We start from the raw sequence: 288358 nt of genomic DNA on the forward strand, positions 1-288358 counted from the left end.
TGAAAATTAAGGGAGACTAGGATAGATCTATTTCGGCCTTATTTTGGCCTCATCAGCTAGCCATACCCACTGGGACTTGAACCTGCAACCTTTGCCTTGTAAGGCAGAGAATTATCCTCTAGGCTACAGTATCCAATCCCTTCAGCTCTGTACCAGGGAAGGGTTACATTTTGTGTCGAATCACCCTGGTATATTGAAGGAACATCACAGCTCTTTTTTTGCCTCTCGGCCCAACCCAGGGCCATTTCCAAGGCAGTTAATTTTATTGATAGCCGACAATTCTATCTGTATGTCTCACATGTTTAAGCTGAATTTGAAGATTAAGGGAGACTAGGATAGATCTATTTCGGCCTTATTTTGGCCTCATCAGCTAGCCATACCCACTGGGACTTGAACCTGCAACCTTTGCCTTGTAAGGCAGAGAATTATCCTCTAGGCTACAGTATCCAATCCCTTCAGCTCTGTACCAGGGAAGGGTTACATATACATATATATTTATATATATACACACACATAGTAAAATACATGATGAAGGTTATAGAGGAGATACTCATAGTAAAATATATCTAAGAAAGAATAGAAAAGAACATATAGTAATAGAACATATCAATGAAAGAATAGAAGAAGAGATATAGGAATAGAAGAAAGGTATAGGAGATATAGGAGAGCAATAGGACAGGGGATGGAAGGCACTCTAGTGCACTTGTACTCACCCCTTACTGACCTCTTAGGAATCTGGATAGGTCAACCATAGATAATCTAAGGATAAATTTGTTTGTTACTTTAATAGAGATGGGGGAAATTGATATGCCTTAGTAGATTTGCCCATTAGCTTTTTAAGACAAGAGTTTTACCCAGTGAATGGAATGGAATGGAATGGAATAGAATAGAATTCTTTATTGGCCAAGTGTGATTGGACACACAAAGACAAGAAATTTGTCTTTGGTTCATATGCTTTCAGTGTACATAAAAATAAAAGATACGTTTGTCAAGAATAATGAGCTACAAAATGATTGTCATAGAGTACAAATAAGCAATCAAGAAATTATCTAATTAATTAAGAAAAAATCAGTATTCCCAGTTCTTTTTTTGTAATATTATACTCAAAATACATTATAGATAATCATTTTGTTCATTTGTCTTAATTCATTGTGCCCTCATAGTTATTACTATCATTCTTTTTATTTTATTTTATTTTTTAAAAAAAGTTTTTTATTTACAAATATACAATAAAGACATAAAAGACATATAATGACAATTGAAACCTAGCACATTGCATAGGCAGTAGTCGTGTGTTTGAACGATAGGCCAAAATATAAAAACAAAACAATCAGTGAACATATAAACTTACAAAGGAAAGAAAGAAAAAAGGAAAGACAGAAACAAAGGAGAAGAAAAAGAAAGGGAAAGAAAGAAAGAGTGGGCGGGTGTGCAGTGGAGCTGTGTTAAGAATCTTATTAGTATCATTCTTGTCCTCTTTTCTACCACCGTCTCCTATTGGTATCTTATGATTATATTACTTGGTTATTTATTTATTTATTTATTACTTAGATTTGTATGCCGCCCCTCTCCGAAGACTCGTGGCGGCTCACAACACGTGGAAACAAATCATAAATAATCTGACAATTTAAAATATTAAAGATTTAAAAAAGACCCCATATACTAACAGACATACACACAAGCATACCATACATAAATTAGACATGCCCAGGAGAAGATGTTTAATTTCCCCCATGCCTGACGGCAAAGGTGGGTTTTAAGGAGTTTACGGAAGGCAGGAAGAGTAGGGGCAGTTCTAATCTCCGGGGGGAGCTGGTTCCAGAGGGCCGGTGCCGCCACAGAGAAGGCTCTTCCCCTGGGGCCCGCCAACCGACATTGTTTCGTTGACGGGATCCGGAGAAGGTCCACTCTGTGGGACCTAATCGGTCGCTGGGATTCGTGCGGCAGGAGGCGGTCTCGGAGATATTCTGGTCCAATGCCATGAAGGGCTTTAAAGGTCATAACCAACACTTTGAATTGTGACCGGAAACTGATCGGCAGCCAATGCAGACTGCGGAGTGATGGTGAAACATGGGCATACCTAGGTAAGCCCATGACTGCTCTCGCAGCTGCATTCTGCACGATCTGAAGTTTCCGAACACTTTTCAAAGGTAGCCCCATGTAGAGAGCATTACAGTAGTCGAACCTCGAGGTGATGAGGGCATGAGTGACTGTGAGCAATGAGTCCCGGTCCAGATAGGGCCGCAACTGGTGCACCAGGCGAACCTGGGCAAACGTCCCCCTCGCCACAGCTGAGAGATGTTTTTCTAATGTGAGCTGTGGATCGAGGAGGACGCCCAAGTTGCGGACCCTCTCCGAGGGGGTCAATAATTCCCCCCCCCAGGGTGATGGATGGACAGATGGAGTTGTCCTTGGGAGGCAAAACCCACAGCCACTCCGTCTTATCCGGGTTGAGCTTGAGTCTGTTGACACCCATCCAGGCCCCAACAGCCTCCAGTCACCGGCACATTACTTCCACCGCTTCGTTGTTTGTATGTACACTTGAGAGCTTATCCTTGTGTGTCCAATCACACTTGGTGTCAAGTTTCCAAGTGATGAAAAGAAATAAGCCAAAAAGAAATAGGCAAAGTCCATCTTCCAAAACATTTTAAAAAAAATTTAGGTAGGCATCAAATTGGCAAAGTCTATTGTAATTCCAGATCTGACCCAAATCACACTACATATTAGTTAGAAACATCCCTCAAAAGTCACATTCTCTAACAAATACTCAATCCACATTTCCCGGTATCTTCAAACTCTACCTACCCTTCTCACCAGGAGTAACCTCTGTTCCCACGGGAAGAAAGATTACCTAGCCAAAATAATCCTCACTATCTATTCACTCCTTCCTCCCGCTTTTAAGAATGTGGTGAGCCCAGAACCCCCCCTTACATAGTAAAGAGATAGGAAAGGAATAAATCGAATTGAATAGAATTCTTTACTGGCCAAGTGTGATTGGACACACAAGGATTTTGTCTTTGGTGCATGTTCTGTCTGGGTCACTCCGGAAGCCAATACCAACCCAAAAAGAGAAGCCAGACACACCGGTAAAAGGCAAAGGCAGTTTATAAAATTCAAGAAAAACCCAGGTAACAGAAAATGTCCTTACAAACAGGAAAATGCTGTATCTTCAAATGTATCCACGAAAGCAAAAGTCCATGCAGCAATACAGGATTCTTGCTGCCAAGCCGAGGCTGTAGATAGCAGACCTACACCTCCCACGGGTCTTACAAACTGCTGGGCCACAAGCCAGGAACAGAGACGCCAAGAACAAAGCAGGACACCGTAACTCCAAACTGATAACACTCCACATGGCTTCAAGGGCTTGCCTGCCTTTTAAACCCTGCTAAGGAGGACCACACCCAAGCCCAGCTGTTCCTAATTCAGTGGTGATAATACTTCTTTAATTGCTCCTTTCTTTGATCTGAATGTCTCCTGCGCATGTCAATGACGCCTTGTGCTTCATCACCTAATGACTCCAAGCTACTGGCTGGGGAGAGCCCCCCCCCCTGGATTCTCATGCTTCTTCTCCTTCATCCCATTCCTGACTTTCCTCTCCCCCGTCTGACTGTTCAGCCCCCTCCTCTTCGCTGTCATCCTCCTCCGGGCATGGAGCCAGCAGAGACACAACCGGTCCCTGAGCAGCCTCAGGCTGAACCACAACAGTGCACGTGCTCTCAGTATACATAAAAGAAAAGATACATTTGTCAAGAATCATGAGGTACAACACTCGTAGAGTACAAATAAACAATCAGGGGGGAAAACAATATTAATATAAATCGTAAAAATACAAGCAACAAGTTACAGTCATGCAGTCATAAGAGGAAGGAGATGGGTGATATGAACAATGAGAAAACTAATAGTAGTAGTAGTAATGCAGCAGAATAAATGAGTAAATAAAATGGCTACGCATATATTAAATTCTGGCTTGACACTTGGCCAATAAACTGTTCCATTGTATAAGACTATACAAGTCCAGACAATTGTAATGAAAACAGAATAGATATGCTCAACACTGCACATCATAGGACTCCCTTCCCCCAACACATACACCTCTCCCAAATCTACAACAGAGGTAGATGAGCTATATCTTCCAGGTGTAGTTTACTCAAGCTCCCATCCAACCTTGCTACCAGGAAATGAGTAAGCATTTATTTATTTTATTTATTTATTTATTCATTTGTCCAATACACAATACATATGGAAGAGAATAGACATGAAGTAATATATATATAAAGATAATATGTAAAAATAGAGGAGAAGATATATGAAAGGAAGAAAATCTATATGATATATAAGATAAAGGAAAGACAATTGGACAGGGGACGAAAAGCACACTAGTGCACTTATGTACGCCTCTTACTGACCTCTTAGGAACCTGGAGAGGTCAATCGTGGATAGTCTAAGGGAGAAATGTTGGGGATTAGGGGTTGACACTATTGAGTCCAGTAATGAGTTCCACGCTTCAACAACTCGATTGTTAAAGTCATATTTTTTACAGTCAAGTTTGGAGCGGTTAATATTAAGATTGAATCTGTTGCTTGCTCTTGTGTTGTTGCGGTTGAAGCTGAAGTAGTCATTGACCGGTAGGACATTGCAACATATGATCTTGTGGGCAATACTTAAATCGTGTTTTAGGCACCGTAGTTCTAAGCTTTCTAGACCCAGCATTGTTAGTCTATTTTCGTAGGGTATTCTGTTTCGAGTGGAGGAGTGAAGGGCTCTTCTGGTGAAATATCTTTGGACATTTTCAAGGGTGTTGATGTCTGAGATGTGGTATGGGTTCCGGACAGATGAGCTGTATTCAAGGATGGGTCTGGCAAAAGTTTTGTAGACTCTTGTGAGTAGTGTGAACATGATGGGAGATGCAGTACAAAATATGGGAGGACACTACTGATCTATCCATGATCCTCAAAGTACAAGCAAATATTTCTATGCTACTATCTCCATGTTGGAGCTGAAGTATATTTGAATGGTCTGATCAATAAATTCACAGCATTCATAATGTGATGTGGTATAAGAAGTTGGTGGATCAAATACTTACATTCTCCAAGAACAGAGCATTTGGCCATGTAGATGACTTGAAAGATAGAAAAGACATATGATGACAAAGTCGTAACAAACATGACATCCGACGTTTCTTTGCCTGATATCTGGTAATTGTCAACCAACTCAAAACAACAAGTCGAAAAATATAATATCTAAGTTATTAATTTATGTATGGTTCCTAGAGAGCAGAATGAGAGTGAATGTTATATTAAAAAAGGAGACTAGAAAACAATCAGATCTCAAAACTCGGAAGTACGATTTGAAAAATATTAATCTACCTTAAATATATACAGGTTAATAAAAATGTTTGACGTGAGAATATTATAGTTTGATGAGGGGGAGGGAATAGTATTACTTCAGTCTATTTGCCTACGCCTGTCAAACCAAGACATGAATTATTAAGGGAATAATTAGATTTAGGAAAAGGATAAAAGAGAAACCATTCTAGCTACCTGAAACACGAAACCTCAATTTCCAACTTTTTTATGTGGTTCACATAGATCGGGTAAGTAGCTATTTTTATAAGCCTTGATGTAAAATTGTGTTCGTGATACGATCAGCCGAGTGCTATGCCATTTCACAATTCGGATAACTGCAAAGGTTATTTTAATTTGTCAGAGGCTTTGGTTTTAATGAAAGGAACTCTTTGCCTGAAATTATGATTTCACAATAAAAAGGTTTTAATACATTAGGAGACACATACTCCGGGCAAATATGATGCTGTATATTCTTCAACAATTCTAAATGGGTCCTGTTGGGAGACAGACAGGAAGGGAGAGTGTGTAAGAGTGGACAATAAGCATGAAAAAGATTTCTACAGAAAGAGGGAAGGTGTAGGACAGTGATGGCACAGGTGGCACGGGGAGCCATATCTGCTGGCACGCAAGCTGTTGCCCAAGCTCAACTCCAACGTACATGTGTGTGCCAGTCAGTGATGGGCTCCTACAGGTATGGTCATGTACGCAGTACCGGTAGCAAAATTTAGATTCTTTTTCTTTTTTTCCCTTCTGGGCTCTGGGTATGTTTTCCCTATCACAGTAAATGAGGTTGATTTTAGAAGAGTTGTGTGTGTACATACACTTTATTTAGTAGATAATCAGGGGTGGGCTACTGCCCAAACAAGGGGGGAACACAGTGGGGTAGCGAAAATGGAGCTCCACCCCAGAGCACCCAATTGTTGTACGCCGCCCTGAATCACCTCGAGAAGGGTGGCATAGACATCAATCAGATAGATAGATAGATAGATAGATAGATAGATAGATAGATAGATAGATAGATAGATAAAGATAGATGATAGATAGATAGATAGATAGATAGATAGATAAATAGAAAGATAGATGATAGATAGATAGATAGATAGATAGATAGATAGATAGATAGATAGATAGATAAATAGTTAAATAGATAAATAGGTAACAGATAATAGATAAATAGATTTGCACTGAAAGATGTTGAAACAAAATACATAAGCCACTCCCACAGGGTGGTAGTAACTGGTGCCGGCCAGCATGTGCAGAAGCAAAAACTCAGCAAAAATCACCAAAATCTCACTTGCGTCTTCACGCAAGATTTCGTTTGCTGCACACATGTAGATGCCAAATCTCATGTGGGCGAATGCATGCCCACGTCGAGGATGCGTCGTTGCGTGCACATCCTGTAAATCGCTACTAGAATATAGCACCTTAGCGCTCCGGTAGCAGGCCATTGCTGTTGCCGGCGTTATCTTTACTTTTTGGACATTGTTTCCCCTGTGTGGATGTCTTTAGGGTCCAGGAATTAGTAATCTAACGTCTTAGCTAAAATAAAGGCACATTATTTATTTTATTTTATTTTTATTTGTTTGTTTTGTCCAATACACAGTAATACACAATGAAGGTTATAGAGGATATATTCGAATGGAATATATTAAAGAAAGAATAGAAGAGAAAATATAGGAGTAAAATACAACTAGAGAGAATAGCAGAAAAGATAGAAGAGATAGAAGAGTTAGAAGAGATAGAAAAGAGAAGAGATAGAAGAGAAGATATAGGAGATATAGGAGAGACTATAGGACAGGGGACAGAAGGCCCGCTAGTGCGCTTATGCACGCCCCTTACTGGGGCATACATTAGCATTTTTCCCCTGCCAAATACAGTACAGAGCAATAACTCACAATAATAAGTAACATAGGATGATTTGCTGTGAATAAAGGCCCAGTTGGGGCTCATCCAGGAAAAAAAAAACAATGAGAGAAAGTCACATTACGGGCTTATGCTTCTACTAAGTGGCTATGCAGCATTCATCATCTCTTGTCTTTCACCTCAGATATGAAAGGAGGGGAGAGGAATTTGTCACTTCCTGAAGCTAAATAACCATGGGATTCACATGATAAATTAGTTTCATCGCACTGAAGATCTTCCTGGCTCTTGCCACATATTTCTCATGATAGCCGGTTTGAACTTGAGACTACTCCATGTAGTACAAAGGAACCAAAGGGAGATGGTTGGAATGATGATGCATCATTCGGGACAATCTAGATCAGTGATGGCGAACCTATGACACAGGTGCCACAGGTGGCAGGCAGAGCCATATCTGCTGGCACGCGAGCCGTTCCCCTAGCTCAGCTCCATTGTGCATGTGTGTGTCAGCCAGCTGATTTTGGGCTTGCACAGAGGCTCTGGGAGGGTGTTTTTGGCTTCCAGAGAGCCTCCGGGGGGTGGGGGAGGGTGTTTTTACCCTTCCCCAGCTCCAGGAAAGCCCTTGGAGCCTTTGCATTGCTATCTATTTCTATACATCTCTATATATCTATATCTGTATCAGAGGTGGTACAGTAAGTTCTTCTACTTACCTTCCCCCCGGTTCATACCATGACAGAAGTATATGTTTTGTGTGTGAACATCACTTCCTGAAAATTACATCTGCGCATGTGCAGTATTTTTTAAAAACCCAAGATGGCAATGCCTACGGCACCGTCAAAATAATTGGAAAGAATAGGTTTCTGCCGGGTTCCAGTGAACTGGGAGGAACCCACCTCTGATCTGTATCTGCGAAGCATTTTCTCCTAGGTCAGTGAGGGTGAATCTATGACACAGGTGCCACAGATGGCACATGGAGCCATATCTGATGGACCACAAGCTGTTGCCCTAGCTCCAACGTTCAGCAGATTTTTGGTTTGCACAGAGCTCTGGGAGGGTGTTTTTGGCTTCCAGAGAGCCTCTGGGTGGGATGGGGAGAGCGTTTTTACCCTTCCCTGGCTCCAGGAAAGCCTTTGGAGCCTGGGGAGGGTGAAACACGAGCCTACTGGGCCCACCAGAAGTTGGGGAAAAGTCCATTTCCAGCTTCCAGAGGGCCTCCAGCGGGGCGTGAGGAGCTGTTTTCCCCCTGCCCAGGCAATGAATTATGGGTGTGGGCACTTGCACATGTGTGATAGCTCACGGCCACACTCTTTCGGCACCCAAGGGAAAAAAGGTTCGCCATCACTGATCTAGATCATTCTAGACATTTGACAAATATATCAAGATGTCAGCTTTCAAATTTCTATAAGCATTCATAAAATGACCAGAGGATATTAAATATGTGTTGTGGTTAGCTCTGGCCCAAAGAATGTGCAGGTGGATGTGGGGGAAACATCCACATGCTGCAGGCCTGTTTTGCTCCCGATGGAATGTGCCGACGAAGCCTCCTCTGACCAAGGAAGCATGAGTGACAGGGAAGAGGGGAGTTTGGCAGACAGCCCGGGAGGAGATCAATCATCTGTATCATCCCTGGATTCTGAACAAGAATTAATGACACATCCACGCATGCATAGAGTGATGCATAGGAGACAACAACTGAAGGATTATTACAAGAGAAAATGAGGCCACCTGTGGTTGGGTGGGGCTGCTGTAATTAGTACTACAGATAAAAGTGCAGCCTGGTGTTTTAGCCTCATGGCAGTTTATCTGATTCATTGTTTCATCAAGATTGTGGTTTTTGTGCTGTTCAAGATTGTGTGTGGACTCTCTGGACTTTAGAATTGGACTCAATTTCCCGGTTATTGGGTGAGCAATTGGATTGCATTTAACCTGTGCCTTGGGTTTTCCTTTTATCGTGTGGTGTGTGTTTTCCTGGACTAATTACCCTGTAATTACGGGCGGTTGAAACACACTGGCAGAACAATATGGAATAACTTATATGGGATAACATTTTGAGCACCATGGACCAGTTCTGTGGAGGAAAATAACATGGGCTTCCTTTTAACATCTCCTTTTAACTTTATCTTGCCTCCATAAGATCTCCAAATCTATAGTAGTCCCCAGAGCAAGCTAAAAAGTCCAAAATTGTAGCAATGTTCCCCAATTAGATTTTTTTTTAAATCCTTGCAGATGTCCTGGTTATTCTTACTTTTTCCACACAGTAGAGGTTCAGAACCAATTTGGTTTTAAAAACACAAAAACAGCGTTTGAGAACTCTTGGCTTAAAGCAATAATACCCAGGAAAACCAATCTCCGCGAAGTAAAATTAAGAGCAAAGGGTTTCATTTTGGAACCAACAGCAGAATCGCAAACTTGGCTGAACATTCTTACCCTTTGGGAGAAATTAGCAACTTTGCAATTGAGTTGCTTTCTACCCATTATTATTACTATTATTATTATTTTAATCAGCTCCCCCATTTGCTTGTTCTGCCAGGATGGCTTAGGACAAAAGCCCATTTGCTCATTTACCTGCTTAGAAACTCTGGCATGCCTCTTTCTACCACATCAAATGAGGTCTCCTACTTCCCTGGCTGAGTAAGTCTGTTTCGTCCCTACCTCCCCCTCTTCTGAATTCATTGAAAGTAATTGAAAGAAAATCAGGCAGAGACAAACAGCAGGTAAGCACCTGCTTCCATGTCTTTTGAGGTTGATGCATCTTATTTGGGCTGCAAAATCGGAGATCTTCACAGACTGTGAAGCAAAGGGCAGCAAAGAGAATTGGAAATCCTAAACGAATGCACTACGAAACCCATCCATACTACCATATCCAATGCTGTTACCAATCTGGGACTCGACCAACTAGTAACAAACAATATTAGACTTAACAGCTGCCTAGAACTCATATTCTGCAACAGCAAAAGCGAAATTTATGGATTAAAAATAAAAGAACCTTTTTCCAACTGTAACCACAGCATGATTTAACTTCAGCCTCAAGCTACACCACTCTAAGATTCACCCTAATAATGCGACACCCAAGTACAATTTTTTAAAAGCCAACTATGAACTCATAGACGCCGATCTCTCAATTCTTGACTAGACTAGATTCTAGTTTTTACAAAACTAGACTTACAATCCTAGGTTTAGAAACCTTAGAACTACATTGCCTTAAACACGATCTAAACATAGCCCATAAAATCATCTGCTACAGCAGTGATGGCGAACCTATGGCAGGGGTGCCACAGGTGGCACACAGAGCCATATCTGCTGGCACGCGAGCCGTTGCCATAGCTCAGCTCCAACAATCATGTGTTTGCCGGCCAGCTGATTTTTGGCTCACACGGAGGCTCTGGGAGGGCATTTTTTGCTTCCAGAGAGCCTCTGGGGGGCATTTTTATCCTCCCCCAGCTCCAGGGAAAACTTTGGAGCCTGGGGAGGGTGAAATACTAGCCTACTGGGCCCACCAGAAGTTGGGAAACAGGCCGTTTCTGGCTTCCAGAGGGCCTTTGGGGGGCAAGGGAAGCTGTTTTCGCCCTCCCCAGGCAATGAATTATAGGTGTGGGCACTCGCACATGCATGATAGTGCATTGCCCATGCTCTTTCAGCACCTGAGGAAAAAAAGGTTCGCCATCACTATGCTACAACATCCTTCCTGTCAATGACTACTTCAGCTTCAACCACAACAACAGATACAAACTTAATGTAAATCGCTCAAAACTCGACTGCAGGAAATATGACTTTAGTAACCAAGTAGTTGATGCATGGAACTCACTACCAGACACCTAACCCCCAAAACTTTACCCTTAGACTGTCTACTGTTGACCTCTCATGATTTCTAAGAGGTCAGTAAGGGGCGTGCATAAGTGCACCTTCTGTCCCTTGTCCTAATTTTTCTTCTTTTATTTTTTTACTAGTATCATGTATATGAATATTATTATATCTTTACATACCTCCAAAATGTAATTGACAAAATAAATAAAATAAAGAAATAAAAAATAAATAAATAAACCACACAAATATCATCCTGCCCTCTAGAGCAAGGATCTTCAACCTTGGCAACTTTAAGTCTTGGTGGACTTCAACTGCCAAACCCTCACTCTGTCAAAGACCTTGGAGTACTGTAATGACCTAAGTGCTAGAGCCCTCTGTAACAACATTGGCAAAAAGGCACTAAGAGTTGTTATCTAACTTTGTGTAGCTTCTTCTCTGGCAATATTACACTGCTAGCCAGAGCACACAAAACATTTGCTAGACCAATTCTCAAATACAGCTCACCTGTTTGGAACCCGCACTGCATATCAGACATTAATACAATTGAGAGTGTCCAGAAATAGGAAGAGTCCCCCACTCCTCTACTCGCAACAGAATATCTTATTCCACCAGACTTGAAAATTTTGGGCTTACAGGGTTGAAAAAATTAGAATATCATGCAAATGTTCATTTATTTAAGTAAAAAGGTGAAACTTAATATATCAGAGGTACTCATAACATGCAAGGCAAGATAGCTCAAGCTGTGATTTGTCGTAATTGTGATTATTATGGGGTACAGCTCATGAAAACCCCAAATCTACCATCACAGAGAATTTGAATATTACATGCTCAAAGGCAACATGAGAAAATATTATTTTACTGAAAGAGTAGTAGATCCTTGGAACAAACTTCCAGCAGATGTGGTTGGTAAATCCACAGTAACTGAATTTAAACATTTCTGGGATAAACATATATCCATTGTAAGGTAAAATACAGGAAATAGTATAAGGGCAGACTAGATGGACCATGAGGTCTTTTTCTGCCGTCAGTCTTCTATGTTTCTATGTTTCTATGCAATCAATAAAATAGTATGTAGAACAATATGGGACTTCTGAAAAGTATAAGCATGCATGTGTACTCAATATTTCATTTGGGCCCCTTTTTCAGCGACTACTGCCTCAATGTGGCATGGCATGGAAGCTATCAGTCTGTGGCATTGCTGAGGTGTTATGGAAGACTTCATACTTCAATAGTGGCCTTCAGCTCTTCTGCATTGTTCTGTGTCATGTCTCTCATCTTTCTCTTGGCAATGCCCCATAGATTCTCTATGGGGTTCAGGTCAGGTGAGTTTGTTGGCCAATCAAGGACAGTAATCCCACAGTCATTGAAGCAGGTTTTGGTGCTTTGGGCAGTGTGGGCAGGTGCCAAGATCTGCTGGAAAATTGAAGTCACCATCCCCATAAAGCCCGTATGCAGATGGAAGCATGGAGTGCTCCAAAATCTCCTGATAGACAGCTGTGTTGACCCTGGACTTAATGAAGCACACTGGACCAACACCAGCAGATGACATGGCTCCTTCAAATCAACCCAGACTGGAAACTTTTGCATCTCATTTGGAAACCAAGGATCCTGAGTATGGAGGAAAAATGGAGAGGCACACACTACAAGATGCTTGAAGTCCAATGTAACATTTCAATCAACAGTCTGTGTTGATTGGATATTCCTGCTCTGGAAGTTGCCCAATTTTTGCTTGCTTCCCTCTACAGGTGTCTGATACTAAGCAATGTATGAGTGTCCCATAATACTTTCTGACTCAGAAGAGCCGGGGTGGCACAGCAGGTAAAGTGCAGTACTGCAGGCCACTGAAGCTGACTGTAGATCTGTAGGTCAGTGGTTCAGATCTCATCACCGGCTCAAGGTTGACAAAGCAACCAGAGAACCAGTGAAGGACTGTTATCTCGGGTACTACTGGTGTGCCCTCTGAGGCCACTGCAGGCACATGCCAGTCAGTGCAAGATTTGGCCAAGTCTGGCATGAGGACGCAAGCGAGAGTCAAATTTCAGCAATTTTCGCCGATATTTTTGCTTCTGCACATGCACAGAGGTAAAAAATAGCAATCAATCGCCAAAATCTCGCTTGCGTGAGTGTCTTCACATGAGATTTGGCTTGCCGCACATGCGCAGAAGCAACCAATTCAGCGGGCGGTGGCAAATTTCCACCACCAGTATGGGCAAACCTGTCGGAACTGTCAGCAACCCACCACCATCCCCCACTCTTCTCTAGCTACCTTTTAAAGTACAGTGGTTCCTCTACTTAAGAACTTAATTCATTTCATAACCAGGTTCTTAAGTAGAAAAGTTCTTAAGTAGAAGCAATTCTTCCCATAGGAATCAATGTGAAAGCAAATAATGTGTGCACACCCATTAGGAAAGAAATAAAAACTTGACATTTAGGTGGGAGGAGGAGGAGAAAGAAGAGGAGGACAGTTGCTGTCAAAGGAAGAAGGTGAGGTGAGGGGAATAAAAAAAATCCAAAACTTTAAGGGTTAAAAAAAAAAGAGGGACTCTGAGGAGGCGAGGATACACCCGGTGCAAGGCTCCCATACACCCGGTGCAAGGCTGCCTCCCATACACTGCACAGAGAGGGAAACTGAGGGGGAATGGCAGGAAACTGGCTAGGCCTTCGTGTTGCTCTCAAATTTCCTGGGAAATTTTTCCGGGCTTGGGTTCTTAAGTAGAAAATGGTTCCTAAGAAGAAGCAAAAAAAAAATTTGAACCCCCGGTTCTTATCTAGAAAAGTTCTTAAGTAGAGGCGTCCTTAAGTAGAGGTACCAGTGTACTTCCTCCATCTAAGAGCTTGTTGCAAAACAGAATATTTATCTGGCTCAAGCGAGAAAGATTTTGTAGCTCCGAATGCTCTTGGGAGGGTTGAGAGACAAGGAAAGGCAAAGGGTGGGGGGTGGCAGGGGAGCTTTTTGGCTGCCGAATGCTGCCTCGCCGTGTGATTGAAACTGACTGACATGTGACACGACGTCCCCAAATTGGCGGGCCTGCCATATGCTCTGAAATCTGGTCCTTTCGGCACAAACAGTTCTTTTTCGAAAAGACAAGTTTTTGGCTCCTAGCGATTTCTTTCGCTGACGGCAACATTTGTTACTTGTCGAGAACGTGCACGACTGTGATCAGCTTTAAGTTCATACATGCCTTGAAAATTGAGTGTGTGTGTGTATGTGCGTGAGATCGGAATGAGGTGATTTAGTTGATTAATTTGACCTAGGCTCTGCCTGACTCTTGAGAGAATAGAATAGAGCTGGAAGGGACCCTGGAGATCTTCTAGTCCAGCCCCCTGCTGAAGAGGGAGATCCTATATCAGTGATGGTGAATCTTTTTTTCCTTGGGTGCCGAAAGACCATGGGCACGCACTATCACACATGGGCAAGTGCCCACACCTGTAATTCAATGTTTCAGAGGCCCTCTGGAGGCCGAAAACGGCCTGTTTCCCAACTTCTAGTGGGCCCAGTAGGCTCATGTTTTACCCCCCCTCCCCAGGCTCCAAAAGCTTCCCTGAGCCAGGTGAGGTTAAAAATGACCTCCCTCATCCCCCTGGAGGCTCTGTAGAAGCCAAAAATACCCTCCTGGAGCCTCCGTGTGAGCCAAAAATCAGCTGGCTGGCACACACACTTACGAAGAGAGACTGAGGGAACTGGGCATGGATAGCCTAGAGAAAAGGAGGGCCAGAGCGGACATGATAGCAGTCTACAAGTATATGATGGGATGTCACAGAGAGGAGGGGATCACTTTATTCTTCAAGGCACCAGGGGGCCGGATGAGGAACAACGGCTGGAAGCTGACCAAGGAGAGATTCAACATGGAGTTAAGGAGGAACTTCCTGATGGTCAGAACGATCAACCAATGGAACAACCTACCAGCGGATGGTGTGAACTCCAACACTCTGGACATTTTTAAGAGAAGATTGAACCGCCACTTGACTGGTGTACTATAGGGTTCCTGCTTGGGCAGGGGGTTGAACTCGATTGCCTTCATGGTCCCTTTGGCAGGGGGTTGAACTCGATGGCCTTCATGGTCCCTTTCAACGCTAACACTAAATAAATGAATGAATGAATGAATGAATGAATGAATGAATGAATAAATAAATAAATAAATGAACGAACAGACAAAAAAACAAACAAACAAACAAATAAATAAATTATACAAACAAACACACATGCAGGTTGGAGCTTAGCTAGGACAATAGGTTGCGTGCTAGCAGATATGGTTCCGCGTGCCATCTCTGGCAGCCATGCCATAGGTTTGCCATCACTGCCCTATATCATTTGAGACAACTGACTGTCCAGTCCCTTGTTAAAACCTCCAAATATGAAGCATCAACAACTTTTGGTGGCAAGCTGTTCCACTGGTTAATTGTCCTCACTGTTCTCCTTAATTTTACTTGCTTGTCTTTTTGACTAATCTACATCCATTGTTTCTAGTCTGGTGTTTTGAAAAACAAATTGACCCCCCCTCTTCTTTTTTGCAGCCCCTCAAATACTGGAATACAGGTAGTCCCTAACCTATGATCACAATTGAACCCAAACTTTATGTTGTTAAGTGAGAAATTTGTTAAGCGAGTTTTGCCCCACTTCACAATTTTTCTTGCCACATTCATTAAGTGAACTGCTGCGGTGGTTAAATGAGAAAGATGAGTTGTTAAGCGAATCTGGTTTCCCACACTGAAATGTAAATTGCGTGACCACGGGATTCAGCAATGGTCATAAGTGTGAAACATGGTTATAAGTCACTTTTCCAAGTGTTTGTTTGTTTGTTTGTTTTTTCTATATGCTGCCCAACTCCCAAAGGACTTTGTGTGGCAGTAACTTCAAATGGTCACTAAGTGAATTGTTCTGAATTTAAATAGTGTGCAGTGTGCAGCAGCTGCCAAAAAAGCCAACACAGTTCTAGGCTGCATTAACAGAGGGAGAGAATCAAGATCACGTGAAGTGTTAATACCACTTTTTAATGCCTTAGTAAGGCCACCCTTGGAATACTGCATTCATTTTTGGTCACCACGATGCAAAAAGGATGTTGAGATTCTAGAAAGAGTGCAGAGAAGAGCAACAGAGATGATTAGGGGGACTACAGGCTAAAACATATGAAGAACGGTTGCAGGAACTGGATATGCCTAGTTTAAGGAAAAGGAGGACCGGGGGAAACATGATAGCAGTGTTCCAATATCTCAGGGGTTGCCACAAAGAAGAAGGAGTCAACCTATTCTCCAAAGCACCTGAGGGTAGGACAAGAAACAATGGGTGGAAACTAAACAAGGAGAAAAGTAACTTAGAACGAAGGAGAAATTTCCTGACAGTTAGAACAATTAATCAGTGGAACAGCTTGCCTCCAGAAGTTGTGAATGCTCCAACACTGGAAGTTTTTAAGCAGATGTTGGATAACCATCTGTCTGAAGTAGTGTGGGGTTTCCTGCCTAAGTAGGAGGTTGGACTAGAAGACCTCCAAGGTCCCTTCTAACTCTGTTGTTATTATCGTTAGTAGGTATATAGCTTCACATGTCACCTGTGGCACATTTGCCATAGGTTCACCATCATTTCTCTAAATAAACTCTGCTGGCTCTCAGAAGAGAACAGAATACCAAGTATACAACTAGGATTAAAAAGATGAAACAAGATGGCAAATGCTTAGGTGCCCCTAAAAGAAGCGAATCTGAATAACCCGCAAGAAAGAATGGAATTGCTTAATTGCCCAAGTAAATGATTCAATTTGCTCTCCCTGTAGCCAAGAATAATGACTGTGGAACATTATTGGGATTAACATTGGAGCCGTGGTTGCAATAAATGTACATTTAGAGAGTCACATGAAATCAATATACCTTTCCAATATGGGCTCAACAATTGTTTATCAAAAATTGCCCTGAATTTTCAAACTGGATACCGGTGAAAAGATATTCTTGGTTTTCATACCTTGAACACCAAAAATAGTCTCAATAGCCTAACATCTTATTATACATGTGAATGTATAAGTTGGTTTATACCATATTTTCAGAGTATAAGATGCACTTTTGTTTTTGGGGAGGAAAATAAGGAAAAAAATCTGCTTACCAGGTATTCATCCGGCTAGCGTCCTTAGTCTGGTCAGCTTCAGCTGACATTATTTTATCCCCTGGTTAGGGCTTTAAAAAAAACCTTATTCAGAGAGAGTAACAATGAAAGAGCTTGCAAGCCAGTAAAAGCTGGGAACATCATTAGTACCTGGAAAGAAACAGTTGGAGCAAGTAGAGCAATGGTGAAAACCCTACAAAGACTTAGGGCTTGGAAAACATTCTTCACAGAGAGAAACAATGAAAGAGCTGGGAAGATCGTTAGCAGCTAGTTAGGGCTGGAAAAAACAGCTACATTCAGAGTATAAGACATACTCTAATCATCAGCCTCTTTTAAAACATTCTTCTTCACAGGGCTTTTAAAAAAACCTTTTTCAGAGAGAGTAACAATGAAAGAGCTTGCAAGCTGGGAAGAGCTGGGAACATCGTTAGCACCTGGTTAGGGCTGGAAAGAAACATTTGGAGCAAATAGAGAATGAAAATAAATTAAACACAGGGTTTGGAAAACATTCTTCTCAGAGAATAACAATGAAAGAGCTTGCAAGCGGTAAGAGCTGAGAACATTGTTAGCACCTGGTTAGGGCTGGAAAGAAACCTATTCGGAGCAAGTTAGAGCAATGGAAAAAAACCTGCAAAGACTAAGGGCTTGGAAAACATTCTTCACAGAGAGAAACAATGAAAGAGCCTGCAAGCTGGTAAGAGCTGGGAACATTGTTAGCACCTGGTTAGGGTTGAAAAAAACAGCTACATTCAGAGTATAAGACACACTCTAATCATCAGCCTCTTTTAGGGAGGGGAAAATGTGCATCTTATATACCAAAAAATACAGTACTTAATATTTAAAAGCAAAAGAATATAGGAATTTTTTTTTTAAACTTGCATGTACCTTTTGCCTATATCTGTCAAAGTTAAAACAAAGAGTCTTGTTTTTAAAAGGAGAAGCCAGATTCCATTGGAATGTCTATCACTAAGTAATTAAAATGTCATCTAAAAATAATTTTTTTCCTTCTTTTCCAACAGCTACTATTTCTTCCAAACTTCCTGAATATTAGAATAATGGTCTGCAGACGATTATATCTTGATGCTAAAATTAGTATCCGTGTAGAGAAGACAAAGAAAGCCAAATTCCTTCAAAAGAGACAGAAGGAACCGGGTAATTGTCTTCTCCAAATGCAATGTGTAAATTCCAATCCTTTCATTCTGAGGTCTTTTCTGCTGACTTTGTGAATGATGCATTCCAGGTTTTCTTAAATCTGCTTTAAAAACTTTGGCTTTAAAAGTCTGCCTGATATCTCAGACTAGGATTTAGAAATGGAGAAAGGCTAGAAGCAATTTCCCTCTCTTTAAAAGGAAAAAAAATGTGTGTCCATTCTTATGAAAAGTGGAAACTCAAAAATAAATGTCTTTATGAAGGCCTGGAACTATGATAAAGAGGGAAGACTACAGTATTCTGTGGGAGGAAAGGTGTTTTATTTTGTAAGCAGAAGGCCCTGTTTTTAATTTGTAGCTTCTCCAAGGACAGCTGGACCACTAGACCCCAACGAAGGCAAACCCAAATGAAGCAGGTACCTGAACCAGTGCAAAATGCCACCTCTGGTCCTAACAATGCTAGCTAAAAAGAAGAGGAGAATCCCTTCCTACTATTCCTACAACACAAACACACACCCATTGTTATTAGATGTAGAGTAGAGGTGATGAAATATGACGCCTTTATAACTGGCTAACTCAGGAATTCTGAGAGTTGAAATCTATAAGTTATAAAGGGGCCATAGTATATATAGAGAGTATGTTGTATATGTTTTTTTTATATTATTATTATTATTATTATTATTATTATTATTATTATTATTATTTATTAGATTTGTATGCCGCCCCTCTCCGGAGACTCGGAGCGACTCACAACAGCAAAACACAGTACAAATCTAATGATTAAAAAACAGTTAAAACCCTTAATATAAAACAGTCATACATCCCAGACAAACCATACATAAAACGGAGCGGCCTGGGGAATCAATTTCCCCATGCCTGTGGCAGAGGTGGGTTTTAAGGAGTTTGTGAAAGGCAAGGAGGGTGGGGGCAATCCTGATCACTGGGGGGAGTTGATTCCAGAGGGTCGGGGCCGCCACAGAGAAGGCTCTTCCCCTGGGTCCCGCCAGACGACATTGTTTCGTCGACGGGACCCGGAGAAGGCCGACTCTGTGGGACCTAATCAGTCGGTGGGATTCGTGCGGCAAAAGGCGGTCCCACTGTATATATAGTATACAGCATACAGCATATAGTATATAGTATGTAGTATATAGCAGTGGTCACCAACTGGTGGTCCATAGAGAAAATTTTGGTGGTCCGCGGAAAAATTATTTACAACTTTGCAAATATTAACGCTGGCCCAGGCAGTCAATCTCCCTTATCTTCCTTTGATTCGGATGATGATGTTTTGGACCCACGCAAGCGCAGGATTATGCGTAGAAGAGACCAAGTAAGAACATATTACAGGAAATAAGGGAGGCCACCTGTGTTTGGGTGGGGCTCCAGTAATTAGGGCTGCTGCTATAAATAGCAGCATGTGGGTTTGGTCGTTGTGGAAGAATATCTGATCGGAGTTTGTCAGGAATCTTGTGTTTTCTGGACTTTGTTGCTTTTTCACAGCTTTGAAACCAAAGCAGAGCAACATGTGTGTGTCTCACTTCGTTGGAAGAAGAAGGGGTGTGAAGTTTCTTCACAGCTGCTAGCTAAGTACTTAATGACTGCTTAAGAGAAATTGTACAGACTACCCTGTTGTTTTGGGAAGAGTGCTCTTTGCAATACAAAAAGAGTGCTTTGTTTATTTTGAATTTTGTGATAAAGAACATTGTTTTGAATTTTCAGACGTATGTGTGTCTGAAATTTGTACCCTTGAATTTTCATGAGGCTCCTATCAGAGAACCCGGCAGAACATAGTCCATGTAAGGTAAAAGAAGGTTATAAATATGTAAAACAGTGGTAATGCTGAGTCACAATGGGTCAGAGCATTATAAGAAGGAAAGCAAAAATCAGGCCCTTAGAAAGAATTCAATCAATCGATGAAATTGCTGAATCCAGTCTAAATATTTGGCCAACTGTGTGAAATATTAAATATGCATGCTGCCTAACTCACTGCAGGTAGCTTACAAATTCTTACAAGTATTTTAAAAACAACAACAAGAAAACAACACAAACAGAAAACAGCGCAAAACAGCAGAGATGGCAGAGATTAAAAAACCCCAGGTGGGACCAAATGAAAATTAAAAGCCAATCTTTGTTTACATTTATCTAAAAGCCTGGCAAAGACACGGTGGAAATGCTGAATCTAATATCTGCGTGAAGCACTGGTGTTTTTTACAATCAATATATACTTAGTACAACATAGAGCAAATGCCCAGTGTAATTTTGCTGCAATCTGCTTATGAAATACTACATGAGTATTTTAGGTAGGTAGGTAGATGAATGAGTTGATAGATGATTGATTGGTAGATTGGTTGCTTGATTGCTTGCTTGGCTGAGAAGTGATATCTGAAAGAATCATCCCGTTAGGAATCAACATTTTTTGCCACAATTCCCAAACCATCAAAATTTCCAAGTTGATTAAGGGGTTGTGCTAAAACAGAGCTCTTCAAACTTGGCAACTTTAAGACTTCTGGACTTCAACTCTCAGAATTCTCCTGTCAGGTATGCTGGCTGGAGAATTCAGGGAATTGAAGTCCACAAGGTTTAAAGTTGCCAAGTTTGGGGACCCCTGTGCTAAAATGTAGCTTTATATAAGTAGAGAACTGTAGAAAGGTATGTTCTTCTGTTGATATTTAAAAGGACATTGGAGTAGAAGGCATGGTGTTTTCAAATTTTTTTATTTGTTTGTTTTGTCAAGTGCGTATTGGTGGTATACAAACGATATACCGGTAATAATATTTACATACATGATACTAGTAAAAGAGAAACATTAGGACAGGGGACGGAAGGCATGCTGGTGCACTTATGCACACCCCTTACTGACCTCTTAGGAATCGGGAGAGGTCAATAGTGGATAGTCTAAGGGTAAAGTTTTGGGGATTAGGTGATGATACTACAGAGTCTAGTAGTGCATCAACTACTCGGTTACTAAAGTCATACTTCGTGCAATCGAGTTTTCAGAGGTTTACTTTAAGTTTGTATCTGTTGTGTGCTCATGTGTTGTTGTGGTTGAAGCTGAAGTAGTCATTGACAGGAAGGACATTGTAGCAAATGATTTTATAGGCTATGATTAGGTCGTGTTTAAGGTGATGTAGTTCTAAGCTTTCTAAACCTAGGATTGTAAGTCTAGTTGCGTAGGGTATTCTGTTGCGAGTGGAGGAGTGGAGGGCTCTTCTAGTAAAGTATCTCTGGACATTTTCTAGAATGTTTATGTCTGAAAGGCAGTGTGGGTTCCAGACTGATGAGCTGTATTCGAGGATTGGTCGGGCGAAAGTTTTGTATGTTCTGGTTAGTAGCGTGAGATTGCCAGAGCAGAAGCTACGTAGGATTAAGTTAACAACTCTGGAAGGCTTTTTGTTGATGTTGTTGCAGTGGGCTTCGGCACTTAGGTTTAAATCAGTTTAAATCAGTCATGGACAATTTGAGGAATGATGTTCTCCCTGTCACTTTCCTCATTAAAGTTGGGGCGAACTGTTTACAAGAGCTAAACTTCTCCAACTGCACCTCTGACACGGAGAGGCAGTTACACACTGTTAATTGTTTTATCCTTTCTTAAGATCCTCTGAGGTAAGTGGTTTGTTATGCAACAAAAAGTCATCTCGCCACATGTCACATGAGGGTATATAGGAAACCAGACAATTCCTGAGATAAACTGGAATTGTGTTGGGCTACAGTTGTTGTGAGGCACACCAATAGTGAAACAACCCACCCTCCTTGGCGGAAAGGACAATATATTAGTTCAGAGGTTCCGTATAAGTAACCCACACATGGGCCACATTTCCTGAGCATCTGTGCTTCAACGACACCTCCAAACCTCCTTAGATTTCCTTGCGAAGGCCTCCAATTTCCTCTCATGTCAATTAAAAACCTAGAAAATGACTTAACATTGTGCAACGCTGCAGAGGCCCCGTGTGAAATTGGATGGTTGCTTCAGTTGGTCTGCATTTTTCATCCTGAGGTAAACAACTAACCTTCAAAACGTTAGTCGGTGATGACGCTAGAAGAGGAACGCTAGCGTTAGTTCCACCTTTTTAATATTAATTTTTAATAATAACAGACACACACTACATAAAACACAGTGCATAGTGATGTGTGCTCCCACCACCCAACATCCTTCAGACCCCTCCACCAAAATGAGGGTGCACCTTTTTAATATCTTTTTAAACCAAGAATGTTACAATACTTACAAATTATAGAGTGATTCCAGATTATTTTTTATACCTTAGTCTCGAATTCTACTAACCATATAACCTCTAACCCTGTCCCATCATCCCATCACTTATTTTATTTATAGGAATAGAAGAAAGGTATAGGAGATATAGGAGAGCAATAGGACAGGGGATGGAAGGCACTCTAGTGCACTTGTACTCGCCCCTTACTGACCTCTGGATAGGTCAACCGTAGATAATCTAAGGGTAAAGTGTTGGGGGTTTGGGGATGACACTATAGAGTCCGGTAATGAGTTCCACACTTCAGCAACTCGGTTACTGAAGTCATATTTTTTACAGTCAAGTTTGGAGTGGTTAATATTAAGTTTAAATCTGTTGTGTGCTCTTGTGTTGTTGTGGTTGAAGCTGAAGTAGTCGCTGATAGGCAGGACGTTGCAGCATATGATCTTGTGGGCAATACTTAGATCTTGTTTAAGGCATCTTAGTTCTAAACTTTCTAGGCCCAGGATTGAAAGTCTAGTCTCGTAGGGTATTCTATTTCGAGTGGAAGAGTGAAGGGCTTTTCTGGTGAAGTATCTTTGGACATTTTCAAGGGTGTTAATGTCTGAGATGCGATATGGGTTCCAAATAGCTGAGCTGTATTCGAGGATGGGTCTGGCAAAAGTTTTGTAAGCTCTGGTAAGTAGTGTGAGATTGCCAGAGCAGAAGCTACGTAGGATTAGGTTTACAACTCTTGAAGCCTTCTTGGCTATATTGTTGCAGTGGGCTTTGGCACTTAAATCTTTGGTTATTAGAATACCAAGGTCTTTAACCGAGTGGGGATTATCTGTGATAATTTGATTATTCAGTTCGTATTTGGAGTTCACATTCTTCTTCCCAATGTGTAGGACAGAGCATTTGCTAGTTGAGATTTGGAGTTGCCATGTGTTAGACCACTCAGAAACAGTGTCACGGTCTTTTTGGAGAGTAGTTGTGTTATCGGTGGTGTTGAAGAGTTTTACATCATCGGCGAAGAGGACACAGTTGCTTGTGATGTAATCGCAAAGGTCATTGATGTAGAGAATGAAGAGCGTTGGTCCCAGTACACTACCTTGGGGAACACCGCTTTTAACTGGGACAGGGGTGGATATGGTGCTTCCTATTTTGACCACTTGTTGTCTGTTTGACAGGAAGGAAGAGAGGACACTTCCTTCACTTTATTTTCATTAATCATATTCATCTTTATATCCATTATTTCAAACTGAATGTGTTCCACCATCTACCAGTACCAATTTTGTATTGTCCATTTTGTTGCATCCTTCCAACCTAACACTATTACCGCTGGGACATTTCTGTAGCTGCTTCTTTAATTTCTCTGAATTCTCCCGTATCACTCCTTATTGCTAATACAGTGGTACCCCTACCTAAGAATGCCTCTACTTAAGAACGTTTCTAGATAAGAACCGGGTGTTCAAGATTTTTTTGCCTCTTCTTAAGAACCATTTTCTACTTAAGAACCCGAGCCTGAAAATTTTTCCCAGGAAATTTGAGAGCAGCACAAAGGCCCAGCCAGTTTCCTGCCATTCCCCCTGGGTTTCTTTCTCTGGCGCAGTGTATGGGAGGCAGCCTCACGCCGGGTGTATGGGAGGCACGTGCTCCTCCTCACCACCTCAGAGTCCCTCTCTTTCTTTTTTAAGCCTTAAAGTTTTGGATTTTTTTGATTCCCCTCCCCTCACCTTCTTCCTTCCGCAGTGACTGTCCTCCTCCTCTTCTTCCTCCTCCTCCTCCCACCCAATTTCCGAGCTTTTATTTCTTTCCTAATGGGTTTGCACACATGTGCTTTTACATTGATTCCTATGGGAAAAATTGCATCTACTTACAAACTTTTCTACTTAAGAATCTGGTCACGGAAAGAATTAAGTTCATAAGTAGAGGCACCACTGTACTGTCATCTCCTTTGTAATCACCCTTTTTTTTATATTTAACGTCCTATTAATTTCCTCTTGCACCTCTTTCCAGAATCTCTGCACTACCAAACACTCCGGTCACAATTCAAAGTGTTGGTTATGACCTATAAAGCCCTTCATGGCACCGGACCAGAATATCTCCGGGACTGCCTTCTGCCGCACGAATCCCAGCGACCGGTTCGGTCCCACAGAGTTGGCCTTCTCCGGGTCTCGTCGACTAAACAATGCCGTCTGGCGGGACCCAGGGGAAGAGCCTTCTCTGTAGCGGCTCCGACCCTCTGGAACCAGCTCCCCCCTGAGATTAGGATTGCCCCCACCCTCCTTGCCTTTTGCAAACTCCTTTAAACCCACCTCTGCCATCAGGCATGGGGGAACTGAAACATCTCCCCCTTGCCCATGTTGTTTTGGTGTTAGATTGATTGTGTGCTTGTTTTTTTAATATTCTGGGGTTGTTTTTTATGAATTTTTTAGCTTAAATTGTAATTGGATTGGTGGGTATTGGATTTGTTATTATGTATTGTTTTTACCTTGTTGTGAGCCACCCCGAGTTTGCGGAGTGGGGCGGCATATAAATCCAATCAATCAATCCAATCAATCAATCAAAACATGTGCATAAACACCCATCTCTCCTGGCATCCATGCCAACAGGCATCCTTAACATTCCGATAAATATACACAGGTGCAGTTGTATGATACCACTTATGTAAAACTTTTCTCCTCATTTCACTAACCCTTGTATTCTTAATTTCCCTTACATTCTCCACTATAACCTTCATCTCTGTGTTAGTATCACCTCATGAAGCTTGGGCAGTAATCTATGATTCAATCTATGATTAAATAAGGCATGATAGAGCCACTTTGGTCTAGTGGTTAAAGCGCTGAGCTAGAAAGCAGGAGTTCGTGAGTTCAAGTCCCATCTGAGCTAGGGCTGACCTTAGGATCTTGGCATTTTCTCTCAGCTCCACTCACTTCATGGGGTGGTTGTTGTGAAGAAAAAAATAGGAGGAAAGTGTATTGGATCCCTTTGCTGCCTTGAGTTATGTGTAGAAATAATAAAGATGGAATGGAAATAAATACACACATAAAGAGTTATCTTCAACTAAGTGTGGAAGCAGCCCTACCATTAAATGAATTGATCAATTGCCCTGGACAACAGCTGCTTGGGCCACAAATGGTAACAAGATATTAAAAACCAAACATGCATAGATAGTAGTAGTTTGCATAAACATAAGTAAAAAGTAACAATAAAAGAGGACAATGGGACAATTGAACAGGATGGTAGGCACAATCGTGCGCTTATGCATGGCCCTTACAGACCTCTTAGAAACAGGGAGAGGTTGACTGTAGACAGTGTAAGGTTAACGTTTTGGGGGTTTGGGGAAGAAACCACCTAGGCAGATAGTGAATTCCAGGCTTTGAACACTCTATTGCTGAAGTCGTTATATTCTGCAGTCAAGTTTGGAGCGGTTTACGTTTAGTTTGAATCTATTACTTGCTCGTGTATTGCCGCGGTTAAAAGTGAAGTAGTGAATTTTACAGAATTGGATTAAGAAATTACTGTCAGTCAATGCATTTGTACATGGTGGATCACATTTGCTTTGAAATTATGGAGGTAAAGATAAATATGTATAATGAAAATAAATTGAAAAAAACTGATGGAACGATGGGAAATGGTGAGAGGTTATATGACAAGTAGAATTTGTGATCTAGCCATAAAGAATAAATTAGAATCACTCTTTGATATGTAAATAGAACGCAGATTCCAGCTTAGAAGAATATTAAAGATGTTAGTACAGGCCCTCCAATTGGTGGTGGGGTATATATGTATGTTGTCAGGTGATGAGTGCACCTTCACAGGACACTGTTTTTATGTTGTATGTATGTAGTTTGTATGCTTTAACATTTAAAATTAATTAAAAAAAATTTTTAAAAATGCATTTGATCCTTATTTTTATTTATTTATTTATTTATTTATTTATTTATTTATTTATTTATTTATTTATTTATTTATTTATTTTTGTCCAATACACAATAATACAGAGGACACCTTCAAGGGGGGAAAAATTAGAGAAGGAATAGAAGAGAGAGTATAGGATAAGATAAATCAAAGAGAGAATAGAAGAAAGATAAAGGGATAGAGGAGCAGATATATGGGATATAGGAGAGACAATAGGACAGGGGTCAGAAGGCACTCTAGTGCACTTATGCACGCCCCTTACTGACCTCTTAGGAATCTGGAGAGGTCAACCGTGGACAGTCTAAGGGTAAAATGTTGGGGGTTAGGGGATGATACTACGGAGTCCGGTAATGAGTTCCACACTTCAACAACTCTGTTAATGAATTTTGTGGCAGGTACAAGTCAGGATTTACAAAGAAATGTTTCACCACCCGATGTGGCACTTTTATTAGGCTATTGAAAGGCTATTTCTGAAAAAAAATCAAGGAGTAATCTGATGTGGCATTCAGCAAAGTGCAAGAGTTGTACTTGGATCAGACCAGTGATGGGCTACCAAAAATTTTGCTACCACACTGTGGCCGTGGCTTATGCATTTTGTTTCAATATCTTTCAGTGCAAATTTAGTGCTCTGGAATGGAGCTCTAAATGTTGCTACCGGAACTGCGTTCCTGACCATTCCCGTAGGAGCCCATCACTGGATTGGACGCCTGCCCATCATTTCTGAAGTTTGAATGGTAACAAATGTCTTTTTAATTATATTAGAATTGTTAGATTTTTTTTAGTTCTATTAATTGGATTCTGTGTGCAGGTGGATGTGGGGGAAACATCCACATGCCGCAGGCCTGTTTTGCTCCCGATGGAATCTGACGACGAAGCCTCCTCTGACCAAGGAAGAGTGAGTGACAGGGAAGAGGGGAGTTTAGCAGACAGCCCAGGAGTAGATCAATCATCTGTATCATCCCTGGATTCTGAACAAGAATTAATGACACATCCACGCATGCGTAGAGTGATGCATAGGAGACAACAACTGAAGGATTATTACAAGAGAAAATGAGGCCATCTGTGGTTGGGTGGGGCTGCTGTAATTAGTGCTACAGATAAAAGTGCAGCTTGGTGTTTTAGCCTCATGGCAGTTTATCTGATTCATTGTTTCGTCAACATCGTGGTTTTTGTGCTGTTCAGGATTTTGTGTGTGGACTCTCTGGACTTTAGAATTGGACTCAGTTTCCCAGTTATTGGGTGAGCAATTGGATTGCATTTAACCTGTGCCTTGTGTGTACCAGTAAATCCCTTTGACATTTAAAAAGGGAGCTGTTTCTGTTTTTCTGTTTATAACAACTTTTGGGTTTTCCTTTTATTGTGTGGTGTGTGTCTTCCTGGACTAATTACCTTGTAATTACGTCCGGTTGAAACACGCCGGCAGAACAGGATTCCATTTGCATTATTATGTCCTTTGAGATGTTGTGAGCCGCCCAAGTCCCTGGAGAGGAGTGGCATACAAATCCAATTAATGACTAAATAATAAATAAATAGATAAGTAAACATTAAGTAAGCATGCGTGGAAGCAACGAAATAGCTGAAAATTGGCAAAATCTCGCACCTGCAATTTGCACGAGATTCGCATGCGCAGGAAGACGGATCGCACATTTGAGCACACTGGGAGTACCAGTGATGGGCAGCCCTTCCTTGGTAATGCTGCATGCTATATTGAGAATTTGGACCACTCGTTCCTGATGCAAAAACATTACAAGTGTCATTGAATCCATGGATAACATTTGCAGGAGTACAACGCAGAGTTCTCCAGTGGTAAGGTTTCATCTAAGAAAACCCACAAAATTAGATTCTCAAAAGCTTTGGACCTGAAAGAGCCATGTTGTCTATTGTAATACAAAATTATATTAAGAAGCAGCATAAAAGCACTTGTGTAGCATTCTGTAACCACTTCAAAGCGTGATTTAATTCTATTTGACCCAAATCTTATTATTATCCTTTTTTTCTCCCTTTAGAATTAAACTGGCTGGCTGGCAACATTATGAAACTGATTGCCATTAAATCACGAAGTAAAACTTGAAAATCACCATGCGTGTGAAAATGTATGTGCATTAAAGGGGCCCCTTTGAAGATGATAGTCAAGACATCCCAGTGCTCAGTTTGTGTTCTTCAAAGATCAAAGTCTGTGGTTTGGTTGGTTTTTGATTTTGTTGCCCTAAAGCGGACATACATAGACTGCCCATTAACTCAACAAACTCATGAATCAATAAAGTGATTACACAGTTAAATGATGAAAGGGTAGAATCCTAACGTTTCCCAGACGAATTCAAACTGCTGATCTTCTTCTCATGGTTGGAGAATGTGAAGATACAGTATTTGGGTTGTTATTCAAATGGCTTTTCATTTCTGAACATGCTAAACAGGTTCAGATTAGACCAGTCATGAGGAATGGTAGAATGAATCAATTGGGATGGGTGTTAGAGCAACAAACACCACAGAATATAGGATGGGAAACAAATTTTTGCCGACCGATGTGAAACTTTTCAACACCACTGATAACACACTCACCCTCCAGAAAGACCTGGACTTTGTCTCAGACTGGTCTAACACCTGGCAACTTCAAATATCAACCAACAAATGCTCTACCCTCCACATTGGCAAAAAGAATCCTAACTGCACATATGAACTGAATAAACAACCTCTCACAGCTAACCCACATTCTATAAAAGACCTTGGAATACTAATATTGAATGACCTAAGTGCTAAAGCCCACTGCAACAATATTGCCAAAAAAGCCTCTAGAGTTGTTAACCTGATCCTACGCAGCTTCTGCTCAGGCAATCTCACTCTACTCAAAAGAGCCTACAAAACTTTTGCCAGACCCATCCTAGACTACTGCTCATCTGTCTGGAACCCATACCACATCTCAGACATCAACACCCTTGAAAATGTCCAAAGATATTTCACCAGAAGAGCCCTTCACTCCTCCATTAGAAACAGAATATCCTAAGAAAATAGACTTACAATCCTAGGCCTAGAAAGCCTAGAACTACGGCGTCTAAAACATGATTTGAGTATTGCCCATAAGATCATATGCTGCAATGTCCTACCAGTCAATGACTACTTCAGCTTCAACCGCACCAACACAAGAGCACGCAACAAATTCAACCTCAATACGAACCGCGCCAAACTTGACTGTAAAAAATATGATTTCCACAATCGAGCTATCGAAGCGTGGAACTCATTACCGGACTCAATTGTGTCAACCCCTAACCCCCAACACTTCTCCCTTAGACTCTCCACGATTGACCTCTCCAGATTCCTAAGAGGCCAGTAAGGGGCGTACATAAGTGCACTGGTGTGCCTTTCGTCCCCTGTCCAATTGTCTTTCCTTTCTTTCACCTATCTTATATATTCTCTTCCTGTCATATATCCTCTCCTCTAAGCCCACTTTCACCCTTTTTATATTATCACATGTCTATTTTCTTCCTATGTACTTGTGTATTGGACAAATGAATAAAAAATAAATAAAAAATAATAATGCTAAAGGCAAGGCGTGTCTATGGAGATTCTCAGACATCCAGGTCATGGATGTCCCAAGCTGCTTTTTCAAGAGGCAACTGGACTTTCTGTCCAGAAAGTCAAAAAGGCTTCAAGAATTGTTAACTTAATTCTACGTAGCTTCTGCTCTGGCAATCTCACACTACTAACCAGAGCATACAAAACTTTTGCCAGACCAATCCTTAAATACAGCTCATCTGTCTGGAACCCACATTGCATTTTGGACATAAGCATGCTAGAAAATGTCCAGAGATACTTTTCCAGAAGAGCCCTCCACTCCTCCACTCGCAACAGAATACCCTACGAAACTAGACTTACAATCCTAGGTTTAGAAAGCTTAAAACTACGTCGCCTGAAACACGATCTAAGCATAGCCCATAAAATAATCTGTTACAGTGTCCTTCCTGTCAACGACTACTTCAGCTTCAACTACAACAACACATGAGCACACAACAGATACAAACTTAATGTAAACTGCTCCAAACCTGACTGCAGGAAATACGACTTTAGTAACCGAGTAGTTGATGCATGGAACTCACTACCAGACTCTGTAGTATCATCTCCTAACCCTAGATTTGCCCACATTTCGTCAACACTCTGCGGCCCGCATTGGCTGCCGATTAGTTTCTGGTCACAATTCAAAGTGTTGGTAATGACCTATAAAGCCCTACATGGCATTGGACCATAATACCTTCAGAACCCTCTTCAGCCGTAAGAATCCCAGCGGCCAATAAGGTCCCACAGAGTTGGTCTTCTCCAGGTCCTGTCCACTAAACCAGTGATTTTCAACCTTTTTTGAACCGCGGCACATTTTTTACATTTACAAAACCATGGGGCACATTGAGTGGGAGGTGTAGGGGGGGGGGCTAAAAAAAGTTTGGACAAAAAAATTATCTCTCTCCCTACCTCCCTTTCGCTCTATTTCTCTCTCCCTCTTTCTCTCCCTTCCTCTTTTTCTCTCTCTCCATCCCTCTTTCTTTCTCTCTTCCTTCTTTCCTCTTTTTTGCTCTCTTTCTCTCTCCCTCCCTACTTCCCTCTATGTCTTTCTCTCTCCCACCTTCCCTCCTCTCTTTCTTTCTCTTGCTTTCTTTCTCTCTTGCTTTCTCTCTCTTGTTTTCTTTCTCTCTCTCTTGCTCTTTCTTTCTCTCTTTCTCTTTCTTTCTCTTGTTTTCTTTCTCTCTCTGAGCTTCGCGGCACACCTGACCCTGTCTCACGGCACACTAGTGTGCCACGGCACACTGGTTGAAAAACACTGCACTAAACAATGTCGCCTGGTGGGCCCCACAGGAAGAGCCTTCTCTGTGGCAGCCCTCTGGAATAAACTCCCCCTGGAGATTAGAACTGCCCAAACCTCCTTGCCTTTCATACGTTACCGAAGACCCATCTGCTGTATGTCACCAGGAATGGGGTAATTGAGGTATCCCCAGACTAATATAGTTTATGTATGGTATGACTGAGTTGTATGGCTTTAATGGTATGGGGTTTTAGATGTTTTTAAGTATTGGATTTTTCACATTGTTTATCACTGTTGTGAGCTGCTCTGAGTCTCTGAGAGGGGCGGCATACAAATCTAATTTATTATTATTATTATTATTGTTGTTGTTGTTGTTGTTGTTGTTGTTATTATTATTATTATTATTATTATTATTATTATTATTATTATTATTATGCTTCTTCAGCTCTGACTGGATGGTGGGGAATGGAAGGATTTTGTTCTGTCCCAGTGTCAGCCCCCCTTAAAATAAGATGCACACCAACAGATTAACTACTAAAGGTTTTACTATTTACAAAAATCTTAGGCAGTTTAAGTCTTTTTGAAAAGAAGGTAAATGCTAGCAAAGGCTTTACCGCACTGATTATAAAGTCTTATCAGCTGGCCAGAGTCCCAAGAATAGATAAACATGACAGTAATTGCCAGATTGAAGCAAGGTTCAGTAGTGTAGACTTACAGAGGTTGGCTGGAAGCCCGGGACTAATTACGGCAGCCAAGAATATGGTTCTTTTAAATGCAAGCCGAAGACATGAGCTGCAAAAAAAATTTCTGAAACGAACTGTGTTGTTCTCTGTAACGAAACATTGCTTGACTCTCCCTTAAATAGCATGAAGGTGTGGCCCAGTAGCCAGTAGTGCTACTCACGAGGAAGCCTCCTCCTGAGTAACCACTCATGCCTCCTAGAGACCCTGCGAATCCTAGCATCAAGAAGAGGCCCTTGGGCCATCCCTGAACTAAAGCATAAATCTGAGCAGATTTTCAACCTATTCCCTTTTTTCTTCTGGTGGAAAGAAACAATGTATACAAAAATTACAACAGATAATGTTATATACATTATATTGAAGTTTCTAGAGTAGTGATGGCGAACCTTTTTTGGTTCATGTGCCAAAAGGATGTGTGGGTGCATTAGCGCACCCACGAGCCCACACCCATTTCCTCCCACCATGCATTAAAGAGAGAGAGGTTGTGTATCTGTATCTAAATCTATATCTTTATATATCATTTTCATCTATGGTTTATGATTGTGTGTGGGGAAGGGGGAGGTGTGGGTGTGCAAACACCTTTTCAAAAAAATGCTTTTAAACTGCTCTGTGTCGTGAGAAAAGCTGAATTTAAGAATTCAAAAAATGGGAAATAGGCCAAAGTAGCATAATCATTCCAATCCTAAGGAGACAGGACATTAGGGTAGAGCATTAGTTTGAGCAGTGTGAAAAAAACAAGGACATTTATATAATCTCAGGAGACATGCTTTCTACGGCAATTTTCTGTAAAAAAAAGGGAAAGACCTGCTGTTGCAATAAAACACTATAATAATTAGAGATTGGCACCATGGATAGTGACTATACACACCATGGATGCATTTGTACACACACACACACACACACACTGGACGGAGAGGCAAAAAGGGCCGAGAGGCCAAAAGGAAGCTGTGACGCTCCTTCAATATATACCAGGGTGATCCAACAGAAATAAAAAACATATAGCCCCTCCCTGGTACAAAGCTGAAGGGATCAGATCCTGTGGCCTAGAGGTTAATTCTCTGGCAGAGGCTGCAGGATCAAATCCCAGTAAGGGTATGGCTAGCTGATAAGGCCAGAACAAGGCCGAAATAGTGCTATCCTAATATATATGTATATCACATGTTTTTGCTATATTTTTAAAATCAAGGGAGACTAGGATAGCGCTATTTCAGCCTTGTTCTGGCCTCATCAGCTAGCCATACCCTTACTGGGATTTGATCCTGGGGCTTCTGCCTTGTAAGGCAGAGAATTAACCTCTAGGCCAATATATATACAGTATATTGCTGGTAATGAAAAGGAAGGGAGATTAGTATAGATCTATTTCAAGCTTATTGTGCTCTAATCAGCTAACCATACCCTTACCGGGATTTGAATTATATAGAAACTTTTCAAATTCAGCAAAAACACGTGACACATACAGAATATAGTTTGTCGGCTATGAATAAATTAACTGCCTTTGAAATGGCCCTGGGTTGGGCCGAGAGGCAGAAAAGGAAGCTGTGATGTTCCTTCAATATACCAGGGTGATTCGACAGAAAAAAACATATAACCCTTCCTTAGTACAAAGCTGAAGGGATTAGATACTGTAGCCTAAAGGTTAATTCTCTGCTGTACAAGGTAGAGGCTTCAGGTTAGATAGATAGATAGATAGATAGATAGATAGATAGATAGATAGATAGATAGATAGATAGATAGATAGATAGACGGGTGGGTGGGTGGGTGGGTGGGTGGGTGGGTGGATGGATGGATAGAGATAGATAGATAGATAGATAGATAGATAGATAGATAGATAGATAGATAGATAGATAGATAGATAGATAGATAGATAGATAGAGAGGTTTTTTTGTTACTTGGTACATTTATAGGCCTGTACTCTTTGAATGGTCATCAATAGGGAAAAAAACCCTGCAGACTTATCTTGAGATCCATTGTGTAATGGTTAGAGACATTGTGACTGTGAGTTCTAATCATGGTTTAAGTAGGATGCCTAAACTGGGTGATCTAATTCTGCCTTAGATGCAAAGCCAGCTGGGTAATTTGGACTAGTTAATCTCACTGCTGGGAGAAGGCAACGGCAAACAGCTTCTGAAATATTAGTAAGAAATCTGCATGGACTTCTCCATGTTGTTGCTTGCGGTTATTAAACTTGGGAGAGGATGAGAAAAGTAATAGAAGTAAAAGAGAAGGATAAGACGGATGGAAGAGTTTAAGGAGATCCCTGAAAGATCCAAGAAATACAGAGGTTCACAGGGGATCTGGGCTGCATTCAATGAGACCAAAGGTGGCCAAAGATGGAAACTGACTTAGTATCAGACTGATATTTCCCGCCAAGCAAACATAAGGCTCACTGAAAAGCTTTAAACTGGAATATTCATAATGTACGTAAAGGTGGCCTGAAAATATTTATTTATTTATTTATTTTGTCCAATACACAATGAGGGTTTTAGTGAGTATATATCAATATACACATAGTAAAATACATGATGAAGGTTATAGAGGAGATACTCATAGTAAAATATATCTAAGAAATAATAGAAAAGAAGATATAGGAATAGAATATATAGAATATATAGAATATAGGAATAGACATACATACATACATACATACATACATACATACATACATACATACATACACACACATATATATATAGGAATAGAATATATCAATGAAAGAATAGAAGAAGAGATATAGGAGAGTAATAGGACAGGGGACGGAAGGCACTCTAGTGCACTCGTACTCACCCCTTACTGACTTCTTAGGAATCTGGATAGGTCAACCGTAGATAATCTAAGGGTAAAGTGTTGGGGGTTTGGGGATGACACTATGGAGTCCAGTAATGAGTTCCACGCTTCGACAACTCGGTTACTGAAGTCATATTTTTTACAGTCAAGTTTGGAGCGGTTAATATTAAGTTTAAATCTGTCGTGTGCTCTTGTGTTGTTGTGGTTGAAGCTGAAGTAGTCGCCGACAGGCAGGACGCTGCAGCATATGATCTTGTGGGCAATACTTAGATCTTGTTTAAGGCGTCTTAGTTCTAAACTTTCTAGGCCCAGGATTGAAAGTCTAGTCTCATAGGGTATTCTGTTTCGAGTGGAGGAGTGAAGGGCTCTTCTGGTGAAGTATCTTTGGACATTTTCAAGGGTGTTAATGTCTGAGATGCGATACTGTACATGTAAATCATGCAATGTGGTTTAATGCAGAGCTGTTCCTTCGCCCACACTTTATTTTCCTCACATTCAAGGAGATTTTAAAGCCAAAGGGGGCAACATGTCTTTCTCATGTAAATTCATATTTGAATCTGGTTTATCATACATGCCAGGAGAAATTTTTTTTTTCTCAGAGATACTTGCCTCTCTTCCCCAAGGAATTGGATATTAATAATGTATAACTATAATTCAAAGATAATGTAATAATTGCTTGCATGATTGTGGAGCCAAAAGTATCATTTCTGGGTGATGTTTGATTTCTACACGGCGACTGCTTTTTGTATAATTTGGCGTATCTGAAGGGTAAAGACTTGAAGAAATAAAAGCAGATGCTCATCTATTTGTAATGCTCCAGAAAGCAACCTTAAATTGAATCAGAATCACTTTAAATGTTTCCAAGCGCCTAATTTTACTTTAAAAATAAGCAGTGTAAATAGACTGGTACGACTTGATGAAAATCTATATAATGTAACATTCATGGATGAATGGAACAATTTCCTCTACTTATCATTAAAGAATAATGTGGATCAAAAAGGGGAGAAATTTCTAAAGTAACCAATTTTCTCCCTTCAGCAGTTCTTTGGGGATCTTATTAAATGTGTATTTAGGATAGAAGGAAGAGAGAACCCACAGCCCAGAGATATATAATCTGGCTCATCAAAGTTGTAAACTTTCCCCCTATCCATGTTTAGAAAGCATACCTTGAAGGAATATCCCATGCAGGAGCTGTATTTCCTAACTTAATCCAGATTCATCTAGATCAGTGATGGCGAACCTTTTTCCCCTCTGGTGCCAAAAGAGCATGGTGGAAGGTCTTAAGCATAAAACGTATCAGGAAAGACTTAATGAACTCAATCTTTATAGTCTGGAGGACAGAAGGAAAAGGGGGGGCATGATCGAAACATTTAAATATATTAAAGGGTTAAATAAGGTCCAGGAGGGAAGTGTTTTTAATAGGAAAGTGAACACAAGAACAAGGGGACACAATCTGAAGTTAGTTGGGGGAAAGATCAAAAGCAACATGAGAAAATATTATTTTACTGAAAGAGTAGTAGATCCTTGGAACAAACTTCCAGCAGACGTGGTAGATAAATCCACAGTAACTGAATTTAAACATGCCTGGGATAAACATATATCCATCCTAAGAGAAAATACAGAAAATAGTATAAGGGCAGACTAGATGGACCATGAGGTCTTTTTCTGCCGTCAGACTTCTATGTTTCTATGGGCGCATGCTATCGTACATGCCCAAGTACCCACACCCATAATTCAATGCCTGGGGAGGGCAAAAACACCTTCCCCCATCCCCCTGGAGGCCCTCTGGAGGCTGGAAATGGCTTGTTTCCCAACTTATTAAGGAGATCCCTGAAAGATCCAAGAAATATAGAGGATCACAGGGGAGCTGGGCTGGATTCAATGAGACCAAAGGTGGCCAAAGATGGAAACTGACTTCGCATCAAACTGATATTTCCCGCCAAGCAAACAGGCTCGTGTTTTGTTCTCCCCAGGCTCCAAAGACTTACCTGGAGTCTGGGGAAGGTAAAAACACCCTCCCCCATCCCCCTGGAGACTCTTTGGAAGCCAAAAACACTCTCCCAGAGCCTCTGAGCAAGCCAAAAATAAGCTGGCCGGCACACACATCCATGTTGGAGCTGAGCTAGGGTAATGGCTCGCGTGCCAACAGATATGGCTCCACATGCCAGCTGTGGCACCCGTGCCATAGGTTCGCCATCACTGATCTAGATTAACCCAGTAATCAAGCTATCCATTAAGCCAGATTAGTCAGCAGCTGTGGTAGGACTTACCAGATGTCTGCTGAAATCAATATCTTCTCGGATTGTGATGGTGATGGTGAACCTATGGCACATGTCAATGATGGGCAGCAGCTGGTGGGGTGTGGTGCTCAGTCCTGGTAGGGAATTCCGGGATGCGTGCACAGCTGTGTGCCCCCAGCATGTGTACAAGGGCCCCTGTGTGAGTTTTGACTTCTGTGCATGCGCATCAAGCAAAATTTCCTATGAGTATGCTCGCGTGAGCGATATTTCTGTGATTTTTGCCTATTTTTTGCTTCTGCGCATGCGTGGAAGCAAAAAAAAAGCAAAAATGGCTGAATCTCACTCTTGTGCGTGTCCTCACATAAGATTTCACTAGCTGTGCAAAAACCAAATCTCGTGTAGATGCGTGCACGCTTGCAACAGCCTCGCCAGGCGCACCGGTAGGGCCGAAGATGAGCGGCCCTTCACTGGCACGTGCAGTAATGGGCAGCCAAAATTTTTACTGCCACTTTTCAACTTCCGAAATTCCCCAACCAGTGTGCTGGACAATAAGTAATGAATAAGTAATGGCACACCCACCTTTTTCTGTCTTTTAAAATCAACAGTCTGGTGTGGAGGGCTTGGAGCCAGGCCTATATTTTCCTTTCATTTTTCCCCACCACACACAAATCACATTCACACAACCCTTGCCTCCCCTAGAGTCACGTCTGATTACTAACAAGAGAACAAAGGAGTTGCTATCAATTTTGCTACCCAAGCATTGTTCAAACCTCGTAATCCTTTGACTGCTTTTTGGCTGCCGAGAAAATGAAGAACGTGAGGGGTAGAAGATTAAAAGTGTAATTAAAGATGCATAAAAGCTCTTTAGTAATGAAATTCAGAAACGGGAGGAGGGGCGGGATGGTGATGTGAAAGAAAAGCTAGTTACAGGAAGTGGCCAATTGAGTTTCACGAAGGAGGGTTTCAAGTCCGTTGCTAAAAAGGGACATGTGATGGAAATGAGAAGGTAGATAGAGAAACAGGCAATGAATTATTGCTGAAGTTTGCAGGCTAAAGATAACATGTGTCAAAAAAAGGAAAAAAAAGAGGATTGATGCATCACAACTGAAATGTTGTTTTGAAAAACAGAAGCATTTCAGGAAGAGATGGTTAGAGGAAGGCACTTTGATATTTTATGGGGTGCTTCCGAGCAGATGAAGTAATGTGCCGGTGTCTGGAGCAGTGTTCCCTCTAATTTTTTGGGGGGGTGGGCGGAAAAGTATGTATGTATAAATAAATAAATAAATAAATAAATAAATGAATGAATGAACGAACGAACGAACGAACGAACGAACGAACGAACGAACGAACGAACAAACAAACAAACAAACAAACAAACAAACAAACAAACAAATAAAAAACCCACCCTGTTTTGCCTCAGAGAATTTCAAAATAAAATACTGTACTGTGTGTCTATAACAGTGAGCTCATAATAGGGCAACTCTATCAATATCAAAATGCCACTTAAATAGTTGAGCTAGTTTCAAACTAGATTTTGATTTTCTTTCTCTCTTCCTTACTCCCATTCTTTTTCTTTCTCTTTTCCTTCCTCTCTTTTTTCTATCTGTTTCTCTCTCTTCCTCTTTCTCTCCTTCCCTCTCACTCTTTCCCTCTCGGCTTCTGGGCAGGTTTGGAAAACTCTGAGTTGATGATGATTTTTAAGTGAGCGATTGCTCACTGCTCAGCTTAGAGGGAACTATGGTCTGGAGGCTGTTAGTGTTTGGATGCGTATTAACAAACTCAGACTCTACTCTGAGAAGACGGAGTGGCTGTGGGTTCTGCCTCCCAAGGACAATCCCATCTGTCCGTCCACCACTCTGAGGGGAGAACTTTTGGCCCTCTCAGAGAGGGTCTGCAACTTGGGCGTCATCCTTGATCCACAGCTGACCTTAGAACACAATCTTTCAGCTGTGGCAAGGGAGGCGTTCACCGAGGTTCGCCTGGTGTGCCCTACCTGGACAGGGCGTCTCTACTCATAATCACTCATGTCGTTATCACCTTGAGGTTCAACTACTGCAATGCTCTCGACATGGGTCTACTTTTGAAGAATGTTCGGAGACTACAAGAAATAGAAAAAACCCCAGAATTTTATTTGCTAGGCATAACTAAGCGGAATTATAAAAAAAGATATTTTGTATTTAGTAGTTCATATTTTAACAGTGATCAGGATAGTTTATGCACAAAATTGGAAGGGGGAAAATATCCCAAAAAAAGAAGAGGTAATAAAGAAAATGTTAGACTGTGCAGAGATGGATATTATGACAAGAAGGTTGAATGACCGAGAAGATTCTGAATTTTATACTATTTGGAATAAAGTTTATAAGTGGATAGATAAAATAAAAATAAAAATAAAAATTGAACAATACGAGAAATGTATGAATATACCAAAATGATTTTATATTTTCTCTTTTTTTATTAACTTAACTTGTATATTATTAGAATGTTTGAACAATATTCTTCTTTTCATTTAGATTAATATGTTGACTTAATGAATTAAGTACATATTCTTTTTCTGTATTAAAAATGAATCTTCTAAAATGAGAAGGGTAACTGTAACCCCTACTATGTGTTAAATGTTTGTAACTTTGTGTGTGAATTTTAAGAAAATTAATAAAGTTTTATTTAAAAAAATGAAGAATGTTCAGAGACTGCAGGTAGAGTCGAGGTGGTGCAGCAGGTAGGGTGCAGTACTGCAGGCCACTAAAGCTGACTGTAGATCTGCAGGTCAGCGGTTCAAATCTCATTACCAGTTCAAGGTTGACTCAGCCTTCCATCCTTCCGAGGTGGGTAAAATGAGGACCCGGATTGTGGGGGCAATAGGCTGGCTCTGTTCAAAAGTGCTATTGCTAATATGTTGTAAGACACCCTGAGTCTAAGGAGAAGGGTGGCATAAAAATATTGAATAAATAAATAAATGAATGAATGAATAAATAAATAGTACAGAACGCAGCTGTGTGAGCAATCCTGGGCCTTCTGAGATATGCCCATGTCTCTACAGCACTCCATGGACTGCACTGGTTGCCAATTAGTCTCCGAACACATGTTGGTTATGACCTATAAAGCCCTACATGGGACCCTACACAGGACCATCTTCTGCCTCATATATCCCAGCGGCCAGTTAGGTCCCATAGAGTCAGCCTTCTCCAGGTCCCATCAGCTAGACCAGTGATTTTCAACCTTTTTTGAGCCGCGGCATATTTTTTACATTTACAAAATCATGGGGCACACCACCAACCAAAATGACACAAAATGACACCCTTTTCCTTTTCCATCCCTGTCTCCTCCCCACCCTTGTGTGTGTGTGTGTGTGCATACACACTCTTGAGCCATTTCCAAAAACAGGTGAGGGCTGGAGTTTTTCTCTCTCTTATTCTTTGGGTGATTTTTATCATATGCTTTAAATCAAGAGTCACTTCTCTCTCTCTTTTGTTTCTCTCTCTTTCCTCTCATTCTCTGTCACAATCATTTTCTCATTTCTTTTTTCCTCCCCTTTTTGCTCATTTTTCCCTCTCTCTCTCCCTTCCTCTCCTTTTCTCTCTCTCTCTTGCTTTCTTTCTCTCTTGCTTTCTTTCTCTCTCACTCTTGCTTTCTCTCTCTTTCTCTCTTTTTGTTCTCTCTTGCTTTCTCTCTCTCTCTCTCTTGCTTTCTTTCACTCTCTTTCTCTCTCTCTTTCTCTCTCTCTCTCTCACTCTCTCTCTCAGCAAAAAGTTGCGAGACCGTAACCTGAGCTTCCTTCTTCGCGGCACACCTGACCATGTCTCGCGGCACACTAGTGTGCCACGGCACACTGGTTGAAAAACACTGAGCTAGACGATATCATCTGGCGGGGCTAGGGAAAGAGCCTTCTCTATGGCGGCCCTGCCCCTATGGAATGGGCTCCCCCCAGGGATTCATACTGCCCGCACTCTCCCTGCCTTCTGTAAAGCTCTAAAGACCTATCTCTACCAGCAGGCTTGGGGCCATTGAAACTCTGATATCTTGCCCCATCTGATGAACGAATGTTGGTTGTATGACATATGAATCTGGTTGTCTAATTTTTAACTGTGGGTTTTTAAAATGTAGTTTTATTAGATTACTAAACATGTTGTAAGCTGCCCTGAGTCTCAGGAGAAGGGCAGCATAGAAATTGAATGAATAAATAAATAAAATAAAGTTCTTACTCTACAATTCCTTTTGGAAATAAACCCACATACCCCCATATCCCAGAAAATATAAATGATTTTCTTTCTCATTTTTTCCTGCTTACACTTCTGCAGAATTGAGAGCCACACCAGTAGAAGTGGGTTCGGACCAGTTCTATGGAACCAGTAGTAACTTGGCAGCCTGGGTCACTAGAAACGGCAGTGACCCAGACCTGCCATGCCCCGAACCAGCTCTCTTGGTGGGGCCTAGGATGGCACCATCTTGTTTTTTGCTTCTGCACACATGCACAGCACATGCGCAACACACAATACCAGACAGCATAGTATCAACAGTAGAGGCCTTCAAATTTCTAGGTTCTATCATATCTCAAGACCTAAAATGGTCACCTAACATCAATAACGTCATCAAAAAAGCACAACAAAGAATGTTCTTTCTGCGCCACCTCAGGAAGCTCAAACTGCCAAAGTTCTACAGAGAAATCATTGAGTTTGTCATCTGTACCTCTATAACTGTCTGCAACCCAACAAGATAGACACAGACTTCAGAGGATAATCAGAACTGCAGAAAAAACAATTGCTGCCAACCTGCCTTCCATTGTGGACCTGTATACCGCACGAGTCAAAAAGATGGCTTTGAAAATATTTACTGACCTCTCGCATCCTGGACATAAACTGTTTCAACTCCTACCGTCAAAACATCGCTGTAGAGCACTTGACACCAAGACAACTAGGCACAAGAACAGTTTTCCCCCCGAAAGCCATCACTCTGCTAAACAAATATTTCCCTCAACACTGTCAAACTATTTACTAAGTTTGCACTACTATTAGTACTACTTTTTCTCATCATTCCTATCACCCATCTCCTCCCACTTATGACTGTATGACTGCAACTTGTTGCTTGTATCTTTCAGATTTTTATTACTATTGATTGTTTCCTCATTGCTTATTTGACTCCTATGACAATCATTACGTGTTGTACCCCATGATTCTTGACAAATGTATATTTTTTAATGTAGTCTGAGATCATATGCACCAAAGACAAATTCCTTGTGTGTCCAATCACACTAGGACAATAAAGAATTCTATTCTATTCTATTCTATTCAATTCTACTCTATTCTATTCTTACACCCCCCCCACCCCCAAGTTTTGGAGTTGCCAAGCTGCAGTTACTTTTTGCACTTTCCCTATTTGCTAGTGCAACAGTTCATAGAACTGAGCCGCCAGCTAATGGAATTAATTGATTGAGCAAGGCTGATGAGAAGCATGGGAGAACTCCATTATTACAGCAACAGCAGCAAAAAGAAGAAGAAAAGCAATTAGGATGGGCACTATAGAAGAGAGGCAGAAAATAATCAGCAGATAATTATTTTCCAGTCACCTGTTAAAATTGGCTTCACAACCAAGTACAATCACAGAACAAATATTAAAGAAGGGAGAAAAATATCAATAAGCACACAGAGGGGAACAAAATATTGGCTCCAAGGCACATGTTGGACAACAAACAAAAGGAACGTGATGGCAACAATCAATCATGAACTCCATAGAGATTTTGTGCAGCAGGGCACCGAGGATTTTTATTATTAATGAGCATAATTTGGTGTGATCTGAAAAAGAAAGGGCCCCCACACATGGTCAGATATTTTTGCTGGTAGCAGAAAATACACAGATATGTGGGACATGTGTAAGTGTATTCATGTAACTTTACCTCCTTTGTAGATGATGATGATGGTGATGATGGTGATGATAATCATCATCATCACTTTCTTTATCTTCATCATGACGGTTGGTCTCACAGTCAGATGTTTAGACTAAATTTGGCCCTTTTATTACTTTACCAAATCTTTTGCAAGGACCTCAGATAGATAGATAGATGCTGTTTGATGGTGTTAAAGTATTGTCACAGGATGTAAGTAGTTACAAGTACAAGTTCCTTTTGCAATTGATGGTGATTTTGTCAATGTTAGTGGGGTGTGGAGGAGTAGAAGAAGAAGGAGAACGAGAACGAGAAGAAGAAGAAGAAGAAGAAGAGGAGGAGGAGGAGGAGGCCATCTTACCCATGACAGCCCTTCAAGTGTTGAAAGATAGCTACCAGTCACCCCAAGCCTTGACTTTATTAGGCTAAACGTAGCTAGTTCCCTTAGCCATTCATTGTACAATTCTTTGTTTAGCAGCTCATCAGTCAGTGCTGATCTCCTCTAGGACTGACCGGTTTGATCACTTTGCAATCCAAGGGATTCAGAGGAGTCTTCTCCAGGACTGTAGTTCAAAGGCCTCAATTATTTGGCGCTCAGCCTTTCTTATGGTCCAACTTTCACAGCCGTACATTGCAACTGGGAAAAATCATAGTCTTAACTATACACACTTTTCATATAAGTAGGAAAGACAAGCTCCAAGAACCTTTCACAGGGAAAATCAAACCTGGGTCTGTGTTTGATGGTTAAGCAAAGCACTGAAGAACAATATTTCATTACTTGCAATCAGTTTTTCTTTCATGTCAGTTTCTCAGCCATCGCAGCAACAATACAGCTCCTCTCCTCATGGGATGGTCATGTGCATGATTATAAACTGTAGCACTTTGATCTCTGGAAGCTATTTTCAATCCCTGCCTGGTGCCTGTGATTTTCCCTTGAAGTAGCTAGAGGCTGGGGGCTGACCATGTAACCAATGATCTCCTTATTAACCAATCCTTTCAAAGTAATTCAGTTTCAGGGAAAAAAAATACTGCAATCTACAACTACTACACTGCAAAAACACATGGATCTCAAAACTTGACCAGGGCAAAACAATAGACATAATTTACATAGACTTCTGTAAAGCCTTCGACTCAGTGATTCACGATAAACTATTTCTGAAACTGAAATCCTACGGCATCTCTGGATCCCTACATGACTGGATAACTGTGTTCCTGTCAAACAGACAATGAGGGGTCCAAATAGGGAGCGCCCTATCTAATAAATTGTTTTATTATGTATTCTATGTTTGTTGTGAGCCGCCCCGAGTCCACGGAGAGGGGCGGCATTCAAATCAAATCGAATCGAATTGAATCAAATCCCATTCAATCCCATTCAATCCAATCCAATCAAATCAAATCATAAATAAATAAAATCAAATCATAAATAAATAATCCCATTCCTGTTAACAGTGGTGTACCCCAAGGTAGCGTACTAGGACCAACACTCTTTATACTATATGAAAATGACCTTTGTGATCACATTACAAGCAACTGCGTTCTCTTCACTGATGATGTAAAAATCATCAACACCACCGACAACACTGCTACTTTCCAAAAAAAGACCAAAAAAAGAACTTTGTGTCAGAATGGTCAAACATTTGGCAGCTCCAAATCTCAAGCAACAAATGATCTATCCTAGACATTGGCAAAAAGAATCAGAACACCAAATACAAGCTGAATAAACCAGACAACCCTCACTCTGTCAAAGACCTTGGAATACTCATATCAAATGACCTAATTGCCAAAGCACACTGCAACAACATCACTAAAAGGGCTTCAAGAGTTGTTAACCTAATCTTACATAGCTTATTTTCTGGTAATATCACACTACTAATATCACACTGCTAACCAGATCATACAAAACATTCGCTAGACCAATCCTTGAATACAGCTCATCTGTCTGGAACCCATACTGCATATCAGACATAAATACATTAGAAAGTGTTCAGAGATACTTTATGACAAGAGCCCTCCAATCCTCTACTTGCAACAGTACCCCCTATGCAAACAGGCATGAAATCCTGGGCTTAGAAAGCTTAGAACTACATCACATTTGGCATAACTTAAGCATAGCTCATAAAATTATCTGTACAACGTCATTCCTGTCAATGACTTTTTCAGTTTCAACCACAACAATACATCAGCACACAACAGATACAAACTCAAAGTGAACTGCTCCAAACTTGACTGTAGAAAATATAAGTTTAGTAACAGAGTGCTTAATGCCTGGAACTCACTACCCGACTCTGTGGTTTCATCACCAGCCCCCAAAACTTTACCCTTAGAGTGTCTACTGTTGACCTCACTCAATTCCTAAGCGGTCAGTAAGGGGTGTGCATAAGCGCACCAGCATGCCTACCATCCCTGTCTTAATGTCCCTCTCATCAGTACCCATCTTAGGTATATAAACTATGTTGTATCTATGTATATTACCAATATGTACTTGACAACACTTGGGAGACAAATTCGGGAACATTTTTGATAGTCTTTCTGGTGCTAAATGCCATCTGTAAAACATCTTGCACTGGTTCTCCTTGAATGCATTAGACCGAGTAATTTCCAAATTATCAAATACGTACTTGACAAAATTTTAAACAATAAATAAATAGGTGAAATATCAAGACAAAAAAAACCCCGCAAGACAAGAAAAAATGATTGGAAATTAACCAAGGAGAGAAACAAGCTGGAATTAAGGAGAAATTTCCTAACGGTGAGAGCAATCAACCAATGGAATAGCTTGTCTTCAGAAGTTGTGGGTGAGTTGAGGCTCTCAAGAGAATGAGCAACCATTTGTCTGAAAAGAATAGGGTCTCCTGCTCGAGCAGAGGGTTGGACTAGAAGACCTCCAAGATCCCTTCCAACTCTGTTATTCCATGGTCTATGTTTTCTTCTCCAACAACATATTTTGGCTTTGTTTATTATTATTACTGTACTTTCTAGTCTTTGCAGCATTTTATGCACAAAGATTTGAATAAAAATGTGTGTCATTTGATGCTGGCTCCATGAGATCAATGAGCTATCATCACCTTCACAAGGATGAGCAATAACATCTTTTGGTGGCCATATGTTAAGATTGGACATGGGAAAATCAAGGAGGAAAGTGGGAGGACAGAATTACACACAGGCCAAGCAAAAGTTTTCCCTTTTGGTTTGGGATGAGGTTGTTCCTCCTTTTTTAACCACTCAAAACATATTTTAAAGCTTGTAACATTTTTTTAAAAAAACAATCTGAATAATCCCCATATATGTACTGTACTTCCACTACTGGAATTCTCACCAATCTAGCAATAGAATTCGCAATAGCATTTAGACTTATATATTGCTTCATAGTGCTTTTATAGCCCCCTGTAAGCGGTTTACAGAATCAGCATATTGGCCCCAACAATCTGGGTCCACATTTTATCCACCTCGGAAGGATGGAAGGCTGAGTCAATCTTGAGCTGGTGGTGAGATTTGAACTGCTGAACTGCAGCTAGCAGTTAGCTGAAGTAGCCTGCAGTGCTGCAGTCTAACCACTGCGTCATTCAAGCTCTATGGCTGGGAAATTCCAGAGTTGAAGTCCCTATATATTGGGATATTGGCCAAATTGGGGTATATGGGTTATGTCAGGGGGGAAAACCAGCAGGTTCTGGAGAATTGGCAGCAGAAAATTCAAGTAGTTCGGAGGACCGGTAATGGAAATTTTGCAGGGAACTGGCAAATAATGGATGGCAACTGATCAAGGATTCATATCCAAATTCAACCTGGAAGTAAGGAGACATTTTCTGACAGCGAGAACAATCAACCAGTGGAACAGCTTGCCCTCAGAAGTTGTGGGATCATTGGAAGCTTTCAAGAAGAGACTGGACTGTCATTTGTCAGGAATGATGTAAAGTCTCCTACTTGGGTGGGTTGGACTAGATGACCTACAAAGTCCCTTCCAACTTTGTTAATCTATTAAATAGCTGTCCAATCTCTTCTTGGAAACCTCTACAAAACAGCACCCACCACTTCTGAAGGCAGCTCATTCCACTGGTTAATTGTTCTGTTAGGAAATTTCTTCTAGGTTGCTTCTCTCCTTATGGTTTCCACCCATTGTTTCTTGTCCTGCCTTCTGGTTCTTTTGGAGGATAGGTTTTGTTGTGGCCCATCCATGTCCCACACAGCTGGTCACGGATTCTGAGGATCAAGAGATGGTTGTGGCCTGGTATCCTAGGCCCGTGTAACTGGCACCCGAGTCTGATAGCAAGGAGGTCGGAGAGGATGTGGTGTCAGGGGCTGAAAGCCAACCAGGGCCTTCTAAATCTCCCGAGGTGCACATGAATGACTCAGGAGAAGAGGAGAAGCTGGGGTATGCAGAGTTGCCAGAAGGCATGAGTGGCTAAGCAAGAGGAGGTCTCTGCGTGAATAGATCTCTAGAACAATTGGCCACACTCGTAAGTTATTTTAGGTTGAGCCATGTGATGCTTCAGTGCAGAAGTCAACTTTTGTAATGTTCCAGATGCCCACTTGAATTTCTCTCTTGGGATATTATTATTTCAATGATGAATTATGAACTGGGGAGTTGGGCTCATTATCTCCAAGCTTCCAACTCAGAGTGAGTTAGTTAATGAGAGCTGTGTGATCAGAGAAGATATCAGCCTCCCATACTTCCGAGGTGGGTAAAATTAGGACCCGGATTGTGGGGGAAATATGCTGGCTCTGTTAAAAAGTGCTATTGCTAACATGTTGTAAGCCGCTCTGAATCTAAGGAGAAGGGCGGCATAAAAATCAAATGAATGAATGAATGAATGAATAAATAAATAAATATCTGCAAGTTTTGGTTTCTATTTGAAACCAAAACAGCTGGCACCAAACAGACTTATTTCTTGCTTTGTTGCTGGATTTCTACATCAAAACCTCCCTGTTCCTAAAATACAGTGGTACCTCATCTTACGAACGCCTCTTCTAACGAACTTTTCAAGATACGAACCCAGTGTTTAAGATTTTTTTGCCTCTTCTTCTGAACTATTTTCACCTTACGAACCCAAGCAGCTGCTGCTGGGATGAAGGGGTTTCTTCCCCCCCCCTTTTCTGAAGAAAGAAAAGGGAGGGGCTGCTTGGAGTAGGAAACATTTTGCAGAGAACAACGTGCTTGCAAAGGAACTGAAAGGGTGTCTTTTTAAGAAAGAAAAGGGAGGAGGGAGGGGCAGCTTGGGGAGGAAAAATTTTGGTGCTTGCAAAGGAATTGTAAGGGTGTCTTTTTACGAAAGAAAGGGGAGGAGGGAGGGGCAGCTTGGGGGAGGAAAAAATTTGTAGAGAACAACGTGCTTGCAAAGGAACTGAAACGGTGTCTTTTGAAGAAAGAAAAGGGAGGGGCGCCCCCCTTGCCTTTCTTCCTTCCCACTCACCCTTTAGCCTAGCCTTGCTTCTTCCACCCGCCCCCTTTAGCTGCTCCTCCCTGCCCTCTGTTCGCCTCCCGTCTAAAGTTTGGGATTTTCCTGAAGGATTTGCACCGCATTATTTGCTTTTACATTGATTCCTATGGGAAACATTGTTTCATCTTATGAACTTTTCACCTTACGAACCTCCTCCTGGAACCAATTAAGTCCGTATGATGAGGTACCACTGTATTAGAATTACATGCTTAAATCTTGTAAAATCAGTGTGTGGGGGCCTATTTCATGGGGGGCTTGTCGCTTTCTTTGTTGTTGCAGCCCAACATATATTGAAACAGTTATCATGTCACCCCCAGTTCTTCTTTTCACTAGATTAGACATACCCAATTCCCGTAATCATTTTTTATATGCTTTATGTTTGCTTCTAGGGTGTTTGCAGATCTGTTGCTTTATGTCAATGAAATTTACAAAATAACTTTTTTATAATAACATTTCTCATCTTTAAACCTTCTCCACCCTCTTTTTAAAGAAAAATATATTATTATTTTTTTAAAAAATTGTTAGGTACTAGATACGTGAACCCTCGTGGAAATCCAATGCGTTGGTTACAGAACGCAAAATGCAATTTGCAGCAGACAACAGCAATTCATTAGCTTGGTGAATCATTGGGAGTCAGGTTTTATTACATTTTGTTTTATCACAGCAATGCGCAACATCTGCAATGAAGAACTTGCAGCTCATAAAAATCACAAGATGAAATTTCAACGTTGGAGCTGCCTGAACTCCTGCCAATGTGTCATTCTTCCTGCTAAGCCTACGCAATCTGCTCTGGTTTTGGAAAGCCATACAACTGGATGTGTCTTAGCATTAGTTGGATTTCGTTGTACCTTTTAATGTACCTCTGTGGCAGTGCAATATCCACATTTGCTCCCAGAAAGATCTAGATAGGAACTTTTCCTTATCTTTCATGTCTTTGTCATTTTTTTTAAACCAAGTGACTGTTGACAACTGGAGATGGACCGAAGAAATCCTTGCAATATTCTTGGCAGGTTTTTTTTTTAAAGGAGTTTGCTGTTGTCCTAGGCAGTGATGGTGAACCTATGGCATGGGTACCACCGGTGGCAGGTAGAGCCATATCTGCTGGCACGTGAGCTGTTGCCCCTAGCTCAGCTCCAATGTGCATGTGTGTCGGCCAGCTGATTTTTGGCTCGCACAGAGGCTCTGGGAGGGCGTTTTTGGCTTCCAGAGAGCCTCCAGGGCAGTGGTTCTCAACCTGGGGGTCGAATGACTGTTTCACAGGGGTCGCCTAAGACCATGGGAAAAGACAAATTTTCAATGGTGTTAGGAACTAAAGCTTCTATTCTGGCACCTTGGAACATATTTTTACAATCTTGCCAGCAGATATTTACAGTGGGAATGTCCCTCTGACCTTCTTGCCAATCAGCTTAAAGCTGTGTTGGGAGAATTGGTGCTAGACTTATGGTTGGGGTCACCACGACATGAGGAATTGTATTAAGGGGTTGCGGCATTAGAAAGGTTGAGAACCACAGCTCCAGGGGGATAGGGGAGGGCGTTTTTATTACCCCCCGCCTTCTGGAAAGCATTTGGAGCCTGGGGAGGTTAAAACACGAGCCTACTGGGCCCATCAGAAATTGGGAAATAGGCCTTTCCGGTCTCCAGAGGGCCTCCGTGGGCATGGAGGAAGTTGTTTTTGCCCTCCCCAGGCACTGATTTATGGATGTGGGCATATGTGATAGCATGTGTGCACGCTCTTTCGACTCTTTGCCATCATGATGGCGAGCCTACGGCACGTGTGCCACAGGTGGCGACAGAGCCATATCAGAAGGCATGGAAGGCACTGCCCTATTTCAGCTCCAGCGCGCATTTGTGTAATAGCCAGCTGATTTTCGGCCTTGGGGAAGGCCTTTTTGCCCTCCAGACGCTTCCCTGAAGCCCCGGAGTGCAAAAAACCGCCCAACAGGGAAACTGGAAGTTCAGAAAACGGACTTCCCATTTACCCGTTGGGCTGTTTTTCACACTCCGGGGCTTCAGGAAGCTTCCGTCTTTTTTCACTGTCCCAGGCTTCAGTGAGGCCCGTGTGCATGCGTGGCCAGGGGGGGATTGTACGCATGGTCAGGGACAGCACAGAGGAGTGCGCATGCATAGGGGAATGTATGTGGGCACATGCACACGTGCTAGCACATGCATGCCCACCCTTTTGGCATGCGAACCAAAAAAGGTTCACCATCACCGTCCTAGGGCTCAGACCGGAGGTGGGATGGTCATAATTCTGCTCAGTGCGCACACAATCGCTTCAGTTGCAAGTGCGTCTTCCGCATATGTGCATGGCCTTCCGCGCACATGCTTTGCAGAATCTGTAGCTGGGATTTGATGTGTATTGAAATATCTCACAGACCCTTTTAATGGATTTACACCTTTATTTACACCTTTATTTAAACTTTTCAACAATACAACTTTCCAACATCCATGTATTTATACATACAGGCACTGTGCATATATTTATATTTATTATGTATATCTCTCTCTCTATTTATTTATATAAAAATATTTTTAACTCAAGAACCTAAGAGTTGAGAAGACTTTATTGCTACAGTTCAGCACTGACAAGAACACAACCGAACAAAAACACATTTAAAAATCTCAAGCTGCTGCGTAAACTAACAAAAACAAAATTATAAAAATATAGCTTCTGAGACTCTTAAAAATAAAATAAATCATCCAAGTGCCAATGAAGTACCGCTGTGCCTATAATTATTACAATTTTCTGAATAACCGCTATAAAAGCCAGAGCATTTTTTTTCCTGGTAGCTTTAAAAGCTTTAGGAAGGTAAAAGTATATGACTCAAGCCCTGTTTTTCACCTTCTGTACAGAAATATACATCAAACTTGGGAAGCTCTCCAATCATCTATGTCCTACACATTCAACTAAAATGCTACCTCTCTGGCGGGATTTGCTTTTATGTGTAATGATTATACCTGGGTAAAAAGATGGTTTTGCTCCTAGCCTTTCTGACTTCTGGGAGGACTTGTAGAGTAAAGATGCATTTACCTCTTGAATAAGCATGAATTTTGCTCTCTCTCGGGTCACTCTTTGTCAAGTGGACCAGGTTTCCCCACTCGACCACCTTCAATTTCAATGAAACTTTGCACATATGTTCCTTATGGTATAAAACCGAGGTGTGCAAAATTTTAACCTAACATTTCCCACGCCTCAGTTTTATACCATAAGGAATATATGTGCAAAGTTTCGTTGAAATCGAAGGTGGTCGATTTCTGAAAATTGGTCCACTTGACAAAGAATGACCCTCTTGCAATTTGGGAATCTGTATCTTATCCTGAAGAAACCTGTGCCGTGATTCACTAAGGGAACAAGTAGATTCTTCCATGCAACTGGGAATCTACTTTGCAAGGTTTCCAATCCCTACATTTCCAATCCTACCAGTGCTGAGCTACAGTGCTGAGTATCTCTTTCATATACTCTTCTACGGACTGGAACGTGTCAACCGTTGTGCCTTTCATGTGCACTGAATGTGAAAACAGGGCTAACAACAGCCTTCTCCAATGGTGCCATCTAGGTAAGGTAGACCTTTAGTTCTTGTAGCCCCCCTCGGCTGGAAGGGTCGGTCCAAGGGCTCCACTGAGCAGGTAAGGTTTTGAGGTACACACAAATACTTTGCACAACTTTTGTCTTGATCAGAATACAAAGGTCTTCTGCATGTTGCAAGGAGAACCTAGTACTCGTGTGAAATCTATCTCCTTCCACGGAAAAGAATGGGAATCCTCTGCACTTAGGGAGCTTAGACTAAGCCAGGGATGGCTTCCCAGCAGCCTCCCGAACCCCGAACCCGGAAGTTCGGCGTTGGGAGGCCGCCAAGAACTTCTGGGTTCGGCGTTGGGAGGCCGCCAAGAAGCCCCGCCACCCGGCTGTCACCTTTTAAAACAGCCGGGGGGCTTCTCGGCAGCCTCCCGAATGGCGAACCCGGAAGTTTGGGTTTGGCGTTTGGGAGGCCGCTGAGAAGCCCCCAGGCTGTTTTAAAAGGTGACAGCCGGGCGGCAGCGTTTTTTTGCGGGTTTTTTTGTTGTTGCACGGATTAATTGACTTTACATTGTTTCCTATGGGAAACAATGTTTCGTCTTACGAACCTTTCGTCTTACGAACCTCCCCCGGGAACCAATTAGGTTCGTAAGACGAGGTATGACTGTACTTTGTTAATATGGAAACCATCATATGATAGTCTGTTTCCCCCCCCCTTCCCAATATATGCTGTGGGAAACCCTCAGGACTACTGTATCTGAGCTACAAATTCTGAACCACCACTAAATGGCAGCAAAGAGGCATGGGAAACACTTAAAATTCTCTGCTGACACCTAGTGGTTCATCTGGTATCTGCAGGCCACACAGAGGAGCCCTGAACATAGACAAAAAAAGCAATGAGAAAACAGTATAGAAAATATGCCTGTTGGAATATGAACCATGTAGAAGAAACGAGGCAGGTACATTCTTTTTTCTGTCCCACTCGTTATATATTTTCTGCTTTAGCTGTTTTCTTCAACCTTGGCAGCTTTCAGAGGTATGGATTTGAACTCCAAGAATTCCTCAGACCAGGGATCGGCAAACCACATGCCACTCTTTGGCCCCTTTCATGTGGTTCTTCCACAGAGTGTGCCGCCATTTTGTTTTTGATTTTTTTCAGGGGGTTTTGCTCTCCAGCCATGCAGCGCGGGAGGAAGCAAACTGGCAGTAAGGTAAGTTGGAAGCTGTTATGTCTCTGCCCAGTGACTTGTAAAGGAGCTGCCATTGGGCGTTCCTGTCACTGGGTAGAGATAAATCTTGGCGGGAACTTTGTAGCGTGTTCATTGGTTATGTTATTATGGGCTGGAGTATAAATGAGCTGTCATGTAGCTCAGGCTCCTCAGTTCTGTGTATTGCTTGTACTAGTTGTTTCCATGTCCGACTTCAATAAAACCGCAGTTAATTACCTTGCCGTGTCTCCGACTTAATAGAACCCACCAACCAGGGTCTCCTGAAGGCTGCGGGGATGGGGGAGGGGAAGAGGACAACATGACTAGAAGCTTTCCGGGCTGGTAGCCCCATCCTGCATCCAGTCATATCTCCCGAAGGTTGTGTGGATGGGAAAGAGGGCAACACGACTAGTAGCTTTCCGGGTCAGTGGCCCAATCCTGCAGCCAGCCAGCGTCCCCCGAAATTTGTGGGGATGGGGGATAAGAGGGACACACCCACCCAAGTTTTGTGGCTCCCTGTGTTTTTTTTTTCTGTGGGAAATGGATCCAAATGGCTCTTTGAGTGTTTTAGGTTTTCCGACCCTTGCCTCAGACAGACAGACAGCTGGCTGGAGAATTCCGAGGGTTGAGTCCACACCTCTTAAAATTGCCAAGGTTGAGAAGCTGGCCTAGAAACATTTGGAAATATTGAACAAGCAAGGTAGAACTGGCAGAAGCTCCAAACTAGGGAATCTGTGGTTCTGCAAAAAGTTACAATTTTAAACCTCCCTGACTACAAGCTTGCTTCACAGCCGTAAGTTCCTCAACTTTCTACTAGAAATAAGTTCTGTTTGATGCTCATTCAAGATTTATTTCTCAACTGAAGGATACCTCCGCCTTATTTTTAGGTTTGGAATGTCAGTTTTTGTTTTTTGGTTTGCTTTCTCTTCTAACTCTTTAAGATTTGGGAAATATTGGAAACTGCTCAAATGTTTCCTCTTCCACACTCAACATATCAACATTTGGAACTCAGGTATTCCGATGCCTTTTGTATGTTGCTCTTTTTAAAAACAACAACAATTCTTACGTTTTTGAAACTGCTGTTTCCCACTCCCAGATCTGGTTCTACATTACCATTGCCCATATAACATAGCAATTATACAAATCCTAGCAAGCAGCGTTAACAATGGTGTGGCTGTCGTGGGCAGTCTAATTTTGTATGTGATTAAAAAGAAAACAACACAGAGCAATTCCTGCAGTATTTCTACTACCATTAGAGCGATAGATTGTCATTTTGAAACAGTACATTCTCCTGCAAGATGGGTTGAGTCTATTTTCAAACATCCTCGTGCGTGAGTAAGGGCTGAGTAGACGAAGCGCTGCTACCCACCGAGTTAATTCTCACGAAGTGATCTGTGGCATTTCCTTGACTACAAATGCCGTTTGAAACATTTGAGTAAATCTGGAAAAGATAGGAATTAGAATCAGTCTCTTGGAAAAACAACCCCAAACAACCTATACATTTTTCTTTTGTATTTTATCTGCAAAAGCTAATGCCGCCTAGCTTTCAATAATCTGATGTATTATGTCAGTGATGACAAACCTTTTTTTCCTCAGGTGCCCAAAGAGCATGTGCGTGCACTATCATACATGCGCGAGTGCCCACACCCATAATCCACTGCCTGGGGAGGGCAAAAACAGCTTCCCCCACCCCCCAGAGGCCGTCTAGAGGCCAGAAACAGCCTCTTTTCAAACTTCTGGGGGGCCCCCACCCCCCGGAAGCTCTCTGGAAGCCAAAAACGCCCTCCCAGAGCCTCTATGCGAGCCAAAAATCAGCTGGCCGGCACACACATGCACGTTGGAGCTGAGCTAGGGCAACGGCTCACGTGCCAGCAGATATGGTTCCAGGTGCCACCTGTTGCACTTGTGCCATAGATTCACCATCACTGTATTATATAGTGTATTATATAGTGTATTATAAAAGTGTATTATAAAATACAAGTAAATATAAGTGTATTTATAAAATCTCAAGCCCAACATAATTTTGGTGGTGCTTTTTGCTTGCTCGGAATATTGATTCTGTTTATGATTATTATTTTTTGCTTCAAATCTACATTTTATGGAGATTTCAATTACCGTATCGTGAGAGGCAATCAACCGCACAGACATGTTTTCATTTCGATGTATGTATGCAACACTAATCAATAAGAGATGTTGATTCATTCTGACTGTGATAAACTCAACACTGGTTTTTTTTTAACAGAGATAATGATTTTACTTTAAGGATGTGTCCTCTTAGTTTTGAGAATAATGCAGTTTCCATCTATAAAATTCATAGTGTTTAAATTCAAGCATCAATTCAATAAGAGTGAGAGAGAGGGGGGAGGAGAGGAATCTAGATAGCAAGATGATCAGAGCTGCAGATATTAAAAGAACAGTTTTGTATTCACCTTTAATACACCTGTTTAGATTTCAATATCTGGAGTGGGATTATGTGACCAGAGAAATGGTACGATGGCCTGAACTTTGAAGATTGGTCATTAAGTACTATTTCCTCAGCACTGTTTTAAGCATAAAAGGTTGCTGAAGATGTGGTTGAAGTAATGACCACCCGCAGCTAAAAGTGGTTTGGATAAAAAGAAAAATCCTGAATAATGAAGGTCATGTAGCCATTAAAAATGATTAAGAAGGAGGTGGGGGTGGGGAAGCAGTTAAGCACTGGCTTAACTTTGATGTTTATTTTTCCCTTGTAAATTTTAATCTTGTTTTTAACCACACTTTCACTTGTGATTTTATATTCTGTATATTATCTTGTTTGCAAACCACTTAGCTGAGATGGAGGGGGTGTACAAATTGGATTGACTGATTCATAGATAGATAGATAGATAGATAGATAGATATAGATAGATAGATAGATAGATAGATAGATGATGGATGGATGGATGGATAGATAGATGATAGATTGATGGATAGATGGATAGATAGATGGATGGATGGATGGATGGATATATATATATATAGATGATAGATAGATAGATGATAGATAAATAGATGATAGATATATAGATAGATGATAGATAGATAGATGATAGATAGATGATAAATAGATAGCTAGATAGATGATAGATAGATGATAGATATATAGATAGATGATAGATAGATGATAGATAGATGATAGATAGATATATAGATAGATAGATGATAGATAGATGATAGATAAATAGATAGATAGATAGATGATAGATAGATGATAGATAGATAGATGATAGATAGATGATAGATAAATAGATAGATAGATAGATGATAGATAGATAGATATATAGATGATAGATAGATAGATGATAGATAGATGATAGATAAATAGATAGATAGATGATAGATAGATGATAGATAGATAGATGGATGATAGATAAATAGATAGATAGATAGATGATAGATAGATGATAGATAGATGATAGATAGATATATAGATGATAGATAGATGATAGATAGATAGATAGATAGATAGATAGATAGATAGATAGATAGATAGATAGATGTTAAATATATGAATGATGGATGGATGGATGGATGGATGGATGGATGGATGGATGGATGGATGACAGGATAGATACGATAGTTATCCGGAAAGTAAGGTTACAAGGCACATAGCTCTCGCAGGGAATGTTCACGGGGAAAGTTGGTATTACTCTCGTGTAGTGGGAAGCCAGTGAAAGAGAACTCGGCAACTTTAAGACTTGTGGACTTCAACTCCCAGAACTCTCCAGCCTGTGATAAAAAGTAGCTTTGTATAAGGAGAGGATTGTAGAAAGATATATTCTACTGCTGTTGAGTAGAGAGATGAGATTCCAGAAGGTCTGATTTTTGTTAAATTTGAAAACACCATGCCTTCTACTCCAATGCCCTTTTAAATATCAACCACTCAATGGGATTAGAACATATCTTTCTACAATCCTCTACTTATACAAAGCTACAGTTTAGCACAGGCGTCCCCAGCATAGCTGACTGAAGACTCCTAGGAGTTGAAGTCCACTATAAGTTTCTTTCCAGCCCTAACCAGGTGCTAACAATGTTCCCAGCTTTTACCAGCTTGCAAGCTCTTTCACTGTTACTCTGTGCGAAGAATCTTTTCCAAGCCCTAAGTCTTTGCAGGGTGTTTTCCATTGCTCTACTTGCTCTGAATACTTCTTTCCAGGTGCTAATGATGTTCCCAGCTCTTACTGGCTTGCAAGCTCTTTCATTGTTACTCTCTTCAAATAAAGTTTTTTTTAAAGCCCTAACCAGGGGATAAAATAATGTGCTGAAGCTGACCAGACTAAGGATGCTAGCCAGATGAATATCTGTTAAGCAGATTCTTTTCCCTATTTTCCTCCCCAAAATCAATCTATCTATCTATCTATCTATCTATCTATCTATCTATCTATCTATCTATCTATCTATCTATCTATCTATCTATCTATTTATTTATTAATTATTGGATTTGTATGCCGCCCCTCTCCGCAGACTCGGGGCGGCTAACAACAGTAATAAAACAGTATATGACAATAATCCAATACTAAAAACAGTTAAAAACCCATTATATAAAAACCAATCATACATACCTACATACCATGCATAAAATTGTAAAGGCCTAGGGGGAAAGTGTATCTCAATTCCCCCATGCAGAGGTGGGTTTTAAGCAGTTTACGAAAGGCAAGGACTGTGGGAGCAATTCTAATCTCTGGGGGGAGTTGGTTCCAGAGGGCTGGGGCCGCCACAGAGAAGGCTCTTCTCCTGGGTCCCGCCAAGCGACATTGTTTGGTTGACGGGACCCGGAGAAGACCCACTCTGTGGGACCTAACTGGTTGCTGGGATTCGTGCAGCAGAAGGCGGTCCCCGAGGTAATCTGGTCCGGTGCCATGAAGGGCTTTATAGGTCATAACCAACATTTTGAATTGTGACCAGAAACTGATCGGCAACCAATGCAGACTGCGGAGTGTTGGTGTAACATGGGCACATTTGGGAAAGCCCATGATTGCTCTCGCAGCTGCATTCTGCACGATCTGAAGTTTCCGAACACTTTTCAAAGGTAGCCCCATGTAGAGAGTGTTACAGTAGTCGAGCCTTGAGGTGATGAGGGCATGAGTGACTGTGAGCAGTGACTCCCGGTCCAAACAGGGTCGCAACTGGTACACCAGGCGAACCTGGGCGAACGCCCCCCTCGCCACAGCTGAAAAGTGTTTCTCTAATGTGAGCTGTGGATCGAAGAGGACGCCCAAGTTGCGAACCCTGTCTGAAGGGGTCAATGATTCTCCCCCCAGGGTAATGGACAGACAGATGGAATTGCCCTTGGGAAGCAAGACCCACAGCCACTCCGTCTTGTCTGGGTTGAGTTTGAGTTTGTTGACACTCATCCAGGCCCCAACAGACTCCAGGCATCGGCACATCACTTCCACTGCTTCGTTGACTGGACATGGGGTGGAGATGTATAACTGGGTATCATCGGCATATTGATGATACCTCACCCCATTCCCTTGGATGATCTCACCCAAAAACTAAGGTGTGTTTTATACTCCGGTGCGTCTTATACACCAAAAACACAGTACTCAAAATTTTCACTGCTGGTTCTCCGAACTACTCAAAATTTCCACTAACAGTTCTCCACAACTTCTGGATTTCAACCTTGGGCCACACCTCTTTCAAAATCCAAACTTCTCAAAAGCCAGGTCCTCTCGCTTCATATGAAATTTATCTGATTATCTTTTTGACGAGCTGAATGGAATGATACATAAAACAAGATCTCTTAACAACTGACTCCCAATGTTGGTACCCGTATTCTCATTTCAGTAGCTTACGCCAAAATACTCAATACTTACATGACTTGAGGTTTCGGAGATCTGCTTTTCAATCAGTTGTACAATTTGCTTAAATGTTGGCCTCTTCACAGGATCAGAATCCCAGCAACTCTTCATGATGTTAAAGCTACAGACAGCAAAGTTAGAATGAACCAATCAATCAATCGTAATTTTGAGAAGGTTTTTTAGAAAAACGTTTAGAAAATTCATAGGCACGCAGTTTGGTTCATTTTTCAAAACAAACCATTAGTGTAATCACTGCAAACATGATAATGTCTTCTCAAAAGAACTCTGAAAAATACAATGTGTGTCTAAAGTCACAGCCTCCTCATTTGTCATACAGCAAGGACAATTGTCGTGCTTTTATATTTTACTTCTTGGAAGTGGAAAGAATTCTGCTATGGAGCTTGCTGGAATTGTATATGCATTTTTTAAAAATAATTCTCAATGCGAATGAACACTTGTATCACAGTCTACACGGGTTCGTATCTCCTTGAAGTAAACTGTGCGGAATTCTGGAAGAATTGAACTTATTTTATTAAGTACAGTGGTACCTCTACCTAAGAATGCCTCTACTTACAAACTTTTCTAGATAAGAACTGGGTGTTCAAGATTTTTTTGCCTTTTTCTCAAGAACCATTTTTCACCTACAAACCTGAGCCTCCAAAATTGTAATCGGAAAAGACAGGGAGAAGCCTCCGTGGGGCCTCTCTAGGAATCTCCTGGGAGGAAACAGGGCCGGAAAAGGTGAGGAGAATCCTCCATGGGGCCTTTCTAGGAATCTCCTGGGAGGAAACATGGCCTCCACACTCCCCAATTGCAGGCATTATTTGCTTTCACATTGATTCCTATGGGAAAAAATGCTTCTTCTTACAAACTTTTCTACTTAAGAACCTGGGCACAGAACAAATTAAGTTCCTAAGTAGAGGTACCACTGTATTGTACCACTTTTTCCTGGAATGCTTGCGTGATCATCCAATGTAAAAGTCACATGGGCATTCCAGAAAGTGCAGCCAAAGGAGAGAGAAAAATTAAACTGATTGAAAAGTTAATTCATTTTATCTACATGCTAAAATACACATATGTACATATACAGGAAATAGATCAAAAAATGAGGTTTGGTTTACCCTTCAATTAACAGGAAAACCCAGCCTCCTGGGACCAAAAACGGGTTGTGGGGGGGGGGATGCCACCCCGTGCTCCCCCATCACTGCGCACATGTCCGTCCCCCCGTCTGCACGGCAGACTAAAAAATCAACTGGAATGTGGCATAAGTTTACCATCACAGTTCTAGTCCAAACACCTGCTCAGGCAGGAGAAATCATTTCTGCTGATTTTTAGAAGAGAAGCTATTGACATGGGGCAAAACCCCCAGTCCTATTCAATGCAAAAAAAGCATTTGAGTTTCTAACTTCTAAGAAGACAATATCTTATAACTGGAAAACCAATGATCATGCTCAATTACTAAATTGATGGATTGGCTATAAACAATCGAAAGGTTAATTGGGGGAAAGATCAGAGGCAATGTGAGAAAATATTATTTTACTGAAAGAGTTGTAGATGCTTGGAAGAAACTTCCAGCAGACATGGTTGGTAAATCCACAGTCACTGATTTTAAACATGCCTGGGATAAACATATATCCATCCTAGGATAAAATACAGGAAATAGTATAAGGGCAGACTTGATGGATCAGGAGGTCTTTTTCTGCCGTCAATCTTCTATGTTTCTATGAAAGTCACTGGCATCGGACCATAAGTGAAGTGATCTAACTTTAGGATGTTAAATTTGGATTAAATTAACGGTGATGATTATGGTTATTGAAGAGATGGGGTGGCACAGCGGTTAGAGTGCAGCATTGCAGGCTACCTCAGCTAGCTGATAGCTGTAGTTCAACAGTTCAAATCTCACCACCGGGCTCTAGGTTGACTCAGCCTTCCATCCTTCCGAGGTGGGTAAAACGAGGACCCAGATTGTTGGGGACAATATGTTGATTCTAGATGCTATTGTTATCCAGATCGCTGCTATTTGCATAAGAAATCAAATAACCACCATGTACCGTCTATGCATACGAGGTCACACCACAATGGGTTAATTTCAAAAGATTTTGAAGTATTGGACAATGCATGCAAGTGTGAATAAATGTGAGATATTGACTGAGCAAGACCTGTGATGACAATGGAACGGGGACAAATGTGCCATAGCTAATTATAACACTTTTTCCCAGTATCAATTCAAAAGGAATTCTACAAAATTGGCAAATATATGAAAATGCGAGAAGGGATCTGTGATTTAATCTACTACGGGGAAAAAAATCTACTTCGGGAAAAAAAAAAACCCTCAGCATAAAATAAAACCAGTATTTCTATCAAAATTGGATAACTGGCTTTTTTAAAAAAATTAAATAAATTCAGACTCACATTTCTGGAGGTGCATATTCTGGACTAAACATTCTGTATCCTTCCTTGATGTTTTTATAGAACTTGGAATCCACAGGCATTCCAGGATAGGGACTACTTCCTGTTAAACAAGACGGTATCTATTAGTATATAATTTTAATTACGGTATTTTTGGAGTGTAAGACGCACCGGAGTATAAGGCGCACCTTAGTTTTTTGGGAAGAAAATAAGGAAACAAAAATTCTGCCAACCAACATCTTTCTGGCTAGCGTCCTTAGCAAATTAGCCTTGCAAACCTCCGTTGGAGAGGCTGTTTTCAGCCTTACAAAACTCTGTTTGAGAGGCTGGGCAGGGCTACATTTCAGTGTATGCACCCAGATTTTCAACTTCTTTTAGAGGGGAAAAAGGTGCATCATATATGCTGAAAAATACGTTTAGTTGTATTCAGTATTGGGTTGCTACCGGTATGGATGAGGATGCTGCATTGGTAACGAAAGTTGCACGAAAGTTCAGGTTGCGTATGCATGCGCATGTCCCAGTGTTTTTGCTTCTGCGCATGCACAGGAATCAAAATCTCGCGAGGGGACATGCATGTAAGATTTCAGCGATTTTTTGCTGAAAAGGCGCAGAAGCAAAAAAAATTGCTGAAATCTCACGTGTGAGCCATGCTGAATCAGGCCAAAGCCCATCGACTCCAGCATTCTGTGTCACAGTGGCCCACCAGCTGTACATGGGGATCTTGAGCAGAAAGAGAAGGCAAAACCCTCCCTTTCTCTTGACCCCAAACAAATGGGACCCAAGGGAATCCTGCCTGCCTCAACCAACACAGAGGCAGCACTTGGACATCCGTTTCAATAACCACCGATACACTTGGCATCCATGAATCTGTCTAATCCTGCCTTGAAGCTATCCAGACTGACAGCTGTCACAACCTCTTCTGGAAGTGAATTCCATAAACCAACGACCTTCTGGGTGAAGAAATATTTCCCTTTATTTGTCCACACTTTCTTACCTATGAGCTTTAGGGAGTGCCCCCTTGTCCTAATATTGTGTGATAGAGAAAATAATTTTTCTCTATCCACCTTTTCTATCCCATGCATGATTTTATACACTTCGATCAAGTCACCTCTTAAACACCGTCATTCAAGGCTGAAGAGACCAAGGCATTTCAACCTGGTTTCATATGGGAGGTGCTCCATTTCCTTGATCATTCTTGTTGCCCCTTTTTGCACCTTTTCCAGTTCCATTATCTCCTTCTTGAGGTGCGGTGACCAGAACTGTACACAGTACTCCAAGTATGGTCTCACCATCGGTTTGTACAGAGGCAATACAACGCTTGCCGACCTATTTTCAATTCCCTTCCTAATCATGCCAAGCAAGGAAATTCCAAGCATGGAATTTGACATAGGTGATCACCAGGTGTATGTTACCTAAAGAGAAGAGTTCCCAAAGCAGAATTCCATAAGACCAAACATCGCTCTCAAAGGTGTACACACATTCAAAAATACTCTCGGGAGCCATCCATTTCACAGGAAGCCGTGCCTGGGGAGACAAAGGAAGAGCATGTTACAAAAATAATCGATAAAAAGAACTTATCCTACGCAAGGTGAAAATCAACAGTTATTTGATAGAGCTTTCAATGGATTAAGCATATAAATTGAATGCCTCACTCAGCTTTCAGTACATTACCTGTTAATTAATCTTGTTGTTATGAATTTGCATGTAATCAAACATAACATAAAAACAGTCCCTCTTTGCCGGATGGAAAATTACAAGAATACTAAAAATGAAACTAGATAGATTAAAACACTTACATTAAAGGAAAAGGAAAGAACAGAATATTTTTTAAAGTGGAATTTGTTTTACCAATGGTTAGCTAATAGAAACAGAAGTTAGAAACGCAAAAGTTTAAGAGAATGATCAACTATACAAGGAAGGGTTATTAGCATGGATAAGCAAATATTATCATTATGTGATTTATCAATAGAATAGAATAGAATGGGAGGGGAGGGGAGAGAGAGGAGAGGAGAAGAGAAGACTAAAAATTATACTTTTTTTTTTGTTCCCATTAAACAATTAAAGAGACCAAGTGCCCCTAAAAACTTATACTTGTTTTCCTTTTGGGAAGAGTATCAGCTATGGGTAGAGAAGACTGAAACCATTTGTTTCCATACAAGAAATGGACATTACTGTATCTCTTCTATTTTCCCTTCCAGAACAAAGCACATTTGATCCTGGGCAGAAGGGTCAGTAAATTAGTAAATTAAGGATTGTATCTAAACTGTATAAATACTCTTAAACATGCTGTTAACTTCAAGCCCAGGGAGTTAAAATTTAGCTTCTTGGCTTGTCAGCTAAAGCTTCTATTGATGAATAATAAAAGTTATTTAATAATTATGCAGTAAATTCTTATCAAAGAAGAAAGATAGGAATAGACATGGGCACTGATTGTCCTTCTACAGTGGGACCTCTACTTACGAATGTCTGTACTGACGAACTTTTCGAGATACGAACCCGGTGTTTAAGATTTTTTTATCTCTACTTCCAAACCATTTTCACCTTATGAGCCGCCGCCGATGGAATTCCCCGCCTCCAGACTTCCGTTGCCACCCGACGCCCAAGTTCTTGCGCTGCTGGGATTCCCCTGAGGCTCCCCTCGCTGGGAATCTCCGCCTCCAAACTTCCGTTGCCACCCAAAGCACCCATTCTTGCGCTGCTGGGATTCCCCTGAGGGGTTTCCCAGCAAGGGGAGGCTCGGTGGAATCCCAGCAGCAAAAGAATGGGGTTTGGCTGGCAAAGGAAGTCCGGAGGCTAGGTTTCTCAGTGAGGGGAGGCTCAGGGGCATCCCAGCAGCAAAAGAACTGGCGCTTTGGTTGGCAACAGAAGTCCGGAGGCAAGGATTCCCAGCGGCGCAGGGCAAAAGGGGTGACTTTTGGGGTGGGTTTGCATGCATTATTTGCTTTTACATTGATTCCTATGGGGAAAATAGCTTCTTCTTATGAACTTTTCTACTTATGAACCTGGTCATGGAACGAATTAAGTTTGTAAGTACAGGTACCACTGTCAATAAATAATCCTATCAAGATAGCAAAATAAATGTTATGTCAAAGATTTTATGAAACATCAAATAGAAATGACTAACAATGTGCTTTTCATGAATTCATTAGTTAATTAATTGATTCCTTTCCTGGCTACTCTTGCAAATAATTTCCTTTGAGATGGACAATGTGAAATGGGATGCCATTTGACCCGGATTCAATTTAATTGCAGTTGTATCTGAGCTACAATTCCCAACTGTATGGCCTTTATATACATTGGATTTAATTTTCCACAATTCTCCACTTAAACCGACCAAAGACTTTTCCTGTACCCTATGGCTATTGTTTTCATGAATCCCATACATTCTGTATTATTAATTTAAATTTCATGTCTTCGTCCATTTGCAATTCCTTTCAAGTCAAAATCTTGTATACTCAGCTTTACATTATTACCCAAGGAACCATGTAACCAGTTTTAAGTAATCCAGCAAAAGTTGGATTTTGGATAAAAATTCCTTGGACTGCATTAAAAAAAAAACAAATTCTGGAATTTGGATTTGTCTAATATAGATCCATGTTTTTTAATCGCTGGTATACAATTCATGTTTTTGTTACAGCCAAAGTACAGTGGTACCTCTAGATACGAGCTGCTCTACATGCGAGTATTTCAAGATACGAGCCACGAGGAGAGAGACATTTCTGTTCTATTCCCGAGCTCAAATTCGGGATACGAGCCGAGCGTCCACTAGGTGGCGCAATAATCCTTGCTTTTGGTTATCTCGGAGGGGAAAAACAACTTGTTCCGGATACGAGTTGCCTCGAGATACAAGCTCCCTTATGGAACGAATTATGCTCGTATCTAGGGGTAGTACTGTATAGCCAAAGTATTGATTATTAATATTGGCTTTGTGACTGAAATTAGCTTCTGACTACTTTAATGGATCTCATTATACACTTCATCCAAATCTGACTACTTTAATGGATCTCATTATACACTTCATCCAATGATAACCACTGCATGGTACAAGAATCATACATTTGTTTTGAAGTTTAGGAAAGTAATCTGCATTACTATTTCAATTAATTCTATGAAGTAAAACTTTTAAATTAGAACTCTAATTCTATATCAAGAATGGATAGAATCATTATTGCTAAAAGCCAAATCAAATGCCGACTCTTGTCACTTTAAAAGAATGACTAGTATTTCTTTAACATGTACTTTAGGTTAGCCCAGACAGAGTGTTCCCTTTAGTTTTTTGAGCAGTGTATTACATGACACAGCAAAAAAACCCAACAACAATACAGTCTAGTTCAGATGTATACATGTACAGGGTGAGAAAGAGGAATTTTGTGACTTTACCAGATGGATGGCACAGGGAACAACTCTGCTACAGAATCTGGTAGTCCAGTTAGAAATACTTTGAAACCTCATCCAGGAAGGAAGCAACAGAAACAGACTGTAAAGTGGATATGTGGGTCTCTAACAATGCTTTGAGCTCTAAGCGCATAGTGCTTAGAAGCAGCATCCTGAATAATGGGAAGTGAGTTTCCTATACTCTTCTCCGTTGTCCTTACCATTCTCTGTATGGACTTTCTATCTGAGGCCCTCCTGCCACCAAACCAAACAGTGATGCAGTTTGTTTAAAAAATTCAAAGAACTTATGAAGAAGTTTCTATCAGGAAAGCTTTTTGCAGCGAGCTAATGAGAGGAAGGAGGAATCTCCTTCATAACTTTTTGTTTGGAAAACCAGCCAAATCTGGGTATTCCCTCCCCAAACCTCCTATCTGTAGAGAGAAGAATCACTTACTACAGAGCTAATTGGTATGATTTATGGTCCATAAACTAGACCTTGATGTTACCACCGAGAGAGACATAGGTTGGATCAAACATACTCACATTTCCTTTGACCACATAATTTGAGTCATTCCTGATGTCTCTTGCAAGGCCAAAATCACATATTTTTGTTATCCGTCCATGAGTAAGTAATATATTCCTTGCTGCCAAGTCCCTGTGAATGCACTGAAGGAAGACAATTGCAGAATGTACATGTAAGGCAAGTAAACCAAAATAATAATACAGTAGCACCTCTAGATACGAGCTGCTCCACATGCGAGTATTCCAAGTTACGAGCCGCGATGCAAGCGAAATTTCTGTTCGACACCCGAGCTCAAATACGGGATACGAGCCGAGCTTCCACCAGGTGACGCAAGAATCTCCTTGCTTCCGGTTATCTCGGAGCGAAAAACAAAGTCTAAAGGCATTCGTTCGAGATGCGAGTTGATCGACTTACGAGCTCGAGTCTGGAACGAATTAAACTCGTATGTAGAGGTACCACTGTAATAATTTAGGACTCTGCAAATGACTATGTAGAGCAGAATTGGTTATATGAAGATCACAATTGGTTATTTCCTTTCTCAACCTCGGATAGGTCAAAACATGCTTCGGAAGAATATTCTGTAGAAACCAATGGAGTATACTTCTATGTAAACTTCAGGTTAGGAATGCCTTTGTTCACTATTTCTAAATTAAAGCACAATCTTATTGTTTCTGGGACTGAATCTGTAGGCCACAGTATTGGTGGTTTCTCCTTTCTGAGTCTGGAGAGTGGATTCTGACTAGGATGAAATGCTCCCGGTTCACTTGTGCCTGTCGGCCATTGAAGACTCAGTCATGAAGTGCAAGACTCCACCCACACATCTGTATTTATTCATTCATTCATTCATTCATTCATTCATTCATTCATTCATTCGATTTGTATGCCGCCCCTCTCCGTAGACTCGGGGCGGCTAACAACAATAATAAAACAGCATACGACAAATCTAATATTTAAAATAACTAAGAAACCCTTATTAAAAAACCAAACATACACACAAATATACCATGCATAACTTGTATAGGCCTGGGGGGAAAGAAATATCTCAATTTCCCCATGCCTGATGACAGAAGTGGGTTTTAAGGAGCATACGAAAGGCAAGGAGGGTTGGGGCAATTCTGATCTCTGGGGGAAGCTGGTTCCAGATGGTCGGGGCCGCCACAGAGAAGGCTCTTTCCCTGGGTCCCGCCAAACAACATTGTTTAGTCAATGAGACCCGGAGAAGGCCAACTCTATGGGACCTAACTGGTCGCTGGGATTCGTGTGGCAGAAGGCAGTCCCGGAGATATTCTGGTCCGATGCCATGAAGGGCTTTATAGGTCATAACCATTTGGGTTCTTTTACTCTGCAGATGCACAAAGCATTCTGTGCATGCGCATAACCCAAATGGCAGTGTCCTGGCGGCTGGGCGAAGCTTTGCGCTGCCTTCATGACCGGCTCTCCAATGACTGACAGGCACAAGAGAAACAAGAGCATTTCACCCCTGATTCTCAAGTTAGAGAAGTTACATCTGATTTCCCCCTTCTTTGTACACCAACCTAAAAGGGCTGGATCTTGTTTAGGTCTGGGCATTCTTAATTCAGAAACCAGAAAGAGAGTTATTACAGATGTTGGAGGAGGAGGAATAGAGGAAGCCCTTCTCTAGGCACCAATCCAAAAGACAAATTATAATGACTATTTTTGCTTATTTATTTCAAGTAACATGGTGGTTCTCACAGCAAAATACCATATATTTGAGCCCAAACATGCAATGTAATATGTTTTAGAAGTTAACAGGGCACTGAAGAACCTGCAGATTTCCTACCTATCTGCAATTGGAGATGCCGTAACCAAAAATTAGTGCTGTACACGGTCTATCTAATATAAAGGCAAAGACTAAGAGTCTGCAGAGAGGTGTGGCATACAAATCTAATTAATAATAATAATAATAATAATAATAATAATAATAATAACAACAACAACAACAGCTAGAAGAAGAGAAGCTTCAAAAAGATCGCACAGACTGACTACAAGCATAGACATGAAGCTGTGGCACAGATGATCCACTGGAACTTGTGCTGGAACTACCATTTACCAGTGGCAAAGAACTGGTGGGATCATAAGCCCGAAAAAGTGGTCGAAAAATGAGCAAGCAAAACTACTGTGAGACTTCCGACTTCAGACTGACCGAATTCTGAAGCATAACACACCAGACATTGTGATCGTTGAGAAAAAGAAAGTATGGATCATCAACATCGCAATCCCAGGGGACAGCAGAATTGAGGAGAAGCAGCTAGAGAAATTAGTGAAATACAAAGATCTAAAAATCGAGCTGCAACGACTCTGGCATAAGCCAGTGAAAGTGGTCCCAGTGGTACTTGGCACGCTGGGCGCAGTGCCAAAGGATCTCAGCAGACATTTGAAAACCATCGGAATTGACAAAATCTCCGTCTGTCAATTGCAAAAGGCCACTTTACTGGGATCGGCAAACATAATTCGCCGCTACATCACGCAGTCCTAGGTACTTGGGAAGCGCCCGACTGGTGATAAAATATGAAATGCAGCATAGTGATCTCGTTTGCTGTGTTGCATTGATATAATAATAATAATAATAATAATAATAATAATAATAATAATAATAATAATAATAATAATAATAATAATAAGTGAGAGCAGAGTTCCTAATTATTCTACAGGATAATTCAGAGATTGTACTTCTCTAAAAGGTTTACTAACATTGAAAATACATTATGATTCTTATATAAAAGGCTTCCCTGGGAGGAAATATGACAATCTAATATATTTTTTAAAAAAATCAATTTTCTTGGGTGTCTACTTACATTTTTAGATGAAAGAAAACTCATCCCCTTTGCTACCTGGTAAGAAAAACTTAACAGATCTTCAACATCCAGAGCTAGTTCATCATCTTCTAATATGGCAACAGTGACATCCTGATTAGTCAATGAGCCTAAGCAGAACACGTGGGAACAATAAATGGAGAAATGATGTCACTTGGAAACGGATCAGACATTTTATCAAGGGTGCATGGCATCAAGAACCTACAGAAATGCTATTCAATGTTGTTTAGCTTCTTTAAAAATAAAAAGAATGCAAATTCCCCCAGCCAACATAACATTGTAAAAATGTTTTTCCTGTCAGGCCGAAGTCAACGTTGACTTGGAAACTTTGGCCTGCCAAAGTTGATTTATTGATTGGATTTATATGCCGCCCCACTCCGCAAACTCGGGGCGGCTCACAAGGTAAAAACAATACATAATAACAAATCCAATACCCACCAATCCAATTACAATTTAAGCTAAAAAATTCATAAAAAACAACCCCAGAATATTAAAAAACAAGCACACAATCAATCTAACACCAAAACAACATGGGCAAGGGGGAGATGTTTCAGTTCCCCCATGCCTGACAGCAGAGGTGGGTTTTAAGGAGTTTGCGAAAGGCAAGGAGGGTGGGGGCAATCCTAATCTCAGGGGGGAGCTGGTTCCAGAGGGTCGGAGCCGCCACAGAGAAGGCTCTTCCCCTGGGTCCCGCCAGACGGCATTGTTTAGTCTACGGCAGAGGTCCCCAACCTTTTTGCACCAGGGACCGGCTTTAAGGTAGACCAATTATCCACGGCCCGGGGGGCGGGGCTTTGGTCATATAGGGGTGGGGTTATGGAGGGGTGGAGCTTAGTGACGCAGCCCTCCACACTTCTCCACAGGACGGGGAGAATCAGGAGGCTCCTTTGGCGGCTGGGGGCTGCCTGGCTTTGTGATTTTGGCTGGGGGGGGAGTTAGGAAGGTCCTACTTCTCCACCCCCCAGCCAAAAATTCAAAGCCTATCTGCTGGATACGGGCGATGAGTGGGACAGAGCGGCGCGGAAGCCTCTTGCAGCAGCTGCTACAGCCACCGGCTTCCGCGCCGCTCGTCCCACCCATCGCCCGTATCCAGCAGAAGCTGCTGCCTGAGTGCTCTTGGCCGGCGGGATTCAAAGTGCTGGGGTGGGGGGTGTCCCGACAGCCCCCCCACCCCAGTGCTTCGCCTCCTGCTGGGACACCCCCCACCCCAGCACTTTGAATCCCACCGGCCAAGAGCACTCGGGCAGCAGCTTCTGCTGGATACGGGCAATGGGTGGGACGAGTGGCGCGGAAGCCTCTTGCAGCAGCTGCCACAGCCACCGGCTTCGGCGCCGCTCGTCCCGCTAATTGCCCGTGTCTGGCAGAAGCTGCTGCCCGAGTGCTCTTGGCCGGCGGGATTCAAAGTGCTGGGGTGGGGGGTGTCCCAGCGGGAGGCGAAGCACTGGGGTGGGGGGTGTCCCAGCGGGAGGCGAAGCACTGGGGTGGGGGGGCTGTCAGGACACCCCCCACCCCAGCACTTTGAATCCCGCCAGCCAAGAGCACTCGGGCAGCAGCTTCTGCCAGACACGGGGAATGAGCGGGATGAGCGGCGCCGAAGCCGGTGGCTGTGGCAGCTGCTGCAAGAGGCTTCCGCGCCGCTCTGTCCCACTCATCGCCCGTATCCAGCAGATAGGCTTTGAGTTTTTGGCTGGGGGGGGACTTAGGAAGGTCCTACTTCCCCCCCCCCCAGCCAAAAACTCAAAGCCTATCTGCTGGATACGGGCGATGAGTGGGACAGAGCGGCGCAGAAGCCTCTTGCAGCAGCTGCCACAGCCACCGGCTTCGGCGCCGCTCGTCCCGCTCATCGCCCGTATCCAGCAGATAGGCTTTGAGTTTTTGGCTGGGGGGGGAGAAGTAGGACCTTCCTAACTCCCCCCCAGCCAAAATCACAAAGCCAGGCAGCCCCCAGCCGCCAAAGGAGCCTCCTGATTCTCCCCGCCCTGCCCGACGCCCCACCCTGTCCTGCATAATGTCCTCTGCCGGGAGGGCAGCGGCGCCGCGGACCGGCTGGAAAACCCCAACGGCCCGGTCCCGGTCCGCGGACCGGCGGTTGGGGACCTCTGGTCTACGGGACCTGGAGAAGGCCAACTCTGTGGGACCGAACCGGTCGCTGGGATTCGTGCGGCAGAAGGCGGTCCCGGAGATATTCTGGTCCGGTGCCATTAAGGGCTTTATAGGTCATATTCTTGCTGTAGGAACTTAGGAGGGGCTGTGGAAGGTAGAGATGTACCCATAACAAATTCCTTCTAGATTCTCAAGGTCATCCTTTGTTCAGTACCTGCCCGGAAGCTGATGGGAGTAGCAGACACGTTGGCATGTGATAAACTTATGGGTGGGAAAGAAAAGGAATGAACTTTACACTGGGTAGAGAAACCCTTGTAGCTTAGATTCGGGTTTCTCACAGATGTGCTAACATGGCTCTGTTAATAAATTGGAACTTTGAGGAATGCTGTATCCTGGCCTCTGATTTAATTTTGGATGCTATTTGGAACCCTGACATTTACTTCTTTTAATCTAAGATTTATTTTTAGTGGCCACGTTTAAACAAATATCAACAATTTCAGAACAAAAGTTTCTACCCTGCCCCACAAAAAAAAAATTACCTAGTCTTTTAGTGGTTTTGGCGTGGACGACTTGAGAAACTCCTGGTTTCATGTCCATGTACTCATTGGTGGCATCACTGTGTAGGAAAAACAGGGAATATGAGACTAATTCATACATGGAGTTCAAAAGAAAGGACATTGGTTCTGCAACAAGACCAACACAGACTGCAGAGGATAATCAGAACTGCAGAAAAAACAATTGCTGCCAACCTGCCTTCCGTTGTGGACCTGTATACTGCACAAGTCAAAAAGAGGGCAGTGAAAATATTTACTGCCCCCTCGCATCCTGGACATAAACAGTTTCAACTCCTACCCTCAAAATGTTGCTACAGAGCACTGCACACCAAGACAATAGCCACAACAATAGTTTTTTCCCTAATGCCACAACACTGCTAGACAAATAGAAACATAGAAACATAGAAGACTGACGGCAGAAAAAGACCTCATGGTCCATCTAGTCTGCCCTTATACTATTTCCTGTATTTTATCTTACAATGGATATATGTTTATCCCAGGCATGTTTAAATTCAGTTACTGTGGATTTACCAACCACGTCTGCTGGAAGTTTGTTCCAAGGATCTACTACTCTTTCAGTAAAATAATATTTTCTCATGTTGCCTTTGATCATTCCCCCAACTAACTTCAGATTGTGTCCCCTTGTTCTTGTGTTCACTTTCCTATTAAAAACACTTCCCTCCTGGACCTTATTTAACCCTTTAATATATTTAAATGTTTCGATCATGTCCCCCCTTTTCCTTCTGTCCTCCAGACTATACAGATTGAGTTCATTAAGTCTTTCCTGATACGTTTTATGCTTAAGACCTTCCACCATTCTTGTAGCCCGTCTTTGGACCCGTTCAATTTTGTCAATATCTTTTTGTAGGTGAGGTCTCCAGAACTGAACACAGTACTCCAAATGTGGTCTCACCAGCGCTCTATATAAGGGGATCACAATCTCCCTCTTCCTGCTTGTTATACCTCTCCCATCGCTGTCAAACTATTTACTAAGTCTGCGCTACTGTTACTACTAGTTTTTCTCATCATTCCTATCACCCATCTTCTCCCACTTATGACTGTAACTTGGTTGCTTGTATTCTTAAGATTTTTATTAATATTGATTGTTTCCTCATTGCTTATTTGACCCCATGACAATCATGAAGTGTTGTATCTCATGATTCTTGACAAATGTCTCTTTTCTTTTATGTACACTGAGAGCACATGCACCAAAGACAAATTTCTTCTGTGTCCAATCACAGGTGGCCAATAAAGAATTCAATTCAATTCAGTTCAATTCAATTCTATTATATTCTATCTTCTACAAGAACAAAAGAAGCATGTCAAATCTTCAATTGCTACACAACCACATTTCTTAAAAAGAAATGGAAATATATTATTAACCTGATGAAAGGTAATGATACCTAGCTATGGGACTGAAGATACCACTCTGAGTGTTATATTTGAATGCTGACGTTTTAAGGGAAAGGATCTCAGAATTAATTATAAAAAGACAGTTTAAATAATAAGTTATTTGGGTTGAAGAAGGTTAATCTTCACAGAGCCAAAAAGCTTTCCCCTTTTCAAAAGCCATCTTGTTGTAGGAAATTCCCTTTATTAATTGACTGGCCTCCTGAGAAATGACTTATCGTGGATTCTGTTTTAATAATACAAATTAAATAAGAAAGCAGCAAGTGGTAATGTTAAAGGTCTTTTTGTGTGCAGATAATTTCCTGTTAGAAGGAATAGTTTATCTTGACCTGATAAGGTTTTTTTTATCTGATTAAATTTTTGAAATAATTTCTACTTTGTTTTATACACTTTGGGCAAAAAAATCATTTAAAAATTAAAAGATTCTGATCTCTTCCAGCATCTGACAATAGCTATCTGCCTGTCCAACTAACTTGTCTAACTAACTGAACACACTCAAAATCATAGAAATTGTGGTAGACTTTAGGAGAAACCCTCTCATCCTACCACCTCTCACTATACCAGACAACACAGTATCAACAGTAAAGACCTTCAAATTTCTAGGTTCTATTATATCTGAAGGCCTAAAATGGTCATCTAACATCAAAAACATTCTTCACAACGAAGAATGTTCTTTCTGCGCCAACTCAAGGAAGCTCAAACTGTCCAAGGAGCAGAGGAATCACTGAGTCTGTCATCTGCACCTCTATTACTGTTTGGTTTGGTTCTGCAACCCAACAAGACTGACATAGACTTCAGAGAATAATCAGAACTGCAGAAAAAACAGTTGCTGCCAACCTGCCTTCCATTGAGGACCTGTATACTGCACGAGTCAAAAAGAGGGCTATGAAAATATTGACTGACCCCTCACGTCCTGGATATAAACAGTTTCAACTCCTACGCTCAAAACGCCACTACACTGCACACCAAGACAACTAGACACAAGAACAGTTTTTCCCAGAACACCATCACTCTGCTAAACAAATAATTGCTTCAACATTGTCGAACTATTTACTAAGTCTGCACTACTATTACTACTAGTTTTTTCTCACCATTCCTATCACCCATTTCCCCCCACGTATGTCTATATGACTGTAACTCGTTGCTTGTATCCTAAGACTTTTACTAATATTGACTGTTTCTTCATTGCTTATTTGACCTCTATGACAATCATTAAGTGTTGTACCTCACGATTCTTGACAAATGTATCTTTTTCTTTTATGTACACTGAGAGCATATGCACCAAAGACAAATTCCTTGTGTGTCCAATCACACTTGGCCAATAAAGAATTCTATTCTATTCTATTCTATTCTATTCTACTTGACAGATCCAAGCCAACTTCGGCTACTTCAAAAAGCTAAGAAGAAATAGATTTCTTTAGCATACTGACAGTAGACATGTAAAATTCACTACAGTCATTGTGGGCCTGAATCATTTGGATAATTAAATAGAACAATATTTGTGACCCACTGGATTAATCTGAAGAGAAGCTCAAAGGAAATGAACCGGACTAATTCCTAAATAGATCTGTAAGTCTCAAGCTAAGCGGATTTGTTACAACAATCCACCTTAACAAGCTGATTTGCTTTACCAATACAAGCGGCTTTGTTTTAATACAAGGCACCTGTCCACAAGCTACAAGTAAAGTGGATCTCCCATGAATGACCATGTCATTTTGCAAACTGGAATTTTCTGCATGTTCAGAAGTTTTTGTTCTCATGGAAAGGCTCCTTTTCCACTTAATTAAAAGGGATCTGTAGGACAGCGGCTCCAACCTTTGGGGCATCAGGCACCAGTTCCATGGAGAGTTTTTTTCATGGACCGAAGGGGTGTGTGGTTACATAGAAACATAGAAGTCTGACGGCAGAAAAAGACCTCATTGTCCATCAGTCTGCCCTTATACTATTTTCTGTATTTTATCTTAGGATGGATATATGTTTATCCCAGGCATGTTTAAATTCAGTTACTGTGGATTTACCAACCACGTCTGCTGAAAGTTTGTTCCAAGGATCTACTACTCTTTCAGTGAAATAATATTTTCTCATGTTGCTTTTGATCTTTCCCCCAACTAACTTCAGATTGTGTCCCCTTGTTCTTGTGTTCACTTTCCTATTAAAAACACTTCCCTCCTGGACCTTATTTAACCCTTTAACATATTTAAATGTTTCGATCATGTCCCCCCTTTTCCTTCTGTCCTCCAGACTATACAGATTGAGTTCATTAAGTCTTTCCTGATATGTTTTATGCTTAAGACCTTCCACCATTCTTGTAGCCCGTCTTTGGACCCGTTCAATTTTGTCAATATCTTTTTGTAGGTGAGGTTACCAGTGCTGCCTGCATCCCATGGATGGAGCCAATGGTGGAATGCACCCAGTACGGGGCAGCATAGCAGTGTGGTAGTGAAAATTGGGATGCGCACACAGCTGCACATCCCTGATGCATGCACATGTGCCCCCATGAGAGATTTGACTTCTGTGTATGTGCCACAAGTAAAATCTCATGTGAGGATGCTCATATGTGTGAGATTTTGCCTATTTCCATCTTTTTTTTTTGCTTCTGCACATGCGAGATTTTGCTTGCGGCAAGATTTTGCTTGTGGCGCATGCACAGAAGCTGAATCTCATACCGACATGTCCACGTTGGACACACCCATGCCAGTCTCAGATCTTGCAGGTTCTTTCATTGTTATTCTCTGCAAAGAAAGTTTCCCAATCCCTAAGCTAAGTCTTTGCAGGGTATTTTACATTGCTCTAACTTGCTCTCAATAATTTTCTTTCCAGCCGGAATCATTCATTCATTCATTCATTCATTCATTCATTCATTCATTCATTCATTCATTCATTCATTCATTTATTCATTCATTCATTTGTCCAATACACAAATACATAGGAAGAAAAATAGACATGTGATAATATAAAAGAGGGTGAAAGTGAACTTAGAGGAGAGGATATATGAAAGGAAGAGACTATATAAGATAGGTGAAAGAAAGGAGAGACAATTGGACAGGGGACAAAAGGCAATGCTAACAATGTTCCCAGCTCTTACCAGTTTGCCAGCTCTTTCATCGTTATTCTTTGCGAATAATATTTTACAAGTCCTAAGTCTTTGCAGGGTTTTTTTTTCACTGCTCTACTTGCCACAAATGTTTCTTTCCAGGTGATAATGATGTTCCCACCACTTTTTGGTTTGTAAGCTCTTTCATTGTTACTCTCTCCGAATAAGGTTTTTTTAATGCCCTAACCAGGGGATAAAATAATGTGCTGAAACTGACCAGACTAAGGACGCTAGCCAGATGAATATCTGGTAAGCAGATTCTTTTCCCTATTTTCCTCCCCAAATACTAAGGTGCGTTTTATACTCTGGTACATCTTATGCACTGAAAAATACATAAGTGCTAAAGACTTGCGCATCATTAATTTGTATTTGTATTTATTAGATTTGTATGCCGCCCCTCTCCGTAGACTCGGGGCGGCTCACAACAGTGATAAAAATGGTACATAGAGACAAATCTAATAATTAAAATCTAAAATAGCAATTATATATGTAAAAAATCTAAAAAAACCCAGTAAATAAAAACATACATACAGTCATGTTGTGTACAGAAACTACATAGGCAAGGGGGTGATGTCTCTGTTCCCCCAAGCTTGATGACAAAGATAGGTTTTGAGGGGTTTATGAAAGGCAAGGAGGGTGGGGGCAGTTCTAATCTCTGAGGGGAGCTGATTCCAGAGGGTCGGGGCCGCCACAGAGAAGGCTCTCTCCCTGGGTCCCGCCAGACGGCATTGTTTAGTTGACAGGACCCGGAGAAGACCAACTCTGTGGGACACTAACCGGTCGCTGGGATTCATGCGGCAGAAGGCGGTCTCGTAGATAATCTGGTCTGGTGCCATGAAGGGCTTTATAGGTCATAATCAACACTTTGAATTGTGACCAGAAACTGATCGGCAACCAATGCAGACTGAGGAGTGTTGGAGTAACATGGGCATATTTGGGAAAGCCTATGATTGCTCTCACAGCTGCATTCTACACGATCTGAAGTTTCTGAACATTCTTCAAAGGTAGCCCCATGTAGAGAGCATTACAGTAGTCGAGCCTCGAGGTGATGAGGGCATGAGTGACTGTGAGCAGTGACTCCCGGTCCAAATAGGGCCGCAACTGGTGCACCAGGCGAACCTGTGCAAACGCCCCCCTCGCCACAGCTGAAAGATGTTTCTCTAATGTGAGCTGTGGGTCAAGGAGGACGCCCAAGTTGCGGACCCTCTCTGAGGGACCCAGACTATTTAAAAAGCTTATATGAAAGACACACAATGTGTATACTGTATTGGACATTATTCTGAAGAATAGTGAATTTATAAAGAAAAAGAGTCAGGGACACTCTCCCCCCCCCCTACAACCCCCCAATACAACCTCTTGTAAAACAGGCACACGTTTCTAAAAGCCAAAAGCATACAAGAATGCACTGTGATTTCCTGGGAATAACTGCCAATTCTGACAACACAGACTTACTACATGTGTTCTTTCTGATAGAGGATGTTCTTGTAAACAGCAGTTTCTTCAGGCCTCTGGCACATAAAGGATTCCCGTTTCCTCCTTAGGAAATTCAAAAGGTCGCCATAACAGCAATATTCAGTGATGACCAAAGTAGGACCTGCAGATGTAAAGGAAGTGTGAAGAGTGGGTGAATTCCGCATTCTGTCTGAGACATTTTTTTTAATTTTTAAAAAAAAAGATTATTTGTCTATGCGTACAAAAATGGGCTCGTTCAAGCCACATTATTATAAATTAGCGTTTTGGCTTGAAAAGTCATGGGGAAAATTACATCAGTAACATCTTTATTCAGAAGCTGGGTTTTCATCCAATTAAAATGTTGTCATTTCCAATTAATTATTCTAGCACATCAATAGGGCTGCAGTGGAGAAAGACACACACACACAATAAGTAAATCTTGGTTTAATGGCGCAAACCAGATACATCTGCTTCATTTTAAAGACTCCTTCCTAAAGGAACATCTCCGTTCCAAATACAAGCTTGTAACATTTATTCTTTTCATTTACCCCATTTATTATTCATATGGTAATGTTAGAAACAATATGTAACATTTATAGTCCTTAATGCAACTGGAGGGGGAGAGACATTTGGACAGAATAGCCTATAAACACTGAAAACCAGATGCTTGTGGCTTTTAGAAAATATATTAAAAAATGGCAGAATCAGATTATCTATAGTACAAAGTATTTTTACATCAAAGATATGTGTTTCCAATGCTGGTCAGCTAATAAAAAAAAATGGAGTATGTAATATTGTCTGGAATTTCAATTATTGAATGCTGGGCTGATGTGAGTAGATCATAATAATGCTCTTAACTCTCTTAAAGCATATTTTACTAACTAGCTTTCTAGAAGGTTTGTCAAAGTAAAATTACTAGTTTATGTTGCGATAGATATCATAAACTTTAAACACTGGATGGGGAAGAAAGAAAAATAGGGACACAGATAAAGTTTTATTTACTATGTAATAAAGTAGATAATCCACAAAATATGCTGTTTGAAGACTTCTGATTGGTATTCTTGTAAGTCAAATCTGAGTATACTTCATTTTTTCCCTCCACCCACAAAAAAAATAAGGCTGCATTATAAGTCTATCGAGAGCCTGTGGACCAGGAAGTGGATTGCTCTCAATTGGTCATGGTTTTAAGAACCGGTAATGCCACTGGCGGGAGGCTCCGCCCACCTACCCAGGAATCTACTGCACATGAGCAGAAGCATCATGCTTGCGTGCAAGCAAACCGGTAGTAATGGGTTTTAGAACCCACTACTGCTGCGGACCATTCTCCCAGAGTTTGTTCTAATTAGCATTTGAAGCTTTGCAAAACTTTGTTTTACTTCAACCGCTAATGGCCTCTTTATACACTGCTCAAAAAAAATAAAGGGAACACTCAAAGAACACATCCTAGATCCGAATGAATGAAATATTCTCATTGAATACTTTGTTCTGTACAAAGTTGAATGTGATGACAACAGGTGAAATGTATTGTCCATCGGTGTTGCTTCCTAAGTGGAAAGTTTGATTTCACAGAAGTTTGATTTACTTGGAGTTATATTGTGTTGTTCAAGGGTTCCCTTTATTTTTTTGAGCAGTATATTTAGATTACCGGTATGCCCATTCTGTCTTTCATGACATTTCTCAGTCTTGGAAGTAAGATGATCATCCAGTATGCCGAATGGGTTCAAAATTTAAAAATCATTTATTTATGACGAGATACCCAGACATTATGAATTCCTCAGGGTGTCGGAGCAAATGAGTCCCAGAAGAAATGAAAACAGCTTTCGGTCATTGCTTGGCCTCAAATACACAGCCAGGCCCTTATTCTTAGAAACTCTGAAGTGTGAATGGCTATCCTTCCTTTTCTTCTGCATGCACTCGACAAACACTGTCAGAATCCTACCTCCAACAGTACAGGCTCCAAGCAGGTTCACAATGTTGATGTGATTGCCTAGGTAACTCAACACCTTCAGCTCTGACATCAAAGCTTCTTTTTCAGTGAAATGAGCACTGGCTAGAAAAAAGAAACGATGGAACTCAGCAGATGGAAGTGAATAAAAGGGGAAGTTTTGAATTTACAGTATAAAAACGCATAAAGGTGGGATTAAAACCAGGAACCTTATTAGGTAGCATTTCAATATCCAACAACACTCAAAATCAAGGGTGTCATTGAGCGCCACATCAGGGTTGTGTTTGACTAGGCCAGCTCGACGTCACTTATGTTGGGGGTGTTTATGGTGGTCTGAGTGCTTTGCCAGAGAAAATAGGTTCCCGAGCTCTGTTTTCAGCCTAATGGCCTCTTTTTTATTTATTTTTATTTTTTATTTATTGGATTTATATGCTGCCCCTCTCTGCAGACTCGGGGCGGCTAACAACAGTAATAAAACAGCATCTAATAATAATCCAATACTAAAAAGTTAAAAAACCATTATTATAAAAACCAAACATACATACAGATATACCATGCATAAAATTGTAGAGGCCTAGGGCAAAGAGTATCTCAATTCCCCCATGCCTGGCGGCAGAGGTGGGTTTTAAGCAGCTTACAAAAGGCAAGGAGGGTGGGGGCAATTCTAATCTCTGGGGAGAGTTGGTTCCAGAGGGCCGGGGCTGCCACAGAGAAGGCTCTTCCCCTGGGTCCCGCCAAGTGACATTGTTTAGTTGACGGGACCCGGAGAAGACCCACTCTGTGGGACCTAACTGGTTGCTGGGATACGTGCAGCAGAATGGCCTCCTGCAACCTTCTGCCAGTGAAAATGGAGTTTGGGAGGTCAGACCTTCCAAGCTCCATTTTTGCTGACAAAGGCACCATGGGCTGTTCCTTTGCCTGCCATATTGTCAACAGTCATACATATAGAATGTTAGCTTTTTAAAAAATAATAATTTAAATAAATGATCAGGAAGCTAGGTTAGTATACTGTATTTTTCAGACTATAAGATGCACCTAGAGTTACAGGAGGAAAACAAGGGGGAAAATTGGTTTTTGGGCTCTGTGCGTCACAGTTTTGCCCTCCCTGGGCCCCAGAAGCACACTGCAGTACTCTACATTCACTCATTCATTCATTCATTCATTCATTCATTCATTCATTCATTCATTCATTCATTGGATTTGTATGCTGCCCCTCTCCGTAGACTCGGGGCGGCTAACAACAGTAATAAAAAACATCATATAAATCCAATATTAAAACAACTAAAAAATCCTTATTGTAAAACCAAACATTCCTACAAACAAACATAACATGCATAAATTGTAAAGGCCTAGGGGGAAAGAATATCTCAATTCCCCCATGCCTGATGGCAGAGGTGGGTTTTAAGGAGCTTAGGGCAAGGAGGGTGGGGGCAACTCTAATCTCCGGGGGGACTTGGTTCCAGAGGGCCGGGGCCGCCACAGAGAAGGCTTTTCCCCTGGGCCCTGCCAAACAACATTGTTTTGTTGACGGGACCTGGAGAAGGCCCATTCTGTGGGACCTAACCGGTCGCTGGGATTCATGCGGCAGAAGGCGGTCTCGTAGATACCCTGGTCCGGTGCCATGAAGGGCTTTATAGGTGATGACCAACACTTTGAATTGTGCCCGGAAACTGATCGGCAACCAATGCAGACTGCGGAGTGTTGGTGTTACATGGGCATTTTTGGGAAAGCCCATGATAGCTCTCACAGCTGCATACATGGCCCGTTTTTACCAAAAAAAAAAGAGCCCACTTTTGGGCTCCCGAACCCCCTGTGTGTCATGTTTTTGCTCTCATCGACCCCCCCCAGAAGCACTCTGCAATGCTCTGCATGGCCTGTTTTTGGCCTTCAGAGTGCTTCTAGGGGACAGGGAGGGCAAAAATAGGATACACGAAGGGTTTGTGACCCCAAAAATGCACCAATTTTTTGCAAAAACGGGCCGGGTGGAGCACTGCAGAGTGCTTCTGGGAGCCGGGGAGGGTGAAAATGGGATGCAGGGGAGGGGGTGTTCGGGAGGCTGAAAATCCCCATATTCAATCTAGAAGATGCACCTACATTTTCACCCACTTTTAGATGCGGGGAAAGTACATCTTATACTCTGAAAAATACGGTATATGAATTCTTCCGAGCAACTAGTGGTGAGGAACGTTCTTAGGCAATAAAATGGCACTACTTCATGTATCTTTTGATACAAAGGTGGGGGGAGGGAGAGCAACCAACTACATCCACCACAGTGAGTATTTTGTGAATGCTTCTAAGGTCGCTGTTTCGCCTGCCCTTTGGAACAACAAACCCCTGTAGATTTGCTTGGCCCTGGCCCCACAGCTGTCTCCTACGTCTTCACAGGACGTGGAGTCTGCAGGTTGGACGAGCCTGTGGTCTTTATTGACATGATGGTGATGGGTTCAGATTTTTATTACACTTGAGTGCCATTATGTGCATTATGCATTATTAATGCATCAGAGTTATTATTTTCGTCCTGTTGACTTGAATCTTAGGTCTCTGTCCAGAGTTGCAACTGCAAGTTGGGTGGTTATATTATATTATTATTGTTATTATTGTTGTTGTTATTATTATTATTAATTATTATTATTATTATTGGCCGTCCTTCTCCTTGTGGACTCATAAAAGCATAATACAAAGTTTAAAAATACCCAATACATAATAACTACCAAACACTACAAAGTCTATCCCAATAATACAAAAGAGAACCAACACTCATACATAGTGGAGGTTCATCACTTAACGACCCCAGGCCTGCCAACATAGGTGTGTTTCAAAGGCTAGGAGAGTGAGGGTAGTACGAATCTTCGGGGGGGAGTTGGTTCCAGAGGAATGGAGCCGCAACAGCAAAGGCTCTCCCCTGTGGCTCCACTAGTTGGCATTGTTTGGCCGATGGGACCTAGAGGAGGTCAAGGATGTCGACTCTGTGCGACCTAATTGGTCGCTGCGACAGGTGAGGCAGAAGACAGTCCTGTAAGTAATCTGGTCCTAAGCCATGTAGTGCTGGCTTTATTCGTTCGTTCATTCGTTCGTTCATTCATTCATTTTTTTATGCTGCCCTTCTCCTTAGACTCAGAGCAGCTTACAACATGTTAGCAATAGCACATTTTTTAACAGAACCAGCATATTGCCCCCACAATTTGGGTCCTCATTTTACCAACCTCGGAAGGATGGAAGGCTGAGTCAACCTTGAGCTGGTGATGAGATTTGAACCGCTGACCTGCAGATCTAGCAGTCAGCTTTAGTGGCCTGCAGTACTGCACTCTACCCACTGTACTACCTCGGCACATAACCAACACCTTGATTTGTGTTCGGAGACTAATCAGAAGCCAGTGCAGCTCGCGGAGTGTTGGACTAATATGGATGTACCTAGGTGTAGGTATATCTAATAAATACATATACCAAGCTCTAAAAGAGAGATAAGTGCCAGTAGGGACACCTGATGCATTGTATCAGATTCTTTCCTTCTATGATACAATGGTCAGTGGAGATATCCTTGAGAGAGAGGAAGAGGAAGATTTGCAACCAGGGCAACGGTTAGGTAAGCGGCATCTTAGCCCACAAAGAAAATAGGGCCATGGAACACGGGGTGGGCTACTGGGGGTTCAAAAGAACTTCTGGCTAAGATTCTGTGCAGTTCAGAGAACCCCCCAAATCCCAGTCCTGACTGGCCCTAACCACCCAACCCCGCCAGGGGCAGATTGCCATTATAGCCACTACAGGAGAGCTTTGTGCGCAGCTTCAGTTCTCTTGCGTGCGCATACGTGCTATGCGTGCGCGTTCCAACGTGGTTTTGTTCTGTGCATGCACAGGAAGGAAACTGTGCTAAAATCTCATGAGGAGATCTGTGCGAGAGACATTTCAACTTTTTTTTTGCTTCTGTGAATGCGCAAAAGCAAAAAATCCCCTCACAAGGTTTTTAAAAAATGAAAAATTGGAAAAAAATGATGGCAGCATCCATAGGACTGGCACCGTAATGGTTGTGTGCAAATTGCGCAATCTGGCAGCCGCTACCGATGGGCCATCCCCTACCGTACCACTACTGAACCCCGCCCCTTACAGGAGTCCTCACAAGGCCGGTTTTGGATGCAGGTAAGAGCAGGGTGCACGCAGACGCTCAGGGAGGGTAAAAAACGGGTCTAGCAGATGTTTGGTCCATTTCCAGCCTCCAGAGGGTCTCTGGAGCCTGGGGTGGCAGTTTTTGCCCTCCCAGAGGCTCAGTGAAAGCCTTAAGAGGGCAAAAATACTCCTCCACTGTCATAGTGCAGGCGACCGACTAGGCCAGTGATGGCAAACCTATGGCACGGGTGCCACAGGTGGCACGTGGAGCCATATCTGCTGACACGCGAGCTGTTGCCCTAGCTCAGCTCCAATGTGCATGTGTGTGTCAGCCAGCTGATTTTTGACTCACACAGAGGTCTGGGAAGGTGTTTTTGGCTTCCAGAGAGCCTCCAGGGGGATGGGGGAGGGCATTTGGAGTCTGGGGAGGGTGAAACATGAGCCTATTGGGCCCACCAGAAGTTGGGAAACAGGGCATTTCCGGTCTCCAGAGGGCCTCCAAGGGAGGGGTTGGGGGAAGCTGTTTTTGCCCTCCCAAACATTGAATTATGGGTGTGGGAACTTGGAGATGTGCAATAGCACGCGCCCACGCTTTCAGCACCCGAGGGAAAAAAGGTTCATCATCACTGGACTAGCCCATGCCCACCCAGCAATCTGGCAGAAAACCCCTTGCTAAAAGATTTTGAAGCCCACCCCTGCATGCAACCATCTCAGGAGGAAACCTCGCTACTTCTCTAGGAAATAAAGGCAAGGTGGAGGGGGAGGTACTTTGAGACTTGAAAGATTGATGTCTGGCTTTCAAGTCCATCCAGACGAGAAATCAAAGTCGCAAGTACTAACACTAACTTCATTGTCAAGTTAACATTAATGGAATCTTGCGGGCTCCTTTTTGTGCAGGCTCAAGAACACCGCAGGCTGACCTTGATTTATGTGTCTGGAGAGGCGTCACAACTTCAAAAAGTATCTTCACTTTGATACGTTAACAACCAGCATTTGCTGGTTTTGAAAATCTCTTACTAATATATTTTGATTTTGAAGCTCTTTAAGGGTCAAACCCAATTCACTCCAATTGTCCTCCAAAATTAGGCAATGTTACTAGGAGATTCGCCTTTTTGAGGGGACAACTGGGTTGTACAAGTTCCTCTCCAAAGAAGGTCTCCTGCTCTACTTTTCTGAAATTTTGTAATATTCTGTAATTTTACAGAAGATTAATCAAGTCCATTGTGATACCCAAAGTAAGCTTCAGAGTTGTTGCTTTAAAATGAATCGGAATTTCAAATTTATTTATTTATTTATTTATTTATTTATTTATTTATTTATTTATTTGTTTGTTTGTTTGTTTGTTTGTTTGTATGCCGCCCCTCTCCGCAGACTCGGGGCGGCTAACAACAGTATTAAGACAGCATATAACAATAATCCAATACTAAAAACAGTTAAAAACCCATTATTATAAAAACCAATCATACATACAGACATACCATGCATAAAATTGTAAAGGCCTAGGGAGAAAGTGTATCTCAATTCCCCCATACCTGGCGGCAGAGGTGGGTTTTAAGCAGCTTACGAAAGGTAAGGAGGGTGGGGGCAATTCTAATCTCTGGGGGGAGTTGGTTCCAGAGGGCCAGGGCCGCCACAGAGAAGGCTCTTCCCCTTGGCCCCGCCAAGCGACATTGTTTGGTTGACGGGACCCGGAGAAGACCCACTCTGTGGGACCTGACTGGTCGCTGGGATTCGTGCAGCAGAAGGCGGTCCCTGAGGTAATCTGCTCCGGTGCCATGAAGGGCTTTATAGGTCATAACCAACACTTTGAATTGTGACCGGAAACTGGTTTCAAGAACAGTGAATATTTTACAGTAAATGCCGAGGGGTGGTTTACTGTTTTTCCTTTAATATGAAACAAAAATTTGGGTTATTTCTTTCCTCCTCATAGAAATTAAAAGAATAATAAGGGTTTTTAAATTAAATTTCTTTATTCTCTTTGTTTCTTCACAGGAGCTTAAGCTCACCAGGTTCCAAAGAGGCCAGTAAGGGGCGTACATAAGTACACTGGTGTGCCTTTCGTCCCCTGTCCAATTGTCTTTCCTTTCTTTCACCTATCTTATATATTCTCTTCCTTTCATATATCCTCTCCTCTAAGTTCACTTTCACCCTCTTTTATATTATCACATGTCTATTTTTCTTCCTATGTATTTGTGTATTGGACAAATGAATGAATAAATGAATGAATAAATTAAAACTAGCCCAGTTTTGGCTCAACTCATGCTTTCAATTTGGTTACATTTCACAGAACTCCACAATTTAGGGAATGAAACAGTTTTTCTTTGTTTTCAGACTTCTATTAATTGGGAACTTTCATAGCTTTACCTGGCAAGAAAGGAATTCTACGTCCAAGAACAGGCGAGCTATTTTCCCAGAGAATTTTATTTCTGAACTCCTCCCTGACCAGAATGAGAAAGTTTAAAGAAGCAACCCTCTACCAGCAGGGCCAAACTCTGGGCCTATTTTCAATCTACTCTCATGATTTCCCTATTTTTCTCTATTCTTTCCCTTGCCATCCAAACTAGAGGCAGATCTCTCTCTTTATAAGGTTGCCAAGTTCATCTTCAGCCTCTAAAATGAAGGTTGTAGATCAGGGGGTTGCATCAGGGTTTCGTTTTCCCTTGGGGGCCGGCATAGGTGTGGCCTGGTGCTACCAGTGCTGATGTGCGTACACCTCTGGGTGACCGGTGTGCGCACATCAAAGCGAGATTTGGCTTCTGCGCATGTGCAGGAAGCAAATCCTGTGAGAAGACATGCGGGCATTTGAGATTTCCGCTTCATTATTTTTTTGCTTCCACGCATGCGCAACGCATGTGCAAACCACCCAAAATTGCTGAAATATCATGCACGCATGCATCCTCTCTCAAGATTTTGCTTCTAGCGCATGCGCAGTAGCCAAATCTCGCTCCGATGCACATGCCCGCCTGCCATTCACTCGGAGCTGCGCCCGCAGCCCCATTTCCACTAGCGGTACGATGTTGTCGTCCGTCCTCCCCCGGTTCTGGTAGGAACCCGATACTGCCTGGCAGTCATGGCTGACTGGATGGTTATGGTGTCAGGGGCTGCTCTCACAGGCCAATTCTGTGACCTATCGCGGGCTGAATCTAGCCCGCATGTTTGACTCCTGTTCTAGTTTACTGCTAGCATCCAGACATCCATCTCTGATGTTGTCCCAAAGGTGCTTTTTCAAGAGGCAACTGAACTTTGTTTTTCCTTGAAGACGTTTCGCTTGTCATCCAAGAAGCTTCTTCAGTTCTGACTGCAGTCAGAACTGAAGAAGCTTCTTGAATGAGAAGCGAAATGTTTTCAAGGAAAAACAAAGAAAAGTCCAGTTGCCCCTCGAAAAAGCACTTTTGGGGACAACCATGTCCTGGATGATTGAGAAGGTCCATAGATAAATATCTGGCGTTGATATCTGACTCAGTTTCTGACAATATATCTGCTTTGGTTCAGATGGCAAAACTCTCTGAGAATAAAAGGTTATATGAAGCTTCAGAAAACCAAAGGAAGATATTTGGGGAAAAAAATAAACAAAATGAATTCCAAGGAACTTACATTTGAGCATTTTCACTGCCACTCTTGTTGCCCCATCAGGTTTGAAGAGACCATAGGCTGTAGCTTCAACGACTTTCCCAAAAGCTCCAGCTCCTAGAATCTTACCTAAAGGTGTCCCAAAACACATTAAAAGGTAAGCACAAAGCTTCCTCCAAACAGATTGTCAATAAAGTTAACCATGGCTGGCAGCACTAGATGCTAGTGTAACACAAACTTAAGATTCATATTATATTATTAAAGTTTATATTATTTTATATGGGAAAACTATTTTCCTTAAATGTTGGAGTAAGGGGAATTTTTTCTCTCTGTAAATAATGAAGAATATGGGATTAATAGAATGATATTTGGGGTTTTGTTGTTGTTTGATGATTGTTTAAATTTTAGTATCTGTTAACTCAGTGATTTTCAATCTTTTTTGAGCCGCGGCACATTTTTTACATTTACAAAATCCGGGGGCACACCACCAACCAAAATGACACAAAATGACACCCTAAGACACTCTCCTCTCTTTTTCCATCCCTGTCTCCTCCCCACCCTTGTGTGTGTGTGTATACACACTCTTGAACCATTTCCAAAAACAGGTGAGGGCTGGGGGGGTTTTCTCTCTTATTCTTTGGGTGCTTTTTATCATATGCTTTAAATCAAGAGTCACTTCTCTCTCTCTCTTTTGTTTCTCTCTCTTTCATCTCATTCTCTGTCTCAATCATTTTCTCATTTCTCTTTTTTTCCTCCCCTTTTTGCTCATTTCTCTCTCTCTCTCCCTTCCTCTCCTTTTCTCTCTTTCTCTCTCTTGCTTGCTTTTTCTCTTTCTTTCTTTCTTTCTCTTTCTCTCACTCTTGCTTTCTCTCTCTTTTCTCTCTCTCTCTTGCTTTCTTTCTCTCTCTCTCTCTCTTAGCAAAAAGTTGCGAGACCGGAACCTGAGCTTCCTTCTTCGCGGCACACCTGACCATGTCTCGCGGCACACTAGTGTGCCACGGCACACTGGTTGAAAAACACTGTGTTAACTAGTTTAAACATTGGAGTGATAAAGGTAAGGGAGGGGAAAGAAAAAGTATAAAGTAAAGAAACTCCTTAAAGTACATAAATGATATGGAAATTTGGCATATGTACATGGTTGGATATTGGCATTGGTTTTTTTATTTACCTATGTTTTATTTTAAGGTGGACAAAAAAAAAACATATACCCCCCCCCCCAAGTTAAACACGTATAAAATTGGGTGATTTGAAATCAAGCAAAACACCAAGATGGCGTACCACCATATCTTCAGTAGGAAAACCCTAGAAACCACTAGACAGCAGGAAGAATTGTTTTTTGACAGCTCAGAATCAGTATGTCTGTCTTCCCTCCTCGTTCTTTTTATTGAGCCTTTCATCTGCACCTCTATAACTGTCTGGTTACGTTCTGCAACCCAACAAGAGGGACACAGACTTCAGATAATCAGAACTGCAGAAAACATATGCTCCCCCTCCCTCTGCACATGTGCAGTGGCCTCATTGAAGCCTCCAGACTTCCGGTAGGCCCATTTGGCTGTTTTTCACTCTCCTCGGGGTTCAGAAAAGCCCCCTTAAGCCTGGGGAGAGTGAAAAATAGCCAAACAGGCCAACCGGAAGTTTGGAAACAAACTTCTGGTTGGGCCATTTTTCACTCTCCCCAGGCTTCAGGAGGCTTTCCTGAACCATGCTGATTTATTTTATTTATTTATTAGATTTGTATGCCGCCCCTCTCTGAAGACTCGGGACTCATTGCTCACAGTCACTCATGCCCTCATCACCTCGAGGTTCGACTACTGTAATGCTCTCTACATGGGGCTACCTTTGAAAAGTGTTCGGAAACTTCAGATCGTGCAGAATGCAGCTGCGAGAGCAGTCATGGGCCTACCTAGGTATGCCCATGTTTCAACATCACTCCGCAGCTTGCATTGGCTGCCGATCAATTTCCGGTCACAATTCAAAGTGTTGGTCATGACCTTTAAAGCCCTTCATGGCACTGGACCAGAATATCTCCGAGACCGCCTTCTACCGCACGAATCCCAGCGACCAATTAGGTCCCACAGAGTGGGCCTTCTCCGGGTCCCGTCAACTAAACAATGTCGGTTGGCGGGCCCCAGGGGAAGAGCCTTCTCTGTGGCGGCCCCGATTCTCTGGAACCAACTCCCCCCAGAGATTAGAACTGCCCCTACTCTCCCTGCCTTCCGTAAACTTCTTAAAACCTACCTCTGTCGTCAGGCATGGGGGAACTGAAACACCTCCCCCGGGCATGCACATTTTATGTATGGGATGTTTGAGTGTATGCTTGTTAACAAAATGGGGTTCTTTTAAATGTTTTAAATTATATTTGGATTTGTTACAAACTGTTATGTTATGCTGTGAGCCGCCCCGAGTCTGCGGAGAGGGGCGGCATACAAATCTAAATAAATAAATAAATAAATAAATAAATAAATAAATAAATAAATAAATAAATAAATAAATAAATAAATAAATAAACAAACAAACAAACAAACAAATAAATAAAAAAGACAATGTAAACAAATCTAATATTAAAAATAATCTAAAAAATCCCAATTTAAAGAACCAATCATACATACAAGCATACCATGTATAAATTCTATAAGCCCAGGGGGGAAGGGAAAATTTCAATTCCCCCATGCCTGACGACAGAGGTGGGTTTTAAGGAGCTTGCAAAAGGCAAGGAGGGTGGGGGCAACTCTGATATCTGGGAGGAACTGGTTCCAGAGGGCCGGGGCCACCACAGAGAAGGCTCTTCTCCTGGGTCCTGCCAAATGACATTGTTTAGTCGACGGGACCCGGAGAAGGCCAACTCTGTGGGACCTAACCGGTCGCTGGGATTCGTGCGGCAGAAGGCGGTCCCGGAGATATTCTAGTCCGATGCCATGAAGGGCTTTATAGGTCATAACCTATAAAACATCCGAAAAGGCCGAAAATCAGCTAGCCAAGACACATACAGCCAACATAGGGCAATGCCCTCAGATATGGCTATATGTGCGACCTGTGGCACACGTGCCAGAGGTTCACTATCACTGCTCTAGTGCTTCTATCAAAATGACAGCTTAGCTCAAACGCCTCTGCCTGATTTCATACGGTCATACAACACGTAGAGAAAGACAGGAGTTGGCACTGTGTCGACCCAATGGTGCCCTTGATCCAACCCCCTTAATTCTGCCTTGGAAATGAGATACTGTAGTATGGATGCTCTTTCTCTGGAATGAACTGGTAAATCAAAACAAGAAAAATTAGGCTAGGAAAAGAAACATAGAAGACTGACGGCAGAAAAAGACCTCATGGTCCATCTAGTCTGCCCTTATACTATTTCCTGTATTTTATCTTACAATGGATATATGTTTATCCCAGGCATGTTTAAATTCAGTTACTGTGGATTTACCAACCATGTCTGCTGGAAGTTTGTTCCAAGGATCTACTACTCTTTCAGTAAAATAATATTTTCTCACGTTGCTTTTGATCTTTCCCCCAACTAACTTCAGATTGTGTCCCCTTGTTCTTGTGTTCACTTTCCTGTTAAAAACACTTCCCTCCTGAACCCTATTTAACCCTTTAACATATTTAAATGTTTCGATCATGTCCCCCCTTTTCCTTCTGTCTTCCAGACTATACAGATTGAGTTCATTAAGTCTTTCCTGATATGTTTTATGCTTAAGACCTTCCACCATTCTTGTAGCCCGTCTTTGGACCCGTTCAATTTTGTCAATATCTTTTTGTAGGTGAGGTCTCCAGAACTGAACACAGTACTCCAAATGTGGTCTCACCAGCGCTCTATATAAGGGGATCACAATCTCCCTCTTCCTGCTTGTTATACCTCTAGCTATGCAGCCAAGCATCCTACTTGCTTTTCCTACTGCCCGACCACACTGCTCACCCATTTTGAGCCTGTCAGAAATCACTACCCCTAAATCCTTCTCTTCTGAAGTTTTTGCTAACACAGAACTGCCAATGCAATACTCAGATTGAGGATTCCTTTTCCCCAAGTGCATTATTTTACATTTGGAAACATTAAACTGCAGTTTCCATTGCTTTGACCATTTATCTAGTAAAGCTAAATCATTTACCATATTACAGACCCCTCCAGGAATATCAACCCTATTGCACACTTTAGAGTCATCGGCAAATAGGCAAACCTCCCCTACCAGACCTTCCCCTATGTCACTCACAAACATATTAAAAAGAATAGGAATAGAAAAAGAATAGAAAATGTGTTTAAACTACGTCATCAGGGAGGTAAGGGTACTAGAAGCATTATTGGATTGCCAGCAAGAATAAATATCTGCAAACTAACCAAAACTGAGGCAGTTTCTTGGAAACTCCCATTTCTCATCATAGGGAAGCTGTGTTGGATCTATGTAGATATAGTTGTTTCCGTTTATTTCGTCAACTACTTTCCACTGTACTTCATATTTGGGTTTCTAGAATACAAGACATAACTTTTTTTAAAGTACTTAAACTGGTACAAACAGTGGCAGAAAAAACACACCTGGCATTCTAATGAGACACAATTACAGACAATTCTTACCTGGAGATATTTATAAATAAGGATTATGACTATAATACACATGAGTCCGGCTGCTGCACCAAAGCCGATTAACAACGGAGTGAAAAGACTGGGATTATTTTCTTGTTCTAGAGAGAGAGAGACGGGTAAAAATATAAGCAACTTGATTTAAAAAAAAATTTATACACTTATTTATAAATTGCCTTCATTCCAGCAAGTCTACGACAGCTGGCAAACTTAAAAAAAAACACAAAAAACAACAGCAGAATATTAAAATTAGTCATATTAATTAAAGCCTACACTAAAATTGATATTCCAATACTTTAAAGGGATGGTGTAAAAGATGGATCTTTATAGATTTATAAATGTTGAGGCAGGAGGTGTCAAAAACAGGTACTGAAGGATTCTGTAGCAGAGATTTATATTAACAATAGCAATAATAATAGAGTTGGAAGGGACCTTGGAGGTCTTCTAGTCCAACCCCATGCCTAGGCAGAAAACCCTACACTACTTCAGACAGATGGTAATCCAACATCTTCTTTAAAACTTCCAGTGTTGGAGCATTCACAACTTCTGGAGGCAAGCTGTTCCACTGATTAATTGTTCTAACTGCCAGGAAATTTTTCCTTAGTTCTAAGTTGCTTCTCTCCTTGATTAATTTCCACCCATTGCTTCTCTACCCTCAGGTGCTTTAGAGCAGTGTTTTTCAACCGGTGTGCCGCGGCACACTAGTGTGCTGCGAGATATGGTCAGGTGTGCCGCGAGGCGGCTCGGCCCCCCCTCGCTATTGCCCCCTGCCGCCGCCGCTATTGGCACCCTCCCGCGGGAGGCCGGCAAAGGTTGCTTTGAAAGTCGGCCCCCTCGCGCCCATGGCTTCTCGTCGCTTCCCCGAAAGCTGCGCGTGTGTGCATGCGCGCCCCCAAAATACCCCCGCGTGCACCCTTTTTCACGGCCGCGCACTCCTCATCCCCCTGCCAGCCCGCGGGGGGGGGGGGGGAGAGGCGCCGGCAGCAGAAGGGAAGGGAGCCGCGGCCGCCCCTGCCTCCCCACGGTGCCTCCGGCCCCCTCGGCCTTTCGGCGCTGCCCCCCGCCCAGTCCCTCTCCTCCTCCGCTGTCTCCTGCCTTTCGGCGTGGCTCCTCCCGCACCCGGAACGCACGCCCTGCCCGTCTCACCTTTGCCGAGAGCACTTTCGTCCCGGGCTCTCAGCAAGGGGGTTGCAGGAGAGACGGGGCAAGCGTTCTCTCAGCGGAGGCCAGCGAAGATGATATTCAATGTCGGGAGCGCGTGGGCGGTCGCGCGCGCTCCCTACCCCCCTGCTAGCCGCTCAGAATATTCAAAATAAGAAAAACCTTCACCGGTGAAGGCTTTTCTTATTTTGAATATTCCAAGCGGGCTAGCAGGGAGATAGGGAGGGCGCGCAACCGCCCACGCGCTCCCGACATTGAATATCACCTTCGCCAGCCTCCGCTGAGAAGAACGGAGAGAGAATGAGAGTGAGTGAGAGCAACAGACAGCAAGATAGAGAGAAAGTGAGAAAGAGAGAGAGAGAGAAAGGGGGGAGAGAAAGAGATAGCAAGAGAGAGAAAGAGTGTGAGAAAGAAAATAAGAGAGAGAACGAAAGAGAGAGCAACAGAGAGAGAGAGAACAAGAGAGAGAAAGCATGAGAGAGAGAGAACAAGAGAGAGAGAAAATAAGAGAGAGAATGAGAGAGAGAGAGAGAGAGAGAGAGAAGGAAAGCAAGAGAGAAAAAGAGATAGCAAGAGAGAGAGAAAGCAAGAGAGACAGATAGGGAGAGGAAAGCAGAGAGAGAAATGAGAACAAAAAGGGGAGAAAAAAGGAGAAATGAGAAAATGATTGAGGCAGAGAATGAGAGGAGAGAGAAACAAAAGAGAGAGAGAGGGGTGATTCTTGAAGCATATGGTAAAAAGCACCCAAATAATAAGAAACGCCCCCCAGCCCACACCTGTTTTTGAAAAGAATAAAAGAGAAAAAAACCCAGCCCTCAACTGGTTTTGGAAATGGTTCCAGTGTGTATACACACACACACATAAGGGGGGGAGAGAGACAGGGATGGAAAAAGAGGAGAAGTGAGAGGGAAAAGGAATGAGGGAAAAAGGGAGGAAGAGAGAGAAATGACAAACATGAGAGAGAAAAGGGGGAAAGACAGGAGAAGTACCCAGAAATGAGATATAAATTTGAGTAGGGATGATTGATGATTGACTGTATTTATAAGGGGATGTTACATGGGATTGTATATACGAGGGGGTTATTTATGTATGTATGTATGTATGTATGTATGTATGTATGTATGTATGTATGTATGTATTTATTTATTTATTTATTTGATTTGTGTCATTTTGGTTGGTGGTGTGCCCCAGGATTTTGTAAATGTAAAAAATGTGCCGCGGCTCAAAAAAGGTTGAAAATCACTGCTTTAGAGAATAGGTTGACTCCTTCTTTGTGGCAACCTCTGAGATATTGGAATATTGCTATCATGTTGTTTCTTCCCCCAATCCCAAAATCTTCAACCTTACATTATCTACAATAAACCTCTCCCCTTTTCTAAGAGGTCTGTAAGGGGCGTGCATAAGTGCACCTTTGTGCCTACAATGTCTTTTCATCTTTTCTATCTCTACTTTATACTTATATTGTGTTAATCATACTACAATACAATACTATATTTGTATGACAAATAAAATAAAATAAATCAATCAATCAATAAAAATAAATCAATAAATGTCTCCTCTGGTTCTTCTTTTCATTAAACTAGCCATGCCCAGTTCTTGCAACCATTCTTCGTATGTTTTAGCCTCTAGTCTCCTAATCGTCTTTGTCACTCTTCTCTGCACTTTTTCTAGAGTCTCAATATATTATAGTTTCCCGATTGCTTATTTGTTCCCTATGACAATCATTAAGTGTTGTACTTCATGATTCTTGACAAATGTATCTTTTCTTTTATGTACACTGAGAGTATATGCACCAAAGACAAATTGCTTGTGTGTCCAATCACCCTTGACCAAAAAAGAATTCTTTTTTTTTTAGCTGAATCAAATAATTTCTTTATAATCATATCAAAAATATTTGCAGTACCATATTTTCTTCATTACAGTAAGTTGAGAGCAGATACCTTACACAGATCATACTTCATACTTTATGTTTGAGACATAGCACAAACATAATTGGAGCTTAACTAGCATAGACCGGACACCACACCCTACTCCAAGTCTTGTTCCTTGGGCATGGTCAGTAGCACTTAACCCACAATGGCTGACTGAGTTACCACATGACTCTTCCAAGCTCCTGAATATTCCAACATTCCTCCCTTCTTGACTGGAAGAGACATCAGACCAATCGATTTTATACACTTCCCATGGTAGACACCACTCAATGGGTTGGTCATCATGTCTGCCAAATTATCCTCTGGGCCCATAAAAGAATTCTATTCTATTCTATTCTATTCTACTCTATCCTATTCTACCCTACCCTACTTTCAGTTTCAGCAATTTTAGGATGCTTCGACTTCAATTCACCTCCATTTGAGAGGCTGGGCGGGGCTACTTTTGGAATATAAGACATACCTAGATTTTCACTCTATTTTTTGTGGAAAAGGTGCATCTTATACAGCAAAAAATACGGTACATGACCTAATTTTGAGAACAGGCAATAAGTAACTTCAAGTCCATCATAACTTCGAACTGTCATAAAGTGACTGTTCATAAGTGGAGAACTACGATTTTTTTACATGTTTTGACTCAAGCATTTAAATACTGCTTTTCATCTCTTTCTGTAGGGGGGGGGAATGTTTCTTAGAATACTTTAATATACAGTGATCCCCCGATTATCGCGAGGGTTCCGTTCCAAGACCCCTCGCGATAATCGATATTTCGGGATGTAGTGGTGCGGAAGTAAAAACACAATCTGCGCATGCGCGCCCCTTTTTCCATGGCCGCACATGCGCAGATGGTGGAGTTTGCGTGTGGGCGGCGGGGAAGACCTTTCGGCCGCCCACCAGCTGATCTGCTCGGCAGCGCGGCAGCAGCGAGGAGCCGAAGATGGGGTTTCCCTGTTGCCCAGGCAACAGGGAAACCCCATCTTCGGCTCCTCGCTGCTGCCGCGCTGCCGAGCAGATCAGCTGGTGGGCGGCCGAAGGAACCTTCCCTGGGTCTTCCCGCCACCCAGGCAAAGGGGAAACCCCAAGATCGCTTGCCGCTTGCCCGTCACCCGCTCGCCCGGCCGCTCACTTGCCGCTTGCCCGTTCGCCCGCCCGCCCGGCTGCTCGCTTGCCGCTCGAGAGCAAGAGGGGGAGAGATAGAGAAAGAGAGAGAAGGAAAGAAAGAGATGAGAGAGGGAGGAAGAGAGTGTGAGAGAGGAAGAAGCAAGATAGAGAAAGAGAGAGAGAAAGAAAGATGAGAAAGGAAGGGAGTGACGTCATCGGGTGGAAAAATCGCGATATAGCCTTTCGCAATGATCGGGATCGCGAAACTCGGGGGATCACTGTAAAAAGCAAAACAAAACAAAAAACAAAAAAAACCCCACAAGCATTATGGAAAAAGTTGTGACAAAAAATATATGCCTTTGGTTATCATCATCATGAAGGAACTTGGTCCTTGTTTCCAAAAGCTTGCAAAATGCTGTATTCCGTTCCTGAAATAACTCACAAAATTACCTTTAATGGCGAAGTTAAAGAAAGCAGAACGTCTATCAATGGTATTGGAAGCCTCACAGGTGATTGTGCTATTGCTCTTAAACATGCTCGTATCAATAGTACTTTCCACAATGATCTTCCCAAAGGAGTAAAATTCTGCATCTTTATGTTTGGTTTTTACATTCACTGGAGAAACATTTGGTAGATCTGGACACCTGGGGGGGAAAAACCACAAATTATCTGCATGATAAAAAAAATATTATGAACAGGTGAAGGGCACGATGATAAAATGGATGAGAAATATAGGCTATACAATCGATATAGATAGTTGGCAGCAATTATGGGAACGGAATTATAAAATGACAATGTCAACTACATTTAAAGAAAATATGTATAAGATGTTTTATAGATTGTATATGTCACCAGAGAAGTTAGCTAAGACGTTCAAAGGTTTGTCGATGAAATGTTTGAAATGTGCTGATTTACCTGGCTCTTCTTATCATATGTGGTGGACTTATTTATTTATTTATTTATTCTTTGTCCAATATACAATACATATGGAAGAAAATAGACATTAAGTAATATATATAAGGATAGTAAGTAAAAGAGAAGAGAAGTAGATGAGAGGGAGAGAATATATAAGATATATGAGAAAAGGAAAGATAATTAGACAGGGGACGTTAGGCACATCAGTGCACTTATGTACGCCCCTTACTGGCCTCTTAGGAACCTGAAGAGGTCAATCGTGGAGAGTCTAAGGGAGAAATGTTGGGGGTTGGGAGTTGACACTATTGAGTCCGGTAATGAGTTCCACACTTTGACAACTCGATTGTTAAAGTCATATTTTTTACAGTCAAGTTTGGAGCGGTTAATATTAAGTTTGAATCTGTTGCGTGCTCTTGTGTTGTTGCGGTTGAAGGTAAAGTAGTCATTGACCGGAAGGACATTGCAGCATATGATCTTGTGGGCAATACTTAAATCGTGTTTTAGGCGCCGCAGTTCTAAGCTTTCAAGACCCAGGATAGTTAGTCTGTTTTCGTAAGGTATTCTGTTTCTTGTTCAGAAGCTCGAAAATATTGAATACGGATTCAACACTGGATACAGAAGATTCTGGAAAAGCCTATTGAATTGAAACCTGAAATATACCTGCTGGGTATTTTACCGGAAGGTTTCAATAAAGAAGAAATATATTTAATTATACACATAGTAACAGCTGCGAGAATTGCCTATGCACAAAATTGGAAATTGAATAAAATACCAACCGAAAGGGAAGTTTGAAAGAAAATTATGGATTGTGCAGAGATGAATAGACTGACTTTAAAACTCAAAGCAAACAAGATTCTGATTATTAGAGAATTTGGGGGGAAATTTATGAATGGATGAAGAGTTAAGACTTATTGAAGTTTTGATGTTTTTAATAATAAGATACTGTTGATAAAATTGAGACAAGAAGATTGAGTTTTAAATATTATAACCCAGATGGAGAAGAAGGGTAATGGTGGTAGCACTAAGTATTGATATAACACACACACAAAAATACTATTGGAATAATTTACTGTAAACATATTCAAATTAACTAATTTGTTTTTTTTTTAAAGTTATTTAGCTGTTTTTAGTTGTGATATTCAAATTTACTTTATATATAATTTACTTTAGTATAAAATATGATATACTTTCTTATTAGAATAACTATTTGATTAGATATATAGAATTATGGTTTATAGCTCTTTTTGCTGTAATATGAAGTATTATTCTATATATAATTTACTTGGGTTAAAAGATTATAAGAAAATTGTTTATTTGTTTTTTGAATAATGAGCCTAACAGATTTGTAAGATTCAAATAAGAAATGAATTTGATGACCAACGATTAATGTAAAGGTTATTGTAATGTTTTAATATTAGATAATGAAAAGCTATACTTTAAGCATTTTTTGAATATATGAGATATGATATGTTTTTACAATTACTTTGTGAAAGAAAGAGATATAAGAGCCTCCATTGAATGGTTACAAAGTAAAAAAGGGAAAATTTGTATAAGTTTGACAATAAGCTGGACTTTGTGTTGGAAACTATGTATTGTTTTTTAAACTTTGTGTTGGAGAAAAAAATAAAAAAATTATGATGGAAAAAAAATATTATTATTGTATGAGCATCCCAGGGATTATAATTTGACATTTATATCAAGCATTTTCTCTTAACAAATGTCCAGTTATCCAGCCATTCTTGCTGACAAGAGAGGAAAAGTGACATGGTTAGGATGCATCAATATTCTTGCTTGGAAATTCTTGGCAATTCTAATTTTAATGCTTATCCTAGCCACTGGAGATCCTCCGAAATAGTCTTACGTTAATCATGGCAATCTTAAATCTGATTAATTTCACTGAGCTTGCACTCATTATAATTAGATTTGGATCCAACTCCGTATACCTTAAAAATCAACAAACCTGCTCTTTTTTCATTTTATTTCTTGTGAACCTAACCTAATTTCTTTTCATTAATTTTCAAAAAGTATAAAGAAAAAGGCCAATGCTTGACAAAAATTGCTTAGGGCAGTGATTTTCAACCTTTTTTGAGCTGTGGCACATTTTTTACATATACAAAATCATGGGGCACATTGAGCAGGGGGAGGAACGGTGAGGGGGTGTGTAAAAAAAGTTTGGACAAAAAAATTCTCTCCCTCTCTCTCTCTTCCTCCCTTTCGCTCTATTTCTCTCCCTCTTTCTCTCTCTTCCTTCCTCTCTCTCTCCATCCCTTTCTTTCTCCCTTCCTTCCTCTTTTTTGCTCTCTTTCTCTCTCCCTCCTTCCCTCCCTCTCTTTCTCTCTCTCTCTTGCTTTCTTTCTCTCTCTTTCTCTCTTGCTTTCTTTCTTTCTCTCTCCTCTCGCTCTTGCTTTCTTTCTCTCTCTTTCTCTCTTGCTTTCTTTCTCTCTCTTTCTCTCTTGATTTCTTTCTCTCTCCTCTCTCTTGCTTTCTTTCTCTCTCTTGCTTTCTTTCGCTCTCTCTCTTTCTCTCTCTTGCTGAGCTTCGCGGCACACCTGACCATGTCTCGCGGCACACTAGTGTGCCACGGCACACTGGTTGAAAAACACTGGCTTAGGGCATGTTGGTGAGAATGAGATTAGAACTCTAGAATAAAAGAGTTGGAAGGGATCTTGGAGATCATCTGGTCCAACTCCCTTCACAGGAAATCTGTTGTTCCACTGCTCAGGAACCCTTGTAATATTTCAGACAGATTAGTTGTCCAATTTCTCCTTAAAAACATCCAGTGTGACTACCACTTATGGTGGCCGTGCCCAATGGCACGAAAGTACTGGAGAAAAATTAAACATGGTTAAAGGAAATGACATAATGTGACAGAGTAAAGACCAGAGATATACTTATTAGGAATAATTAGCGAACATTATACTAAACCAAAATGCTACTTTTTTGTCCATACATTTGGCATACGCTCAAAATTGGAAAGATCAAAACCTCCTGTCAGATAACATGATAATTAATAAAATAATGGATTGTGCTGAAAGGACCAGACTTACTTATGAACTGCAAAACAAACAAGAAAGAGATTTTTTTTTCCCTATGGGAAAACTTTTAGTAGTGGCAAGAAATTGGAAAAGATAAGTTAAATAAACAGGGGGAAGTTGTTAAAATGTGATCAAGAAATTTAATGAAAATAGAAAATGGTATAAATGTAGGATAGAGAAGTATAGATATGTGTGTAAAGCTAAAAGAAGTAATATTGTGAATATATCTGGAAATGAAATATTTGCAAAAGTGGTTAGTTTTTACTTTGTTTCTTTATATTTCATGTATTTTGGTATATCTTGTTTATGTGTTGCTTGTTTATAACTAAAGAACTCAATAAAAATTAGCCAAAAAAACCCAACACCCCAACTTCCAGTGTTGGAGCATTCACAACTTTTGGAGGCAAGTTGTTCCACCGATTAATTAGTTGTTACACTGATTAGAGACCTTCACAATGTACATTCTGTGCCCCAAATTATATTGTGCCCCAAATTATACTTCAGCAAAGGTCACAGTTGCATAACTGGTACAATTATTAAGAACAGAACTGGGATCTTCTAAAAAACTTTTGTTACTGGCATAAATACAACTTTGGTCAACATAGATGCAGAAGGATCTTTATGGTACTTCGATTATATACTGCAAATATTGCAACCAGAGATATTTTATGACTAACTTGAGATATCACGATTGCCGCAATTAGTTTAACAAAAAGCATATTTTATTAAAATAACTTCTGAAAAAATGTTTTGGATAGGAAAAACACTATAAATTAGCAATAATGTTCAAAACATCATCAAAATAGCAAGTATTTTGCAAATGAATTACAGTCAATCTTGTTAGAAACGTGGATAATTACTTTGTAGTTAACTCTTTTCTTTCTTCCAGTCTTACAAGTCACATCTGCTATTTAATTTACTGTGTGTAGATGGAAACCTAATAGCCTAAAATTGTGATACATTACAAAATTGTGTACATGAGTGTTACAGTTTGATCTAGTGCAGGCGGGGGTTCCTACTTACTACTGTTACTTGTGAGCTCCACGCGCAACTCTGGGTGACCAGCAGTGGGCGCGTCTGAGCAAGATTTTGCTTCTGCGCATGCGTAAGAGGCAAAATCTTGCGAGAGGGTATGCGCGCGAGAGAGAGATTTTGATTATTTTTTGCTTGCATGTATGCAGAAAAAAATCACTGAAATCTCATTCGTGCACACACTCCTCACAAGATTTTGCTTCCTGCACATGCACAGAAGCAAAATCTTGCTCAAATGCGCGCGCGTACCTGCTGTTCACCCAAAGCTGAGTATGCAGTTCCATTTTCATGACCAGAGCTATGGTGTGGCCCGTACCAGTAGCAAACCGCCACTGATCTAGTGCAGCGGTGAAATTTACTTATCTTGCCCAATGGTTCGGAGGTACACGCTTCGCGCCCACTTTTTCACTCTGCGCATGCACAGAATGCTTTGCGCATGCAGAGAGGATTAAAAAAGAAGGTGGCAATGTCTGGGCGGGTGGGTTTCCTCGCACTGCCTTCGCTACCGGTTCCCCAAACCACCAGTCGTTGCCTTTGCTATCGGTTCTCCGAATCACTGGCAGCCGTATGCCCGTACTGGTAGCACTTCACCCTTGATCTAGCGGTTAAGCACCAGTTTAGAAGCCAGGAGACAATGAGTTCTAGTTCCACTTTAGGCATAAAAAGCCAGCTGGTGACTTTGGGCCGCTCTCTCTCAGCCAAACCCATCTCACAGCGTTCTTGTTGTAGAGAAAATAGAAGTGCAGGTAGTCTTCAATTTACTGTATTTTTCAGAGTATAAGACACACTTTTTTGCACACACCCCCCAAGAGGGTGAAAACATGGGTGCATCTTATACACCGAATACGCGCAGAAGCAAAAAATCGCCGAAATCTCACGCATGCAAGATTTTCCTTCCTGCACATGCGCAGAAGCAAAATCTCCCTGGGATGCATGCGCATGCATGCCGGAGACCCAAAACTGCGCGCACAGCTCAACTTTTACTACCAGTGCACCGTCCCCTACCATTTCAGTAGGAACCTGCTACTGAACCAATACCATCTCAGACAAGTGACTATCCAGTCTCTTCTTAAAAACCTCATGCCCATGATTTCTGGTGGCAAGCTGTTCCACTGGTTAATTGCCCTCACTGTTATGAAGTTTCTCCTTAATTCCAGGTTGCTTCTTCCTTTGATTAGTTTCCAACCATTGTTTATCCTACCCTCCAGTGCAGTCAGAATCCTAAAAGGCCTTCGACTGAATCTATATGAACTTCTATTTGTCTGCTTGAAGGCGAGATAAATTAGAACTCTTCAGATACTTAAGAACATAATTAAGCCCAAAATTTCTATTGCTAAGCAAGACAGTTGTTAAAGTGAGTTGCACTTCATTTCATAACATTTTTTTGCCCACAGTTTTTAAGCAAATCACAGCAGTTGTTAAGTACTTGTGTTTTGCTTGTATTTGGAAAACCTGCTTTCAGTATTGTGTATTTACTTAATGTGTTATATTAAATACAATGAGAAGTTATTGAATCCTGCTGAATCTGTTATTTGTGCTTTCTGGATGTGATATGATGCTGGAGTGCATCATATACTCCAAAAGGTATGGTACTTTCTCATGAGGTTGCCAGGCCTGAAAAGAACACACATTGGAACATTAGAGTGGATTGTATTGACTTCTCTTTCTTTACATTTCATCCAAAATCAAAACAAATGTTTAGAATCTCTCACCTTTGTTCAGTAGCTGGGCAAACATACCAGCTAATAGTAGGAGCAGGATATCCAGTTGCCACACAGAGTAGCATGCCATTACTCAGTCTTTCCGAAGTGACAATCTCTGGTTTGGCTAGAGGTTGAATGAAAGATTTTTTTAAAAAAAAGATAAAGCAAATAAATAAATAAGTGGACATTTTATGAGAACTCATTTCTACTTTGCCTTCATTTCAGCACAATTCTATTAAAAATATTAGTATACTGAATCTGTACATGCAAAAGTTCTCAACTTATAAATCTCTTTCTAAAGTTCCCATAATCTTTTCATCTCATTTTGTCTCTATTCAGTGTTCCAAGAAGCAAAATAATCAACAGAAGGGGCAATGGACAGCCTTGTCTTGTTCCTTTTTTATTTTTCACGTTTCTGTTAGATCTCCGCTAACAATGATTTATGCTTTCTGTGAAGCATAAGCTGATTTTACCCATTTTAAAATTGTCTCCAAAATTCATGTCTTCCAAAACTGTAAAGAAGGAAAGTCCAGTTCAAATGGTCAAAAACGTTCTATGCATTTAAAAAAAAACCAATACATCTTGTTTTTCTTTACCTTGTTTCAAATATTCCAAAATATCAACACAGTTGCAACTTTATTCTTTAACTATTTTTTTTAGGTAAAAACACACATAATGAGTAATTTGCAAAATTCCTGGAAGCATGTGTTCCTATTGGATTTTGGAGTTAAGCTAACTCATGAGATCTTGGCTTTTGATCTGGTTTTGAATCAGCAAAAAGATATATGCAAATTGTTTAAACACAGAATTGTGATTTGTCTAAATATTTTTTTTATTTTGATATGGTGGAAAACATTGAAATTATTATTCAAATATATGTTCAATCACATTGTAATTGTAGTGTATTATAAGATTTTTTTCCCTTCTTGCATTCCCATTTTGACGTTTTTATTTGTATGATTAGCTAACGCTTTAGCTTTTCTTATAAAATTTAAATCCATAGCCTTTGGTCTTCATCATTATTACATGCACTTAAAAACCCACAATAAAATTATAATTAAAGAATTAAGGAACTGATGTTAGCCAAAGCATACATAATCATGCAAGCTGAGATTTAATCTTTTGCTTATCAAATCCACATTTTTCGCCCAGAGACTCAATGTGTTTGATACCCTTTCCCCTGAAAAGCCTTCTTACTAGCACTTGAAAGACATGGCAACTTAATTCTGTGCAAAGTCACCTTCTGCCTTGAAATATTGCATGCTGTTCCCTATTATGTTGCTGCAAAGAGAAATAGCAGCTTTCCCTGCTCAGCATCAGAAGTTTTTTAGCTCAGCTGGGGACCAGATACAAGTTTTCAGACCTGGACTAAGGGAAATATGGTTTTCCCAAAATTGAACGGGTCCAAAGACGGGCTGCAAGAATGGTGGAAGGTCTTAAGCATAAAACGTATCAGGAAAGACTTCATGAACTCAATCTGTATAGTCTGGAGGGCAGAAGGAAAAGGGGGGACATGATCGAAACATTTAAATATGTTAAAGGGTTAAATAAGGTTCAGGAGGGGAGTGTTTTTAATAGGAAAGTGAACACAAGAACAAGGGGACACAATCTGAAGTTAGTTGGGGAGAAGATCAAAAGCAACATGAGAAAATATTATTTGACTTAAAGAGTAGTAGATCCTTGGAACAAACTTGCAGCAGACATGGTTGGTAAATCCACAGTAACTGAGTTTAAACATGCCTGGGATAAACATATATCCATCCTAAGATAAAATACAGGAAATAGTATAAGGGCAGACTAGATGGACCATGAGGTCTTTTTCTGCTGTCAGTCTTCTATGTTTGCAAAAGAATGGACAGAATAATGAAATGCCCACTACTGCCTTTTTCTTGCAAAACATCCCTTCTTGATCTCTACAGACTTTTAGCTATATAATTTGGGATGAACACCCTTTAAATGGTGTGGGAACAGAAATGGATTTCCAGAGGGGGGGAAAATTGCAAACTACAGGAACCAGGAGGACACAGCTAAATCTCCAAGTGCTTCAAGGACCCTCCAAAAGGATGCAAATGGCCAGCTTTCTGCAAGGAATATAAATTCTTCCATTCCATACTATCCTGTCAGAGCTGAAAGAAGCTTCTTAGATGAGAAGCAAACTCTTTTCAAAGAAATGACAGGGAAGCCCAGTTGACTCCTGGGGGAAAAAAAAACTACTTTTGGGATCCCCTCTTGATATTACAGTATTTTCCAATGCAGAAAGCTGCTGGGCTCCAGGACACAAGGTATTTATGAAACAACATATAACTGCAACTTGCTGCTTGTATCCTTAAGATTTTTATTAATATTGATTGTTTCTTAATTGCTTATTTGACCCCTATGACAATCATTAAGTCCTCGGAGAGGGGCGGCATACAAATCCAAATAAATAAATAAACAAATAAACAAACAAATAAATAAAAATTAAATAAATAAATAAATAAATAAAGTGTTGAACCTCATGATTCTTGACAAATGTATCATGTATCAAATTCCTTGTGTGTTCAATCACATTTGGCCAATAAAGAATTCTATTCTATTCTAGTCTATTCCATCCCATCCAATTCCTATTTGATTTTATTTCCCCCATTTTAGAGTGTGTGGCTGAAAGACAACAATCTTTCTAAGGTAGGATAGTAACATTCCCACAGCCCCCACTCCAATTTTAAGGATATTTTTAAAACTAAACTCAAGATCTGCAATAGCCGTGGTGGCACAGGAGGTAGAGTGCTGTACTGCAGGCCACTGAAGCTGACTGTAGATCTGTAGGTCAGCAATTTAAATCTCATCTCTGGCTCAAAGTTGACTCAGCCTTCCATCCTTCCGAGGTGGGCAAAATGAGGACCCGGATTGTGGGGGCAATAGGCTGGTTCTGTTAAAAAGTGCTATTGCTAACATGTTGTAAGCCGCCCTGAGTCTAAGGAGAAGGGCGGCATAAAAATCGGAATAACTAACTGAATGAATGAATGAATGAATGAATGAAGGAAGGAAGGAAGGAAGGAAGGAAGGAAGGAAGGAAGGAAGGAAGGAATACATACATACATACATACATACATACATGGAAATGCTCAATTTTCAAGACTCCCAAAAACTTTTAAAAGATTTAATGATCTCACAATTTTTGAGACCTTACAATAATAATGAGTTTACTTTCCATGTCTGAATTTAATTGAATGCAGTTGCTGCTGGGACAGGCACAAATACTCTGATATCCTCAGCTACCAACCTGTTGACTTTTGTCTTGAGGCCACTGAGCAGATCTAAGTTCAGGTGACCTTTGGGTTTACCCCAACAACGGCATTGTTCTGGCTGTTTGTTCTCCCACTAAAAGGATCTGGGATAAGGTTGACATCAGAGTCTGCTAGCTCAGTTTACACTTTAACTTAAGCGGAGTTAAGATGATTTAAAAGATTCCAGGACCATCATTCATTGTGCTGTTTTATTTAAAAGAAGTTTCCCTTTAAATGATAGGAAGATGGATGACTTATTATGCTGTTACAGAGCTAAAACATATAACTAGATTTATTAAAGTTTATGGTATATTTTATTTCCGCCCCCAAACATGACACTTTCTTGTATTACATTTAAGACAACCAACACTGCTGCATTTAGAAAATTATTATCCGAGCCCCTGGGAAGACAGAGGCAATAAATAGGATTTGTAGACATTTACATCACCTGTCTTGAAACAGTGTTCAAAAGAAACAGGTACCCCAAGAAAGGCTTTTGACAAACTTTTCCATAACATCCTGTGAGGGTTTTATTTAATGGAGCAGTTGGACAGCTGTAACAGGAATCAGGGCCAATAGAATTTGTAAGTATCTTGATATTGTTGCCAAATCCCCTCAGGTGCAGAAAAACAAGCTTTTAACTGTAATTCCTGCACAGAACGACAGAGGATTGTTCTGCTGTTTGCCTGAAAAGGCTCCAAATTCTTGTGGCTATCCCAAGGCAACAAACCAAGAATGCTGGCCTCTTTGGAATCATGGCATAATATGGCCACAGTCTCTAGTGGGAGGTTTCTCAAACTGTGAGGGGTACAAAATGTTCCTCATAACGCCCCGGATTCTGTATAGAAGGGGTATAGAGACAAAGGTGATATCCTGTCAGTTCGGACAAGTTCAGGTGAATTAGTAGTAGTGACCTTCAGGTGGGGTAGGCCGGCTCACCCACCTCTGCGTTATGCCATCCTATTTAGGCACATTTCGAAGCCGTGTGCATGCGCGGAAGGCTGTGTGCATGAGTGGAAGGAGTACACATGCGTGAAAGGCCGTGTGCATGTGTGGAAAGTTATGCACATGCACAGATGACCATGTGCATGCATGGACATTTGTGAACCAGTAGGGAAGGTAAGTGAAATCCACCACCGTATAGAGCGTGTCCAGAGGCGTTACGGGGAACATTTTGCAGGTTTTTACAACAGTTTATTCAAAGTTACAATGGCACTAAAAAGTGACTTATGGCCATTTTCCCACACTTATGATGTTGCAGCTTCTCCGTGGTCAAGTGATTTACATTTGGATACTTGACAACTGACTCATTTTGCAGTGTTCTGGGGTCATGCAATCCCATTTTGTAACCTTCCGGCAAGAAAAGTCTGTACGATAACCAAGTCTGTTAGACTTGTTTTCTAACAGAGAACAAGTGGTCAAAATAGGAAGTGCCATATTTATTTATTTTATTTATTCATTTTGTCCAATGCACAATAATACACAATGAAGGTTATAGAGGTTATACTTGAGTAAAATATATTAGAGAAAGAATAGAAGTGAAAATTCAGGAATAGAATACATCAATTAGAGAATAGAAGGATATTATGACAGTAGTATAAGAAAGAATGGAATAGAAGAATAGAGGATACGATATATGAGATATAGGACAGACAATAGGACAGGGGACAGGAGGCACGCTAGTGCACTTATGCACGCCCCTTACTGACCTCTTAGGAATCTGGAGAGGTCAACTGTGGATAGTCTAAGGGTAAAATGTTGGTGGTTAGGGGAATCAAATCCTGCTCGTGTCAACAGTGGTGTCCCTCAAGGCATTATTCTAGGACCAACACTCTTCATACTCTACATAAACGATCTTTGTGATCATATTATAAGCAACTGCATTCTCTTTGCTGAGAATGTTAAACTATTTAATACCAACAATAATGCTGCTACCCTTCAAAAAGACTTTGGTCATGTAGCAGAATGGTCAAACAACTGGCAACTTCAAATCACAACCAACAAATGCTCTGTCTTACGCATTGGCAAAAAGAATCAGAATACAAAATACAAAGTTGGAGGACACAAACTTGTAGATGACCCTCACTCTGTCAGAGACCTTGGAGCACTCATATCCAACGACCTAAGTGCTAGAGCCCACTGTAACAACACTGCCAAAAAGCATTAAGAGTTGTTAAGCTAAACTTGCATAGCTTCTTCTCTGTCAATATTACACTGCTAACCAAAGCTTACAAAACATTTGTTAGATCAATTCTGGAATACAGCTCACCTAGTCTGGAACCCACACTGCATATCAGACATTAATTAATACAATCGAGAGAATCCAGAAATATTTAACAAGAAGAGTCCTCCACTCGCAACAAAATACCTTATTCCACCAGACTTAAAATACTGGGATTAGACAACTATGTTGCCTCCGATCTGATCAAAATGTAATTCATAAAATCATATACCAAAATGTCCTTCCTATTAATGACTACTTCACCTTCAACCACAGCAATGCACGAGCACGTAATAGATTCAAACTCAATGTAAACGGCTCCAAACTCGACTGCAGAAAATACAACGTCAGCAACAATGCCTGACTCTGTGGTTTCTTCCCCAAAACCCAAAAACCTTAGGCTGTCTAAGTCGACTTCTCCCCTTTTCTAAGAGGTCTGTAAGGGGCGTGCATAAGCGCACCACTGCGCCTACCATCCCTGTTGTACTGTCCTTTTTATCGTTACTTTTGACTTATGTTATATTTATACAAATTACTATTATCCTATACATGTTTGACAAACAAACAAATAAACAAACAAATAAATAAAGTCAATAAAACTTTAACTTGTTAGTGAACCTTTAATAAGATTTACTTAATAATTGGGTTACTAACTTAACAACCCACAGTGGTATGTAGCAAGAAAAGTCTACAGAGAGGGGTAGCATACAAATCTAATAAATAAATAAATAAATAAATAACACACACTTAACCAATTTCTCATTCCGTATCAACTGTGACAACTATAGCTGTCAATCAAGAACCACCGGTGGTTGTACATATCTTTATTAAAGATTAATTTTTTTATTAAAGATATAAAGTTTTATTGCTTTGTTTTCATTGCTCATTTGCGCTCATTTTGGTTGTGTGGATTTTCAAGGGATGTACTTTAACACCCTTGAAAGTGTCCAAAGATACTTCACCAGAAGAGCCCTTCACTCCTCCACTCGAAATAGAATACCCTACGAGACTAGACTTTCAATCCTCGGCCTAGAAAGTTTAGAACTAAGACGCCTTAAACAAGATCTAAGTATTGCCCACAAGATCATATGCTGCAACGTCCTGCCTGTCGGCGACTACTTCAGCTTCAACCACAACAACACAAGAGCACACAACAGATTTAAACTTAATATTAATCGCTCCAAACTTGACTGTAAAAAATATAACTTCAGTAACCGAGTTGTCGAAGCGTGGAACTCATTACCGGACTCCATAGTGTCATCCCCAACATTTTACCCTTAGATTATCTACGGTTGACCTATCCAGATTCCTAAGAGGTCAGTAAGGGGCGAGTACAAGTGCACTAGAGTGCCTTCCGTCCCCTGTCCTATTGCTCTCCTATATCTCCTATACCTTTCTTCTATTCCTATATCTCTTCTTCTATTCTTTCATTGATATGTTCTATTACTATACCTTCTTTTCTATTATTTCTTAGATATATTTTACTATGAGTATCTCCTCTATAACCTTCATCATGTATTTTACTATGTGTATATAGATATATACCCACTAAAACCCTCATTGTGTATTGGACAAAATAAATAAACAAACAAACAAACAAACAAACAAATAAACAAATAAACAAATAAATAAATAAATAAATAAGTAAGTAAGTAAGTAAGTAAGATTAGAATGAAGGGTGGCATGATGGCAAAACCTTTAGGAACTCCTTTTGTAGGGGAAGGTTTTCTCTGATTAAGTAGACTAAAACTTCTAAGCAGAAAATATCCAAGTATTGTTATTTGAATAATTAATAGTTCAGTTTCCTGAAGCAAAGCAACTAGATCATATGCCGCTGTCTCTGTTCCTTTACCGGACATAACTGCTTATCTAGTAGGAACTGGTAAAAAAACCCCAACCCTTTCTTTCTGCATCAATTATTTCTGTCAAAGCATCCAACCCTACAATCCAACCTTTTTGCAAAATCTCCAGGACTGATTTGCAACATAACTCCAACCCAGTGAAAAGGTCACACAGGGAGTGTCAAGTAAAACTGCCCCAAGGGCAAGTTTGTCATCTTTTTGTTTCACTGTCAAACAATCACAATCCAAAACAAGCCTCTCCTACCTCCACCCCCAACCCCATTGCAGATTTCCAGAGTTGTACTTTGACAGTCAAGTGACCCTTGCAGCTGAATATATTGATGCTACAAGTGGTAGCTCTACTTACAAACTTAATTTGTTCAATGACCAGGATCTTAAGTAGAAAAGTTTGTGAGAAGAAGCAATTTTCCCCATAGGAATCAATGTAAAAGCAAATAATGCGTGCAACTGGGGAAACCACAGGGAGGGTGGAGGCCCTGTGTCCTCCCAGGAGATTCCTAGAGAGGCCCCACGGAGGCTTCTCCCCGCCTTTTCCGGCCCTGTTTCCTCCCAGGAGATTCCTAGAGAGGCCCCATGGAGGCTTCTCCCTGCCCTTTTTGGAGGCTCCGGTTTGTAAGTGGAAAATGGTTCTTGAGAAGAGGCAAAAAAATATTGAGCACCCGGTTCTTATCTAGAAAAGTTTGTAAGTGGGGGCGTTTGTAGGTAGAGGTACCACTGTACTTTGAGAATAAGATTATATAAACCGGGGGTGTCAAACTGGAATTCTTCAAGGGTTGGATCAGCATTGCAGTTCTCTGTAGGCCGGGGGGGACGGGACGGACGCCTCCTGCAGGTCAAAATGGAGTATGGCAGGCCGTGTGAGGCCCCCACCTGCTTTGGCTTGCAAAGTGCTGCAAGAAGAGGGCCCCACACTTCATTTTGGCCAGCAGAGTGCTGCAGGAGGCCAAATATGGGGCGTATGGAGGGTGTGTGTGTTGGCCCCCATGTCTTGTTGGCTGCCAGAGGCATCATGGGCTGGTCCTTTGCTATTCCAGGCTGGCCCCTTGAGACAGATTCAAGAACCTCGCGGGACTTGAGTTTGATTCCCCCGCCCCCCGATTTAGACCATGCTCAACAAGGCAATATGAAGGAGAATTCTATAATGTATAAGATATATAGACATATAAGATAAATTAGAATGATGCTTTGCATGCTTGTTGATAAACCAAAATTATCTGATGTAAACATGACCGCAATCATTGTAAAAATAAGCTGCCCGCCACCAAAGATTCTATTGCTGTCATGATGAGATGGATGATCAATGTCTGTGGAAATTCTTAATCATCTAGGTAGGTGATTCTCAACCAGGGGGTCAGGAGCCCTTTGGAAGTCGAACGACCATTTCACTGGGGTCGCCTAAGACCATGGGAAAAGACAAATTTCCCATGGTGCTAGGAATTAAAGAACCGTTGTACTCACCTGAACGGTCTTCTCCAGGTCCTGGAAGGAGAGTCCAGCATGGGATTTAGCTCGAGTCTTATTGGTAGGGACTGAGTTATAAATTAATATAATTATCATATTAATTAGGTACCGCCCCCTTGCTGCCCCTGTACCTCAGTTTTAAAAAACGAATTCAAGTAATAACAGAAGTTTATTAACAATCAACCACAACCAGTAACTGAACATCACCATAATCATGGTTCAATGGGAGGGTTTGGACTCTCCTTCCAGGACCTGGAGAAGACCGTTCAGGTGAGTACAACGGTTCTTCTCCCATGTCTCTGGAAGGAGAGTCCAGCATGGGATATACCCAAGTTCCAGTGTTCCAGGGAGGGAATCATTGAATCATGTCCTAGTAGGATCACACACTTGCTGCAAAACTCTCCTCCCAAAGGCCGCCTCGGCCGAAGCAAACGTGTCCAATTTATAGTGTCGTATAAATGTTGTAGGGGAGGCCCACGTGGCCGCCCTGCAGATGTCCTCTATCGATGCCTGTGTTGCCCATGCTGCTGAAGTAGCAGCACTACGAGTCGAATGCGCTGTGATTCCACTAGGCAACGTCCTGGACTCTGCTTTGTACGCTTCAGTGATACAAAGCTTCAACCACTGACTAATGGTCTGCGAAGATACCTTAAGGCCCATTCGATGTTGCCCAAAGGAGACAAACAGAGCCTCAGACTTGCGGAAAGGGGCAGTGCGCCTAATATAGAGTTTCACTGCCCTGCGCACGTCCACCTTATGCCACTTAAGCTCCAGTGGATGCGACCCCTGCACGCAGAAGTCTGGTAGGACCAGTTCCTGTGTCCGGTGGAAATGGGTGTTGACCTTTGGGATGAACGTTGGGTCCAAACGCAGAACCACCTTATTAGGATGAAACGTGCAAAGGTCCGGCCTTACTGACAAGGCCGCCAGCTCCGATACCCGCCGTGCCGATGTAATCGCCACCAAGAACGCTGTCTTAATTGATAACATCTTTAAGGGCACCGTCCTCAGCGGTTCAAATGGGGGCGCTGTAAGCGCTTGTAATACTATGGTAAGATCCCACGTAGGGAAGCGTCGTATTGGTGGAGGATGCTTGTTGGCAGCCCCTTTCAAAAAGTCTCTGATCAAGGCATGATGAGACAACGAACCACCATTTTCAGGTCGAATAATCGTTGTCAATGCCGCTACCTGCCTTTTCAAAGTGTTGGGAGCCAGCCCTTTCTCTAGTCCAGCTTGTAAGAATTCCAACACCACGACCACACTAGCATCCTGCGGTCGCTCGTGTCTGTCCATACAAAAGGTGGCGAATGCGCCCCAAGTAGCCTGGTATATCCTAGTCGTTGAAGGCCTCCTGGCCGACTGAATCGTAGTGATAACATTATCAGGAATATGCCAGGCTCTCAATCTGTCCCCTTCAAGCGCCAAGCGGTTAGGTGGAACCACTGAGGTTCCGGATGAAAGATCGCTCCCTGGGTGAGAGAGACCTGGTCGTCCGGGATCCTCCAGGGCGGAACAATTGAGAGCCCCATTAGGTCGGCGAACCAAGCCCTCCGGGGCCAATGCGGTGCTATCAAAATGACTTCCGCCTGCTCCACTATGATCTTCTCTATCACCTTGGGAATCAGTGGTGTTGGTGGAAAGGCGTATAGCAGTTCCTTGGGCCACGGAAGGTGGAACGCATTGATTCCCTCGGCACCCGGCGTGGGAAACCTGGAATAAAACCGGGAAAGCTGAGTATTGTACGGAGTTGCAAATAGGTCCACTGTCGGGTTGCCAAATCTTTTGGTCACCTGTTGGAACAACAGTGGGGTCAGGCTCCACTCCCCTGGATCCACTGTTTGCCGACTGAGCCAATCCGCCTGAGTATTGGTTTCCCCGGCAATGTGCTCCGCATGCAGGGATGCCAGGTGGACCTCCGCCCAGTCGAAGAGAAGTCGGGTCTCCTCCATCAACCTGAGAGATCTGGTCCCACCCTGATGGTTGAGATGTGCCCTGGTGGCGACATTGTCCGTACGAACCAACACATGCTTCCCCTGAAGAAACGGGGTGAAGTTTAGTAAGGCGAGGCGTACCGCTTTCAGCTCCAGGAAGTTGATATTCGTTGGGGTCAAGTCCTGGGGAAGCCACAAGCCTTGAGTTACGTGATGGGCCACATGGGCTCCCCAACCCACGAGGCTTGCATCCGTGGTCACAATGACGTGGTGTAAGTGGCCAAAGGGGGACCCTTGATGTAGTGCCCGGGACTGCCACCATCTCAGGGAGTCTCGCAGGTGTCTTCCTATTGTAACTAGTCTGTGAGTGTGACTCACACGCCTTCTCTGGTACGGCAGCAATGTCCATTGCAGCGTGCGAAAATGATACCGCGCCCAGGGAACAATGTCCACGCATGACACAAGTGTCCCCAGTACCTTGGATAAAAGAGCCAGTGTCACCGTGCGCTGATGCTGCAACTGGTGTACTAAGACCTGAACATTGCGTCGTCGTTCTAAGGACAGGTAAACTTCCCTGGTGATGGTGTCTATCACCGCGCCGAGATGAGTGATATTGTAAGCGGGTGTAAGGTGACTCTTCCCGTCGTTTATTGTAAAGCCATGGTCCTGCAATAGCGTTATCGTGGCTTGTAGATCTCGCTGCGCGGTCGCCGGATCTCTGGACAGTAGGAGGATATCGTCCAAGTAAGCGATTAGTCTTATTGACCGGGACCGTAAGGAAGCGATCAGTGAGTCCAAAATCTTTGTGAAGGTGCGTGGCGCGGAAGATAGTCCAAAGGGCATCGCCCGGTACTGGTAGTGTTTTCCCTGGACACAAAACCGGAGGTATTTCCGGTGTCCCGGATGGATGGGGACATGCAAATACGCCTCCTTCAGGTCGATGGATGACATCAGATCTCGGGGCCTGATTGACGCGAGTATGGTGCGGAGGGAGGCCATTTTGAACCTGCGGTATAACACGTACCTGTTTAGGTGCTTCAGGTTCAAAATGAGCCTGCAACCTCCCGACGTCTTGGGGACTGTGAAGACCTTGGAGTAGAACCCCCTGCCTTCCATCTGGGCTGGTACCCTCTCTATGGCTTGGATCCGCAGAAGATGATCGATCTCCTGTTCCAGCGATGCCCGTTTGGCAGCATCGATGGGCACTGGGCAGGGTACAAAATGTGTAGGTGGGATACATAGGAATTCGAGGCGGAGCCCTCGGGTCACGGTGTCCAAAATCCAAGCGTCGGAGGTTGTGGCTGTCCAGGCGGTACAAAACCTTTGGAGTTTTCCCCCCAAAGGGACCTGCCCTGTGGAGTCACTTGGCTCCACGGAAACCTCGCTGGCTAGAACCTCGAAAGGGCCGTTTCGACTGTTGATATCCTCTACCCCGGCCCTGGAAGTAGGTCCTATCGCTTCGGTACGAATAGGACTGTCCATATTGACCTTGTGAGTAAGGTCTGGAATTCTGAGTAACTCCGGAAGCTGGGTCCCAGCGAAATGGCTGACGGCGCCGGTACGGGGTGGCATTGCGATCCTGGCGTCTAGAGGATCTGGTGAGGACCTTCCTCTTGTCCTTGTCTTCCACAAGGACGGCCTCCAACACCTCCCCGAACAACTTTGTGCCTTCGAAAGGGGCAGATGATAACACTCCCTCAGGAGTAAAAAACTCAGAGTCCCTTCCTTGACTGAGTTTTTTAAAACTGAGGTACAGGGGCAGCAAGGGGGCGGTACCTAATTAATATGATAATTATATTAATTTATAACTCAGTCCCTACCAATAAGACTCGAGCTAAATCCCATGCTGGACTCTCCTTCCAGAGACATGGGAGAAGGTTCTATTCTGGCACCTTGGAACATATTTTTACAATCGGACCAATCAGCATTTACAGTGGGAGTATCCCTCTGACCCTCCTGCCAATCATCTTAAAGCTCTGTTGGGAGAATTGATGCTAGACTTATGATTGGGGGTCACCACAACATGAGGAACTGTATTAAGGGGTCGCGGCATTAGAAAGGTTGAAAACCACCGATCTAGGTTATAATTGTCCCAAAGGTTTTTCCCAAAAGGCAACTGGACCTTCTTGATTTTTCCCCCCTGGAAAATATGCAGTTTTCTTTTGGTAAAATACCTTTGGGCTATTCTGTTCAACCTTTTCCTGCATTTTAAACATTTCAGTTCTACTCTAGCCTCCAAGCCTGTTTGATAGATAAACACCCTTTGTTATTACCAAAACCAAGCTGACCAAATGGTCATTCACAACATGACAGAGGCATCACGTCAAATTTTACGCACCACCATATTCTGGATTATAACACTGCAAATATTGCAAGCATTTTGGCCTGAATTCAGGGCATGCTGAATCCCTCGTTCGCTCTGCCTGCTCCTTAAATTTTGGATCAAACCTTATTCAAAAGTAAATACACGACATGCTATTAAATCCTGAGCCAGTCTAGATTCAGCGGTTTCATTCCTACACCTCATTATCTCGCTGTGGTTCCAAACATTGAGAAATAAGTCAAAAAAGAAAGAAAAAGGCACATCCAACATATTTGCTTTGAACTAACTTTGAAAACTCTGCCTCAGACACAGAACAGATTTTAAAAGTCCATTTTTTTAAACTGCTGGCACTCTTACTGACCGATAACACACTGCTCAAAAAAATAAAGGAAACACTCAAAGAACACATCCTAGACCTGAATGAATGAAATACTATCATTGAATACTTTGTTCTGTACAAAGTTGAATGTGCTGACAACATGTGAAATTGATTGTCAGTGTTGCTTCCTAAGTGGACAGTTTGATTTCACAGAGGTTTGATTTACTTGGGAGTTATATTGTGTTGTTTAAGTGTTCCCTTTATTTTTTTGAGCAGTGTATTTACATGATCAACCTGGGGTGTAGGGGTGCTCAGGGAGGGGTAGCACTTCTGGTGGAGGAGCATGTCGTGTCCTTTTACAACAGCTCAATTAGGGCAGGCCATTCACCTTTGGTCCCCACTGGTCACTCAGCTCTCACTTGTGGCTCCTAGTAGCTGTAGCATGCGCAGCAGCCACACCCCGGGCAACAGTTTCGACAGGTTGGCCAAACCAGGCTGAGAGTAGCCGATGGGTCATTGACCTTCGGCGAGATAGGGTCTTGTCTATCCTGAGCATTTGAAGACAGATTCTGATGGACTGAGCGGGTGAGGGGGGAATCTGCTGCTTGGGTAACAGTCTAACCTCCCTACTAACCTACCCAGGCTTCAAGCTCTGGGGAATCCATTGCATGATACCATGGTCTTTCAAGACTGCCAATGCAACCATTCCGGACTCATTACCGGACTCAATTGTGTCAACCCCTAATCCCCAACATTTCTCCCTTAGACTCTCCATGATTGACCTCTCCAGGTTCCTAAGAGGCCAGTAAGGGGCGTACATAAGCGCACTGGTGTGCCTTTCGTCCCCTGTCCACTTGTCTTTCCCTTCTCTTACTTATCATATATATTTTCTTTCTTTCATATATCCTCTCCTCTAAGTTCACTTTTACCCTTATATATATTACCACATGTCTATTTTTCTTCCTATGTATTTGTGTATTGGACAAATGAATAAATAAAATAAATAAATAAATAAACATTGAAACATAAAGTAGGGGTCATCAAGAACAGACAAAAGAGAGCTTATTGGGTGTTTCTATAACTGTGACCCAAGCAAGGGTGGGCTTCAAAAAATTTAGCAAGGGTAACTCTGCCCAGTTACTGGGTGGGCGTGGGGGAGGCTAGGGTTGGCATTGCCTAGTGACTAGGCAATGCCAACCCTAGCCTCCCCCACGCCCACCAACATAAGTAAAAATTAATGATAAAAGAGGACAGTAAGTCAGTAGGACAGGGATCGTAGGCACAGTGGTGCACTTATGCATGTGCCTTACAGACCACTTAGAAATGGGGGTCGACTGTAGACAATCTATGGTTAAAATTTTGGGGGTTTGGGAAAGAAACCAAAGAGTCAGGTAATGCATTCCAGCCACTGATCACTCTATTGCTGAAGTCTTATTTTCTGCAGTCAGGTTTGAAGCGGTTTACATTTAGTTTGAACCTATTACATTCTCGTGTATGGCTGCAGTTGAAGGTGAAGTAGTCATTAACAGGAAGGACATTTTGTGATATGATTTTATGAACTACATTTAGATCAAATCGGAGGCGACACCATTGTAAATTGTCTAATCCCAGTATTTTAAGTCTGGTGGAATAAGGTATTTTTTTGAGAGCGGAGGAGTGAAGGACTTGTGAAATATTTCTGGACTCTCTCGATTGTCTGATATGCAGTGCGGGTTCCAGACAGGTGAGCTGTATTCTAGAATTGGTCTAACAAATGTTTTGTAAGCTCTAGTTAGCAGTGTAATATTGCCAGAGAAGAAGCTATGTAAAATTACATTAACAACTCTTAGTGGTTTTTTGGCAATGTTCTTACAGTGGGCTTAGCTAGAAGTTCTTGCAAACCCCCAGCAGCCCATCCCCGGGCCCAAGCCATAATATGCTGGAAAAATGATACGCCTCTCTATGCAATAGTTCATTTCATGTTGAGGTGGAGGGGGATTTTGTTTAATGCCACATTCAACATCAGTTCATGTCTCTGGATCAATACCACAAACTGAAGTCATGTTGGAACCATTAGCCTTTTCATCAAACATTAATGGCCATCTTCATCTTCGAAAATGGATAAGTGGAGAAGGGAATTCCTTAATTAAAGGCTGCCACAGGGAAGGTTAGAACCTCCCTTTTCTCTAAACCAGACTGAAGTTATTGTGGTGATTCTTGTTGGGGTGGAAGAGCAAAAACAGTAAGACTTACTTACTGCTTCATAGTGGTTTACAGCCCTCTCTAAGCGGTTTGCAGAGTCGGCACACTGCCCACAACAATCTGGGTCCACATTGCCTCTATTCATGATCAAAATACGTATTTTATTTTTTATTTATTTGTTTTTAGTTAAGTATGTATTGGTAGTATACAAAGATAAAACAATGTTTAGTACATGCTACTAGTAGGAGAGAAACATTAGGACAGGAGATGGAAGGCATGCTGGTGCACTTATGCACGCTCCTTACTGACCTCTTAGGAATCGTGAGAGGTCAACAGTGGATAGTCTAAGGGAAAAGTTTTGGGAGTTAGGTGATGATACTACAGAGTCAGGTACTGAGTTCCATACATTAACTATTCAGTTACTAAAGTCGTATTTCCTGCAGTCAAGTTTGGAGCGGTTTTCTTTCTTTCTTTCTTTCTTTCTTTCTTTCTTTCTTTCTTTCTTTCTTTCTTTCTTTATTCAATTTTTATGCCGCCTTTCTCCTTAGACTCAGGGCGGCTTACAACATGTTAGCAATAGCACTTTTTAACAGAGCCAGCATATTTTCCCCACAAATCGGGTCCTCATTTTACCCACCTCAGAAGGATGGAAGGCTGAGTCAACCTTGAGCCGGTGATGAGGTTTGAACCGCTGACCACAGATCTACAGTCAGCTTCCGTGGCCTGCAGTACAGCACTCTACCTGCTGCGCCACCCTGGCTCACTTTAAGTTTGTATCTCTTGTGTGCTCGTATATTGTTGTGGTTGAAGCTGAAGCAGTGGTTGACAGGAAGGACGTTGTAGCAAATTATTTTATGGGCTATGTTTAGGTTATGTTTAAGGCAATATAGTTCTAAGCTTTCTAAACCTAGGATTGTAAGTCTAGTTGCGTAGGGCATTCTGTTACGAGTGGAGGAGTGGAGGGAAAATACTGTAATATATATATATTTGATTGCTCTCTATTCATAGCTTACCCTGGGAACAAATTCCCTCTGGTAGGCAATGATGTTAAAATACATACTGCCTCCATATTTATTTGTTCTACTAATTAGCAAGGGGAAAAAATGAATTAGGTAATAAACTAAATGCAAATCAACTCAATGACACTAAACTTGCATCTCCCAAGACAGAAGAATGCTAAAGTAATTTTTTAAAAATAAAAAAACCCCACTCCAATTAACCATGCTTGGAATCTGTCTCAACAGCCTTTAATAAAACTAATGAAATTAGAAAATTCAAAGCAATTAATGGCAAATTATTGATAAGAGGATGGGAGTATGCAAAACAGCTTAATGAAACTTTCAGTAATTAGTTTGCTGCAGTTGAAGCGGCGAGCAAGATACAAACATTTGCATTTCTTTCTTTCTCGACATAATAGCGATAATTAAAGACAATGGAGTGTATCAAGCCCACCCTTAACAGAGTTGGAAGGGACCTTGCAGGTCATCTAGTCCAACCCCCGCGCCCAAACAGGAGACCCTATATCTGCCTCTACCTAGGGTTGAACTCACAACCTTGCAAGGCCATAGCTCTACCTCCAGGCCACAACAAACGTATCTTTCAAAGTAGGTCCCAGGATGAGGGTTTGGGGCTGCTGTTTACACTGTCTGGATTAGGTTGCATCACATTCTTTTGACTACAATATAGAGGAAGATGTCATCAGAGATACAAAAACTTGTAGGAAATAGCAGATTTGGGGGTAGTGATTTCTGACAATCTCAAAATGGGTGAGCGGTGTGGTCGGGCGGTAGGAAAAGCAAGTAGGATGCTTGGCTGCATAGCTAGAGGTATAACAAGCAGGAAGAGGGAGATTGTGATCCCTGGTGAGACCCCATTTGGAATACTGTGTTCAGTTCTGGAGACCTCACCTACAAAAAGATATTGACAAAATTGAACGGGTCCAAAGACGAGCTACCAGAATGGTGGAAGGTCTTAAGCATAAAACGTATCAGGAAATACTTAATGAACTCAATCTGTATAGTCTGGAGGACAGAAGGAAAAGGGGGGACATGATCGAAACATTTAAATATGTTAAAGGGTTAAATAAGGTTCAGGAGGGAAGTGTTTTTAATAGGAAAGTGAACACAAGAACAAGGGGACACAATTTGAAGTTAGTTGGGGGAAAGATCAAAAGCAACATGAGAAAATATTATTTTACTGAAAGAGTAGTAGATCCTTGGAACAAACTTCCAGCAGACGTGGTTGGTAAATCCACAGTAACTGAATTTAAACATGCCTGGGATAAACATATATCCATTGTAAGATAAAATACCGGAAATAGTATAAGTGCAGACTAGATGGACCATGAGGTCTTTTTCTGCCGTCAGTCTTCTATGTTTCTATTACAAGCATTCCCATTCAAAACATTACTCATAACAAACTCCCATCGTGCACAGCAGTGAATCTATCCTTGCCAAGCGTACCTCCGATTGTCTTAAAACAGAATAACCTAGTTCAGCAGAAGCTGAAGAGAAATAGTCTATATCAGGGGTGTCAAACTCAAGGCCCAGCAGCTGGATCCAGCTTGCACGATGCTCAGTGATGGGCTGCCAAATTTTTTACCGCCACGATGTAGGCATGGCTTATTGTGTGGGTGTGGCTTGATGGTCATGTCACCGGGTAGGTGTGGCTTGCTAGCCATGTAACCAGGTGGGAGTGGCTTGTCAATCATGTGACCGGGAGTGGCTTAAAGGTCATTGACTGGGTGGGAGTGGCTTACCGACCAAGATAAGTTTTCAAATAGGTGCTTGGACTCTTTTTCAATTGATTAAGTCACATTATTTGAATAGCCACAAAAGGACAAAGGATAGACAACATTATTTGTTGAGGAGCACAGTCACATTTTAAGGTTTTGTACTGAACCCAGTAGGATAACAGATTAGGCAAGTAGCTCAATTTTCTTTAATCGCTATAAAAGCTCAGTTCTATATAACAATTAAAATGATTAAAGCATTTATGGGTAAAAACATACTATTTAATTATTTCCTATTTTAAAAGTAATTAAGGATCATACTAAGATACTAGAGAAGGAAGGACAATTAAAAAACCTATTAAGTATTCAATAAATAGTGCATATTTATATGTGGGGGCAATATTACCACACTGCATTCACCCCACCCCTGGTCTAGCAAAAGACTTGGCCTGCAGTGGCTGTGTCAGTAAAAGCAGAGTTGCTGAGGGTGGCGTGCGGCCTTTCTGAGCTCTGTTTTCGCTGGCAGAAAGGTGCCGGAAGCCGTCACAGCTGAAAACGGAACTTGAGAAACCATTTTCACTGGCAGAGTGCTCAGATACAATTCCCCCTGACCTGAGTGACATCAAGCTGGCCACGCCCCCTCTGATGTGACCCTCAATGAAATAAGAGTTTGATACCCCTGTATCCTTATTTATAGCTTAATTGCCCCTTTTAACATACAAAGAAAAAAACATGAACATAAAGAAGAAAAAAAACATTACTTATGTCATCCCTTCATATCTACTAGATCTTACTGAATATCCTCATAACGTTACAGGAAAGTGAAGGCCAAGCCATAACAGTTCATTAGACATCAATCAGTTAAAAATTACATCATTTAATTTATAGTAAAAGTATATAAAAAGGGGGAAAAACCCCTTCACTGTAGTAATTCTCAATTTATCATGGTCATCAATAAATGTACAGTGGTACCTCGGTTCTCGACCACAATCCGTTCCAGAAGTGTGGTCAAGAACCGATTTGGTCGAGAACCGAATTAATTTATCCCATAGGAAATAGTAGAAATGGATTTAATTGGTTCCCAGCCCATTGACTTGCTGGGAACCAATTAAATCTACAGTATTTCCTCCATTTCCTATGGGATAAAGATCTGAGGGGACGGGGTGAGGGAATGGGAGTCGGAATCCCAACACGCCCCTCCTGGCCGCCCTCTTAACAGCCGCCCAGTCTCTACCTTGTAAGTGCTCCAAGCTGCAGGAAGGGTAGGGCTGGCTGCAATACCGGCAGCTTCGGGGGGCTCCTTTCCTCAGCGGTTCAGTTGGTTACATGCAGGCAGCTGCACCAACTTTTTCTTTCCCGGCGGCTCAGGCGGCTTCCCTTCATCACGTGATGTTCCTGACGCTGCTGCTGCTCCTCGAAGGGAAGCCACCGGAGCCGCCGGCGGCGGGAAAGAAAAAGATGGTGCAGCTGCAGATGTTACATTTCAGGTAGTAAACAAAATTTTCTATTCAGTATCCGAATTTTTGTTCGGATACTGAAGCAAATTTTTGCAGAAAATTTTGTTTGGTATCCGAAATGTATGAAAACAAAGGCGTTCGAAAACCGAAGTACCACTGTATATGAATAAATAAGGATGTATGAAAATTGAATTTAGCACTGTTAGAGATCCTTTTGGCCCCAATGTATTGATGAGTAAAAACACTTGATTAGATGTATTATCCCGTGGGGTTGTCAATTTGAACAAGGATGTTGGGAAATTCTATATTTGATTTTTCAGGTGATAAAAGAAAGGAGGCAGCACTTGTGGAAGGATAAATACCAAAAGCAAATGGATAATTCTTGTATTAAAATGTAGATGGAAGGTATATGATATTGAACATGTTTTTGAGTGGAGAAAAATTTTAAAAAATTAACCCGGAAATAGAATTTGATACCCGTGGTCTAAATTGTAGAAGTGAGTCGAGTAGTCGTAACACCATGGGATGGGAGGAACTCCTGTCACTCGTGTCTAGCTCCTGCCCTGCACATCCAGCAGTTCAAAAACATCACTGCAAGTAGATAAATGGGTACCGTTTGGGGAGAAAAGCTAGCTACTTCATGAAAAAAGGACTGGGCTCTGGATCTGCCTGGACATGAGGCGAGATTAGTGAAAGAGGCTATAGAAAATGTCATCAATCCAAACCAGGGGTGAAATACTACAGGTTCGGCCCATTACGGGTGGACCGGTAGTGATGGCCGCCCATGGTTCAGAAAACTATTAGCGGCAGCAGAGCGAGGCTCCACCCACTTGGATGCCGCCATTTATGTGGGATTCAAAAATGTTTACTACAGTCCCCAAGTGTCTCAAGTCACATTATATCTCCGGGACCGCCTTCTGCCGCACGAATCCCAGCGACCGGTTAGGTCCCACAGAGTTGGCCTTCTCCGGGTCCCATCGACTAAGCAATGTTGTTTGGCGGGACCCAGGAAAAGAGCCTTCTCTGTGGTGGCCCCGACCCTCTGGAACCAGCTCCCCCCAGATATCAGAGTTTCCCCCACCCTCCTTGCCTTTCGCAAGCTCCTTAAAACCCACCTCTGTTGTCAGGCATGGGGGAAATTGAAATTTCCCTTCCCCTAGACTTATAGAATTTATACGTGGTATGCTTGTATGTATGAGTGGTTCTTTAAATTGGGGGTTTTAAGATTATTTTTAATATTAGATTTGTTTACATTGTCTTTTTATTGTTGTTAGCTGCCCCGAGTCTTCGGACAGGGGCAGCATACAAATCTAATAAATAAATAAATAAATAAATAAATAAACAAACAAACAAACAAACAAACAAACAATCCAATTAAAACAGGACATGGACTCCTCAGTCACTCCTTTCCTCCTTCAAGTACCACCTCTTGGGATGACCTTGTTTCCCATGGGAAGGCTCATTGTTGTATCTGAAGACGGTCTATCTACTCCTCTCACCCTTAGAGTGTGTGGCAACTACGAAGCATCAAAAGATGGCTTCAGCCATGTTCGATTCAGAGTTGACCCTTGAGTCGATGAGGATCGAACTGCGACAGCAGAAGTAGCCTGCAGTACTACCTTCTAACCACCGCACCACCACGGCTCTAAAATCTTACTTTAGGGAATGCCCTTCATTTCAGCCATTAAATCCATCAACTCTCCACGTGCAATTTGCTTCAGTTAAATGCAAGGCTTTGTGGCAAGGAAACATCATAGGGCTTGTTACTTACTGTTTACATAGACATTAAACGTTATGGAGGAGTTGGCGTCTGAATTGGAGACAAAGAATGTGTAAAGGCCTGCTTCCGTTTCCTTTAGCCGTGTAAGGTGAAGCTCACTGGAATAGCTACGGGAGGAATAAAACAGCAACTTTTATTACTCATCTCATGGCAGATAATTTAAGTCCGTGATGGTGAACCTATGGCACGCATTATTATTATTTATTAGATTTGTATGCCGCCCCTCTCCGTACGCATGCCAGAGATGACACGCACAGCTCTCTCTATGGACATGCACGCATTTCCAGCTGCTCTTCAGGTTTTCAAGGCAACACGTGTTGTTGTTGTTGTTGTTATTATTATTATTATTATTATTAATTAGATTTGTATGCCGCCCCTCTCCGTAGACTCGGGGCGGCTCACAACACGTGTGCCAACCAGCTGATTTTTGTGGGCACTGGAGCACCGGAAAATGGCCTGAAAATGACCCCCAAACCAGGCCATTTTTCCAGGCCAAAAGCAGCCCAAATAATGGGCTGGAAAACCAGCCTGAAACAGGTCCAAAAAACAACCCGAAAATGCCCCCCAAAACAGCAGAGAAAACAGGTTGTTTTTTGGGCCAAAAACAGCTTATGGTGTTCACTCATGCAGATCCATGCACGCATGTTCCGGTTTGGGCACTCGGTGCTGAGTGCCCAAGGTTCACCATCACTGGTCTAGGTGCATTTTTTATAATATACATTGCTACCTCTACCTAAGAACGCCTCTACTTAAGAACTTTTCTAGATAAGAACCGGGTGTTCAAGATTTTTTTGCCTCTTCTTAAGAACCACTTTCTACTTAAGAACCCGAGCCTGGAAAAATTTCCCAGGAAATTTGAGAGCGGCACAAAGGCCCAGACAGTTTCCTGCCATTCCCCCTGGGTTTCTCTCTCTGGCGCAGTGTACGGGACGCAGCCTCGCGCCAGGTGTATGGGAGGCGCATGCTCCTCCTCGCTGTCTCAGAGTCCCTCTTTATTTTTTTTGGAAGCCTTAAAGTTTTGGATTTTGTTGATTCCCCTCACCTCACTTTCATCCTTCGGCAGTGACTGTCCTCTTCCTCCTCCTCCTCCTCCCACCCAAATTCCGAGTTTTTATTTCTTTCCTAATGTGTTTGCACACATTATTTGCTTTTACATTGATTCCTATGGGAAAAATTGCTTCTACTTACAAACTTTTCTACTTAAGAACCTGGTCACTGAATGAATTAAGTTCTTAAGTAGAGGTACTACTGTATACTAAAATGAAACAGACAACTTATGGGTTTATAAAATCAGATACAGTGAAAGCCTCAGTTAGAGAAGGGAACGTTGGCAACCCTTAGATTCCAAGAAAAGCAGGAAGATCTCTTCCAAGCCAAGTCTGTGCAGGTAGTCCCCGACCTACGACAGTTTGTTTAGTGACCGTTCAAAGTTCAATAGTGACTTGCAATTGGGGCAGATTCCATTCCTGCTGCTACCAGTGTGTCCCATGCGCAGCTTCACTTCTCTTGCCTGTGTGGACATCCCAATGTGTTTTTGCTTCTGCGCATGTGCAGAAAGAAAAACCTTGTGAAGGGACATGTGCATGAGATTTCGGCAATTTTTTTTGCTTCCGTGCATGTTCAGGAGCAAAAAAATCGCCAAAATCTCACACGCGCATCCCGTCAGGAGAAGGAGGCTGCGTGCACTACGCAACTTTCACTACTGGTACGGCATCCTTATCCGTACCAGTAGCAAACAATCATTTTCCACACTTACGACCATTGCAGCAACACAATGGCCAGGCAATGTATATTCAGCTGCTTGACAACTGACTCATATTGATGATGAGTTGCAGAGTTCAGAAGTGCGACCTCTTGAAAAGTAAAGTCAACAGAGAACCCAGATTCACTTAACAATTGTGTCACTAATTTAAACAACGACAGGAATTCGCTTAACTATTGTGGCGGGAAGAGTCATAAAAACAGGTCAAGTTCACGCAACAACAATGTTTCACTTCACAACATAAATCTGGAGTCGTACATTGAGGACTATCGGTTCAGCATATTCCCACTGAAAATTAACAGAATTATTCTGTGGTATTTGCCCTCTGTCTCCTTACATGATACTTCCATTCCAGGCCTTGCGTTACCTGTTTTTCTCTGTATTGGTGACTCTCACATAATGATCAGATGAATTCTGCAGTGTTTTATTCATGTATAGCCACAGTTCCTCTTCAGGTTTAGGATACGCTTCATACGTTACTATCAAGCCCAGATTTTCCCCGTCATTGACATAGAGCGTTGTATTTGTTGAAGTTGACAAACTGACATATCCTTTACCTGGTGGGAAAATTTTTTAAACCTCTCTTTAGAACTCTTCGTATATTGACATTCATCAAATGCTAAAACCCAAGGTCAGCTAATTCAGAAGCCCAACTAAATTGCAACTTGCAGACAAGCAAGCCTTATTAGCTAATGAGTGTTAATAACATTTTGCTGAATGAAGTGATCAAAATAATGTTTTGCACACAGACCATCTGTGTGTCTGGTATATAAAGATATCATCTGATGGTATCTTTATATACCATCTGCACCTATTATCTAAGGTCACTACTGACTTCTATAGGTCCAAGGATGGGTTCCACAAATCAATGTGTATTTAATTATTTTTTTCATCCCATTAAATAAAGCCTACTACAGTGGTACCTCTACCTAAGAACGCCTCTACTTACGAACTTTTCTAGATAAGAACTGGGTGTTCAAGATTTTTTTGCCTCTTCTCAAGAACCATTTTCCACTTATAAACCCAAACCTCCAAAACTGTAACCAGAAAAGGCAGGGAGAAGTCTCCATGGGGCCTCTCTAGGAATATCCTGGGAAGAAACAGGGCTGGAAAAGATGGGGAGAAGCCTCTGTGGGGCCTCTCTAGGAATCACCTGGGAGGAAACAGGGCCTCCACCTTCCCTGTGGTTTCCCCACTTGCACGCATTATTTGCTTTTACATTGATTCCTATGGGAAAAATTGCTTCTTCTTACAAACTTTTCTATTTAAGAACTTGGTCACAGGACAAATTAAGTTCGTAAGGGGAGGTACCACTGTATTTGCCTAGATGGGCTCCCAACAGAGTTGGCAGTGCAAAACAATCAATAAACATAAACTAAAAGCCAGCAAAAACCTGTTATCAATTATAAAGATACCTTCATATTAATATCCAAGAACAGTCATACTACCTCCAGAACAGCAGAAATTTCCCCATTGTTTCTTAAATAATATATATATACAGCAGATATTTCAAAACAAATGACTCTGATTAATCTTCTCAAGAAAATAATAACAATTGGAACAATCACTCCAAAAGTATCTCCTTGTTTTAGCTACTGGCCTAGTTCTGAAGATTTTTAACAATGATGAATCTCTTCATATTTCTAGAAATGTGCCCATCATATTTATCTATCTATCTATCTATCTATCTATCTATCTATCTATCTATCTATCTATCTATCTATCTATCTATCTATCTATCTATCTGTTTATTTGATTTTTTATGCCGCCCTTCTCCTTAGACTCAGGGCGGCTTACAACATGTTAGCAATAGCACTTTTTAACAGAGCCAGCATATTGCCCCCACAATCTGGGTCCTCATTTTGCCCACCTTGGAAGGATGGAAGGCTGAGTCAACCTTGAGCCGGTGATGAGATTTGAACCGCTGACCTTCAGATCTACAGTCAGCTTCAGTGGCCTGCAGTACAGCACTCTAACTGCTGCGCCAGCCCGGCTCATTTACCAATGATAATGGCAAATATTATATCTTTGTTGTTAGGAAGTTCTACAATATGACATCTAGGTTTTATTCATTTCCTATGTAAAATAATAGCATTTAAGCAGCAAAGGGGGGAAAACTCCTTTTTGCCAATTACAGATAAAGACATGTTCAGAATACTCCTGCTAATTACACTACATGAATATGCTCCTAATCAGTTTAGCACTTATGGTAATTTTAATATTTAAAAAGTATTATGTGTCACAGCAATCTAGCACCCTAGGGTAGCTTTTCAGGGAAGCATGTTAATAAACAGCAGAGTGCAAGCATTTTGGATGGCTTCTGGCAGAGGGTGTGCAAGACACAGCTTTTTAGTGAGCTCTGGAAATCAAACCTTTCACACTAAAATGGACTCTTTGGGCATAATCCAGTATTATTTGTGCAGCAGTTTCTCCTACAGGTTTATCTCTGCCAATGAAACTTTTTTTGGACCAACTCCTTTCTCTATGGATCTTGGTTTGCATTTGTATCTGCTCTTTAATTTTTAAAATCTCAGCCTGTTTCTTTTATATGTCCAATAAATTTGTCCTTTTTAAAATAATTCTCCTGGCCTGCTATTTGTAGTTGTTGTCATTGTTATTATTATTATTATTATTATTTATTAGATTTATATGCTGCCCCTCTCCGAAGACTCGGGGCGGCTCACAACAGCAATAGAAACAATATAACAGTGAAACAAATCTAATATTAAAATAAACATATCTAAAACCCCAACAATTTAAAACCATACAGCATATACATACCAAACATAAAATATAAAAGCCTGGGGGAGGATGTCTCAGTTCCCCCATGCCTGGCGATAAAGGTGGGTCTTGAGTAATTTGCGAAAGTCAAGGAGAGTGAGGGCCGTTCTAATCTCTGGGGGGAGTTGATTCCAGAGGGCCGGGGCCGCCACAGAGAAGGCTCTTTCCCTGGGGCCCGCCAAACGACATTGTTTGGTCGATGGGACCCAGAGAAGGCCAACTCTGTGGGACCTTATCGGCCGCTGGGATTCGTGCAGTAGAAGGCGGTTCCAGATGTATTCTGGTCCAATGTCATGTAGGGCTTTAAAGGTCATTAGCAACACTTTGAATTGTGACCGGAAACCGATCGGCAGGCAGTGCCGAACCACTTCCTATATTCCTTCAGAATATTTCCAGCAGGATTCTCCTTATAGGTGAAGAACAATAAAAGAACCTACTCAGAAATAATTGTTCATGGTTCTCTATATCTATATCTAGTCTGGTCTGTTAGATTCAATTCTATATTCTAGGGGCGAGTACAAGTGCACTAGAGTGCCTTCCGTCCCCTGTCCTATTGCTCTCCTATATCTCCTATACCTTTCTTCTATTCCTATATCTCTTCTTCTTTTCTTTCATTGATATGTTCTATTACTATATCTTCTTTTCTATCCTTTCTTAGATATATCTTACTATGAGTATATCCTCTATAACCTTCATCATGTATTTTACTATGTGTATACCCACTAAAACCCTCATTGTGTATTGGACAAAATCAATCAATAAAAATAAATAAATTCTATTTAAATTTAAATATTACCAGCAAGTTTCATTTTCAGGTACTTTATACATTTTCCCTTTTAACACATTAAAAATTTTATGACAGCTTTTAGGGGGATTCAGGGCCTACTGGGATTAGATGCTATTTTGGAACAGTAAGGCAGGGATTCTTCAATATTTTTTAAACTAAATCTCAGTTTTAAACCTACTTCTTTTGTCACACCATACTTTTCCTTTGTTGTGGAAACACAATAATATAGACATTAAGAGATAAATAAACAAAACCCAGGAGAAATTTCTTCACACAGCTATTGTTCTGATATAGCTCACATTCCTCTTAAAGTGAGTTGGAGATGTAAACCTTCCTGGCTGTACTCCATGACCAATAACAGAAAACTTTCATAATTTTACAGAAGACACAGTATGTTTCTAGCATAATTACAGGTATTGCTTTACACAATATAAGTTGGATGCCAAAGCCTGAAACAGTAAATAAACCTGGTGCTATCTCTGTGTCTATACTAACATTTTATTGTATGTTTATAGTGTTCCATCCAAGACTCTTTTTGTTAAAGGAAAGTAAGCTTTGCATCTTCACAAATCTTCATGCTTACCAAGTATCGTATAACATTGGCGAAACATTGAAGAACATTGGAGATGCACTAATTCTGCCAGGAGACAAATGGGCTGCTTTTGTGGATTACAATGAGATTCTTTATTTTTGATCTGCCAAGTATGGTTTTGGTTATATCCATGAGGCTAGAAATAATGTGATGGATTTTCATGGCACATGAAGGTTAAAGCAACTGCTTAATGTCACGTCATTCTGGAAGTATTGATTAGGCCTTCAAAAGGACATCAGCTAAAGCAGGGGTCCCCAAACTTGGCAACTTTCTCCCTTAGACATTTATCCCTTAGACTATCCACGATTGACCTCTCCAGGTTCCTAAGAGGTCAGTAAGGGGCGTACATAAGTGCACTAGTTTGCCTTTCGTCCCCTGTCCAATTGTCTTTCCTTTATCTTATATATTATATATATTTTCTTCCTTTCATATATCTTCTCCTCTATTTTTACATATTATCTTTATATATATTACAGTGGTACCTTAAGATACGAACTTAATTGGTGCCGGGGGGAGGTTCGTAAGACGAAAGGTTCGTAAGACGAAACATTGTTTCCCATAGGAAACAATGTAAAGTCAATTAATCCGTGCAACCAAAAACCCCCCGCAAAAAAACGGCTTTCCGCGACTGCTGGGAAGCGGCGCGGCTCTTTTAAAAGGTGACAGCCGGCCTGGGGGGCTTGCCAGCACAGGGTTCGGGGGTGCTGGGAAGCCCCCCAGGCCGGCTGTCATCTTTTAAAAGAGCCGCGCCGCTTCCCAGCTGTCTCCTGAAGGCGGAAGTTCGGCTTTGGTGTTTGGCGTTCGGAGACAGCTGGGAACCCAGCGGTCTCCCGAACGCCGAAACCGGAAGGGGCAAGGTGGGGGGGGGGGAGAACGGGAGGCTCAGCATTCCGTCAGTCGCAGCGCTGGCTGTCAACTTTTCTTTTTAGCAATGGGGAGGCAACTCAGCTCCTGCCCAGTTTTAAAAAGAAAAGTTGACAGCCAGCGCTGCGGCTGACGGAATGCTGAGCTTCCCGTTCTCTCTCCGCCCCCTCGCCCCTTCGCCCCCCTGTGTTCCTAGGAGAAGTGCTGGTGAGGAGCAGAAGGTCTGTCTTGCCTCAATCCCCAGCACTTCTCCTAGGAACACAGGGAGGCGAAGGGGCGAGGGGGGGGGGAGAGAGAACGGGAGGCTCAGGAAGGGAGCTCGGGAAGGAGCCCACGGTCAGTCGGCTGCGGGCGGGAGGAAGGCGATTGTTCCGCTGCCGCCAGCATGGCCTGGCTGGCAGCGGAAGATGTAACGGAGCCCACGGGGGATTCGCCTTCCTCCCACCCACAGCCGACTGATCGTGGGCTCCTTCGCAACTTCGGAGAGCTTCCAGGGCATGAAAGCTCACGAAAACCAGGAAGCTCTCCGAGGTTGCGAAGGAGCCCACGATCAGTCAACTGCGGGCGGGAGGAAAGCGAATGCCACGGGGCTGGGCTCGGGAAGGGGCAGCGAAGTCGGTGCCGAGGCACCCTAAGCCCACCGGTGACCGCCAAAGGGTTGGCGAAGGGAGGGTGCTGCGGCGACCCGACCAAGCCTATGGACGCGCCTCCCGCCGCTCTGCCCAATCGCAAAGCCAAAGGAGGCACGGGAGGCGGTGAATGTCATGTCCTCTGGCCAGTCACGGGAGGCAAGGCGGGGAATGTTGGGGGAGTGAAGGAAATTTAAACAGATTACGAAAAGCTCGGTGTTGGATGGCATTCCTTCCAGGAAAATGCCCAGCCCAGCCCCCGTGGAGGCGTTTTTCTAAAAGGAGTGCAATCACCACCACCGAGCTTTTCGTAATCTGTTTAAATTTCCTTCACTCCCCCAACATTCCCCGCCTTGCCTCCCGTGACTGGCCAGAGGACATGACATTCACCGCCTCCCGTGCCTCCTTTGGCTTTGCGATTGGGCAGAGCGGCGGGAGGCGCGTCCAATCGCAAAGCCAAAGGAGGCACGGGAGGCGATGAATGTCATGTCCTCTGGCCAGTCAAGCGAGGCAAGGCGGGGAATGTTGGGGGGGGGAGTGAAGGAAATTTAAACAGATTACGAAAAGCTCGGTGGTGGATGGCATTCCTTCCAGGAAAATGCCCAGCCCAGCCCCCGTGGAGGCGTTTTTCTAAAAGGAGTGCAATCACCACCACCGAGCTTTTCGTAATCTGTTTAAATTTCCTTCACTCCCCCAACATTCCCCGCCTTGCCTCCCGTGACTGGCCAGAGGACATGACATTCACCGCCTCCCGTGCCTCCTTTGGCTTTGCGATTGGGCAGAGCGGCGGGAGGCGCGTCCAATCGCAAAGCCAAAGGAGGCACGGGAGGCGGTGAATGTCATGTCCTCTGGCCAGTCACGGGAGGCAAGGCGGGGAATGTTGGGGGAGTGAAGGAAATTTAAACAGATTACGAAAAGCTCGGTGGTGGATGGCATTCCTTCCAGGAAAATGCCCAGCCCAGCCCCCGTGGAGGCGTTTTTCTAAAAGGAGTGCAATCACCACCACCGAGCTTTTCGTAATCTGTTTAAATTTCCTTCACTCCCCCAACATTCCCCGCCTTGCCTCCCGTGACTGGCCAGAGGACATGACATTCACCGCCTCCCGTGCCTCCTTTGGCTTTGCGATTGGGCAGAGCGGCGGGAGGCGCGTCCAATCGCAAAGCCAAAGGAGGCACGGGAGGCGGTGAATGTCATGTCCTCTGGCCAGTCACGGGAGGCAAGGCGGGGAATGTTGGGGGAGTGAAGGAAATTTAAACAGATTACAAAAAGCTCGGTGGTGGATGGCATTCCTTCCAGGAAAATGCCCAGCCCAGCCCCCGTGGAGGCGTTTTTCTAAAAGGAGTGCAATCACCACCACCGAGCTTTTCGTAATCTGTTTAAATTTCCTTCACTCCCCCAACATTCCCCGCCTTGCCTCCCGTGACTGGCCAGAGGACATGACATTCACCGCCTCCCGTGCCTCCTTTGGCTTTGCGATTGGGCAGAGCGGCGGGAGGCGCGTCCAATCGCAAAGCCAAAGGAGGCACGGGAGGCGATGAATGTCATGTCCTCTGGCCAGTCAAGCGAGGCAAGGCGGGGAATGTTGGGGGGGGAGTGAAGGAAATTTAAACAGATTACGAAAAGCTCGGTGGTGGATGGCATTCCTTCCAGGAAAATGCCCAGCCCAGCCCCCGTGGAGGCGTTTTTCTAAAAGGAGTGCAATCACCACCACCGAGCTTTTCGTAATCTGTTTAAATTTCCTTCACTCCCCCAACATTCCCCGCCTTGCCTCCCGTGACTGGCCAGAGGACATGACATTCACCGCCTCCCGTGCCTCCTTTGGCTTTGCGATTGGGCAGAGCGGCGGGAGGCGCGTCCAATCGCAAAGCCAAAGGAGGCACGGGAGGCGGTGAATGTCATGTCCTCTGGCCAGTCAAGCGAGGCAAGGCGGGGAATGTTGGGGGGGGGAGTGAAGGAAATTTAAACAGATTACGAAAAGCTCGGTGGTGGATGGCATTCTTTCCAGGAAAACGCCTGGGGGGGGGGGGCGGCTGGGCTGGGCATTTTCCTTGGCGATGTTCCCTTGGCTTCCCTGGCCGCTTCCCTGGCGGCCAGGGAAGCCAGGGAAGATCAGAAGATCGCCAAGGGAAGATTGGAAGATCGCAGTGCCAGGCGGCCAGGGAAGCCAAGGCGGCCAGGGAAGCCAAGCCGGGAGCAGCGGCAACGCTGCTCCGGTTGCCTGGTCCTCTCCTGCCTCCCACGCTGTTGTTCCCCGCTGCGTCAGGCGCCGCCAGCCCCGAGTCAGACGCAACCTCGCTGCCGCGCCCAGCCGCTGCCCGCCCCGTCCTAGCCAGAGCCTGAGCCGGCCCGCTCGGTTGCGCCTCCTCGCCCGCGGCCCGCCCACCCGCCCAGGATGCAGACCTGCTGCCTCTCCCGTGCCCGCCGCCGGCCTGATCCTGCGCCTCCTGCTTTCCCCCCCAGCCAAAAATACAAAGGCGGTCTGCCGCCGCCCGCGGAGCAATGGGAAACTGAAGCTGCTGGCGGTTTCAGACTCCCTTTGCTCCACGCTGCTCCGCCCTGCCTGTCATGCGATGGCAGACCGTCTTTGTGTTTTTCGCTGAGGGGGGGAGCAAGAGGACCTTCCTGACTCCCTCCCCCAGCGTCGGACCTCCTGCCCTCCCTCCCAGCCAAAAACCCAAAGCGGCCTCCTGAACGTTTTCGTCTTACGTACCTGCCGCTGCCGCCGAGAAGCCCCGCAGCCCGGCTGTCACATTTTAAAACAACCGGGTGGCTTCCCAGCAGCCTCTCCAAGCCGAACGCCAAACCCGAACTTCCGGGTTTGGCTCCGGGAGGCAACTGGGAAGCCCCCTGGCTGTTTTAAAAGGTGACAGCCGGGCTGCGGGGCTTCCCAGCAGCCTCCCGAACCGCCAAACCCGGAAGTTCAGGTTTGCCGTTCGTAACACGAAAAAAGTTCGTAAGAAGAGGCAAAATTTTTCTGAACCCCGGGTTCGTATCTCGGGTTGTTCGTAAGACGAGGGGTTCGTATCTTGAGGTACCACTGTACTTCATGTCTATTCTCTTCCATATGTATTGTGTATTGGACAAATGAATAAATAAATAAAAATAAATAAATAAAATAAACTTTAAGACTTGTGGACTTCAATTTCCAGCTGGCTGGAGAATTCTGGGAGTTGAAGTCCACACGTCTTAAACTTGCCAAGTTTGAAGGCCTTTGAGCTAAAGGAATACTTCTTTATGGACTTGGGGACTATGTCCAATCCTCTGGTAGTGATGTTTAGGCTTAGTCCACTTCGGGCCAGAATACCTGCAGGACGCCTTCTGCCGCATGAATCCCAGCGACCGGTCAGGTCCCATACAGTTGGCCTTCTCCAGGTCCCATCAACTAGACAAATGTCGGCCCTCTGGAATTAGCTGCCCCCGGAGATTCATACTGCCCACCCTTCTCGGCTTCCACAATAGTCTTAAGATTCATTTATGCCACTTGGCTTGGGGCCACAAGACTCTTGCCTACTGGCCAATTAATGTGTTGAGAGAACTGCAGAGAATCTTAGCTAGAGGTTCTCCCGAACTCTGTGTAAACCCCAGCAACCCGCCCCTGCTTCAATCCCTCATACATTACATCCACCAGAACTTATTTCCCCTGAAAGATTTACATTATGCTGGGATCCCACTATCAAAACGTAAACTAAAACTACTAACCCAAGTTTCTTTTGGAATTGTACCATCCACAAATCATCACATTCCAAATGTTGAAGAATCACCCTGTCTTTTACAGATGATTTTAAACTGGACACTTTTTGCATACATGCAAACCAAACCAAACAATTCCATTCTTAACTTTCGTGCACGCAGTTACATGTAATTCACACAATTGTGTTAAGTGGAAACACACAGCTAATACTTAGCATGGACACATTTATTAATTTAGAGCAGTGGCTCTCAATCTTTCTAATGCTGCGACCCCTTAATACAATACCTCATGTTGTGGTGACCCCCAACCAAAAGTCTAGCGCCAACTCTCCCAACAGAGCTCTAAGCTGATTGGTAGGAAGGTCAGAGGGACACCCCTACTGTAAACGTCTGATTGGTTGGATTGTAAAAATATGTTCCACGGTGCCAGAATAGAAGTTTTAGTTACTATCACCATAGGAAATTTGTCTTTTCCCGTGGTCTTAGGTGACCCCTGTGAAACAGTAGTTCAACCCCCAAAGGGGTCTCAGTCCCCAGGTTGAGAGCCACTGATTTAGAGGATTTATGTCCCATTTTTCAATTTGAAAATCTCTTAGGACAGCTTACAAATGAAATACTAGTATTTGGCACTGATCCTATCAGAAGATAAGAAAAAATCTGTCAGGAATTAAAAATCCTGAGATAATATCTTAATGCAGAAGGTAGACCTCTGTTGAGAATGCTGAGTCATTCTGAGGCAGTTGAGCATGCAGCAACCTAATAATTATGTAAATAGTATTTAGAAGTGATGTGCCGGTGCCTGGAGGCTGTTGGGGTCTGGATGGGTGTCAACAGACTCAAACTCAACCCGGATAAGACGGAGTGGCTGTGGGTCCTGCCTCCCAGGGACAATTCCATCTGTCCATCCATAACCCTGGGGGAGGAATTATTGACCCCCTCAGAGAGGGTCCGCAACTTGGGCGTCCTCCTCGATCCACAGCTCACATTAGAGAACCATCTCTCAGCTGTGGCGAGGGGGGCGTTTGCCCAGGTTCGCCTGGTGCACCAGTTGCAGCCCTATCTGGACTGGGACTCGCTGCTCACAGTCACTCATGCCCTCATCACCTCGAGGCTTGACTACTGTAATGCTCTCTACATGGGGCTACCTTTGAAAAGTGTTCGGAAACTTCAGATCGTGCAGAATGCAGCTGCGAGAGCAATCATGGGCTTTCCAAGATATGCCCATGTCACACCAACACTCCGCAGTCTGCATTGGTTGCCGATCAATTTCCGGGCACAATTCAAAGTGTTGGTTATGACCTATAAAGCCCTTCATGGCATCGGACCAGAATACCTCTGGGACCGCCTTCTGCCGCACGAATCCCAGCGACCGGTTAGGTCCCACAGAGTTGGCCTTCTCTGGGTCCCGTCGACTAAACAATGTCGTTTGGCGGGACCCAGGAGAAGAGCCTTCTCTGTGGCGGCCCCGACCCTCTGGAACCAGCTCCCCCCAGAGATTAGAACTGCCCCCACCCTCCTTGCCTTTCGTAAAGTTCTTAAGACCCATCTCTGCCGTCAGGCATGGGGGAACTGACACATCTCCCCTGGGCCTATACAGTTTATACATGGAGTGTTTGTGTGTGTGTTTGCTTTTAATAATGGGGTTTTTAGTGTTTTTTAAATTATTAGATTTGTTTTTACATTGTTCTTGTTATTGTTGTGAGCCGCCCCGAGTCTACGGAGAGGGGCGGCATACAAATCTAATAAATAGATAGATAGATAGATAGATAGATAGATAGATAGATAGATAGATAGATAGATAGATAGATAGATAAATTTAACTATGCAAGAGCTCTCTGTTCTCTCTGTCTGGTCGCTGTTAACTGTGCTCTGTTGCTGTTCGTGAGAAGTGTGCTCTGAAGAAGCTGTATTGCTGTATAAGTTGGTTCCTGTGAGTTATTGAACTAAGATAGTTGTAGCAAGGTAATAGTAAGATACTAGTTTATTGTATGTACAGTATAGATAATACTAGTAGTAGTGTAAATAAGAAGTAAATATATTTTTCCACAACTTCCTACTGCTGCTGTGTTTCATTGAAGATTCCATATCTACTGGTCTGTGGCTGGCTGGTTGGGTTGGTTAGCTGGTTGGACTGGTTTGCTGCTTGGGCTGGCTAGTTTCCGCAAATGCAGTTCTGATAAAATCAACTATGTTTAGACATTTGGGGTGTGAACTTCTACTAGTCCCCATCAAAGGTTTGTGACAATGGCAGACAAAACCATTTGGAAATCATAATCCTCAAATTACTCTCAATTTCCCAAGAGTATGTATATGTAATTGGCGCTGTCACAAGAGTTTTGATCCACTTACAATTATGGCATCATGGAAATATGACTATTACTGCTGCTGGGAAAGATTAGAAGTAATGTGAAAAAATATTATTTTACTGAAAGAGTAGTAGATGCTTGGAACAAACTTCCAGCAGACGTGGTTGGTAAATCCACAGTAACTGAATTTAAACATGCCTGGGATAAACATATATCCATCATAGAACATAGAAACATAGAAGTCTGACGGCAGAAAAAGACCTCATGGTCCATCTAGTCTGCCCTTATACTATTTTCTGTATTTTATCTTAGGATGGATATATGTTTATCCCAGGCATGTTTAAATTCAGTTACTGTGGATTTATCTACCACGTCTGCTGGAAGTTTGTTCCAAGGATCTACTACTCTTTCAATCCATCCTAAGATAAAATACAGGAAATAGTATAAGGGCAGACTAGATGGACCATGAGGTCTTTTTCTGCCGTCAATCTTCTATGTTTTCTACTACTCTAGGACTACATACATGCACAGACTCAAGGAAATATTCTTTTTACACAGGCTTTTGTTTTTACAAAGAACTATCTTGCAAAACAGGAAGTGGGAGGATTAGAGTTAAAAACATATTGAAACATACATTTCAACATACATTCCAACAATATGCAGTGTGTAGCTTTTGCTCTAACCCTGGCGTGGTGTATATACGTCTGCGATATTAATATTTACCTATTACGTTCAAGGTTAGCGTGACATTAGATGTTCCAAAAGCATTGGTTGCTTGGCACGTGAAGGTTCCAGAATCATTAACTCCCACTGAACGGATGCTCAGCCTTAATTTTTGTTCATATTCATAATCACGCACATTCTTGCTTTTGCTGGAAAGGCTCTGTCGGCAAAGGAGGGGGTGGGGGAAATTAACATCTAAAATACAGTGTACATAGCGTCATTCTCAAATAAATTAAAAATAGATGCAATTATAACTCCACCGTATTAATATTCATAACTTGAAACTTGAATAATAAGCCATCATGGCAAACCTGTCACTTGGCATCTATCCACAGAAAACATCTATATTCTTCAAGCTGCCTTTAGAGGAGACGAAAATGAAAGAACAGAAATGAAGGATTGTTCTTACTCTCTCTAGCTTTGCTCTCCATGTTGCATTTCTGGTATTTGATGGTCTCTTTAGATCAGTGATGGCGAACCTTTTTTGGTTCGTGTGCCAAAAGGAGTGGGTGTGCTAGCATGTATGCACGTACCCACATCCCTTCCCTACCGCCCATGCATGCGTAGCCCCCATGTTGCCCCCGTGCATGTGCACAGGCAGTGGTGGGCAGCAGCTGGTGTGCGCAGGTGCGCAGCTTCGGTAGGAAACACTGAGATGCATGCATATCTGCGCCCACCCTGATGTGCCCCTGTGCAAGATTTGGCTTCTGTGCATGAGCAGCAAGCCAAATCTCGTGTGAGGACACATGCAAGAATGAGATTTCAGCGATTTTTGCCGATTTTTTGCTTCTGCACATGCGCGGAAGCAAAAATATCGGCGAAAATTGCGGAAATCTCACTCTTATGCCCGTCCTCATGTGAGATTTGGCTTGCTGTGCATGCACAGATGCCAACAGGTGAGCGTGCAACCGATAGGCGTGCCTGCGCACCCACAGCAGTCTCCCAGAGAGCTATGGTAGTAGGTAAGTCAAGTGGCCCATCACTGTGCATAGGCCTTTCTGAAGTCTGGTAGGCAGCGGTGAGTTCATACTGATGTAATCCAGAGAGCACTGGTAGCAACCCACTGATTTTCGGCTATATTTTTTCTGGCGTCTCTGTGTTGGAAAAAGCCCTCTCCCTCATCTGAACTTCATTCTTCCTCCAAAGCATAGCTGAGGGATTCTTCCAGACGGAGACGCTGAAAAAAACATTACCCAATGGATAAACCGGAAATTCGGGAAAATGCACTTCTGGTTTGCCAGTTTGGGCATTTTTTTCCACCTGGCAGCAGTGGTGGATTTATATTGGTGCGGCACTCCAGACCACACCGGTATGAATCCACCGCTGCTGGTAGGTGAAAAAAAATGCCCAAACTGGCAAACCAGAAGTGCATTTTTCCAAATTTCCGGTTTGTCTATTGGGCGACTTTTTTTGTCCCCGAGGCTTCAGGGAAGCTTCCCTGAGGCATCTGGAGGGCAAAACGACCTTTCCGCTGGAGCTAAAACATGGGAAAGTCTCGCGTGCCCTCCCATATGACTCTGCGTGCCACCTGTGGCACAAGTGCCATACGATCACAATTATGGCTTTAGGTAATCAACTTAGAGTGAAATTTGCCCTAAAAACATCCACTACTGTGCTTTACAAATGAAGTTTCCATCATAGCAGTCGTCATCAGCTGGGTGTGTGTAAATTTAAAATGGGTATGTGAGCTTCTTATAATTGATAAGTGGTATGAGAGAAAAACAGAGCAAGTCCTGAGGTAAATATCACCTCATGTTCCTGAGGTAACAATGAAGGAATTTCGGATTCCTGGTCAAGAAATCACAGCTGTCAAACAACTGTGATTGTGTATATGTGTGTTTTAAAGTTGACGTGGACCACTGACTCCTGCTGTGGAGATAACAAAAGAAGAATGTTCTATTCAAGGAAGGAAAGATCCTATTGAGTTGGACTATCTATTTACAAACAGAGCATTTTACTTCCGAACTGCATTTAGCAGAGAATCAGTCTGTTACCAACACGAGTAATGAACGTAATTCATTTTTTTAACACAATGCAAATTTCAACTCTGTCCAAATATTATGATTGCTTTTTATTAACATGTGCCAAAGTAAATTTAATTTTAAACAAAGCTAAACTGAAAACTGGTTTTCGAATGTAATATTTAAAATGATATTGGAACTGCTTCAGAACTCCAGAAAGTAGGCGGCATCTGTATGGACCACATATAGTATTTTTCGGAGTAAGATGCACCTTTTTCCTCCCTAAAAAAGGCGGAAAATTTGGGTTTGTCAAATACAGTGATGCCTCGTCTTACGAACTTAATTGGTTCTGGGACGAGGTTTATAAGGTGAAAAGTTTGTAAGACGAAACAATGTTTCCCATAGGAATCAATGGAAAAGTGATTAATGCATGCAAGCCCAAAATTCACCACTTTTGCCAGCTGAAGCGCCCGTTTTTGCAGTGCTGAGATTCCCCTGAGGCTTCCCTCCATGGAAAACCCCACCTCCGGACTTCTGTGATGCTGCAGGGAAATCCCAGCAGGGAAATCCCAACACTGCAAAAACGGGTGCTTCGCTGGCAACGGAAGTCCGGAAGTGGGGTTTCCCAGAGAGGGGAGCCTCAGCAAAATTGCAGCATTGCAAAAACACGGAAGTCCTTGAAACTCCACCTCTGGACTTTAGTGTTTTTGTGATGCTGCGATTTCACTGAGGCTCCTCTCGCTGGGAAACCCCACCTCTGAACTTCAGCTGCCAGCGAAGTGCCCGTTTTTGCTCTGCTGGGATTCCCCTGCAGTATCACAAAAACACGGAAGTCCGGAGGTGGTGTTTCCCATGGAGGGAAGCCTCAGGGGAATCCCAACAGCGCAAAAACAGGTGCTTCGTCTGGAGGCGGGTCATCCAAGTGGCGGTGGCTTGGTTTTGTAAGGTGAAAATAGTTTGGAAGGGGCAAAAAAATCTTAAACCCCGGGTTTTTATCTCGAAAATTTTGTATGACGAGGGGTTTGTAAGACGAGGTATCACTGTAGTCTGAATGTAGCTTTTTTGAAGCTTTATTTTTTAGCCCTAACGAGCTGCTAATGATATTCTCTTCTACTCCCTCCAAAGTAATTTTTCCAGCCCTAAGTCTTTGCAGGCTTGTTTTCATTGCTACTTACTCCGAATAAGGTTTTTTCCAGTCCTACTGAAGTGCTAATGATATTCCCAGTTTACAGGTTTGTTCATTGTTACTAGCTCCAAATAAGGTTTTTTTTAGCCCTAACCAGCCAGGGGATAAAATAACGTGCTTAAGTGATTAGATTAAGGACATTAGCCAGATGAGTATCTGGTAGGCAGATTTTTTCCCCCTATTTTTCTTCCACAAAACTAAAGTGCATCTTATACTCCAGTGCGTCTTATACTCTGAAAAATATGTTACGTTATATGTCTGCTTTACTTCAGAATGGATAAATTAGGATCAGTCACAGGAATTGTTTGGATGTTTTGGAACACCAAAAATATGGTACGTTATATGCGTGGTTTACTTCCAGAATGGATAAGTTAGGATCAGTCAATAAATAAGCACTTAAAACACAGAAATTATGCCAGCACCACAGGATTAGTAGAGAATGGCCCATAATACCCCAGGGACATATTATCCAAATTGTACTTTCTTGAGACTGTATAATTTCTCCAGCATTTCAACACTGCAACAGTCTTCCTATTTACATGAGCTCCTGATTATATATTTTAATAACCGCCATTAACAGTTGTCAATTAAGACTGCAGTGCTTGTACTCAGCAACATCAGCTGAACTCTTTGGGGAAGTGTTCCTATACAGTGAAATGGAACTATTTACATATTTTAAAGCTGTGCGAGTGATTTGAGTCTAATCCAATCCAGTTTTATTAATTTTTAATTCATTTCCATGAAAATTAGAAACTAGAAAACTAGAAATTACCTGATTTCTAATTAAATCATCTCTATGCGCCCATATCGCCAAATAACAGTGACACTGAGCAACTTGCAATATCATAAAAAATTTAGAAGTGTTTTTTTAAAAAACACAGTTAAAATTAGAATAAAAATATTTTAAAACTTAGCAACCAAGATGGATGGGCAGCATGGGTGAGAGAGCTTTCTCTACCCGGTCAGTGGCCTCCAATATAGCAAGCCCAAACAGGAGAGCCAAGTTTTTAGATTTTTCCATAAGGCCAGCAACAGAATTGGGTTCCTACTGGTACGGATTAGGACGCCACGCTGGTAGTAAAATTGGAGTTGCATGCGCAGCTTTAGGTCTCCAGTATGATTTTGCTTTTGCACAAAATCTCTTGCATGCACAGAAGCAAAAAAAATCACCAAAATCTCTCTCTCGTGTGCATCCCCTCGTGAGATTTTGCTTCCTGGGAACGCAAGAGATGGAGCTCCATCTCTAGGCTACTGTTCCACTCTCAGCATAGAACTTTAATAATAAATATATTACTTTTTTAAAAAATGCTGTTGCAATTTTTAAAATTCATTCCTGTTATCTTTCACGTAACATAGGGGGGGAGGACATTCTTCCACTCACCAGGCATATCTGCCATCTTCACATGCAATAAACATGTTGACAGCAGCTCCACACAAACTATCTCTAATTTTAACACTTCTCCTTTGCATCAACTCTATTTATTTATTTATTTATTTATTTATTTATTTATTTATTCATTCATTCATTCATTCATTCATTCATTCATTTGTCCAATACACAAATACATAGGAAGAAAATAATATGAAGTAATATATAAAGGATAAAAGTGAAAATAGAACAGAAGATATATGAAAGGAAGAAAATATATATAGTATATGAGATAAAGGAAAGACAATTGGGCAGGGGACGAAATTGTTCTCACTGTCAGAACATTTCTCCTTAGTTCTAAGTTGCTTCTTGTTTCCACCCGTTACTTCTTGTCCTGCCCTCAGATGCTTTGGAGAACAGTTTGATTCCCTCTTTTTTGTGGCAACCCTGAGATATTGGAACATTGCTACCGTGTCTTCCCTGTTCCTTCTTTTCATTAAACTAGACATACCCAGTTCCTGCAACTGTCCTTCATATGCTTTAGGCTCCAGTCCCCTAATCATCTTGGTTTATTTTATTTATTTATTTTATTTATTTATTCTTTGTCCAATATACAATACAGTGATCCCTCGATTTTCGCGATCTCGATTTTCGCGAAATGCTATATCGCGATTTTTCAAAAAATATTAATTAAAAATATTTTCCCACCCGATGACGTCACTCTCTTCTTTTCTCATCTTTCTTTCTCTCTCTTTCTCTATCTTGCTTCTTCCTCTCTCACACTCTCTTCCTCCCTCTCTCATCTCTTTCTTTCCTTCTCTCTCTTTCTCTATCTCTCCCCCTCTTGCTCTCGAGCGGCGGGCGGCGGACGAGCGGCGGGCGGGCAGCAGCGAGGAGCCGAAGATCGGGGTTTCCCCTTTGCGTGGGCGGCGGGGAAGACCCAGGGAAGGTTCCTTCGGCCGCCCAGCAGCTGATCTGCTCGGCAGCACCGCAGCAGCGAGGAGCCGAAGATCGGGGTTTCCCCTTTGCGTGGGCGGTGGGGAAACCCCGATCTTCGGCTCCTCGCTGCTGAGGTGCTGCCGAGCAGATCAGCTGCTGGGCGGCCAAAGGAACCTTCCTTGGGTCTTCCCCGCCGCCCACGCAAAGGGGAAACCCCGATCTTCAGCTCCTCGCTGCTGCGGCGCTGCCGAGCAGATCAGCTGCTGGGCGGCGGAAGGAACCTTCCCTGGGTCTTCCCAGGTGCGGAAGTAAAAACACCATCTGCGCATGCGCGACCATGGAAAACAGGGCGTGCATGCGCAGATGGTGTTTTTACTTCCGCACCACTATATCGCGAAAAATCGATTATCGCGAGGGGTCTTGCAACGGAACCCTCGCGATAATCGAGGGATCACTGTACATATGAAAGAGAATAGACATTAAGTAATATATATAAAGATAGGAAGTAAAAAAGAAGAGAAGTAGATGGGAAGGGGAGAATATATGTGATATAAGGGATAAGGAAAGACAATTGCACAGGGGACGATAGGCACATCAGTGCACTTATGTACGCCCCTTAAACTCTACCCGGACCCTTACAATTATTCAACGTTCTCTCAGTATTTAGGACTACATTTTTATTGTTGTTTTTTTCTTGAATGTGTAGCATTTGTTACAGTTCTACTCTTCGACATCAAATATCACTGACATAACATAAAAGTTTCAATCATACTTTTCCGCCAATTTGTTTGTTTTCAATTATGCCATAGATTCCTGCTTCCAAAATAGTTATTTTCATCAAAGCTTATTTTTTTTTCCATTTTCTGTCTCTTTTAATCTTGATTATTCTCTGGTTTCTTGGATTACATTCTTTGTGACTGTACATCTTTGAGAATTGTATACCCATTATATTTTCCGCTCATCGTTTATTGCAGCAATTGTTTTCTTATATGCATCTTTTTTCTCATTCACATCCTCTTTCATTTCCCCATTTTACCTAATCTTTTTCCAATTTCTTATTTCCCATTACCTTTTCTGTTTGCAGCTGTTCTACTTTCACTTCTATTCAAGATTTGTCAATGCTATCATTCCAACAATGATGCCTTCCACGAATATTACTTTATCACAGCAAATAATTTATATATCAGACCTGTTCTTAAGTTATTTTTTCAGAAAGACTATTATTTCAAATACATTGGTACCTATTATTAAGTATAATGAACTCACCGCATTGGCTTGAAAAATCCAATTAGCTTGAACAGAGCTATCTATATCCCTGATTGTACATGTAACTTCAAATTCTTCACCTTCTTTAAGAAGCTGGGTTGTTTTGGACAAGGTGATGGATGGTAAGGACTTGTGAACTAAAACAAACAATCCAGATACACATTATTGTCATTATATGCAAAAAGGGGGTTGTAATTGACAGTTCTTAATCATCCAATAAAGTATCAGATTTGCTAAACATATTTTTTTTTAAACAATAATCTTTATTATTTACATTAAGAAAAATACACAAATACCATAAACCAAAGACAAAAACAAAAACAAAACACAACTAATACAGACATATCATCATTCATCATTACAGTTATATATCAAGTCTTAAACACTCAACAATTTGCACATTTGCCAACTTATCTGTTGACATTATTGCTACAGCTTTTTAAAATGTTTTATTTTATCAGCCTACTAGTTTTACATTGCTATGTTATATCATTGTTACCTAAATCTTAATGTTTATTAATTTCAATCATATTACCTAAATCATAAATTGTCCAAAGTTAATTGCTAGACAACAATTTTATTTTGTATATCTAGTAAACAAAAGGAATAACAAGGTTGCTTACATTTTTTCTTGTATACTTTCAAATTGTGAGAAATTTGACTGTATTATAAATATTTAAGCTTTTAAATATTTTAAATATTATATATATATATATATATATATTTGTTTTCGTAAATTTTCACGGGTATATGTATGTAGATTGTTCTGAGTTCGGGTTTTGCCCTGTGTAATGTTTTGCATGTCTATGCGACGTTTCGGCGAAATCACATTCACCATCTTCAGGCTGTAGTTCCAATCTTTGTGTTGTTTTAAATGGAATTCCATTTAAAACAACACAAAGATTGGAACTACAGCCTGAAGATGGTGAATGTGATTTCGCCGAAACGTCGCATAGACATGCAAAACATTACACAGGGCAAAACCCGAGACTCAGTCCTCATTCTAAATGGACGAGGACATTCCAACCTGAATGATGGCTCCACCCACGATGGAGAAATGTAAAAACATTTAGAGGCATTACGTAACAAACACAGATAATAAGCCTGCCCTGTATTTAAGGCTAGAAAAAGATTGAAGGTCATTTAGGAAATCTGTCTAATACCATTTTATAAGGCAACAATTCACAATCTTAAATCCAATGATGGGATATGAGAGTATCTATTCGCATGAAATATTTTCCTACAGGCAAGTACTTATCTTGCAGGCAAGTACTTGACTTATGACCAGGGGAAGATTCCAGATTCCACAGCCACCAGTGCACTGTGCGTGCAGCTTTGCTTCTGCTGCGGGCACGCATATGCGCCCTAACAAGATTTTGCTTCTGTGCATGCGCAGGAAACAAAATCTCATGAAGGGATGCACGCGCAATATTTCGGCAATTTTTTTTTGCTTCCACGCATGTGCAGAAACAAAAAACCACTGAAATCTCTCGCGCATAGGTGTCTTCTCTGAGATTTTGCTTCCTGCGCATGTACAGAAGCAAAATCTGTCTGGGACGCATGCACCCCCCTGCAGCAGAAGCAAAGCTGCAGGCGCAGGCCAATTTTCGCTACCGCCATCCTTATCCATATCAGTAGCAATCCAATACTGCTTATAATCATAATTGAACCCAGAATTTTCTGCTCCCAAGCTAGACATTTAATGGAATTTTCCCCGATTTATGATCTTTCTTTCCACAGTTGTTAAGTGAATAACCAGGGTTGTTAATCAGTAGCACAGTTTTTGCCATATCAATCTAACTTCCCTATTGACTCTGCGTGTCTGAAGATCGTAAAAAGGGGGTCACGTGACCTTGGAACACTGCAACCCATAATAAGTATGAGTCAGTTGCCAAGCATCTAAAGTTTAATCATGTGACCGCGGGGATGCCACAACGGTTGTGTAAAAAATGGTCATAAGTCACTTTTTTTCAGTGCTGTCGTAACCTTGAAGTAGTTACTAAACCAACTGTCAAGTTGAGAGTTACCTGTAAACTAGATACACTGTTTGCTAAGTTGTACAAAAAAAGGGACTGTATCAGTGGTGGGATTCGGATTTTTTTTACAGACGGCTTAGTGGGCATGGCAAGGGAAGGATACTGCAAATTCCCCATTCCTTCCCCACTCCAGGGGAAGGATACTGCAAAATCTCCATTCCTTCCCCACTCCAGGGGAAGGATACTGCAAAATCTCCATTCCTTCCCGACTCCAGGGGAAGGATACTGCAAAATCTCCATTCCTTCCCCACTCCAGGGGAAGGATACTGCAAAATCTCCATTCCTTCCCCACTCCAGGGGAAGGATACTGCAAAATCTCCATTCCTTCCCCACTCCAGGGGAAGGATACTGCAAAATCTCCATTCCTTCCCCAATCCAGCAGAAGGATACTGTTAGTACAGGGTACATGGTTGTTTGGGATTGACATTGTAAACTGCATATTGTACACTTGTACCAAACTTGTACTTAAAGAGTTAATGTGCACTTAAAGAGTTAACTTGTACTTGAAGAGTTAATATTCAAGGCTGTTTCATCACTTCCTCATTGAAGCTATAAAAGCTCATTATTCTGCTCAGTCACTTCCTTTTACTTTTGCCTGAGAAGGGGGAGTTGTGTTTAAGCTTCGTGCTTGTATAAGCTTCGTGCTTATTATCTATATTGTATTTTGCTTTGTGCTTCTATCTTGTGATTGCTCAGTGCTTATTATTCTGTATTCGCTACGTGCTTATTCTGGATTGTTTATATTTTGTTTATATGTAAATAATACTTATTTAACTAAGTTTGTGTCTTGGCTTTATCACACATCCACGCTCTGTTAAAATTCTCTGCTCGGTGTTGTCGAAAGTTTCATAGCCTAGCTAACCGAGACAAGCCAACAGATACTACAAAATCCCCATTTCCTCCTGATCAGCTGGGACTCAGGAGGCAGAGAAGAGAAGGGGGCTGGGCCAGTCAGAGGTGGTATTCACCAGTTCTCCAAACTACTCAAAGTTTCCGCTACTGGTTCTCCAGAACTGGTCAGAACCTGCTGAAACTCACCTCTGGATTGCACACAACGGTACGATTGTAACAGATATTTGAGTTCAGCTGAAGGTATTTTTTTTACCTGCTCTCACCATAAGTGTAATATCTTTTGATCTTTTTTCAACTCCATCCTGACGCGCCACACACCAGTAACAACCTAGAAAGGATCTCTGTACATGCTTTATGGTGATTCCCTTCTGAGGATCTGGAACTAATGTCATGTTCTCAGGCAGAGGTTTGTCATGACATCTTTTCAAAGTGAAATTGGAAACATCTGGATCTGTCACCGGGCAGACAATGAGAGCATCACTGTCCTCTGTTCCAAAGATTGTGTATCTATGAAAGAACAGAACCGTTGGATCTGTAATAAATAAATTTTTAAAAAGACATTAAAACAGAGGAATTTCTACCAAGGTATTATGAGCCATGTTTAAATTCATGTGATATCTTGAATAACATCTGTGATATCTTGAATAACATTTTTTTTATAAAGGGTTTTTTATTTTTTATTAATTGGATTGTTCATGTTGTTTTACCACTGTTGTTAGCCGCCCCGACTCTGCGGAGAGGGGCAGCATACAAATCCAATAAATAAAATAATAATAATAATCTAACCTGGATCCGATATTGTTGTACACTTTCATGTTTCTTTTTTCTTTTTTTTAAGTTTATTTATTGTTATTTACACAAATACAAAAAACCAAAACAAATATTATTCACATTTGTCATTTACAGATCATAAACCATTCAATTCCATTCCTTATTAACACATCTATATACAATATAGATTATTCAAAGGGATAGGATAAGTGTGATAAGTAAAGTAGATTAGTAGTAGTTAATTATACTCATAAGCATATAAAAATATCACTGAGTAGCCTTGACAAGTAGATACAAAAGTTGATATATATCGAAAGCTATTACTGCTTATCCATTTGTATTTATAGAAACATAGAAACATACCCTGTTTCCCCGATAGTAAGACACCCCCGATTGTAAGATGTATCGGGGGTTTCAGGGGGGGTCGGCTAATATAAGCCGTACCCCGAAAGTAAGACATATGTCTCACTTTCGGGGAAACACGGGGGTATTGCCACCTCCCTCTCATCAAGCTGCGCGCCGCCTCCTGCCCACGTCCGCACCGTCCCCCTCTCCATACGTCGCCGCGTCTGCCACCTCCCTCTGATCTTAATGAGCGCCGTCTCCTGCCCACTTCCGCGCCGCCCCCCTCCATATGTCACCGCGTCTGCTGCCTCCGTCTGATCCAAATGAGCACCGCCTCCTGCCCACGCCTGCGCCGTCCCCCTCTCCATACGTCGCCGCGTCTGCCACCTCCCTCTGATCTTAATGAGCGCCGCCTCCTGCCCACTTCTGCGCCGCCCCCCCCCCCATACGTCACCGCGTCTGCCGCCTCCGTCTGATCCAAATGAGCGCCGCCTCCTGCCCACTTCCCTGCCACCCCCCTCCATACGTCACCGCGTCTGCCGCCTCCGTCTGATCCAAATGAGCGCCGCCTCCTGCCCACTTCCCCGCCCCCCCCTCCATACGTCACCGCGTCTGCCGCCTCCGTCTGATCCAAATGAGCGCCGCCTCCTGCCCACTTCCCCACCGCCCCCCTCCATACGTCACCCGCGTCTGCCGCCTCCATCTGATCTTAATGAGCGCCGCCTCCTGCCCACTTCTGCGCCGCCCCCCTCCATACGTCACCGCGTCTGCTGCCTCCGTCTGATCCAAATGAGCGCCGCCTCCTGCCCACTTCCCCGCCGCCCCCTCCATACGTCACCGCGTCTGCCGCCTCCATCTGATCCAAATGAGCGCCGCCTCCTGCCCACTTCCCCGCCGCCCCCCTCCATACGTCACCGCGTCTGCCGCCTCCGTCTGATCCAAATGAGCGCCGCCTCCTGCCCACTTCCCCGCCGCCCCCCTCCATACGTCACCGCGTCTAAATGTTAATTTTATGGTTAAAACAAAAAATTCGACAATTCTTTTCCAATATAAGACATACCCCGAAAGTAAGACATAGTGGGGCTTTTGGGGATAAAAAGCTTTCGGGGAAACACGGTAGAAGACTGACGGCAGAAAAAGACCTCATGGTCCATCTAGTCTCCCCTTATACTATTTCCTGTATTTTATCTTACAATGGATATATGTTTATCCCAGGCATGTTTAAATTCAGTTACTGTGGATTTACCAACCATGTCTGCTGGAAGTTTGTTCCAAGGATCTACTACTCTTTCAGTGAAATAATATTTTCTCACGTTGCTTTTGATCTTTCCCCCAACTAACTTCAGATTGTGTCCCCTTGTTCTTGTGTTCACTTTCCTATTAAAAACACTTCTCCCCTGAACCTTATTTAACCCTTTAACATATTAAAATGTTTCGATCATGTCCCCCCTTTTCCTTCTGTCCTCCAGACTATACAGATTGAGTTCATGAAGTCTTTCCTGATACGTTTTATGCTTAAGACCTTCCACCATTCTTGTATTTTAATTTGTATTTATTCCCTTACGCATTGTCTGTATCATGTACAGTATATGTCTATTTTATCAGTACAACTACATTGTGTCATATTACCCTTTTTCTTTCCTTCATCCATTTATACCAATATTTCCATAACTCATCAAATTCTTTGCTATTTGCACCCTTTATTTCCATGGTCATTTTGTCAATTTCTGCACATTTGTAAATCTTGTCTATAACGTTGTTTTCTAGTGGGATCTTTTCGTTTTTCCATAGTTGGGCCTATAATATTCTGTCTGCAGTTATTATATATGTCATTAGGTATTGCGGTAGGGGGGTGGGGTTGAGTATTTTTTCTTCCGTATTCCTAGCAGCATGCCTTCAGGGATGATTTCATTTTTTTCCTTTGTAATTTGTAGTAACCACCTATGCATCACGTTCCAAAATCTTTTTGCTTTGTGACAAGACATGTTTCTTTTTTCACCATGCAGGGATAGTTGCATTAGAAGCTATTTTTTATATGCACACATTTAATGTTTCCTCCACATGGAGCAGCAATGAAATGTCTGAATTTTCTGGAAATTCTTCGCTGATTCTGGCCTTGCTAAAAAAAATCTCCCAACTGGAATTCCAAGCAAGAGATAACTAAGTTTACCTTTGGCAGATGAGGACAAATTGGAAAAGTCAGTATTTTAACAAAGGTAGCTATTAAAATTCAATTACTAAATTGAATTATTAATTATTATAATTATTACTAATTATTGAAATTCAATTTTACGGAGAGGGGCGGCATACAAATCTAATTAATAATAATAATAATAATAATAATAATAATAATAATAATAATAATAATTGGAACACTGCCATCATGTCTCCCCTGGTCCTTTTCTTCACTAGACTATCTATGCAGTTTTTCTCTGTACTTTTTATAGTCTCAATATCTTTTTATAGTGTGATGACCAAAACTGGATGCAGAGCTCTAGGTGTGGTCTAAGGCTTTAGAGTGGTTTTAGTACCTCACTTGATGTAGATTATAACCCCCTATTAATGCAATTTAAGATTGCATTGACTTTTTTGACTGCAGCTGCAAACTGCTGGCTCACGTTAAGCTGGTTGTTCACTAGGACTCCAAGATCCCTCTCACAGTCTCTGCTATTAATCCTGCTTTCACCCAGTTTCTATGTATACTTTTGATTTTTCTTACCTACAGTAAGTGTAGGACTTTACATTTCTCTACACCAAATTTCATTTTGTTAGATAGGGCCCAGTATTCAAGCCTGTCAAGTTCCATCTGGATCTTGAGAGTGTTAACTATTCCTGACAGCTTAGTATCGTCTGCAAATTTGGTAAGTTCCCCTTGTACTGTATTCCCTCATCTAAATCGTTTATGAAGATGGGCCTAAGACGGAACCTTGTGGTACTATACTGCTTGCGTCTCTCCCTATAGACTTGGACCCATTAAGGACTACTCATTGTTGTGGTTAGCTCTGGCCCAGCTCCTGCCCCAAGGACTGTGGATGTGGGGAAAACATCCACATGCCGCAGGCCTGTTTTGCTCCCGATGGAATCTGCTGATGAAGGCTCCTCTGACCAAGAAGACATGAGTGACAGGGAGGAGGAGAGTGTGGCAGACAGCTCAGAAGATCAATTATCTAGCTCCTCCTTGGATTCGGAACAAGAGTTAATGAAACAGCCACACATGCGGAGAGCGATGCATAGGCAGCAACACCTGAGAGATTATTATCAAAGAAAATGAGGCCACCTGTGGTTGGGTGGGGCTGTGGTAATTAGTGAGGCTGCTATAAATAGCAGCCTGTGGGTTCGGCCATTGTGGAGGATTATCTGATCATTGTGTTTCGTGCCTGCCTTGCTGACTTCGACCTTTGGGTGCTGATTTTTCCCCGCTTTGAAACTAAACCATAGCAAAGTGTGTTTCACTTTGTGAAAGAAGAAGGACTGTGAATTGCCTCACAGCTGCAAGCTAAGTATCTCAGAACTGATAAGGGACTTGTACAAATTACCAGTTTGTTTGGAGACGAGTGCTCTTTGCTATACAAAAAGAGTGCTTAGTTTATTTGAATTTTTGGTATAAAGAACATTGTTTTGAATTTTCAAATGTGTGTGTGTCTAAAATTTATATCTGTGAATTTTCGGGAGGATTCTACCAGAGAGCTCGACAGAACACTCATTGAGTATGGTTTATCAGCCAGGAGTGAATCCATCTGGTGGGGAAGCTGTCTATCCCAATTGTTTTCTAGCTTACAAAGAAGTAGTTTGTGGTCTATTTTGTCAAATGCCTTGCTGAAGTCTAAGTATATTATGTCCACTGTGTTTTGCTGGTCTTGCGCTAATATGCTAAATAAATAAATAACAGTAGAATACTACTTATAAATAAGTCAGCTCCCTTGTCTTTAGTTTGACAGTGTAATGATGAAAGGTCTCATGCAAATCTTTCAGTCACAATCAATTTTAAATTCTATTCAGAAAGTAGACAAGGGATTAAAAGTCATCTGAGACTAGTGAGAATAAACCCTTGTCCTACAATGCTGAGCTGGTGATTTTTGATCATCAAAAGCATCCCTGCTTTATGTCTGTCACAAGAAGAGCTCATAGAGACCCCATCCTGAATTCCTTTACACGCAGTTTTACACACAAAGGCTTCCTTGGGTCAGATGCTGAAGTTGAAAGGAAAGATGTCACGGTCACTCATGCCCTCATCACCTCGAGGCTCGACTACTCTAACACTCTCTACATGGGGCTACCTTTGAAAAGTGTTCGGAAACTTCAGATTGTGCAGAATGCAGCTGCGAGAGCAATCATGGGCTTTCCCAAATATGCCCATGTCACACCAACACTCCGCAGTCTGCATTGGTTGCCGATCAGTTTCCGGTCACAATTCAAAGTGTTGGTTATGACCTATAAAGCCCTTCATGGCACCGGACCAGATTACCTCAGGGACCGCCTTCTGCTGCACGAATCCCAGCGACCAGTTAGGTCCCACAGAGTGGGTCTTCTCCATGTCCTCTCAACCAAACAATGTCGTTTGACAAGACTCAGGGGAAGAGCCTTCTCTGTGGCAGCCCTGGCCCTGTGGAACCAACTCCCCCCAGAGATTAGAATTGCCCCCACCCTCCTTGCCTTTCGTAAACTGCTTAAAGCCCACCTCTACCGCCAGGCATGGGGGAATTGAGATACACTTTCCCCCTAGGCCTTTAAAATTTTTATGCATGGTATGTCTGTATGTATGATTGGTTTTTTATATAATGGGTTTTAACTGTTTTTAGTATTGGATCATACTGTTTTGTTATTGTTGTTAGCCGCCCCGAGTCTGCGGAGAGGGGCGGCATACATATCCAATTAATAATAATAATAATAATAATAATAATAATAATAATAATAATAATAATGGCTTAGAAGGTGAGACCTCGTCTGTGTGACTTTCAAAGGATTAGATTTATGACTGCTGTCCAAATCATGGCATTAACTCTATCTAATGCCTGTTTTTTTCTTTCTCTCTCTCTCTCTCTCCCTCTGTCTCCCTCTCTTCCTCCCTTCTCTCTCCCTCTCCCACCCACTCCCTCTCTCCTCTCTCCCACTTTCTCTCCTCTCTTTCTCTTTTGTGGTCTAACCAGAGATCTATCTGCTTTTAGCAAAATGGGAGAAGCTGAATAACAGCTTGTCCAGGGTCTGAAAAAAATTCCTACTAAGTTATTTTAAAAAATCTATTAACGATTATGATCTCCGCTTTTGGATTTCAACAGAAATAAAGGTTTTAAGTAGAGAATGACTTTTGTTCTTGTTCATGCTACATAAGACCAGAAGAAAATATTACAACTGGATATTTCTTTTACTAGAAATCAATGAGCTGCTTTTAATTTCTGTGGGGACCGCATCAGAGATGAAATGGTGTAGTTCTGATACACATTCACAATCACAACAATTAATTTTTTCACTCCCATTCTTCGTTATCATCCTAACCTCTCTGATAAGTGGTGGGAAATAAGGGAAGCATTTTTTACAAGGTTCAATTCCCTCCTGTTTGTTTTAGACATTGGTTAGAAATGTACCTTACACAATAAATTTCACATGTCAATAGATTGCTATGAATAGATTTCTCCATTTCACAGATGTTTAATCCCTTAATTGAGCAGAACATTAATAGAACTTAATTGGTAACGAAGTTGTATTCGATTTGCCAAACCACTTGCTTCCCCCAACCCACATCCTCAACTTTTTGATAACGTGCTTAGAAATATTTGTTTCCCTGTTTATTTATTTGCCAGGAGATGGTACATACATGTGTGTTCCAGGGGTGGGTTCAGTAATGGGCTGCTGCCACCACGGGGGGGGGGGGGGCCGACTCAGTGGGGGTACTAAGTTTATGCAGTATTTATTGAATACATAATAGTTTTTTTATTATCTTCCTTCCTTCTCTAGCACCTTAATTACTTTTAAAATAGGAAAGAAAATACTAGTATGTTTTTACCCATAAATGCTTTAATCATTTTAATCATTATCTAGAAATGAACTTTGATTGCAAATAATAATTTATTTATTTATTTATTATTTGGATTTGTATGCCGCCCCTCTCCGAAGACTCGGGGCGGCTCACAACAAGTGAAAAAACAATCCAATACATAATCCAATTAATTAAAATATTAAAAGTTTTAAAAAACCCCTATACTAACATACACACACACAAGCATACCATGCATAAATTCAGCGGGCCTAGGGGGAGATGTTCAGTTTCCCCATGCCTGACGGCAAAGGTGGGTTTTGAGAAGTTTACGGAAGGCAGGAAGAGTAGGGGCAGTTCTGATCTCCGGGGGGAGTTGGTTCCAGAGAGTCAGTGCCGCCACAGAGAAGGCTCTCCCCCTGGGGCCCGCCAACCGACATTGTTTAGTTGACGGGACCCGGAGGAGGCCCACTCTGTGGGACCTAATCGGTCGCTGGGATTCGTGCGGCAGAAGGCGGTCTCGGAGATATTCTGGTCCGATGCCATGGAGGGCTTTAAAGGTCATAACCAACACTTTGAATTGTGACCGGAAACTGATCGGCAGCCAATGCAGACTGCGGAGTGATGGTGAAACATGGGCATACCTGGGTAAGCCCATGACTGCTCTCGCAGCTGCATTCTGCACGATCTGAAGTTTCCGAACACTTTTCAAAGGTAGCCCCATGTAGAGAGCATTACAGTAGTCGAACCTCGAAGTGATGAGGGCATGAGTGACTGTGAGCAATGAGTCCCGGTCCAGATAGGGCCGCAACTGGTGCACCAGGCGAACCTGGGCAAACGCCCCCCTATTATTATTATTATTATTAATATTATTATTAATATTATTATTATTATTATTATTATTATTATTTATTAGATTTGTATGCCACCCCTCTCCGAAGACTCGGGGCGGCTCACAACAATAAACAATGCAGTACAATAATTAAAACTAAAGCTAAAAACCCATTATCATTTAAAAACGAAGGGGATATACATCAATTATCCGGTGCCTGGCGACATAGATAGGTCTTCAGAGTCTTGCAGAAGGCAAGGAGGGTGGGGGCAGTTTGAATCTCCGGAGGGAGTTGATTTCAGAGGGATGGGGCTGCCACAGAGAAGGTTCTTCCCCTGGGTCATTCTAGATGATATTGTTTAGTCAACGGGACCCGGAGAAGGCTAATTCCTTAGGACCTAATCGGCAGCTGGGATTTGTGTGGCAGAAGGTGGTCCCATAGGTATTCTGGTCCGATGCCATGTAGGGCTTTATAGGTCATTACCAACACTTTGAATTGTGTCCAGAAACTAATCGGCAACCAGTGCAGGCCACGGAGTGTTGACGAGACTTGGGCATATCTGGGAAGCCCTGATTGCTCTCTTGGTCGCATTCTGCATGAACTGAAGTTTCCGAACACTCTTCAGAAGTAGCCCCATGTAGAGAGCGTTGCAGTAGTCGAACCTCGAGGTGATGAGGGCATGAGTGACTATGAGCAGAGACTCTCTGTCCAAATAGGGCCACAACTGGTGCACCAGATGATTGAGCCACTTGCCTAATCTGTTATCATACTGAACCTTGTGGGTTCAGTACAAAACCATAAAATGTTACTGTGCTCCTCAGCAAATAATGCTGCCTATCATTCGTCCTTTTTGCAGCTATTCAAATAATGTGACTGAATCAACTGAAAAAGAGTCCAAGAAGCTATTTGAAAACTTATCTTGGTGGGTAAGCCACTCCCACCCAGTCACATGACCTTTAAGCTACACCCCAGTCACATGATTCTCAAGCCACTCCCACCTGGTCACATGGCCAACAAACCACTCCTGCCCAGTCACATGACCATCAAGCCACACCCACAAAATAAGCCATGCCCACAGTGTGGCAGTAAAATTTTTTGTCAATAGTGGTTTAAAAAAAGGTAAAAACTTGGGATGTAAATCATCCTGGATGTGTGTGTGTTTCTTTTATGTTTACGTGGTTTTATATGTGCATTTTTTAAAACATAGAAACATAGAAGACTGACAGCAGAAAAAGACCTCCTGGTCCATCTAGTCTGCCCTTATACTATTTCCTGTATTTTATCTTACAATGGATATATGTTTATCCCAGGCATGTTTAAATTCAGTTACTGTGGATTTACCAACCACGTCTGCTGGAAGTTTGTTCCAAGGATCTACTACTCATTCAGTAAAATAATATTTTCTCACGTTGCTTTTGATCTTTCCCCCAACTAACTTCAGATTGTGTCCCCTTGTTCTTGTGTTCACTTTCCTATTAAAAATACTTCCCTCCTGAACCTTATTTAACCCTTTAACATATTTAAATGTTTCGATCATGTCCCCCCTTTTTCTTCTGTCCTCCAGACTATACAGATTGAGTTTATTTAATTATTTCTATTTAATTATTTTGTCCAATACACATTAAGTCTTTCCTGATACGTTGTATACTTAAGACCTTCCACCATTCTTGTAGCCCGTCTTTGGACCCGTTCAATTTTGTCAAAAAAAAATTTTTTTTTAAGGTAAAAAGCAGCATCAGAAAATATGTATTTTCAAGCAAAATATCATCAGGTTCCCATACTTAGACCTTGCTAAAAATGATGTATTTACTTATGAGGGAGAAAAAAGGTCACTGATTGAAATCTCCTAATAATTGTTCCAGATTATTTCCTATCAACAAAACAACTATTTTTCAGTGCAACCCATTCATTCACTCAAATGCCAATTACTGGCTGGTAAAGAAACGTAAAACTTCACACACATGTGTGGACAGGGTCTTTAAAATATGCCAACAGATTATTATGGATGTTCTGGCAAAACAGAGAACTTAACTTTGGTTGATGCTTCCAAAACTCCCTTTAGAAAATATAAAAGCCCACAGAACAGCTGCCCACTGCCCCAGAGGACTCATCAGAAACCCATAATCCAAATCTTCTCATCATTTATTTCGTTCTAAGTCTTAAAAGCCTTTGGCTTCACTGGGGCATCGTTCCAATCTGCATATACGGACAGACACAGTCTAAATATTCAACAAGAACAAGTCTCAGCAGGATTTTTTTTTTTTTTTGGAGCCACGCTGCTCAAGGCAAATTTAGAATAAAATCCTATGGACTTGATTTTTTTATGGATGCTGCATTTGGTTTTCGCATGTAGGACAACAAATAGAAGCTATGTAGTAGCAAAGGAGCAATGTGCTACAGTGGGCATCTGTGGTACTTTTCTGTTATCACTGTTAATAATAATAATAATAATAATAATAATAATAATAATAATAATAATAATAATAATAATAATAATAATAATAATAATAATTCAATCCCAGGAGAGAGCAGAATTTAGGAGAAGCAGCTAGAGAAATTAGTGAAATACGAAGATCTAAAAATCAAGCTGCAACAACTCTGGCATAAGCCCGTGAAAGTGGTCCCAGTGGCAGCAAAGGATCTCAGCAGACATTTGAAAACCATTGGAATTGACAAAATCTCCATCTGTCAATTGCAAAAGGCTGCTTTACTGGGATCGGCAAACATAATTCGCCGCTATATCACGCAGTCCTAGGTGCTTGGGAAGTGCCCAACTGGTGATGAAATACGAAATCCAGCATAGTGATCTCGTTTGTTGTGTTGTACTGACATAATAATAATAATAATAATAATAATAATAATAATAATAATAACAACAACAACAACAACAACAACAACAATAATTTATTAGATTTGTATCCCGCCCCTCTCCGAGGACTCTTTGATTGGGACACTATTGCATCATAGAAATAAAAGGTACTCCATCTCTGATGGGGCCAAGGGTAGGGTAAGGTAGGGTGGAAGAATAGAATAGAACACAATAGAATGGAATAGAATAGAATAGAATGTAGAGTAGAATAAAAAACGGAACAGGAGTAGAATAGGAATAAAATAAAGTAGAGTAGAGTAGAGTGGAATGGAACAGAACAGAATAGAGTAGAATAAAGAACGGAACAGGAATAGAATAGGAACAGAATAAAGACTAGAGTAGAGTAGAGTAGAGTAGAGTAGAATAGAATTCTTTATTGGCCAAGTGTGATTGGACGTCCATACAAGGAATTTGTCTTGGTGCATATAAAAGAATGCTGCATTTGGTTTTCGCATGTATGTCAACAAATGGAAGCTATGTAGTAGCAAAGGGACGATGTGCTACAGTGGGCATCTGTGGTACTTTTCTGTGGCCAAAACCTTTCCAGAAGGCCATCAAAACCTGTTTTTGTTTTACCCAGGGACTGGAACAGAGTGAGAAAGTTTGGGCTTGGTTGGTGGGGCTCCCAAGGGGTGAAATTTTGGTTGTTTCATAGATTTGTGGTTTGTGGTTTTTATAGTATGGGAGCTCATTATTGTGGGCTGACCAGACTTGGGTTTTAAAATAGGCAGCCATAAAAAAGAAAGAAAGAAAGGAAGGAAGGAAGGAAGGAAGGAAGAAGGAAGGAAGGAAGGAAAGAAGGAAGGAGAGAGAAAGAAATGAGAGAGAGGAGAGAAAGAGAGAGAGAGGAAGGGGGGAGAGAAGGAGGAAAGAAGGAAGGGAGGAGGGAGGGAGGGAAGAAGGAAGGGGGAAGAGAGGGAGGGAGGGAAGAAAGGAAGGAAGAATCCGGTCCCAAAATTTAACTTGGGTCAAATGACATCTTTCAATGCTGAAGCCAGAAAAGAATTTGGGGGGGGGGAGATTTGTGGAACCATTTTTCAGCTTTATTCATCACTGAGTTAGTTTAGCCTCATTAGATGGTTGGTACATATGAGTAAGCCATAAAAGATCTACAGTATAAACCCATAATTATACTCAGCACCCTCCTGGCTTCAAATTCCATGCCAATATGCCAGTTGAAAGGGAAAGAGAAATCAAGTAGTAACTTGTTGTTCCAAAAATCAAAAAACCACTAGGTATTTCTTCACTGATACTGTAAGAAAAACTAGGCCTGTTAACCCCAGATGGCATAGTTTATCCGGTCTTATCTTATATAGCTACCAGATCAGAAATGAACTTACCTGCCCCTAATCAAAATGAATGCAGTTCCCTTATATCACAACGGACGGAAGAGGTGCCCTACCCATATCTAATTCGAGTGGCTACACGGCCAATTACGCGCACCCATTTTTTGACCAAATCAGAATTGAATGGAAACTCACCCAGCTAATGCCTGACCATTATCTATGCTTTCGTTTTCCTGGCTAGTCTAGATAAACCATTCAATGCCAATCAAGCATATCTTATGCCCTCATTTATTTATCGTCTATCAGGCATGTCAGAAGCTGTAAGACAAATCAATCTTGCCACTCTGGGTAGAACACAGAATCTGGAACAGTGGCTATGTTTGGTCAAAGGAGGAAAGGGAGAATATAACTGACCCTTTGCACATGGCAAAGTCTTCCTCAGGTTTAATCAGAAGTCATACTGGATTCAATCAGGATTACACCTTAGTACAGTGATGGCGAACCTTTTTTTTCTCATGTGCCAAAAGAGTATGCACACGTTATTGTGCATGCGCGTGTGCCCACGCCCATAATTCAGCACCTAAAAAACAATAACTTATTGGACCCAAATCAGCATGGCTTTACTGAAGGCAAATCATGTCAGACTAATCTCATTGATTTCTTTGACTATGTCACAAAGGTGTTGGATCAAGGTGGTGCCGTGGATATTGCCTATCTGGAATTCAGCAAAGCCTTTGATACGGTTCCACATAAAGAGCTGATAGATAAATTAGTGAAGATTGGAATTAATCCCTGGATAGTTTAGTGGATTTCAAGCTGGCTGAAGCATAGACATCAGAGAGTTATTGTTAATGGTGAGTATTCTGAGCAGAGACAGGTTACAAGCGGTGTGCCACAAGGGTCTGTTCTGGGTCCTATTCTTTTTAATATGTTTGTGAGTGACATAGGGGAAGGTTTGGTAGGGAAGGTTTGCCTATTTGCCGATGACTCTAAAGTGTGCAATAGGGTTGATATTCCTGGAGGGGTCTGTAATATGGTAAATGATTTAGCTTTACTAGATAAATGGTCAAAGCAATGGAAACTGCAGTTTAATGTTTCCAAATGTAAAATAATGCACTTGGGGAAAAGGAATCCTCAATCTGAGTATTGCATTGGCAGTTCTGTGTTAGCAAAAACTTCAGAAGAGAAGGATTTAGGGGTAGTGATTTCTGACAGTCTCATAATGGGTGAGCAGTGTGGTCGGGCAGTAGGAAAAGCAAGTAGGATGCTTGGCTGCATAGTTGGAGGTATAACAAGCAGGAAGAGGGAGGTTGTAATCTCCTTATATAGAGCGCTGGTGAGACCACATTTGGAATACTGTGTTCAGTTCTGGAGACCTCACCTACAAAAAGATATTGACAAAATTGAACGGGTCCAAAGACGGGCTACAAGAATGGTGGAAGGTCTTAAGCATAAAATGTATCAGGAAAGACTTAATGAATTCAATCTATATAGTCTGGAGGACAGAAGGAAAAGGGGGGACATGATCGAAACATTTAAATATGTTAAAGGGTTAAATAAGGTTCAGGAAGGAAGTGTTTTTAATAGGAAAGTGATCACAAGAATAAGGGGACACAATCTGAAGTTAGTTGGGGGAAAGATCAAAAGCAACATGAGAAAATATTATTTCACTGAAAGAGTAGTAGATCCTTGGAACAAACTTCCAGCAGACGTGGTTGGTAAATCCACAGTAACTGAATTTAAACATGCCTGGGATAAACATATATCCATTGTAAGATAAAATACAGGAAATAGTATAAGGGCAGACTAGATGGACCATGAGGTCTTTTTCTGCCATCAGTCTTCTATGTTTCTAATTCAATGCCTGGAGAAGGTGAAAACAGCTTGCCCCACCACTCAGAGGGCCTCTGGAGGCCGAAAAAGGCCTGTTTCACAACTTCTGGTAAGCCCAGTAGCTCATGGTGGCCCAGTAGGCTTGTGGAACCTCATACTCCAATGGCTTCCCTGAACTGCGGGACAGTAAAATCACCATCCCCCTAGAGGCTCTCTGGAAGCCAAAAACGCCCTCCCAGAACCTCTGTGTGAGTCAAAAATCAGCTGGCTGGCACACACATGCACGTTGGAGCTGAGCTAGGGCAATGGCTTGCGTGCCAGCAGATATGGCTCCGTGTGCCATCTGTGGCACCTGTGCCATAGGTTCGCCATCACTGCCTTAGTACATAGGTTTTGGTTTATGCTGTTAAGTGCCCTTTGATTATGCTTTTTGAAGCCAAAATAATAAACAAGGCCTGTTCTAAAGACATCATGTGATTTCCTGCCAAAACTTCCCTTGCGGGGATGTGTCCTGGAAAAAAAAAAGGACTCCTTATTTCAGAATAAATGAGGTCTTGTTCATGTCATTCTTACATAATGCATCAGTCCATTTTGTTATTAATTGGGCTAATAATACCGCACATTTGGTAAGGTAGATACATCCTAGATCGTTTCTCTGACATAATGTTATCCTAGTTTGGTTCTGCAACCTAACAAGACCGACACAGACTTCATAGGATAATTAGAACTGCAGAAAAAGCAATTGCTGCCAACATGCCTTCCATTGAGACATGTATACTGCACAATTCAAAAAGAGGACTGTGAAAATATCTACAAAGCCTCTTGCATCCTGCACATAAATTGTTTATGTACACTGAGAGCCTATACACCAATGACAAATACCTTGTGTGTGTCACAGTTGGCCAATAAGGAATTCTAATCTAATCTAATCTAATCTAGTAGGTGTGCCTCCTATACCAGGAGACCTGCCCTAATTTGGATGGCCCTGATATGGCCCTAGCATTTTGGAAACTTAAAAATCTAGTTCGCTCCTACAGGCTTTAGAATCAGGGTACCATTGCAATATATACTGCCCAAAAAAGAAAGGGAAGACTCAAATAACACATCCTAGATCTGAATGAATAAAATATTCTCATTGAATACTTTGTTCTGTACAAAGTTGAATGTGTACAACAGCAGGTGAAATTGATTGTCAATCAGTGTTGCTTCCTAAGTGGACAGTTTGATTTCACAGAAGTTTGATTTACTTGAAGTTATACTTTGTTGTTTAAGTGTTCCCTTTATTTTTATTTTTTTTTAGCAGTGTAGTTTGATTAAACATTTAAATTGAGTTCAGCATTGTGCCTGGTATCTTTTACTGTTCGACTGTTTGCATGCCTGGTTTGTTTCTATAGCTTCGTTGGCTGCCTTAGAGTTGTTTCCTTATCTCATATGTCATATATATATTCTCTCCTTATCTATCTATCTATCTATCTATCTATCTATCTATCTATCTATCTATCTATCTAATATATATATCATATATATTCTCTCCTTATCTCTTATATCATATATACTCTCCCTCCCATCTACTTCTCTTCTTTTTACTTTCTATCGTCATATATATTACTTAATGTCTATTCTCTTCCATATGTATTGTATATTGGACAAAGAATAAATAAATAAATAAATAAAGATGGGTGGCTGTATACATTTGCCCAATCAATCAATAATTTGCAGAGTATTTGCAAATAATTTGTCCAATCAATCAATAAACTAGAGCATCGTTGGTATCTTGGTTTAGTTGCCTGCCAGAGAGGGGTTAGTAAGGACACAAATTGTTTATACCTGCATCACTTTATATTGTGCAGAACGGTAAAAGTACATGACTTGTTTGACACTATCATGCTACTCGCATGTCTGTTTTGAAGTCAATATGGCTTTCAAGATGTTTCATCACTGGTATGAACTTAGAGTAATCTGTAAACAGTAATCTGTCTCTAACAATCTTTGAAACTTAAAAATAAGGCTGACTTGGGAGGCAGACTGAAGGTCTTATCTGAGATGGCAGTTTCAGATTTGCAAACCGACTCACCCTTGTCACTGTTTACGTCCCTGGGCCCTCTCTCTAATGTCAAGTGGCAGTTTCAAAGAAAGAAAATATTTTCATTTAGTGCTAGGGTGCAGAGAGGAAAAAAATGAATCCACTTTTCTCAAGATAAATAGGAGAACTCTTGGATACTAAAACACATAAACATATAAAGAACGGTTTCTGAAATTGGGGATGTCTAGTTTAAAGAAGGACTAGGGGAGACATGATAGCAATGTTCAAATATCTCAGGAGATGCTACAAAGAAGAGGGAGTCAAGCTGTTCTCCAAAGCACCTGAGGGTAAGACAAGAAGTAATGGATGGAAAGTAATCAAGGAGAGAAGCAACCTAAAGAAATAGTTGGAACAATGAATCATTGGAATGACTTGCTCCCAAGAGTTGTGGACAACGATTTGTCTGAAACATTATAGGGTTTCCTGCTTGAGAAGAGGTTTGGACTAAAAGTCCATTCCATTCCATAAATTGGCAGTAGAATAGAATGGAATGGAATGGAATGGAATAGAATAGAAGAATAGAGAAGAGTAGAGAAGAGAATTACAATAGTAGAGTATTTTTTATTAATTTTTTAAATTGATTTTAAAATATAGAATATAAACACACACACAACATACAACAAGTGCTCGGTGATTGGTGCCCACCACCAGACAAATTCACACCCCACCACCAAATTGGGAGTGTTTCTTATATATACCATTTAACTCAAGAGCAAAATATCTATTTACATATTATAAAGTGATTCCAATTTATTCCTTGTAGCTTTTTTCTCGGTTTCTACTAACCATATATCGTCTTACCTTGTCCCATCATCCCATCAGTTGTCGCAAATCAGTTTCATTAATCGAATTTATCCTTTTGTCCATAATCTCAAATTGAATATGGTCCACCATGTACCGGTACCAATTTTGCATTGTCCATTTTGTCGCATCCTTCCAACCCAAGACTATTACCACCTGAGCGCTTTCTATCATTGCTTGTTTTATTTCTCTAAATTCACCATCGCATTGCTTTTAACTAATACTGCCATTTCCTGTGTAATTAGCCATCGTATATTTAACATCCTATTAATATCCTCTTGCACTTTTTGCCAAAAGTTCTCCACTACCGAGCATTCCCAAAGCATGTGCATAAACACTCCTTTATCTTGACACCCATGCCAACAAGTATTTTTAACATTCTGCTGGAAATATGCAAGTTGAACAAGTGTGTAATACCACTTGTGTAATATTTTCCTTCTCATTTCCCTAACCCTTGTATTCTTAATTTTCCTTATATTCTTCACTATATTTTTCATCTCTTGCACATCTACTATGCTACCATTTAGTCAATCCTTGAGTTACATACCCATCTGACTACAATAACATCTTATATATATATTACTTGCTTGCGCCTTGGTACCCTCACTTTTTTCTCTTATTATTTTCTTTAACTCTATCTCCTCCCTAAATAGTGCTTCTTTATTCTCCCATTCATTCAGATATTTGCATATTGCATTTATTTGTAGCCATCTTCCCTTACCCAACCACCATTCCATATGATTTCTACTTGGCCCCCTATCCTTCTCATATAACTGTTCTATCTTAGTTATCCCTCTTCCCTTCAACTCTCTCATAACCCTATTTAAATTTGTTTCATTATCTCTATTTATTACATATAACGATGACAGTTTTGATTTATATAGTCCTATTTTCCCCTGCCATTTTTTCCAAATTTCCATTGTCCCTTTCAGGGGACCTATTAATTTATCTAAATTGCTCTTATTCCACCTTATAAATATTCTCTATTCTTCATCCCATTCATCTCTTTTTCCAATTTCACCCATTTATTTTCAAATAATTGCAACTCCATCAATCTTTCAATTTGAAATGCTCTATACAATTCCAAACAGGGAATTCCCCATCCACCTTCTTTTTCATTAGCTATTAACCACTTTTTCCTTACTCTCAGTCTTTTATATCAAGAGTAGAGTAGAGTAGAGTAGAGTAGAGTAGAGAAGAGAAGAGAATTATTTATTGACCAAGTGTGATTGGACACACAAGACATTTGTCTTTGATGCATATGCTCTCTGTGTACATAAAATAAAATATAGTCTTACAAACGCCTTACAAACGCCTCATCATACAAACTTTTCGAGATACAAACCCAGGGTTTAAGATTTTTTTGCCTTTTTTTGCCTTTTCTTACAAACTATTTTCACCTTACAAACCCGCCGCCGTTGGGATGCCCCACCTCCAGACTTCCGTTGCCAGCAAAGCACACGTTTAAACGGGCACTTCGCTGGCAACGGAAGTTTGGAGGTGGGGTTTCCCTGCGAGGGGAGCCTCAGTGAAATTGCAGCATCGCAAAAATACATAGGTCCAGAGGTGGGGTTTCAAGGACTTTGGTGTTTTTGCGATGCTGCGATTTCACTGAGGCTCCCCTTGCTGGGAAACCCCACCTCCGGACTTCTGTTGCCAGTGAAGCGCTCATTTTTGTGATGCTGGGATTCCCCTGCTGGGATTCCCTTGCAGCATCGCAAAAAACACAGAAGTCTGGAGGTGAGGTTTCCCATGGAAGGGAGCCACAGGGGAATCCCAGCACCGCAAAAACGGGTGCTTCGGCTGGCAAAAGGGGTGAATTTTGGGCTTGCACGCATTAATCGCTTTTCCATTGATTCCTATGGGAAACATTGTTTCGTCTTACAAACTTTTCACCTTACGAACCTCGTCCTGGAACCAATTAAGTTTGTAAGATGAGGCATCACTATACTTTTGTCAAGAATTATGAGGTACCATACATAATGATTGGCATGGGGGTCAAATAAGCAATCAGGAAATAGTATTAATAAAAATCTTAAACAACAAGTTACAGTCATAAGTGGGAGGAGATGGGTGATAGGAATGATGAGAAAAAATTAGTAGTAATAGTAATGCAGACTTAGTAAATTGTTTGACAGTGTTGAGGGATATAATATAATATAATATAATATAATATAATATAATATAATATAATATAATATAATATAATATAATATAACATAACATAATAATATTTAAAAAAATATTTGCTGTCAATCTATAATTTTCAATGTTATCTGTCTTTAATATCCAGAAAGTGGTCTGGTGATTATACCACATACAAAAATACTTTCCTCCAAACATTACTTGAAACTAATACCATCCTAGATCAATATTTTGCCAGTGTCTTGCAGTTGTGCAAGAAGCCACATATGTTTTTAGAAGGGGAAGCTTCCATCAGAAGTAATGGCTTTCCACCATTACCAATTCAAACCAATTCCAGCCTTCTTACCTATCGCGTTTAAGAAAATGTATATTTGTGGCGAAAGAAAAGGAAAGTCAAGGGAGGAAAATGAAATTACCTTTAACGAAAACATAAATGGAGCTGTTCATATGTCTTCTGTTCTTGCATAGATAGGTTCCTGTGTCTGTTGGTTTTGCCTGAGCAACATGCACTTCTTTAGTTTTTAAATTCTTGAACTTCACGGATGGGTCAGCACTGTAAAAGACCCAGGACACCGAGCCATTATCGGTACAGATCAGCTTAAATTCTTGCCCGCTATTCACAACCAATTGCGATCCAGATGGGGAAATGGATGGTAAACCACCTGCCCAAAAATAAATGATATGGTTAGTGTTTTGTTATTCTCCACTGATTTTTTTTCTTTAGAAAATTGTGGATTTATGTACATTTAATCTCTGCTTATTCTTGTGCAAAAATCACCTTGTATGAAACATTGTAAATTATTTCCATGTCTGCAACAATATTCAAAACTTCACAACAGCAGGTAGAGGATGCTAGGCCCAAGCCTCCCTGGAAGTCCCTAACGAAATGCCAACTGGGGGAATCAATTAGCTTTATTTTATTTATTTTACTTATTTGTCAATCAAGTATAAGATAGTAGTTTACAGTGTTCCCTCGATTTTCGGGGGTTCGAACTTCGCGGAACGTCTATACCACGGTTTTTCAAAAATATTAATCAAAAAAAACTTTGCGGTTTTTTTCCCCTATACCACGGTTTTTCCCACCCGATGACGTCATATGTCATTGCCAAACTTTCATCTGCCTTTAAAAAACATTTTTTAATAAACTTTAATAAATAAACATGGTGAGTAATAATCTAAATGGTTGCTAAGGGAATGGGAAATTGTAATTTAGGGGTTTAAAGTGGTAAGGGAAGGCTTGGGATACTGTTCATAGCCAAAAATAGTGTACAGTGATCCCCCGAGTTTCGCGAGGGTTCCGTTCCAAGACCCCTCGCGAAACTCGATTTGTCGCGATATAGCGTTGCAGAAGTAAAACACCATCTGCGCATGCGCGCCCTTTTTTTTCATGGCCGCACATGCGCAGATGGTGGAGTTTGCGTGTGGGCGGCGGGGAAGACCCAGGGAAGGTTCCTTCGGCTGCCCAACAGCTGATCTGCTCCGCAGCGCGGCAGCAGCGAGGAGCCGAAGATGGGGTTTCCCCGTTGCCCAGGCAACGGGGAAACCCCATCTTCGGCTCCTCGCTGCTGCCGCGCTGCGGAGCAGATCAGCTGTTGGGCGGCCGAAGGAACCTTCCCTGGGTCTTCCCGCCGCCCAGGCAAAGGGGAAACCCCAAGATCGCTTGCCGCTTGCCCGTTCGCCCGCCCACCCGGCTGCTTGCTTGCCCGTTCACCCGCCCGCCCGGCCACTCCGCTTGCCCGTTCGCCCGCCCGCCTGCTCGCTTGCCGCTCGAGAGCAAGAGGGGGAGAGATAGCGAAAGAGAGAGAAGGAAAGAAAGAGATGAGAGAGGGAGGAAGAGAGTGTGAGAGAGGAAGAAGCAAGAGAGAGAAAGAGAGAGAGAAAGAAAGATGAGAAAGGAAGGGAGTGACGTCATCGGGTGGAAAAATCGCGATATAGCGTTTCGCAAAGATCGAGATCGCGAAACTCGGGGATCACTGTATTTACTTCCGCATCTCTACTTCACGGAAATTCGACTTTTGCGGGTGGTCTCAGAACGCATCCCCCGCAAAAATTGAGGGAACACTGTATATATATACATAACACAGAAAGTAATGATAAAATAAGATAAATAGGACAGTAGGACAGGGACGGTAGGCACAATGGTGCGCTTATGCACGTCCCTTACAGACTTCTTAGAAAAGGGAGAGATCGACTGTAGACAATCTAAGGTTAAAGATTTTGGGGAAGAAACAACGAAGTCAGGTAGTGAATTCCAGGCATTGATCACTCTATTGCTGAAGTCGTATTTTCTGCAGTCTAGTTTGGAGTGGTATAAATTTAGTTTGAATCTATTACATGCTCGTGTGTTGTTGCGGTTGAAGGTGAAGTAGTCATTAAAAGGAAGGACATTTTGGTATATGATTTTGTGAATTAAGGTTAGATCAGTTCGGAGGTGACATAGTTGTAAATTGTCTAATTTCAGTATTTCAAGTCTGGTGGAGTAAGGTATTTTGTTGCAGGAGAAGTGAAGGACTCTTCTTGTGAAATACTCCTGGACACTCTCGATTATATTAACGTCTGACATGCAATGTGGGTGCCATACAGGTGAGCTGTATTCTAGAATTGGTCTGAGAAATGTTTTATTAGCTCTGGTTAGCAGTTCGATGTTACCAGAGAAGAAGCTACGTAAGATTAGATTGCCAATTCTTAATGCTTTTTTGGCAATGTTGTTACAGTGGGTTCTAGCACTTAGGTCCTTGGATATGAGTACTCCAAGATCTTTGACAGAGTGAGGGTTGTCTACAAGTTCATTTCCTCCAAAAATCTATTTAGTATTCTGATTCTTTTTAACAATGTGTAAGTCAGAGCATTTACTGGTTGAGATTTGAAGTTGCCAGTTGTTAGACCAGTGATGGCGAACCTATGGCACGGGTGCCACAGATGGCACATGGAGCCATATCTGCTGGCACATGAGCTGTTACCCTAGCTCAGCTCCAACGTCCATGTGTGTGCCAGCCAGCTGATTTTTGGCTCACACAGAGGTCCTGGGAGGGCGTTTTTGGCTTCCAGAGAGCCTATGGGAGGATGGGGGAGAGTGTTTTTAACCTTCCCTGGCTCCAGGGAAGCCTTTGGAACATGGGGTGGGCAAAACATGAGCGTACTGGGCCAACCAGAAGTTGGGAAACAGGCAGTTTCCAGCCTCCAGAGGGCCACCAGGGGGTGGGGGAAGCTGTTTTTGCCCTCCCCGTGCATTGAATTATGGGTGTAGGCACTCATTCATTTGCAATAGCGTGCATGTGCGCTCAGCACCCAAGGAAAAAAAGGTTTGCCATCACTGTGTTAGACCATTCTGCTACATGGTCAAGGTCCTTCTGAAGGGTAGCAGCCAATAGTGGGCTGCAACCAGTTTAACAACCAGTTCGGTGATTATTCATTCATTTATTTATTAGATTTGTATGCCGCCCCTCTCTGTAGACTCCATAGACTCCATAGACATGGACGCACCTAGCGCACTAGTGTACAGTGTTCAAGATACAGCAATTTGAAGCTCAGCTGCTTACATTCTAAGGCAGTCCTGGTAAGTAGAACAGCGGAATCAGCCCCGCCACGCGAATCAGCTGAGTCAGAAAGAAGGAAATATAGGAGCAATATTTTTCTCCGTCCAGTAATTTGTTTGTCCAACACAGACAGAATACATTCGATTAATTATTTCTTTCTTTTTCTCATGATGGGAGATAAAAGTCTACAAATGGAATTGCACAGACAACAGCCTGGTCTCGGATGCATTTGCTTACCATCTCGGCAGGTCTTAAATGTACAGAGTTATTAAAAGGATGTCAGGTAAATATTTTGGATGGTGGGAAATCCAGTGAAAGTAAATCACAGTGGGTTTCAGAGGGAGGATCAGATTCTTAAAGGAATTTAATCAACCCAGTCAATAAAAAAGCTTTTCAAATTAGCAATCGAGTACGGCAGCGTGATATTGATTTGGGAGGTCATCATTTAAAATTCCAGCACAGACATGAAATGCAAGAAGGCCCATAATGTAACAGGTCCACATGGGGGAAAAAGATAAATTTAATTATTTCATTTATTTAATTCATCAAGCATGTATTGGATAACAGATATAAGCATAAACATGATTATGAATACCTGAAATGGATACGAATAAAAGGTAATAGGGCAGGGACAGTAGGCACCTTGGTGCGCTTATGCACACAGATCACAAGTAAAGCCATTTCAGTAAGCAAACCAATGTAAGACCTGGTTAGTAGATGGATAAGAATCAGTCAAGAAATGCAGTATGTTATTTAATTCATGCAGTATTAGGTAGTAGATAAGAAAAAAAAAGACAGAGATATAGCTATTTAGGTATTTAGGACAGACAGGGAAGTACGTAGAAAAAAGCCAAGAGCCTTGAAGGAAAGCAATGATAGTTATATCATTTTTATCATCAACATTAGTGTATCTATAAAAAGGTAAAGACACTATCTATCTATCTATCTAACTATCTATCTATCTATCTATCTATCTATCTATCTATCTATCTATCATCCATCCATCCATCCATCCATCCATCCATCCATCCATTTATATTCCACTCACTCTAAACAGACTCTGAGCTGCTACCAATAGGAATAAATACAACAATAAAGCCAGGTCCTAATGGCTTCCCGGAAGACCAGTAGGGTAGAGATACCTGTAGTGCGGATCTCTGGAGGCAGTTGGTTCCAAAGGGTTGGAACCGCCACAGAGAAGGCTCTTCCCCGAGGTCCTGCCAACCAACATTGTTCAGTGGATGAGACCTGGAGAAGGTTGACTCTGTGGGTCCTTACCGGCCTAAGCAAGGTGTGAGGGAGGAGGCTGTCCCGTAAATAGTCTGGCCCTGAGCCATTTAGGGCTTTACAGGTGATAACCAACACCTTGAATTGCATTCGGAGATCCACTGATCTTGCTTGAAAAAACCATCTTCTCAGCAAGGATAGGATAGGATAAGATAGGATAGTATAGGATAGGATTGTTTATTGGCCACGTGTGGTTGGACACACAAGGAATTTGTCTTTCTTTTGGGTGTGGAAAACCAGCAGCTTTCAGATTCAGGTTTTCCCAGATGTGCTAATATGACATCTCTAATAAAATGGACGACTTAACAACAGTTCATTTAGTGACTGTTAACAGCACTGAAAAAAGTGATTTATGGTGATTTTTCACTCTTACAACATTCATCTCCATAAATCAGGTGAAAAATTCGGATGTTTGGCAATTGCTTCGTATTAATGACCGTTGCTGTGTCATAAACTTGGAGCTCAACTGTGGTCGTAAGTCAAGAATTATCTGTTGAGTAGTTTTGAGTAGATAGCCAAATTCACCTGACATTTGGTGTGCCAAAAGCTGGTTGCTGGGCCTGAAAATATAGACTTCCCTCTCCCTCCCTACCTTTCTAAGCATTTTTCAATTTTCTGCTAAGGCAGAGCTCCCAAACTTGGTAACTTTAAGACTTGTAGTCTTCAACTCCCAGAATTCTCCAGTCAGCATAGCACAGCTGGCTGGAGAATTCGGGAGTTGAAGACCACTTAAAGTTGCCAAGTTTGAAGACTTCTGTGCTAAGGGCTAACCAGCACCAGGGTAGGTAGGTGTGCAAGCATTAACATCTTCCATTGATTTAAAAGACTACATCATGCTTGGTGTAGCATGTTGACAGCTACATTTCAGCTCACTGGAGGCAATTTAAAGATGATTTGATAGTCAGTGAATCAAATTGATTTTCCAAATTTTTAATTTGGATCAAATCATGTCTAAAATATCCTGTCGTTAGATGGCCTCTTGTGCATATCTAAATTTAATCACTGTAATCATCCGAAACAAAATCTAAATTGAACTGATTCGCGAAGCCAAATCAATAATCTGAAATTGGGGGCAATCTAATCAATGGTGGAAAAAGTAAACTTCTACATTTAGGCAAGAAAAACCAAATGCACAAGTATAATATAGGTGGTACCTGGCTTAATAGTAGCAACTGCAAGCGACATCTTGAAGTCCTACCCTGGTTCCCCGAAAATAAGTCACCCCCGAAAGTAAGACATAGGAGAGGTTTCATAGAATTGCCTAATATAAGGCATCCCCAAAAAATAAGACGCAGGAGATGTTTCATTTTGCAGCATTCCCAAACAGAACATATATAACATATATTTGAAGAAAATAATTGTTATACATGGAAATAATGGTACGGTAGTAGTAAGAAATTCTTGATAGGATTCACAGTTTGTCTGGTTATGCTGGTTTGTGATGACAACTACTGTACAGTATATAATCAAAGTTCATGTTTTTGTTCAGCAATAAATGTGAATTCTTCTTCATTGAAAAAAAAATAAGACATCCCCTGAAAATAAGAGCAAAGATGTCTTATTTTTGGGGAAACAGGGTATTGGACTTCCAAGGATTTGAAGATGAACCAAAATTAAGCCATCAACAGTTTGGCTCTTCTTTAAAAAAAGGGGGAAAAAACACCTCTGAGCCCATAGTGCATATTGTAATACCTGCAGAAAAGTTGCCCACAGTGAATACCTGAATACTATGGTTAGAAATCTACAAAACTACAATATATGCTAAATCACTGTAACATTTGTTACAACTTTGTTTGGGACACTCCTGCATTATAGAAATAAAAGACACTCCATCTCTGATGGGGCTAAGGGTAAGGTAGGGTGGAAGAATAGAATAGAACAGAGCAGAATGGAATGGAATAGAATAAAGAATAGAATAGAATAGGAATAAAGGGTAGAGTAGTGTAGAGTAGGGTAGAGTAGAGTAGAGGTAGAGGTGGGTAGGGTAGGGTAGGGTAAGGTAGGGTAGGGTAGGGTAGGATAGGATAGAATTCTTTATTGGCCAAATGTGATTGAACACATAAGGAATTTGTCTTGGTGCATATAAAAGAAAAGTTCATTAAGAATCATAAGGTGCAACAGTTAATGATAGTCCGAGTAGAAATAAGCAATCAAATTATATTAGGCCCCAGTCAATATAAATCGTAAGGATGCGCACAACAAAGTTACAGTCATAGATTCATTAGGGGGAGGAGATGGGTGATGGGAACGATGAGAAGGTTAATAGTAGTGCAGACTTAGTAAATAGTTTGGCAGTAAATAGTTTGGCAGAGTTGAGGGAATTATTTGTTTAGCAGAGTGATGGCGTTCAGGGAAAAAATATTTCCTTGTGTCTAGTTGTTCTGGTGTGCAGTGCTCTATAGCAGTGATGGCGAACCTTTTTTCCCTTGGGTGCCAAAAGAGCATATGTGCACACTATTACACAAGTGCGAGTGCCCACACCCATAATTCAATGCCTGGGGAGGGCAAAAACGCCTTCCCCACCCCGTAGAGGCCTTTTGGAGGCCGGAAACAGACTGATTCCCAACTTCTGGTGGGCCCAGTAGGCTCGTGTTTCGCCCTCTCCAGGCTCCAAAGGCATAAAAACGGCCTCCCCCATCCCCCTGGAGGCTCTCTGGGAGCCAAAAACGACCTCGCAGAGCCTCTGTGCGAGCCAAAAATCAGCTGGCTGGCAAACACATGCATGTTGGAGCTAAGCTAGGGCAACAACTCATGTACTAGCAGACATGGCTCCATGTGCCACCTGTGGCACCCGTGTCACAGTTTCGTCATCACTGCTATATAGCGTCGTTTTGAGGATAGGCATTGAAACAGTTTATGTCTGGGATGTGAGGTGTCTGTAAAAATTTTCACAGTCCTCTTTTTGATGCATGCAGTATAAGGTAGCACGTTATCAATGTGTGCATGCTTGGGCTTCATAAACAGTCATCTGTCGATCAAATAACTGTTGAATGCCACATGTTGGCACATTTCTCCTTTCTTCTGTTGTAGTGTTACACCTGTGCTGCATTTTGCACCTGACAAACCAAACACAATGTCATCAGAGAGTGATTATCACCCATATTTCTCTTTTGAGCCAAGGAGAGGCACGGCAAAGACCTGGGCTTTGATAGCTCTTCACACATTCTCCGTCCTCATGAAGAGGGACAACAAAGAGCACAATACACCTTCACTGTTTATTGGGACAGACACGCTGCAAAGTCTTCTCTGAGAACAAAGCCCTCTGTTGCGAGAGTAAATAAATCAGGTAAATTATCCTTCGCCACTACTGTTCCTAACTATCCCAACCTTTGCAGATCAATAGTGCTTTCTTTGGCAATTCTTCAGCAGGAAGAAGATAAAGAGACTGGGGCAACAAAAGCTCCCTTGCTTACCGAATGGGGATGTTTACACCATTTCTGAAGTTAATGTGATCACAATTTCCATGCTCCCCCTGTCTTTTAATGAATCCCTTTATCTTTAAAAGCCCTGAAGCACAAAGCTACCATATAGCAAACTACAAAGAGCTGAAGAGAGAAATGGAAAATTGCCATGCTGATTTTGCCAACGAAGCTAATTTTTTTAAAAATGAAGACAACCTAAAGCCATAATGGCAAACCTATGGCACACGTGCCACCGGTAGCACACGGTGCCATATCAGAGGGCACATGAGACTTTGCCCTGTGCCAGCTCCAGCGCACATGTGTGTGCTGGCCCATTGGATTTTGGCCTTAGGAAAGGCCATTTTGCCTTCCAGGTGCTTCCCTAAAGTCCCAGAGACAAAAAACACACCCAGCGGACAAAACAGAAGTTTGGAAAAATGCACTTCCTCTTTGCCGCTGTGCTGTTTTTTGCACTCTGGAGGTTTAGGAAGCTTCCCTGAACGCCCGGGAGTGCAAAAAACCAGCACAACGGCAAACCAGAAGTGTGTTTTCCCGAATGCCAAGTGTGCCCATTTGGGCATTATTTTTCACCTATCTGGCTTCAGAAAGGCCTATGCGCATGTGCAGGGGCAGAACAGTGTGTGTGTGCACAGATTGGGTGTGGGCATGTGCATGCATGCTAGCACACCCCACACACACCCCTTTTGGCACGTGAACCAAAATGTTTCGCCATCACTGACCTAAATTGAAATTTATTATTTATTTATTTATTATTTAGATTTGTATGATTTGTATGAAATAATGTGGTATTCCTTGTGTAGGTCAAAGGTCACATGGTTGGGCAAGCCCAGATGTGACACAAAGCCAGATATGGATGCTCAGTTCACATTATGCTGTTAGCATATGTTAGCATGGGTTTTGCTCAGGCTTACAATCACGGAGCTTCTAGATAGGCCTGGAAAGCCTAGGAAAGTTCAAGCCTTGGGCAATTCTAGCCTGTAGCAAAATGTAATAATAATAATAACAACAACAACAACAACAACAACAACAACAACAACAAGAGAAATTAGTGAAATATGAAGATCTAAAAATCGAGCTGCAACAACTCTAGCACAAGCCAGTGAAAGTGGTCCCAGTGGCCCTTGGCATGCTGGGCGCAGTGCCAAAGGATCTCAGCAGACATTTGAAAACAATCGGAATTGACAAAATCTCCATCTGTCAATTGCAAAAGGCCGCTTTACTGGGATCGGCAAACTTAATTCACCGCTACATCACGCAGTCCTAGGTGCTTGGGAATCGCCCGACTGGTGATGAAATACGAAATCTAGCATAGTGATCTCATTTGCTATGTTGTATTGACATAATATTAATAATAATAATAATAATTATTATTATTATTATTATTATTATTATTACTGCAGAGTCTGCAGAGGGGCCACATACAAATCTAATTTATTATTATTATTATTATTATTATTATTATTATTATTATTATTATTATTATTAATTAGATTTGTATGCGGCCCCTCTCTGCAGACTCCGCAGTAATAGGTGTGTGCCTGCTGGCACAATCAAAGCACATTCTTTGCCTATTGGCAAGATACTCCTTAAAGTTCAAAGAGTTGTCTTTGCATTTGCAACATTATGAATGCTACACTATTCATTGTATACTAGTTACCACATTATGCAAAACTGTGCGTATACATAGCTGAAGCATCATAGAGAAAACATTGATTATAAGAAAGCTGGCTGGAAAATAAGTTTGGATTCATTCGTTCTTGGAGAATAAAGAGGGCTTCATTCGCTCCCACATGGCCTCTGCTTCTCTTTGAACCCTTCTCCACTCTACAAAATTATCTATTTTTTTTAGATCTTTTTCAGCCTTCCTAATGTGTTGGATTAAAGTTCTTGTCGTGCTAAAAGTCTAGAACCAAGATGTTTCATTGGTGTGCTGGGTTGTTGCCTTTGGTTATCTTGCTTAGATGGTGCCACAAGAGCCTTTCCATACGGCAGCAAGAATTATGTATGCACAATTCTGAAAAATATGGAGATACTTAAAATAGGAAGACATAATTAGAAAGATAATAGGACTGCACAGAAATGGATAAGCTAACAAGGGAATTAAAAGAAAAAGAGGAGATGGAGTACTATAAAGTATGGAATAAATTTTATGAATGGTTGAAAGAGAGAAGGAATAAATAAAAGATAAGGTATGCCCCGAAGCAAAGGGATACTGGAAAAAAGTTCATTAATGGTTGCAAGAAATCATGGAAATAGTAATGAAATTTACCCCCGAATTCTTCTTGCTGGGAATAATGAGGAAACAGTATCCCAAGGCATGCAATACTTAACAATACACATTATAACGTCAGCGAGAATGGCATATGCTCAATATTGGAAGAACAATCTAATCCCACCAGAAAATGTACTAATGGATAAAATTTATATGAGACAGATAGGCTGACCATTAAAGGGCAAAATAACTCAGAATTCTACGAAATATGGTATAGATGGTACAACTGCACTAAGAAAAGAAGGAAAGACTATGAAACAATGTGAAATGAATGATGAAAATATGGAATTTTGCAAATGTATGACTTATTGTATATTACGAAGTGGAAATAAACAAAGGAAACGGGTGCAGATCATTGTGATGTTTTAAAACGAAAAAAGGAATGAATGAATGATGAGGTATAACTGCTAACTCTGAAGGAACTATTTAATGATACCATAGCCCAAATTACTTACTGAAAAATAGAAATATTTAAAACATGGTGTACATGTAAAGACTAATTTACCGTATTTTTTGGAGTATAAGATGCACTGGAATATAAGCAGCACATTAGTTTTTTGGGAGGAAAATAGGGAAAAGAATCTGCTTACCAGGTATTCATCTGGCTAGCGTCCTTAGTCTGGTCAGCTTTAGCACAGTATTTTATCCCCTGGTTAGGGCTTTAAAAAAACTTTATTCAGAGAAAATAACAATGAAAGAGCTTTCAAGCCGGTAAGAGCTGGGAACATTGTTAGCACCTGGTTAGGGCTGGAAACAAACATTCAGAGCAAGTAGAGAATAAAAAAAAACCCAACAAAGACAGTGTTTAGAAAATAAACACTCATTCACTCATTTATTATAGTCCCTTCTCCAATGGACTCAATCTAGCTTTATAACCCAGTCCTTTCAACAGTTCCAAGCTCTACACCCATTTGTACCACTCAGGTGACCCTGAGAACAAACTTTCAAGTACCCTCAATGACTCTCTAAAAGGATGCAAATCACCAGCTGTCTTCAAGGAGTACAAATCCTTCCATTCCCCACCATCCAGTCAGAGCTGAAGAAACTTCTTGGATTAGAAGTGAAACTTCTTCAGAGAAAACAAGAAAGTCCAGTTGCCTCTTGAAAAAGCGCCTTTGGGACAAACAATCTGGGTCGGTGACTGGGACCAGAGGTTTACTCTTCCAAGCTTTCGGACTCACGCTCAAGCCCATCCTCACCAAACCTCTCTCTACAGGACTGTGTGTTTTGGGCTACTCCACGTGTCGTATTTATGCGAAAGCTTCCCTTTGGTTGATTGGTGTGTTGATGGCTGGCAATTGGTGGTTGTTTCCTTGTGGGCCAGTTTCCAGGCTTCAATCATTACGCTGGCTATTTTTGTACCTGCTCAGCCAACAATCTTACTAGTTGCAAAGTTGTATGTATGTCCTTGTTCATTGAAATGTAAGGCTACCAATGAACTCAGATCTTCTTGTCTTGTCACTTGTGTCTTTGTAATCTGGTGATTAGCTTCCTCCTCATCTGTCCTACATAGTCACAGGGGCAATCCATGCAGGGAATCTAGTAGATCACATGTCATCCTCGACTTATAAAAGTTTGTTTCATGGCTGTGCAAAGTTACAAGGGCACTGGAAAAAAGTGACTTACGATCATTTTTGACACTTACGACTATTGCGGCATCGCCTTGGTCATGTGATCACAATTAGGATGTTTGGCAATTGGTTCATATTTATAACAGTTGCAGTGTCCGGGGATCATATCATCCCCTTTTGTGACTGTCTTGATAAGCAAAGTCAATGGGGAAGCCAGATTCATTAACGGTGGTGCTACTAATTCAAAGTGTTGGTTATGACCTATAAAGCCCTTCATGGCATCGGACCAGAATATCTCTGAGACCGCCTTCTGCTGCACGAATCCCAGCAACCGATTAGGTCCCACAGAGTCGGCCTTCTCCGGGTCCCGTCAACTAAACAATGTCGGTTGGCGGGCCCCAGGGGAAAAGCCTTCTCTGTGGCGGCCCCGACTCTCTGGAACCAGCTGCCCCCAGAGATTAGAACTACCCCTACCCTCCTTGCCTTTCGTAAACTCCTCAAAACCCACCTTTGTCGTCAGGCATGGGGGAATTGAGATATCGCCCCTGGGCCTATATAATTTATGTATGGTATGTTTGTAGGTATGTCTGCTTATAAATGGGGTTTTCTTAACTACTTTAAATTTTTAATTGTAAATTATTAGATTTGTTATGAATTGTTTTATTATGTTGTTAGCCGCCCCGAGTCTACAGAAAGGGGCGGCATACAAATCTATTAAATAATAATAATAATAATAATAATAATAATAATAATAATAATTTAACAACAGCAATGAATCCCTTGACCATGGTGGCAAGAATGATGATACCATGGGGCAAAACTCACTTAACAAATGTTTCACTTAGCAACATAAATTTTAGAGATTGGGTTGGGTTGGGTTGGGTTGGGTTGGGATGGGATGGAATGGAATAGAATAGAATAGCAAGTTGGAAGAGATCTTGGAGAGTCTTCTAATCGAACCCCTTGCTCAGGCTATAAAACCCTACACTATTTCAGCCATATGGTTATCCAAGCTCTTCTTAAAATCTTCCATTGTTGGAGCATTCACAACTTCTAGAGACAAATTGTTCCACTGATTAATTGTCCTCACGGTCAGGAAATTTCTCCTGAGTTCTAGGTTTCTTCTCTCCTCGATTAGTTTTCATCTCTTGCTTCTAGTCCTGTCCTCAGGTGCTTGGGAAAAATAAATTGATCCCTCTTCTTTGTGGAAACTCCTCAAATATTGAAACATGCTATCATGTCACCCCTAGATCTTCTTCTCATTAAATTAGACATAGCCAATTCCAGCAAAATTAAAAGAAACTCCTAATCTATTTTAGAAAGCAGCCTGAATTTCTATGCAGGCAGTATCTATACAGTATATATGTTTTCTATATTTAAATATATAGTATTAAAATAATTCTGTTATTTTTATATTCTATATTTAAGCATAGAAAGCTTCAAGTAATTAAAATAGAACAAATAAAAGAAGCCAGACTACATACTAATGCAAAGTTCAATAAGCAAATATATTGGCCCTTTGCTTCTCCCCCCATTTATTATTATCTTTATTGGACATTTATTTATATCGGTGAATGCACCAGGTGGAAACGAAGTGAAATTTGTTACATTTTTATTTAAAAAAGCAAGAAGAAACCTGGAATCCGTACAGCATTTCTCCAGCAATGTTGCCATTTGAATCCCGACCCTTTAAAAAACATGGAACCAAAAACGAAATGCGGCTTCTTCTTTTTTTAGTAATATAAATGCTAATTATTTCAAGGGCTGGCAGCAATTTAATCGAGATATTGAAGTTTCATTAAAGATAGTCTGATAAGTCTCCTAGATAAAGCCTTTATAAGAAGGGAAAATAGCAATAACGACATCATTATTCCACTGTTGCTATTTTGCCATCTCTAGGATTTTTTCCCCCCGTACCCGCAGCAGTATCTCATTTTGAGAAAAACGGGACAATGAATAATACATGCAGATTAAAATAATCTACACAGCTAAATTGGGGACAAAAGAATACTAATATTGGATCTCAAGTAAAATTGACAATGGGTGGCAACTATATCGACTCCAGCTTTCAGAAGTGGGAGAGCTATTAAGGGCTGAACGGTGCTTCAAGATTCAATTCCTGGCAAAGTGCAGGGGGCCGTGGACATAAGACCTGTCCACAGCACCTGAAAGCTGATGCTTTCCGGAATACGCAATCCTAAAAAAAGAGATACAGCTGCTCTCAACAGCTGTGTTGGTGCTGCCACACACTTGGAAGCTCTGCACTGGAAGCTCTCCCAAGATACTTCATGAACCCGGAGTCTTACTAGAGCTGCAGTCTTCAAATCTGAGGAACCCTTCTTAACATTAAAAAAATAATCAGTGAGGGAGAATAGAATAGAATAGGATGGGATGGAATGGGGAATGGAGTGGAATGGAACGGAACAGAATGGGGAATGTGAATTAAAAAATAGAATGGAATGGAACTGGGAATGGAATGGAATGGGGAAGCCAATCAAAAAGAGAAAGGAATGGCATAGGATGGAATGGAATGGAAAAGAGGGATGAAGAATAGAATAGAATAGAATAGAATAGAATGGGGAGTCCAATCAAAAAGAGAATAGAGTGGAATGGAAAAGAGGAATGAAGAATGGAATAGAAAGAGGAATGAAGAATAGTATGGAATGGAAAAGAGGAATGAAGAATGGAATGGAAAAGAGGAATGAAGAATGGAATGGAAAGAGGAATGAAGAATAGAATGGAATGGAAAAGAGGAATGAAGAATGGAATGGAAAGAGGAATGAAGAATAGTATGAAATGGAAATGAGGAATGAAGAATGGAATGGAAAAGAGGAATGAAGAATGGAATGGAAAGAGGAATGAAGAAAGGAATGGAATGGAAAAGAGGAATGAAGAATGGAATGGAAAGAGGAATGAAGAATGGAATGGAATGGAAAAGAGGAATGAAGAATGGAATGGAAAAGAGGAATGAAGAATGGAATGGAATGGAAAAGAGGAATGAAGAATGGAATGGAATGGAAAAGAGGAATGAAGAATGGAATGGAAAGAGGAATGAAGAATAGAATGGAATGGAAAAGAGGAATGAAGAATGGAATGGAAAAGAGGAATGAAGAATGGAATTCAATGGAAAAGAGGAATGAAGAATGGAATGGAATGGAGCAGAATGGAATGGAGAAAGAGAAAGAGCAAAAACAGAACAGAACAGGTTGGAAGAGTTGGAAGGGACTTGGAGGACTTCTAGTCCAACTCCCATCTCTGGAGCCCAGGGAGGGCAAAAAACGCCCTTTCCTGCCCGTGGTGGTGCAGGAAGATGACTAGGCCATGCCCACCCAGCAACCAGGCCCTTTGTAAATTTTTTGAAGCCCACCCCTACCCAGGGAACACAATTAACTGATATAGTATTTCAGCCAAACCTGAACACATTTGTGTGTGTCAGGAGTCTCCTTATCTGATCTGCTTTTGTCACATTGTCAAAGGGCTCTGAACTCTTTATTTTGTGGAACTGACAAGCCATTATTTCTGGAAACAGCCAAGATAGTTCATGGCTCCTTCCCAGCTTTGCTGCACATCTGCAAGCTGCAACGCTACTTCGCACAATATATATATTGTGGGCCGTTTCCTAGGCACAAACTAGAATAAATCTGGAGATCTCCAGAGATGAGTAGCTGACTTGAAGAACCGGGATCAAATGGGCTTTGAGACAGAATGGCAACTACCAAAAGCAATTTCCAAGCTTGTATTTTTATGGAAATCCCAAATTACCTTCTCTGTCTTCCGGCGAAAACACACACACACACCATTAATGTAACAGCCTCAATTAAGAATAAATAGCACTCTTCTCTTCCTCTCAAAAACCTTGGCCAGAGATAGAATCGTTCTGTTCCATTTGCCCAGTCTCTGCCATGAATTCTGAAATCTGCAGATTTCTTTTTGTAGAGGTTGTTTTGTAAAGTAAAAGCTGAATGAAGTATGGCACTTCCTGTTTTGGTTTGGACAGCTGCACCTCACATGGTTATTTTTTTAACACATTAACACAGTTGGAAGGGACCCTGTAGGTCATCTAGTCCAGCGGTAGGCAAAGTTGGCTCTTCTATGACATGTGGACTTCAACTCCCAGAATTCCTGAGCTAGAATGATTGGTCCACAAGTCATAGAAGAGCCAACTTTTCCTAACCCTGATCTAGTCCAACCCCTCACCTAAGAGTAAGGGGCCACAGAGTCAGCCTCCTCCAGGTTCTGTCCACCAAACAATGTTGGCTGGCGGGGCCTCAGGGAAGAGCCTTCTTTGTGGCGGCTCCGATCCTTTGGAATCAACTGCCCCTTGAGATCCGCACTCTCTCCACCCTACCAGTTTTCTGGAAAGCCATTATGACCCGGCTTTTCCAGCAGGCCTGGAATTAGGATTAGAATTAATATTCACTGCAAATCCAATAAATAAATAAATAATAAGTATGTATGCTTTTTTTAGAATATTATTTTTTTATTGTACTGTTGATTTTATTAAGGCATTTTTATTGCTGTCGTATTTATGACTATAGTTAGCCTCTCGGAGTCCCTTCTGGAGTGAGCGGCATATAAATACAAATAATGAAATAAATAAAATCAATATACAGTGGTACCTCTACCTAAGAACGCCTCTACTTAAGAACTTTTCTAGATAAGAACTGGGTGTTCAAGATTTTTTTGTCTCTTCTTAAGAACCATTTTCTGCTTAAGACCCCGAGCCCAGAAAAATTTCCCAGGAAATTTGAGAGTGGCACGAAGACCTGGCCAGTTTCCTGCCATTCTCCCTTTAATCCCGGCCATCTTGGGCTTTTCTGGGCTGCCAGAGGAGCCTTTCGGTGGCGTTTAAGGAGGCTTTGGCAGTCCAGAGTGAACAGAGCGTTTTCCTTTCTCCGGGTGCTTAGCGAGGGAATAAACCACTTCGCTGTGTTGACTTCCTTGTGCTGCCTCCCATACAACCAGCATGAGATTGCCTCCTGGAGCATCTGGGCGCAGAAAGGCAAAAGAGGGTGCTTCACTTCGGCCAGATCAACTCGGCTTCAGCCAAACCGAGGAGTCACCCAAGTGTAGCCTGGAGAGGGCGAAAATGGCCTACACCACCATCCCCGGAGGCCAGAAATTACCCATTTCAAGTTGGGAAACAGGCCATTCCTGACCTCCGGATGGCCTCCGTTAGAGTGAGGAAGACTGTTTTTGCCCTCCCCAGGCTCCTAGAAAGGCTCTGAAGCTTGGAGAGAGCAAAAAAACCAGAACATCTAGTTCAACCCAAAGTTGGCAAATGGAACATTTCCAGCCTCTGGAGGACCTCCAGGGAGTAGGAAAGGCTGTTTTCGCCCTCCACCAAGCTCCTAGAAAGGTTCTGGAGCTTGAGGAGAGGGAAAAAATGGACCTTCTGCACCTCCTCCGGAGGCTGAATACAGGCTGTTTTCTGAATCCCAGTGGACTCAGAAGGCCCAAAAATCAGCTGGCCAGTGCATGGATGTATGCCAAATCTTATTATTCTGGAGGTATGTATATTTGATTCTAGGTTTCTTCTTTTGCCAGATGAATTTTGAAATGGTTTTATTGATTTCCCTGAAAAAGTTTTGATTCATGCTAATGCGGGCGGCCTGAAAAAGATATAAAAATTTTGGAAGGATATTCATTTTAATTACTGCTATTCTGCCTAGAAAGGATATTTGTAAATTCCCCCATTTTTCAAGATTGGGTTTAGTTTCCTGTGCGAGTCTTTCATAATTATCTTTTTTGATAGATGAGATCTTGTTAGTAATGGTTAATCCTAAATATTTAACCTTATTAGTAATTTGGAAGTTTGTCGTTTTTTCTAGTTCTTTTACTTGTTTTGTGGTCATATTTTTAGTCATGAGTTTAGTTTTTTGTTTACTGATTTTTAGTCCTGAAAATTTACTAAATGTCTCAATTTCTTTAAATAGTTCCAGGCCTGTGCTTATTGGGTCTTCTAGGAAGAATACAACGTCGTCAGCATATGCCTATAGTTTATATTCTTCATCTTTAATGTTAATCCCTTTTATATATTTATTGTTCCGAGTTTTGTTTAATAATATTTCTTGTGATAGAATGAACAAAAGAGGTGACAGCTTTCTAAACCTAGGATTGTAAGACTCGTTGTGTAGGATATTCTGTTGCGAGTGGCGGAGTGGAGGGCTCTTCTAGTAAAGTATCTCTTGATGTTTTCTAGAGTGTTTGTGTCCAAAATGTAAATGAGCTGTATTCAAGGATTGGTCTGGGAAAAGTTTTGTATGCTCTGGTTAGTAGTGTGAGATTATGTACTGTATAAGCATAAAAAATGAACACAAACAATGAAAATAATAGGATAGGGACGGTAGTCACGCTGGAGTGCTTACGCACATCCCTTAGAGACTTTTTAGGAATGGGGTGAGCCCTACAGTAGACAATTTTAGGTTTAAATTTTGGGGGCTTGGGGATGTAACAACAGAGTCAGGTAGTGTATTCCAGGCATTGACCACTCTGTTGCTGGTGTCGTATTTTCTGCAATTTAGTTTGGAACGGTTTGTATCTATTTCTGCCTGTGTATTATTGTGGTTGAAGCTGAAGTAGTCAGTAACTAGGATAGTTACTGACTACTTCAGTAGGATATTGTAGTAGACAGTTTTGTGTACTAAGCTTAGGTCAGACTGTAGGCAGAGTACAGTAGTCCCTCGCTATACTGTGCTTCACCTACTGTGTCTTCACTTCATCGCGGGTTTTCAAGACATATTAATGAGAAAAATCATCCGTGGATCTTCGCTGGTTCGCGGGTTTCTGAGGAAGTCAATCGGAAGATTTAAACAGCCCGCCGAACTCGATCGGCAGGTTTTTCAAAAATATATATCTAAAATTGTAAATACTGTATTTAAATACTGTGTCTAAAATAAATACTGTGTGGGAAGGGTTTATAAACACTTAAAACAATGAAAACTTACCAAACAATTACAATATAAATACTTAAATAAGCACTATCAGTCGATAAATTCCCCATCGCGGATTTCACCTATCGCGGCCGGGTCTGGAACGTAACACCAGCGATAGGTGAGGGACTACTGTATTTCTGCCTGTGTATTATTGTGGTTGAAGCTGAAGTAGTCAGTAACTAGGATAGTTACTGACTACTTCAGTAGGACATTGTAGTAGACAGTTTTGTGTACTAAGCTTAGGTCAGACTGTAGGCAGAGTAGTTCTAGTTTATAGTTATAAACCATATTATAAGTTATAGTTTAAAGTTATCCAGGATGGTTTTCATGCCAAGGTGCAACTAGAATTCAAAGTCTTCCAGTTTCTAAGTGGATGCTACAACATTACACCAAACGTCCTACAAACAAAGTAACCAGTCCTGTGGAAATTGAAGTTTACAAGTCTTAAAATTTCCACTGGCCGGGGAAATCCGGAAGTTGGAAGTTCACATTTCCTAAAGTTGCCAAGGTTGAGCTACACTGATCCAGATCTTCTTCGTGTTAGTAAATAGCATGATGTGACAGCAATTAGCAGATCTTATTTCCTTGATCTGAAAACCATCCCTTCTCCAATTTGTGAGCAATATCTTTGACAGCTATACACAACCTGTAATCTGACATATCCATTTAACAGAAGTGCTCTGACTAATCAATCAATCTGATTCATCATTTGGAAATGATTGCCTTATTTAATTATCCTTTAGCTCCTTTTTTTTTAAAAAAAGTCAAATCATGTTGTGACTGGCACTATTCGTGATCATTAGTTACACTCCCATTAGCCTCCTTTCCTTATGGGCCTCCTTTCGTAATTTCATTCTGAAATAAAGGGGTAGTGATTTCTGACAGTCTCAAAATGGGTGAACAGTGCAGTCAGGCGGTAGGGAAAGCAAGTAGGATGCTTGGCTGCATAGCTAGAGGTATAACAAGCAGGAAGAGGGAGATTATGATCCCGCTGTATAGAATGCTGGTGAGACCACATTTGGAATACTGTGTTCAGTTCTGGAGACCTCACCTACAAAAAGATATTGACAAAATTGAACGGGCCCAAAGACGGGCTACAAGAATGGTGGAAGGTCTTAAGCATAAAACGTATCAGGAAAGACTTAATGAACTCAATCTGTATAGTCTGGAGGACAGAAGGAAAAGGGGGGACATGATCGAAACATTTAAATATATTAAAGGGTTAAATAAGGTCCAGGAGGGAAGTGTTTTTAATAGGAAAGTGAACACAAGAACAAGGGGACACAATCTGAAGTTAGTTGGGGGAAAGATCAAAAGCAACGTGAGAAAATATTATTTTACTGAAAGAGTAGTAGATCCTTGGAACAAACTTCCGGCAGACGTGCTAGATAAATCCACAGTAACTGAATTTAAACATGCCTGGGATAAACATATATCCATCCTAAGATAAAATACAGAAAATAGTATAAGGGCAGACTAGATGGACCATGAGGTCTTTTTCTGCCGTCAGACTTCTATGTTTCTGTGATAACTTAGGCAGGAGGGTTAGTAGGCAACACTTTTCACGAGGAAATGTTCTTTGATTCTTTGATGCTGCCCGAACAGATGGAAAACCTCAGAACCAGTTTGTTACATATAAAAGCAAAGCTTTAATCCACCTGTTACTAAGATGCGGAAATTTCAAAAGCAGAAATCTTAAAAGAGACTGAGAGAGCTATTGGAAGAAAAGCATTGATATTTTTTTTGGCAAAACATGTAACAAAACCACGACTGAAAATTTCATTTCAATCGTGCAAGAGCGACAACAACCTATTCTTTGAAAAATTTAAACTCCAGCAATTTTTTAAACAATATTCTATTTTTTTCCCCAAATACTATTTTCACATACGTATGAAAATGGTATGGGTCCGAAACAATTACCGTATTTTTGGAGTATAAGACACACTTTAGTTTTTGGGGAGGAAAAAAGGGAAAAGAATCAGCTTATCAGATATTACATACAAATCCAATTAATAATAATAATAATAATAATAATAATAATAATAATAATAATAATAATAATAATAATAATAATATCTGGCTAGCATCCCTGGTCTGGTCAGCTTCAGCACATTATTTTATCCCCTGGTTAGGGCTTTAAAAAACCTTAGTTGCAGAGAGTAACAATGAAAGAGCTTGCAAGCCAATATGAGCTGGGGAAATCATTAGCACCTGGTTAGGGCTGGAAAGAAACATTCGGAGCAAGTAGAGCAATGAAAAAAACCCTGCAAAGACTTAGGGCTTGAAAAACATTCTTTGTAGAGGGTAACAATGAAAGGGCCTGCAAGGTAAGAGCTGGGAAGATCGTTAGCACCTAGTTAGGGCTGGGGGGGAAAAGCTTTGAAAAAACTACAATCAGCCTATAAGATGCATCTGAATTTTAAGCCTCTATTAGGGAGAGCAAAGTTGCATCTTATACTCCGAAAAATATAATATAATCCAAACTGGTAGGGAAAGTAAGTAGATTTCACCGCTGGATTGGCCCAAAGTCAGTCAAGTTGGTTTTTAAGGCAGCATTTGAACTTATTATTATTATTATTATTATTATTATTATTATTATTATTATTATTATTATTTATTGGATTTGTATGCCGCCCCTCTCCGCAGACTCGGGGCGGCTAACAACAGTGGTAAAACAACATGAACAATCCAATTAATAAAAACTAAAAAAACCTTATTATAAAAAAACAAACATACACACAAACATACCATGCATAACTTGTAATAGCCTCCTCCCTTCTAGCCTGGTGCCTTAATCACTAGACCCAACTGGCTGTTTGTGTTTAAAAAAAAAAAGCAAAGTGCTTTTTAGATATGACAGTCAAACTCGGTTTCATTCCTTCAAGCTCTGTATTTACATTGGGTCTTTGTTTAATAGTATCAAGCGAGCTATGAGGAACATCCGTTCTCAGTCACAAGTTGAAGTGCCAAGTTGCAATTACTGCCCACAGGAAAGAAAAGGCCCAGCACATCCGAATACCTTTGTTATCTCTCCTTCCAAACAGCACAAATAATCCGTCATGCTTCCAAATCGAAATGTTTAATTGAAAGGAAGGGGGGGGGGGAACCTTGAAGATGCAAAGCTGAATTCTTTTATCAGAAACCTCTAAATGCCTAATAAAATAGTAAAACTTAAGTACAACAAAGAAACCATCCATTAATAGTGTGCTCATCACAGCTTCATTCTTTAAAAGTAAATTCCAGATGTATGTATGAGATCAACGGAAGGAGGCTGCCCTACTGTCAAGTACATAGTTCAAACAAAGACTCAAGTGAAGAAACAAAACAAGATGACCCAAGTTCCTGTTGCATTCTAAACAATCACACTGATTATGTTACAATTCAGAGATGGAAATGCCAACTTGTTTTTAATGACATAAATATAATCCGTTATGTTCACAGCCAGCTTCTCTTACTAAAAGAATTCAATAAAATCACCATATCGATTGTTGCATTTACATCTAAATAAAAGTTCTCTAAAAATATTCTCTATCCTTCCTATCATTTATAAAGATTTGCCACTACATCACTTTTAGAAAAAGAGGAATAATTCCTTGGTGTTTATCATGCAACCATATTTTTTGTAACCAGGAAGGATAAACCTGCAATCATTCTTAAGACTTGGATTCAAATCCTAACCATATTTACACTCTACGTAAGAACTTAATTCTTTCTGTGACCAGATTTTTAAGTAGAAATGTTTGTAAGTAGAAGCAATTTTTCCCATAGGAATCAATGTAAAAGCAAATAAGGTGTGCAAACCCATTAGAAAAGAAATAAAAGCTTGGAATTTGGGTGGGAGGAGGAGGAGGAGGAAGAAAAGGAGGAGGATAGTCGCTGCCGAAGGAAGAAAGTGAGGTGAGGGGAATAAAAAAAAAATCCAAAATTTTAAGGCTTTAAAAAAAAGGACTATGAGGCGGCGAGGAGAAGCATGCCCCTCCCATACACTCGGCGCGAGGCTGCCTCCCATACACTGCGCAAGAGAGAGAAACCTAGGGGGAATGGCAGGAAACTGGCCAGGCCTTTGTGATGCTCTCAAATTTCCTGGGAATTTTTTCTGGGCTCGGGTTCTTAAGTAGAAAATGGTTCTTAAGAGGCGGCAAAAAAATCTTGAACACCCAGTTCTTACCTAGAAAAGTTCTTAAGTAGAGGCGTTCTTAGGTAGAGGTACCACTGTATTTACAAAATAGTCCTATTGATTTTTTTTTAAAAAGCCCTCTTTCAAGTTAAAGCTCAAAAACCACAGAAAGCTAGAAAGGGCAAGTGTCTTAAAAGCCATCCATCCACTATGGGTGGAATCCGGCAGGTTCTGACAGATTCTAGAGAACCAGTAGTGGAAATTTTAAATAGTTCAGATAGCCTGCAAGTACCACCCCAGAGTGGGGTGGGAATGGGGATTCTGCAATATCCTTCCCCAGGAATGGGGAGAGAATCTCTGATTCTGCGGCTGAGTAATGGACACCATATACTAAGTGGATTTGGCAATGGTAAACTCTGGAACCCTGCCAAACTCCCGCCCGCCACACACTCGGAGCTGGCCTTCAGACAGACCCAGCCGTCACACCTCTCACCCGCCGAGCAGGGTGCCTCATCTCCCTCCTTGCAGCAGACGTGCACCCCGTTCCCTTCGATTTCACAGCATTCCGGCAGTGCCTCTGCCACCCGGGCAGCAGGAGAGGCAGCACCAAGGAGCCCGACACACACGTCCCCCGGCTGAAGATCAAGGAGGCTTTCAAATTAAGAAGAGAAAGAAGTGGAGGAAAACTACACAGTCTTTGGCCCCCTCACAGAGGAGCTTCCCCCGAGGCCTCAGAGGCTCCCACCGACCTGCCAGAAGGTGCTCCAGCTCAGCCAGGCTCACTTCGGAGTCCATGGCTGCCCCCTGCTCATTCAACTTCAAGACTTTGTTGATGAAGCCAGGCCTGGCCTTTGCATTGCTGCCTGCCGCCAATTCAGCTGGGAGGGAGCAGAGGGAGTAGTTTAGGGTGGACTCCACCAATCCCCGTTATTGCCACCCCATCCCATCGCCTCACAAGGTAGAGACCACGGCAAAGCAGACTGCGGAGGGTGCATTAGCCAGGTTGATCATGGCAGTGTGCTGCTCCAAGAAGCCACAATCGGCCGCCAAGCCCAGGGCCAGGAAGCAATACCGGAGCTGGGCCACGTCCAGGGAGAAGCTATGTGGGCCACAGGGAGGAGAGAACGTCAATGGGTACCTCCTTGCTCCCCCTCCAGCCTTCCCACCACTCACCAACACTGCAAAGAGGTCCATGCAGGGCTCTGGCGGCTGCAAAGCATGGCACAAGGGCCAGCAACCACATTGGGATAGTTGCTGGCCAACATTGGCGCCATCTTTGTTTGGGAGGGTTGCCATCGGCTTCTACACCACCAACTCCCCTGAGGCCTGTTACCATGTTGCAGAGAATTGTGGGACCAAAATTATTGTGGAGAGAACAACAAACAGTTGCAGAAAATCTGGAAGGTGGAAAAAACCTCCCTCTTCAGAAAAGACAAACCTATGCCATTTTTGGGGACATATGCCTTCCACGCTTGCCCTGCATTTCCTTGCATTCCAGCTTTGGGTCATCTGCAATTTCTCCAAGTTAAACTCAAATCTTGGCAATTTCAGTTCTACATCCTTGGTTTCTCATCACCTTCCTCCAGGATATTTGTTTGTTTTACTCCCAGTCTATCATATGAACCTTATGTTAACAATCACATTTTCAAACCCAGACAGGTGCTGCTACCTATTAAATATGAAGATCCTTCTTTTATATTGTCAGCCTGTAATAATCCTCCTTGTGTGTTTTTCTACAAGTCTTTCAAAAGAACTGTTCTGAGCACAAGTATTCTCAAGTGATCTGGTACTTCTGAGAAAGCGTACACAAAAGCTAAATATTATTGGCAGATTGTATTAAAGGAAAGCATAATACAGAGAACTCGGTTATCAGTGACACAACCACAGAGATTTTAACCTAGAGTTTGCCAGAAGATATGATCTGTATCTTAGCGTTGGGAAGGACTTTTGTGAGTGAGACGAGCAGTCTCTAAATTTATATATAAATTATAAATATAAATGGGCGTAGTATTCACCTGGCAGAATGGGAACAAATTTGGATGAGAAATACTAAAATGACTAAATCAATAATCTATAAAGAGAAACATCTTTCAGTTGTGGCGAGGGGGGCGTTTGCCCAGGTTCGCCTGGTGCACCAGTTGTGACCCTATTTGGACCAGGAGTCACTGCTCACAGTCACTCATGCCCTCATCACCTCGAGGCTCAACTACTGTAACACTCTCTACATGGGGCTACTTTTAAAAAGTGTTTGGAAACTCCAGATCGTGCAGAATGCAGCTGCGAGAGCAATCATGGGCTTTCCCAAATATGCCCATGTTACACCAACACTCCGCAGTCTGCGTTGGTTGCCGATCAGTTTCCGGTCACAATTCAAAGTGTTGGTTATGACCTATAAAGCCCTTCATGGCACTGGACCAGATTATCTCAGGGACCGCCTTCTGCCGCACGAATCCCAGCGACCAGTTAGGTCCCACAGAGTGGGTCTTCTCCGGGTCCCGTCGACTAAACAATGCCGCTTGGCGGGACCCAGGGGAAGAGCCTTCTCTGTGGCGGCCCCGGCCCTCTGGAACCAACTCCCCCCCGAGATTAGAATTGCCCCACCCTCCTTGCCTTTCGTAAGCTACTTAAAACCCACCTCTGCCGTCAGGCATGGGGGAACTGAGATACTCTTTCCCCCTAGGCCTTTACAATTTTATGCATGGTATGTAGTATGTATGTATGTTTGGTTTTTACTTTAATGGGTTTTTAATTGTTTTTACTATTGGATTATTGTGTATATTGTTCTATTATTGTTGTTAGCCGCCCCGAGTCTCCGGAGAGGGGCGGCATACAAATCCAATAAATCAAATCAAATCAAATCAAATCAAATATGGTATTGTTACTTTCCCTACCAGTTCGCCAATGTGAGTGTGTGCATGCATACACTCGCACACGGGGATTTCTGTGCATGCGCTTTGCTCATGCACACAACCTCAAAACATACCTAAATATGATGGCATACTGCCTGGAAGGGGGAAGGAATCCACCTACAGGTTACCACTACCAGTTTGCCCGAACCGGTCTGAGCCAGCCAAATACCACCTCTGATCTGTATCCTAGATTCAGTGATCTAATCCTACAAACCTAAAAAATCTTTTCCATCCCAGACCCATCATGTACTAGAGTAGAACAAAACCATCCTGGCGCGGCAAGAAGCTGTATTGAATCCGAGAAGACCTACAGCATTTTGGAGGAGCATATGGTACAATACCGGTCTGAAATTCTGAAGAACTGTCATCCTATGCCAGTGATGGTGAACCTTTTTCGGCTCGGGTGCCAAAAGCGCGTGTATGTGAGGTGCCCATACCCATAATGCAATGTGTATGTGTGAGCATGCACAGGAGTGAGGTCATTGGATTATGGGTGTGGGCACGCGCGCATACACGCGCTTTTGGCACCCGAGCCGAAAAAGGTTCACCATCACTGGCATAGGATGACAGTTCTTCAGAAGCCTCTGGACTTCCGGTAGGCCTGTTTTTCACTCTACCCAAGATTCAGGAAAGCCTCCTGAAGCCTGGGAATGGCGAAAAATAGTGTAATGGGCCAACCTGAAGTTCCGGTTGGGCTGTTTTTCACCATCTCCAAGGTTCAGGAGGCTTTGCTAAATCCTGGGCATGGCGAAAAATGGCCAAACAGGCCAACCTGAAGTGCACTTCTGAACTTCCAGTTCGCCTGTTGGGCTGTTTTTCACCATTCTCATGGTTCAGGAGGCTTTCCTGAAGCCTGGAGAGTGGAAACAGCCGAAAAGTAGGTCGAAAAACAGCTGGCTATGTGTGCTGGTGCTGACATAGGGCAACACCACATGTTTCATCTGTCTGAGGTCAGTAAAATGAAGACCCAAATTGTTGGGGGCCACGCCCACAGAACCAGTAGTAAAAAAAATGGATTTCACCACGGCACAGGACTGAAACATAATAATGGTCCCGGAATCCAAACGTATTCCATTTTTGTTTTCTTCAAAAGGACCAGTTTTTTAATTCAATCTCAGGAGAATCAGAAATGTAAACTGTGAATAGAATACCCTACCCTTCGAAACAGAATACCCTATGAAACTAGACTTACAATCCTGGGCCTAGAAAGCTTAGAACTACGACACCTTAAACATGATCTAAGTATTTCCCACAAGATCATATGCTGCAACGTCCTGCCTGTCAATGACTACTTCAGCTTCAACTACAACAACACAAGAGCATATAACAGATTCAAAGTTAATTTCAACCGCTCCAAACTTGACTGTAAACAATACAACTTTAGTAATCGAGTTGTCAAAGCGTGGAACTCATTACCGGAACCCCAACATTTTACTCTTAGACTATCCACGGTTGACCTCACCAGATTCCTTAGAGGTCAGTAAGGGGCATGCATAAGTGCATTAGTGTGCCTTCCATCCCGTCCTATTGTCTCTCCTATATCTCATACAGTGTTCCCTCGCTTTTCGTGGGGGGATGCGTTCCGAGACCGCCTGTGAAAGTCGAATTTCCGCAAAGTAGAGATGCGGAAGTAAATACACTATTTTTGGCTATGAACAGTATCACAAGCCTTCCCTTAACACTTTAAATCCCTAAATTGCAATTTTCCATTCCCTTAGCAACCATTCAGATTATTACTCACCATGTTTATTTACTAAAGTTTATTAAAAAAAATATTTATTAAAGGCAGACGAAAGTTTGGAGATGACATATGACGTCATCGGGTGGGGAAAACCGTGGTAGGGAAAAAACCCGCAAAGTACTTTTTAATTAATATTTTTTAAAAACCGTGGTATAGACTTTTCGCGAAGTTCAAACCCGCGAAAATCGAGGGAACACTGTATATCTTTTCTTCTATTCCTATATCCTTTCTCTATTCTTTCATTGATATATTTTATTCCTATATCTTATTCCTATATTCTATATCTTTATTCCTATATTTTATTCCTATATCTCTTCTATTCTTTCTCTGATATATTTTACTACGAGTATATTCTCTATAACCTTCATTGTGTATTGGACAAAATAAATTAATTAATTAAAAATAAAATAAAATTCAGGAGATTAAGAAGTGGGAAACATAATTTTTTTGGGGGAAAAGAAAACCCTGAAGATGATGTGAGAATAACTGCATTTCAATAAATCATGAACTGCATATTTTCTCTCTCTCTCTCTGTGTATTTTTTTTAAAAAAAAATAAAGGTTCCTTTCAGGATATTGGAGATAATTTCCTCTTGTCCTTTCAGAATTGCTAAAAGAGACTTGAGGAAGTGAGTCAAAGTCCTGAAAGATGTTTGTACTATATTATAAAGAAAAACAACATCTGTAGAATGGTATACAAATATAAAGAATAAGGCTGCATGGGATAGAGAACTGAAAATTACAGAAGTAAGAAGGAAAATATCTACTTGTAGTACTTTGTCGTGCAATATTAATCAGAGTTATTTGAAATAAAATTTCAGGGACGCTCTGAACATTTCCATTTATAAAATGTTTGATCTATAAATTAATATTCCAGCATGAGACTACCTGGAATGCAGCCGGCTTGACTTGGAGCTGGAAGCCAAAACAGAAGAATGTAAACTTGTATTAAACGTTGTCATTTTGGAATAAAAGGGATGAACAATGCCAGATTTGATTTAAATTATTCCAAGTACTTTGGTACAGATGATGTTTTTACTGTTTATTGATGGAAGTATTTGTGCTGTGATTTCTGATTCTACATCTGCTCATACCTTAATAAATCGCACTGAATTCAGCAGCATTGACTTTTGAGTGGGGCAAGATAATATAGCACTTTTAACACACATACACACACAAATGGGGGAGGGAGAGTGCGTGCATGTTTTTATAGGGCTCACAAGAAAAGCAGATTCTACAGATCAGCAATAGCCTAGCATTTTGGGTCAAATGTTCCAAATCTAGCATCTATGATAGGAAATTTCTACAAATGCTGTCCTATATACTGTTCCTACAACAACACATTGTGACTGTGTGAAACCGCATTGCTTTGCTTCTTCAGGTGTCTTGATCGTCAATGTTCCAGGTAGCATCCAAGCTAAATCAGAGTCCAAGTCAAAGTACTCCTCAAAGTTCCAATTTATTGCCGGAGCCATCCTGGCACCTAAACTGGGAAACCTGAATCTGAGTTTCCCACCGAGTTGAAAGTTCACTCACATCCTTTGTTGCCCACCCACAAACTTGTCACGTTGCCCACTCAGATTGTGCCAGTGTGGCCAGTCCTCCTTCCGTTTCCACACAGGTGGGTGGGCATAGGATGGCCTTGAACCACTCAAAATAATGCTTTGTGGCTGCATCTGTCCCCTCATAAATATCACTCCTCCCAAATTCCTATAAACATCAGGCTCCTATAGATACTGTGGCAAGCTGTTAATTTATCATCAACTTCTGCACCGGCTTGACATTGACTGGTCACTGAACTGAAGCAGTGTCAGGATGCAGAAATGTGCATGGCTGTAGGAATAGTTGGATGGATGGATGGATGGATGGATGGATGGATGGATGGACCTGAAAGCTACACCCTGTTTTAGATTCCAGGTTGGTGCAGGAGGCTTTTCAGGCCCAAAACAAGGTGCAGGGGGACCTCACATAGCGCCCCCGTGCTCTATTTTGTTTACCAGTTGGTGCGGGTGGCAGAAATGCAGTAGAAAGGTAGGGGGCACTGCGGAGGGAACTTCCGGATATCGGGGAAGTCATGGATGGCAGAAATGGAGTAGAAAGGTAGCGAGTGCTGGGGAGGGGATCTTCCGGATATCAGGGAAGTCACAGGTGGCAGAAATGAAGTAGAAAAGTAGAGGGCGCTAGGGGGGGAACCTCCAGATTTCGGGGAAGTCATGGGTGGCAGAAATGATGTAGAAAGGTAGGGGGCACTAGGGGGAAACCTCCTGATATCGAAGCCATAGGTGGCAGAAATGGAGTAGGAAGGTAGGCAGGGTGTCCAGGGGGGGAAGCATTTTGAAATTCTCTGAATATTTCCCTGACATTTCCTTGTAACTTGCGATCTAGTTAAGGTGCAGTCGTAGATGACATCATACCAAATGACTAAGCTGTGGAGAAATATCGATAGCTGAGGAAGCAAGTTGTTGCCACAATTATGCTCATTTTTGCTTGACTCTGCTAGGCAGCGCGATCCTTTTTTCTCTCCATGATTTTTCCCTGACTTTTAAACATTTTAATACAGTTTGTGTTTTTCCCCCTGATTTATTCCGTTTTTTTCACAAATTCCCTGATAATTCCCTGATATTTCCCAAACCGCTGATTTCCCCGATAATTTCCTGATTTCCCTGTTTTCCAGGTTTCCTGGACACCCTGGGTAGGGCGCACTAGGGGGGAACCTACGGATATCAGGGAAGTCACGGGTAGCAGAAAGGAAGTACAAAGGCAGGGGGCAGGGAACTTTGGAGATCAGAGAATCCCCTGCCCCCACGTATGCGCAGCAGAGACCCAAAGACCAGCTGACTGGCAGGAGGCACACACATACATGCGCGGTTGAGCTGGGCTGGAGAAACAACTGGCGTGCCAGCAGAATGGGCTCTGGGGTCAACCTATGGCATAGGTTTGCCATCACAGTACTATCAGATGCCAATTCTCAATTAGAAAGAGTGAAGCCAAACAATAAATCAAGAACCCAAACTTCATGTAAACGTCTGCCTTGTGTTTCCTTAGGTAAAGATCTATTACAGCAGTGAATATCTCTCAAATTCGTGTTTCCCAGTATTAATAAATTAATCCCATGTGCGTCTCTCTCAGCAAAAACAAGCAAGTGGTACTCAAAAGTTATCTGATGTCAGTATGCAAGTAAACAAAGAATAGAAAGCAGAAATAACCACTCCAATAAACCCTTGTGTAGTACCATAATGAGTACATTAATGAGTTTTGATCTTCCAAAAAAGCTATTAGGTCTGGATATGGTATCCCAAATTTTCCTTAGAAAATGTGATGTGTACCAGTGAACTTCCGGTTGGAGGGTTTCCTGAAACCTGGGAAGAGCAAAAATGGCTGAAAAGAAGGCCGAAAATCAGCCAGCGCATTTATTAATTTATTTATTGGATTTCTATGCCGCCCCTCTCCGAAGACTCGGGGCGGCTTACAACATACAAACAACAGTAAATTACAATAAAACCAATCCAATTAAATTAAAATTGCATAGCAATCTAAAATCCCTAATGATTATTAAAAATCAATCACACCCATTCGTAGAGCAATCATACAATCATTTTTTGGCCAGGGGCTAAGATCTAATCGGCCCAAGCTTGATGACATAATGAGTATTAAGACTCTTACGAAAGGCGAGGAGGGTGGGGGCAGTATGAATCTCCAGGGGGAGTTGATTCCAGAGGGCCGGGGCCCCCACAGAGAAGGCTCTTCTCCTAGGCCCCGCCAAATGACATTGTCTAGCTGACAGGACCTGGAGACGGCTGACTGTGTAGGACCTAACCAGTCGCTGTGACTCATGTGGCAGTGTGCTAGAGCTGGCTAAGGGCAATGCTTTGTGTGCCCTCAGATATGGCTCCAAATGTCACCTAAGGCACGCGTGCCATAGGTTCGCCATCACTGGTATAGGGTCTCCTGCTTTGTACAGAGGGCTGGACTAGAGGATCTCTAAAGTCCCTTTCAACTCTATTGTTCTGTTCCGTTATTCTGTCAACACCAGGACTCTTAGACAAAGGCCATGGAAGGATTCCAGATATTTTACTTCTAACACACTCTGGAAGGCTTAATTTGGGGAAATAGAATCTAAATCCTAATTGATATACGAGGGTCGCTCAGAAAGTAATGCACCACATTTTTTTCTCAGCCTACAGTAATGGTACAAATGCGAAACTTTAGATATACATTATTTGAATTGTCAGGAGTGCATGTGTACATTTTGTGTCTCTTCAGACAGATAGTGTAGCTGCAGCACTGTTTCGAAATGGTGTCTGTACGTGATGTACGTTACAAGCAGTGTGTCATCATTGAATTTCTCACTGCGGAGACAGAAACTGTTGGGAACATTCACAAATGTTTGTGTACAGTTTATGGAGAATCTGCAGTCGACAGAAGTACGGTTAGTTACTGGGCACAGAGGATGAGACCATTACAGAAGTGGCTTTGTGACCAGAACAAGGAGTGGTACCTCCCCTCCGCCCAGATATCCGTACTACTCCCACCCTATTGGCCTTCCAAAAGGCTGTGAAAACCTGGTTTTGCCAGCAGACCTTGGAGCCCTGAATGCTACCATATTGTCATGGCTGAATTATGATTGTTTTGGTATGTATGTTTATTTGCTTGGACAGTTTTATTTGGTTTTATTATGGAGTTTTACTGTTTCTAAGCATTTAATATTTGACTTTTTACTATTGTATTGTATTTTATATTGTTGTAAACCGCCCTGAGTCCGGGTGTCACGTGATCCCCTTTTGCCACCTTTGTTAGCCGCCCCGAGTCTACGGAGAGGGGCGGCATACAAATCCAAGAAAGGAGGGAAGGAAAGAAGGAAGGAAGGAAGGAAGGAAGGAAGGAAGGAAGGAAGGAAAGAAAGAAAGAAAGAAAGAAAGAAAGAAAGAAAGAAAGAAAGAAAGAAAGAAAGAAAGAAAGGTTACTCACTTAGCCATTGCCATTCACATAACAACATTATAGCAATAGCATTTAGACTTACTGTATATTGTATTTTATATTGTTGTAAGCCGCCCTGAGTCCCACAGGACTGGGTGGCATATAAATCAGTTAAATTAAATTAAATTATATTAAATGAATATCACCTCCATTTAACTCCTTTGGGTTCTTATTCTTGATTTCACTTCCACCAGCAGTTGCTATAGCAGCCTCTGCTGAAAGACCAGATGTCAATTGTAATCTAGTAATAGCAGCTTGCTCTAGTACACCAGATTTTCAAGGCTCGCCTAACTGCTGTGTGGGGCGAGGAAACCTGTTTCTAAAGACTTTCAAGAGGCAACATGGGGAAGTCTGTCACCTTATCTGCGGACTCCGCTATCACTAACGCCATATTTCTCCAGCTACCTCTGGGTTGCACAGATACTTTGTTTGTTGCCTTTTTTTTTTCCTTCAAAAGGAACATAACGTTTGTCTTCAGTTGCCTCTTGAAGCTAATAAGCAGAGCATGATTGAGATTGTCTTTTGCCCCCACCAAAGATAGAACAGCTCATAAAGTTATTTGGACCCCATCCAAACAATGGCTAGCAGTTTCGCCTGCAACTTGTATCAATCACAAGATATCCTTAAACCACTGGTTGTCAACCTTTCTAATGTTGCGACCCTTTAGTACAGTTTCTCATGTTGTGGTGACCCCCAACCATAAGTCTAGTGCCAATTCTCCCAACAGAGCTTTAAGCTGATTGGCAGGAAGATCAGAGGGACACCCCCACTGTAAACGCCTGATTGGTCAGATTGTAAAAATATGTTCCAAGGCACCAGAATAGAAGCTTTAGTTCCAAACACTATGGGAAATCTGTCTTTCCCATAGTCTAAGGTGACCCCTGTGAAATGGCTGGTTGACCCCTCAAAAGGGGTCCCGACCCTCAGGTTGAGAACCACTGCTTTACACAAATCTGAAAGATTTCCACTACAAGCACAAGAACCAAAGTTGTTGTTGTTGTTGTTGTTGTTATTATTATTATTATTATTATTATTATTATTATTATTATTATTAATTTATTTATTAGATTTGTATGCCGCCCCTCTCCGCAGACTCGGGGCGGCTCACAGCAACAATAGAAACAATATACAGTATTACAAATCTATTAATTAAAAAATCATTTAAAAACCGCTTATTAAAAAACAAAACATACACACAAACATACCATGCATAACTTGTATAGGCCTGGGGGGAAAGGAATATCTCAATTCCCCCATGCCTGACGACAGAGGTGTGTTTTAAGGAGCTTGTGAAAGGCAAGGAGGGTGGGGGCAATTCTAATCTCTGGGGGGAGCTGGTTCCAGAGGGTCGGGGCCGCCACAGAGAAGGCTCTTCCCCTGGGTCCTGCCAGATGACATTGTTTAGTTGACGGGACCCGGAGAAGGCTGACTCTGTGGGACCTAACTGGTTGCTGGGATTCGTGCGGCAGAAGACGGTCCCGGGGGGTATTCTGGCCCGATGCCATGAAGGGCTTTTTAGGTCATAACCAACACTTTGAATTGTGACCGGAAACTGATCGGCAACCAATGCAGACTGCGGAGTGTTGGTGTAACATGGGCATACCTAGGGAAGCCCATGATGGCTCTCGCAGCTGCATTCTGCACGATCTGAAGTTTCTGAACACTTTTCAGAGGTAGCCCCATGTAGAGAGCATTACAGTAGTCGAACCTCGAGGTGATGAGGGCATGAGTGACTGTGAGTAGTGAGTCCCGGTTCAGATAGGGCTGCAACTGGTGCACCAGGCGAACCTGGGCAAACGCCCCCCTCGCCACAGCTGAAAGATGGTTTTCTAAAGTAAGCTGTGGATTGAGGACCCTCTCTGAGGGGGTCAGTAATTCCCCCCCCCAGGGTGATGGACGGACAGATGGAATTTAACCTTACTAAAAAGCTTTTAACCCTATATTTGCATGTGATCATAAGACACATGTGGGACACTGAAAGGAAAGGTATTATAAGGCTGGGAACAGTCTCTGAGACAGGATTCCTGCCTACAATCCACAATAGGATTGTTCATAAGGACTTTTGAGAGCATTTATTTTTCTTTAATATTGAAAAGGGTAGAAATTGGGTAAACTATGCACCTCAATGAATGAAAGCTCTTGACAAACACTGTCTCTCCATTGTGGGTCCAATGGGCACAAGGTTTACACCAATGGAAGGTCTTTTGATTCAATCCTGCGTCAACTGAGGGCCAGAATAATACTTTTTTCCCCTTCAAATCTGAAGCACCAGGAAGCCCTGATTTTCTTCTTCAGATTTGAAGGTGGGGGAAAGCATTTTAGAGCATGTGGAGCTCTCAGGAAGCACCTGCCTGCAATTCCTTCAAGCAGCTGCAACTATTTCTGACGCGGCACAATCCTGGGAAAGGATGCATTTGGTTTAAAGAGTTTGGAAGACGTTTAGCATATCCACATCCTATCATCACGAAGCCTTTTGACCGCAAGCCTTTGTATCACCCTAATGCACATCAACCTTTGAAAAGTGTTCGGAAACTTCAGATCGTGCAGAATGCAGCTGCGAGAGCAATCATGGGCTTCCCTAAATATGCCCATGTCACACCAACACTCCGCAGTCTGCATTGGTTGCCGATCAATTTCTGGTCACAATTCAAAGTGTTGGTTATGACCTATAAAGCCCTTCATGGCATCGGACCAGGATATCTCCGGGACCACCTTCTGCCGCACGAATCCCAGCGACCGGTTAGGTCTCACAGAGTTGGCCTTCTCCGGGTCCCGTCGACTAAACAATGTCGTTTGGTGGGAGCCAGGAGAAGAGCCTTCTCTGTGGCGGCCCGGACCCTCTGAAACCAGCTCCCCCCGGAGATTAGAACTGCCCCCACCCTCCTTGCCTTTCGTAAATTTCTTAAGACCCATCTCTGCCATCAGGCATGGGGGAACTGAGGTATCTCCCCCGGGCCTATACAGTTTATACATGGTATGTTTGTGTGTATGTTTGCTTTTAATAATGGGGTTTTTAGTGTTTTTTAAATTATTAGATTTGTTCTTACATTGTCTTTGTTGTTGTTGTGAGCCGCCCCGAGTCTACGGAGAGGGGCGGCATACAAATCTAATAAATAATAATAATAATAATAATAATAATAATAATAATCATCATCATCATCATCAATACATTTGCTGCCTTTACAAATACCTCTGTAGTTCAAACTATGCAATACTACAATTCCTAAAATGATAAATGAATTGCTGTGATCCTACTACATCAGGGGTCCCCAACCTGTGGTTCATGGACATGCCAGAAACCGGGGTGCAAGCGAAGCCCCATCCATGGGATGCAGCTTCCCTTTAGTCTGCGTGAAAACTTCTCCCCATGGAACTAGTCCCTGGTACCCCAAAGGTTTGGAGGGTATGCTGCCCTATGTGAATTAAATTAATGATGTTGCTGTTGCAAAGGTTAAGCAATGAATGAGTGCACCGCTTCCATTTAATAATTACATTTTAATCTATTTAATCCTTAAAACTTTGCACTACAGCCAACTACTCACAACTATTCTCCCCAAACAAAATGAAGTGACAAGTTTGGGCAGTGTTCTTATTGTCTCTGCATAAGCCGATTTTAAAAGGTTGTGGCCATGGTCATCCTAAATCTTTTATTTTATTTATTTATTTTATTTTGTCCAATACACAATAATACACAATGAGGGTAGTAGAGGACACTTTCAAGGGAAATGGGTGTGAAAATTAGAGAAGGAATAGAAGAGAGAGTATAGGATAAGATAAATCTCATTTGTAAAAGCCCTGTTATAATGGAATGGAAGCCAGTTTAATTCTGGAAGAAAAAATATCATTTTCCCAAAGATGTTTTTTTCAAGAGGCAACTGGATTTTCTGGTTTTTGAAGATGTTTCACTTCTCATCCAAGAAGCTTCTTCAGGTCTTTTCTTCTCAGAAAAGTCCAGTTGCCTCTTGAATAAGCACCTTTGGGATAACTTCTGCATGACTGAACATCTCCATAGACAATAATGCTCACCACTGCTAATTTAATTGATGGACTGATCTCTGAAACTGCTTGTACTAATGCTGCAATTATGCAAACAGTGATGTTGTATTAAGGGGGCAGCTGTCTGTGCACCCAGAGCTATCACAAAACCTCTTTCCCCCATAATTCTAATTGTAACCTAGAACATAGTTATCCAACCTTTTGGTTTGCTGAATGAAGGAAAATTGCTTTCAGCTACATATTTATTTTATTCATTGAAAAAAACTTATATGGCTGCCCAACTCATTTTCAATGATTCCGGGCACCTTACAAAGATGAAATAAATAATATTGTTAATGTCTATAAAAAAACAAACTTGATTATTTTTATTTTTAAACAGGCCAATTCATTATTGTGCTAAAAAAAAATCTGTTCTAACCCAAATAATGAAACAATAACATTTGGCTAGTATTGTACAGTGCTTCTCAATTATTTTCTGTTACATTCTCTCCCCCCAGGTAGAAGTATACATTTTGCGCAGCCCCAACTCTCTGCCGAAACCATTGTTTGCAATATTCAGGACGTTTTCACTGAAAAAACTCAAGCGACTTATCAGCGTGATTGAGGTGTAATGTTTTAAGCGACGCCTTAATTTATTTGGCTTCATGCTGTCCACTGCCAACATTTTTAGACACAGTAAACATACCGGTCTTTCCTCGTCTCCCACCGTAGTCACAGTGAAGCCAGGCGCTACATACGCTTCATCATATTTCTTCATCTTAGCTTTCGGGAGACTTACGTTTGTTTCATTATCTTCGTCTCTCTCCTCCTCTTTTCATCCCTGTTAAATATGTTTCCATGGTGTCTCTTAAGGTTTTGGTATATGCACTTCATATCTCCTACTCTGTGCTGTGTGCTATTGTTTGGTGCAAAACCCGCCTACTCCCTGCAGCAAAATAAAGCATGTTCCCTGGGGTCACGCTTCCCCCCAAGGTCACTCTGCGTCCCCCCTAAGGGGGGGCTGCCCCACTATTTGAGAAACACCAGGTTAGTAAAACACAAATGACATCTCCCTAAAGGCAGCTTTGATTTTTGACTCAAAGTTGTTCTTAAATTATGTATACAGTGATCCCTCGAGTTTCGCGTCCTCGAGCATCGCGAAAGGGCTATATCGCTAGTTTTCAACCCGGAAGTAAACTCCACCATCTGCGCATGCGTGCCTTTTTTCTATGGCCACGCATGCGTAGATGGTGGAGTTTCCCGCCGGGCAGATAAGCTGCTGGGCGGCTTCCCTGGGTCTTCCCCCTCTTGCCCCGGTAAGACCCCAGCGGCGGCGTGAGCAACGGCGTGGGCGGGCGGGCGGCACGCGCGGGGACACCCCAGCTCCGCTTCCCAGCTGGGAAGCGGCCCCAGCAACAGCGTGGGCGGGCGGGCGGTGCGCGCGCGCTTGGGGAAACCCCAGCTCCGCTTCCCAGCTGGGAAGCAGCCCCAGCAACGCGCGCACGCTTGGGGACATCCCAGCTCCGCTTCCCAGCTGGGAAGCAGCCCCAGCAACGCGCGCGCGCTTGGGGAAACCCCAGCTCCGCTTCCCAGCTGGGAAGCGGCCCCAGCAACAGCGTGGGCGGGCGGCACGCACGCGGGGAAACCCCAGGCGCGAGCAACGGGGTGGGCGGGCGACGGTGGAAGTAAAAACACCATCTGCGCATGCGCAGATGGTGTTTTTACTTCCGCACCGCTACTTCGCGAAAAATCGATCATCGCTTGGGGTCCTGGAACGGAACCCTCGCGATGATCGAGGGACCACTGTACTCATAAATGTAGAACAATAATAGAATGAACCTTTTCTAGTCCAACCCCTTGGTCAACCAGAAAACCCGCTACTATTCCAGAGAAATGGCTGTCCAGTCTCTTGTTAAAAACTTCCAGTGATGCAGCACCCACAACTTCTGAAGACAAGCCGTTCCACCGTTAATTTCTCCTTAGTTCTAGGTTGGTAGGTAGGCTGATTTATTTATTTGACTTCTATGCCACCCAATCCTGAAGGTTGGTTCTCTCCTTGATTAATTTCCATCAATTCCTTCTTGTCCTGCCGTCAGATGTTTTGGAGAATAGGTTAATCCGCCCTACTTTGAGGGAGACCCTCTACTTTGGGGGAGCAATGCTATCATGTCACCCCTAATCCTTTCACTTGATGAGACATATCCAATTCTTCCAACTGTTCTCCATTATGTTTTATGCTCCATTATGCTTTTTGAAAAGCTGTGAAGACCTGGCTTTGTCGACAGGCCTGGGGCCATGAACTCTAACATCAGATGTGCCCGAATTTATTTATTTATTACTTAGATTAGAATTATGTTTGGCTGATACATATGTTTGTTAGATTGATTTTTTGGGATTTATAATTGATGTTCAACTTCATTTTATTATTGTACTATTGCATTATTTTTTTAATTGTTGTAAGCAGCCTTGAATCCTACGGGATTGGGCGGCATAGAAGTCGAATACAGTGGTACCTCTACTTAAGAACGCCTCTACTTAAGAACTTTTCTAGATAAGAATGGAGTGTTCAAGATTTTTTTGCCTCTTCTTAAGAACCATTTTCTACTTAAGAACCCGAGCCCGGAAAAATTTCCCAGGAAATTTGAGAGCGGCACAAAGGCCCAGCCAGTTTCCTGCCATTCCCTCTGGGTTTCTTTATCTGGCGCAGTATATGTCAGGCAGCCTCGCGCCGGGTATATGGGAGGCGCGTGCTCCTCCTCACCGCCTCAGAGTCCATCTTTTTTTTTAAAGCCTTAAAGTTTTGGATTTTTTTGATTCCCCTCACCTCACCTTCTTCTTTCGGCAGCGATTGTCCTCCTTCTCTTCCTCCTCCTCCTCCCACCCAAATTCCGAGCTTTTATTTCTTTCCTAATGGGTTTGCACACATTATTTGGTTTTACATTGATTCCTATGGGAAAACTTACAAACTTTTCTATTTAAGAACCTGGTCACGGAACGAATTAAGTTCTTAAGTAGAGGTACCACTGTAAATTAAACATTAAATTAAATTAAATTTAGCCTCCAGGCCCATAATCACGTTTGTTGCTCTTCTCTGCATTCTTTCCAGTGTCTCTTTTTTTGCACTTTGGTGACTCACAATAAATAGCAGTTTTAGTGCCTCTTCCCAACTGCATAAAGAAAGTGTCATGCAAACTATCTTCACAGAGGTATCCAAAAGCAGGAAAATTTCAATACAATGCTCCGGATGAATTGAGCAGAAAGGTCTTTGTGAGCCCAGATCTACCTGAGGCCAGGTAAATCCTCCCCACTCCCCAGTGATGGGCTACCAAAATTTTTACTACCACACTGTGGGCTTGGCTTATGCATTTTTCTTCAACATCTTTCAGTGCAAATTGTGTGCTCTTGGGTGGAGCTCCCAAATTTTGGTCAAAATTTACTACGTTCCTGACCGTACCCATAGGAGTCCATCACTGCCCATCCCCCAAACAATTCATGTATCTTTCAACACTAGATAATGCAGAATGAATAAAATCAGTTACAAATTATGTATCATCCATTATCTGCATTTTCAGGGCTGTTGAAAATTCTTTTTTCACACTCTCTTAGACCACAAAAACTTGATATAGTGATATGTGGGCCACAAGCCCAGTCCTGGGTAAAGAGATTGATACTCCTGCCTTGTAAATAAGCATAAATCAGCTCACCTAGCGGAAAAGGAGAGAGAGAACTTGCAAGGGCTTATTAGCATAAGCAACTTCACAACAGAATAGGAGAGGTGAATGAGAATAATTATGATTAATGTCTCCTCTCTGTGGCAAATTCTGAAACTGCAGTTACATATCCTACAACTCCACTCGCCATCCATCAAAATCTATACCTTTAGCCCTTCCTTGGGATGTGTATAGTATTTTTAAGGAACTCATCGGAACATTCCAACATTAATATTTTTTTGGAAATAAAACCAACGAAGGTCTGCAAAGTAATTGCGGAATTATCTTTTAGGCAGGTTACCTAGAAAGTAGAATAGCGAGGCACAGCACACATAATGGTGTTATGCACAAAGTATAACACTACACTCAGTGCGCTTAGGAGTTTTTGTAATGCTATACAGATGACCAAAGTTATTACTATTACTTTTTATTTGTATCACTGAATTTTATTTGCAGTGATTGTTGAAGGGAGTTGTTTACTGGAGAGGAAAAAAACCCAATAATTTCACGGCACTGCAACTAAAATAATTGTGTTTTGTGGCATTTCAGACATGTGCCAACATTCAGCGGTGTGATTTAAAAAAAAAAAAGTTTGGATATGGCTAAAAGAGCAACATAGATAATCTATCGATCAAATATGATTTAAAAAATAACTGAGAGGAAGTCTAATCTATCAAACCAGGGAGCAATTTAAACATACTGGCACTTTGGTTCCCAGCAGTGAGTAGTACACAACTATTGTCCTATGCATGAGCCCCCTTTCAGCCTACACTGGAAAGAAGTTTGAGGCAACAAGCTCAAAGCTAGTTCTTGCATGAAACTGTTAATATGCAGGATTAATTGTGCACGGTGCAAACAAGCTTTTTAAACAGCAGCCAGAAGGGTAGTAGTGTAAATCCACTCAAATCACTATCTCAATTCAGTTAGTAACCAAAAAACTTGCAAAAATCAAGAGACTTGTAATAGCTCCCCTCAATTTCTGTCTCTCTGCAACCTTTAAAGCAAAGTTTTCCTGCATCCATTCACTCTTAAATAATGCCACCTCTTCCCCCCACCCCCAACTGGGACTACCCAAACTCACAAACTTTGAAAACACTGCTGCTCGTTTCAAATCAAACTGGGCAGGGCAATCCTATACAAGTCTTGAGAATTCAATTTTTACGGAATTACATGGAGCACACCGCCCGATTAAGGGAGGAGAAGACTATAAAAGATACAGGTTATGCATTTGAAAAAAAAAACAGTTTTAGCAGAGCAGGAAAGCTACGCACTTCATTTAATTGGGTGAAAACAGCACCAGGTTCAGTTCTAGCTAAGCCTCGGTCCTTTGCATATTACTCTTCAACGAAATAAAGGAAAGCGAAGCTTAGTAGCCACGCAGAGATTGAAGGGATAGGATGGAGGTACGTAGTTCCTACACGTTTTCCGTGTAAAGTTGTGGGTGTGTTTTTTCCTCGTTTTCAGATCCCTGGGAAAACAGTAAGATTCCAGGAGGCGCAGATTGGACTCCTGCACACACTACACTTACGATCCAACTTACTTTAAAAAGTAACGCAAAAGCGGCGGAGCGTGAGAGTAACGCAAACTTCCACCTCTGGGCTCGCAATCGCTTTATTAAGGGATTTGGGGGGAAAGAAACGCGCATTCGAGAATGAATCTAGGAGCTGTTTGGCTTTAAAATACAGCATTTGTAAATGAAGAGAAAGGAGAGAGAGAGGGAGAAGGAGATAGAGAGAGGGTTAGGGGGGAAGAAAGAGAAAGAAGGGGAGAGAAAGAGGGAGACCGAAAGAGGAAGGGAAAGAGAGAAAGAAAGAAATGGGGAGAGAATGGGAGCGAGAGAAAGAGAAAGGAGGGAGAAAAAAGGAGAGAGAGAAAGGGTGAACTAGGGAGAGAGAAAGAAATGGGGAGAGGAGGGAGAGGGAAAGAGAAAGAGGGAGGAAACAGAGGGAAAGAAAGAATGAAAGGGGGAGAGAGGAGGGAGAAATAGAGGGAAGGAGAGAGAGAAAGGGGGAAGAAACAGAGGGAAAGAAAGAATGAAAGGGGGAGAGAAAGAGAGGTGGGAGGAATAGAGGGAATGAGGGAGAAAGAAATGGGGAAAGAGAAAGGGTGGAAAAAGAGGGAACGAGAAAGGGGGAAGGAGAAATAGAGGGATAGAGAAAGAAATGTCCAGACAAAAGGAAAGAGGGAAAGGGTGAGAAATGGAGGGAAAGAAAGGGGAGAGAAAGAGAAGGGGAAATAGAGAGCGAAGGAGGGGGAAATGGGGAGAGAAAAGAAAGAGAGGGAAAGGGGGAGAAAGAGAGAGAGAAAGAAAGGAGGAGAGAGAGAAAGAGCGGGGGAAATAGAGAGCGGAGGAGAGGAAGAAATGGGGAGAGAAAAAGAAAGAGAGGGAAGGGGGGAGAAAGAGAGAGAGAGCGAGGTTGACAGAAATAAAGAAAGGGGGAGAGAGAAAGAGAGGGGAGAAAGAGAGAGGGGGAAATGGGGAAAGAAAAAGAGAAAAAGAGACGGAGAGAGACAGAGAGATAACCAACCAGCTACGCAACTGAGAAATCCAACGAAACCCCCGGAGCCGAAACTGAACCGATTTGCCGACTAAAAATTCGCTCGGACATTAAAATGCGCCTCTTTCCCAGCCTGAACTGCACCCGCCTCTCTGCATTCCCCTCTATATACCTCCGCCTAACCTGAGGCCGGGGGCGGTGGAGGGGGGGGCATATTGTTATCCCCATTGCTCCTCAATGGGGGCCATTCCCTTCATTCTGGGGGGGAGAGAAGCGCCAAACCCTGCGCGGTTCTCCACCTCCGCCCGGGCGCTTTCCACCTGGAGCCGCCGCCGCTCGATTTGCCCACCTGTTGATGCGCCTAGGAGCGCCAGCAAAACCAGCCTCAGCGCCCAGCGGCCTCCCATAGCCGAGCCGGTCCGCGCGGGCCGGGAGAGAGAAATCCACTCCGAAGCTTCACCTTCTCAGAGGCGCGAGCCTCCCCCTCACCTCAAAAGGCGCAACACGCGCGTCTGCCGGAGCCCCGCGCGCGGACCCGGCCCCCTCCTCCTCCGCCCCCTCCTCCGGCCACGCCCCTTCCCCCTCCTTCTCCGGCAGCCCACTGGCTCCGCCGGACCAGATTCACAGCTTTGCGCCCGCGGGAGGGAGGCTTTGAGGAGGGGGGCTTTGGGAAGGGGGGTCAGGAGGGGGCGGGGCTTGCCGGGAAGTCCTGAGGTGCCGCTTTTTGAGCTTCGACGGCCTTCCGAAAACTTCCCTCGTTTTTTGTTTCCTCAGGATTAGATGGAGGGATAAAAAGATTTTTAAAAATTGGCCCACAAAGAAGAGTTGAATTCACACATAGTCCTCGACTGACGGCAGAGGGTTTATTGACCGTTGGAAACGGTTAGGACACCCCTCGGAAAAAATGGATTTTTCACACCTTTTGTTTTAACAACCGTGGATGGTCAGAAGGAAGTCCATTGGGTTTTTTTTCTCCCTCAGGATTGAAGGGAGGGATGAAAGAAAGAAAGACAGACCACCTGGTGCACAAACAAGAGTTGAATTCACGCATAGTCCTCACTGACGACAGTGCGTTTACTAACAGTTGGAAGCAGTTAGGACACACCCCTCGAAAATGGGATTTTTCACACCTTTATTTTTAACAACCATCAATGGTCAGAAGTGAAGTCCATCGTTTTTTGTTTCCTCAGGGTTGAAGGGAGGGATGAAAGAAAGAGAACCTGGCCTACAAATAAGAATTGAATTCACGCATATTCCTCACTGATGCCAGTGCGTTTACTAACCGTTGGAAGCGGTTAGGACACACCCCTTGAAAAAAGGGATTTTTCACACCTTTATTTTTCGCAACAGTGGATGGTCATAAGCGAACGTCCATCGTTTTTTGTTTCCTCCAGATTGAAGGGAGGGATAAAAAAAAGAAAGAAAAACGACCTGGTCCGCAAAGAAGAGTTACACATTCACATAGAATTCACTCCAGTGCATTTATTGACCGTTGGAAGCGGTTACGACACTCCTTAAAAAAGGGATTTTTCACATCTTTTGCTCTGAAGCGAACTTCCATCATTTTTTGTTTCCTCAGTATTAGAGGGAGGTAAAGAAAGAAAGAAAGAAAGAAAGAAAGAAAGAAAGAAAGAAAGAAAGAAAGAAAGAACTAACTACAAATAAGAGTTGAATTCCACATACCGGTAGTCCTTGACCGACAGTGCATTTACTGACCATTCGAAGCAGTTAAGGACACTCTGAAAAAAAGGATTTTTCACACTGGCATCCATTTTTCACACCTTTTGTTTTAACAAAACCATTGTCTATGGTCCCAAGTGGGTTAAGCAAATTTCCATCATTTTTTGTTTCCTCGGGATTGGAGGAATTTAAAAAAAAGAAAGAAAAATCACCTGGCCCACAAATAAGAGTTGAATTCACACATAATCCTAGACTGATGACAGTGCGTTTGCTGACCATTTGTAGCGGTTAGGATACACCCCTCAATAAAAGGGATTTTTTTTCACACTGGCGTCCATTTTTCACACCTTTTTTTTTTAACAATCATCAATGCTCACAGCGGTCCACGATCGAAGTTCCGAATTAGATGCTCGGAGGCAGGGGTTCCAACTTACCACCACTACTGGTACTCATGCGTGTGGGTGACAACGGGTGTGTGAGATTTCAGCAATTCTTTTGCTTCTGCACATATGTGGAAGGAAAGCAATTGCTGAAAATTGCTGAAATCTCATGCGCACATGCGCGTCCTCTTGAGATTTTGTTTCTTGCATATGTGCAGAAGCCAAATCTCGCTCCGATGCGCACGCACGCCCATCAGTCATCCAGAGCTGCATGCACAGCTCCATTTCTGCTACCGGTGCACTGGTTCCCCCCCCCTCCAGGTAAGAACTCAATACTGGATGCTCAGCATCTGACTCGGTTGCAGTGTCCAGGTGTCACATGATGCCCTTTTGCCACCTTCTGACAGACAAAAGTCGATGGGGAAGCTGGATTCGCTTAACAACCATTGCTGTCGTATTAATGGCAGTGAGCTGCTTAAGGATGAGGGCAAGAAAGATGGTACAATGGGACACAGCTATCTTAAGAAATGCCTCGCTTAGTCAACATATATTTTGGCCTGATAAGTCGAGGACCAGCTATGCTGGTGATTGTTTTTAATGGGGAGGCCGAAAGAGTCACAATGTCCAGGTGCTTTTACAGGTAGTCTTTGACTTACAACAGTTCCTTTAGTGACCGTTCGAAGGGACATGGCGATTCGTGATCGTTTTTTCACACCTACGATCCTTGTAGAATTTCCATGGTCCCGTGATCAAAATTCAGAACCGATGGCAACGGACTTCCTTCGACAGTTGCCATGTCCTCGAGGTCTGACCTTCCGGCCTTCCTTCTTCTGCGACCTTCGGACAAACAAAAGTTTTTTGGGGGGTTTTTTTGGACTTTGTAATGTAAAACTGTTGTTTTAGATTTTAATTATTAGATTTGTTACCATATATTGTTTTTATCACTGTTGTGATCCACCCCGAGTCTGCAGAGAGGGGGGCGGCATACAAATCTAAATAATAATAATAATAATAATAATAATAATAATAATAATAATAATAATAATATAATAATAACAACAACAACAAGAAGTCGATGGAGTGGGAGAGCCAGATTGACTTAACAGCCGTATTACTCACTTAGCCATTGCCATTCACTTAACAACGTTATAGCAATAGCATTTAGACTTATATACCGCTTCATAGTGCTTTTATAGCCCTCTCTAAACGGTTTACAGAATCAGAATATTGCCCCCAACAATCTGGGTCCTCATTTTACCCACCTCGGAAGGATGGAAGTCTGAGTCAACCTTGAGCCGGTGGTGAGATTTTAACTGCTGAACTACAGCTAGCAGTCAGCAGAAGCAGCTTGCAGTACTGCACTCTAACCACTGTGCCACCAAGGCTCATTTGTCAGATCTTTGTGCAACCATGCTGGTTTCTTCTTGGATTTCTTGTTTTTCTTTTTCAGTGGTATTGTGCTGGACTGGGATTTTAGGATTATATTGTTTAATTTCCAGAGGTCATAAAATGGGGCAAAACTCACTTAACAAATGTTTCCCATAGCAATAGGAATTTGGCACTCAGTTGTTGTCAAGGATCACCTGTATTGTATTATTGTATTGTACTATTATATTATTGTATTATTTTTACTGGGGGGGGGGGACCTACCTGTGTTTAAGACTATCACATCAATTTGCCAATAATGCACAGGGAGCATATGGCTGTCTTTGTGCTGTGAAGTAGTAGTGCGTTTGCAGCTTTCCTCTTGTAAACTTTGACCTCACCTTCTGTCCTGCAGGCGGTTTGAGAATCAGAAACATCAAGGAAAAACAAGAGAATCGGTGGCTGACTTTTGCAGCATTGTTTATGAAATTAGGCTAATTCGGCTGTACAGTATTGGCAGGATTCACCCAACTTGAATTGCATTAAAATTGCGCTGACTAATTTGTGGCTTCATGCCCAGAATATCGAAACCCAGCCTAAAGACTGTATGAAAACTTACTTATAATAATCTCAAGTGCTTATTAATTTAAAAAAAATCTGAGTAATCTGAGCAATTAAGGCTTATTGTATACTTAAATATGGTCTACTTAATTGTATCCCACTGTAATTTTATAAACGTTCATCATCATTTTAATGTGGACACTTTAGGCTATACTTTCATTTTCTGAGCTTTACTTCCAAAATAAAATAATAAAAAGTAAGTTGTAAAAAGGAAAATGGAACTCTCTATCACCTATGGTGGATTTGTCCAGAGGCAAGAACGTATTGGAATATAATAGAGGAATGGTTAAAAGAAATTACAAAAGACGAAATAGAGAAAAAATCAGAACTATTTCTATTAGGTGTTATTAATAAGAAGTACAAAAAGAAAATTCAATACTTGATTATCCATATTTTCACAGCGGCAAGGATTACCTATGCGCAGCAATGGAAAAGCGAGGAGGTACCAAAAAAAGAAATGATAATTTAAAAAATCATGTACTCTGCAGAGATGGATATGTTGACAAAGAAATTAGAAGGGAAATAAGATTCAGACTACTATAAGATATGAGATAAATTTTATAATTGGTTAAAAGAGAGAAATAATAAAGGAAGTGAAATTAGATAGAAATATAGCCCAAGAGAGCAATGGCAGAGAAAAATAACTTTATTTGTAGTCTAAATAAAAATATGCAAGCAAAACATTACATTAACAAAAACAAGATAAAAATTGTATATATCTCCAATTGAACTTCTGATAGAAATAGGGATGTAAGTACAGTGGTACCTCTACTTAAGAATGCCTCTACTTAAGAACTTTTTTAGATAAGAACTGGGTGTTCAAGACTTTTTTGCCTCTTCTTAAGAACCATTTTCTACTTGAGAACCAGAGCCTGGAAAAATTTTCCAGGAAATTTGAGAGCCATTCCCCCTGGGTTTCTCTCTGGCACAGTGTATGGGAGGCAGCCTCACGCCAGGTGTATGGCAGGCGCGTACTCCTATTCACTGCCTCAGAGTCCCTTTTTTTTTTAAAGCCTTAAAGTTTTGGATTTTTTTTTATTCCCCTCACCTTACCTTCTTCCTTCGGCAGTGACTGTCCTCCTCCTCCTCTTCTTCCTCCTTCTCCTCCTCCCACCCAAATTCCACGCTTTTATTTCTTTCCTAATGGGTTTGCACGCATTATTTGCTTTTACATTGATTCCTATGGAAAAAATTGCTTCTACTTACAAACTTTTCTACTTAAAAATCTGGAACAAATTAAGTTTGTAAGTAGAGGTACCACTGTATCCCATATGTATGTTCTTTTTTGTTTTTGTTTGTGTATGTCTAATTTTAAAAAAAGAATTTAAAAAAAGAAAAGAAAAGTAAGTCGTAAAAAGAGTAAAAGAAGTAGGCAAGGTGAAACCTCTTTTAATCATTACTGATTTTTAAAAGTTATAGATTTGAGTGGTAAACAGGCAGCACAATTTTACATTTGCCAGCCCTGTGATTCTATGATTTTATACTTAGGGGGTTTTTTCCTACCTTAATTGTTCTATACAGAAGTAGGCTTCAGCTGAATTAAACCTTAGAGAAATTGCAGCCACAATCAATTATAATGTGGTTTTCAAACTGTATGTCTAGGAATACTAGAGGGAATATGACAGTTTGTCTGTTATGATGGTGATCTTCCCTTAGAACATGCTGCACAGCAGGATTGTGTACTCACACTTGTTTTAAGGTTCACTTTTCAGTAAAAGGAGGCTCAACACCACCACCGCCACAAACTGACACACCGTGTGATTGCAAGCTAGGGTGGGTATTTTAAGCCTCTGGGCCTAATTTGATACGCTGTCAGCGTGTGAATGGTTCACTTTTCTAACAAAACAATCTGTCACTCCCACAGCAGCCCGCTGGTAAGGGGAAAGAAGGAAAGAGAAAACAGATGGAGGTAGGGGTAGAAGAGCATGGATTGGCCACCTTAGATCTTTGGGTACGTGAGTGCAACCCTTCAGGCGTAATCTCTTTTTTTGGAGCGTCACATAATGGACAAACCTGAAACCAGATCCAAAAGTTGATGAGAACATTTATTGTCTGTCTGACATATTCCTTTTCCTCTTTCTAACATCCTCTTTTAAGAGAGAACTGACTTCCTGGAAGGTGTTTCCAAATTGGAGGCCCACTTCATGTGGAGGCCCACATGAAGCCAATTGAATAACTTTTATTTTATTTGTTTGTTTGTTTGTTTGTTTGTTTATTCATTCATTTATTTGGTTATTTAGTCCAATACACAATGAAGGATAGAGGATATACTCGTAGTAAAATATATCAGAGAAAGAACAGGAGATATAGGAATAAAATATAGGAATAAAGATATAGGATATAGGAATAAAATATATTAATGAAAGAATAGAGAAAGGATATAGGAATAGAAGAAAAGATATATGAGATATAGGAGAGACAATAGGACGGGATGGAACGCACACTAATGCACTTATGCATGCCCCTTACTGACCTCTTAGGAATCTGGTGAGGTCAACCGTGGATAGTCTAAGGGTAAAATGTTGGGGGTTAGGGGATGACGCTACGGAGTCCGGTAATGAGTTCCGTGCTTCGACAACTCGATTACTAAAGTTGTATTTTTTACAGTCAAGTTTGGAGCAGTTAATATTAACTTTGAATCTGTTGTATGCTCTTGTGTTGTTGTGGTTGAAGCTGCAGTAGTCATTGACAGGCAGGACGTTACAGCATATGATCTGGTGGGCAATACTTAGATCATGTTTAAGGCATCGTAGTTCTAAGCTTTCTAGACCCAGGATTGTAAGTCTAGTTTCGTAGGGTTTGTTTCGAGTGGAGGAGCGAAGGGCTCTTCTGGTGAAGTATCTTTGGATATTTTTGAGGGTTTTATTGTCTGAGATACGGTATGGGTTCCAAACAGATGAACTGTATTCTAGGATGGGTCTGGCAAAAGTTTTGTAAGCTCTGGTAAGTAGTGTGAGATTGCCAGAGAAGAAGCTACGTAGGATTAGGTTAACAACTCTTGAAGCCTTCTTGGTGATGTTGTTGCAGTGAGCTTTGGCACTTAGGTCTTTTGTTATTAGTATTCTGAGGTCTTTAACTGAGTGGGGTTATATGTGATAATTTGTTCATTCAGTTTGTATTTGGAGTTCTGATTTTTTTTTGCCGATGTGTAGGACAGAGCATTTGCTGGTGGAGATTTGGAGTTGTCATGTGTTAGACCAATCAAAGACAGGGTCAATGTCTTTTTGGAGAGTAGTTGTGTTATTGGTGGTGTTGAAGAGTTTTACATCATCAGCGAAGAGAACACAGTTGCTTGTGATATGATCACAAAGGTCATTGATGTAGAGAATGAAGAACGTTGGTCCCAGTACGGTATCTTGGGGAACACTGCTTTTAACAGGGACGGGGGTGGATATGGTGCTTCCTATTTTGACCACTTGTTGTCTGTTTGACAGGAATGCTGTAATCTATCTGTGGAGGGATTCTTCTCATGGCCCACTCTTGGCCTATGACATATTCTTTTTTCTCTCAAGATTCCAGTTTTGGAGGTTTGTTTAGGGAATGATTGTTGAAGTTTGTAATGTTAGGAATCAGAACTAAAGAATGAAAGACAAAGGAATATTGGTTATTCTACATTATTCCCAAGTAACATCACTAACTCCAAATATGGAGAGTTGGTAGCCTTGTGAAGAGAGCTGTGGCTCCTTAATCAAAATTTAACTCCTTGCATCTCATATCCAGGTGGGAGTTCCTCTTTTAATGCTTTTTAACCTTGTGTGACTTTAACTTTTACAAAGCTAAAAACTTTTACAAAGCTTTTTAACAAGGTTAAAAAGCATAAAAATACATTTTATAAAACACACATACATGTTCTGCCGGCGTGTCCCACTCCCAACCGCCTGTAATTACAGGGTAATTAGTCTAGAAAGACACACACCACACGATAGAAGGAAACCCAAAAGTCTTTATCAACAGAAAAGCAGAAAAACCTCCCTTTTTAAATGTCAAAGGGGTTTTCTGGTACGCACAAGGCACAGGTTAAATGCAATCCAATTTCTCACCCAATAACTGGGAAATTGAGTCCAAATTCCAAAGTCCAGAAAGTTCACACACAGTCTTGAACAGGGAAACAGCAAAACCATGATCTTGACGAATTATGAATCAAATAAACTTCCACAAGGCTAAACCAGCACACTGTTCTTTTTATCTGTAGCACTAATTACAGCAGCCCCACCCAACCACAGGTGGCCTCACTTATCTCCTGTAATAATCCTTCAGTTGTTCTCTCCTATGCATCACTCTACGCATGCATGGGTCTGTCATAAGTTCTTGTTCAGAATCCAGGGATGATAAGGATGATTGATCTCCTCCTGGGCTGTCTCCCAAACTCTCCCCTTCCCTGCTACTCACGCTTCCTTCGTCAGAGGAGCCTTTGTCGGGAGATTCTATCGGAAGCAAAACAGGCCCCACATCCACCTCCACATTCCTTGGGCAGGAGCTGGGCCAGAGCCAACCACAACACATACATATACAGGTGAAACTCGAAATATTAGAATATCATGCAAATGTTCATTTATTTCAGTAATGTAACTTAAAAGTTGAAACTTAATATATGAGAGATATTCACTTAATTCCAGTCAAATCTTTATCATGGTCAAAGATCAGCATAAGGAAAATAGGACACAAACTATGATTAACTTTTAAAAAGCTCCAAAAAATATAAAAGCAAATCATTGTTTGTGTCCTATTTTCCTTATGCTGATCTATGACCATGATAAACTGGATTTGACTGGAATTAAGTTTAGCATCACTTTGTCTATTAAATTGTAAGGAATTTGCATGTAGATGACTAGATGAAGCTAATTACTAGTTCTTCTCTAAACAGGAAATTTCCAAACAGATTGGACTTCTAGTAACTTCCTGGACATTTTGATATAGTTTTTTCTTGGTGAGAAAAGAGAAGTTTGCTTTCTTCTGAATTTTGTGTTTTCCCAACACAGAATTCTGTTGTTGTTTTTTAATGATAATCTTTCTTCCCTATATTAATCCACTTAGGTTTCTTAAAACAATCAAAGTAGACAAAATTCTGCTACCTGCCTGGGCTCTCTACATAGCAGGCAAACTTTGGGCATATATTCAGCAATTTTAAAACAGATTAGCCTGCCCCCATAGTAAAATTGTTGGATATCTCCATTGCAAGCAGAAAAACAGCAAAGGGGTTTTTTTTCCCCACTGATGTAGCCACTAATGGAAGAATGGAAAAATATATTCTCAAATCTATTATTTTGCACTTGTTTCTGCTTAACGTAAAGTGTGAAGTCACCATGATAGCTCTCTTGGAATTTGCAGACAAGAGTAAATTTATAAGACCTGTACAAAAGATTCTTGCAAATTGTAGTCACATATGCATGTAGCTTACTAGCAACTTTTGCTCATGATAAAACAATCCTTCCTCATAAGTAGAAAGAAAAAGAATGAAAAATAATTTTGGGCGGCTGATTTTCTTAGCTAAATCACACTGCTAACTGCAACTGTGTGGAAGTAACATCACAGTTCTAATATCAATTAAAGCAAATAGAAGTAATAATCACAGAAAAATTGATTTAAAAATCCACTCAGAGAGTGCTATAAAGCCCAGAGAATGCCATAAAGCATTATGGAGCGGTATATAAGTCTAAGTATTATTGCTATTGCTAAGTGCTATTAAAAAACTATTGTTATTCAGCTGCGAAGATGCATCAGATTATAGTTTTCATAAATGCACAAACTTGTGTGCTGGTTTATTTGCAAGGCATCCTGCAATCTGAAAACAACTGTAGGAAGCACTCCCCTCCTCAGATTAATATTAAAAAGAGGTAGGGTAGAATATTTAGCCAAAGGAGAAACAGAGAAACATGTTCTTAAAGGCAGAAAGCAGCCCCAGCCTTCCTGCCATAGAAAAACAGCCTCAAGTGGAAGCAAAACTGGTCTTTTGGAATGGAGATTTGGTATCCAAGAGTGATCCAAGCTATTCATAAACAAAATGTCTTCAGCCACAGGCTTGCACAGAAGGTTGATTCTGATGGGATTAAGAATTTATATTCCCCCACCCAAGTTCTAAGGACAGCACAGGACCTTTAGGGGATAATAGGATTCACCTACCACCATTAGAATAGCAAAAGACACAAAACTTACTACATTGCACAACCCCCTGGAGCATCTCAAACACAAAACCACAGAACCCTATAAAAATCCATCTACTCACCCAGCCTTTTTTTCCAGCCCCCTTGGAATGGAATGGAATGGAATAGAATAGAATAGAATTTGGAAGGGACCTTGGAGGTTTTCTAGTCCAACCCCCTACACAGGCAGGAAAACTCTATACCACTTCAGACAAATGGTTATCCAATCTCTTCTGAAGAACTTCAGGGGTAGGATAATTCACAACTTCTGGAGGCAAGTTGTTCCACGGATTAATTGTTCTAGCTCTCTGGAAATTTCTTAGTTCTAGGTTGCTTCTCTCCTTGATTAGTTTCCACCCATTGCTTCTTGTCCCACCTTCAGATGCTTTGGAGAGTAGCTTGACTTCCTCTTCTTTGTGGCAGCCCCTGAGATATAGGAAGACTGCTAGTGTGTCACCCTAGTCCTTCCTCTCATTGAACTAAACATACCCTGTTCCAGCAAATATTCTTTATAAGTTTTAGCCTCCAGCAAAAGTTTTTAGGGGCAGAGCCAGTCAGAAGTGGGATTTGTGGGTTCACTGAACAGCACAGAAGGTTTGCTAGAGGACCACCCAAATCCAGGGAAACCAGAGCAACCCACCCCTGGTTTACAGAGTCAGTGTGATGCCACCCAGCAATCCGGCTCATCATTTGACCGACCTTGGAAGGATGGAAGGCTGAGTCAACCTTGAGCAGGTGACACTCAAACTGCCGAACTGCCATTTCCAGCAGTCAGTAGAAGTAGCTTGCAATATTGCATTCTAACCATTTTGCCAGCACAATTATAAGGTTGACATGATGGAACCACCACATAGATTATTCATATGTGATTTCATTAACTAGATTTATGTGAATGAAGTCAAATAAGATTAAAAACTACATTCAATATGAACGGATCCTATGGGTCAAGTTATTGTCAATTCCATGTAAGATATTCTAAGCAAACATGGCAAAATCTATTGGGCAGAGTCTGGAACTCATTGATTCATTAGACCACCATCATGCATTATATCAACTTTTTTGCTACCTAGGTCTTCGCTTTTCACTGTATTGTATAACAAGTTTGGTTTATGCTGCTTGGTAGCTTGCTTTACAAATACTGTAAATTAAAGATATGATTTGAATTGTATGATTTGCTGGGATCTCATAGAAACAAGTATACCATAAAATGCTTACTCCTACATTGAACAGAGATTTCATTAATGTCTAAGACAATGGTTCTCAACCTTTCTAATGCTGTGACCCCTTAATACAGTTCCTCATGTTGTGGTGACCCCAACCATAAGTCTAGTGCAATTCTCCCAAGAGAGCTTTAAGCTGATTGGCAGGAAGGTCAGAGGGACACCCCCACTGTAAACGCCTGATTGGTCAGATTGTAAAAATATGTTCCAAGACGGCAGAATAGAAAGTTTAGTTCCTAACTCCATGGGAAATTTGTCTTTTCCCATGGTCTTAGGCGACTCCTGTGAAACGATCATTCGACCTCCAACGGGGTCCTGACCCCCAGGTTGAGAACCACTGGTCTAAGGAGAGGAAACCAAAATACGTTTGAGATTTTAAAAAAATTATCGCTAATATCAAAATGGCTCTTAGATTTTCATACTGCTTGGTTTGGTTAAGTAGCAGGAATAATTTGTAGTTCATGGTTAGGACTTAAAAGGTTCAAAGGAGTTAAGTGTTTTTGTGGTGTGACATCCAAACTGAATGGCTTTTTTAATTATCCCAAGAAGCAGTTCAAAATCACTTTAAGAAATCCTGATGTGTCTAATTCCTGTGTCCAATGAAACCAGACAGCACTGGAAATTTTATGCCTTTAAAATAAAAGAACACTGTGATCATGCACATGAAAACAACACAGACTCTTTAAGATAGAGCTCTGAAAAATCAGATTACTGCAAGATGTTGGGGAAGACATGAACACACGATTCAGGAAATTCAGCTTTATACTTCTTTCAACAACTGCATTTTTATATTTTATGTGCTTGTAAATATTAGCTGTTCTTACTTATTAGGTGGAGGGAAGGGATCCACACTGAAAAATATCACTTTTTTAATTTCCTGACTTGGTGATATTAAATGTTCCACTTTTATATTTCAGATATACCATGTTCTCTTGCAGTAAGTAATCTGGAATTTGAAAGCAGTTTGCAACAGGGCGTATCAGCTATCTTTGGAGTCATTCTACATATTTGTGTAAGGGCTGGGCCAGTGAATTTACTCAGTCATGTCTGAGCAAACAGTAAAGTCATTAGTACAATTAATTAATTAATACATTAATCAGAGAAAAAGCAAGACTTTGGCATGATGCAAAATACTACTAGGTTTCTTCTACTACTATTCCTTTCCAATCTACATTTCTTGGTGTTTTCCACCCATGAACAAATATTAGATCTGGAAACATGATTATTATGTCTGTCTGTCCATCTACAGCAATGCGGCTGTAACAATGAACACAAAGAACAACTTCACAAAAAGCATGTTTTGAATGACACCAAGACATTTCTGATATCTTGCATAGGCTTTCTACTTGCTGTGGATTTTGAATAAATTAGAAGCAGGGCAAGATATTTTATCCAAAGTCACAATAGAATGCTCTCATACGATATATTTTAAAGGCAGGTGCACTGTGCTAATTTAGAGACAGGTCATATTTATTTATTTGACAGGTCAAAGTTTATTTAAGCGTATTAAATAAAGTTGAGACTACGATAAATTGGGCTAAAACTTTGGATATAGTATTGAATTAGACCAGTGATGGCGAACATATGGCTCAGGTGCCACAGGTGACACGTGGAGCATAGCTGCTGGCACGTGAGCCATTGCCCTAGCTCAGCTCCAGGGTGCATGTGTGTGCTGTCCAGCTGATTTTTGGCTCACACAGAGGCTCTGGGAGTACATTTTTGGCTTGCAGAGAGCCTCCAGGTGGCTGGTGGAGGGTGCTTTTATCTTCCCTCTGCTCCAGGAAAGACTTTGGAGCCTGGGGAGGGCGAAACACGAGCCTACTGGGCCCACCAGAAGTTGGAAAACGGGCCATTTCCAGCATCCAGGGGGCCTCTGGGGGGCAGGGGAAGCTGTTTTCGCCCTCCTCAGGCATTGAATTATGGGTATGGGCACTCACACATATGCGATAGCACGCCGCACGCTCTTTCGGTACCCAAGGAAAAAAAGGTTCACAATCCCTCCATGTAGATGCAGTTCCATTGAGCACGACATTGTTATTGACAAGTGCTACTAATGATAAATAGAAGGGGACCAACCTGTTCTTCTGTGCTTTTTGTTTTGGTTTAAGAAACTTATATCCAGTTCCAGTACACAGAGGCTTCAGGGAAAAAATAAACAGTCTTATTTCTTCCTTTTGACGTGCCTGGGGGGAAAAAACAGTTTCTTAAAAAAACCTATTGGAAAGGACAAGGGGATTTATCTGATCTTAGTTTTCTTTGAATGATGTAAGGAATAAAAACAGAGGTGAAATCTAGCAGGTTCCTGACAGGTTCTGGAGAACCGGTAGCGGACATTTTGAGTACTTCAAAGAACTGACCCCAGAGTGGGGAGGAAATAGAGATTTTGCAGTATCCTTCCCCTGCCATGCCCACCAAGCCACACCCACCATGCCGCACCACGCCCAACAAGCCACTCCCACAGAACAGGTAGTTTAAAAAATGGATTTCACCACTGAATTTCACACCCTGAGTCCGCAAGGAGAAGGGCGGCATATAAATCTAATAAATAAATAAAAATAAATAAATAAATAAATAAATAAATAAATAAATAAATCCTTACACAAATGCTAAGTAAGGGTAGATCTTCTTACTTCTAAGCTCAAGAAGATATTTACCGGACCAAGACTGTCTTTTTTTAATGACATTGTAATGACATTTCCTGACAAGACCTTTCAGTAAAGTTGTTAATCTGTTGGTTTAGGACTAGGTAGACCGAGACTCAAATTTATTCTTCACCTTGGAAGTTCACTAAGTGATTTTGGACCTCTCATTATCTCTCAACCCATTTACCTCATCATATTGGGTGGAGAGGGGAAAAAATGGAGGACGGCTACCTGCGGAAGTCTGAGGAAAGGCAGGATATAAATTTAGCAAATAAATCAGAAGGGATTAAAATGCAATGTGGAGTGATTTCACTGAGATCAACAAATTTACTGGTTTTCTTGCAAACAGATTAGGCAAGTAGCTCAATTTTCTTTAAATGCTAGAACTGAACATTATGGGTAAAAAAATATTCTTTAATTATTTCCTATTTTAAAAGTAATTAAGGATCATACTAAGGTACTAGAGAAGGAAGGACAATTAAAAAAACCTGTTAAGTATTCAATAAATAGTGCATAAACTTCGTAACCCCACTGCGTTCCCCCCCCCATGAGGGGCAGCAGCCCATTACTGGTATTAATGTATCTATCTATCTATCTATCTATCTATCTATCTATCTATCTATCTATCTATCTATCTGTCTATCTGTCTATCTGTCTATCTGTTCTGTCTGGGTTCCCCCAGACGCCAACACCAACTAAAAAGAGTAGCCAGACACGCTGGTAAAAAGCAAAGTCTTTTTATATCTTTGAAAACAAACACAGATAACAAAAACTGTTCTTACAAACTGGAATGCTGTGAAGCGTCACAGAAGAGTCACGGTGGCCAGACAATACAACAGGCGTCTTGCTGGCACACACACCACTGTAGATAATAAAACCCACGCCTCCCCCAAGTTTTCAGCCTTCGAGGCCACAAGCCAGAATCAGAGACGCCAAGGATCGAAGCAAGGTCACAGGACTCCCAAAAGATAACTCTCCACAATACAGGAAGGGCGGGCCTGCCTTTTCAACCTTTCTGAGGAGAACCACACCCAAACCCAGCTGTTGCCTATTAGGGATGGAAATACCTGGCTAATTGTCCCCTTCGTTGTGCTGCCCTTCTCTGCCTCATATCTATGATGGCTTGTGCGTTCTCATCCAATGACTCCAGGCTACTCGCTGGGGAGAGCTCCCCCCCGGAGGTCTCAGGCTGTTCCCCCTCCTCCTCGTCCTGACATTCCTCTTCCCCGTCTGCCTGGTCCTCCTCCTCCTCCTGTTCCTCGTCCTCCCCCTCTGAGCATGGAGCCGGCAGAGTTCCAGCCGTTCCCTGAGGAGCCTCAGACTGAATCACAACACTATCGCTATCTATCTATCTATCTATCTATCTATCTATCTATCTATCTATCTATCTATCTAGTTATCTATCTAGCTATCTAGCTATCTTCTGAGCATGTGCAGAAGTGAGTTTCTGACACTGCATGCAGTCGCCATCTTGTTTTTGGCTTTTTAAATTTTTTAAATTTTATTTTTTGGCTCTGAGCACTTATGCACACCCACACGGCATGGGAGGAGGCGAACCAGCAGTGAGGTAAGTTAGAACCCACCCCTGCGCTGCATACATGTTATCCTTTTGCTGTCACTGAGATTTACTGCATATCCTGCTGGACTGTTTTCTCCCCCCTTTTGCTGGGGTTTGATTCTTTAGCCTCCACATTAGGAAAAGTAGTCAGATTCATGGTTTGATATAAAATATAATCCTCTTTGTAGATGATATTTTATTTCTTTGTTTGTTTGTTTATTTGTTTATCCGTGGACTCCGGGCAGCTTACAACATTTTGATTTTGACATTTAGATAGATCGATCTAATAGATAGACATTTAGATAGACAGACAGACAGACAGACAGACAGACAGATAGACAGACAGACAGACAGACATGTTTGGTATTTCTCGATAAACCTGAATCTTCTAAATTAATTATATTAATTGAAGGGTTTGGAGGCCTAGTTAACCTCTAATGTTAATTGTATTGTTTGTGTCTGGCATCCTTCAGCTCAGCCTGAGGATATATGATATTGTTTTATGAAAATTTCGGTCTTATTACTCATCTTCTTAATGCCAAGAAGTCTGTTGTGACCTAATCTCAAACACAGTTTTCCCGCCTTTAGATCTGTGTAGAAAAATCCATCTGCACTCATATTTACAAAGCATATCGTATATTCTGCCACTCATGAGACCAAAAACACAGATCTGCAATTAAAATGCTAATGGCTGGGAGAACTAGCAGGGTGCCCTGGCTAAGAAACGGCTGAGAAATTTATTTATTATAACAAATAAAAAATAAACTCACTTCTGAATAGCAAGTCCATTTGTCTGGCCATGAGTTCACTCTGTTAAATGTAATGCAGCATCAATTTCTCCATCTACAGGAGGATGCAAAATAACACTGGCAGGATTGTTATAAAAATTATATTGGTTGAGTATTATTGGAGATGTTATTTTTTCTTAAATATGTTTATTTATTTACTTTTCGTGTTGTCAAGTACATCTTGGTAATGTTCAAAGATATAACAATGTTTATATACATGATACTAGTAAGAGAGAAACATTAGGATAGGGGACGGTAGGCACGTAGGTGCACTTATGCACACCCCTTACTGACCTCTTAGGAATTGGGTAAGGTGAACAGTGGATAGTCTAAGGGTAAAGTTTTTGGTGTTAGGGGGAAGAAGAGAGATTAAGGTAAATATATAAATGAAAACATTTTCTTCAAAGGTATTTTGAACCTATTAGCATTTTTTTAAAAACCCAGAAAAATAAGACTAGAGATTTTTCCAAATGTCAGCTTTAAGTTCCTTGTATGTACCACCAAAATTGATTGGGAATGAAGCTGGCTTAAGAGATTGCGGTCCTTGTTGAAATACATTCTTCAATTTTGAAAGCCATGTTGACCAGGACTTCTGTCCAGATGGCACTTACCACAGGCTTTTGACTTGTGAATTATTCTACTTGCTACTTGTCAAGAAAGTAAGCACCAATGACTCTCATAGGCATGGATAGGCCTTTGAGGTCACAAGTTTCCATGGACAGATTTTTGTGTGAGGGCTACTTTGTGATATCTCCTCAACTTGATATCTTTCTGTCTGGCACATCTATCCATAGATTAGCGAAGAAGAAAAATGTTCCAGAGAAGAAAATTACATTAAGCAGATTTTTCAAGTGACACACAGATTAGAAAAATGTGGATTTTTCAAAGCAGATATCAATTTAAGAACCATGTTTTTCTTATTTAAAAATGATGGCTAAGGAAAAGAATTTTTTTTGCAAATAATTCAAAAGGAAGATAATCCAACAAAATAACTTATCAATGAACGATAAAAATTAAAATTTATTTATTTATTTATTTATTTATTGATTGATTGATTGATTGATTGGATTTATATGCCGCCCCTCTCCGCAGACTCGGGACGGATAACAACTGTAATAAAACAGCATATAATAATAATCCAATACTAAAAACAGTTAAAAACCCATTATTATAAAAACCAAACATACATACACATATACCATGCATAAAATTGTAGAGGCCTAGGGGAAAGAATATCTCAATTCCTCCATGCCTGCGGCAGAGGTGGGTTTTAAGCAGTTTACGAAAGGCAAGGACGGTGGGGGAAATTCTAATCTCTGGGGGGAGTTGGTTCCAGAGGGCTGGTGCCGCCACAGAGAAGGCTCTTCCCCTGGGTCCCGCCAAGTGACAATCTTTAGTTGACGGTACCCGGAGAAGACCCACTCTGTTGCTGGGATTTGTGCAGCATTTACAATATTTACCACATCACAAAGGATGTACCCTATATGTAACATTGGAAGATCTCATTCATCTACTCCCAAACAAATCTAGTAGAATTTTTTAAAAAAAAATAAGAAGGAGAATAATACATCAGCGATATTTGAAATTCATGTCGTATTGATACGATATGCCAGCCACATTGCTGGTTCATCTCTATTTTCCATCTATACCCTCTCTCTCTACTCTATCTTTTCTCCACAATATTTCCCTTTTCTCTGTTCTCTCTTTTTAATTCTCTCCTTTTTTCTCTATTTCTTTTTCCTATTTCCTCAATATTCCTAATACTATGTGATTTCTAGAGTATAGGCATCAAATGTACTGATTTACAAACAAATTACTGTTGACCTATTACAAACTATCTTTTCTATTTTTGCTTTCTGTAAACTTAATAAAGACATTTTTTTAAAAAAATGATGCGGAGGTCAGAATGTTGTAGTGGAATCTGCATAGCAAGTATCCAAGCTGAGTATAAAAATTGTGAAGATCCCGAAAAAAGATTTAGGTGAATAATGCTTCGCTCTTTGCAGTTTAATATTTTGGCAGCCCCTTTTTCATTATGCTCACCCATTTCTTATATATGAAGGTGTTCCATTTCATAATAACCGTAGCAAATGTTTTACAGAAATATTCATTTGTCCCAGTATCATTTATAAGCGGCATTGCAACTATTAAAGTTGTTTCAGATTGTGTATATTTCAAAATATCGTTGATCATTTCACTGAACTAGTTTTGGCCCCAGACAAACAAAAACAAACTTTAAAAGCCAGACAAAGAATATTGAAACTTGTACTAAATTTTAGGACATCCTTAGACCTTCAGCTTTGAAAAAAAAAAGATGATGGAGAACCAGAACCTGTTTCCTCTCCTTAAACACTGGTGGTTCATTTACATTTATGGATTATATATACTAAATGATGACACTACTCTAATGGCAGAAAGTGAAGAGGAACTAAAGAGCCTCTTGATGCGGATGAAGAAGGAGAATACAAAATGTTGAAACTCAACATTAAGAAAACTAAGATCATGGCATTCGGCCCTCTCAAATCCTGGCAAATAGATGCGGAGGAAATGGAGGTAATGACAGATTTTACTTTTCCTGGGTTCTAAGATCACCACAGATGGGGACTGCAGCCAAGAAATTAAAAGACGCTTGTTCCTGGGGATGAAAGCTATGGCAAATTTAGAGAGCATTACTAAAAAGCAGAGACATCACCCTGCCAACAAAAGTGTGTATAGTCAAGGCTGTGAAAGTTGGACCATAAGGAAGCCTGAGCAGCAAAGAATGGAGGCCTTTGAACTATGGTGGTGGTGAAGACTCCTGCAAATCCCTTGGACTGCAAGGCCCCCTCAGAGAGGGTCCGCAACTTGGGCATCCTCCTCGATCCACAGCTCACATTAGAGAAACATCTTTCAGCTGTGGCGAAGGGGGCGTTTGCCCAGGTTCGCCTGGTGCACCAGTTGCGGCCCTATTTGAACCGGGAGTCATTGCTCACAGTCACTCATGCCCTCATCACCTCGAGGCTCGACTACTGTAATGCTCTCTACATGGGGCTACCTCTGAAAAGTGTTTGGAAACTTCAGATCGTGCAGAATGCAGCTGGGAGAGCAATCATGGGCTTCCCTAAATATGCCCATGTTACACCAACACTCCGTAGTCTGCCGATCAGTTTCTGGTCACAATTCAAAGTGTTGGTTATGACCTATAAAGCCCTTCATGGCATCGGACCAGAATATCTCTGGGACCGCCTTCTGCCGTACGAATCCCAGCGATTACACAGAAGTTTGATTTACTTGGAGTAATATTGTGTTGTTTAAGTGTTCCCTTTATTTTTTATTTTTCTGAGCAGTATACATAGATATAACGTTGATTATATACATGAGATGGATACTGATAAGAGGAAACATTAGGATAGGGATGGTAGGTGCACTTATGCAGGCCCCTTACTGACCTCTTAGGAATCGGGTGAGGTCAATAGTGGACGAAACTACAGAGTCTGGTAGTGAATTCCAGACACTTGATTGTTAAAGTCGTATTTTCTACACTAGCGTTTGGAGCGGTGCACTTTGAATTTATATCTGTTGTGTGCTCGTTTATTGTTGTGGTTGAAGCTGAAGTAGTCATTGACAGGAAGGACATTGTAGAGGGTGATTTTCCCCTCTCTTCTTTCACCCATCCACCCACTTCTCCTCCAGTGGGAACCACACTGGCCACCACCGCTGCTCTGTGCTCTGCCCACCAGCTCACTTGCCCACCCACCCGGATTTCCATCCAGCTGCCCACAATGTGTTGTCCCCATGGCCAATTGGCCATGTTGAGTTGTCTTACGGTGTCTTGGCAGTGTCAAACTGACCACAGTGACCCATACATGCTGAGATGTCCCATTTTGAGGTTCATGGTTTCTAGGTCAATGTATTTATGAACACATTCTCACTCCAAAACATGTAATTGATATAAGACTTTATTTCCTTTGTTCTTCACAAAATATCCATCACTAATTGCTCCCCAAATGTTGATTGTTAACAGCTACTTTTGCTGCTGTTCTTGTTTGAAACTTAGGAGGCAAAAATCCATGGGTGGCTCTGCAAATTATCCAATGGTTCTGGAGATGCCTTCTGTCCACTTCTGCTGTATTATTGAACTACATTATAATAAGTGCCTTCAAAATTAAAGCTTTAGTTGTCAACAGATGTTTTTAATAAGCTATCAGGAAGTCATAGAAATAAAATTGCTCTAAAATCCAAATGGAGGCATTATTAGTCATTAATAGTCTTTTCCTTCATTAGGCACGATGTCTTATCATTTGATGCGAGATTGCTTTTGTTTGCTACAATATCTTCATTTCTTGTGGAATTGGAGTCCATATTGCAGTCTATATTTCCATGGCTCAATTTGCCAAGGTGGCTTCCTGCCTATCACTGAAAGAAATATAACACTAATATACCAAGCATGTTAAAGATAATGTTTCATATCAGAGAAGGGATTCAGCAGGTTCTGACCAGTTCTAGAGAATCGAGAGTGGAAATTTTGAATAATTCAGAGAACCGGTAGGAGAAATTTTGAATAATTCGGAGAACCAGTAGTGGAAATTTAAGTAGTTGGGAGAACTGGTAAATACCACCTCTGGCTGGCCCAGCCCCCATCTATTCTCTGCCTCCCGAGTCCCAGCTGATTGGGAGGAAATGGGGATCTTGCAGTAACCTTCCCTTGGAATGGGGTGGAAATTGAGATTTTGTAGTATCTTCCCACAGGAGTGGGGAGGGAATGGAGATTTTGCAGTGTCCTTCCCCCTGGAGTGGGGAGGGAATGGAGATTTTGAAGTATCTTCCCCCAGGAGTGAGGAAGGAAAGGAGATTTTGCAGTATCCTTCCCCCTGGAGTGGGGAGGGAATAGAGATTTTGCAGTATCCTTTCCCCAGGAGTGGGGAGGGAATGGAGATTTTGCAGTATCCTCCCCCCTGGAGTGGGGAAGGAATGGAGATTTTGCAGTATCCTTCCCACAGGAGTGGAGAGGGAATAGAGATTTTGCAGTATCCTTCCCCCTGGAGTGGGGAAGAAATGGAGATTTTGCAGTATCCTTCCCCCTGGAGTGGGGAGGGAATGGAGATTTTGCAGTATCCTTCTACCTGGAGTGGGGAAGGAATAAAGATTTTGCAGTATCCTTCCCCCTGGAGTGGGGAGGAAATGGAGATTTTGCAGTATCCTTCCCCCAGGAGTGGGGAGGGAATGGAGATTTTGCAGTATCCTTCCCCCAGGAGTGGGGAGGGAATGGAGATTTTGCAGTATCCTTCCCCTGGAGTGGGGAGGGAATGGAGATTTTGCAGTATCCTTCCCCCTGGAGTGGGGAAGGAATAAAGATTTTGCAGTATCCTTCCCCCTGGAGTGGGGAGGAAATGGAGATTTTGCAGTATCCTTCCCCCAGGAGTGGGGAGGGAATGGAGATTTTGCAGTATCCTTCCCCCTGGAGTGGGGAGGGAATAGAGATTCTGCAGTATCCTTCCCCCTGGAGTGGGGAGGGAATAGAGATTTTGCAGTATCCTTCCCCCTGGAGTGGGGAGGGAATAGAGATTTTGCAGTATCCTTCCCCCTGGAGTGGGGAGGGAATAGAGATTTTGCAGTATCCTTCCCCCAGGAGTGGGGAGGGAATGGAGATTTTGCAGTATCCTTCCCCCTGGAGTGGGGAGGGAATGGCGATTTTGCAGTATCCTTCCCCCAGGAGTGGGGAGGGAATAGAGATTTTGCAGTATCCTTTCCCCAGGAGTGGGGAGGGAATGGAGATTTTGCAGTATGCTTCCCTCTGGAGTGGGGAGGGAATAGAGATTTTGCAGTATCCTTCCACCAGGAGTGGGGAGGGAATGGAGATTTTGCAGTATCCTTCCCCGTGGAGTGGGGAGGGAATGGAGATTTTGCAGTATCCTTCCCCCTGGAGTGGGGAGGGAATGGAGATTTTGCAGTATCCTTCCCCCAGGAGTGGGGAGGGAATGGAGATTTTGCAGTATCCTTCCCCCTGGAGTGGGGAGGAAATAGAGATTTTGCAGTATCCTTCCCCCAGGAGTGGGGAGGGAATGGAGATTTTGCAGTATCCTCCCCCCTGGAGTGGGATGGAAATGGATAATTTGCAGTATCCTTCCCCCAGGAGTAGGGAGGGAATGGAGATTTTGCAGTATCCTTCCCCCAGGAGTGAGGAGGGAATGGATATTTTGCAGTATCCTTTCCCCATGACTGGGGAAAGAATGGAGATTTTGCACTATCCTTCCCCTGAACTGGGGTGGAAATGGAGATTTTACAGTATCCTTCCCCTGCCATGCCTAGCAAGCCACACCACACACACAAAACCATGCCCACAGAACCAGTAGTAAAAAAATGAATCCCAGCACTGAACATAATGTTATATGTTGTATGGTCCTTGGTGTTCTCTTGCTTGCAGATGTTTCACTACCCAGCCATGTTGCATTCTCATTTGTATTCTAATTATCCAGCTAAGTTGTATTCTCAGAAAATCTATTTGGTTCTATAAACAAATTAACCAAGGAGGCATAACCTGACTGCCATTATCTTTGGATGCTTAGTGGATCATACGAATAAATCTTCCTCATCCTTGCTTCATTTACCATAGAACGTGTTTCCCCCTCCCCCCCATCTATTCAGTTCATTTTTAATAACATAGAAAATATTTTACTGGGAAAATGTTTGAAACATATGGAGAATTGAGAGGGGCATCAATCTCAGTTAGAATCCTGGGGTTCTTGTGTTTTATGGTTCAATTTCCTAAGATCCAGGGAATTTCAACATATCCAGCTTATTCTATTTCCAAGATTTGGAAGGGAAAATAATTAGTTTTTAGATGCCCTTTTTGCTACTTGGAATTCATAAAACAGCCTTATTTCCACAGGAATGGCAGGCTGTTTCTGGAGGAGGAAGAGGAGGAGGAGGAGGAGGAGGAGGTGGGAGTCTGCCAATCTACAGAGACATCTCTTTGTCTTATAAATTCAGCACAAGCTCTTTGAAAATTATTGAGGTAATGTTCTGTCGGGCTCTCTGCTAGAATCCTCCCAAAAATGCACAGGTACAAATTTCAGACACACACACGTTTGAAAATTCAAAACAATGTTCTTCGTAATGAAAATTCACTTAAACCAAGCCCTCTTTTGGTATAGCGAAGAGCACTCGTCTCCAAACAAACTGGTAATTTGTACAAGTCCCTTATCAGTTCTGTGATACTTAGCTTGCAGCTGTGAGGCAATTCACAGTCCTTCTTCTTTCACAGAGTGAAACACACTTTGCTCTGGTTTAGTTTCAAAGCAGGGAAAAATCAGCACACAAAAGGTCAAAGTCAGTAAAGCAGTCATGAAACACAACGATCAGATAATCCTCCACAATGGCCAAACCCACAGGCTGCTATTTATAGCAGCCTCACTAATTACCACAGCCCCACCCAACCACAGGTGGCCTCATTTTCTTTGATAATAATCTCTCAGTTGTTGCCTATGCATCGCTCTCCGCATGTGTGGCTGTATCAATAACTCTTGTTCTGAATCCAAGGAGGAGCTAGATAATTCATCTCCTTCTGAGCTGTCTGCCACACTCTCCTCCTCCCTGTCACTCATGTCTTCTTGGTCAGAGGAGCCCTCATCAGCAGATTCCACCGGGGGCAAAACAGGCCTGCAGCATGTGGATGTCTCCCCCACCTCCACAGTCCTTGGGGCAGGAGCAGGGCCAGAGCTAACCACAACAGGGAAGCATCTTGAAATCATGGAATCCTGTATGAGCTACTCCATCTACAACTGAATTGTCCCGTCCAGGCCCCATTGATAAATCTGTATTGAGGAGGCGATCACTATTAGATCTTGGGGACTCCTTTACTAAAGTTCCTCATGTTATGTTGACCCCCAACCATAAGTCTAGCCCCAATTCTAGTTTTTTCTCAACCTTCCTATCACCCATCTCTTCCTACTTATGACTGTATGATTGTTACTTTTTGCTTGCATCCTTAAGATTTTTATTAATATTGATTGTTTCTTCATTGCTTATTTGACGCCTGTGACAATCATTAAGTGTTGTACCTCATGATTCTTGACAAAAATGTATATTTTCTTTTATGTACACTGAGAGCATGTGCACCAAAGACAAATTCCTTGTGTGTACAATCACACTTGGCCAATAAAGAATTCTATTCTATTCTAGTCTAGTCTATTCTAATTCTCCCAAAAGAGTTTTAAGCTGGTTCTCAACCTTTCTAATGCCGCATACCCTTAATACAGTTCCTCATGTTGTGGTGACCCCCAACCATAAGTCTAGCCCCAATTCTCCCAATAGAGCTTTAAGCTGATTAGCAGGAAGGTCAGAGGGACACCTCCCACTGTAAACACCTGATTGGTCGGATTGTAAAAATACGTTCCAAGGAGCCAGAATAGAAGCTTTTCATTCGTAACACCATGCGAAATTTGTCATGGTCTTAGACCAGTGTTTTTCAACCAGTGTGCCGTGAGACATGGTCAGGTGTGCCGCGAAGCTCAGAGAGAAAGTAAGCAAGAGAGAGAGAAAGAAAGCAAGAGAGAGAGAGAAAGCAAGAGAGAGAAAACAAGAGAAAGAAAGAGAGAAAGAGAGAGAGAGCAAGAGAGAGAAAGAAAGCAAGAGAGAGAGAGAAAGAGAGGGAGGGAAGGAGAGAGAGAGAAAGACATAGAGGGAGATTGGGAGGGAGAGAGAAAGAGAGCGAAAAAGAGGAAGGAAGAGAAAGAAAGAGGGATGGAGAGAGAGAGAGAGAGAGAAAGAGGAAGGAAGGGAGAGAAAGAGGGAGGGAGAAAGAAATAGAGTGAAGGGGAGAAAGAGAGAGAGAGAGGATTTTTTTGTCCAAACTTTTTTAGCGCCCCCCCCCCAATGTGCCCCAGGGTTTCGTAAATGTAAAAAATGTGTCACGGCTCAAAAAAGGTTGAAAATCACTGTCTTAGACGACCCCTGTGAAACAGCTGTTCGACCCCCAAAGGGGTCCCGATCCCCAGAGAACCACTGACTTAGAGGGATCTTGGTGTTCCCTTGAATCATCACTTAAGTGTGAGCCAACAGTGTGATACAGTTGCCACAATAAGCCAATGAAATCCTAGACTGCATCAACACAGGGATAGCATCAAGATCCTGGGAAGTTATAGTACCAATTCTATACCGCACTTTTGGAAAATGGGAATCCAGGTCTGGTCGCATCCATACAAAAAGACATTGAGACTCTATCAAGAGTGCTGAGAAGAGCAACAAAGATGATAAAGGGGTTTGGAAGCTAAGTCACAGGACGAATTGCTCAGGGGCCTAGGTATGTTTAGCCTAACAAAAGGACGGATTAGGGAGGTAACATGATAGCTGTCTTCCAATACAGAGGGGGGTTATTTATTCTCCATGGCACCTGAGGGCAGGACAGGAAGAAATTGAAGGAATCCTGTTAAGGGAGATCCAACCCAGAACTAAGGAGAAATTTCCTGGCAGCGAGAACAGTCCTTCACTCCTTACTCCACCGGACTTGAAATACTGAAACAATTTACAACTACGTTGCCTCCTAATTGATCTAACCCATAGTTCACAAAATCATATCCCAAAATGTCCTTCCTGTTAATGACCACTTCACCTTCAACTGCAACAACACACATCCTACGTAGCTTCTGCTCCGGCAATCTCACACTACTCACAAGAGCCTACAAAGCTTTTGCCAGACCCACCCTTGAATACAGCTCATCTGTCTGGAACCCATACCACATCTCGGACATCAACACCCTTGAAAACGTCCAAAGATACTTCACCAGAAGAGCCCTTCACTCCTCCACTCGAAACAGAAGACCCTACGAAAACAGACTAACAATCCTGGGTCTAGAAAGCTTAGAACTACGGCGCCTAAAACACGATTTAAGTATTGCCCACAAGATCATATGCTGCAACGTCCTACCGGTCAATGACTACTTCAGCTTCAACCGCAACAACACAAGAGCACGCAACAGATTCAAACTTAATATTAACCGCTCCAAACTTGACTTTAAAAAATATTATTTCAACAATCGAGTTATCGAAACGTGGAACTCATTACCGGACTCAGTAGTGTCAACCCCTAACCCCCAACATTTCTCCCTTAGACTATCCACGATTGACCTCTCCAGGTTTCTAAGAGGTCAGTAAGGGGCGTACATAAGTACACTACTGTGCCTTTCGTCCCCTGTCCAATTGTCTTTCCTTTATCTCATATATCATATATATTTTCTTCCTTTCATATATCTTCTCCTCTATTTTTACATATTATCTTTATATATATTACTTCATGTCTATTCTCTTCCATATGTATTGTGTATTGGACAAATGAATGAATGAATAAATAAATAAAATAAAAACAAGCATGTAATAGATTCAAACTAAATTTAAACCGCTCCAAACTCGACTGCAGAAAATACGACTTCAGCGACAGAGCGATCAGTGCCTGGAATTCACTACTTGAGTCCGTTGTTTCTTCCCCAACCCCCAAAATATTTAACCTTACATTGTCTACAATCGACCTCTCTGCTTTTCTAAGAGGTCTGTAAGGGGAGTGCATAAGCGCACCATTGTGCCTACCATCCCTGTCCTACTGTCCGATTGTGTTCTTCTATCATTACTTTCTAAGTTATGTTTATATAAACTACTATCCTATACTTGATTGACAAACAAACAAACAAATAAACAAATAAATAAATAACAATCAATCAGTTGCACAGCTTGCCTCCAAAATTTGTGGATGCTCCATCACTGGAGTTTTCAGTATAGATTTGACAACCGTTTGTCTAGGAGGGATATAAGCAGTAATGGGCTGCTTGCCCCACAGGGGGAAGGACGCAGTGGGGGTAGTACATTTATGCACTACGTATTGAATACTTAATAGTTTTTTTTAATTGTCCTTCCTTCTCTAATTACTTTTAAAATAGGAAATAATTAAATAGTATGTTTTTACCCATAAACGCTTCAATTATTTTAATCATTCTCTAGAACTGAACTTCTATAGCAATTAAAGAAAATTGAGCTACTTGCCTAATCTGTTATCATACTGAACCTTGTGGGTTCAGTACAAAACCTTAGAATGTTACTGTGCTCTTCAACAAATAATGCTGTCTATCATTTGTCCTTTCTGTGGCTATTCAAATAATGTGACTTAATCAACTGATAAAGAGTCCAAGTACCTATTTGAAAACCTATCTTGGCCGGTAAGCCACTCCCACCCAGTCACATGACCTTTAAGCCATCCCTGGTCACATGATTGTCAAGCCACTCCCACCTGGTCACATGGCCGGCAAGCCACACCCACAAAATAAGCCACGCCCACAGAGTGGCAATAAAATTTTTGGCAGCCCATCACTGGGTATAAGGACTTCTGCTTTGGACCGGGGGCTGGATTAGAAGGCATACAAGGTCCTTTCTAGCCCTATGTCTCTATGGTTCTTAGCATGCTTAATAGGCAGCCTCAATCATCTTTGGTTTCATCCCAGTACATTATGTGTTGTTTCGATGAGAGGAAACCTATACTTGATCAACCTTCCCTTTGGTAGCTTAAGCATCCTTTTAACCTTTCTTCATAGAGCTAGTTTCTACATTTCTTAGCTTCCTGGTAAACCTACCCTAGCTTCTCCTTATGGCCTGCTTGGTATCCAGAAATATTTGTTTCGATCATGCAGGAAAAGATTTCTGAGGGAAAAACAGGAGAGAAATATTCAAAGGATGGCTTCATAAAATAGTCATCCAGAAAGATTCTCAAACTTTATTGGAGGGCCCTGTGATTGCATTCAGATAAATATCAGAAACCTCTGCCCACCCCTCACTCCATTTTTCTTGGAAATTTTCAGAATGTGAGACAGGTCTCTCTCTCACACACACAAGCTATATAAATAAAAATGTAAATGTTCGTTTGTTCAAAATCTTAAATCTCCAAAACGTCTCCACCAATTGCTTTGAAATTTTGACACAACGTTGCATTCGAATATGCATGTGTTTTTATATACCCATATGATATAGTTGTCACACCTGTGACAGGTAAAAACATGCAGGTGATTAAAACAGGACCTTTTTCACTGATTGCTTTCAAATTTTTGACACAACGTTGCATTCGAATACACGTGTGCAGTATAGATCTATACCCGGATTGCTTCTCACATGGACAGTTATATGTTGCATGTTCTAGAGTCAGCAAACCAGACAAAATAGATTGAACCACAGCAAAGCATGGGCAGGTACAGCTAGTATGCTATAAAAAAAGAAAAAAATCCTAAAAAACAAGTAGAATCTTCTTCTGTTGGGTATAATTATTTCCTGATTATTAACATGTTTTATGCACATGCACATTTTAAATAAACTGCTTTATTCTGACATGTTTTAACTACCATTTTTTTTTTTTGGAATATTTGGAACTTTAGTTTTGGGGGCTTAAAATAGGGGGGAAATCTGCCTACCAGGTATTCATCTGGCTAGTATCCTTAGTCTGGTCAGATTAAGCACATTCTTTTATCCCCTGCAAAGATTTAAGGCTGGAAAAAACATTCTTCAGAGAGAGTAGCAGTGAAAAAGCCTGCAAGCCGGTAACATCATTAGCACCTTATTAGGGCTGAAAAAACATTCTTTGGAGCGATTAGCAATGAAAAAAATCCTAAAAGCCAGTAAGAGGGCTGGGAAAAAAAGGGTTGAAAAAAACCATGTTAGGGCTGGGACAAAAAAAAGCTTAATTCAGAGTATAAGACAAAAGTTTCAGCCTCTTTTTGGGGGGGAGGGGTGCATCTTATACTTTGAAAAATACAGTAAATTCATTTTTCAGCAAACCTCCATAATGTAAGGCAGTGTTTCCCAACCTTGGCAACTTGAAGATATTTGGACTTCAACTCCCAGAATTCCCCAGCCAGCATCCGCTGGACGGGGAATTCTGGGAGTTGAAGTCCAAATATCTTCAAATTGCCAAGTTTGGGAAACACTGATGTAAGATTTATTAGAATGGCATGCCTTAAACCCTTGATATGTCAAAGAAGATCTGATAATTCTACCTTCCTAATACATAGGAAAACAAAGGATGCTAGGTCAAATGATTCCCTCTTTTTCATTCCATACTGTAATTTTAATTTCCAAATACTGTATTATTTTCCCAAAGGAAGCAGTGGGGAAAACCAAGCTAATAGGCGAAAACCTCATCAATTTAAAGCCAGTCTCCATATAGAAGGAAATATTATTATTTTGGTCTCCTCTAGGCAAGCTGCTTTAACACTGTACAATTGCGATATCATATTGAATACACATTATCCCAAGTACCAACAAATTTACACATGATTACGGTTCTGTTTATATAAAATTACGAATATTGAGGAATTATGTCCATTAGCATATGAATGAAAAGATCATTAAACGCTCTGAAGAAACAGATGTTTGCCAGGTTACATTCTCCATGGCATAATCAGTGCAAATCAAATTTAAATGTAACCCGTATGAAAAAAAATCATACTTTTTCCCATTGTTTTTTTTCTTCCTTGTCAAATATATTCTCAACGGGTTGTAACTGCATCATATTTCTACTGTAACTTTACAAATTGCAGACTGCCTGTAATCCTAGGGATGATTATGTGGTATTTATATACTCTTTAAAACAAGGGAAGCTTACAAATGAAATGAATCTTTCTCTGTAATGTTAGAGCGATATTCCCAATCTGGTTGGTTCCGTGCTTACTGTAAACCTCAGCATATATTATAACATGTTATTTAGCATGGTTGAAAAAGCACTAAACAGGGTTAACCATTGGCCCCAGCTGTATATATAAGGATTCCTAACACATAGCATTTAATCTCCTTTGAGGTAAGATACTTCATAGCAACAAGCACGCATTCTGAAGTGAAGTTGGAATCTCTCTCTCTCTCTCTAATATTAAAAGAAATATATGGGCTGAGAGGCAAAAAAAGGAGCTGTGATGTTCCTTCAATATACCAGGATGATTCAACACAAAAATAACCCTTCCCTGGTGCAAAGCTGAAGGGATTCGATACTGTAGCCTAGAGGATAATTCTCTGCCTTACAAGGCAAAGGTTACAGGTTCAAGTCCCAGTGGGTATGGCTAGCTGATGAGGCCAAAATAAGGCCGAAATAGATCTATCCTAGTCTCCCTGAATTTTCAAATTCAGCAAAAAAACATGTGACACACACACACACACACATATATACGAGAGGCAAAAAAGGAGCTGTGATGTTCCTTCAATATACCAGGGTGATTCAACACAAAATGTAACCCTTCCCTGGTACAGAGCTGAAAGGATTGGATACTGTAGCCTAGAGGTTAATTCTCTGCCTTACAAGGCAAAGGTTGCAGGTTCAAGTCCCAGTGAGGGTATGGCTAGCTGATGAGGCCAAAATAAGGCCAAAATAGATCTATCCTAGTCTCCCTTAATTTTCAAAATTCAGCAAAAACATGTGACACATACAGATAGAATTGTCGGCTATCAATTAAAAAAAAATTAACTGCCTTGGAAATGGCCCTTGGTTGGGCCGAGAGGCAAAAAAAGGAGCTGCGATGTTCCTTCAATATACCAGGGTGATTCGACACAAAATGTAACCCTTCCCTGGTACAGAGCTGAAAGGATTGGATACTGTAGCCTAGAGGTTAATTCTCTGCCTTACAAGGCAAAGGTTGCAGTGAGGGTATGGCTAGCTGATGAGGCCAAAATAAGGCCAAAATAGATCTATCCTAGTCTCCCTTAATTTTCAAAATTCAGCAAAAACATGTGACATATGTTGGACCTTTTTGCCTCTAGGCCCAACCCAGGCAGTTAATTTATTCATAGTCAACAAACTATGTTCTATATATATCACATGTTTTGCTCCCTTAATTTTAAAAAAATTCAGCAAAAACATGTGAGATATATATATATATCACATGTTTTTGCTGAATTTTATATTTTATCACACCCGGTTCTTATCTAGAAAAGTTTGTAAGTAGAGGTGTTCGTAGGTAGAGGTACCACTGTACCATGTGTATAAACACACACACGTACACTATATATATATACATACACACACACACACACATATATATATATAGTGTGTGTGTGTGTGTGTACACATACATACACGTATACATACATACATACAGTGGTACCTCTACCTACGAACGCCTCTACTTACAAACTTTTCTAGATAAGAACCCGGTGTTCAAGATTTTTTTGCCTCTTCTCAAGAACCATTTTCCACTTACAAACCCGAGCCTCTGAAACTGTAGCCGGAAAAGGCAGGGAGAAGCCTCTGTGGGGCCTCTCTAGGAATCTCCTGGGAGGAAACAGGGCCTTCACCCTCCCTGTGGTTTCCCCAATTGCTCGCATTATTTGTTTTTACATTGATTCCTATGGGAGAAATTGCTGCTTCTTACAAACTTTTCCACTTAAGAACCTGGTCATGGAATGAATTAAGTTCATAAGTAGAGGTACTGCTCTGTCTGTGTGTCTGTGTGTCTGTGTATTACTTTCTCACACTCTCTGTGTGTGTGTGTAACATATTCTTGCTGATAATGAAAAAGAAGGGAGATTAGTATAAATATATTTCAAGCTATTTTGCTCTCATCAGCTAGCTATACCCTTACTGGGATTTGAACCTGTCGCCAGGACCCACTGCCTTAGCAGAGTGAGGAAAATCCTCAGAGAGTATTCCCAACCTGGTCAGCACCTCCTTACTGTCCTACCATCGGGCAGGAGATATAGAAGCATTGCCAGCCAAATGAAAATGCTGAAAAATGCCATAATTTTCAGCGTATGAGACACACTTCCCCCCACTGCCCTGAGAGATGGTGAAAATTTGGGTGCATCTTATACGCCAAATGTAGCCAAAAAATTTATTTATTTATTTATTTATTTTGTCCAATACACAATGAGGGTTTTAGTGGGTATATATCTATATACACATAGTAAAATACATGATGAAGGTTATAGAGGAGATACTCATAGTAAAATATATCTATGAAAGAATAGAAAAGAAGGTATAGTAATAGAACATATCAATGAAAGAATAGAAGAAGAGATATAGGAATAGAAGAAAGGTATAGGAGATATAGGAGAGCAATAGGACAGGGGACGGAAGGCACTCTAGTGCACTTGTACTCGCCCCTTACTGACCTCTTAGGAATCTGGATAGGTCAACTGTAGATAATCTAAGGGTAAAGTGTTGGGGGTTTGGGGATGACACTATGGACTCCGGTAATGAGTTCCATGCTTCGACAATTCGGTTACTGAAGTCATATTTTTTACAGTCAAGTTTGGAGCGGTTAATATTAAGTTTAAATCTGTTGTGTGCTCTTGTGTTGTTGTGGTTGAAGCTGAAGTAGTCGCCGACAGGCAGGACGCTGCAGCATATGATCTTGTGGGCAATACTTAGATCTTGTTTAAGGCGTCTTACTTCTAAACTTTCTAGGCCCAGGATTGAAAGTCTAGTCTCGTAGGGTATTCTTTTTCGAGTGGTGGAGTGAAGGGCTCTTCTGGTGAAGTATCTTTGGACATTTTCAAGGGTGTTAATGTCTGAGATGCAATATGGGTTCCAAACAGCTGAGCTGTATTCGAGGATGGGTCTGGCAAAAGTTTTGTAAGCTCTGGTAAGTAGTGTGAGATTGCCAGAGCAGAAGCTACGTAGGATTAGGTTTACAACTCTTGAAGCCTTCTTGGCTATATTGTTGCAGTGGGCTTTGGCACTTAAATCTTTTGTTATTAGTATACCAAGGTCTTTAACCAAGTGGGGGTTATCTGTGATAATTTGATTATTCAGTTCGTATTTGGAGTTCAGATTCTTCTTCCCAATGTGTAGTACAGAGCATTTGCTAGTTGAGATTTGGAGTTGCCATGTGTTAAACCACTCAGAAACAGCGTCAAGGTGTTTTTGGAGAGTGTAGCTGTGTGAGAAACTCAGTTTCCCTTTGCCTGATTTTGTTGGCACAGTGACCTTGCGATCATCCAGTTTCTCCAAGCATTTGTCCCAAAAAAAAATCATGACCGTCCTCACGTTTGTTTTCAGTCATTGCCTTGCTTGCAGTTCCCCTCATTTAAGGCAGGAGAAATAACAATAGCCTTGTGGATAATGTTGTCTTGAGATCAGTTTGAGCCAGATAATATTTGCATAAGTCAGGTAGGGCTTAAAGACAGCAGGATACTGTTGGATATCGGCGGTTTGCAAAACCAGCTATGCAAATATAGTTCGGTCCTGTCAACAGTTGAACAAAGGCCAATAATGGGGGAAGTCTTTGTTTAACCTTCCCTTTCTCACATAGTTTCTATTAAGGTATCACCTGTGGTGTTGTGCTCCAAAACAAACAGATTGTGTTCATCTGTTGCATTTCTGTGATAGGTTTCAGCTGCAGGAAAATTATTACCAATGCAGTGCTCTATGATTGGGTGGGATAGAAACCTTGCGTTGCAAGGGGGGAAATAAAAAGGCTTGTCTTTCTTACTGCCTATTCTGGGATCGATTGTTTTCCAAAATGGGAGAGAGGGGGAGAGAGAGAGAAGAGAGAGACAGGAGAAGGGAGGGAGGGGGGAGGGAAGTGAGAGGGAGGGAGAGGGGGAGATAAAGAAGAGAGAGGAGGAGAGAGAAAGGGAGGAGAGAGGGGAAGAGGGAGGGAAGTATGGAGAGGGGAAGAGAGAGGAGAGAGAAAGAGGAGAGGAGAGAGATGGATAGAGAGGGAGGAAGGAATGGAGAGGGGAGAGAGAGGAGAGAGAAAGAGGAGAGAGAGAAGAGAGAGTTGGAGAGAGAGAGGGAAGTATGGAGAGGGGGAGAGAGGAGAGAGAGGGAGAGAGAGGGAGGAAGGTATGGAAAGGGAGAGATAGGAGAGAGATAGAGGAGAGAGAGGGGGGAGAAGGTATGGAGGGGAGGAGAGAGAAAGAGAGGAGAGAGAAAGGAGAGAGGAGAGAGATGGAGAGAGAGGGAGGGAGGTATGGAGAGGGGGGAAAGAGAGGAGAAAAAAGGGGAGAGAGAGAGGAGAGAGAAAAAGGAGAGAGGGAGGAAGGTATGGAGAGGGGGGAGAGAAAGAGGAGAGAGTTAGAAAAAGAGGGAGGAAGGAATGGAGAGGGGAGAGAGAGGAGAGAGAGAAGAGAGAGTTGGAGAGAGAGAGAGGGAAGTATGGAGAGGGGGAGAGAGGAGAGAGAGGGAGAGAGAGGGAGGAAGGTATGGAAAGGGAGAGAGAGGAGAGAGAAAGAGGAGAGAGAGAAGAGAGAGTTGGAGAGAGAGAGAGGGAAGTATGGAGAGGGGGAGAGAGGAGAGAGAGGGAGAGAGAGGGAGGAAGGTATGGAAAGGGAGAGAGAGGAGAGAGATAGAGGAGAGAGGGGGAGAGAAGGTATGGAGAGAGGGGGAGAGAGAAAGAGAGGAGAGAGAAAGGAGAGAGATGGAAAGAGAGGGAGGGAGATATGGAGAGAGGGGGACAGAGGAGAGAGAAAGAGGAGAGAGAGAAGAGAGATAGAGAAGGAGGGAGGTATGGAGGGGGAGAGAGAGGAGAGAGGAGAGAGATGGAGAGAGAGGGAGGGAGGTAAGGAGGTATAGAGGGGGGAGAGAGAGGAGAGAGAGAGAGGAGAGAGGGGGGAGAGAAAGAGAGGAGAGAGGGAGGAAGATATAGAGGGGGAGAGAGGGAGAGAAAGATATATATATATATATGTACACACACACATATATACATACACATATACACACACACTTATTGCAAGTATGAAAGGTTTTTGTAGAATATTATTGTTTTAATGATATCGCTGATTTTACTGCTATATTTTATCGTTGTATTTATGATTGTTGTTTGCTGCTCTGAATCCTTTTTGGAATGAGTGGCATATAAATAAATGGATGGATGGATGGATGGACGGACAGAGGGACGGACGGACAGACAGACAGACAGACAGACAGACAGACAGACAGATGTTTAAGTAAGAGCCAGGGTGACACAGTGGTTAGAGTGCAGCACTGCAGACTACTTCAGCTTACCGCTAGCTGTAGTTGAGCAGTTCAAATCTCACCACCGGCTCAAGGTTGACTCAGCCTTCCATCCTTCTGTGGTGGATAAAATGGGGGCCCAGATTGTTGGGGGGTAATATGCTGATTCTGCAAACCGCTTAAAGAGGGCTGTGAAAGCACTATGAAGCAGTGTATAAGTCTAAATTCTATTGCTATTTATGTTTGTATATATAACGTGCTTTATTAATGTTGCATTGATAAATAACTGCTGCAGTGATTGCACCTCTGTAGATGCCATAGGCTAAAAAACTAAAATAAATGAAAGCCCGCCAGAAATCAAATCTTCCTTTTAATAGGCTCCTCATATAGAAAAATGTGCTCAGTGTTTGGTGATTCCTCCAGCACACAAAACGCCACTCATTTTCACTGTTGTGAGTCTAGGACTACCTGCATTAAATTATTAGTTATTTTAAAACTTTCCACATCACCCTGGTATCTCTAAACAGCTTATGCTGTTAGGAACGCCCCCCCCCCCCCCCAAATAGTTCTCTGAAACTCACCTGTTTGATATTTTGGTCCTTCATTTCTGGTTTTGTTTATCTAAAGTTACAGACCATTCCCAACAACAAAGATGCCTTTCATTTGCATGCTTTTTTCCCCACCCAGTTACGCTTAACGAGTTCTACACCATTTGATGGTAGAAGATAACAATAAAGTCTGTTTGAAAGGAGGGAGTGTATTCAAATAAGTGAGCCAGCAATGTTATTGATTCTGTCTGTCTATCTTTCTTCTGCCTGCCTTCCCACTGATGCCAAAGCAATCCAAAGTACTAACCAAGTCTTTGTTTGCCAGGAAAGATTGTTTCAGTGCTGCCCCCTGCTGGGGCAAGGAAGCACATTTTATTTATTTAACTTTTCTTTAAGTACAGTGGTACCTCTACCTAAGAATGCCTCTACTTAGAGGTACCACTGTGCTGATTTATTGCACCTCTAAGTCAATATTCTCCCTTACTTCATTTTCTTTTCTATGGAAACAAACTGTCCATTTTCAATTTGACTTGAGGACTTGGGGGCGGGTGTGTGTGTTATAAATTCTAAACAATTTCTGCATTTCCTTGAAAATGGGAATTAATTAATTAATTAACTAACTTACTTACTTACTTACTTACTTACTTACTTATTTATTTATTTGTTTATTTTATTTATTTATTTTATTTATTTTATTTATTTTATTTATTTATTTATTTATTTATTTATTTATTTATTTATTTATTTATTTATTTATTTATTTATTTATTTATTTATTTATTTATTTATTTATTTATTTATTTATTTATTTATTTATTTATTTATTTATTTATTTATTTATTTATTTATTTATTTATTTATTTATTCGATTTTTATGCCGCCCTTCTCCTTAGACTCAGGGCGGCTTACAACATGTTAGCAATAGCACTTTTTTAACAGAGCTAGGCTATTGCCCCCACAATCCGGGTCCTCATTTTATCCACCTCGGAAGGATGGAAGGCTGACTCAACCTTGAGCCGGTGATGAGATTTGAACCGATGACCTTCAGATCTACTTGTCAGCTTCAGTGGCCTGCAGTACAGCATTCTACCTGCTGCGCCACCCCGGCTCGTTTGTATGTCTCAATGCTCTTGCATGGTTTATAGCAGTGATGGTGAACCTGGGGCATGGGTGCCACAAGTGGCACATGGAGCTATATCTGCTGGCACGTGAGGCATTGCCCTAGCTCAGCTCCAACATGCATGTTTGTGCCGGCCAGCTGATTTTTGGCTCTCACAGAGGCTCTCGGAGGGTGGTTTTTGCTTCCAGAGAGCCTCCAGAGGCATGGGGCAAGTAATTTTTACCCTCTCCCAACTCCAGGAAAGCCTTTGGAGCCTGAGGAGAGTGAAACGCAAGCCTACTGGGCCCACCAGAAGTTGGGAAACAGGCTGTTTTTGGCCTCCAGAGGGCCTCCAGGAGGCAGAGGAAGCTGTTTTCACCCTCCCCAGACATTGAATTATGTGTGTGAGCACTTGTGCATGTGCAATAGAATGCACACATGCTCATTCAGCACCTGAAAAAAAAGGGGGTTGCCATCACTGGTCTATACAATGGTTCTCAACCTTTCTAATGCCACGAACCCTTAATACAGTTCCTCATGTTGTGGTGACCCCCAACCATAAGTCTAACTCCAATTCTCCCAACAGAGCTTTAAGCCGATTGGCAGGAAGGTCAGAGGGACACCCCCACCATGAATGGCTGATTGGTCGGATTGTAAAAAGTATGCTCCAAGGCGTCAGAATAGAAGCTTTAATTCCTAACACCATGGGAAATTTGCCCTTTCCTATGGTCTTAGGTGACCCCTGTGAAATGGTCATTCGACATCCCCCCCAAATGGGTCCCGACCCCCAGGTGATTGAAAGACCGAATCTATAGGTCGACTTCAACAGGGGGAGCTTTTAGTGGCCTGCATTGACTGCCGATCAGTTTCCGGTCAAAATTCAAAGTGTTGGTTATGACCTTTAAAGCCCTACATGGCATTGGACCAGAGTACCTCCAAAACCGCCTGCTACCGCACGAATCCCAGAGACCGATAAGGTCCCACAGAGTTGGCCTTCTCCGGGTCCCGTCGACTAAACAATGTCGTTTGGCAGGCCCCAGGGGAAGAGCCTTCTCTGTGGTGCCCCGGCCCTCTGGAATCAACTCCTCCCGGAGATTAGAACTACCCCCACCCTCCTTGTCTTTCGTAAACTACTCAAGACCCACCTATACCGCCAGGCATAGGGGAGTTGAGACACCTTTCCCCCAGGCTCTTTATATTTTATGTTTGGTATGTATGTGTTGTTTAGTTTTTAAATATGATAGGTTTTTATATGGTTCTTTTTTAATATTAGATTTGTTTCGCTATAATATTGTTTTTTTATTATTGTTGTGAGCCGCCCCGTGTCTTCGGAGAGGGGCGGCATACAAATCTAATTAATAATAATTATAATAATTATTATTATTGTTGTTGTTGTTGTTGTTGTTGTTATTATTATTATTATTATTATTATTATTATTATTATTATTATTTCCTTGATATGTTTATGGTCAGTTGACATAACTGTTGTGATCTGCCAGCTGTTGTGATCTGAAGAAGTTGAGGAGGAACATGGGCCAGTCCTGGAGTCTGAGGAAGGCTTTGATGAGTGTTCTTCATCTGAGGCAGAGATGGAGCCAGGACAGTCGGACAGTTAGCAGCTGCCTTTGGAGTCAGACATCAGTGAGGCAGATGAACAGCTGGAGCCTGTTCCCAGTGTGCGCATGCACAGAGTTGCCAAATGAAGAGAACAGCTGAGGAACAAGGGTCGACTTGGGAATAAGGCTACAGGTGGACGAGGAATGTCCCCTCCCATAGGGAATAAAAGAGGAGCGAATGGGAGTGGAGTTTGCAGGAGACAATTGGTTCACTTAATTGGTTCATGACTCTCAGAGACACTTTGCCAAGTTTTGAAGATATCAGCTGGGCAGCTCTCCATGATAAGGTCTGTGGCTGTAAACTCACCCTTTGCTGGTTGTGAATTAGAAGAATTCACAGTAACTTAATAAAAAAGAGTTTTTTGCCTGGACAAGGAGTCTGCTTCGTGGTTTGTGGTATCCTAGGTCAGAACAATACCAAACATGTCAGGGTGATGAGGAATTTAACTAATAATTTGATACAGGTAGTCCTTGACTTACAACAATTTGTTTAATGATTGCCCAAAGCTACAACAGCACTGAAAATAATGACTTATGAGTATTTTTCACACTTAGGATCATTGCGGCATTCCGATGGTCATGTGATCAAAATTCAGAGGTGTGGCAACTGGCTCATACCGTATTTTTTGAAATATGAGAGTATAAGATGCACCTTAGTTTTAGAGGAAGAAAATGGAGAGAAGAATTTTTTTACCATATATTGATCTGGCTAGCATCCTTAGTCCGTTCAGCTTCAGCACATTATTTTATCCCCTGGTTAAGAACTTTAAAAAAATATTCTGAGAGAGTAACAATGAAAGAGCTTGCAAGCCAGTAAGAGCTGGGAACATCATTAGCACCTGGAAAGAAGCAGTCTGAGCAAGTGGAGCAATGGAAAAAACCCTGCAAAGACTTAGGGCTTGGAAAACATTCTTTGCAGAGAGAAACAATGAAAGAGCCTGCAAGGTAAGAGCTAGTTAGGGCTCGAGAAAAAAAAAAAGCTACATTCAGAGTATAAGGCACACCGAAATTATAAGTCTCTTTTAGGGAGGAAAAAGGTGCATCGTATACAACGAAAAATACAATATTTATGATGGGTTGTAGTGCATTTAAGAACATCCTTATATCTTCAGCTTTGGGAAGAAAAAACAGTGATGAAGAACCAGTACCTGTTTTCCCTCCTTATACCCTGGTGGTCGGTTTAAATTTACACATTATACGTACTCAATGTGTCCAAATCCCAGGTCAAATTTGCAAAATTTCCACTTAAAATCCATATACCTGCAATGTTTGTATCCATTTGGAGCAAGCTTAAAGCCGGCACCAACTGTCATTAGTGTTAAAAGTTATGGCTACTTTAAGATGCAAACTCTTGTGTTGCAAAACAACCCAATTTTTCAGTTTTCTGTGGCTGTAATCAAAGTGTTTTTCTCAACTGCAATACAAGATAACGGCTGGCAGTTATTAATTACAAGAACATATTAAACAATACAGAAGTGCCACATTTACGTTCGCCCTCGTGGTGCATTGTGTATTTCAAGAAGCGTCGGGATAAGATAGTTTATGTTTTATATTATTTTAACTATTTTTATTAGGGAATTAGCTAAATGTTGGAGTGAGGGGGATTTTTCTATTCTATTCCTATTTTTTTCTCTTTTCTCTCTCCCTTTTTCCATAAATAATGATGAATAGGAGATTTATAGAATGTTAGATATTTATTTATTTTATTTTATTCATTTGTCCAATACACAAATACATAGGAAGAAAAAAAGACATGTGGTAATATATATAAGAGTAAAAGTGAACTTAGAGGAGAGGATATATGAAAGGAAGAGAATATATATGATAGATGAAAGAAAGGAAAGACAATTGGACAGGGGACGAAAGGCACACCAGTGCACTTATGTACACCCCTTACTGGCCGCTTAGGAACCTGGAGAGGTCAATCATGGAGAGTCTAAGGGAGAGATGTTGGGGGTTAGGGGTTGACACAATTGAGTCCGGTAATGAGTTCCACGCTTCGATAACTCGATTGTTGAAATCATATTTTTTACAGTCAAGTTTGGAGCGGTTCGTATTAAGTTTGAATCTGTTGCGTGCTCTTGTGTTGTTGCGGTTGAAGCTGAAGTAGTCATTGACCGGTAGGAGGTTTTGTTTTTGTTCTTTTCTTTTTTCTATCCCTCTTTTTCTTTGTTCTTGACTTTAAAGTTTAGTACTACTTTTAATGTTGGAGAGATGGAGTTATGGGAGGGGAGGGGAAAGGCAGAAAGTAAAGAAACTCCTTAAAGCACATTAATGATATGGAAATTTGGCATATGTATATGGTTGGATATTGGTATTGTCTTGTGTTATTTACATATATTTTTACTTAAGGTGGAGAAAAATAAAAAAAATTATATCCAAGAAACGTTAAGATAACTTGGAAAACATGATGTTTTCAATCAAAAGAAATTAAGGTAGACAAATGAATGCGGTTGTTTTGACTGTGGATTCTTTGTGGGTCCTTGGCGTAAAAACGGGCCTTCTGATAGGTATGGGGCTGAAGCACCATACCAGCCCCTAAAGACTTGGGCAGGGGTCAGCAACCCCCGGCTCTGGAGCTGCATGTGGCTCTTTCATCCCTCTACTGTGGCTCCCTATCACTGTTTGGCTTCACAGTTGATAGGGTTTTCAGGTAGGAGGAGTAAAGGAAAAAGGACGCCATGCTAGGAGGAGACTCTATGGTAAGAGAAGCGGACTTCTGGTTGGCAGAGGAAAATGCCCAATGAAGGGCTGCAAAACAATTTCTACCATACTGTGGCCGTGGCTTATCTTGCAAGTGTGGCTTGCTGGCCATGTGACCAAGTGGGAGTGGCTTGACGATCATGTGACGGGGGATGGCTTAAAGGTTACGTGACTGGCTTAAAGGTGGCCAACTTGACGTCACTCATGTCAAGGGTTTGGGTTAGGGTGCCTGGTCTCTCTTCACCTCAAAGGGATACAATTTCCTTATCTATTTACTATTTATTTATTATTTATTTATTGGATTTGTATGCCGCCCCTCTCCAAGGACTCGGGGCGGCTCACAACACATCAAAAACAATGAATCATATACATATTTCAAAAATCCAATTAATATAACTAAGAAACTTTTAAAAACACTAATAAAATTTAAAATCTATTACTGGACATTCAAAATAAACTATTTAATTCTATGCATATATGCCATATGTGTACATACATATTACACACAGGCACACAAAAATATACATTATCTACTACAGTGTTTCCCAACCTTGGCAACTTGAAGATATTTGGACTTCAAGTTGTCAAGGTTGGGAACCATTGATCTACTATATAAACTGTATGTGTATGTAAACACACATACACACACACATTCAACCTCATTTACTGCGATAGGAAAAACATACCCAGAGCCCAGAAGGGGGAAAAAAGAAAATAAATTCAATTTTTTTCTACCAGTTTTGCGTACCTGACCGTGCCTGTAGCAGCCCATCACTGAAAATGCCATGCTAAGAAGAGACTATGGTGGAGGACCTGGACTTCGAGTCGGCTCCAGGATTGAATGGGAGAGGGCTCTTCCGGCTAGGGTTTCAGATCTAGGCTGCAAAGCTCTGAACAATCACTAGATGGCAACAAAGAGATATTGTGAAGTTTTGAAAAGGTCCAGGCAAGAAACATGATGACTAATGTCCTCTTTCTGAGAGCCAAGATTCTTGTTAGCATGGAAAAGGGGAATAGAATGCTACATGAGAGCTAATTTGCATACTGATATATAGTCGGTTTTGGCAGTTGAAAGAGATAATTATATTCATTCATATGCTGACTGTTGGTGAATCTGCATCGTAAAGAGCAGAAGTATTCTCTTAATGTTAGAGTTCATGAGGGAATGTATATATATGTAATATTCATAGATGGAATATTTAAGATTAATGCCCGACCGGTGGCTTAAACCGCCGGCCAAAATTGCCCCCGGAGCAGGGGGACGCTGCTTGCGGCTCTACGGAGCCCTGAACTTCTGGTTTATGGTGAAACCAGGAAGGCGCGCTGCATTCTGGGGGAAAGGGGAGATCCGGATCGCCCTATTTAAGGGCGATCCGAACTGGATCTCCTCCTTGCCGGCTGCCCCTTGCAAAGCGAACACCCGCCCACCCTCCGCTGTCAACAGTGTGTCCTTAGGAGATCGCTTCGGGGCCGAATAGGAATTTTTTGCGGCCTCCCCTTTATAGGCGGCCGTTTTTTCGCCTATTCCACACTGACGGTATGGATGGATTGGTTAGGGGGTGCGGCGCACATAGATTTCAGAATAGGCCTCCCTTTGGTCACTGGGGTTTGGCAGGTTAGGGGTGGAAATGGGCAATTAGAAGTGACTGTGCATGCTCCTTTGGGCATCCTTTTAAAGGGTGATGGACCGCCTCTCTCCAGGAACTAGAGGTTGGAACAACGTCGGGGATTGGAGAGAGGATGTCCATGGGAATCACCGGATCCAATTTCCCATGGGGATTGGAGGGTGAGCTCCTCCCACACGACTAAGGGGCGTGGCTTGGGTCCAGGTGAAGGTGGCTACCTTCACCTGGTTCAGCAAGGAGTTATGCCCAGTGTTGCCAAGGAAGTTTCTGGCAGGAATTTCCACCCCGTTAGTTTTGGCCTCTGCAGGTCCTTAGTTATGTTGAATTTAAATATTTAAATTTACGTATTTAAAGTTACGTTATTTAAATTTATGTTAATTTAATAAAATGACCCTTTATTTAATCCACAATATGTCTCAGCGTCTTTACTCCGCTTCCGGGGCAAGGATAGGATCTAAATGAAGTACAAGGACTGTGCATATATGTTATTACTTGAGAAGAGAAATATAGTTCTGCTGTCAAGTTGTTATTTGTGAAAACATAAAACAAGTCCCATGAAGAAGAAGAAATAAAACACACAAGCTTATATTGGAGTCAGTGTATTTATGTACCCAATATACATTGTTGCACAATTCTGCTATGATAATACTCTGCTAAGTGAAGTGAAGAAGATCACTTAAAAACATAAATCTCATAGAAAGCCAAAAATTCTGCCTCGAAGCTTAAAACTTTAAGAGATGAACAGAGTTGGATCTTGAAGGTCATCTAGTCCAACCCACTGCCCAAGCAGGAGACCCTTACACCTGCCTCTACCTAGGATCGAACTCACAACCTCCTGATTGTGAGGCAAGAGCTCCACCTTGACTAAGTGAAAATATTATCCACTCATTATTCTGAAGAACATTAGAAGCCATGTAGAGAAGGGAAGAAAACTAAGATCATGGCATCTGGGCCTCTCAATTTTTTATTTTTACAGGTATTATAATTTTTTTTTTTTAAAAAAACCAACTTTAAAATTCTTTGAAAATATAATTCTGAAATTTTGAAATGATCTAGAAATTTTAAATTTTGCATTTAATTTTTAAAGTTCTTTTAAAATTAAGGTTTTCCCTTATGAAAATGTGAAATGGTTTAGAAAGTTTAATTTTTTGTGTGGTTTTTTTTAATTTTGGAAAAACTTTTACCTTTTTGAACACTTTGAAAAGTTTTCAAATTTTTAAGTGAACTAGTTGTGGAAACAGAGGCTGAAGTTAGCGGTAACTTGGCAGTTAAACAATGTTGTTTGGCAGGCCCCAGGGGAAGAGCCTTCTCTGTGGCAGCCCTGGCCCTCTGGAACCAACTCCCCCCGGAGATTAGAATTGCCCCCACCTTCCCTGTCTTTCGTAAACTACTCAAGACTCATTTATACAACCAGGCATGGGGGAGTTGAAATATTCCTTCCCCCTAAGCCATTACAAGTTATGCATGGTATGTTTGTGTGTATGTTTGGTTTTATAAATAAGGGGTTTTAGTTGTTATATTATTGGATTGTCACATGTTGTTTTTATCATTGTTGTTAGCTGCCCCGAGTCTATGGAGAGGGGCAGCATACAAATCCAATAAATTATTGTTATTATTATTATTATTATTATTATTATTATTATTATTATTATATGATATGACAAATGTATATTTTCTTTTATGTACACTGAGTGCATATGCACCAAAGACAAATTCCTTGTGTGTCCAATCACACGTGGCTAATAAAGAATTCTATTCCATTCCATTCTATTTTCAAGGGAGGCGATAAATCAGAAATGCAAAATCTATAGTACGATTAGGCTGTTGTTAAACCCGAACAAGAAATTTAAGAAAGCAATTCAAGAAGGAGAATAGCTGGTTTCTTGGCCTGGAATAGGATACAATGACCAAATATTTGTACTACGACAATTGCTCAAGGAACTAATCGGGTGCTGAAAGAAATTTTGCGGTAGCGTGAAGGTATGCCTGTGAAAAAATATAATATGCCTTCTGCAGCAGATACATGAGGGATCATGAAGTTTTGTTTGAGTTAAAGATGAAATGCTCAAAGATTTCCCTGTGTGAACCAGCGTGACAATGAGAACAATCAACCAATGGAACAGAAGTTGCCTTCCATCACCGCAAGCTTTCAAGAAGAAGTTGGACTGCCATCTGTCAGAAATGGTGTAGGATCTCCTGCTTGGGCCGAGGATTGGACTTGATGACCTACAAGGTCCAATCCAACGAGTAATGGGCTGCTGCCCCCATGGATGCAGTGGGGGTAGTAAGTTTATGCACTATTTATTGAATACTTAATAGGTTTTTTTAAATTGTCCTTCCTTCTCTAGTACTTTAGTATGATCCTTAATTACTTTTAAAATAGGAAATAATTAAATAGTCTCTTTTTACCCATAAACGCTTTAATCGTTTTAATAATGATCTAGAACTGAACTTTTATAGCAATTAAAGAAAATTGAGCTACTTGCCTAATCTGTTATCCTACTGAACCTTGTGGGTTCAGTACAAAACCTTAGAATGTCTATCATTTGTCCTTTTTGTGGCTATTCAAATAATGTCACTTAATAGAAACATAGAAACATAGAAGACTGACGGCAGAAAAAGACCTCATGGTCTATCTAGTCTGCCCTTATACTATTTCCTGTATTTTATCTTACAATGGATATATGTTTATCCCAGGCATGTTTAAATTCAGTTACTGTGGATTTACCAACCACGTCTGCTGGAAGTTTGTTCCAAGGATCTACTACTCTTTCAGTAAAATAATATTTTCTCATGTTGCCTTTGATCTTTTCCCCAACTAACTTCAGATTGTGTCCTCTTGTTCTTGTGTTCACTTTCCTATTAAAAACACTTCCCTCCTGAACCTTATTTAACCCTTTAACATATTTAAATGTTTCGATCATGTCCCTCCTTTTCCTTCTGTCCTCCAGACTATACAGATTGAGTTCATTAAGTAATTCCTGATACGTTTTATGCTTAAGACCTTCCACCATTCTTGTAGCCCATCTTTGGACCCGTTCAATTTTGTCAATATCTTTTTGTAGGTGAGGTCTCCAGAACTGAACACAGTACTCCAAATGTGGTCTCACCAGCGCTCTATATAAGGGGATCACAATCTCCCTCTTCCTGCTTGTTATACCTCTCGCTATGCAGCCAAGCATCTAAAAAAGAGTCCAAGCCCCTAATTGAAAACTTATCTTGGTTGGTAAACCACTCCCACCCAGTCACATGACCTTTAAGCCACCCCCGGTCACATGATTGTCAAGCCACTCCCATCCACCTGTTCACATGGCCAGCAAGCCACTCCTACCCTTTCACATGACCATCAAGCCACATCCACACAATAAGCCAAGTCCACAATGTGGCAGTAAAAATTTTGCCATCCCATCACTGCTTCCAACTCTGTTAATCTGTTAAAGCCTTTGGAGAACTGAAATAGTACCAATGGCAACATTCACATGATTTGATCACTACATACGATGTGGAATTTTGCAGCTTGCTTTTGCAGCTTGCTTCAAAGTGACATGGAAAAGCTCCAAGATTCCCCCCCCCCTAAATGTGCTGATTATTTAAATGAAAATATTGAAATTATATTATTTAAATAATATTATTTAAATTATTTAAATATATTATTTAAATTATTTAAATATATTATTTAAATTATTTAAATATTCATGGAAAATGCGCCTACGCTGAATATTAGAGATTTCAATAAATTAAAGAATAGTGCTGATAGAATTAAAAAGCATAAGATGCAGCTGTTTAGACTTTCTTATTGATTGTGAAGAAAACTTGCTGAAGCACGTGGAACTAGTAAAACCAGATTCAAGCAAACCAACTGGCCCACTTCCAATAAAATAGAAGAATATGTTCTGGTAACACTGCACTGCTAGCCAGCATACAAAACATTTGCTAGACCAATTCTCGAATACACTCATCTGTCTGGAACCCACATTGCATATTGGACATTAATATAATTGAGAGAGTCTAGAGATATTTCATGAGAAGAGTCCTCCACTCCTCTGCTCACAACAGAATATAGTGGTATCTCTACCTAAGAATGCCTCTACTTACGAACTTTTCTAGATAAAATCTGGGTGTTCAAGATTTTTTTTGCCTCTTCTCAAGAACCATTTTCCACTTACAAACCCGAGCCTCCGAAACTGTAACCAGAAAAGGCAGGGAGAAGCCTCTGTGGGGCCTCTCTAGGAATCTCCTAGGAGGAAACAGGGTCGCAAAAGGCAGGGAGAAACCTCTGTGAGGCCTCTCTAGGAGTCTCCTGGGAGGAAACAGGGCCTGAAAAGGCGGGTAGAAGCCTCTGTGAGGCCTCTCTAGGAATCTCCTAGGAGGAAACAGGGCTGGAAAAGGCGGGTAGAAGTCTCTGCGGGGCCTCTCTAGGAATCTCCTAGGAGGAAACAGGGCTGGAAAAGGCAGGGAGAAGCCTCTGTGGGGCCTCTCTAGGAATCTCCTAGGAGGAAACAGGGTCGCAAAACGCAGGGAGAAACCTCTGTGAGGCCTCTCTAGGAATCTCCTGGGAGGAAACAGGGCCGGAAAAGGCAGGGAGAAGCCTCTGTGGGGCCTCTCTAGGAATCTCCTAGGAGGAAACAGGGTCGCAAAAGGCAGGGAGAAATCTCTGTGAGGCCTCTCTAGGAATCTCCTGGGAGGAAACAGGGCCGGAAAAGGCGGGTAGAAGCCTCTGTGGGGCCTCTCTAGGAATCTCCTGGGAGGAAACAGGGCTGGAAAAGGCGGGTAGAAGCCTCTGTGGGGCCTCTCTAGGAATCTCCTGGGAGGAAACAGGGCTGGAAAAGGCAGGGAGAAGCCTCCGTGGGGCCTCTCTAGGAATCTCCTAGGAGGAAACAGGGTCGCAAAAGGCAGGGAGAAACCTCTGTGAGGCCTCTCTAGGAGTCTCCTGGGAGGAAACAGGGCCTGAAAAGGTGGGTAGAAGCCTCTGTGAGGCCTCTCTAGGAATCTCCTAGGAGGAAACAGGGCCTGAAAAGGCGGGTAGAAGTCTCTGTGGGGCCTCTCTAGGAATCTCCTAGGAGGAAACAGGGCTGGAAAAGGCAGGGAGAAGCCTCTGTGGGGCCTCTCTAGGAATCTCCTAGGAGGAAACAGGGTCGCAAAAGGCAGGGAGAAACCTCTGTGAGGCCTCTCTAGGAATCTCCTGGGAGGAAACAGGGCCGGAAAAGGCAGGGAGAAGCCTCTGTGGGGCCTCTCTAGGAATCTCCTAGGAGGAAACAGGGTCGCAAAAGGCAGGGAGAAATCTCTGTGAGGCCTCTCTAGGAATCTCCTGGGAGGAAACAGGGCCGGAAAAGGCGGGTAGAAGCCTCTGTGGGGCCTCTCTAGGAATCTCCTGGGAGGAAACAGGGCTGGAAAAGGCGGGTAGAAGCCTCTGTGGGGCCTCTCTAGGAATCTCCTGGGAGGAAACAGGGCTGGAAAAGGCAGGGAGAAGCCTCCGTGGGGCCTCTCTAGGAATCTCCTGGGAGAAAACAGGGCCTCCACCCTCCCTGTGGTTTCCCCAATTGCACAGATTATTTGCTTTTACATTGATTCCTGTGGGAAAAACTGCTTCTTCTTACAAACTTTTCTACTTAAGAACCTGGTCACGGAACGAATTAAGTTCGTAAGTAAAGGTACCGCTGTATCTTATGCCACCAGACTTGACAGTTTGGGTTTAGACAACTTAGAAATATGCCGCCTTGGTCTGACCTAAGCATAGTACATAAAAGTTCTGTGGCTTCCTGAAAAAGCACCTTTTGGAAAACCAGGGCTTGGATGTCTGAGAATCTCAACAGACTTTAAATCACAAGTGTTCGACAGTCCTCAAAAATCCTTGAGTTTTCCTCTCCAAATCAAAGCCATCGCCCTAGCTGGAACTAGAAGGAAAAACTATCAATACATGTTACTACCCGTCAATACATGGTTGATTGTTCTCACTGTCAGGAAATTTCTCCTTATTTCCAGGTTGAATCTCTCCTTGTTCAGTTGCCATCCATTATTCCTTGTTTGGCCTTTGGGTGCCTTGGAAAATAGCTTGACCTCCTTCCTCTCTGTGGCAGCCCTTCAAATTTGGAACTTTGGGAAGGTTAATAGAATTATAATTATAATTTTAGAATTAGAATTTAGGAATTAGAATTATAATTTTAGAATTAGAATTATTAGAATTATTAGAATTATTAGATTGATTAGAATTAGAAGAATTAGAAGAATTAGAAGAATTAGAAGAATTAGAAGAATTAGAAGAATTAGAAGAATTAGAAGAATTAGAAGAATTAGAAGAATTAGAAGAATTAGAAGAATTAGAAGAATTAGAAGAATTAGAAGAATTAGAAGAATTAGAAGAATTAGAAGAATTAGAAGAATTAGAAGAATTAGAAGAATTAGAATTAGAACAGGACAGAATAGAATAGAATCAGTGATGGCCTGCTACTGGAACAGTAAGGTGCTCAGTTGCAGTAGCAATTTTCAGGATGCCTGCGCAACTGCGTGCCCCCAACACATGCATGTGTGCCCCAATGCATGATTTTGCCTCTGTGCATACCCCGCAAGTGAAATCTCACATGAAGAAGCTTGCATGAGTGAGATTTCGGCAATTTTCACCGATTTTTTGCTTCTCTTGCGCCAATGCATGTGTACCCATGATGACTTCGGAGGGGGCAATGGTAGCATCGAAGATGGCAGGCGTTCCCTGAATAGAATTAGAATAGAACAGAACAGAACAGAATTTTACTGGCCAAGTGTGATTGGACACACAAGGGATTCGTCTTTGGTGCACACACTCTCAATTTTTGGAGGTTTCCAAGAAAAGATTGGATAGCCATTTGTCCAGGATGGGATAAAATATCTTGCTTTGGGCAGGGAGTTGGACTAGAATACCTCCAAGGTCCCTTCTAGCCCTATAATTCTATGATTCTATTCTAGTTTTTAGTGTCAGGGTTTAAAAGACAACCCCAAAAAGGAACACAAACAACATGGAGTCTACTGCAAACAAGGGTTATGGCTGTAGAAGACAATGGATTTAGCTCTGGATTAATCTGTCTGAACATTTACGATGCAGGCTACTATTTTATTCAATAGAATATCCAGAACCACAGGAAACATAAACGTTATGCCCCTCTCAAATGATTATTTGTGCATTTATCCAGCAGCGAAAAGAACAGCGACTGCTTTACAGAAGTGCCTGTTTGCTTTTCATTTCACCAGAGGATTCTAAATGCAGGGTAAACACTACAATGTGGCTTCAGGAAATGTGGACGAAGCTAGACTTGTCGATTACTTAAAACAGTGTCTGTGGAAAAGAATTCAGCCCTATTAGCCTGGGGGGTGGGAATCAAAAGACCCACCACTCTCATTTCGAAGACTTTTAAGTGTTAGACCTGTTTCCCAACTTCTGGTGGGCCCAGTATAAGGTGGCCAGACGTCCCGTTTTCCGTGGAACAGTCACTCTTTTTCGCAATTTGTCCCGCATCCCAGGGCATTTTTAAATAGTCCTAATAGTCCCAAAGTGTCAAAGCCCACTGCAGCAATATAGCCAAGAAGGCTTCAAGAGTTGTAAACCTAATCCTACGTAGCTTCTGCTCTGGCAATCTCACACTACTTACGAGCAGTGTTCCCTCTAATTTTTTTGGGGGGTGAGCGGAAAAGTATAGTGTCTGAGCGGCAGTCCCTTTGGCACTGGGTGGCATATAAGTATAAATAAATAAATAAATAAAGTAAGTAAGTAAGTAAGTGTGGGCGTGCGCTATCACACATGAGCAAGATCTTGCATCCATAATTCTATCCTTTCTATGTCTTCCTCCCTCTTTCCTCCCTCCCACTTTCCTTTCTATCTCTCCCTCCCTCTTTTCTTTCTATCTTTCCCTCCCTCTTTCCTTTCTATCTCTCCCTCCCTCTTTCCTTTCTATCTCTCCCTCCCTCTTTCCTCCCTCCCCTTTTCCTTTCTATCTCTCCCTCCCTCTTTCCTCCCTCCCTTTTTCCTTTCTATCACTCCCTCCCTCTTTCCTTTCTATCTTTCTTTCCCCCTGCCTTTCTCCAAGCCCTTCCTTTTCCCTCTCCCTAACTACCCCCTTCTCCCTCCTTTCTATCTCTTCCTCCCCCTTTCTCTCTCCCTTCCTTCATCTTTCATTCCCTCTCTCTCCATCCCTCTTCCTTTCTCTCTTCCTCCCTCCCTCTCTTTTTTGTTCTTTCTCTCTCCCTCCTTCCCTCCCTCTATGTCTTTCCCTCCCCCTTCTTCCCCCCTCTCTTTCTCTCTCTCTTGCTTACTTTCTCGCTTTCTTTCTCATTCTTTCTCCCCTCCTTTCTCTCTCTCTCTCTTTCTCTCTCGTTCACCACGCCGGCAACAGAGAGAAAAAGAGAGAGAGAGAGAGAGATGGAGAGAGAGTGGACCCATCCTCGAATACAGCTCATCTGTTTGGAACCCATATCGCATCTCAGACATTAACACCCTTGAAAATGTCCAAAGATACTTCACCAGAAGAGCCCTTCACTCCTCCACTCGAAACAGAATACCCTATGAGACTAGACTTTCAATCCTGGGCCTAGAAAGTTTAGAACTAAGACGCCTTCAACAAGATCTAAGTATTGCCCACAAGCTCATATGCTGCAACGTCCTGCCTGTTGGCGACTACTTCAGCTTCAACCACAACAACACAAGAGCACACAACAGATTTAAACTTAATATTAACCACTCCAAACTTGACTGCAAAAATTATGACTTCAGTAACCGAGTTGTCGAAGCGGCGAACTCATTACCGAACTCCATAGTGTCATCCCCAAAACCCCAACACTTTACCTTTAGATTATCTACGGTTGACCTATCCAGATTCCTAAGAGGTCAGTAAGGGGCGAGTACAAATGCACTAGAGTGCCTTCCGTCCCCTGTCCTATTGCTCTCCTATATCTCCTATCTCTTCTTCTATTCTTTCATTGATATGTTCTATTACTATATCTTCTTTTCTATTCTTTCTTAAATATATTTTACTATGAGTATCTCCTCTATAACCTTCATCATGTATTTTACTATGTGTATATAGATATATACCCATTAAAACCCTCATTGTGTATTGGACTAAATAAATAAATAAATAAACAAACAAACAAACAAACAAATAAATAAATAATTTTAAACAATCTACCGGGAAGCCATGAAGAAGGAATCTCAGCTTCCGGTCTCGCAACATTTTGCTCTTTGCCCTCTCAGCCTCCTGCAGTCATCAAGTAACACATCCGGTGCCCCTTCGCGCCTTTCTCCCCCCCTTTTTTATTTTTCTTTCTTTTTATTTGCTCGCTTCCCCCCTCTTCCTCTTCCACTCTTGCTTGCTTCTCGCCCCCGGCTCCACACCTTCCTGTGGCCACCGCCGTAGGGCTGAGCCGCCCAGGCAGGAGGGCTCGTTGGCCGTGACAGCAAAGACGGGGGAAGGAAAGGGAAGAACGGCCGAGGCATTCAACCCCCTCCTTCTCTGACAGCCCATCCGCTGTGCTTGGGGGTGGGCAGGCAGAGCGGCATTTGCGCCGGGCAGAAAAACCTATCTGGTCCTTCCCAGCAGCAGCTGGCCCGGTGAAGACAGGTGGCTCCGGCCCGGCCTGGCATTCACCCCGGCGGCAATTGAGCAACTGTGTGCACTCTGCTTCTGCCTCTGGGTTGGCATCGCCTCAAAAGCAGGTGAGAGAGGCACCACAGGAGCCCGCCACTGACAGAGAGAGAGAAAAAAGAAAGGAAGAGAGAGAAAGAGAGAGAGCAAGAGAGAGAGAGAGAGAGAGCAAGAGACAGAGAGAAAGGGCAGGAGAGAGTAACAGAGAGGGAGGGAGGGAGAAAGAGTGAGAAAGAGAGAGTGTGAGTGAAAAAGAGAGAGGTAGAGAGAGGTCAAGAGGGGGGAGAGAAAGAGATAGAGAAAGAGAGAGATAGCAAGAGAGAGAAAGAAAGAAAGCAAGAGAGAGAGAGAAAGCGAGGGAGAGAGAAAGAGAGAGAAAGGGAGGAAGGAATAGAACCCTGCTCAATGGTGTCCCTCTTTCCCAGTCTTAAAATCTGGTCACTTTAGCCCAGTAGGTTCATGTTTTGCCCTCCCCAGGCTCCAAAGGTTTCCCCGGATTTAGTAGAGGGTAAAAATGCTTTCCCCTATCCCTCTGGAGGCTGTCTGGAAGCCTAAAACACCTTGCCAGAACCTCTGTGTGAGCCAAAACTCAGCTGGTCAGCACACACATGCATGTTGGAGCTGAGCTAGGGCAACGGCTCGCTTGCCAGCAGATATTGCTCTGCATACCACCTGTGGCACCGGTGCCATATGTTCGCCTTTACTGCCCTAAAGCCTCCTTCCACACCATTCACTGTCAATGCCTGGCAGAGGCGGTGCTTATGGGCCAGGTTGGTGACCCCAAAACATCGGTTTGATTAAGCTGGCCTGGCCCTGTGTCAAAAGAGGCCCTAACCATGGTAGGCATGTTTAAATTCAGTGACTGTGGATTTACCAAACACGTCTGCTGTAAGTTTGTTCCAAGCATCTATTACTCTTTCAGTAAAATAATATTTTCTCATGTTGCTTCTGATCTTTTCCCCAACTAACATCAGATTGTGCCCCCTTGTTCTTGTGTTCACTTTCCTATTAAAAACTCTTCCCTTCTGAACCTTATTTAACCCTTTAACATATTTAAATGTTTCGATCCTGTCCCCCCTTTGCCTTCTGTCCTCCAAACTATACAGATTGAGTTCATTAAGTCTTTCCTGAGAAGTTTTATGCTTAAGACCTTATTATATTAATAATAATAATATAACAATATAATATAATAAATATAATATAATATAATAAATATAATATAATAAATATAATATAATATAATAATATAATAATATAATAATATAATGTAATATAATATAATATAATATAAGATAAGATAAGATAAGATAAGATAAGATAAGATAAGATAAGATAAGATAAGATAAGATAATATAATATAATATAATATAATATAATATAATATAATATAATATAATATAATATAATATAATATAATATAATATAATATAATATAATATAATATAATATAATATAATATAATATAATATAATATAATATAATATAATATAATATAATATAATATAATATAATATAATATAATATAATCTGTGGTGGCCCCGGCCCTCTGGAACCAACTCCCCCCAGAGATTAGAATTGCCCCCACCCTCCTTGCCTTTCGTAAGCTGCTTAAAACCCACCTCTGCCGTCAGGCATGGGGGAATTGAGACCCTCTTCCCCCTAGGCCTTTACAATTCTATGCATGGTATGTATGTATGTATGTTTGGTTTTTTATATTAATGGGTTTTTAATTGTTTCTAACATCAGACTACTATTGTACACTGCTTTATTGTTGCTGTTAGCCGCCCCGAGTCTCCGGAGAGGGGCGGCATACAAATCAAATAAATAGATAGATAGATAGATAGATAGATAGATAGATAGATAGATAGATAGATAGATAGATAGATAGATAAAATAGTATAGTATAGTATAGTATAGTATAGTATAGTATAGTATAGTATAGTATAGTATAGGATAAGATAAGATAAGATAAGATAAGATAATAATACACCTATATTAACAATAAAATTCCATTGCAGCCCACATTGGTGAGTTTGGGGGGGGGGGGTGTTCAAAATATTTACTTCTTCCTGAGGGGGAGCGTAACAGAAAATAATTGAGAAGCACTGCCTTACAGGGATGGTTTTTTTTTAAAAAAAAAAACCCACTTGATCAGGGTCCAGTACTTTTGTGGCACCCCGAGTCTAATTGGATATGTTTGTTTGTTTTAAAAAGAACCCATGATAGTCACTAACTGAAAATATAAGTTGTGATCACAACATCATCAGTAATCAAGCAGAACCTGTGGGAATTTTTAACTACTACTCTTTTAAAACAAGTTAATACAGTTTAAAACAATGGAGAAAGCTTGCCCATTCAACAACCCCCTGAAAATCCCAATTATGTAAAAAAATAATAATCACTGTGGCTAAAGTCATCCCTTGTGATCTTCCTTCTTTCCCCCACCAAACGAAACATTTGCCCTCGTGCTTCATGAGACCTTAAAGAAGAGAGAGACAGTGTTCTTATGTTTTTAAGGGTTCCTTTTCCTCCCATGATTGAAATACCCTTTAAACGCTGTCTTAAAAGTAGTGTGCCTTTGTGTGTGTGTGTCCCTCAGTCAGAGGGACATGGTCCTTACACCATGCAAATGAATTAGAAATTCATTATCTCTGACTGACCAAAACAGAGGCTGTGTTGTCCTTTTCTAACTGAAAGCACAAAGCTTCTTTAACTGCTGGACTTAATCGCTGAAAAATATTCTAATTTCGTAATGATAACATCTCTTTCACTTCTTTGATTGTTTTCTTTTTCTTTTTTTTTGGCCTCACACAAAAACTGTACACAAATACTGGTAGTTCCAGACTTTCTGGTACATCATTTCTGGTCTTCTGCACACATTTGATGAACACCAGTTTGCATACAGAAGAAATGGAATAGGGTAGGGTAGGGTAGAGTAAATTAGGGTAGGGTAGGGTAGAATAGGGTAGGGTAGAGTAAATTAGGGTAGGGTAGGGTAGAGTAGGGTAGGGTAGGGTAGGGTAGAGTAAATTAGGGTAGGGTAGGGTAGAGTAGAGAAGAACAGAACTTCGGTTGTGATGCATGCACACGTGCTCTATGTGTGCACATCCCAGTGTGGTTTTGCTTCTACATATGCGCAGGGAGCAAAAATGCCCTGAAATCTCACGGGGGGACGCACCCATGCGCAAGATTTGGGCGATTTTTTGCATTTGCGCATGCGTGGAAGCCACAAATCACTGAAATCTCATGTGAGATTTTACTTCTTCGTGTGCACAGAAGCAAAAAATACAAAAAATTGAAGAAAAAAGATGGTGGGGCCAGTGCCTATCATGATAGCGGTCGTTTGCAAATTCCGCAATCTGGCGGCCGCTACTGGTGCACAGTCCCTACAGCGCCAGTAGCAACTCACTACTGGACTAGAGTAGGGTAAAGCAGAGCAGAACAGAGCAGAACAGAACAGAACAGAATTATATTCTGTTCTGTTCATTCTCCTCATTCTATTCTATTCTATTCTATTCTTTCTCCTCATTTTATTCTACCCTATTCTATTCTTTCTCCTCATTCTATCCTATCCTATAATATTCTATTCTATTCTTTCTCCTCATTCTATCCTATCCTATTCTATTCTATTTTGTGAATGCATATGATATTTGCCTTTTGTTTTGCAGGATGAATGATTCAGCTGAGAGAGAGAAAAATGTCCTGTTAAATTAAGGGAAATGAATGATTGTAGTTTTTATATCCTCCAGGAGAGTCCAAGGTTCTGTGGTTTTCTTTACAGCTGTATCTTCCCATTTTTCCCTATGTAAGTTGAGACCTAACCACTTTAGCTTTGCAATTGTGGCAATGTTTTAACGATGACACCATCTCAGACTTTCCTAATGGAACTTGTGTGCCAATGTAGATCCACAGAGGGCTTTTAGATGACGCTTTAATTTTGTGATTCCCATGCTCACAAAATATACAAAGGGCAAAGTTGTAGGTAGGTGTCATTAACTTCTATTTCCAGTGCCTTTTGACAGCTTCTTTTGGCTTTTGTTATTTTACACACAAACACAAATACGCACGCACACACAAATAACAGAATCAATCGCCTAATATCCTTGGATTGATATGTTCAGGGCACTTCACTTGAAAGCATCTCCTGTAAATGTAGAGCTCATTTTACCAATAAAAAAGGAATATGTTCATGTTTCTAATTTTGATACTGGACATTCATGTCCCTTGCTTCCTTTGTTGGGCAGAGATACACGGAAGTTAACCCACCAAGTAGCCACAGTTAACGACTACGGTGTTCCCTTGATTTTCGCGGGTTCAAACTTCGCAAAAAGTCTATACCAATTAATATTTCAAAAATATTAATTAAAAAATACTTTGCGGGTTTTTTCCCTATACCACGGTTTTTCCTGCCTGATGACGTCAGGTGTCATCGTCAAACTTTCGTCTGCCTTTAATAAATATTTTTTTAAATAAACTTTAATAAATAAACATGGTGAGTAATAATCTAAATGGTTGCTAAGGGAATGGGAAATTGCAATTTAGGGGTTTAAAGTGTTAAGGGAAGGCTTGTGATACTGTTCAAAGCCAAAAATAGTGTATTTACTTCCGCATCTCTACTTTGCGGAAATTCGACTTTCGCGGGCGGTCTCGGAACGCATCCCCTGCAAAAATCGAGGGAACACTGTATACCTAATTGAAGTCTTCAGTGAAACACAGCAGCGGGCTTTCTTGTAAATATATATATTTATTTCTCTTTTATCAAACTGCTTCTCTAAATAAACTATCATACAATACTATATTATAACTCTTAGTAAATCCACCACTGCAATCACTAAGCACTAAGCACTAAGCACTAAACTACAAACCACTCTATACTATGACAAACCACCCTCTGTAACAAACCACTGTGTATCAACCCACTGTGTATCAACCCACTCTCTGTAACAAACCACGCCCATGCAAAGGTGTTCCTCCTTACATAGGATACAGCCAATCAGGTTGCAGCACAAATAGCAAAGCCATGATTATATTCTGATTATGACTTACATCAGCCTCTCCCATGGTAACAAACCATTTACTTGCATTGTCTACGAGTCTACAGAGAGGGGCGGCATACAAAGCTAATAAATAAATAAATTGTGATATTATCTTCAGAAATGAACTTATTTCTGACATCCTTCATATACGTGACAAATGCAAACCAGGTTGCTAGCCTGCAGTTATCCATTCTCCATCTGCATATACTGTATGTAATTAAAAAGCGTCAAGATTTGAAAGCTGTAGTCCGGGCAATCCATTATATCACCTAGACAAAGACATGATTTTATCTAACTTGTTTGACGTTCTAATGTCTGTTTGGGTTTTGCTGCCTTTTGTGGAAAAGATTGAAGATATCCATTCCATTTGTCTGTTAACATGACTGACTTTAGATTTTAAACCTTTACTTTTCTAGAAAGTCAAGCCACATTCTGAAACTTTAAGTAGGCAATATTACAAAATAAACTCTTCACTGTAGGCAAGGAATGAGTTGTGTAAATTCAGAACATTTGGCCTCCCACAGAACAAAGAAATTAAGAAATACAGTGATACCTTGTCTTACAAACTTAATTGGTTCCGGGACGAGGTTCTTAAGGTGAAAAGTTTGTAAGACGAAACAATGTTTCCCATAGGAATTAATGGAAAAGTGATTAATGCATGCAAGCCCAAAATTCACCCCTTTTGCCAGCCGAAGTGCCCGTTTTTGCGCTGCTGGGATTCCCCTGAGGCTCCCCTCCATGGGAAACCCCACCTCTGGACTTCTGTGTTTTTGCGATGCTGCAGGGAAATCCCAGCAGCGGAATCCCAGCATCGCAAAAATGAGCGCTTCGCTGGCAACGGAAGTCTGGAGGTGGGGTTTCTCAGCGAAGGGAGCATCAGTGAAATCGCAGCATTACAAAAACACCAAAGTCCTTGAATCCCCACCTCTGGACCTCTGTGTTTTTGTGATGCTGCGATTTCACTGAGGCTCCCCTCACTGGGAAACCCCACCTCTGGACTTCTGTTGCCAGCGAAGTGCCCATTTTTGCGCTGCTGGATTCCCCTGCTGGGATTCCTCTGCAGCATCACAAAAACATGGAAGTCTGGGTGCTTCACTGGCAACAGAAGTCCGGAGGCGGGGCATCCCAGCGGCAGCGGTGGGCTTGTAAGGTGAAAATAGTTTGTAAGAAGAGGCAAAAAAATCTTAAACCTCCGGTTTGTATCTCGAAAAGTTTGTATGACGAGGCGTTTGTAAGATGAGGTATCACTGTACTGTATTTTTGGAGTATAAAACACACCTTTTTCTCTCCTAAAAAAGGGTGAAAATTTGGGTGCATCTTTTTTGATATATTGAACAATATAAATTCAAGTACAAAATACGAAAGGCAAACACAAATACATACAATACAAATTTTAAAAAAGGGTTAGAGAGATACCTTGCTCTCTCTTCCTTTCCTTATTATGTTTTATACTTAATTCTACATAATAAACAGTTTTGCGGTTACCCGTTTTGGTATTTTCCATGCTCAATTAATTTAAGTCTATGTATCTTAAAATAAAAAATATATAGTCCAGTTCAAATATATGTAAGAAATAAAAGGTGAATTTTTTTTAGCAAAGGTATTTTTTCCCTATCGTAAACTAAACCTCTTATTAGAACTCAAAGATCCTATATTAATCCAATTTTAATTTATCTGTATTATAGCATGATTGACCCACAAAAAAAAAAAATTCAGACTTCAATCTTACAATAAGCATCTTATGCACCAAATATAGCTCTGTCCAGCCTCTCAAATGGAGGATGCTCGCGTGTGAGATTTGACAGATTTTCAGCGATCTCTTTGCTTCTGCGCATGCAAAAAAAGCCGAAAATTGGTGAAATCTTATGTGTGCGAGCATCCATGCGCTGAAGCAAAATCTCGCATTAGCATGTGTGTGCACACATCTGTTTTTCCAAGCGGGACTGGGAAGCAGACCATCCATGCAGCAGCCTACTACTGGTTACAGCACCAGGATAGAAAGTGGTGCCATGAAAACCAAATGGGTGGCTGATTCTCTTTGCTCGCACCAGCTTTTGATACCAATAATGCTGGTATTCATGCTAGGAAGAGACTATGGTGGAGGACCTGGACTTTGGGTTGGCTCCAGGATTGAATGGGAGAGGGCTCTTCCGGCTAGGGTTTCAGATCTAGGCTGCAAAGCTCTGAACAATCACTAGATGGCAACAAAGAGGTATTGTGAAGTTTTGAAAAGGTCCAGGCAAGAAACATGAGAGCCAAGATTATTGTTAGCATGGAAAAGGGGAATAGAATGCTACCTGACCGTACCCGTAGGAGCCCATCACTGTTTCTCTTCTTTCCTCCACGGGTGGTTCAGTCATCCATTAATGGGGAGGTATCCAGAGTTCCAAACTGCCTCAGGACTTAGTTCTTGTCTAATATTTACATGAAACCACTGGATGAGGTCATTCACTGACATGCGGCCTTTTACACTGACGAAATTCAACTTGATATCTCAATTTCTGCTTCACTAAGAGTTGTGGTTGAAACCTTGTCTCCTTATCTGGAAGCTATTCAGGTCTGGATTGTGTTGTGTTTGGGCCTGGGCCAGCCGTTGCTCCCACAGATGGGAGAGATGCGGCACAAAGTGAATGTGAAAGCCTGGCTGACAGCCAGGAAGATGTGGCAGACAGCCAGGAAGATGTGGCAGACAGCCAGGAGGATTCAGCAGACAGCCCAGGGGATTTGGCCTGCAGTCCCTCAGACAGTCTGTCCTCGCTCAGTTCGTCTGCAGATCAATACATTGATCTACGTAGCCGAAGAGCTATGCAAAGAAGGGATCGCTTTAAGGAGTATTACAAATCATGATAGGAGCACCTGGGTTGGGTGTGGTTCCCTTAATGAGGGCTAAAGGGATAAAAAGGGAACAAGGGCCAAGGCAAACTTTGGCTGTTATCTGTGTTGTTTTGTGGTTCCTGCTTCGAAGTTTCTGTGCTGTTGGAGTTTTCAACCCAGCTTTGTCAGACAAGTGGGAGGTGAAAACTCTGGGACTTGCTGTTTGCTTCAAAGATTCAAAAGGACTCCTGAAACGTCTTTGCTCATTCCAGGTTGTCTTTGTTTGTTTGTTTTTCCCTGTGTTTTTTTTGTATGCGGCTGAAGTAAGCCTTGCATTGTTTTCGGACATTAAGAACTGTTTTTTTGAGTAAGCTATTTTTGTGTATCTAATACAAGTTTGCTGATTAGCAGAGCACGTGTGTGTTTGATTTCTTTTCACTGGACTATTACTCATTGCAGAGCCAGTCAGGCAGAACAGATTGGGTGCATGACAAGACCAAGTGCATGGCTACTCAGGAGGTGGGTTGGTCCCGGTTTGTACCATTTTGACGAATCGGAAGCAGTGGCAGCAGGGGGCTCCTGCGGACGCCGTGAAAACTGCTCTGCGCAGAAAGAGAATTAATAAGATTATACATTGTGCTGAAATGAATAGACGTACTTTAAGACTTAAAGATAAAGAAGATTCGGAATATTACAAAATCTGGGGGAAATTTTATGAATGGATGGAAGTTAAAAATAAGTAAAGCAAATGAATATTTTATTTGAAGTTATTTATTATTATTATTTATTAGATTTGTATGCCGTCCCTCTCCGTAGACTCGGGGCGACATACAAATGAAGTGAAGTAAAAGAATGAGAAAACAGAGGGTAGAGACCCAGATGATGAAAAAAATAAATGGTGGCAGCACTAGATGCTGATGTAACACAAATCTAAGATAGTTCATAGTTTATATTATTTGATATGGGAAAACTATTTTTATTAGGTAAACATCTTAAATGTTGGAATGATGGAAATTTCTTCTGGGGCACCTCGGCTAAGAAACAAGCAAGCCAAGAACAAATGTGACAGTTTTATCGAATAGAATAGAATAGAATTCAGAAAAGAAATTGGGTGCTGTAAAAAATATGACTTCAGTAACCGAGTTGTCAAAGCGTGGAACTCATTACCGGACTCCATAGTGTCATCACCAAACCCCCAACACTTTACCCTTAGATTATCTACGGTTGACCTATCCAGATTCCTAAGGGGCTAGTACAAGTGCACTAGAGTGCCTTCCGTCCCCTGTCCTATTGCTCTCCTATATCTCCTATACCTTTCTTCTATTTTATTTATTTATTTATTTATTTTATTATTTGGATTTGTATGCTGCCCCTCTCCGAAGACTCGGGGCGGCTCACAACAAGTGAAAACAAATCATAAATAATCCAATTAATTAAAATATTTAAAGATTTAAAAAAACCCATGTACTAACAGACACACACACAAGCATACCATGTATAAATTAAACGTGCCCAGGGGGAGATGTTTAATTCCCCAATGCCTGACGGCAAAGGTGGGTTTTGAGGAGTTTACGGAAGGCAGGAAGAGTAGGGGCAGTTCTGATCTCCGGGGGGAGTTGGTTCCAGAGAGCCGGTGCCGCCACAGAGAAGGCTCTTCCTCTGGGGCCCGCCAACCGACATTGTTTAGTTGACGGGACCCGGAGGAGGCCCACTCTGTGGGACCTAATCGGTCGCTGGGATTCGTGCGGCAGAAGGCGGTCTTGGAGATATTCTGGTCCGATGCCATGAAGGGCTTTAAAGGTCATAACCAACACTTTGAATTGTGATCGGAAACTGATCGGCAGCCAATGCAGACTGCGGAGTGATGGTGACACATGGGCATTCCTATATCTCTTCTTCTATTCTTTCATTGATATGTTCTATTACTATATCTTCTTTTCTATTATTTCTTAGATATATTTTACTATGAGTATCTCCTCTGTAACCTTCATCATGTAGTTTACTATGTGTATATAGATATATACCCACTAAACCCTCTTTGTGTATTGGACAAAATAAATAAAAAATAAAAATAAAATAAAAATAAATATTGGCAGAAGAATTAATACTGATATAGCACTTAACTTAGCATAACATGGTTTTTTTTGTGTATCATTGTGTATGGAATTATATGTCTAGCCAATGTCCAATTAATTAAGATAGCCTCTTGTATCTTTAAGTGAGATGGGTGATGTGGAGCTTACCTTATTGAGCAGTGGAATGGAAAATGACTGGCCATGGTTTTTTTATATTGAAAAGTCGCAATTTAAAGGTGATATTTGAACTATTTAATTAAGGTAAAACATTTTCACTCTATGCAGCTGCAGGAGAACTACCTTCCTATATTGGTATCTTATGATTATATTACTTTGTTGTTTGTATGTTCATTGAGACCTTATGCACCGGAGAGAAATTCCTTGTGTGTCCAATCACACTTGGCCAATAAATAATATTCTATACAGATATCCATTACCATTTTTCTCTGTGTATCACCATCTCTTGAATTAGTCCATAGGGAAGTGGAAAGTGCTTTATATATTTGATAATCTCTTCTCTCTTTCCAAACGTCCCAGAAGTTCTCCTCTCTTCTCAGCTTCAACTTTCATTATTGGTTTTCTTTTATGTCCAGGAACTTGGGCATGTTTTCCTAGCTGCGACATTTGCATCTGCTCGCTTTTACTATGGCTATTCAAGCTAAATAAGCATATCAGTTACAAATACATTAGCATGGATTTATTTTTCATGGCTCAACCTTTCCCCCGCTTCAGGTCAGTAGCTGTTTCTCTTGTACACACTTCTGGATCTGCCCTCTTGTTTCTCAGATATCTGAATACATGGGCATGTTTAGGTTTTTTTTAAAAAAAACGGAGTTTAACTTGTCACTGACATTGCTTTATTCTCAATTTATTTCTTGGCCATCACTGTGAAAAATGAGAAAGTGTCTAGGGCAGTGATGGCAAACTTTCTTCTCCTTGGGTGCCGAAAGAGTGTCATGCATGTGCGAGTGCCACACCCATAATTCAATGCCTGGCCTGTTTCCCAACTTCTGATGGGCCAGTTGGCTCGTGTTTTACCCTTCTCAGGCTCCAAAGGCTTCCCTGGAACCGTAGGAGGGTAAAAACGCCCTCCCCATCCCACCTGGAGACTCTCTGCGAGCCAAAAACGCCCTCCCAGAGCCTCTGTGTAAGCCAAAAAGCAGCTGGCCGGCACACACATGCACGTTGGAGCTGAGCTAGTGCAACGGCTCGCGTACCAGCAAATGTGGCTCCGCCATCACTGGCCTAGGGAGATCTATTATTTTTCCTAGCAAAAAAACCATTAAAATCTCGCGCAGCCACACATCTTCTCATGAGATTTTGCCTCCTCAGCACACCCAGAAGCAAATTCTCGTTTGGATATGCCCACGCGCCCGCCAATCTCCCAGAGCTGCACACATTGCACCAATAGTGGTGGTAAGGCGGAACCCCTACCTGCCAGCAACCCCAAAACATCAACTTGGTTAAGCTGGCCTGGCCCCGTGTCAAAAGAGGGCCACTTAGTATGCAAATACTAAAATTCCAGATTGGTGAGTTGGGGGCACACAAAATGTTTACTTCTTTGTTTACTAATGTTTGCATCTTCCTAGGTGGGGATGGGGCGTAACAGAAAATATTTGAGAAGCACTGCCACCACATGCCCTCATCACCTCGAGGCTCGACTACTGTAATGCTTTCTACATGGGGCTACCTTTGAAAAGTGTTTGGAAACTTCAGGTCGTGCAGAATGCAGCTGCGAGAGCAATCATGGGCTTTCCCAAATATGCCCCTGTTACACCAACACTCCGCAGTCTGCATTGGTTGCCAATCAGTTTCCGGTCACAATTCAAAGTGTTGGTTATGACCTATAAAGCCCTTCATGGCACCGGACCAGATTATCTCAGGGACCACCTTCTGCCGCACAAATCCCAGCGACCAGTTAGGTCCCACAGAGTGGGTTTTCTCCGGGTCCCGTCAACTAAACAATGTTGCTTGGCAGGACCCAGAGGAAGAGCCTTCTCTGTGCCAACTCCCCCCAAGAGATTAGAATTGCCCCCACCCTCCTTGCCTTTCGTAAGCTTCTTAAAACCCACCTCTGCCGCCAGGCATAAGGGGAACTGAGATACTCTTTCCCCCTAGGCCTTTACAATTTTATGCATGGTATGTCTATATGTATGTTTGGTTTTATAATAAGGGTTTTTAACTGTTTTAATATTGGACTGTTTATATGCTGTTTTTATTACTGTTTTTAGCCGCCCCGAGTCTACGGAGAGGGTCGGCATACAAATCCAATAAATAAATAAATAAGTAAGTAAGTAAGTAAGTAAGTAAGTAAGTAAGTAAGTAAGTAAGTAAGTAAGTAAGTAAGTAAGTAAGTAAACAAACAAACAAACAAACAAACAAACAAACAAACAAACAAACCTAGACATTGGCCCCAAGAATGTTTCCAGGAAAATCTGCAATAAGGTTGAGACAGTGAAGGGCTACCAAAATTTTTACTACCACACTGTAGGTGTGGCTTATGCAGGACGCCCTGCATTTTCTTTCAACATCTTTCAGTGCAAATTGGTTGCTTTGGGGTGGGGCTCCATTTTCGCTTCCCCACTACGTTGCCCCACATCCGGGCAGTAGCCCACCCCTGGGCTGAGTTCACAGTGTGTGGCAGTACAACAGATACAAACACATTTACACACCATATTTCCTGTATGCGTGTTATTGGGCATTTTGGGATGCTTTGCTTCCCATTTGAAAACCTCACATGATTTATTTGCAAAACAGGCTCCCACCACCATCACCACCACCAAAATGAACATGAGAAACTGCTTGTACTGAATCAGACCTTTGTTCGTGCAATTTCAGTTCCCAGAGAGTAATTGGCGCCCTCAAAACCATTCCAGCAAAAAGTAAAACTTTAATGAGGTTTCTTATATTGGGTCAGTACCACTTTATTTATTTATTTATTAGATTTGTATGCCGCCCCTCTCCGAAGACTCCGAAGATTATCAAATATATAAAGCACTTGATTTTGATCAATCTGAAAATCTGTAAAATTTTATACTACTTCAAAACACCTGGAGCTGTAGGCTTGTTCCTACAACGGCATCATTTACATCTGGTTGCTTGCAGCTTCTTTTTTTCTTTAAAAGCCCAATGTCATAAGAGAACAAATCTTCAGTTCTGAGGAAGGATTCTGTTCTGTTCTGTTCTATTCTAATCCATGTATTTCAAGACCTAGTGTCGTGAACAGTAATTGTTTCTTTTTAATGTCTGATTATGTTTGAACTAGAAAAAGTAGAAAAACATATATATATATATATATATATATATATATATATATATATATATATATATGTCACATATACATATATATATATATATGTATATATGAGGCCTAATAAGGCCGAAATGGATCTATCCTAGTCTCCCTTAATTTTAAAATTCCAGCTAAAAACATTTAACATATATATCCCCGCGTCTACAGAGAGGGGCGGCATACAAATCAAATCAAATCAAATCAAATCAAATCTATTGTTTGTTTGTTTGTTTGTTTGTTTGTTTGTTTATTTATTTATTTATTTAGTTATTTAGTTATTTAGTTATTTAGTTATTTAGTTATTTAGTTATTTAGTTATTTAGTTATTTAGTTATTTAGTTATTTAGTTATTTAGTTATTTAGTTATTTTGCCCTCATACTAGTTTTTGACCCTTGGTGATGGCGTGTTTCATAAATATGACTGAACCCAGTTACGAATCAAGTTTCAGTTATTGGCCTGCCAGCTATTAGACATAGCATGCGGGATGCAGGCAGCACATGAAACCATGCCCCTCCAATCAGTGGAAAAACCTCTCTCTGCAGAACTGGTCCCTGATGCCCAAAAAGTTAGGAGCCAATGGGATGCTTAGATCTGGCCTGTGGGGTCTCCCTGAAACAGTGAAGGAGCGGCCTGCAAAGGAAGGAATAGGGATTTTACATTATCCTTCCCTTGCCACGCCCACCAAGTCACACCATGCCTACCATGTCACGCCCACCACACAACACTACACCACACCCACAGAACCATTAGTAAAAAAAAATTGGATCTCACCACTGATTTACTTTTTAAAAAAGTTTTTATTTACATATAAACAATTAGACAATAACGACTAACAGTTCATTTACATCTAAACAATATACAATACAAAGAAGCAATTAAAAGACGAACATATGGTATATCTCCCCTCCCCTCCTGAGGCTGGCTCAGTTTGCAGCCTCCTTTTTGTTCTTAGCGGTATTATAACCAATGGTTTAATCAATAACATGTAATTTGTGATTTATAATACATGATATTGCATTTTAAATTCTTGTTTTATAACTTGAAAGTGTATATTCTATTAAATGAACAGAGAAAAGAGTTATGTTTAATTCTTCAGTAGTTTTGATTTATAGTATTTCTTTGTCACGCAGCACTACTAGTAGTTGTTCTTTTGTTCAACCATGTATAAAAGTCTTTCCAAATCTGGTAGTATTTTGAGTTGTCTTGTTCTTTTAGCTCCATTGTTAGCTAATTTCTAAGCATGCACCACTGGAGTATCCCAACTGCGGAAGAAGCAGGAAGCGCTAGAAAAATTATGAGATATAGGAGAGACTATAGGACAGGGGAGAGAAGGCAATCTAGTGTGCTTATGTACACCACTTACTGACCTCTTAGGAATCTGGAGAGGTCAACCGTGGATAGTCTAAGGGTAAAATGTTGGGGGTTAGGGGATGACACTACAAAGTCCGGTAATGAGTTCCCCGCTTCGACAACCCGATTGCTAAAGTCATATTTTTTACAGTCAAGTTTGGAGCGGTTAATATTAAGCTTGAATCTGTTGTGTGCTCTTGTGTTGTTGTGGTTAGTGTTAGTGTCTTCTCGGCACTCAGAGGCCACTGGCTCAACTTTCTCGAAGCGATTCTGTCCCTCCTGTTGCCTTTATCAGAGAAACAGTTCCTACCAGGCAGTTAAAATTCCACAGGCTGAGAAAAAAAAACCCCTTTCTCCAAGCAGCACATGGAATCTGAAAATGCTGTGAGAATCACCATAAAACCAAGCAAAGAAATAAATGTTCTCTGCGGAGAAATAGTGCCAGAGTGACAGGTTGGAGAATGCGTCATAGGAATCGAGAATGAGAAGAGAGGAGAGGCGTCTCTATGCCAGCATACAACACTTTTGTAGTTCTACCAACAGACACAGAAGTTGTACACCCACCATTCCCAAGTCCTCAAATTCATTTTTTCAATCTTCTTAATGTAAGGGGGGAGGGAGGGGATTTTAAGGTAGAGCTACTATTTTTTTATTCAGTTTGCTTTGAGGTATCACATCTCAGAGATCAACACCCTTGAAAATGTCCAAAGATATTTCACCAGAAGAGCCCTTCACTCCTCCACTCGAAACAGAATATCCTACGAAAATAGACTAACAATCCTGGGCCTTGAAAGCCTAGAACTACGGCACCTAAAACACGATTTGAGTATTACCCCAAGATCATATGCTGCAACGTCCTACCAGTCAATGACTACTTCAGCTTCAACCGCAATAACACAAGAGCACGCAACAGATTCAAACTTAATACGAACCGCGCCAAACTTGACTGTAAAAAATATGATTTCAACAATCGGGTTATCGAAGTGTGTAACTCATTACCGGACTCAATTGTGTCAACCCCTAACCCCCAACACTTCTCCCTTAGACTCTCCACGATTGACCTCTCCAGGTTCCTAAGAGGCCAGTAAGGGGCGTACATAAGTGCACTGGTGTGCCTTTCGTCCCCTGTCCAATTATCTTTCCTTTCTTTCACCTATCTTATATATTCTCTTCCTTTCTTATATCCTCTCCTCTAAGTTTACTTTCACCATCACATGTTTATTTTTCTTCCTATGTATTTGTGTATTGGACAAATGAATAAATAGAATAAATAAAATAAGGTTGAAATGACATCTCAGATCACCCCAGAGCCCAGTCTGAGCCATCCTTTCTATTTAGGTCCTTGCCTTCTAATGTCTAACTCTCGAGCACTCAAAAGTTCTCTGGTGATCGAGAATATTTATAGCCCGTCTTTTATTGTTTGTTGTTATTGTACATTGATTATCGTATAATTCATTGTATAATTCTGGGTTCTTTCTTTTGTGTTTCTTCTCTTTTTTTTCTTTTTTCCCCCTTTTCTCTCTTTTTTTTACATGCGTGTATTGTTATTTGTACTGTTATTGTGTTTATTGTATTTATCTTTGTAAATAAAATTTATTTTAATAATTTAAAAAAACGTTCTCTGCTGACCCAAGCCAATAAGTCTAAAGAACAGAATGGAATGGAATGGAATGGAATGAAGAACAGAATAGAATAGGATCAGTGATGGGCACCTATGAGTATCGTCAGGTATTCATAACCGGTAGAAAATTTTTGATTTTTTTTCTTTTTTTCCCTTCTGGACTCTGGGTATGTTTTTCCTATCACAGTAAATGAGGTTGAATGTGTATAATTTTAGAAGAGCTGTGCGTGTGTACATACACATACAGTTTATATAGTAGATAATGTATATATTTTTCGTGCCTGCGTGTAATATGTATGTACACATATAGCATATATACATAGAATTAAATAGTATACTTTGGATGTTCAGTAATAGTAAATAGGGAAATAGGGAAATTGTACCTCTTTGAGGCGAGGAGAAGCCAGGCATCCTAACCCAAACCCTTGACGTGAGTGATGCCAAGCTGGCCACTTTTAAGCCAGTCACATGACCTTTAAGTCACCCCCGGTCACATGATTGCCAAGCCACTCCCACTTGGTCATATGGCTGGTAAGTCATACCCACAAAATAAGCCACGCTCACAGTGTGGTAGTAAAAAAATTTGCAGCTTTTCATTGGATAGGATAGAGTAGAATAGAGTAGCGTAACATGGTGTAGAGTTGGATAGGATAGGATAGGATAGGAGAGGAGAGAAGAGAAGAGAAGAGAAGGGCCGAGCAGAATAGAACAGAATAGTATTTTATTGTCCAAGTGTGATAGACACATAATAACAAAGTAATCATCATCATCAGCGTTCTCTGTAAGCTGCGCGCGTGCACACGCGCATGCCCCAAAATACCCCCCCCGTGCACCCTTTTCCATGGGCGCCCACTCCCCATCCCCCTGCCAGCCCGTGGGGGGGGGGCAGGGAGGTGCCGGCAGTAGGAGGAAAGGGAGCCGCAGCTGCCCCTGCCTCCCCACGGTGCCTCCGGCCCCCTCACGCCCCTGGTCTCTCGGCCCTGCCCCCCGCCCGCCTGATCTGCCCCCTCTCCTCCTCCGCCGCTTCCTGCCTTGGGGCGTGACTTCTTCCGTGGCGGTGGTGGGCGGCTGCGGCTGCGGCTTCTCGGGACGAAAGCGCTCCCAATTAATTATTATTAATTTCTTTTAATAAAAAAGAAGGGATTTTTTTTCTTATTCATTCATTCATTCATTCATTCATTCATTCATTTATTTATACTTCTACGCCGCCCAGTCCCAAAGGGACTGTCGCTCAGACACTATACTTTTCCGCCCACACCGGAAAAAAAATAGAGGGAACATTGATCATCATAGTCATGATATCAATAAGAAAAAGTGATGGAACAGATGAGAAATATAAGTTTTGTGCTCTCCTTCAGGAAGCAGTCGAACTAGAGAATTGTCAAATTTGTTCCCTCTTTCTGGACCTCAGAAATCCTAGAACTAATGGGAGGGAAATGATGGCCCTTCCCAAACCCCTCAAGGAGATCAAGAAATCAGACAAATGGCAACAGAGGCTAAGAGCCTGTTCTGAAGCACTTCAGCCTAATTGCATTCCAGGAAAGCACTTAAACCTCATGCTTCACCTTGAGTTTAAAGAGATGACATAATCCTCAGGTCTGAACTTCAGCCCAAGCTTCCTTCTTGTTCCCTCAGCAAATAAGCCTGTTTTATGTTACTGTGGTGGCTAAATGTTTTGTTGCCAAGGAGCTTCACTTTGCTGCCTTTGAAGAACACCCTTGACTATGAAGTCCCTATGTGCTCAAGTGAGCCAACTCCAGAAGAGTAAGGAGATGCCAAGGGCTCCCAGATCAGGGTAACATAATGATTTGTCAGCAACAACACACTTCAGTTGTTCTTGGATTACAGTTTAGAGAAAAGTCTTAGTTGTTCTCTTTGCACATCGTCACCGGAGAGGACTTGGAATTGGCGAATAATAATTCTGGCAAGTGATAACACTCTTCATCCAGAGCCTCGGTGGCGTGATGGTTACAGATTACAGATTAACAGAGTTGGAAGATGTTCTGGTCTGGCTGGCTAATCCAAGAATGCTCTCTTTACAGGCTTGTATTTTCAAAAGAACACTTCTTTATTTACTTTCTTCCACATTGGAATCTGTCAGTATACATCTCTGGCATGCAAAATGCATTCCAAACTCACAGGCGAAACTACAGAGTCATAAATTCTTTCTAAATGAGAAGGCTGCTGACTTCAAACATCTCCTTATCTCTGGGTCAGGTTCACGCTACTTTAAAACAGTTTTATCATGCAATATAAAAACTCACTTCTCCGGAGAAATGGCAAAAAGCATCCATCTTGTCTATTTCACTTTGCAGAAAAGCATCCATCATTTCTGGTCAATTCCGGATGTTTGTTTGTTTATTTATTTATTTATTTATCCAATACACAAATACATAGGAAGAAAAATAGACATGTAATAATATATATAAGGGTAAAGTGAACTTAGAGGAGAGGATATATGAAAGAAAGAAAATATATATGATAAGTGCGAGAAAGGAAAGACAATTGGACAGGGGACGAAAGGCACACCAGTGCACTTATGTACGTCCCTTACTGGCCTCTTAGGAACCTGGAGAGGTCAATCATGGAGAGTCTAAGGGAGAAATGTTGGGGGTTAGGGGTTGACACAATTGAGTCCGGCAATGAGTTCCACGCTTCGATAACTCGATTGTTGACATATTTTTTACAGTCAAGTTTGGAGCGGTTCGTATTAAGTTTGAGTCTGTTGCATGCTCTTGTGTTGTTGCGGTTGAAGCTGAAGTAGTGAGGCAATTAATTAATTTACACACTTGGAATAGCATTTTCAAAACCTCTTTCCCCCAAGCTCATCTTTTCTTTTCTCTGACCTCCTAAATTTGGCACTTAACCAAGGACTATTCTCTACACGCCCATTATCTGAAGAAGTATCACCATCCATACTAAGATCCACTGAATTTTCTACTAAATTCTCATCACCACTATCCTCCTCCACATCTCTTAAATCTGGGTAACTGACAGACTATGTCTTCCTCCTCTTCTGAATCTGACATTTCCAAAGACTGACAGGGAACACTCACAACAGAAAGGATCTTATAGGTCGTCTAGTTCAACCCTCCTCTTTTTATTGAGTGCATCATTTCTGCACAGTTAAACGCAAAATCTGATCTAGATTCAGCACTGTTCATGCGTGTGGGAGGATGCAAACCATTAGCAAGGTGAGTTAGAACCAATATTGGATTCCTACCTGGACGGGAGGAAGGTGCATTGATAGCAGAAATGGAGCTGTGTGCGCAGCTCTGGGTGATCCGTGGGTCGGCACGCATGTCAAAGCGAGATTTGACTTCAGTGCAAAATCTTGTGAGAGGATGCGCGCAAGATATTTTAGCAATTTTTTGCTTCTGCACATGCACAGAAGCCAAAAATTCGATGAAATCTCACATGCCCAAGCATATTCATTAACCCCGTCAGAGAGGGTTCACAACTTGGGCGTCCTCCTCGATCCACAGCTCACATTAGAGAAACATTTTTCAGCTGTGGCGAGGGAGGCGTTTGCCCAGGTTCGCCTGGTGCACAGGTGCGGCCCTATTTGGACCGGGAGTCACTGCTCACAGTCACTCATGCCCTCATCACCTCGAGGCTCGACTACTGTAATGCTCTCTACATGGGGCTACCTTTGAAAAGTGTTCAGAAACTTCAGATCGTGCAGAATGCAGCTGCGAGAGCTATCATGGGCTTTCCTAAATATGCCCATGTCACACCAACACTCCGCAGTCTGCATTGGTTGCCGATCAGTTTCCGGTCACAATTCAAAGTGTTGGTTATGACCTATAAAGCCCTTCATGGCACCGGACCAGAATATCTCCGGGACCGCCTTCTGCCGCACGAATCCCAGCGACCAGTTAGGTCCCACAGAGTTGGCCTTCTCCGGGTCCCGTCAACTAAACAATGTCGTTTGGCGGGACCCAGGGGAAGAGCCTTCTCTGTGGCGGCCCCGACCCTTTGGAACCAACTCCCCCCAGATATCAGAGTTGCCCCCACCCTCCTAGCCTTTCGTAAGCTCCTTAAAACCCACCTCTGTCGTCAGGCATGGGGGAATTGACATTTTTCCTCCCCCTAGGCTTATAAGATTTATGTATGGTATGCTAGTATGTATGATTGGTTTCTAAATTGGGGTTTTATAAATTAATTAAATATTAGATTTGTTACATTGTATCATTATTGCTGTGAGCCGCCCCGAGTCTGCGGAGAGGGGCGGCATACAAATCTGATAAATAAATAAATAAATAAATAAATAAATAAATAAATAAATAAATAAAATATGCTTGTGAGATTTGCTTCCTGTGCATGCGCAGAAGGCAAATCTCGCTCCAACGCACATACATGCCTGCCATCACTCAGAGCTGCATGCACATCTGCACCAGTCGCAGCAGTAAATTGGAATCCCTGCCTGGTTATAACCCATTCCTGATGTTGAGTAGATTTAGAGTAAAAATCTCAGTATATCAGAGTTGGAAGGGACTTTGGAGGTCATTTAATCCAACCCCTTGCCCAAGCAGGAGACCCTACTTCAATTACCGATGTGATGGCCACATTGAAAAAGCAATTTAGAGACAGGTGATTATGCAGAATACAGTGGTACCTCGGTACTCGACCACAATTCGTTCTAAATTTATTTATCCCATAGGAAATAATGGAAATGGATTTAATTGGTTCCCGCCCCTGTTAACTTGCTGGGAACCAATTAAATCTATTTTCTTTATTTCCAATGGGATAAATAAATTCGCTACTCCAAGCTGCAGGAAAGGTGGGGGCTTCTGGAAGCAATGAGGAAAGGAGCCCCCAGAAGCTGCCATCCCGGCAGCTTCAGGGGGCTGAGGAGCTCTCTAAGAGCTCCAAGCTGCAGGAAGGGTGGGGGCTGCTGCAATCTTGGCAGCTTCTGGGGGCTCTTTTCCTCATTGCTTCCTTTTATTACCTGTAAGCAGCTTCAAAAACTTTCTCCTTCCCTGTGGCTGCAACAGCGTCGATTTCCCTTCCAGTAGCAACAGCGCCGGGAACGTCACGTGATGAAGGGAAGCCGCCGGAGCCATCTCAGCAGTTGCTGCCGCTCCAGAAGCTTCCCTTCATTACGTGACGGAGAAAGTTTTTGAAGCTGCTTACAGGTAATAAAAGGAAGCAATGAGGAAAGGAGCCCCCAGAAGCTGCCAAGATTGCAGCAGCCCCCACCTTTCCTGCAGCTTGGAGCTCTTAGAGAGCTCCTCAGCCCCCTGAAGCTGCAGGGATTACATTTCGTATAATGAACAAAATTTTCTCTGGCTGTTCGGTATCTGAATTTTTGTTCAGATACCGAAGCAAATTTTTGCCGAAAATTTTGTTCGTTATCCGAAATGTACGAGAAAGGAAGCGTTCGAGTACCGAGGTTCCACTGTATATGATAATTAAGTATTGTCACTGACTTGATAGCACCTAATCCATCAATTCCTATGTTAGCAGTCTGACCCATTCAATAATGTTAGGGGTATAGGGGGTGTTCACGGAGGGGTAGCACCTCTGGTGTAGGGGCATGCCGTGTCCTTTTTTGGCAGCTCAATTAAGACAGCTTTTAGGGCAGCTCGTTCACCTTTGGTCCCCACCTGTCACTCAGCTCTCACCTGTGGCTCCTAGTAGCTGTAGCATGCGCAGCAGCCACACCACTGGCAACAGCTTCGACAGGCTGGCCAAACCAAGTCAAGAGTAGCCGATGGGTCATTGACCTTCGGCAAGATAGGGAGTTGTCTATCCCAAGCATGTGAAGACAGATTCCGACGGACTGAGCTGATGAAACCTACTAGACTAGGTCAATGGTCATGAAGGCAGTCTCTGCAAGCGATGTGCTATGCGAAGAGCACAGCAAGACATGAAAGATGCCCTGGTCAACCACTAGAAGAAGGGAAACTCTGACTGCAAACCTGCACTGCCTTGTGGCTATATCCATCATTGGAAAAAGCTTCAAGGGTAAGAGGCAAAATCCAGAGCCAGAGTCCTGGAAGCAGTTCATGAATATGTACAGCCATGTTCTGATAACTCCTGCACCATAGCTGGAATCAATCGTATTGGTCTTTTCCATTCCATTGGAATATTTCAGAGATATGGAGAGGGGGGATCTGCTGCTTGGGTAACAGTCTATCCTCCATACTAACCTACACAGGCTTCGTGCTCTGGGGAGTCCAGAGCATGATACCATGGTCTTTCGAGACCTAAGGATGCTGTTCTGTCGGGCTCTCTGGTAGACTCCTCCCAAAAATTCACAGGTACAAATTTCAGACACACACACACGTTTGAAAATTCAAAACAATGTTCTTTATAATGAAAATTCACTTAAACCAAGCCCTCTTTTGGTATAGCAAAGAGCACTCGTCTCCAAACAAACTGGTAATTTGTACAAGTCCCTTATCAGTTTTGTGATACTTAGTTGCAGCTGTGAGGCAATTCACAGTCCTTCTTCTTTCACAATGTGAAACACAATTTGCCCTGGTTTAGTTTCAAAGCGGGGAAAAATCAGCACACAAAAGGTCAAAGTCAGTAAAGCAGTCACAAAACACAACGATCAGATAATCCTCCACAATGGCCAAACCCACAGGCTGCTATTTATAGCAGCCTCATTAATTACCACAGCCCCACCCAACCACAGGTGGCCTCATTTTCTTTGATAATAATCTCTCAGTTGTTGTTGCCTATGCATTGCTCTCTGCATGTGTGGCTGTATCATTAACTCTTGTTCTGAATCCAAGGAGGAGCTAGATAATTCTGAGCTGTCTGCCCCACTCTCCTCCTCCCTGTCACTCATGTCTTCTTGGTCAGAGGAGCCTTCATCAGCAGATTCCACCGGGGGCAAAACAGGCCTGCAGCATGTGGATGTCTCCCCCACATCCACAGTCCTTGGGGCAGGAGCTGGGCCAGAGCTAACCACAACAGATGCCAATGCAAAAAAGAGAGAGATGTTACCATGCTACCTACCAGAGCACACCCTTGAATTAAAACCCATGACTAAAATGCTCTTTTAAAACATCCTTGAATTTGCCAGCGAACAAAGATGGTGCTTGCTTTCATTTTAATGCTTCCTTCCATCAATGGGAAAGGCAGAAAATCCAACCAGAATGTTTCTAGTGCTTCCTTGGGATTGAATTCTCTTTTGTTCCAAGACACAGGAAGAACAAAACAAAAAACCTGGAGCCCAAATGTAAGTGGAAGTGAGTCAGTCCAGAACTGAATTAATTATATTAATTAATGACACAGTGGTGAGATAATGAATTTTCAGAGAGAGGATAATCCACAAAAAGCAATCATTCATGTTCTCGTTGTGTGACTGAGAGAGGCTGACAACAACAAAAAAAGTTATGTAATATGTTAATGGTTGTTTTGTGAAAATGCAAATACTACGAACCAAATTCAGCTAGTGAGGACGTAAAACATAACCAATATCAACCTAATGATGCTAGCTAAGACATCTAATGGTTTGATGCTAATCGTTACAGTGTTAATGAGAGGAAATAAATTAAGGTGACCAATTTTTTTACAATGGAAAGGAGGGCAAAAAAATTTAAGAAAAATGTACATCCCTTTTAATTATGGAATTCACACTGCATAACAGACATTAATACAATTGAAGGAGTCCTGAAATATTTCACAAGAAGAGTCCTCCACTCCTCCTCATGCAACAAATTACCTTACTCCTCCAGACTTCAATTACTATGTTTAGAAAATTTACAGCTACGCCGCCTCTGAACTGATTTAACTGTTGTTCATAAAATCATACATCACAATGTACTCCCTGTTAGCGACTACTTCACCTTTAACAACAACACAAGAGCACGCAATAGATACAAACTAAATGTAAATCGCTCCAAACTAGACTGCAGAAAATACGATTTCAGCAATAGAATGGTCAACGCCTGGAATTCACTACCGGACTCTGTTGTTTCTTCCCCCAATCCCAAAATCTTCAACCTTACATTATCTACAATAGACCTCTCCCCTTTTCTACGAGGTCTGTAAGGGGCGTGCATAAGTGCACCTTTGGGCCTACCGTTCCTGTCCTAATGTCTTTTTATCTTTTCTGTTTCTACTTTATACTTACATTATGTTAAACATACTAGAATACAATACTATATTTGTATGACAAATAAATAAATAAATAAAATAAGTATTTTTCCATTGAATGAATATTTTTTGTCACTATATCATTTTCTAACAATATATTGGAAATTTCTGAGCAAGAAATATCCTTCAGTTGCCCTAGTTCCACCCTGAATGAGATTGTAAAGGGTTGTAAAGCGAGAAAAAGAGAGGGAGGGAGAAAGGGAGAGATCCTTTCTGAAGTAGACCCAGGACACGGGATGAATTGAGTACGGTACGTTTATTCAGCTCAGTGAGTAAAAGTGACTTTCAGCTGTACCGTCTGGCTTGCCTGGGAGAAACCGCTCTTTTTATACATTTGCGGTTCCCGCCAAAGCAATAGCCAGGCGCGCCTGAGCCAATCAGGAGCGACTTCCTTATTTGGCTCAGGCAGCGTTGGAAAAGAGGAACAAACCAATTCAATGATGCAAGGTAGCCATTTCAGGATACAACACCCCTCCCTCCTTAGTTGGAGACATCCATCACGAAAGCCACGTGACAAAATCGTCCAATCTGTTGGGTCTTCGCGAGGCTCGCTCCGACCTGCGCAGTCCAGTTGATTCCTCGCTGTTGATGGTGGAGGACGGCTCGCTGTGGCTCCCCCGGCGCGGCTGAGGCCTGCTTGGGGCCTCGGTCTGTTGACTCAGCCTGGCAGGCCCGACGATGGCTTCGGAGGAGGAAGATGGCTCGGCATCGCTGGACGACTCTCCCTGACCCGATAAGTCCATTTGAATGTCCATTAAATCGGGTTGTGTGTTAAAGTCTGTAGAAATGGGAGAGTCTGTGTCAGCGGGTTGTTGCAAAGGGTTTTCCGTGCGTTTCCGAATGTGGTCAATGTGTCGTTTCCACAATCGACCATCCTCTAGTTTCACCATATATGTCTTTGGAGCATTTTGTTTAACAACAATTCCCTTCATCCAGTTAACACCTCCATCAAAATTTTTTACAAATACATTCTGTCCCAAATACATTTCTCTTTCAGGGTTCACATACATAGGATTATTAGTACAAAACCTTGGGTGTAACCTATCCAGTGGGGACCTTAATTTTCTCCCCATTAATAACTCTGCAGGGCTTATGTGCGTGTGAGAATTTGGGGTGATGTGCTGGGTTAGCAAGAACTGGTCTAAATTCTGTTGCACATCTCCAGGGCCTGACCTGCGCAATGCTTCTTTAGCCACACGAACATAACGTTCTGCCAAGCCATTAGCCCAGGGCGAGTAAGGCGAGATGAGTGTGTGTCTGACTCCCAGACTGTCCAGGAACAATTCAAACTGTCTGGCCGTTAATTGTGGCCCGTTGTCAGACACTAGGAGATCAGGGCAACCATGGGTAGCAAATAGTCTGCGTAGCACCTTGATGGTGGCACTCGTGGTTATGTTGCTCATTGCTATGATCTCCACCCATTTGGAGAATGCATCGACCACTATCAGGAAATATTGTGATCCCACTGGGCCTGCAAAATCAATATGGACTCTGGACCATGGTCCTGCAGGCTGCTCCCACTCTGCTGGAGTCGTTTTGGGGGGATTGGGCCGTGATTCTTGACATGGGTCACATTTGGCTACCCAGTCTTCAATATACGCATCCAAACCTGGCCACCATAAATGCCCTCTAGCTAGGCCCTTCATCCTGACAATCCCAGGATGGCCCACATGTAACATTTCAAGTACCTTTACCCTTAGGTTTTTTGGAATAATCACTCTGTCCCCCCACAATAGACAACCTTTTACATATGACAGTTCAAGTCTTTTGGTTTTGAAATCACACAGTTCAGGTTTTACAGAATCATTTTGCCAACCCTTGAGTACACAATTTACCA

General features: G+C 41.8%; 1 protein-coding gene across 2 annotated transcripts; it reads right to left on the minus strand.

The window, feature by feature from the left end:
• Positions 1-53456: 53456 nt before the first annotated feature.
• Positions 53457-210222, minus strand: KIT (KIT proto-oncogene, receptor tyrosine kinase). Of its 2 annotated transcripts, XM_070757138.1 has the most exons (21): positions 210082-210222; positions 167200-167445; positions 148100-148378; positions 144959-145095; positions 138238-138397; positions 126233-126422; positions 124095-124210; positions 102581-102695; positions 96337-96530; positions 91691-91797; positions 91457-91583; positions 87148-87252; positions 79447-79557; positions 77508-77649; positions 71537-71613; positions 68877-69004; positions 66081-66203; positions 62576-62687; positions 61167-61266; positions 58770-58875; positions 53457-54376 (listed from the first exon to the last, which is right to left on the minus strand). In XM_070757138.1, exons 1-21 carry the CDS (start codon positions 210137-210139, stop codon positions 54251-54253), a joined length of 2859 nt encoding a protein of 952 aa, XP_070613239.1. In that variant the 5' UTR covers positions 210140-210222; the 3' UTR covers positions 53457-54250. The 2 variants fall into 2 exon arrangements, with proteins under 2 accessions (XP_070613239.1, XP_070613240.1); XM_070757139.1 differs by lacking the exon at positions 79447-79557 and having other exon boundaries at positions 54154-54376.
• Positions 210223-288358: the final 78136 nt, after the last annotated feature.

The sequence above is a fragment of the Erythrolamprus reginae genome, chromosome 7 (assembly GCF_031021105.1).
Source record: "Erythrolamprus reginae isolate rEryReg1 chromosome 7, rEryReg1.hap1, whole genome shotgun sequence".
Classification (NCBI taxonomy): Eukaryota; Metazoa; Chordata; class Lepidosauria; order Squamata; family Dipsadidae; genus Erythrolamprus; species Erythrolamprus reginae.

Coding starts and splice junctions, on each gene's coding strand:
- KIT (XM_070757138.1), bottom strand. CDS start 210,139: ATGGGAGGCCGCTGGGCGCTGAGGCTGGTTTTGCTGGCGCTCCTAGGC. Junction 167,446..210,081: donor GCTCCTAGGCGCATCAACAG/GTGGGCAAATCG, acceptor ATTTTTGGGCAG/GTGGTTTACCATCCATTTCC. Junction 54,377..58,769: donor TCTCCGAAACCTCAAGTCAT/GTAAGTATTGAG, acceptor TATCTTTTCCAG/ATTTACTCAAATGTTTCAAA.